A 288,358-nucleotide genomic window follows, 5' to 3' on the forward strand; every position below is an offset into this window, starting at 1 on the left:
AACTGGCACCAAAAAAAGATGTCCTTTTCATCATAGGGGATTGGAATGCTAAAGTAGGAAGTCAAGGAGTAATCAGAATAACAGGCAAATTTGGCCTTGGAGTACAAAATGAAGCAGGGCAAAGGCTAATAGAGTTCTGTCAAGAGAACAAGCTAGTCATAGCAAACACTCTTTTCCAACAACACAAGAGACGACTCTACACATGGACATCACCAGATGGTCAATACCGAAACCAGATTGATTATATACTTTGCAGCCAAAGATGGAGAAGCTCTATACAGACAGCAAAAACAAGACCAGGAGCTGACTGTGGCTCAGATCATGAGCTTCTTACTGCAAAATTTAGGCTTAAATTGAAGAATGTAGGGAAAACCACTAGACCACTCAGGTATGACTTAGATCATATTCCTTGTGAGTACACAGTGAAGGTGATGAATAGATTTAGAGGATTAGATTTGGTAGACAGAGTGCCTGAAGAACTATGGACGGAGGTCCGTAACATTGTACAGGAGGCAGCAACTAAAACCATCCCAAAGAAAAAGAAATGCAAGAAAGCAAAATGGCTGTCTGATGAGGCTTTACAAATAGCTGTGGAAAGAAGGAATGCGAAAAGCAAGGGTGAAAGGGAAAGATATAAGCAACTGAATGCAGATTTCCAGAGAATAGCCAGGAGAGATAAGAAGGCCTTCTTAAATGAACAATGCAAAGAAATTGAGGAAAACAATAGAATGGGGAAGACTAGAGATCTCTACAAGAAAATTGGAGATATGAAAGGAACCTTTAGTGCAAAGATGGGCATGATAAAGGACAAAAAAGGCAGGGACCTAACAGAAGCAGAAGAGATTAAGAAGAGGTGGCAAGAATACACAGAAGAACTATACAAGAAAGATCTTAATGTCCCTGATGTCCACGCTGGTGTGATCACTGACCTTGAGCCAGACATCCTAGAGAGTGAAGTCAAGTGGGCCTTAGGAAGCATTGCTAACAACAAAGCTAGTGGAGATGACAGTATTCCAGCTGAGTTATTTAAAATACTAAAAGATGATGGTGTTAAAGTGCTGCACTCAATATGCCAGCAAGTTTGGAAAACGCAACAGTGGCCACGGGATTGGAAAAGGTCAGTTTACGTTCCAATTCCAAAGAAGGGCAACGCCAAAGAATGCTCAAACTATCGCACAATTGCACTCATTTCACATGCTAGCAAGGTTATGCTCAAAATCCTACAAGCTAGGCTTCAGCAATACATGAACCGAGAACTACCGGATGTACAAGCTGGGTTTCGAAGAGGCAGAGGAACTAGAGATCAAATCGCCAACATTCGCTGGATCATGGAGAAAGCACGAGAGTTCCAGAAAAATATCTACTTCTGCTTCATTGACTATGCAAAAGCCTTTGTGTGGATCACAACAAACTGTGGCAAATTCTTAAAGAGATGGGAATACCAGACCACCTTACCTGTCTCCTGAGAAATCTGTATGCGGACCAAGAAGCAACAGTTAGAACCGGTCATGGAACAACCGATTGGTTCAAAATAGGGAAAGGTGTATGACAAGGCTGTATACTGTCACCCTGCTTATTTAACCTATATGCAGAGTACATCATGAGAAATGCCAGGCTGGAAGAATCACAAGCCGGAATTAAGATTGCAGGGAGAATCATCAACAACCTCAGATATGCGGATGATACCACCCTAATGGCAGAAAGTGAAGAAGAACTAAAGAGCCTCTTGATGAGGGTGAAAGAGGAGAGTGCAAAAGCTGGCTTGAAACTCAACATTAAAAAAACTAAGATCATGGCATCTGGACCCATCAATTCCTGGCAAATAGAAGGGGTAGAAATGGAAGCAGTAACAGACTTCATTTATTTGGGCTCCAAGATCACCGCAGACAGAGACTGCAGCCATGAAATTAAAAGACGCTTGCTCCTTGGGAGGAAAGCTATGGCAAGCCTAGATAGCATATTAAAAAGCAGAGACGTCACCTTGCCGACAAAGATCCGCATAGTCAAAGCTATGGTTTTTCCAGTAGTAATGTATGGCTGTGAGAGCTGGACCATAAAAAAGGCTGAGCGCCGAAGAATTGATGCCTTTGAACTGTGGTGCTGGAGAAGACTCTTGAGAGTCCCCTGGACTGCTAGGAGGTCAAACCAGTCAATCTTAAAGGAAATCAACCCTGATTGCTCATTGGAAGGATCGATAATGAAGCTCAAGCTCAGATATTTTGGCCACCTAATGCGAAGAGAGATCTCTTTGGAGAAGACCCTGATGCTGGGAAAGATTGAAGGCAAAAGGAGAAGAGGACGGCAGAGGATGAGATGGTTAGATAGCATCACTGAAGCAATGAGCATGAAACTGAGCAAACTCAGGGAGGCAGTGAAGGACCGGAAGGCCTGGCGCAATATGGTTCATGGGGTCACGAAGAGTCGGACACGACTTAACGACTAAACAACAACAGACAGTAATAACCAAAATCACCCACTACCATCACTTCAAACGAATTACTGCATGAGTTTGAATGCTAGTAATTTATTATTAATCCATTGGGGGGTTCAAAACCTTAATGTAAGAATGTAATGTGAAATGCTTTTTTTCTGCTTGAAAATTTGGCTAGAATTATATGATCTTAAAGGAGGCAACCAGGACATCCTCCCACTGCTGCTCTTTTTGTAGAACTAGAGACATTTAATTTCGGTACAGTCAAGTGTCAAATCTCCCAGGGATCAACTGGGGCTAAGTGGCTTTTTTTTCCCACCCTGGTGTAGAACAGTGTCTCCTACGGACATCCCCGTGACTGATCCATCACAGGAACCTTTTCGTTCTGTGTTCTAGTGAAGCACCTCCTGGTGCTGGCACTTATCTGGAAGAAACTGCCTCTCCCTCTGCCTGATACCAGCCCCCACTTTTACTGTCACTGTGAGAGACAGCAAAGAGAGTGATTGGATTAAGCCTTTCACCTGATGGAGACTAAGCCAGCCAGATGCAGTGGGAGCTGCCAGAAGAGGCTGAGGCAGGGGGATAGAATACAAACACATGTCCCAGGCCCATCTGTGCCATTCTCCTGTCCAAGTTGCTGCTTCCAGCTCCCAGGGCACCTGTGGTTGAGAACCCCACCTGGAGCTGGGAATCTCTCCAGCTGATGCATTTGTATGAGGATGTGTTTGGTCCTGCACCTTCAAGGTGATCTGACTTGATTAGAACAATGTTGGCAAGGAAGGCTGAGCACGCGTGCCTGGGAGTTTCTTGGGTCTCCTCTTCGCTCTTTCTTTTCTGCCTTAATTGGAACCCTCCGAGACCAGGCAAAATCGCATTAGCACCAAGCCCCAGCACACAGAGCCATCCATCTTTTTTTATTACAGCGTAATGGGGCTGCTCGCGAGGCGGCGTTCGATTTGTCACAGGCCTCGTTCGCTGATAACGGGCATTTGTCATCACTTTCTGCCTGTGTTAATGTCATCATCGGCGAGCTGACAGCCAGGCCCGTCCAGGGAGCACCAGCGACACAGCACATCCGTCAAGCTAATATTTCCATGGCTGTGGGGACTGGGCAAGTCACGGACACACATTAAAGCATTGTGAGAAGACAGGAGAGAAAAAGCACCATTGTCATTAATTAAAATGTTAGGGTGGATGTGCAGATGTGTGCGGATTGAGTGTGCCAGTGAGTGTGATGTGGTCTATGGGTGGGTGTATTAGCGTATGGTCACAGTCCCTATTAACAGGCACTAGCTTAGATCATGAAGTGCATTTAAAAGCTATTTGGGGCTAGGGAATCCAGAGAGTGGTGAGTAAGAAGGTCATTGTTAATAAGCAAGAAAGGGAGAGAGGGATGAGCGTAAGCAAGCCAGACCATGTGAGTCTCCCCATTCCTCCCCTGGAGTGCGTTTGCCACTCTGTCACATTATTGTCGGTCATTCATGGACATCCTGGTGTCAACTCTTAGGCTTTATGCAATCCTGCAAAGCCAAATGGGGACTTCAAAGGAAGCTTGGAGACGGTACAAGTCAAAAGACCCTTTGTACCAAAAGGTCAGGAGCAGGGCAGCCTCTCCGTAAAACCAGGAGCAAATTTGAATTGCAAACCACAAATTAAAACTAGCCCAACCGGCAATTTTAATGCAGCAGCTCTACAAGGGGTGGAATGGAAGAGGGCAGGGCTTTCCTGGCAGAGGTGAGTGGCAAAGAACCGTCCCACGATATTTCTCAACAATACCAATCTATTTTGGGGCTCCCAACCCTGGGGGTGGTTATTGCCTTGAGGACGCTGTCTCCATTTTTTAACTTTGTCTTGTAGTCTTTTTAACTTTGTTTTGTAGTTTTTAAACTGTTTTTATGCTTCTTACGTGTGAGCTGCCTAGAGTCACCTACATAGTGAGATGGGCGGCATAAAAATGTGATTTATAAATAAAAAAATAAAATAAATTTTCTGATGGTAAGTCACAGCAATTAATGTCAGTGGATTGTCTCTCTTGCAACTTCAGTCCCCTTCCCCAGCTCCGCTAAGGGCATCATCTCACCGACCAATCTGAATTGGTTAGTATTAAGACAATTCTGATAATAAATAAATAAATAATCTAAAGGTGGGTGTGTAGTATGGAAGAGGGATGGCTGCAAAGAAATTAGGCGTCTCCTATTGCCCAAGCCAATGGCTTTTTTTTTTTTTTAATGTTTTTACTGTTGGTGCCTTTTCTCCTTAACCTGTTAGATCCAATTGTATGAAGTAGCTAAAAATAGACCCATTCTCTGTTAGCAGTCATCATTTCATGCTTATTAGAGCTGGAGGCAATTTCAGATGAATTCAGAGTAAAACCAAGGACAGAGAGGACTTTACAAGCTCAAATCTGCAGTGCCCCTCAAAAGCCAGGGTACGTGAGAGGTGTGTAAAATTCTTGCTAGAAGAATGGAACCAGAGGTGCTCAGCGGCAGTGGCCAAACTGACTAGTTTTGAGAAAAGATCATTTGTCACAGAAGATACTTCCAGTAGCAAGGAGGCATCTTGTCATTTTCTACTCCATGCTGTTAGGTTTGTCATTCAGACAGTAATAAAGCGTGGACCGACCCCTGTCCAATACCTTTTCTTCATTGCGAATTTATTTTAATTTTTTCATTGAGTAGAACTAGTCTGGAAATTGTAATTCAAAACTTGAATTCAGTAAGCAAATTTATTCTATTTAGAATGGGTCAGATACAGTACATAGAGGTTTAAAAGATGGTCAGAAACCCATTTGACAAAATAAGCTAAATATCTCAGTTTCTTCCCTTAGTTTAGTTTAGTTTCCTTAGTTTCTTCAAACAGATCTGCTTCTATGAGTTACCAGAACCAAGCTGCAACAATCTGATGGATACTACAGAGTAACAAAGAGTTAGACTTTTTGTATCTCTTTGCTACCATCTTGTGATCATCCAGATTTTTGCATCCCAGACCTGTTAGCCTTCTGCTTCCAGTTTAATGTTGTTTAATGTTTTAAAAATTTCTTTGTTTTGTTTTCTCAAGTATGCAGAGAGCTACGTTTTCCTGTTGCTCTTCATAGCACACTATCTTGGCCACTGAACCTAACCCCACCTTATGTTCAGGATTCCCTCTTTTAATCTGCCTCTGGCTGGTCATTGCAGGGAGGCAGAAACCAGCAACAAATGCTTAGAAAACCAAACCCTGCCTGATGACTGAAAACTCTAGAGGTGCTAATAATCCCACCCCTGTCCAAACCTAGTCATATTTTAAACCATATAGCAAGTCTATGACTAGTTTAAAGACTTGAGATCAGTTTATATTAACATCCTACTACATCGCTGTGGGCACTTTCTTATGGCCACATTGGTGTGCATTCATCTTGTCCTTGACTCAGGAGGAAAGTCTGTCAACATAAACTGCAATGTCTTCATGAACATTTTTTACTGAGCCTCAGCAACAAAGCCAGCAAGTGATGCTGTCCTTACAGATTTAATGCAGGGCAGCAGTGACAATTTCAGAGCAGCCACTGGCAGCTGCCTTTCCCTTCCCATCTTATGTCACCTTCTGGTTGACAAAACAACCACCAATCGCTCTTTATAACATTCCAAAAGACCAATAAATCTACGTACACAAAGAACCTGCTTAATGCATTATTGGCGTGGTGGTTCCTGACCATCACCATATAGAAGCAAAGAGAGTTGCCTACATTTCTTTGCTAACATCTAGTGACCATCTGGATACTTGTGCTCAGATTATAGCCTGAACAGAGTCACTATCCACTTTCTCCAGGTAATGCTTGGTATTTCATAAACCCTTGCAGCAGGAGACCCTTGAATCCTTGGCAAGCCTTCATTTATCACTAGCCTCTTTCCCATTGGCTAGGCAAGCAGATGTAGGCATGGCTTGGTAACTGTAGCCAGTTGGTGTTTAGAAGATGTATTCTGTGCTGCCAGGCCTTGGCAGAGTGTTCTGTAATGTAGAAGTTTGCTTTTTCAGTTGCTCTTTTTCTTGGTATGCAAAACATGCTGGCTGACTTGATTTAGATGTTCCTACAAAATGTGGAGCTAGTTTAACCCTGTGAGTAACTGGGACTGTTTGGGCCTAAATTTAAACCACTTGGAATTAGTTGGCTGGGTTAATTTACCCGTGTTATGGTGGTTCTCACAGCACATGACTGTAATGGCATGTGGGAATGATCTTGAGAGACAGGGCGAAGAGACACAGACAAGGGAATGGTCAGATAAGAGGCAACTTAGCCTGCAGCAGGAATATGCGTGGGGCAAGAGGCTCAGAAGAGACCCTCTCTAGGTTTTTGGGCTGTAAAGGGATGGCTGGAGAGATGTAATTTTTGCAAGATTCTGTTAATGTAACCTTACAGTAAAGTAGAATTAGCTCATCTGGCCATGTTTCCTATCTGGTCTATCTCACAAGGCTGACAGTGACCCACCTCCATCCAGACCAAGGTAAATATGTTGTGGGAACAGGACCAAAGTGATGTGGAGATGTGAACAAATGCATCATTATTTTTAATTTTTGAACTTTTAAAAGTTGATTTCCACTTGTAGACATTTAATGGACTTTTAAGTTGTAAAAAAAAAAAAAGACCTCCAACAACTTCTTCCCTTTCAGTGCTATGTGTTATTAGGTGCCTTCTGCTATTATTTTAAGTACAGCGGATACCTCTCTATATTTGTTGCATGTGTCTACCAAACAGCATTTTGTTTTCAAAGAAACACTAGCTCAAGCACAAAAGGATGTCACCTATAGATCTTGCCCTGCAGAGGACCCTATAGGATGCATTAAGTGACACCAAATCAGAGTAGTTTAGAGCACTTCCACTTGGGACATTGCATCCTTGGGTTCCCACACTTACATGTCCAAGCAAATGTTCTTCCTGCTCAGTTGCACAAAAATTCAAATAGCAAAAATTCTGTGTTGCAGTTTAAATGGCCTGAGATCCCTGGGGCTGAGAAGAGGACCACTTTGCCATTGGCAGAAGTTCCAGTTTCAATTCCAATCCCCAACTCTCACTCCCTGGCTATCTCCCCGATTATCATTTGTGAAGTCACCAGAGTGCCCTCACACTGGATTATGGAGATTTTTCTCAATCAAACTGTATTTGATTTTTTTTTTTAGCATAGCAAATATGTCAAGACAAGGTAAGTGTGGGTGGAATGGGGATGAGCATGGGCTAACCGTTGATGTTGTCCTCCCTCATTTTTTAGGTGGAGAAGAATAGGTCACCTCTGACTGTTCTTGCAGCTGTGCATGTAGGATGATCATAAGCCATTGTGGGAATGTCTCTGAAGTCTAGGGGATCCTTCAGAGATGGTGTTTCAAATGGTAGACAAGGGCTATATTGGCACAAGGCAGCTGGACAGTATAGCTTAATACAGAGCTACTTCTGAAAATTATAGTTCCAGTTATCTAAAATGTTGGGCATATTTTCTTAGATCTTCCCTCCTCAACCTGGTGCTATCCAGCTGTTCAGAATTAATTACTTAAAATCTAATTTCTTCATTCAAATAATTCCAATCATAGCTTTATATATGTATAAATATACATTAAATATAGAGTTTATTTATTTATTAATCAAATTTATATGCCACCCATCTCACTATATCAGTTTATAATATTTTAAATAAATTTCTTGTATCTTTTGGAAAATGTACTTTAATGTACTAAATTGAATAAAGATTTCTATATTTTAATAACAGTAGGAACCTCTATCTATCCCCAGAATAAGTCCTAGAGAGTACAGTAATGTTTAATCTCAGATAAATTTAGGATTACACACTAAATTTACAGGTAGTCCTTGACTTACGACCATTCATTTAATGACCATTCAAAGTTATGATGGCACTGAAAAAAGTGACTTATAACTGGTCCTCACACTTATGACCATTGCTGTGTCCCCACGGTCACGTGATCAAAATTTGGGCTTTTGGCACCTAGCATGTATTTTCAATGGTTACAGCGTTCCAGGGTCATGTGATCGCCATTTGCAACCTTCTCAGGGGCTTCCAACAAGCAAAGTCAATGGGGGAAGCCAGATTCATTTAAAGACCGTGTGATTTGTTTAACAACTGCAGTGATTCACTTAACGACTGTGGCAAAAAAGGTCGTGAAATCAGACGTGACTCACTTAACGACTGCATCCCTTAGCAACAGAAGTTCCAGTCCCAATTGTAAGTCAAAGACTATCTGTATTATGGCTTCTCTGATCTTTGTGATAATTTTGTTATAATGATCTAATCAAACAACTTTCAACTTGCTTATAATGAATATTATTTCCTTATTTATTTGTTTATTGGGCTTACATGCTACTCCAGTCATTGATGACTCTGAGTGCCTTATCTACCCTACCTTTGTAAACAAGATTAAAACAATAAAGAAATAATCATGTTACCCAGCCAATATACATAGTAGCCAAGGGACAATAAACTTCCATTAATAACAAATACATTACCATTGCAAGAATGAACAACCTCATAATACACCCATCTCTAAGGCCTGTTTGAATGGTTTTAGAGGTTTCCTAAAACACGGCAGGGTTGGAACCATATGGTTTCAGCTGGGGGAATGCTGTTCTCCAGAGGAGGCACAATTGAAAAAGCACGCTTTCATGGACCCTATTGATGACATTTGAGGAAGAGAACCAAAAAGGAGCCCATTCTTCCTGATCTTATTCAATTGGCAGATACAGGTGGAAGGAGGCAGTCCCAAAGACACCCAGGTTGTTGCATCTGTTGAAGAGGTGTGAAGCTGAGAGATCTTATTCCTCATTTGGAAACTCCAGTGAATCCAGTGCCTTGCCAGTGGTTGATGAAGAAGGCAGAAGTGAAAGAAAAGTGTTACTGTAGTTTTCTTTTTAAAATCTGCCCATTGAAATCAATCAAAGAGAAATAATATAGAGTAGGAGAAATGTTGACTAATATTTCTTTCCATTCTGAGGTCATGGCAAAGAGCTGGGTAAACTTAAGACCTTTCTGATCTATAAGTTGACCTAGCCTGCACCACATCACTCTTCCTTTTCGGTGTTCCTGATATTATGAACAGCTGACCACAGAGGAAATGGAGAAATGGGAAGGAGGATCCAATATTGGATTTTCCCATTTGAATCTGGAAAGGAAGATCTTAGAATTCTGTGGCCCCTGGGATCCTCCCCTAGGGCCACATGACTGAAACATAACATTATTCTCTGTCAACTCAGTGAAAATATCAGCTCAGTCTGTAAAAGGAGTGGGTGGGGGCCTATGTAGATGTCATAATGATAGCATCTGTTTTTTAATCAGTCCTATTCCTAAAAAGAACAAGTATTCGTTTATCTTCATTTGGGATTTTAAAGAAAAATGTAAATAAGACAAAACCATTAGAATATGACAGAACCTGGAACAGTACGTGGAGCTTTGATCACCAGCGGGAGAAAATGTCAGGGAAACAACAGTCAAAATGATCAAAGAGCTGGAATAGTTAGGAAAATCCAGAGAGTTCAGGACTGTTCAGTTCTGAAAAATATAGGTCAGGAAGCACAGAGATTTATAAAATTATCCATGACATGGCTAATTATCTCCTCCTCCTCCTCCTCCTCTTTGTACTAGACTTGGGGTTATCCACTAAAATTAATGTGCAGGGGTTTCATAAAAGACCAAGAAAATGCTTGTCACATAATGCATCATTAACTATTCCAAAATGTGATAGCCATTGGCTTAGATGGCTTTCAAAGGTGATTAAATCTATGCTTCATAAATTTATCTGTCAACAACTATTATACTAGCGAGATGGCATGTTCATATTCAGAAACAGTATGCCTTAATACCAGTAGCTATATAGGAAGGGAGAAATAATGTTTTGCTTATGGACCACCCAGAAGCTTTGGAGAGTCGGATGTTGAAAACAGGATACTTATTGATGATTTCTACAGTGGTATCCTGAAAACATGGGTGGCTGTTTGAGATTAGAGGAGTTTGGGATGAAAACATAGAACTGAAATATACTGGCGAGCAAATGGCATATACCGCTATTAGATACAGTTCTGAGTTAACTGTACTTACTATATTTAACTATAGTTAATCTCAGTATTATATCACATATAATACATATGTGATTGGGAAGGCATTACTTACTGCATGTTCTATCTTTTCCTCTAATTAATACAATAAAACTTTTGATTCAGTATTAACTACAGGTTGCACAGTTCTTGCATGTCTGTATTTCACTTGCAGCTATGATAATGATGTCATGAAGGAATTAAAATATTGTAGGGAAACAGGTAGTTTAGTGCAAAAAGGTTCATAAGAAAATGAGTATCAGTTGAATGTGTGAATATACAGATGTTGGGTAAGATCAGACGTTTTGTTAAAAGGACAGCAGATTCAAAAATGGCTGTTAGTGTTTTGAGATTAGGATTTGGAAATAATGGGTTGGACCCACATTTTATCATAATTGTAAATCCCATTCAGCTATTCAAAAATCCAGAGCTCTCAATGTGCCAAGTGCTCCAGATAAGGCCATCTGCTACCAAATTGATTCAAACTGTATTCATATTCTGTGGAAAACTATTAGGACTGTCTGCAGGGGGAAAAATCCCAAACCTTTCACACATGTAACTATATGCACATGGGTTCCATGCAGACCTTGATAACACAGGGCCCTGGTTCATACAAAAGACAACCTATGTATAGATCTACCTGCAGAGGTTTTCTCTTGCAAATACTGTATATGGACATCATGCAAAAGATGCCTTTAGAAGACTGGCATTCACCATGAATTTGTCAACAAAGTCTCTGCAATTACAATTCTTTCAGGTGGCATATTGAGTTGTTGGTTCCTTTTTTGGGTTTTCTATCTCAAAACAAAAAGTTACAGCTCCCTACTTAAAAAAAGGAAGCATATTTTAAAGGAGTTTCAAACTCTGACATCTATCTTTCTGAACCATGACAGGTTTCTTACCTGTTAGAAGTTTTCATAAACACTGTACACCAAAAAATAGGGGAGATCGGTAGATTTATTTTATTTCCATCACTCTGCTTTTACAGTACTCACCTTCCCTAATTTGAAGTGAGCAGACTTGATCCCTACAAAAGGAGGAATCATACCTGCCAGTGTAATATATTCCTGTCCATAAACAGAAACGTTATTAGTCATATTCTTTTAAAACTAAAGATGAATAGTTACAAAACTCTAAGTCTGTTTTTCTGAGATTGAGAACACTTTTAATTGGCTTGCAAATGTAACCCTACAGTATTCTGCTTCAGAATAAAGAAGTTACAGCCAAGCGGCTATGCTAGTGGCAAAAAATTTCAGTTTCGCAAATCCTATTTCTGAATCAAGTCCAAATGTATTTATTTATTTAATCAGTTTACATCCTATCCATCTCACATTTGTGACTCTGGACAGTGAACATAGGATTAAAAACCAAGAAAGAGGAAAACAAAATACAAGAACAACAAGAACAATAATAAACAATGGTAACAATAATAGCATAATGGCACCCAAAGGTGACCTAACTCAAGCCACACATCACAGTCATGTCAAGAAAAAAAAACACTGATGGGCTCATCCAACCTGCAGACCCCCATGCCTGAGAGAACATTTGAATACTGTTTTGTAAATACTTCAAGGATTTACAAAACACCAGCAGGGTCAGGGCCAAACAAATCTTGAAGGATTGGTTATGGTCCTGTCTTCTGGCACTGCTTAATAGACGGGACCAAGAGCATGCCCACCCTGCTGGATCTAGTGGGCTGGGGGCAGAAACAATTGAAAAAAGGTGGTCCCACAAAAAACTTGGCTCCATGCTATTAAAGGCCTTATAGGTGGCAACCAGCACCTTAAATTGCAAATAAAAGCTGACTGACTCTAATCTGATCAAACTGAGCTAATTTCCAAATCATAAAACTGGACCTGACCTGAATATGGTGGCCAATGCATACCTTATCTGACCTAATGAAACTACAACACTTACTCCAAATACAGTTCTCAGTAAACTAGCCATTTCTAGTGTGATCCATCAAGTTATGACATATTCATTATGCATAGACATGACATGGGTATCACCACATCATATGCAAATACTTAGCAAGTATATTTTATTTGCTGGCCTGCCTAATGAAGGTAGCTTAGTAGAAAATAATAGATTTGTGTTTAAAAATAAATATTGTGTATTTACCCTTTTTGACTGACATGGCATAGCTAACCCAACTTTTCTGCTTGTCTCTGTTGAAATGATCATCTCAGCAATTCTGTCGTTCCCCCAGGATTCAAGTGAATGAACTTAGAGCCTAACCCGTCTCTCCCAAAATAACCGATCAATCTCTTCTCATTGGCTGTTTGTTCCTTCTTCATAAGTCAGTTAAGAGTTAACATGCCTGTTCATAAACTGAAAGATAATTGTGTTTCTTATCCAAAAGACCTGTTTGTAATATAAGCAGGGTGGAAGAGGTAACAGAAGAGGGGGATAAGGGTAGAAGGAGGCTTCACTGTCCCTGCACTTCCTTGTATGGTGTGCTAACAAGCTGTCCCACCTCCCTCCCCCGAATCAAATCCGTGGAGATGGTAAGTGCAGCGGATCCCCAGACGGGGAGTGTAAATGCCTGCTCTTTGTAAATGAAGAACATAATTAACATTAAATTAAGGTAATACAAATGAAGACAACCCAGAACCTGACAGGATGAGTGTTTGGGGAGGCAGTACAGCGAAGTGATTCATATTTTTAATTTACTGTGCAAATAGACTAGCAGGGCTTGGGATGTGTGTGTGTGTGTGGAAGGGCCATCTAAGTGGAGTGGGGATTTTCCCCCCACTGTTGCTTTGCTGTGCTTTAAACACACAATGACTATTAAAGTCAACTGTCCATATAATGGGACATCTCCTACGTGGCTGCATTCTGAGAGGCAGCTTGGTGTAGCAATAAATTCTTTTGCTGTTGTCTGCCTGGCACCTAACCTTGGGGCAAGAGAAAGAGGATGCTGGGTAACCTTCTTCTACCCGGAGAGATGCCTGCCGAACATGCCTTCAGCCTCTGTCCATTGTCTAGAATGGAGAGAAGACTCTCCACTACAGTAGGCCCAGGCCTGAGATAGCTCACTGGTTGTAATTCAGAAACAGAATTATTCTAGAGGTTCTTAGAACGGATAGACCCCTAGTCTTGACGGTCTTTTCTCTAGCTGCTGGTTTATATTGCCTGTCCAATAGCAGCCGAAGAAGAGTCAGACTTACATCCACAAAAAATAACAAGCAGCATCACCTAGAAATGCTTATTTAGAGGAAATGGTGACCTAGGCACATGTCACAAAGGGTCCACCTGTTTAATTTTCCTTATTAAGACTTGGCTCCATCCCTGATTTTGTCAGAAAAACAATCCATAACCCATTCTAAGATGCCTCAAAATGTGACAGCCTTGGTTTGTATTATTGCGTGGGAGAGAGAGAGAGCGCGAGAGAGCGCACACCGAGTCTCAGGATCCAGCCCTCAAAGGAAATCAGCCACTCATCATTTCATCATTGTGATGCTGAAAAGGAAACATTTTTCTGGATAAAAAGATAAGGTATTATTCATTTCATAGTGTAGTCTGATCAAATACCACCCCCACCGTTACTCCCCCCCCCCCACTACTACTGCTATGAGAAATAATAATGATCTTTGCTTAAATCCAATGGTGCTCAGATTGCTTTTTAAAATAGGTGCTGTTTTAAAGCTCTTGCTGGGTGGCATAGATACAAACAGGAGTCAAATCACACACTTGTCTTGTCCAGCATTTTGCTCCTATAGTGGCCAGGAAGATGTCCATGGGAAACTAATCAGGAGGACAGGAGTACAACAGTACCTTCCTGCTAGCGTTTCCTAGCAACTAGCACTGAGATGTATTTTGCTTTTGATATTAAAGGTAATGTATAGCCATCATGAACATAGCCAGTGATATCACTCTGATCATGTCATCCGTGATGTCTGCAGCAGTAATACTTTACCTATTATTGTGCTTTGGCTAACAAGAGAAAGAACTCTGCATGTGCACTAAGGTGCATGGAATTCAGCCATACTTGATTAGGTCAGTGCCTGTTTGTGTGGTGTAGTTAATACGGGTAGTCCTCGTTTAGCGACCACAATTGGGACCAGCAACTCAGTTGTTAAGCAAAATGGTCACTAAGTGAAACTGTGACTGTGCTTATGATCTTACTTCAGCTTTCTTTTGCTTTACAGATCTGCAACTGTAAGTTACTTTTTCATCAACGTCATAACTGTGAATGGTCGCTAAACAAGGCAGTTGCTAAATGAGGACTATCTGTATGTCTGCAGAATCTATTTTGAGTGAACACTGAGAAAACATTCCACTTGCTGAAATCAAAGGAGGTGGGGATGGCCAGCGCTGTCTGAACCTCCCTATGGCTTTTGATTATGAATATAGTTATGTCAGGAGCCTTAGATGAATAATTGGAAGATGTATAGAGGTGACCCTGACCCAATCAGTTTCCATCCAAACTCTGTGGATCTACTTCCTTATGGATATAGAGATCCTCATGCTCCACAAATTGACTAGTGTCCCATCAGAACTATGTTCCCCCTCTCCATAGGTGAAGTTTGTTTGTTTAAACATTTATTTTGTCACATATCTGTGAGGTCACAGAACACAGCCTAAAATCGTTGCATGTAACAAGTTTGCTGGAAGAGTTAAGCAGGCTTTGCCCTGATTGGTCACTGGGTGAGTGAGTGTTCAAAGGTTTTTTGGGTGTGGCTTTGAGTTCTGTCCCAGCAAAAAGCCACGATAGAAGCAAGCAAGCAAACAAGTAAATACCTATATAAATGCGGGGGCCTGTAAGAACGAGATGCGCACACACAGAAAGAAACCCATTATTCAAGTAGAGAAATCAGTGCTGCCCTTTTCTTGTCAGTACAAAAGAATCATTGCTTTGCCTTTCAGAGCCTTTAGTTTTTGAGCAGCACTGCTGCATATTGCAGAGAAAAAGAAAGTATTGTAGATTGTTGAGTTCTGTTGCTGCAAGTTTGAAATGCAAGGTTGGGGACATTATGTTCTTCAGTGTTCTTGCACAAAAAAGTTTGCTCTGTATAGCAAACCAAACCTTGTATAGAAAGAATTCTTACATAAAAAAAAAAAAATCAAGATTTTAGGCGGAAGCAAAATTTTTTAAAAATATGATCCTTTGTGTGAAACCTTGAAATCCAAAAGATGTCTCCAACTTGGTGACTTCCAAATTTATGGAGCAATCTGTAGCTATGGGAATCTGTGTACCTGCTTTGCTTATTGTGAGGCACAAACTGTGGACTGAAAAATTGTGTCTGTGTGTGTACTGTATGTGTGTTTGGGGTTATTCTTATCTGGAGAGCCCTTAAATGCAGGATAGTCCTCTGTAAAATATGACACACAGTCTTCCTATCTACCTGGGAGCATCATCTTTATGAGTCAGGACTGATATATAAATGAAAACTTACATTACATTAAATGCTCACTCACATAACAAATTCTGCCAGTCTCCTTTCTCTTCCACAGACCAATTATGTGGCCTTTAACATAAACAGCTGATGTGAAACACAAAATCAGCTTAAGCTTCTCGTATAAAAGTGCTTCCAACCCTGAAATTTACAGTTATTTGTTTACATCATATTGATTAAACAGTCAGATGTGGGTTGAGGAACTAAAATAATAACCTTAAGCAAAGTATTTTAATTCAAAGGCCTAAGTTATTTTTCCCTACAATACTTCTTTTTGAAATGATGTGTAAATATATTATGTATTATATATGATACTGATAATTAAAATTCTCACTTTACAGACCAATTTCTAGAAGTCTCCATAATGCAGATTTTAAAAGCAATATTGAATATTGAAATCATGAATGCGCCCTGCCAACCTTACACGCAGGGTAACGCTCACCCTAGAATTCCACCTTCTCCCATTTGATAGATCTAATATATGTCAGACTACTGTGTGATTCCCAGCTAACTCAAAGCTCCCAGACTCAAAAGTCTTATTGCCCAGAATTTGCCCAGAATTTCACGTCCCTCATATCCAACAGATCCAGGGGACATCAGGTTGCAAAAGATTGCCCCAATAAATCTGTCCCAAAGTTGTCTGGTCCACCACAACAAAACAGAGCAGCTGTGGTGTGGGCAGAACTATTGTTCTGATGCAAGTTAACACCCATCAGATTGGGTTTGATTTTTAAAGCCCTGGGTCTCTCTGCATGAACAGAAGGGCCAAGCACAGTCTCAGTTCTAATAAACATTCCTCAAGGTAGGAATTCGGCATCAAAAACTTCTGATGGAGCCTCTATTTTCCTCCTAGTATTTTCAATCACTTCCTCTGGGGACAGAATTCCCCCCAATTTCCACAGGGCTTTTGATGTTACTAAATGGCCAAACAGACAATACTGGGCTCACTCTGGTAAAAATCAATACATGAATAAATACAGTCAGCAAAGAGACCTAAAATGATTCTCGTTCGTTGGGAATGAGAGACACCAAGTGTAATTTAGGGTTTGATATTATGAAAGCTGTGCTGCTCTAAAGCAGCAGGATTCTCAGCGGCTCATTAATAAAGGATAAACTTGGAGTCTATTTACAAGGCACTTTTTGGGATTATTTATACTTCATTATACATACATAATGTTGCACATATTTACCGATTAGCTCAGTGGTGAAGAAAGGAATTGGGAAGGAGGGGTTGCTCCTCTGTTGCCCCACCTCTCTTTTTAGAGCAAAGGTACTCCAGGGAAGGACCCAACAAGAGAGGATTTTGGTGTATTTTTCCAAAGCAATAGAGATAGAAAGTAGGCACATTGGCTTGATCCCTGTAGAGCATGGGACATTTTTAGAGTATCTAGTTTTGAACAATGCAAAAGCATTTCTGTTACAGGAACACACTTTCTCCACCTTCCCTTTCCTTGGTGGGAAGTTCATCCACAGCCAAGACATGGCAACATTCTCAAATATGCAGCCTTTATCCAAATTGCAGGGAAGAGGCCTTTTGGGGAGTTGATGTGATGGAATGGACTTATGAAGGCCAGGCTCAGGGAGATAAGCATGTTCTTAGCCCCCAACAGGAGCGTGGGAAGTTCAAGAAGATGAGGCTGGCACCTCCCTAAGGAATTCATGGTGTTGTGGCTGGCTGGCTTGGGAACTAGGGTCCAGTCTGGGGAGATTTCTGTCTGGAGGTTGAAGCTAATAAATGCAACAGAACTGTATTTGCATTGTCTCTTGGCGTTCTTTGGGCTGAACCTGACAGTTGAGGATTGCATGTGAATCTTGTCAGAAAGTCTGGTGCCACATGTGTGTGGGGCAAATAGAAAACTTCCAAAACTGAAAGTATCTACTGATACTTCATATGTTATTCCCACCCACCAACTTAAGTTCATTAAATTTAATTTTATCTCAGCAGCAGAGGAAGCAGATGAAGACTACACAAAACACCTCAGGATGGGGGTTGCATGGGCCTTGAGCCACTAACAATTCATCCATGATGTAAGTGGAACCAATGAAAATTTGTCTGCAAATTATGGAATAATTCTTGCAAGAGGCACTTATGGTAGGCTAGAAAGACCTTTTAGATGTGTTAGGCTTCAACTGGCTGACAATTATAGGAACTGAAACCCATCTGGAGGGCACTAGGCTTGGGAAGAATTCAGTCATACTGTAAAGATCTGCCACTCCCAACTCCCAACTTTGGTAACTCTCCTTGCAACTAGTAATGGTACAAAAGAAAGTTCATTTATTGAGAACAAGTGTACAGTTCCAAAGCATTGCTAAGACTGAGCCCATGCGCGCCAAAAGTTGCTTTTACCTTTTTTCTCTTTCCCCCTTGCACCCCCCTAACCTCCCAGTCTTCTCACACTCGCTCGTTGGTACAACCTTGAGCATTCCTCAGTCTTTGATAACAGTCCCTCTGCCTCTAACGGTCATTTCGTTCACCCATCCTTCCAGATCCTTCCAGCACCCCCCCCCATGTCACGTAATGGCAGAACCGAAGCAAACAAGCAAGCTGGCAAGTAAGGTGGTTAATTGATTGCGAGGATTCTGACACATACTTGGTAAGGACACTGAGAGACTAGCAAAGATACACACGTGAATCTTATAGTTAGGTTGTATCTCAATTTATCTGGCTACGCTGCCAATATTGGGCAGTGTCTCTGATATTGCAGGTGTTGTCTCGTGCGCTCTAAAGAGAAGGTGAAACCCATCCACTTTACTTCCAGAAACAGGCAAGATTCCCATTTAGATGGACCTTTTTAACTCAAGCATATTTTTTGAAAGGAAGTATTTGAGGGAAGCAAAGGAGCATGTAATCCAATCCAGTTCCTTATGCCCCTTCTGAAAAGCCACAAGATCTGACAACCCTAGACAGATAGATATCCTGGCATCTATTAAACCAAATCTTGGATCCTAATCTGCCCTTTACTCTTCCTATATGAACAGAACAGCATTAAATTCTAACTCTGGGGACGCCAACAAAATGCCCCAATCCAAATCAGCAGCATACACTTTAATGGCTTAATCCTATTTTTTTCCAGAAATTTGAAAGTCCAGTGAGCTTACCTATATTTGTATTCTGCTGTAATGTCCCTCAGAAAATTTCTCTTTATAGGGAGATCTTGAATTCCCAAAAGTGTTCTTGATCCTTCAGCAGTGCATCAGACTTGCCAAATTAGGATGTATGAAAGAGGAAGCTAAGTTCGCTAATCATGAATCGCCACCCAACTCTGAGTGTCTTTCCCCACTGCCAAGTTAAAGTGCTACCCCTCTCCCCTAATCCTTGAGTCAGCAGAAAAAACAATGGGATGAAATTTTCTATCTTCATTGCCAATCCCTGTCCTGCTCTGCTTTATTTGTTCCCTGCAATCTGCCTTCCTTCCAAGGTAAAAGGGAACAAATCTTTTATATACTTTAAAGCTGACTATGAATTGTATCAGGAATAAAGATTGTATCGGGAAAAAGATTGTTTTAACCCTGATCATTGGTATAACTAAGAATGCTGGCTGGGGAATTCTGGGAGTTGAAGTCCACACACCTTAAAGTTCCCAAGGTTGTAAAACACTCCTCTAGAGTGTATATTCGGGGATGTAATTCTCCTTATTGTTTGCTCTGGCCATCGGCTTAGTTCAGATCTTGCTGGTGAAAAAAGGGATCTTGCTCTCAAAACTGTTCCACTGCTATGCTCTGGACAGCTCTCAGACTGACAACTTAAGTAAAGGGAGGTGCAACTTTGCCTGAAGCAAGAAGCTAGGTAAGTATAGTAAGAAACTCAGATATATGCAACCTAGCTTTAATGTAAGTGTCCAGTTGAGGTAACTGACCAATAGGGACATCTAGTGGTCACTCACTGCAAAACTTTCCAGTCAGCATGAACAAGACAAGTTAGAACCACCTTCCACATTACATTTTTCTGTGTGAAATGTGATATACAGTACTTTTACTTTATCACTTCAGTATTTATGAAGCTTAGATCTGGCTGAAACTAGTGCATAAGGTAAACATAAAGCCTCAATTCACCATTTCTTTATTTAAAAGATTTCTGTGCTACCTTTCAGAGTAAAGTCCTAAACCAGGTTATGTCAAAACCATAGTAATCATATACAGGTAGTCCTCGAGTTACGACCATTCATTCAGCGACCATTCAAAGTTATGATGGTGCTGAAAAAATGGATTTATGACTGGTCCCGAAAGTTATGGCTGTTGCAGTGCCCCCACAGTTACATGATTGCGATCTGGGTGCTTGGGAACCTGTTCGCACTTACGACTGGTTGTCAAGCAGCCCACAATCACACGTTCGCCATTTGCAACCTTCCCTGCTGGCTTCCCATAAGCAAAGTCAATGGGGAAGCCGGCAGAGGAGGTCACAAGTCACTCAGGCAAGTCTTCCCCACCCACCCCAGGCGGTCTTAGCTCACATGCACTGCGCCCTCCTTCGCTTGCTTGCATGCATCAGTGTCCTCCTTCCCCCTTCACTCACTTGCATGCACCGTGCCCCCTTTGCGCTGTGCTGCAGCTCTGGGGCTTTGCAGGAGGAAGATTTTGCTCTGGGGCTTTGAAGGAGAAAACCTCATGAATGGCCAGCAGCTTCCAACGTGAGCTGCGGAACATACACCAGAAGTGCCCCTGGAAAGTCCTTCAGTGCCTGGAAGCTCCCCTGGAGTATTCCTTCAATGCCAGAAGTGCCCCTGGAGAGTCCTCAAGTGAGCAAAGGAGAAGGAGGGTGTGGAGGAAGCGAGCCTGCAAAGGGGAAGGAGGGTCAAGAAGCCCCTGAGCTGGAGCATGACAAGCAACCCCAGAGCTGTGCAATTCTGGGGCTGCTTGCTGCCCCGCAAGGCAGGGTGTAGGGTGGCCAAAAGGGCAGAGATGGGGGGAGATACATAGGTGGGGGGAGTTGGAGGCAGTCCTTTACCTTACTGAGGCACAAGGCTGGGATGGACCAAGCCTGGAATGGCTTGGATTGGGGTGGGTCCTCAGCTAACGATCAGTGGAATCTGCTTAACGACAGCAATGAGAAGTGCTAGGATTTCTGTTGCTAAGTGATGCAGTCACATGACATCTCACTTTACAATTGCATCACTTAGCAACAGAATTCTGGCCCCAATCATGGTCGTAAGTTGAGGACTCCTAAAAGGTAACTCTAAAATAGCACTTGCTAAATTTGTGTCTTTCTTCAAGTCAGTCTTGATTCCTGGTCATTACATGGACAAATCCATGCAGTTTTCTGGTCAACATTTTTCAGAAGTGGCTCACCCCTGCCTTCTTTCTAGGGCTGAGAGAAAGTAACTGATGAAGGCACCCAGCTCACTGAGGCAGCACTAGAACTCAGTTTCCTGGTTTCTAGCCCAGTGCCTTTAACCACTACATCAAACTGGTTCTTTAAAGCAAAACAACATAGAATGCTAAATATTAAAAAGCTGTTTGAAATTTTAAAAATGATCAGGGTCTGATCAAAAGCCAGCAAAGTAGATTGGGCTAGTATATATTTCCAGAGAAGGTCCACAGAACTGGGCCACCGCTGAGAAGGTGAGCATCTAATAGATGGACTTAGAAGCAGGGCAACTGCAATAGATTTTAAGGCTTGGGCAGCTTCTTATAGTTGCAGATGGTCTTTCATATAACATTTGGGGTTTTGAAGATCAATATGTGGGATGTTCCAGGGCTAATAACAGAAAATGCTTTACAAATGTATAGTTAAAATGTGGACTTTGCTGTCATTGGTTGTGGTGATAGCAATTTACGTAGAGGTTTTAAAATAGGGTTGAACAACTTCATGGGCTAACAATGACTATTAGTCTTCATAACTGTTTGCTATCTTTGGCATGCTCTGAATATTAGCTGCTAGGAAATACCATATTTTTCCGACTATAAGACGATACTTTTTTTCTAAAATCCTTACCCTAAAAACTGAAGGGCATCTTATTCAAGGAAGTCAGCCGAGAATCGCGGTTGCAAAACTGCCAAACTTTGTTTCTGCAGAGAGGCTTCTTCCTATTGCTAGCCTCCAATCCCGAGTGAAATAGCTTGTCTCCCAAACAGACTTCCTCCAATCACGAGCCTGATGTAACCGATGTCAGCTGATGCTGAACAAACCAATGAGAGGAAGGCTGTTTGCAGAGACAAGCTATCGGCAGTTTCACTCGTGCTTGAATGTAATCAGTTATGCAAAAGAGCCTGGAAATAGAGCTGCAGAGAGACGGTTTGGACCTCCTCCCACCGAGTGTATCAGGTAAATGTTAACTAATTACTAAATAAAAATGTGTTCTGCACTATCTTTAAAATACTGATTTTTTAATTTTGGGCTGGAAAAGTGGGGGGCGTCTTGTACATGGGGGCGTCTTATTGTCGGAAAAATACGGTAATAGTGGGAGAGGCTATCATCTTTCTGTCTAAACCTGAAAGTTTCCCAAAAGCATCTGATTGGCCCCCAGACTGAGGGACCAGAACGTTGGGCTAGATGGATCTTTCTCTGGGTCCCTCAGAACTCTTATATTTTCATTATCATCATTATAAATTTGGCCTGAAACCAGATAAGCAACCAATGTAACTGAATAACCCTATCTGAAGTGGATTAATGATGGCTGCTCTTACTTTTTTCTCTGGGTGGTTTCCCCACTGCGATGAGAGGTTTTGTACTTCTGTTTAAATAGCAATAATTTCTAAATAAGTCTCAATACATAATAAATCAGTCTAGCATGTGCAAAAGAGTTTTCTTTTGCTCTCTCTTTTTTTGGTTAATATTTAAATGGACATCCTATACTTAATCACTTTGGATTTAAACAAACAAGGCGTTTGTCAGAAGTTAGCATGGATTTGTTAAAAACAGGACATGCCAAATAAGTATTGCTTTTTTTGACAATGTGATTAGATTAATGGATAAAGGAAATGCTGTGGGTGTAGTGTACTTAGACTTCAGTCAGGCATTTGATAAAGTAGACCATGTCCCCCTTCTTGATAAACTGGAAGGATATGGGAGGGAGGGTCCCACTACCAATGGATTTGCAGTTGGCTGAACAACTGTAGCCAACACATGGCCCTTAATGGGTCTATGTAGGGTGGTATGGAGTGGGGTATGTCAGGGTTCTGTCCAGGGCCCAGTACTTTCCAACATCTTCATAACATGAAGACTTAGATGAGGAAATAAAAATGATGCTAGAAGACAAGCTTAAGGTTCAAAAGGTTCTTGATAGACTTGAACACTGGGCCCTATCCAACAAAATGTTGTTCAATTGTGAGAAATGTAAAATTCTGCACTTAGGTAGCAAAAACAGATGTATGGATACAAGATAGGTAGTACCTGGCTCAGCAGTACTACTGGTGAGAAGGATCTGGTGTCCTGATAGACTACAGGTTAAGCATGAGGTACCAGTGTGCTGTAGCTGCCCAAAGAGCCAATTCAGAGGTATAGTGTCAAGATCACACTTTATGTTGCACTGGTCAGTCAGCACCTGGAATACATAGTCCTGTTCTGATTGTCACAGTACAGAAAGGATGCTGAAGAACTAGGAAGAGAGTAGAGTGACAAAAATGCTAAGGGGCTTAGAGGCTAAATCCTATGAAGAGTGGTTAAAGGAACTTTGTATGTTTAGCCTAAAGAAGAGAAGGCTAAGGGAAGATATGATAGCAATCTTCCAATACACGAAGGGAAATCACAGAGCAGAGGGTGTGGATTTATTTACCATGTCACCCAAGGGTAAGATAAGAACCAATGGGTGGAAACTTTACAGAAGGAGTTTCAATCTTGAGATAAGAAGGAATTTCCTGACTGTGAGAGTGATTAAGCAGGAGAACAGCCTGCCTTCTGAAGTTGTGGGTGCTCCATCACTGAAAGTTTTCAAGAAAAGATTGGACAACCTTTTGTCTGGGATGGTCTGAGGATTCCTTCCTTAGGCAGGAGATTAGACTAGAAGATCTCCAAGGTCTCTTCCAACCCTATGATTCTAAATGTTGCTCCACATTTAGACATAGAGGTAGTCCTCAGGTTATGATGACAATTTGGACTGGGATTGCCATTGCTAGGTGATGCAGTCATAAAGCATGACATCACATGACCACATCACTTAGCAATGACAATCCCAGCAGTACTGGTTGCTGTCATAACCCCAAGATGGGTGGGTCATTAAGCAGGAAGCAGTGGGAGTCCCAGGTAAGGAGTACAGGGGTGCCAAGGGGTGGGGGAGGCCCTGGAAGATCTGGTTCAGACCATGTGTGAGCCCAGGAGGGGAAGGGGGACTTGGCAGAGCAACTTGCGACCTTCCCTGGCGGTTTCCCCGTTGACTTTGATTGTGGGAAGCCAACAGGGAAGGTTGCAAATGGTAATCATATGACTGCGGAACAAGCCAACTGTCATAAGTGCGAGCAATTGCCAAATGCCTGAATTGCGACTGCGTGACCATGGGGGTGCTGCAATGGCCAGAACTTCAAGGACTGGTTGTAAGTACCACTTGTTCAACACCGTCGCAACTTTGAAAGGCCACTGAACAAGTGGTTGGTAAGCAAGGATTACCTGTACAAATATAACCAATAAGATACCTGGGCCCTGGAGAACTTTCCTCTGCCACAATAAGTGGGCTATTCAGTCTTTCTGGTTCTGCAGACATGGTGCTTCAATTCATTACTGAAGCACCAACAAACACCTCAAGCTGAAACTTTTCTCAGATGTCTTGGTGAGACTGTTTCAGTGACAAAGAGTCCTCAGCCCACAGTCATAAGCCTGTCTGGCTGGAATCATACATTAAGCTAATGTGATTTGTTTGGCTTTGGCTTAACATTGTGTGAATTCAGCCACAGTGGTTTTAAATTATTCTTTGTGGCTTAGCACGATGTGTAACCCAGCCACTATATTGCAATGTCTTGATTTCAGATGCAAAATTTTATTCATCAAATGAATGTCTTGCAAGGCAGATGACAAACTTTGTGGCATTTGTGAGTAGTCGCTCTTAAAAAGAAAAAAAAATCATCTTCAAATATGATGTGAACATATTAAGAGCTGTACCTTCAATCTCTTTTTCTAGACTGCCATAATAATATAGAAGTAATGAAGAAACAACAGAATGGAAAAGTTGGTTGGAAATGGACATATCTGCATGTATGCTTCAGTTGTTTAACTCAAACATACATAATCCATATAAAGATTGCATTATGGACACAATTCTGTTATTCAGTATATATTTCATTAATTATTTAAGGACAATTGCAATGCAAGGCATTTGTAGGGAGTCACGGCATCATAATGCAAACTGTCCCGAATATATTTGTGTGCAACATCATGATGGAAGTACAAATTGGTGGGGCTTGTGTCATGACATTATGACACATGTTTTGTAGTTTTGGTGTCCTCGTGGTTAGGAATCTTGCAGTGTTTGAAAGCTTTGTCCTCTGTAAATTTCATCTTTTCTTTCAACCATCCAAATGGTTGGTAGTCTTCACTGCTCCATGTGCAATCGAACTGCAAAATTTCAGTTTGTGCTGTAAGAAAAAGTACTTATTTTTGCCTGCCTGAATTTTCCTCCCAATATCAGAATCTCAAACTCTAATATTACCAGCAAATACTATATTTACCTGAGACTGTTTTTTCCCCAAATTATTTAAATTTAAAAGGGAAGGGTAGTCTTAGGTTTGTTGAGAATATGAGCATTCTTTCCTCATCCCCTTTGGAATCATCTTAAATTCAGTATCATCTTTCTTTTGAACAAACAACTATTTTCTCCATTCTATGGATTATTTTATGCCAAGCCTTTTTATGCTAAGGCAAATCATGTGGTCAAATATTGTCTCTGGCCATTGGCCAAAGGGCTGTACAATAGTCATCTTGTACAGATCTCGGCAGACTTTAAATGCCATGCAGCAAAATGGACGCTTACTTAATTATGGGACCTTCTACACAGCTGCTAACGTCTCCTCTGAAACCATCAACTTTTGAGTATCCTCACTTGCCCCATTGAACTGGTCAGGTCTAACCAATTGTGAAGCACTAAAAAAGTGACTGCTATCTGATGTCTCACTCCTTCTGTTTATGGAAGGGAGGGATGGAAGGAGGAAGGTCCACCCGTCAACTGGTCACTGCATGGGGAGAACAAAATTGCCCCTTAGAGCAGCCAGGGAGCAATGGCAGAATTGTGACAAATACTGCAGCACCTTCACTTCAGGAAGGGAGGGGAAAGCAAAGGAAATCAAGGAGCAAGAACCAGTAAGGAGTTTCCACTAAGGAACTGTCTGTCCCAAAGCTGCAGAAGTAGTACAGCAGATCTCTTTTCTGCATTTCCTCTGGAGCAGAGCTGAGCTGATTAACTTCTGAAGTTCAGTGGTTCAATGTACGCCAGAAGCCCTACACTGTCACCGGAATGCTCCAGGGCAGGGCACGTGAAACAGCCCTATTTTAGCCTTTGAATCCCATCCCATCCTTGCCCAGCCATATCCTAAACACACTCCATTCCTAATGCATAAATTATTCAACCCTTTTGTTTCTCCTCAAAATGTTAGCAAATGGTATTCCAAATAAAATGCATTGTTGTTGTTAACATTGCACAGGGAGATTCACAATGAGCATGGGCAACACTGCATAAGCAAACTCTCTTGAGTGCTCAGAGAGGACTCTTCCCCACTGCCCACCACCTTCAAGAGAATCAGAATAATAATTTTAAAAAAACCCTGTGCATCTCATGCAACAGAGGGAAGGGGGGTGGATTTCAACCTTTTGGTGGCCAGAAGCACCAGAATATGGAGCTGGGTGGGAGGGTTGCCCACAGTGGGTGCAATGCTCATACAAAGTGGTTGCATCTCTGTCTTACTTACCATTGTGGCTAGGATTTCCTATATATTTTCCGGATTTGAGGGAAGATGGGGGATCTGGGGAGGGGAGGTTTCTGGAAAGAAAAAGGTTATGGTTGCATGTTGCCCCTGGAGCTACAGGTGGCCCACCGCTGCTTTAATGACTAATTTTACCTACTATGACTGGTAGCAGTTATCCAGTTTTCAGGCAGAGATTCTCTTAGTCACCAAATATTTGATCATGTTAACTGGAAATACCAAGGTCTGAACCCGCAACTTTCTTCAAGCACGTCTGATTTCCTTCCACTTCTTGCTCTACTCATTCTAGCTCCACATAGAATATAATGCTAAAATGGCAAGAATCAGCTTATTGTAACCTTGGGGAATGTCAAAGCATAGGAGACATAGTTGGAAAAATAACCTTTAAGTTGAAAGAGTGAGTAACATATCAGATCTATTCTATGGTAGTACTATTACAAAAGCTGGTCCCGTGGAGACATCTAGGACTGCAGTCCCCTCATGCTGGCTGGAAATTATGGGATGTGCAAAGGTCACTGGGTTGGGGAAGGCCTTTTTTACAGCAGAAAAAAAAGATTTCTCTCTGTCTCTTTTCCTATCATGCCACTTTGGCTGGACTTCCTTTTCATTTCTGTTATAGCCTCTGCACTGTAACTGGAGGGACTTACAAATACATGGGGTCAGCACAGGGGAAGCTGAGACAAATGGATAAGCTGCAAAGTGTGTGTTTCTTCCTTTGTCCCCTCTACCTTGCCAGTTAACAAGAGCTTTAATTTATGCATGAGATGGCAAAAGGACATGTTCCCTCATACCAGGAGTGTGTGCAATACACGTTAGGATGGATGGCAAGCTAGCGTAGACTCTGATCTATTTATGGAAGACCAGAGAGACACTACCATGCCTCTGTTGTTAACACTGGGTCAGAAGCTGGCCTGCAAACTTTGATGCTCTCAATTTGTTGCATGTCTCCTTGCAATAGTTTTGTTCTTAAAATGAATTTACAGACAGATGGACCTACCTGATAATGTGTCAGATGTTTATCTATTTACTCAAGCTATACAAATTGGCCGAGCTTCATGTTTTCAGACAGAAGTCTTTTTTCCAGCCCTATTTGCAGGTACTAGGAACTAAATCTGGGAACCCTGCATGCAGTTACCACTGACCTACTATTACCCTACAACTCTCCATATCTGCTCGCTTAATGTGTACAATGTACATGTCACTCAGTAGTTTGGCTGTACAGACTTACCAAATTCTTGTTGTGCAAGTATGGGTAACTGATGTGCATATTTCTCCCCATAGCTATTGTGTACCATAGGGAGGGAAGAAAATGATTTACCCTGAAAATGATTTACCTTGTGAATAGGCACAACTGTTAATACAATCACTGTTTTAAAAATTTTATTTCTACTTTTGTCTTTAACAGCTTGTTATGCTTACTCGTGCATAGGCTACATATATATAACTGTTTAAAAAAGTACACTAATATAACTCTACCAGAGTAGTCATTATATTGATATTGATAATGGATGCCTTGCTGTAGTTGATCTCTGAGTGGAGTCTCAGCTCCACCTCATGTGGTGATATGGCTGCTGGTAAAGAAAAACTGGAAATAGTTTGGTATATCCCCCTAAATGCCTTACATGGCAAAATGGCGTGGATAATATGTTACTGGGATGCTGCGATTCAACATTCCAAACTTCTGGAAGGCCACTGAAGGCCATCCAGTGATGTTACAATGGAGTGGAGATACATTTTCCCCCTATTTCCCCCCCTATTTTTGGAGGGGAATTAAGGATGGGAATGGAAGCAAGGGACCTCTGAAATGCAGTGCTTCCACTGTTAGTTTAAGATAACCCAAATCATCATTTTGGGTCTTAGGGGAATTTACAGTAAGTGTGTTTAAGGGTGGAAATGAGAATGGTAACTTTCCTGGTCTCATTCTCATCCTTAGCTTTCCCCAAATGACAAGAACTGGCCAAAATTGCCCTCAAAATGGCAATTTGGGGCATTTTTGTACTTTAGTGGAGGTTAAGGTGGGAATAAGAGGTGCCTCCTTCTCCTGTTTTCAATTTTTGAAAAAAAGTCTGGAAAATGTTACTTCCAAAATTCAACTATGCATTCTTGGGGTGCTGGATTGGCTGCCTGCATGTTATGGGTTCCCCATCTCTGCTGTAAGATTTACAGAAAATAGGGATTCCATCCATGATATTTGAAACATTTTCACTGAGCAGTTCCCTGAGAATGTTATGAGTCTGTTTATAAAGAAGTGAAAGGAAAAAGAAATTAGAAAGCAGAAGGAGCTAAAAATGAGGGACAGGTGGCAAGAGGCAACTTTTCTAGGTTGGAATGAGATGTTTTTCCATTTTTTCTACAGGCTCCATTTGTACTGTTGATCAGAAAGGGGAAAACAAGGAGGTAAATCATCTTCCTTTGGCCAATGACAGAAGATAGCTCATTAAGATGGCTTCCCCTATGGAGGGAGACAGGGCTTCCCAAAATGATGAATTGAAGAGCCTCAGGGCAGATTCGATCCTGATCCAGACAGTTCCAAGGAGCTGTTCTCCAGGGCTCCATAGCCATTTAACCCGATCATCTCGATAGAATCAGGTAAGTTAGAGAAGAAGGTATGGCGAGAGGAGGCGAATATGTGGCTGATTTCCATAAATGTCTTATTTTTAGTTTCAGGGATGATGAAAAAGACATACAGTGCAACTAGAAGGCAGATGCCACAGAAGACCAGGTAGCAGAAAGCACCAGCTGACATCTGAGTATAGAAACAAAGTTGAGTCAGAACAGACTAAAAGAAACAGGCACTAGCATTCCCCAGTTCCCATAACTTCACTTAATCCAGCCTTCCCCAATTTGGTGCCCTCCAGATATGTTTAGATCACAGTTCTCACAATTCTCAACTAGTATGACAATAGCAACATAGGTTAGGAGAAGGTAAATTGGTCTAATACAGGAAGAAACCTCATTAGCAGGTTGAATATTTAAAGTTATTTCCCTCTAGCAGATCTCTTTACTGCTTTACCAATAAAGCTTAGGAATCTAGGAAATTCCCTTAAATCAACTCAAATCATTAGTCCATATAGCTTGGTGTCAACTTTTGAGATTAGTAACAACTCTCTGGGAATCCAATGGGGACAGGGGTCTTTTTCCAGTCCTGCTTATGGATGCCCAGGAATTACGTGCCATGACCAGCTCAGTTTTGTTGCAATTTCCTTTCTTTGTATCTGAGGATTAGTAACTGGTCTTGGGATTCCCAAGAGGCTCAGTAAAACTAGCAATATCAGGTTGGGAAAGATGGAGTCTTTGCTTCTGGACTAACTTGATTGCTGCTCCGCTAGCATTTTCAGCTTAGTAACAGTGCAGACAATCTGTTTCTGTCCAGATAATCCATCCTGTCTTCTATCAGCTCCAGCCAGAATAGTCTATGATCAAGTATGCTTGATGTTGTAATTTTCTAACTTGGGGTTCCATTTACTCATGGGCGGAGGGCACGATTCCACACCAAAATGCTATACTGCAGTCCCCAACTCCAGCTTTGCAGGCCAATATACTGAAGGGACATAGTGTGTGAAACTTTACCCTTGCTGGGGAGGCTATCACAACTCAGAGCCCTACGTTACCTGCAAGAAGGGAAACACAAAGCCGACAGTGAAGTTTGAGAGCCAGTTGAGGGACCCACCCACAATATAGGCAGATGGCCGATGGGACTGCTTGAAGAGTTCAGCTGTCATCAGAAATGGGACCCCGGCTGTCAGAGAAAGACTACACTCAGCACCAGGCAGATTAGGCAGGGTCCTACCTTAACTGGCTCTTGGGAGGACATGTGCTTGAATCATATTCAAAACCACCCTCCAACAGAACTGGGACTGAATGCAGAATTTTGGAAGGAGGGTAATATAATTGCATTGCTGCAGAGGAAAATAGGATTGTCAGCCTAGTTGCTAAGGCAACAGTGATATGGTCATTTCCTTCTTTGTCCCTCCCCCAAGCACTTTTACATCTCTTTGAGCCATCCCTTCAGTATCTGAAATTGCAGAGCACTTTTCAAGGGGCATGAAAGTGTCCAGAATTGTTCTACGATTCAGCTTAGCTCCTCGCTCAAACATACAACATGATGCTGATAGCACAGGCTTCTTCAAGGGAAGTGCTGCCCTGAATTCTAACATCCTTTGCCCTGGTACAGAAGAACTGCCCTCTTTTCTCCAGCAACAATTTAAACAGCATTCCCTGCCTTTTTAGAAGCATAGAGTACTGCTTCCTAAAATGGTTGTGTGTGTTTTTTTCCAAAGCCTTAATAAAAAATTCCACCTGTGAAGTATTCGGAAAAACCACTGAATGAACATTGCTCACAGATCACCCAGAGTGGGAAGAGAGATATTTTTATTTTAAAAGTCAGATTCATCATTGTTTGTGAACAATGAGCCATTAAAATCCTAATTAAAGATGTAATTACAGTGAATAAATTCTTGGCCGACAATGAGTTATGGATTTGTTGGAGCCTCCGCTAATACATCAATTGGGTAAACCAGCAGCTACCTCGTCCATCATATTTAGAGTGCTATGCATTTGCCTCTTGGTTAGCAGCATGCAGAAGAATTGCCTCTGCAGCCCAAAATAAAGCAGCAGCAGAACTCAGAGAGGCAATTTGCATCTTGACACTTCAAAGGCAAGATATTATTGCCTTGAGCTCCTGAACAAAGGTGTGATATAAATCCAATAAATAGAACGAATGAATGAATGGTAAGATATAGCTGCCTTGTGCTCCTGAATGAAAAGTGGGATATAAATCTAATAAATAAAATGAATGAATGATAAAGCTGGTCATAGCTAGAGCTTCCTGCCATTGTCCTGCTGCCCATGATCTTCTGGTAGTCCAAAACTACACAATTAAGTTTGTATTTCTCCCAACTTTAACCAATCCTAAACGAGTCTAACAAAATCGTATTTAGAACAATGTACATAAAGAAAACTTGCCACCATACATTCCATCTCTTCCAAAGACCAAATTATTGAACATTTTATTAATTCTCTTCTTATTTTTAACTTTGGTCCTTAGGATGCTAACTGCAGTTCAGCTGGTGAACTTCAGTCTTGATCCTACTCTATACTTCTGGTGCTCAGTAATCTAGAATAAAAGTTTTGATGTATTTTTATTCCTCAGATGCCTTTCCCTGCTCCACAAACCTACCTGGTCCCATGCAGAATCCTGCAATGATCCCAATGACAAAAACCACACTGATGTAACGCATCCAGGACACACTCGCCTGCAGGAAGGACATTCAATTGTTGTGATTTGTTAATATGAAGTGAAAATAGTTACTTTTCTCTTATTCACAAATCCCTAAATCCACCACTACTCCAGTTCTGCATTTTATAAGTCCTATCTGCAGACTCCTAGTTATGCTAATTTTATTGTTTTTGTTTGCTTGGAGTGATGGTCAATATTGTGGTATCCTAGATCTAAGATGACCTGTTCTGTACTCCTGTTCTAACTCAGCTTTTCATATTCTGATGAATATTTCAGAAACGGTAGGATTCTTTTGCATTTCCTGAATTGTGCCCACTTTGGTGTTCAGAATATTTTGCATTCATCCACCAGGCTGGGACCAAAGGACCTTTGCGTTTCTGTTTTAGTTTTAAGATAGGAAAAAGCAGCCCTGGGAGCCTTCACACACACAAAAGGTTGCTACTGTCACTTCTAAAACCACAGCCTGAAGTGACAATCAGATTCAAATTAGATTACTTGGTATAACTCTGTGCATGAAGATGTTTTTACCTGAAGCACCAGGGACAGGGTGATGCCAGCACAACAGATGCCCATGAAACAGAAGCCAACTACGATAAGAGGACGACGTCCCAGTTTCTCAATGGTGAAACACTGCAGGAGAAAAGTAGACAGGAGAAGGATGTTGGCTGCTATGTTTTATGTTTCTATGTACCTGTATATGCTAGAAAAGTCAGAAAAGCCTGGTGGTTTACATTTTTAAATTAATTGACTTAATTTGCACATCTTGAACTCCTGCACAGATTGAAAAAAATATTTTTCACATTCTGCTCTTCTCTGGATTTTGCAATGCAGCTCTCAAATTTAAAAATGTGTCTAGATATGCATACATTTGGGAAATATATGTCCTAAGGAAAGTTGCATGCAAAAATGTGTCTATCGCATACAAAAATAAATGGACATTTTCTTGCAAATTAAATTGCAGAAAATTTGACAGAATGGAATTTTGACATGCAGTACTGAAAGGATCTGTATACTGACTGCTTCAAACATATCTAACGTATATACAACACACACAGGCAAGCATACTGGGAAGACACAACAATGTTGCACAGAGCTATTGCTAAAAAGAGTACATTGAAGAACAACTACATCATCCCATGAAAAAGAGCTAGAATGTCAGCCTCTAAAATTCTATTTTTTTTTCTAAAGCTAGGTAGATACTGAGATCCTTTAAAAGAATAATGGGACCACTGACTTTCCTGAATGAAATATTCTAGGATCTAATAGATTTTTCTCCCTTAACCATAATGCACTAGAATCAGGTGGGAAGGGAAGATTTAATTGAGGAAGTAGAAGTGAAAGGAACATTAGGGGAAAGTGACTGTTTAATGCTGGAGTTCTTTATTTTAAGGGAAACTGTATCTTGGATTTCAAAAAAGTATATTTTAATAAACTCAAAGCAATTATAAGTAGGATCCCATGACAGACGAACTAATGGAAAAAGGATCTCAGGAGGGCAGGAGTTCTAAAGAAAGAGAGACTAAAACACAACTACAAACAATTCCAATAAGGGAATAATGGACAGTCGAAGCAGCGAAGGTGACTAGTGAAAATGGGAAAACATACAGGATATGGAAAGAGGGAGAGCTCACTAAGGAACATACAGACAGCTAATCTAGAACTGAGAGGCTATTGTTAGCTAAGCAAAATCTTGGATTGAAATAAAGCTAGGGAAGGTTTCTAAGACTAACAAAAAGGGCTTCTTTAGATACATTCAAAATAAATGGAAAAGAGAAGAATCATATCAGCTGCTTAATAAAAATGGCGAAATGCTAACAGGTAACAAAGAAAAGGCAGAATTACTCAACTCCTATTTTGGTTCAGTCTTCTCCAGGAAGAAGGTATGTTTTCCATCAGGAAATTGTGCAAAGCAGGATGAAGGGACAGGATTGAATGTTTGATTGATGCAAACATTCACAGTTTGAGCCTGTGAATCTCAAAAAAGTGGAGAGGGGGCTGTCAGCATAGCTCTTGGTAGGTTAAGGCCACCCAGGGGTGATATACTGTACATCGGAGTCCAAGCAATGGTGAGTTTCCTTGAGTAAATCAGCTGTCCCACCTCCCTTGAAGGAGGCAATGGTGTATCCCCTCCTTAAGAAGCCATCACTTAGAAAATTTCCCTAATATTCCCGTAGTCACTCATGCCTTAGTCATCTCTTGTTTGGATTATGCAATGTGCTCCACATGGGGCTGCCCTTGGAGTCTACTCAGAAGTTATAGCTGGTCCAGAATGCAGCAGCTCGAGTAGTTATGGGTGCATCTCAGTTTGTCCATGTGACATCACTGATTTGCGAGCTGCGATGGTTACCAGTTGGCTTCTAGGTGGAATTCAAAGTGCTAGTTGTCACCTATAAAGTTCTTCGTGTGTCACATCATGGATATCTATAGGATCACCTGTCTCCAATTGATTCTGACCATCTTATAAGAGCTGGCAAGGTTGGTATATTCCAGATCCCATGAATAAAATAGTGTCATTTCATGGGACCTCAGGGACAGGACTTCTGACACTGATGATTTTTAGGGATGTCTTAAAGACTTGGCTGTCAAGCAGGCCCTCGAATAGGATACTTTGTGATCCCATGGATATTTTAATTTGGGGGTGTTTTTTGATGTGTGTTATTTTTTGTTTTGTTTTAAAATGTGTTTATTAATTTATTGTTACCAAAGTTGCTTCGGTGATAAATTAATACATTAATGCCTTTTTACCTTTATCACTTAGAATCTCATCTGGCATTACCTAGAGTCCATTGGGATTTATGTGGGAAATAAATTGCATAAATAAATGGTAAACACTTTGAGTGAGTTTAACCCTCCAGGACCACATAAATTGCATCCTAGGATACTGAAGGGACTAGCTGATAGTCTGGCCAAGTTTTTATGTATTATCCAGGAGAAGTGGTAAAATGCCATATGGCAGCGGGAGATCAAATCCCTATCTTCAAAAAGGAGAAGAAAGATCCAGCAAACTACAGACCAGGCAGTCTGAGATCAATATCTGGGAAGATCCTAGAGCAGATCATAAACTGATCAATCTGTAAGCATCTTGAAAACAATGCATTGATTACCAGAAGTCAGCATGGATGACTGATCTTATCTCATTGTTTTGATCAGATAGTTTCCTTAATAGATTGTGGGAATCTATATTATTGCAATTTAGTGTTATTCTTCAGCAAAGCATATAATAAAGTACTCTCTGTTATGTTGATTAGCAAGCTAATTAAATGTGGGCTGAAGGCATGACAATTAAGTGGATACATAACTTAATTGTTTGAAAATCTGACTGAAAGAATGCTCATCAATAGCTTCTTATCAAATTGGAGAAATGTATTGCGTGGGAATGCCACAAGGATCAGTCATGGATAGTCTACTCTTAAAAAATGTTTTGTTTTTATTAAAAATGTGTTGAAGAGTTTCAGGGAATAAAATCTTTTATAAAATCTGCAGATAAAGAGATACAGTAGGAGGAAAATTCAAAATGTTTTAATAGGTTAGTAACATGAGTTGAAAACAACAAAATAAAATTGATCAGAGTCAATTTCAAAGTTCCTCACATAGGAAATATAAATCAAATGTACAAGAATAGAATGCCATATACTTGGCTTGACAACAGTACTCGTGAAAAAGATCTTGGTATAGTAATTGATTAAACCTGAATAAGAGTCCACAATGTGATGTGGCTGCAAAAAAGGCAAATGTAGTTTGAGGCTGCATCAAGAGAAGTATAATTTCCAAATTAGTTTCCAATTCATGGGAAGTCATAGTTCCACTTTATTCTGCATTGGCCAAATCCTATCTTGACTACTGTGTCCACTTCTAGGCACCACACATTAACAATATAGATTGTTAATATATCGACAAACTGGAACAGGATCAGAGAAAGACAGTGAAGATGACCATAGGACTAGACACCAAGTGCTGTGAAGAGTAGTTGGAGGAGCTGGGCATGATTGCCTTGAGAAGAGACTTGTCAGGCAATTATGGCAGGCAGTTCTTAGCCTGACCTGTGGAAATTATCTAAGCAGGAGAGCATGAGTCTAAATAATGTAAGTATGGGACTATCGCCAATAATTGGGACAATGAAGTGGGAGAAAAAGGAAGTCCAAGATCTCACCCTATAGGAGATACTACTGTAAAAACATGTGCAGGATTTGTACTGTGACCGGATATAAATTCTACATCAACTCATCTGTCAATTTACAGACTATCAATTCTCTATTAAAGGTGTTGTTCCAGTATGACAATAAAGATTTAATTCCTAGCTGTAGTTGTCCAAGCCTTCTGCGTAGTTTGTGCCTGCCTTAAGGGAGTCTGACAGCTAAAGAGAGATATGAAAACACTCTTCAAATACCTGAAAGATGTCATACAGAAGGTCAAGACTGTTCTCAACCATTCTAGGCTGCAAGACTTGGAATAATAGATTTAAGTTACAGGAAGATAGGTTCCAAATGAATGTTAGAAAAATGTTCTAACAGTAAGGATAGTGAATCCAAAGCAGTGGTGGCAAAAAATCAGGAGGAGTCTGGTAGCACTTTTTTCAACAGAAACATTTTATTAAAAGACATAAGCTTGATCTCCCTTTGCTGCCTTGACAGTCTTCTACCTGGGTTGCTAAATTTGGATTCCTGCAGTGAAACGGAGGTTGGGCTTGATGTCCTAAATAGTCCCTTCCATGTATGATCTATGAAATTGAAAAGCAGCTGGGCGGGGGGGGGGGGGAGCCCTATTCGATTAGAATTGATGGAAAGGGACTGAGACAAAGGAATCTATAGATATATCCCTGGAAGAAAAGGAAGTCTAGACAATTAGAAATAGCCTAAGGGTTAGATCTCTGGCATTATCCCACTATTGGGAAGGGATGGGGGGCTGGTAGAGGAAAGGAGATATCCTGGGATGCCAGAGTCTATATTGCCAAGATGGGAGAAAAGAAGCTGCCAGAAGGAAGCCAAAGCATAGAGGCTGCTGACAGCAGAAAAAATGCCTGTAATTTTATAACCAACCTCAGTGCCTCCATTGGGGGCCGTTTTCGTTGGCACTCAGGAGCAATCAGGCTGATGGAGTGATGAGCCTGCCAGAACCAGGCATTGCTGATGGGCAGCAAAGACGGTCAGTGGATGGAAGAGCCGCGGGTCGGTGTAACCGGGAGAGAGGCATGGGTCAAACACAGGCAGCCCTGCGTGACCCAGCTGAGGAGTTGTCTCAGCTGTGCTGAAATTTGGAATCAAAGGACTAGTAGCTGTTAAGTTAGACTCCCCTGTTATAATAAGATTAGGGCTTGGATTTTCAGTAATTTATACCTCTGATCCAGCAAAATAAACAAACCAAATTCCCACAACAGACATGCTTCTATATTGGGATTACAATTCCCAGAGTTCTCATCAATATTTCTCAAATATTCCAGCCCACATATTTCTAGAATCCCATAGCTTAATGTTATTTTGTTCATCCAAGTTTATTTCCCTAGTTGTCCAGCTTTCCCAAGCTGGCTGAGGGCTCCGGGAATTGTAATCCAAACAAATATGGAAGACATCAGGTGCAAAGGGTGGACTAATCCAAAGACCAGCTGAAGAGCATCGTTTTTAGGGAGACTATCCCTCACTCCCCACACTTACCCCTATTAAGCCAGCAACAACCTCCACAGCACCAGTGCCCACTGTGGTGTAAGGGATCTCAGGATCAGGAATGCCAGCATTCTCAAAGATGGCATTTGTGTAAAACCAGATCTGTCAATGAAAAAGCAAAGTCATGAGTGGTCTGATTTGTATTTAATTTTCACAACTTTTGGGAAGTTCATCTTGGGAACAGCTCATCAGAAATAGAAAACTGCTTTATAAGTCCAGCCAGTTTTAACAATTCTATTCAGTTTTGTTAATGCTGCCTTACAGCAGCTCTTCAGGTTTCAGGCAGGAATCTTACAGATTTGTAACAGCCTGGGAACCAAACCTGAGACTTTTGCATGCAAAAAGTATGTTATGCTACTGAGCAATGGTTTTCTTCCCTGATATAATACTGATATCCTGATTATATTTCCTGATATAATATCAATATAATACCAATATCAGGCAGTTAAGGAGCTAAAATGGTGTGGTAATTAAACGACTGGAATATTTCCCTTACAAAGAACAACTGCGATGTTCGGATCTGTTAACTTAGAGACAAGATGGGCTAGGGAGTGCAGGATAAGATGCATGCACATTGTGGAAAATGTGAAGAGAGAAAAGTGCACATAGCTCCTCTCACACATACAATGCTAGAATTCAGGGACATTTACTGAAACTAAATGGGGAAGCTTCACAACAGAAGTACCTCCTCACAGAATTCAATTCCAAACTACTGTATTGAACTATTGCTTAGGGCTATCCTGTCTGAAGTGCAAAATTCCAGATGACCAGTAGATGGCAGGAAAGAGTTATATTTGCAGCCTTGATAGTCCTACTATTGTGGGAAATAGAGCTGAACTACGTGATCTGTTAATCTGATTCCATTGGCCTCTTATGTTCTTATGCAGTATAAACTGCATCTCTAGTCTTTGAATACAAACCACTGGGGCTTAATTAATATAGTCTGGGGCTCTGGCCAACCTTGTCTGGACTTGGAAGCCAAGCAAGGTTAACTCTAGTTAGGATTGGGAAGTTGAAAAATATTCCCAAAATATCCCAATTCACTTCCACACTGTCGCCTAAAAAACTACAAGGGTATCAAGTCACCAAGAGTTGAGTTTCAGTAGAAGAGACCTATCTATGCTTACTAAAAGCTTGTTGTAGGAGCATCACTCTATTTTTGTTATGTATCCAAGTTTCAGAAATAGGAACATTATCCTAGCACCCAAAGTTATTGTGAGAATGATTACTCCAAATTTATTTTAAATGCACAATGTAAAATGCATTAATAACATTGAGCTGAACAAACGTTTCCTGGCTATCTCTCTGAACTTTTGGTGATCAGTGGAGAATGCTTGGGAAGTTGGCAAAAATAGGTGGGAAACTGAGAAAAAGGTTTAAAGAGGGACTGAGGATGGACAGGTCAGAATCTACTTGGCCCTGAAGTTACAGAAGGTAAAAGAGGATTAGCAGCACCACAGTATTGTGCCTGCGCTATAATCCCAAAGATTATGCCCCAGTACACTAGCTCTTACCACATCAATTCCAGAGAGCTGCATACCCATGTTGACCACTGCTACAGACAGTACTTGCCATCGCACAGAACGATCTGACAGTAGACGCCACACAGACACAGATTCCACTGAGGCAAGTGAACGCTTCTCTTCCTCCATCTCTTCAATCATATCCTGCACATTGTGCTTGCCAAGAAACCAGCGTAATGCTGTAGGAAGAGAACAACATGTTAGTCTACACACCAAAGTACTCTAGGATGGGACAAGGAACAATCCAGAGACAGAATGAAACCTCCAAAGTTTTCTGGGCCCAAGTGACAATGTCAAAATAATTTTCAAGGGGTAAGAGGCAAAGGTTGCAACCTTTCATGTTATATCTCTGGTTTGAATGTAATATATAAATGTGCAGATTCATAAATAAAAGATATTGCTCACAAACTGTGAAGCTTTTACAGCTCTTCAACTTGGTGATCTTCAGATGTGAACTTCAACTCTTACAATTCCCAACCAACATGGAAGCTGAAATTATAGGAGTTCAATACATCTGGAAGGCATCACTTGGGAGGTGGGGGCTTGATGGAATTTATTTTATTGTTGAGCCCATCATTTGAGTGTCCTTGAGCTATAAGAATTGGTCAGCTCTGTTATAGAAGATTAGGAAGGAGAATTAGGGGAGAATAACTATAACCACCACACATTTCCTGGTCAAAGGCTGTACTTAAACTTTGAGTGAAAAGCTTGGGGCCAGGAAAGCAACTCAATATGATTTAATTTAATTTACATCATTACTAATTATACACACACACACATGCACACACACATATATCACATTTATAGTAATTAAATATAAATATAAATTATAGTGTAGTAACCATAGAAATATTCTTATCGCTGGGGCCAAATCAAGCAGGCTTTTTGGACTTGCCAAAATGGCTAGTTAATGGCTGCACTAGAATGACCACACTTTTAATGAAACTGTATTTGGCTTTAGTAGAGGAAAAAGTTAATCTACTGTTTAAAAGAAAAAAATACATTACTGTTTGAAATATTGTTGGGCTGTTAAATTAATTCTGTTGCATTTTCAAGTGCTGGGTGTTGTATTAAAGAGATGCAAAGGGAACCTTAATTACTTGAGAGCCAAAATGAGAAAACGAAGCCAAATTATACTACATCTTACTGGCTGGAATCCCTAATATGTCAGTTAAATTAGGACTAGAGAGACAAATTCAGTACTAGTCTCAGACACAGAAGTCCATTAGATTACTCTGAGCCACTCACCTTCTCTCAGCCCAAAGGTGAGAGAACCTCACTGGATTGCTGTTGTGAGGAAAAATTAGAATATTGTTCATGCCAGCTTGAGGAAGAAATGTGGGATATTTATTTATCTATTTCAAAGGGTTCTATGCCACTTCAATCATCCCAACTCTGTGGCTCACAGAAATAATATCAATACTGGTCAGAGAGAAAAAAACAACAAAAACTTTTCTGAAAGACTGGAAACCTTATATGGGCTTTTTGCTGAAAGAAGAAAAAAAATGATATGATGACTTATGGGTTTGAGGATTAAAAAAATAAGTGGATTAAATGAGGGGCTGAAGGGACTTGTATAATATCTGTTGTAGATTGTAATTATCTGTTGAAAAGAAGGTCAGAAATCATATTTCATCATAACTTTAGTTTCTTTCTTTTCTTTAAATTTGTCTTTTACGCAATATAAAATTCTTAATAAATATAAATAAATAAAAAAGAAATAATATCAATACAATATCAGCAACATAATATAACCATAACAATTATATCCATGTAGAAAAATCAATCATAATCAACCTTAACCATTGTCAAAACCCCAGTACTACAAATCATCAGAATCTAACATTCCACCTCAGGTACCTTCTATAATTCCTACCTCAGTCATTAAATGCTCTTTGTAAGAACCTGATTTTCCCAACTTTCCTAAGTATTAGGAGTGAGGGGCAGATGTTTTATTTGGTAGGAAAGAATTCCCAAGGAGGGGAAGACCCACAGAGAAACCCCGCCTCTTGCCACTCTTCTGCAAGCAGGAAAGATCATTACAGCCTTGTAGTCTGTGCCTCCAAAATATTCATGTCCTTGGCTCTATTTGTGAGATGCTAAACACATCTTTGAAACTGGTGAGCCAGGAAGATGCTAGTTAATTGAATTTTACATCACTTTTCTGCAACTTGGCACTCCCCAGAAATGTTGTACTATGACTCCTATCATCCCCAGTCACCACAGCCAGTTAAGGAAGACTGACTTAGCACCTAAGACAATAAAAAACAGGAGATTTTTTTAAGAAAGCACAACCTGACAGTTTTGTTTTATTTTGTTCTGAATGGAAGAATAATGGAGAGGAGATCCAAAGCATCATTTAGTGTTCAAGTGATCAGATGGGTCAATACTTTTTATTCAAGGCAGTACAAACAACAAATTAAAGTACAATGCCAAAACTCATTTCAGTATTTTGAATTTCCTCCATATATTCTTGTTTCGGGGTTATTTATTTCAGTGGATAATATTGACCTAGGAGAGAGAGTTAATGGCAGGGAAGGCAACAAAAGTAATATTCTGTTCCTGGGCTTCTCTGGGTCTTCAGAGGTCTTTCTAAATGCTCTTTAGGTTCTCACCTGGATCTAGTCATGGTAAAGATGAGGCCCAGTATAATCTCTGTCCCGTCTTGACATTACTTGGGGAACAAGTAGCACCATGTGTTCAGCTTACCCTCAGCAGCTCCATGGACATTATTCTTCTCAATAAACAAGTAACGAGGGCTTTCAGGAAACCAATTCAGTAGCAAGAGCTGCAGAAAAGCAGGTACCACCACTACAGAGAGGAAAAGAGGCCAGTAGGCATCCTAGAAAGAGAGGTCCCAACAGATGTGAAGAGTTATCCACATCTTCACTTGTTTACTTATTAGCATTTGCCCCAAGCAAAGAGAACATGCACTGTAGACAGGTTTGGACATCTCAGAGACTTTGCATATGATCAGCTCTCTTTCTATGGCTGCTGTCCTTCATCTTCCTTCATGTTTCTCATGACTGGATGGTCTGACTGGATTACTGGTGGAGTGGATGCATGGCTAGAAATTAGAGTGGACAGAACAGTATACAGGGAATGGTTATTTCTGGTGTGTGAAAAATAATCATCTCAAGCCAAAGTGAGAGACTGTATTTAACATAGGCACATATGCATCACACAAGAAATAAACAGTTTGCTGAGCATAACCATTGGGAAGCAAAGGGCTTTGTGAACTATCTATGGAAGCTCTATATGCTTGGAGAAGCAGGCAGCATGGAAAAGCAGGTTGGGCTTCAAGGAAGCCAAATCCATTTACCTTAACTGAACCAGCAGGAGAACAACTGGGTGACAGAAAGTGATGCTCTTGCCATTTCTTCAGCTTACTTTCTGAACAGCAGGTAGATTGCATTTCTTTTGGTGCCCCGCCCTAACCCATTTCATTCAGGGAGTGAAAATATAGGCATTTACCTCCCCCAGGAGCTCTGGAAGGCCCAGGACTTGGGCAGAAAAGACCCCCAGACAAATGAAGATGCTTGGGACCAGGCCCAGGAATCCACGGAGATTCTTAGGGGCAATTTCTCCCAGGTACATGGGCACCACACTGATACAGATGCCTGACAGAAGGATAGAAAAAAGAAGGAAGATGGTGCATTTCCAACATTTTTATGTCTAGCTGTTATTTTACTTGATGTTTTAATCCCACTGTGTAAGCCACCTGGAGTTACTTGTGACTGAAGTGGCGTTCAAACTGACAAATGAATAAACAAAATAAATAAACAAAAAGTCATATTTGCAATAAAGAGATAAAATAATGTGACACCATAATAATTAGTTCATTATGGCATGACATTTCTTGGGAAAACAGCCTAATTCAGACTGCTTATGAAATGAATCTGCAATCAATTACTTAGGAACAGTTTTCTTTATTGGCAAGAATTCAATTTCTGAATTAAGAAGCTGACATTTTTCTTTTCTTTTCAAGACAAGCTCAACAGGGAACTTCATTTGCAAATGAAATAGCTAGCCCAACCTTCTCCAACCTGCTTTCCTTCAGTTATACTGGCCTACAATGCCCATAATTTCTAGCCAGTATCTCATATGACCTGGGAATTATGGAACCTGCAGTCCAATATATCTGGAGGAGACTAAGCTGCAAAAGGCTGGAGTAAATGCTATTTTGTAATGGTTGCCCGATTCCTGGCTGTCAGAAGGTACAGAGCTCCAAAACCAGTATGTGGGGTGAAGAGGGTAAAAGAGATTATTTTCCATCTAATACTGAGACCTGCACGTTCGTTGCATTTCTGCCTATTGATTTGTCAGTCGTTTATTATTATCCCTATAGAAATCTTCTTTGTGCTATTTAGGACTGCTTTCTCCTAAATGATGATTTTGTTTACTTTCTTAACTAACTTTGCATTTGCACAATGGCATTCCTATACACTATAACTGCTGAGAAATCTGGGGGGGGAGGGGACCAGAGATAGGCTGCATATGTCCCTCTGAATTCTGCAACAGTTTATATGCTTCTGTAAAAATGTTGCAAAAACACGATGGGATTAAAACATCCATAATGCTATAAAAACATTGTAAAAACCCATTCACATATTTGACTTAGCTTTATGGAAACATGAGAAAAAAAGTCTGACTAGCACAGCATATCCTACCAGAATGAATTCCTGTGATGAAGCGTCCCAGAATAACCATTTCAGGGGATCTCATGTAGCGGCTGAATCCCATTAACATGCCAGCCAGCAGAACAAGGAAGTCGCTACGGATCAAAGTGCCATTCCTGGTACGGAAAAGACATAAGTTTTAATTTTTCTCATATTGTTCCCTTCTCCTTCTGTCCCCTGAATGCTCTATTCATTCCCAAAATTGTTTTACCATAACCCCGTTTTCTTCTTTATCCTAAAAGAGATTGGCATTCTCCCTTCTTAATTCCCACGAGGACTGTTTGACTTATCAGACAGAATGAGAAATAAACTGGCCAGTCAAACAATTCACCATATCTCCTTGTAGCTAGTTTGATCGTTCTCATACCAAGAGCTTAAACCAAAAAAGAACAGTTTACTAGAGTATAAATACAGACATTGTTCTTATGACAGCATAGATGATTCAGAGAAAGCTTTAAATTAAATCCAGGGCATGAGCTGAAAGATAAGCAAGAAGGAACAGGTCAGGCTTTTTTCCGTATGTTAAACTGATTATAACTAACCCAATTACGTATTTAATTATTTTCATTATTTAAATTCCACCTTTAACAAAATGAAGTTCTAAGACAACCCAAGGACAGTGAATAAGTTGCTCATTTATCTTGAAAGATAATAAACAGAAAAAGACATTTAAATACTTTAATATACTATAAGCAACTTTTCTCATCCTAGTAACTTCCTTATGTGTTGTTCTATAGTGAACATCATTCACAGGCAGGATAATGGGTACACTATCCACGCAGAATGAAAATTGTAATCCAACATACCTGGGTGGAGTCACCAAGTTAGAAAAAATTGCCCTAGGTGTGGCAGTGAGCATACTATCATGGGTTGATTTCAGGGTCTATCATGTATTGTTGCCAGCTTGCATACTTTCTATGTATAATAGAGAATCCCTACCTTGTCGGCACAGCTCTTACCTCCCATATTGGGTGACCAGCATTCCCACAGGTAATGACCCCACCAAGCCTCCCAAGGCAAAAACTGAGACAGTCAGGGAGTACATAAGTGTGAGTGGTCCTTGAGCCAGGCCCTGCCCATAGCGTTGGTACCATGTTGCATTATAGAAGGCTTTGATGTGCTGTAAAGAGGAAAGGAGAGCTGATAAAGGGAAGATGGCCACAATCCTTGCTCCACATTTGCCATGGTCAGATTTTAACAGTGCCTGAGTCATCCGAAGACCAGTGATGCCTGGAGGAGAGACTATCAATCAAAACACTGAGGCTCTGGGAAAAAAGAAGAGAGCCAGCTCTCTTGCTAAGGTCAGGGAATGGAAAGGGCTCTTCTGCCAGGAGAACAACAATGGGAAATCTAGATTGTTTCTGAACTGCAGCTCCTCCATCAGCCCCAGCCAACATAGTCAGTGGTGAGAAATGTTGGGAATCGTAGCTCAGGGACAACTGGAGGGACAATCTGCTGCACCCCTGCACTGTTTCTGCTTGTTTAGGAGAGGAATAGTGTCAGTTTCCACTGTCTATCCCTGTCTTACCACTGCTGGAGAGTTTACCACAGCCAGATTGTAGCCATACAGCATGGAGGACCCAAATGATGACAGGAGTGTAACAGCAAGAAGTGGAAAGGTGAGATGCTAGGAAAGACAAATAAGAAAAGATCAGATGAGAAAAGGAAATAAATTATATGATTACTCAAAAGTCTAGTGTTATCTTTAAGAGTCATCGTAGATCAGCTTCCTCAAGTCTGATGCCTTTTACATATGATGGCAATACAGTCCCCAGAACTTCCAACCAGCTTGATCATATTGTGCTGATGCTGGAGATGGGAAAGATAGAGGATATTACTCAAGGAAGATCTGTTCAGGCCATTATGATGAACCTGAAATGGCACCAAGTATGTATTTCCTGGGCTGGTTACCTTTGCATCTTCAAGCCTCAAGAATTAAGAAATGAGAATCAGCAGGGAAGGAGGGAACCAGATTTCCCAATATACTTGAGCCTATAGTTGACTATGGAAAACATGGATGATAATTTACAAAATATGCCTTTTTCCCTTTAAGACTGGCATTGGCCAGACCAGGAATAGGGAACCTGTGGCCCTCTAGAAGTTGGCATATCTTTCTCCACTGAGTACACTAGCTGGAATCACTGGGAGTTATAATTCAGCAACATCTGGAAAGCCAGAGGGTCCCTCTTTGTAGTGGCAAAACCCATAGAAGCCAAATAGAAGAAACTATTGTTGATATGCAGGCCTTCTATCTTATGCAAGGCAAAGTAAAGGCTGCAGGAGGGATATCTCTGCAAGTTCCTCTCCCAAAAAATTAAAGGGAGGAACCTTAGACCAATTCAAAGTAATTAAAAATGATGGGATAGCAATTAGGTAGCACAAAATATGGCAGAGGGAGGAATCAATGTTTATTCAGTGATGGAAATTGATCCACAGTGGGGATTAGGCATGCCTCTAGCCAGTCTGTAAATATAACTTTTCCAATGTAGCTAACTCTGATACTGGAATTTGGGACCTAGAGAAAATGGACGCACATTGACTAAATTTTAAATATCATGGCAAAAGATTGTATTGCATATTTAGAACCTGATATTGATCAAATATCTTGGGTAGAGTAAGCAATTACTGTACAACTGATTTAAACATTAAATTTAGCTTTGTTATTTTTAACCAGATGGATTTTCCACTATCACCTGCCATCTTAATTCTGATTTTCAATCACAAAACATTTTGAAAAAAATTCAATCATAAACATACATTATAAAGATGAAACAATAAAAAACCACCAACACACACATCAGCATCCAAGAGAAAAAAGCATAGGCACATCAACAGCATAATTGTGCAATAGTTGTATGCTGCCCAGAGTCACCTTGTGTGAGATGGGTGGCTATATAAATAAATAAATAGGTGGGTTAACTTGTGCTCTTGCGTTATCCTCAGAGTTTTCTGGAAAATCATTTTTCATTTTATGCTGGAAAGGCAATAATGGCAAGCCTGGCAAATGATCTTGGAAAGAACCTTCTACAACAGGGCCTCCATGATTAGAGTTCTCTATCTTATATTCCCACCATTACACTTCAGTGGCCAGAGGACATGGACATGATCCTCAGAATGAAGCTTGAAAAAATAAAAGTCACTACTCTGAATTGGACCAAAAAATAAGGATTAAATAATAGGAATGATGTGTGCTTTCTAGTCAAACTTCTGGTAGTTGTAGGATCAACTGAAGCTAGTGAACTCTCATCAAAGTACATTGTAATAAACTAAACTAGGTGATACTACACCATGAACAATGGTGGCATTGTCTGCGTTGTTCAGGAATGTCCTCAGATGCCATAAAAACCTAAGCTGGTAGAAGGCACTCCTGACTACAGGGACACCCAAGAGTAGCTCCAAACTGTTAGCCAGACTCTTAAAAGCAAAACGCAACTCCATCTAAAATAGGCTGCATGTTGCATCCCAGGTCAGCTGTGATATTTCAATAATGTATATTATTTAACCTTTTGGAAAGAAGGAAAAGACTTATGATAAGAAAAATGGAAGAGGACATCACAAAAGGAAGAAATCCTTAAATACATTTAGCTAGCACAAATACTGGACGAAGAAGGACCAGTTATTAGATAGGGACTCAGTTAGTATTTGTCAGGAAATACAGAGAGAGGTTGGGCTTTGTAACATGTGTTTCATATTGCCCAACTTAACACCACTGAAGTTGCTAAGAATGGTATGAAGGAAACTTTATCTAAAGCAACCCACTAGCAGCTGGAGTGGACTTCTCCAGTGAAAGCTGTTTTGGAAAGAAAACTTAATGTTTTTCTGGATGGAAACCGCACATGTATACAAGAAGGGTGGGGATATTGTAAAGGGAGGCATTAACTAAGGACTGACTGATTGTAGGTACAGGAGCATGCAATACAGTCCAAGAGAGAGGATGAGTACAAGAAGAGAAAGGAGTAAGGTGAGGCTAGAAAGGAAAATGATTTCATCTTATCTTCCCTAGCCTCCTGAAGTTTTGACTTACAGTTTTTGGCTTGCCCAATATGTCAACCCACTAAATCATTACCATGTGCGTCCACATCTGCTCTACCACCCCAAGATTACATTAGGTTCCGTTATGAGCAGCATGTTTGTGTTCTGCACAACACAACAATGTGGAAACCATTGAACCTGGCCCAGGATGAGTACACAGTGACAGACAGGTAATTGGAGCTATGGCTAATCAACATTCCAGGCTAAATGGAACTTATATCTAAAATGAAATTAGTACAGCCTTTACTTTCTCCACGGTTTCCTGTTTTATCCCTCTAGATTGGCTTAAGAACTCTTGGAAGTAATAATGCATTTAACCTTGAGCTCTTAAAGTATGGTAGTTCTGCTAAATTTGGGAAAGAAAAGGTCTCACCGTCACTCATTGGCTTAAGGCAATTATTAATCAGCAAGATATACAAATTAAAAACAAACTTACCTCCCAATGAGTGAAAGGAAATAAATGGGTGATGAATTTAGAACAGGGATGAATGATTTTCACTGAAACTCATTTCAATCAACCATTCAGCCAACTGCATGCAATGTGATTGGAAAAATCCCAAGGTTAGGGCATTATTTCTCAAAAGACCTAGTTAGCACCAATACAAATACAAATTGTTATTTCAGAAAAAGGGGCAACTGCAATTGGAAAAATCTTAAATGTTCAAATCTAAAAATATTAATTCCTCTCTCCCTCCCCCCACGCATTTTGGTTTCAAGTTTCTCAAGCTATGCCTAGGAGAAGTGGAAACTCATTCCACACAATCCAGAACACAGAGTAGCTGGGAATATAGCCTTGGCCTGGATCCTTACAAGGGGTGTAATTAAAGTTCCAGGTGACCACTTGAAGAATGCTAGATCATCAGACCACTCCTCTTTGAAAGAAAAAACTTTGAGCCTGTGGCAAATGGAAGACTAAAAAAAAAAATCACTTACCCCTGTAATCTTTCTTTGGAAGGCAGAAGGGGAGTTGTTGTCCATTTGTGAAAGAAATTTCTGCATCTTATGACTTGATAATATGATACAAGCTTGGGAAAAAGAAGGGGAATAGCCTGGTTGTGGGCTGCTGGATCATTTCAATAAGTCATGAACAGAACTTTTCAGGAGAAAAGGAAAAATTACAACCCCCCCCTCCCCCAAAAAGTAATACGATGCTCTAAAAAAGCTTGTAGCCAAAGAGTGTGAACTCCCAGGCTCTGCCAAATGACAAATGGGAAGGAAAAGCTATTGACACTGGGGCCAAACTAGTAAAGGATGGGTATAGGAGAAAAGATGCAAGAAGCGAAAGAAAAGTTCTCCGTTAGATAAGTTAGTAGAAAGAAGACCCAATCACATGATAGACAAAGTGAATCTCATTAGATATTTGGCACTGCCCAGCCCAGAGCACAATTAACTATCTCTGTACTTGGATGATAGCTGGTGCAAGGAGAAGGGTGCGTTGCCAGCATTGAAGGCTTTTAAAAAAAAGACACTGTACTCACAAGTATCAGACTCATGTTCTAATCAGTCAAGCTTGATTAAAGGCCACAGGAAGCTCTGTCCAGTCTGATCTAAACAATGTTGCCGTGGTCTTTGTTACCATTCCTTGGAGTCTGAGCATGTTTCTTGACCTGTTTCATTTGTGTATGATATATACAAACACAGTGGTATGCATGCATACAATGGTATATACACACACAGCAGTATGTACAAACACAACAACATCACAGCCAAATTTGAATGAGGAAAATGGGGATGAAATAAGCCACTCAGTTTATTCCTTAATTTTGGATTATTCCGCTTTGGACTATACCACCCCATAGCTCTCCAGACCAAAGATGAGCAACCTGCAATCCCAAAGTCACAGGGAGTCTTCAAATTCCTTCTGGGAGTTTTTTTTTTATCAACTACAACTACTGAAGTTTTTCCTTAATTTGAAGCAGGAAATTTAAGAAAACTTCAGGATAAACACTAAAAGAAGGTTAAAAAAACAAAAACAAAAACTAGTAACAGTCCTCCCAAAACCAAGAACAAAGGCAAATCTCACTTCCAGATACATGTGATGCAGCCTCCCCACTTTGCACCCCTGACTCATTGCTTCTCTTGGATGGAGATATCATTTGTGAGCTTCAAAAATGTAGATGCCCAGTACAGGGCACCAAAAATTCTGCTTTCGCTTCTGCTTTAGGGCCTTAAACATGCCAGTTTTATCAAGAATGTATTTTGTCAAGAAACTGGAAGATTCTGAAGAAGCCTGAGGCAGCCTTATACCAGCCTGAGTAAAGGCTGGGAACAGTGTTTTGAAATTTGTTCCCTCTCATTCTGTTTATCTGAATGATCCCTTGCTACCTTAAATCCTCTGACAGAGATTATCTACTGTAATACTGAGTGTGGGGGAAGTCTATTAATCTCCAATGGCTTAAATTGAGGCAGTTTTCCCCAACTAGTGTCCTTCAGATATGTTAGGACTTTTAGCTTCCAGAAAATATAGACAGCAGATCTGATGCATCTGGGAGCACAGGACTAGAAAAGAGGTATTTTGGCTCCAAATGTTAAAGAACCTCTTCCCTCTGGCCCTTCCTCAAAGGCGATAGTGCCCTGTAGCTGCTGGCATCTCTTTGTATCGCTCCCTCTCTACTCCTACTCTCTACTCTACTCATGTCACATTCAGAATTCTTCCCCATATGGCTCTTAATATACTTTCCTCCCATCCTATATTGCTTGGGAAAGTGCTGCCCCCGTAGCATTCCTCTTGCTGGCTGAGGGGCAGTGGGTCACTGCTACTGCTGTTGGAGGGGTGAGGAGCAGGAAAGGAATTCTTTTACTTCTCTGCTGCCTGCTCCAACTGCAGGGGGCCATCATAGTAGCAGCAGGCCACTGCTGCACCTGGGCCAAACATGGATCCTTCTAAGGGTGGTTGGTAGCTGTGGCTGCAGCTGTCAGGAGCAGCAGTCCTGCTCTCTAGAAAGCATGGAGGTAGGGAAAGGAGCAGAGAAGGGGAAGCAGCTGTGCTTGGTGGGAATAGGAGAGAGAAGCAGGCAGCCAAAGCAGGTAGGAGAGGAATGAGATGAGGTGGGCAAGTGAGGCCGCTATAGTGGGCTGTGTGGGGAATACTAGAAGGTGGAGGGCGTTCAAAAAGGTTGATATTCTCCTATTCCTAGAAATAAAGTTTGGTTCCCAGGGAGATCTTGGTCTTTCCAGGAGCTAAAGGTGAAATGGACATGGAGTCCTGGAGCCCCATGGCTGAATGGAAGGGGACAGTCCTACAATGGGTGGCCTCCTCCATATGACCTAGAATGTTTGCATAGACTTGTTCCATTTTCCAGTGGAAACACAAATTTCTTGCAAGATCGTCTTGGCTGGGACTAAGATAGAGGCTCTGCTGTGAGATAGAGATGTTCGTATCTCAGTATTGGGATAAGGGAGGTCTGTAGATGACCCCTAAAAGTTTTAACAACTATTGAATGTCTTTGACAGTCATACTCAAAGCATTTGCTAACCACGTGGCCTGGGGGCCTCAGATTCTGCTCCTCTTCCATAAGAACCCTCAGCTTGTTGTTTGCATTTACACATTATACAACACAACTCTTGACTTCCAATTTTCTGGTATTTTAAACAGTATTTCCTGCAGGGTGTGTCATTCTGAGTTTAAGCAGCAGCGTGAGTTGCTAGTTTCAAAGAAAATTGCTTCCCACTTACTGCTTTATATAAAATAAAATTCTTTAGTTTCTTTAATACTACTTACTTGAAAACATCCGAACAGATTTTGAAACTGATTCAGGAATCATGTGACAGTGACCAATGATTCCAGAATTAGTGTTTCCATTTTGGAAGAACAGAAAAAATATAGAAGTAAACAACTTTGCCTAGTTAGGAAGGATTTGGGTTGGCAAAGAAAAGTTTTAAAAATGGTGTGATAGAAGCCCTGAGCACCATTCATTTTGAAGTTCAAGATAGAGGCTTCTTTTTGTAGGAAGCTTTGGTTGGGTCAATCCAGTGTTTCTCAACCTTAGCAACTTTAAGATATGTGAAGTCCACATATCTTAAAGTTGCTAAGGTTGAGAAACACTGGGCCAGTCACTTAACTTCATGAAGCAGGAAGACTGACAACTTTCAGCAGTGAAATATTGCTGTTTTCTCCTCTTTCCCAGTCCAGAGATTCTTCATTCTGCTCATGAGAGAATCGCTTCATACTGTATTCTTACAGGGAGTGGAGGGAGTTTTTGCAGAAAGTGGTAATTCTACTAAGGTAATATATTGCTTGCTGGCAACCGGCAGCTCCTCCAGCTGTTATAGCTGTCTGGTATATCAAATGGGAGGCAAGGGGTCAGAAGCTGTCCTGCTTCTCTTCAGTCCCAGAATAATTGCAACTGCATGCAGAAGTTTAGGTACTCCTGGCCATGTTTAACTTCGTACCGTATTGAGGTTCTGCCACCTTCTGTTCCTTAGGGATTCATTAGGATATACAATTTCACCAGTGGTGTCTAAACTTCTAACAGTACTTCAGTATTAATGCTGAGGAATAGACTCTATAAAACAGCCTTCCTAACTTGGGTGGTAACCTCCAGTTGTGCTGGACTTCAACTTCCCCCATCCTTAGCCCAGTATACAGTACATCTGAGTGAGTTGGAGAACTCCAGCTTGAACAAGGCTATTGTAAATTTAAGAATAATGGCTGGGAGAGGGAAGAGACACATTTACCTGGTTCAGGCATTGCACAAAGTGATTTGCTTCTTTATGGCTTAATGTGAATTCAGCTACTGTAGTTAATAAACTATGGTTTATGGTTTAATGTGTCCAATTGTGCCTCATTAACTGATGAATAATCAAGTTATGGCTTATCATGTGTGAATCTCTTCAGTGATTTCTCAAATTAACCACCAGGAATAATATTGCACTAATAAAGTGACCCTATCTGCCCCAGTCACCCACATACAGTATATTCTGTTCTAATCTCAACATGTGAAAAAGAGAACATAGTCTCCAATATATAGATACCAGTGTGAAGAGGTTCCCTGCCTGATAATCTGCCCAGCTATGACAGAATATTATGTATGAGAATGATGGGTGATTGATCATATGACAGATTCCTCTGCATTCTGGAAATTCCTAAGTCTAACTGAAATTATCCATTTCTAATCTTTATACTTTTTCTACTTTCCAGTCAACTACCTGACTCTGCCCCAACTTTTCCTACAGTGAATTAAGTTATAAATTTTCAGAGTTTTCAAGGATTTTGTTTCTGAACATAAATATGGTAGGAACAATTAATTTTACATACTGAAGACTCTGCTACTGTGGAGATTTGTCTTCAGGATCCTTAAAGTAGTCTCCATCATGCTCTTTACTACTTCAGGAAAATCCTGAAGAAAAACAAAATAGTATACTGGAACTTCAGCATGGAAGGCAGTTAAACTAACATGATGTAATGAGGTGTGATACAAAATGGAAGAAAAGGTTTATGGGGGTGGGTGATAATAACTGTGATTCAGAAGGATGACCCTCCCTCCCTCCCTCCCTCTGAATCAGTCTTGACTCCTGGTGACTGGCAACATTTTCAGAAGTGGGTTGCCATTGTCTTCCGATATTTGTGGAAATGGGGCACATTTAGGCTACCTGTTACACAGGTTTTGTTATAATCACATTGGGCATCAAATGAATTTCCTCTTTATTAAAAATCTTCAAAGTTCCCTTCCAGTAGACCAAATAGCTGCTAGAAGAGCATATTTTCAAGTTGCAAAGTAGATCAACTCAAGACAAAAATGAATTGGGAAAATAAAAGCAAAAACAAAAATCCATCTTCCTTCCTTCCTTCCTTCCTTCCTTCCTTCCTTCCTTCCTTCCTTCCCTTCCCCTCCCCTGATAAAAAGTAAAGAGAATTGTTCTCCATAACAAGGGTGTTAGCATCCATAGAATTAACTTTAATTGCTATGCCCTACTCACAGTCATGGAGCCCTACATACTCTATACTGTGAAAGTTACAACTAAAGTAGTCAAGGCATAAGCTGTTCTTATTGCTTGGATACCAAATATCTTTGTGTATTTGAGCTCAACTGTAAGATTAAACTGATTTCATTTGACCTTTAGAATTATTCTTGTCAGTTATTTCTTAGTAACCACTATGATTACTGTAATCTGGTGCTTACCCATGTTCAACCAGAGTTTCCCTGATAATTCTTAAATACCTTGCTGCCTCATTTGTTTACAGTGGTAGTGGTATTGCCCATGTGTTTTTCAAATGTGTTGGACTACCACTACCATAGTACCCAGCCTGAACAGTCACTAATTCACTAGTAGGCCAATGCTTTTGGAGTTGAGGGAAAGGCTAGCCTGGAGAAATTCATTGTCTTGTCCATCCAGAGAGAAATTGTTATTCCTTGATAAAGTGCCAGTTAATCAAATCCTGGTTCCATACATGGCAAAGCACAGGAGCTCTCTATTTCCATTTTAATATCCTGGAGGGAACCATGTGTTATACACAAGTTGGTAGCATTGAGGTCAATGGCTGTGGTTCTCAAAATAATTTGGAAAGCTGCTTCCAAAGGTCTTGAGCTAAGCACAACTATTTAAGCACAAATTAGGTATGCATGTGTACACATACACAGACTCACATTTCTCCTAACAAGTTGTTCTATTAATGGGCTCCTAATACCCATTTATTCTATCTCCACATCAATGCCCTGTAAATATCTTGCAATCTGCACAAGGATATGATTAACTCTAAACCTCTAACCACTGCCTTGTGCTGTATAACACCAATACCTTAAGAGAATACTAAACAAACCATTTCCCCCCTGCCCTTATTTACATGGCTGAATGTTAATTAAAAATAAAATCTGCAACTTTGCACTTGAATGGTTGAACTAACTGTTCTTTCCCCTTATTTTAGAGGTAGCTGTTCCCTACTATACTGAACCCGAGTGCTTAAAACTGTGATGGCTCTATAATTGGGAAAAATAATTCCTGAAAATTAATCTGGATGCATGTATACATGCAAAGTTGAATATGTATGCAGAGGATGTGTAAAAAGAGAAGTTAGACCAAAGTTGAAATTGTGAAGCAGATGTGACACAGTGGAGATGATAAGAAAGTATAAATAATTCTGAATCTTACATGTTTGGATCAATAGCATTATTTAACTAGCTGCTTTTTAGAGTATCTTCCAAAGTAGTAATATGATTTTTCAATGGAATATCTTGTAGGATCCATTTTGTTTTGAAGAATGCACCATCTCTGCTTATTCTGGACAATTTACAGTGTAATAAGTTACCACAATATTAATAAATGAGAGTTAACACATTCAACTAGGATGTTGTTGCAGGTCACTGCCACAGCATTTGGAAAGAGGGTTTTTCATTTAAAATTCCAGAAATAAAAAACGCTTAGCAGGTTCACAGCTTAATCTTGTATTTATATTTTTTTTCTGATGAGTTAAAATATATTTTTTAAAAAACACACTTGTTATCATGATCCTAGCTCAAGTGAACATTAGTATATCAGCTACACATCACCAAAACATAATCACAAAAATTCCAAAGCACTCACCAGTTCTAGAAACGAGAGAACAAAGACAGCAGAGTTACAAATAAGACCGTATCTTTGCTTTCTGATCATCTGTGTATGCAATTCTTTGCATTTCCTGCAGTCACAATAAACATATATTGGTCTACTAGATGTTTCCTTTCAAACAGGAACAAGCTATTACAGACATTGCCATGCTTCTGTTTTACCAGATTCTGAAGTAGCATCCTATCCCATTGTGCTATGAAAAATAAAATAAGATGGGCAATTACACTTTTAGAGTGAAGATATTAAAAGGCTCACTATTATATTCTGAGCAACATTCTGTTGTGTGGACTAACTGCAACTTCCTTTTTCCCTGGTTAGTCAAATTAGCCCAACCAACAGATGGGGTTGTTGGAGCTAGAGTTAAAAAAAATCTGAAGAGCGTAAGATTACATGTTTCTCATTTAAACAAAATATATGCAAGATGTATTCCTGAACTCTACATGCACATTAGATTTCTGTGATTTAGATTGCTGAGAATCTCAGCGTCCGTTAAACAATTAAAAATTAAGGTTGTAGCCCTCATTATAGTGAATGTATACTTAAAAGCATGCAAGAGTAAATTGAATGTTTTGGTAAAAGAGCTTGAGTTTCTATAGTCCACCAACATGGTCTTCAGTTTTATTTTGCTCATGCAGCTCCCCACAGCCATTATATTTTCACTACGTTCTGCCCAACATTTGAAGGTTGGCAAAGAACTCAAATCCTGAATACATGCAAATAAAGATTAAATAAATTTGGGTTCATTATTGATTTTTTTTATTGTGAGCATTAAATTTTGTGGGTTTTATCCACATATGTAGAGCTATGGAACACATTACATGTACCTTTTAAAGAAAAGCTCACTAATGTTCCGTGCAAATATTTCTGCATGTAGAAACATGACTGAACCAGACAATTTGCAGGCGTTCTAGAGAAAAGTGTCAGATAATACTTACTAAATAACGCTGGACTTATGAATATGATATAAGGTTTATCAAAGGTCCCCCTTCTGAGCTTATCTGGTATTACTGAAAGGCCACTAAATAATTGCGTTCCTTGAATGAGTACTGTCACTAAATACAGAGGAGCTACAGTCCAATTATATTTTGCAAAACCAGACAATCTTTGATACGTAACTTTACGGAAAAGGAAAACTGCTGCAAAGTCTTAAAAGGCTATGACTTTGAAAGCAGACAGAACTACCAACTGAAATTTCCCTATGGTGCTCTATAAAGGATGAGTTGCATCTACGCTTTATTCCAGTAGGCATGTTATAAATCAGAAGGAAGCCAAAATTATTTTATCAGAGATGCTGCTTCCTGAATGTGCATTCTAGGCATGTGAACCCCGTTGGAGTCAGCATGAGGGGGACAATTGTGCTTTCATTACCATTGTTGGTTCACTCACAGCTGGATACATGGGGTCAATGTCAGAAAAATGGAGATTGAGGATTACCTAGATATACAGTTTGAGGAATAACTCTTTGGAAGATTATCTATTTCAGGAAAATAATAATTTGACTATTTAGAAAGGGAAAGAAAAATAATTATGTATAGCTAGCAGTGTTAACATGCATCACATAGGCTGCTTAGGATGAAGAAAATTACGTTCTTAAAGATTTTCCCAACCCAAGAGGACAGTAGGACAGTAGTACATAGACAATAACTTCTCCTGATGATGCTGTTGATTCCTAGATGCATTTGAATTCCACTCAGAAAGAGTGAAATCCCCAAAGGTTTAATTTTGAGGCATGTGAAAACCACTACTCACATGAGCTCAAAAAGATTCTTATCTGTGAGACCAGAAAAGAGGATGCAGCTTTTTCCTTAGTCTCTTATTTAATCAAAATAGATTTTGTTAACTGCCTAGTGGGGTGCTTCTCCCATTCTAAGGTAATAAACAGACATAAATTCTTAAAATAATCTTTAAACGCTCAGGTTCCCTGATGCTGGCATAGTGAAAATGGCTCAGCATTATTACAAGGGGATTCCTTTATTCAGCTGTGTCCCTAACTGAACATTTTTTGTTTTAAATAATCAAGTACCAGTATTAGAAATGCAGATTTTTACAATAAGGATTTTTGTTATGACGACGATTTAGTTGTGCTCCAATTGGCTTCCATTGTGAATGTACATGCCTGCCAATTTTCTTAAGACAAGGCTGTGTACAAGTAGCAATTCCAAGTTAGTATTTCATTCCAAAGCAAATTTCACTTTAGATATGTGAGAATTACATATCCAGCCAATCCATTTAATGTTTTTACAGAGAAAAGACAAGGTGGAATATTTAGAGCCAATGAACAACAAAGCCCTAGTCAAGGGCCGGAGATTCAGCAGACTGAAGGCTGAAAACTTAAAATTTCTTTCAAGTTTATGCAGGGTGAAGTGAAAGGAAAAAGTCTTCCTTTTGCAGTCACTTTCATGGCAATGAATGATTTATCTTCATTCTATCAGAAAAGCTCCATTTCAGTTTTTGCCTTGAAATAGAGACAGGAGAACCTCATTATTTTCTCCATGAAAACATACTTTATACGTCAAGTTTAACTGGCTAGTACATGGTTTGTTCAAAAACAAACAGCATTAAAATGTTTGGGGAAAACAGCAGGAAGGAGAAGGACTGACTATAGAAGCAGAGTTGCACTAGCCATGTCTTACCCTATTTAAAACTCCTCCTGGGGTGGGGGGGAAGCAATCACAAGTGCACAAACACAGGGCATTCAGGAGAGAAAACACTGATTTAAAGCAGAGCTTCCCAACCTCAGCGACTTTATGATGTGTGGATTTCAACTCCCAGAATTCCCCAGCAAGTCCACACATCTTAAAATTGCCAAGGTTGGGAAATTTTGATCTGAAGAGGAAGATGAGAATAATCTCTTGATCTGCATGTTGCATACATGGCAAAGACTGTAGGCCTTGCTGACTTAGGACAGTGATTAATGGTGTTAAGGGGAATGGTGAGTCTCTAAACATAATGAAGACTAAATATAAAATAAACTCTTTCTTCCCCTCTTGCTATAGGAAGTAGTGTGCAATAGGAAAAAAAAATCTGAACTCAGAAGAAACTCTGTTCTAGACACACTCGCATATTGGATTAGCATTATTTCTCCCCAAAAAAACCAATGTCTCAGGCTATACTTTCTTGATGACACAGGTCAGGATCATAGATCATATGTAGGATGAAAAAACATGGACAGAACCAGCTGCCCAAATATTCTTTGTTCCCATCAATTTATGACCCACTGAGACTTCCATAGCAAATGACCAACAGTCACTATGGATTATACTGGGGCAACTGCTATTCTAAAGTGAACTTGCCTGCCTGGCAACATAAACATCTTATTTTCTGGCATTTCACATTTAAAAACAAACCTTTGCCAACTGAATTAAGCTCTTATCTTCTGATACTCCCAGTTGGTGATGGTGACTACCTAATCCCTGCTCCCATCATGGGATTACTCAGAAATATAGAACAATTTTTATCTCTTTTCCTTCATGAAGTCCACCATACCCCTTCAATTTTCTTTTCTACTATTTTCTCTTCCTATATAAACTGGTCTTGCAGCTTAAAGGTTCAGATGTGGAGTCATAACATCCATTCTTTTATTAGTTTCTTTCCAATTAGGTGGAAGAATACACAAAGGTTGGTCAACTCACAAACAATTCAACCACGTTAGTAGGAAGAATATGATTTTTTTTTTTTTGCAAGCATTCATTTAATGTAGATACAGGAAAAAAGTAGGAAGATGTAAGTATATAGGGAACCCTGTAGTTTCTGTAACTTTTTGTACTGTACCTTCCTTATTTAAATATGGAGTCCACTAAAACAATGAAATTGATGATCAATAAACCTCTCCACTTAAGCAATATTAGACTTACAAAATAAAACTTACACTTTCATTTACTGGCATCTCCCAGGCCAACATTTGATACAGATAAATAAATGCAAAGGTCTTAACTGAAATTGTTTTAAACTTCCATTATGACCACCTGGCTAGTTTCTGGCCACCTGGGCCTTCATTTGGCATTAACCTGGCAATTCTTTAAAGTCCAAGGCCATCTTACAGTGAAAGACAGGGGCCATTTATACAAGTCTCAAAAGTTAGAGGCATCAGCCTGCTGTTCCTCTCTTACTTACACATCAAAAGGGATCTCCCAATTGAATGAACTATGGTAATGATTTTTCTGCTTAAGAGCAAAGCAAGAAATTCTGACAACATGTTAAATATATTTATAGGAAGTCTGCACGCAGGACAAGAAGAGTTGAGGGGACAGAGTGTGAAGAGGGAAAATGTACACATCAGTCATTCAGAAAAGATAAAAGAAATCTTTGATATAGCAGCACTCAAGCAGTCAGCTGTGCTGAGAAGAACTTGTTTGAGATCAACTGCATGAGAACTTGGTTCCAGAAGCATCTGAGAGCCTCTGTCTCTTCAGTAATATCTGTTTTGAGGGTAAATCTTTTGCCCTGGCATTGGCAGATCATTTAAGTATCGCAGCTTCATCCTGAGGAAAAGAAAGACAAGGAAATAACTGTTTGTAATTCATAACTTTGCAACCGGAACTTAATTTAATGCTTTACAAATTACAGAGAACTAGATTATTTTTATTTGAATGTATACACTTGTCATATTAATCATGGTACATATAATAGATGAGCAGCTCTACAGAACTGGAAAAAAAACATTTTCTGGGGCACAGAGGAATTCTGTCTTTCTGCATTTATACATGATGCATAAAAATGTACTGAAACCTTAATATCACCTAAAATAAAAATCATGCATACAGCTGAACTTGCATGAAATGAATACACATAGAGTTTTGTGAATTTGATGTAACTGTGAAGTATGTAACTGGAACACAACTCTTTTGGTTTCTAATTGTCATAGGAGATAGTTCTCATTTATTCTTAATGAATAAAGTGATTCTGAACAGAATAGATTTCAGAGGGGAAAGAGACTGATAAACCCACAAGTAGGTGAGTGAGTGAGTGAGTGAGTGAGTGAGTGAGTGAATGAGAGAAGAAATAGAAAAGAGACCAACTTGTACTGCACTTATTCAACAACTGACAAGCTGAGGCCTACAGATCAACTTCAAATAAAAGCTGTGTTGTAATACATAAGGTTAAGAGAGACCCTAAGTGATTGCTTTGGATAACTGATTTATTAGACTCTGTCCTTCCATTTCTGAATATTTGAAAGTCACAACAGTGAATAAGCAGTTCTTCATCACAATCTCTGTGATTCACACGTATGGGTGAGTAACAAATTTCTTACCTAGTGGAGACACACTTGGTTGTGAGCACACTGGAGATAAGTTTGCTTTCCTGAACAAGCATTCCGTTGAGACCCCTCATAGGTTTGCCCAGTAGGGGAACCCTCTAAGGTGTATGGTTGAAGTTGCTGCTGTTTTTTATGCAAGTGACAAAAGATATCAATGAAGTAACAGAAAAGCTTAATGGTTGCGGTTCATCTAATTTAAGGAAGACTTGCTGATACCAAGAAGCCCTGACGTGGATCTTGGTGTCTAACAAAGAGATGCAGGTTCTTCTGAGGTGACACAGTGTGGGTTAGACAAAGCACATCCAGATAATTTGATTCCATTCCAACTAATTGCTCAGTTCAAGAAAAAAAAAAAGTGCCAGATGACATTCCAAAATAGCTTTGAGAAGGAAGGAAACACCCAGTGGTAAAACAACTTATTCCCTCTGATATATCAGAGGCAGCTCATCACAATGCACAGCACAAAGTTCACTGATTTTCCATGCCAAAGTGTTGGCAACTGGAAATGCTGTCTTGATAATAAATATAAAAGGCATGAAGCCATTGGCTTGAAGGCCTTTCCATTAAACCTGTCAAAATCAGAGACAAGTTCCATACTAGAGTAAAACTGGATGGGATGGAGAAGTCAAAGATTTGAACAACCTTTAAAGAAACATCTAACAGTAGAATATGTGGAAAGTGACACTCATTGAAAATGGCCTCTAGAAGCAGCAGTAGCTACAAGGCTAATCTTGGGAGAAGAGAGGGAGGGACCCACCAGTCACAGAGATAGGAAGAAGTCCAGAATATGTTTAAGAAAACAATTAAGCAGGTCTATGCCTTAGTGGCCACAAAATTTGAGAACCATTAACATTATAGTTCTTCGAATGTCAGGTTTCTATGCTGCATTGATGATCTAGTGATGCTGAGAACTCAGCCTCTGTGAAGTTCCCAAGTGGAGACTGAGGTTTCAAATGTTAGGTTAGGTTACTGTGTCACCCTTTCTGCATGTAAATCAGGGTAGGGTGTGCATGGTGGCAATGGAACTCTGCTTAAGTCCCAAGGAGGAGAAAAGCAAACGAGGGATAAAGGAGTGATATAAGGGTGCAGTCCTTATTACCACACAGCATCTTCACCGAGACTCTGGTAGGCAAAGAGAACAGTAGAAAGGGATAAAAGAAAGGCATCTGACAGATCTGAAAGTGATGAACTAGAACTGATGCTGGCCGTACTGTAATTCTGAGCATTCTGTCTGTTCTGGCTCCAAACAGTTCTATGTTTGGCTGTCCCTACAGTGAAACAAGATGACAATAACAGTTGGGTGCAGCTGCCAGTCATGAGGTAGCAGGTGATTGACTCAGTGAATCTGTTAAAATGTCCTGACCACAGGGTGAACTGTGATGAGATACATTTTGATTCTACTCTAGTTCTAAATTTGAACCTACAACTGGGTGAGGGATTTCCTAATGGTCTATTTATTCAGGTACCATGTAACTTGTCTAATGTAACTTGCACCGTCTGGTGTCTGTGGACAGGCTCCAAAGTCTTGCATGCTGCCAGGAGCTATAGAAGGCTGATATAGGAGTTTCTGCTCTTTGGGTATCTGCACCCCCTGGATCTGAAGAAAGCAGTAGTGAGCTACCAAACCACTGCAGACATTGGTAGTTGTATATGCACTGGTGGTAAAAAAGGACATGTCCATTAGTAAGTTGTGTTGCTCTATCCTCCTATGGAGCCATGAATGTTGGTTGGCATGGTAAGCATTTACAACAAAAAAGGATATTGTTAAACTCTTCCAAGAAAAAGCAACATGGGTTGCTCAGCAGGAGAAAAACCCTGCCAGTTTCACTGGTAATTGTGCATCTAAAACTATGGCTGACACTATCAACCTTCATCAGCATGCCTGGCTCTACTCCACAGGTCTCATGTAGGAAGCAAGGGCATGTATTAAAGACCTGCTGTTTGACAGAGAGGGACTCTTAGTAGTAAAACTGATGATATCCTCAATTAGGTTCAAAAATTGGTTTACTGTTAAGTGCATGGGCCTGGTACTCTCAACAAGGGAGGCCTCATTGAGCACAAGATATGCACACTACTTCCTAAAGGAGCCATTGGAAGGCTTCCACACTTTAACTGCAATATGAGTTTTGTGATATGTTACAATACTGAGAGAAAATGGTGTGCTTTTATCATTCTTGATCTTTGGAGTGTGAATTATTTCCTAACAATCCAAAAATTCTGTATGATTTCTCACATCCATCCTTCCCCTTCTTGGAAAAGGGCAGTGTCTTCACCAATGGATTTAAAGGATGCCTATTCCATATTACATCATTTTCTGGGTTTTAAAGTGAGGACACAAGCTTATACATTCCATATGCTTTCCTTGGGTTAGCTATTGCCCACATGGGTTCTCCAAAGCTACAGCTGTCATAATAGCTCATTTGAGGTTCTGTGGAATAAGAGGTTATCCTTATTTGGATTATTTTTTGTGGTTTTTGACACATAGTGGCATCATCTTTTAAGTGTGTAGATTATGTGCTTGACCTATCGTCCAATGTCAACTTCTTGTCAACTTAGAAAAGTTTTTATTTGTTGCTTTAAATCCTTCAGATCATCAGCCCCCGCCTGGAATATTGCATTTCTTCCAGATAACAGGTGCAGGTCAGTTGAGGGTCTGATTTTATTTCCATCTCTCAGGACCTGCAATTGCAGGTTCATCTCATTGCTCAGACATATGGCACTGATTATATCAGATGATATCTGTGGATAGTCTCAAAAGGTCTCAAAACCAGGAACTATAGAAGGTTGACATATGAATTTCTGTTCTTGGGTTACCCACACACCATGGATCAGAAAGTGAGTACAATTTTAGGTAACTATAGAATTGAAAGCCAGACATAATGGGGGTACTAATCAAAATATTCCTGACAGCATGAGGTATGAAGACTCTAAGTGTTTGGGATCTGTATTATAATAGCATGCAGTCAAGCCTGATCACTTTGAACCAAGAAAGCATGGTGAAACATGCCTCTGAATTGCAGAATGGCTACAGTGGCATGATTGAGAGCTAAGACAGGTGGAAGACTTACACCTTGTCCTTCTTTCTGGTAGACTCTATCACAGACCTTGTGTTCTAGACAAGCACAGAAAAGTGTTGGAGGGGCTCTTACTGTCAAAGATACCTTGGTTGTCAGATTAGATCCAAGGTCATAGGAAGGATCACTATGAATGATGCATCTTGTCTTCCTCTTTTTGACCCTCAGAGCTGCTTAAAAAGGTACGTTTTAGAAATTGGATTGAGAGACATCTCTTGATATTAGCTGACTGACTGATATCAACGAGGCTATATACACTGACATTAATCAATGCAATAATTGATGAGCCTAGATCTGTGGCCTGCTTGCAAGGTTTAGCAGTGACACAGTAACTGCAAAGTGAGCAGCCCAGAGAGGCTATGAACAGCATAGTCTCTGTTGAATCAAGTGTGGCAACAGCTTGGTCTCGCAGGGATGCCTTTAAGTGGGAAGAGAAGTTTCTGTGGGCATGCCCTGGAAGCGATGGCACAATTTCATGCACAAATGGTCATTCATATAAGATTAAAGTATATTTAAGATGAAGTAGGAACTGCCTATTTTGTTATTGCTATAGTGGTTGAAAGAGGATGGATGGAAATAAGAGGTAGATATGTTAAAGGTGATCAGAATTCCCTCTAAAATCCTGAGTTGGTACATTTGTGGAAATCAGAGATCACAGTGAAGAATCACATATACACTGTACACAGATTTCAGTGTACTGAACAACAGTGTCCAATCCCAATAATCTGTACAACAGCAGTGCCCAATCTCTATGTTATCTTCTTTTAATACTCTTAGGTTCTTGATTTGAGGCACATCCCCTCCCCCTCTCCCTTTATAAATTCCAGCTGAGAACTTCTGCTATGAAAAGGGTTATGATGACACACAAGGATAGTGCATTATCCGTTTATTAACCATCTGGTTAGATTTTCTCAGACAGAAAATTTCAGTGAGAAATAGGATGGCTGGTTGTAAAAAGTGGTAATAGGATGACCATAGTCTTCTTTGGGGTGCTGAGGAATATTCTCATTTCAGGAATTAAATCCTTAAGACGCTATACACCCATTTATACCACTTGCCTCCCCGTTACCCAGCCTATCTGATGCCTCTCAGAATTCTTTTGTTTTTACCTGTCCAAGTGTGATCTAGAGTATAGTGCCATTTATCTGGATATGTAAGTATATGTTCTGGATGGGGAGCGGTTAGATTCTGCTTGTGTAGCTGGATCATTCAGGAAGTCCCAGATAAGGATAGTATCATCATGTGAGCTGCTGACAATTTGAAATTCATCAAACTGGAGTCGAAAAACTCTGCCAGAATGTTCCTAGACAGAGGAAAGACAATCCAAAGTCACACTTTCCTGAAGGTACTCCTAAAGCAAAAACGTCTTTGAAAAATAGTTTGGCTATTGTTAATAGATGACCCAAAAGTTGGTTCATAAACTGATTACTTCCATCGGCAACACTTCAGTGCATCTGAAAATTCTGAAACCAGCAGCATGGTTGTCAGGACTTTTAGGACTGTGCAGGCCTTAAAAATAATTTGTAAGAAAATTTCAGATCTTGCATGACCCCAAACTCAAGATTAGCATGAAATTTAAATAATAGCTTCCTTAAAGCAACAGAACCTTTTTTCCAGGCTCTTGCTGAAGCCTGAATCAAACTGGTCCGTTTTAAATGAACAGCAGAGAGGTGTTGCATTCATGTGCGGTCCAAAGGAATTCTTCCAAATCATTTTCAAAATGTGCATAGCCCTAATAATGACTACATAACACAGTACTTATCTGCTTACTTTGACATTTACTAGTATCTTGAGATATCATTGAATCAGTTTTTATTATTTTACAGAACACATTTTCAAGGCATGGATAACTAAGGAGAAAGCTAAAAATATATTGGCAATCTGAACCCATTGCAATCCAGGAGGGTCCTGTATACCAGGCATGTGCAAAACAATTTCTATATGGACTATCTGAATCCCAAAATGGCTAGTTCAGATACAAAACAAACCACATATTTCATGTATTTTGGTTCAAGCACGAAACAGGCTATTCTGGTTCAAGTATGGAACAAAATATAGCTGAATCTGACTCCACAGCACATAGTTGTTTTGGTGATCCATAGATGCTGACAGACTGTCTATACCACCAAAACAGGAATGCTGCAGGTCATAAGGGAGTACTGCAAGCTATTTTGTCTGCAACCACTCCAAAGCATTAATCAGCAAAGGTGATGGACAAGAAGCATATTTCAGCCATGGGGACACATAGGCAGCTAGGTGGTATCCTTCCATCTCTGTGGTAGTTCCAGGCTACCATGTAACTGACCAGTGACAATGCACCTGCTCTCAATCACAAGATGATGCTGGCACAACTGTTGAAGCAACAATCTAGGGTCAAGTAGGAGGGTGGCCCAAAGGTATTAGATGTGGCACATGCTACCACACAGATGACAGTGGATTATCGGTGTGTTAGCATGGTAGACAATGGAGGATTTCGATGCCTCCTCCATCTAGTCATCCTGGACCAGATCCCTTCACATACACTATATTTAGTAGGGAGGTAGAGGCTGCCCTGTATCACTGATGTAGGAAACACTGGGACTACTGTAAGTCTAGCTGAGGTAGTTAAGTGTGCTTCTTGCCTCTTCCTCAACACAAAGAAGGGATGGGAATTGTGAATTGTCTATTCCTATATCAACCGCATCTCCCACAGAGTAGGATCTAAGCAAAGCACGGTGCTGCTTCATAATGGGTTAATTTAGAGTTCCATCCAGTGGAACTTTGCTTAGCTGCTGTCCAAGTGGCTGCTTGAGCAGCAGGTGGCTGTATATGACGTGACAAAGTATCTGATAGTGAGTCCTGGGTGTGGGGACTCATGGCTAAAGCAGTTTCTGCACTAGAAGCATTCACATCGTGTCAGATCTCTTGATTTTTTCTATAAAAATCCTCCAGGAAGAAGATGGACTCCAAGTACTGTAAGAGCTTTGGCAACCAAACTTCACCCCAGTGCTATGCAGTTGCTGAAGCCCTTCAGTTCTGAGTAAGCATTTGTGCTTTCTAGTCTCTGTGACCAAAGAGTGAAAAGGAAAATAGTGGAGAGCGGACTAGACTTCAGCTGGGAGGTAGTGGACCATCCAGTAGATATGATACCAGCAGCAGCAGCAGCAGCAGCAGCAGCAGCAGCAGCAGCAGCAGCCACTGCCCCTAAGGCCTCATTTCTGGTATGGGGTTTTCCTTGGCAGGTCCAAGCATATCAACCTCAACTTGGGGCAGTGCGCTTGGTACACTGCCAGAGAAAAGGAAGGTGATGTCTACTGGCTTGTCATTCCTCACATCTGGATGCTGACTTGGTGGAGCAACTTGCCACTGGAGGGGAATGAGCCCCAGACCCTTACCTCACTGTCCAGATGGGCAGTGCCCATCACCCATTGTCCAGATATTACCAATGGAGGTGGTGGATGTTCTTCCTAAGATGCCAATCATTCACTTATTGGAAGAAAAAATCTAGAATAACTCCCTGGATCATGTTACCCAGTTCCTTGCCCAATCAAAGAGGGTGCACTGACTCTAAGGCCACATGTACTCATAACATATGTATATAAAGCTCTGGTGATTGTACAGACCAGATGAAAGAAAAAGAGGGCTATCCCAACCCCTGAACCTATGACACTCTTCCCATCCCGCCACTGTCTGATGCCTGGAAGGTGAGCTAGAGCTGTTTTTTTTTATAAAGAATCTTATGGGGAAACTGGTCTTCATGTGAGTAGATTGACGTGTAGGCCTTCAAAAGGAAAGTGAAGAAGTAACACCAAATGTGTGTGTTTGTCCCTTTGTGTGGGTGTGCTTTTCACACACATCTTACTCAGCAGAGTGATATTATCAACTGTAAATGCAAAAAGTACAAAATTAGTATGATTGACCTGCTCGGCTTAAGCACATGCACATTCTGTGCATACTCTTGGTTCCTGAGATTCAGGATGCATTTATATAAGCAGTTAATCCTAATTTTTAAAAACATTTTGAACACTCTGCAGACAGCAAGAGAAAAGAGCTTGTACAGAACACACACCTTCTTTTAAATTCATCAAGCCATTAATGTGGTTGTCTTCCCCCTCCCAAAGTTTTATGCGGATGGTGTGCTCAGCTACTTGCACATTAGTTCTTTTGGAGTTTTTGAGTATGAGTGCATTTGAAAATTCATTCCATTGTGGCCTTTTGTTTGTAGAAACTTCAGAATGTAGTTAAAAATGTTACCACTCTATGCTGCATGGCCTGCTAAGCACACTGCGCCTGCTCTTCTGCAGTGCTAATGCAGTCGGTGGTGCACTGCGCTGCAAAGGATGTTTGCACTTGGTGGTTTGACCTGTTTGTTGCAATTCTGCTGTGTCTTTAGCACTTTGTAAAAAGAGTTGTTTTGCTGAGCAAGGTTGTATGCATGACTACTCTTTTTGTTCTGTTACAATGTAAATGACGGCAGTGTGTTAGGGAGAATTGGTTGGTTTTTTTTTTTAATTTCCCAGGGTGTGACCTCTCTCCTGGGCAGCAACACTTCTTTGCTTTACTTATGTTCTCATTCCACCAGGCAGAAACTGTAATTTCTTTTTGTTTGTTTTTGGCAGCCAGCCAGTAGCAGATGTAGGTTTAGATGACAATTTAGATTAAGACGAGGTTTATCTTAAAACATTTTTGAATGCAATCCCATTTGTGTCAATGGATTGACTGGAATTCCTTTTCTTCAGGATGTCCTCTTGCCCTGGAGGTTGTAACTGATTTGAAAAGGGTATATGAAAGGTTAAGGTCTCTATACTCCTTTTCTTCTTCTTTATTTTAAGTAAAAACACTGATCTACCCTTATAAACTTTCCTTACATTTCTTTCAATTATTATATACCAAGGGCAAAAAAAGTAGTACATGGGAAGGCATAAGGCAGCATATGGAAAAGGTAAATTGCTTTCATAATGAAAGTTTTCAGAAATGTTTAATTTTTTCCCTTTGCCAATCTTTCTGCAAACTAGTTTGCTGATAGCACCCAGCATGAATTACTATATCCTATCTGTTCTGGTGACCCTAGATGAAATTAAGAGAGCAAGAGGCTTGTTTCCTCTGACTGAAACACTCAAAATGTATCAATATTTGTTTTAACAAACCACAGAACTCTTGAGCTGGTTCAAGTTTTCTTTCTTTGAACCACAGCCAACTCAAAACAATTTCACAAAATGTAACAGAACATATTTCCATTTTGCATATATTCATAATGTTTAGGGTATTGAGAGTATATTGCTATTCTCTTTCTGCATTCTATTGTTCCTGCTTGATCCCACTAGCCACTCTGTTTTTCACATGCACTATCCAAACCAAGTTACCATCTTCTCTTGTTTAGCAATTCATTTTCTGCTAAAAATGTTGAAATATTCAAAACATTAAGAGCTGAATACATGAGAAAGAACTGGAAACACACTGAATAACTGTGTAAACTTTTGCTGTTGCTAAAATCCTGGCCCCTTTCGTTGGTCTCATCCAGGAAAGCATTTGTTATATTCTTATGCAATGCACATTTTTATATGGACTTTTCTCTTAATGCCTAAAAATTGAACAAGTAAACAGAAACAAATACTTTGTTCATTGGACAACAGAACATATTTCCATTTTGCATATACCCATAATGTTTAGTGTATTGAGAGTATATTGTTATTCTGTTTCTGCACTCTATTGTTCCTGCATGATCCCACCAGCCACTCTTTTTTTTCACATGCACTATCCAAACCAAGCTACCATCTTCTCTTGTTTAACAGGTTTAATTTCAGATACAGAATTTCAGATACAGAAGACAGCAGAATAACAACTAGGACATTTCCCCAAATTGTGTAAACATCTAAAACTTAAATGTTTCTGCCCATCCTTCCTTGGATAAAAGTAGCAGACAACTTTAATGAAGCAATGAAATCTTAGGGTTTGTTCACCTTAGCGGCTTAGCCATGAGCAGCAGGATTCACAATTCAGTCTCAGCTGAAGTGTGAACATAATCACTCAAGGGTAATGGATACTGACTCCCCTAGCACCTCATTAATGCTTAATGAATTCTACTCTGCTTCCAACATTTAATCCTCTGTATTAGAAGGCAAAACAAAATGGTTCTTTTTTTCACTCGCCTTCATAGATGATGAAAATCTATTTAGGGATATTGGGAAGAAGCCATTGATTTGGTGTATTCTATGAAATTTGACTTCTGATAAAGCTGTTTACAACAATGGATATATAATAGTCTCATCAGAGGAAGAAACTTTAGAAGAGGATGATGGGTCAGTTGATCTCACCATGTCCTCTAAAACAAATGAGCCAAACCTAAGCACAGGACCTAGACTAGAATAACTCCCAGCTAGCCTGCAACCATCTGTCCAGGACCTGATCTAGACTATACAGCCACTCAGCCTAGATGCATGGCATTGAATTGAATATCAAAAAGCAGAAAATAACTATGTTATAAAAGAGTCTTTTATACTAGCTTGGTGGAAGTGGACGGCGTTGCAGCCAAATCAGGTTTGATGAACACCAGCTGAGTAAGGAAGAATAGTTACAGTCTTCAGTATAAAGCTCTCTATGTGGGAGCACTGCATTACTGGAAGCAACTATTGCTTCTGTGATTGGCTACTCTTGCAACTTGACTGTGGGAATTCCCTCATTTACAGGCGCTTCATTCTGGACTCTAAATTTCACTCTCTTTCAAATTTCACTGTTTTGCTTCTAAAACTTTGAATAGGACTATTCTTTTTGCCTGCCTGGTTATGAATAACCCCTTTTGTAATTAGGCCTTAGATTGTACAATAGTGCTTTTCCTCTGCTAATCCCTAACTTCAGTCCAGAATTGGACATGTAAGAACTACAAATATATATTTATCTTTACTGTATATAAGTCTTAGACTATGGTCTGATACCACTATTTTATCTTCATATTCTGTATCTTTTCCACTTTGTGCAGTGATGAATTCTAACATTAGGGCTGCTGTTACTTTATATATGCCTCATCTATTAAAAACTTAATCAAAACAGATGCTGTCTTTTTTGTGGAGGAGCCAAATTTCACTCCAAATACTTTTAAAACTTGTCTTTAGATCCAAGCTCTAATTAATCTGGATTTAGTGAAGTGACTGAGAAATGGCATATCACATTGAAGGGATATAGCAACTAGAATGTCTAGTTACTTCAGCCAACCTCGCCAAGACACTATAGGAGTGTAGTTCAGTATGCTATGGAGCATTACATTACCTATTAACTTCTCTTTCCTGTTATTCACCAAACTAGAGGAGATTCCATTATGCCTTAATACTAGAATGCACTCAGTTGAAAGCTCTTACCACAAGAGTGCGCAGGCAGAGGGTTCCAGCAGGGGCACGGGGATCGAGTGCAGCCAGCAGATCCCAGACTTTAATTTTTCTGATGAAAGGAAAAACAATAGACAGAGTTTTCTCAAAAAGCAAGTATAACTTAAAATTAACTGCCCACCCCCCCAACCAACTGAAGTCAATTTAATGATTAATCATCTTCCTTGGGAAAAAAAAAATAGATAACTCAGTTAAAACAATATCCCAATCTACAAGAGAGAAGCACATGAAGTATCCATTTCTTTAGAACTCTGCATTTCTACTCTAAGTCTCCTTTCTGCCTACATGACTTACTATGCTGTTAGAAGAAAAAGATTAAAGGGCGCTAAACCTTAGCCTAATGACCAAAGAATAATTATGCTGTGTAGCTGCTCCATGAAATTCCTATAATGAACCATGCATACTGACATTAAAAAACCCAACTGGAAGCAACTTTAGTAACAACCAAGCCAATCATGAAAAGTTAGTGGAAGGAAACATAATCAAGCATATCTGTGGAGAGCCACGTGGCTGAAATGTCAGACTAGGACCCATGTTCAAGCCCACTCTGAGCCCTGGAAATTCACTGGACAGCTTTGGGCCAGTCCAACCTATCTCACAGGGTTTTCTTATGGGGAAAATTGGAGGAGGGAGTGCTATGCCTGCTACCTTGAACTCCTGGAGAAAAGGCAGGGGATGTAAATTTAACAAACAAAATGTGTCAAACCAAACCTATTTGTTTGATAGCTACTTAGCCATGATCCTCATTTGATCATTCTCACCAAGTCACTGACTCAGTTCATTAGAATAACAAAGACAACTTCTAAATATGAGAAAATAGTTAGCAGCTTCCTTACTAAGACCCAGTCTGTGTCCTTTTTCTTGCTCAAAAATAAAGAGGGCCAGAACAGAAGGAATGTGTTAATTCATCTGGCTAGGGAAATATAATAATATGGAATTTCTGATTTAAGCTAGCTGGTCTTACAGGTACAAGAAATAATTAAGAGATACTATAATATAGTGAAATATGAATATTGGGACACTGAGAAAACATTGACTTTTGATTATTCTGATTCATTCCTTACTCACATGAAAATGGAAATTATAGCAAATTTGCATCTTTAACCTTTCTCAGAACATCAAACAGTTCCTTTCACCTCCACCGTTACCATTTTCTGTATAATCTATGAAACAGAAGGGCTCCTATATTCAAATAGCCGTATTTGTGGCATAGAAACCTGCATAATCAGGATTTAAATGGGAAAAGCAAGCTCCAGACTCCAGAATGTCATTCTTCAAAAGGTGTGCCCAACTTGGTGACAGTAGTGGTGATGGAGAGTAGCTCAACCCTCAGGGCAGGATTATAGAACAATCTGCAGCACCTATTATCATGATTTTCCTATCCATATATATAATGTGTAACTAGGATATAAAGATCGTGATTTCAAAATTAACAGGCAATAACCACTTCTATTCAAGAAAGAAGGGACAAAAATAAAGTTGAAAATAATGCACCTCCAAGGTTTTTGCAAGCTCAAGAATTAACTATGCTATTGCATAGCACATCTGGAATGTCAGCATTTCTGGTTAGTACTGATGAGAATCTTGTAGATTTTAAAAGTGCATGTTTTCTGTGGCACTTTATAGCTATGTTCCAGCCTCTTTGTTGGCTTTCTGTAGTAGCTTTCTGATTTTGTTTAGATAATAATTCTTACATATAAATTTGCATGCAGCCTCTTTGACATATCCTGCCCAGGCTAATTTCTTCCAAATAACCTATATAATATTTTGCTGTATATTGTAGCAGACTCCTCAGCAGAACCTTCTCTTTCTCTGTTCCAATAGTAAATATGATGCTCTAGAAAGAGGAATCTTCTCATCTTTCAATACTGATCAAAAAGGGTATATGAAAGCTGCATGTGAATTACGACTGATCCCCACCAATGGATTTAAGTTTAACAGCTGGTCTCAGAAAAAGGAAATTGTGAAGCATAGTTGTAAAGCAGTAGAAGTTAAGAAACTATTATTTTGAAAGACAGCTTGTAGCAGAAAGGCAAGTTAATCAGCCTATCACAATGAAAAGCTGATTCTGGGCTGAGATTCTGCAATAAAGTTGAATCAGCATTTTACAAGCAGTTTTGAAAGCAACTGCTTAATGGGTACAAAAGGTAAGATAAGTAGGAAGATACAAAACAAGAGATACTGTGCAAATAAAAATAACAATAATGGAAATTAGGTATTTTGAATATTCCAACAATTATATATAAACACTACCCCCTTCTTTTGTTGGTTTCAATAAGATGCCAATGAGAATACTATAAAAAGTTGATAAATAGCAAAGTTATGTTATTATAGCAAACAGTTGTACAAAACCTGTAATATGATTTCTTCCCATTTTTTTAATCTACTAGCTGAATGGATCAAATTGTTTTCTTTTTTTGCAGTCCACAGTGCAGGCAGATTATTTTTTGATGAAGTGGTTTGATTTGTCAGAATAAGGTATATCTAAATTTCTAGTTTTCAGGATTTAAGTCAGTTTAGGATAAATGAATAAGATATTCATGAGATATATCTCATCATTAAGTTCTTACCCATCATAGGCTCCACTGACTATCCTCTTGCTATCAAAACGAATGCATCTCACCAGTTCTTCATGGCCTTCCAAGACCCGCAAACAGGCCCCACACTCAATGTCCCATAATCTGCCGGAACACAAGAGAAATAATCATCATATGTTTTAAAACTCTATAACTGAATTACAAATTGCAAACTGAACCTGCTTAATAAAAACTGAAGTGGGAGAACTTGAAATATATCTAAATTCTTATTTTGTATCCAGAAAATATCAATGTTCAATGCAAAAGCTGACTTCTTTCATTTCCAACAATTTCAGGAATAGCTGAGATGACCTTAAGTCACTATTTGACTTGCTATTATGATTAAATGAGGGACAATACATAATTGAATCCAGATAAATTGGCAATAGTGGCCCATGTGAACTTGAGATAAAATTTTCATATTAGATAATAGTATATTTTTGCTGGAAACTGAGTTTGTTATTGGAAAGAGACTGAGATGGGAGCATCCCTCTACAGTTACATCTAAAATGTCTGTTCTTGGATGAAACATGCTATTATCAACCTTGGTAAACTTTTAGGCTACTATCAAATTGCAATGCATGTGATGATCATTTTTTGAACTTCTTCACAAGTGTCTGCTAATGCAGCTATTAATTTATAAGTGAAATTGAAAGAAAGGAACATATTTGCAATGGCAGACTCATATTAAAGTGATCATTCTTCAGCTATAGTTATTATTAATCTGAGTATAGTGCACCTAATGCTTATAGTTCAGTATCCATTATAATACAACTAAAAGTTGACTTATTACTTATATGAATCTTGCATAACAAAATCTATAATTAGATAGTGCAAACCAGTTACTTAAAAGAGAATCCTGAATTTAAGGATTTGTAATTCAAGTCTGTAGGACTGTTGCCCTAGGGGAGCAGGTGTTATTATGCACTTTATGACCTATGGATAAAAAGACAGTTGTTACACATTTTATGATCCACAGAGCAAATGGCTATATAACTGAATGATCTAAAAGTGTCTCTTTCTGAAAGATAGTTCACTTTTACTTCATTTCTACTCTCTGAAAGTCCTCTGAAATGCAGCAATCAAAGTGCTTTTAGGTTTGTGCTGAGGACTTTTTTATTTCAATGTATTTGTGGGAATGTGAAGAAGGAAAAAGGATGAATAGAGGAAACCTAGATAAGTAGAGAGGTATTCAGGAGATTTTTCAAGCAGATGGAATTCACAGTTTTATCAGCTGACTCTATGGCAGAGTCTTCTTTTTACTTTAATATTCTCTCTCCCTATAAAATAGGTTTTAATGCTGTGGAAAAGTGATCAAAGTAATTTTTCTGAATGTAGGGTCATTCTTGCCAAAAATGCATATAAGAAGTTGAAATGGATATGATAAACAGTTATCATATCCACTTCAACTATTCCAAAGAAAACACTGTAAAGATAGTTTGTGACGCTAGCCAAATTTAGTGTAGTGACATAAATTTTAGCTGAGTGATTATGATTTTATTAGTAGCTCATGCTTGGCCCATTGCCCTGCTCATTCTAGCTAACTCTGAACAGGAACTGCAGCATTAAGTAACAGTGTCTAGCCATTCATTCCTCACATTTGGCCATGGTCACTGAATTCTAGAGAATTAAATTTCATTCTGCTTTTGAGAATTCAGTGTAGATTCTGTTAAAAGCCCTACAGTACACATAATCAAGAGTGAGGTGGTAATACAAAATACTGAAATTATACTCAAAAAGTTTACAATCCACATTCAAAAGACAAGAGAGGGATGGGAGAAACACTCTGCAAACAAATGTTTGAATATTAATTTTAAGAAGCATATAGGTCAACTATGCACTCAACCTGAATTCTGCTGAGATACAACTGCCAACTGCAGCAAAATTCCAGCACAAGATTTTTATTCCATGTAAGCAGAAAAATAATTGTATTCCTCTTTAAATTTATTACCATATTGACATTTATATTAGTTTATTTTACTGTATGTGGTACCCCTGGTTGCTTTTCAAAGCTCCACAATGTTTAACTGTTTCTTGGTGGGGTTACTACTGGTGTTTGTGTTTTCCAAATATTATACTTTTAGGTTTATCCTGTTTGATTCTTTTTCCTAAATAAAAATAAGGCAAAATCTACTCCTACACTTCCAAGATCATAGCATCAAACAAATCTATATCAAACCAGCTCTCTGACCTTAATTCCATAGAATTACACACAGTAGGAAAAGAATTGATACCCTAATTGGATTGAGCCCTGTTGACCTAATAAAAAGAGTTACCTTAACAATGTTTATAAACTTAATGAAGTTTACAGCTTTAGACTGCTAGTAGCAATTTTTTTAATTGACCTTAAGCATCAACTCAAAGCAAGCTTGAAATCATGTTATTCATGGCTGGTGTAGAAACTCTATGCCAACACACGAAGGCACTTTTGTCTAAGAAACGTAACAAGGATTGGGATACTGTCATTGGTGGAAAGAAGAACACCTAAAGGGAAGAACATTTTCCAATAAGACTACCACTATTTGCATCAAAAGAAAGATTGGGCTGGGGAAAAACCTGCGCCTGTAGAGAGACAGTTCACTTTTAAAAAACTAAGATAACTTTAGTTTTTACTAAATTAGTACTGTAAAGTGGATTATATAAGACGACGTTGCTTCCTACTTATTTACTTCCTTATTCACAATCACTTCCCAAGCAGTAGATTTTGCCTATCATTTGCCTTCCTGTCAAATCCCAACCAATCGTCATCATCTGAACAACATTTCAAAAATGCACTCTTTGTACTAATGCTTGGATTATTTCCAGTGAAGGCAGAGCAAGCGGACTCCCTGAGTCCAGGCCACCTGTTTTAAAAGGGGCCCAAAATGGGGAAAAAATAAGTTGATAAGTATCAGTTCGGTTTAAGAACAGTATTAAAAACCTCTTAGTGCAAATCCAACTTTTTAAGTAGTTAAACCAACTGTGAAGGAAAGCAATTTTCAAAACAGCCCACACAAACTCGTTCACACATGACATTTGGAGATAGTAGTCCATCTTTATGTTGGCTTTTAAGTCCCACAGAATACAAAGCAATCTAAATAGCAGTTGCACCTACAAAACTATTTTTTTAGAAACATAAATATAATTCAAAGCTATGTATCATAAATTATTTGATTAAGTTTGTTCATTGTTTATTTTGCAGTTTTGCATTATGAGGCAATCACAGAAGATTTTAACTTTTACTTCTTGTAATTCTAATGTTGTTATGGTCAAAATATTTCACATGCTTAATTTGGATTAGTGTGACCAAACCACTATGGCTTGTAAACAATGGGTTTTTCCCCTTTTGGGATGGGTTTGCACATCAACTAAGCCAAAAATAAAAAAATAAAAAATGAATGACATAAAAGTCTGATTCATACATAGCACTAAATAATTAAATGCAATCTCCAATGTAGCAAATGTACCAGACAAACAGAAAGAGAATACATATATTCCAAACAACTTATTATAAACAAATATGTGCAGCAGTCACCTAACGCTTCCATATTCCTCTAAAATAAGAAATGATGACTATAGAAAGGATCCAGCATGCACACACACAGAAGCTTTATTTCAAAGTAGCTTTCTGTTGGCAAAAGTTGTTATTTAGATATACCACTGCTATCTGCATGTCTGTCTGCCTTGACCCAAAGAGAGGCAGCACTAGTCAATGCTAATCTTATACTTCATACCTAATTGTATTATCAGATGAACCACTGACAACTAATCTATCTCTATACTGTAGGCATGCAATGCCTCGCTTGTGGCCATTTAAGGTACGCACGAACTCACAGGTACTCGTGTTCCATACCTGTAAAAGACACAAAAAGAAAAACGATTATTTTGGAAATATTATATATACAACAGGTATTTGTATGAGAAAGCCTTATATTGTTAATAGAATCAGAGTGATGAAATGGTTAGAGTGCTGGATTAGGATTAAGGACACCCTGTATCAAATTATGACTTAATTTATGGAGTGACTTTAGGACAGTTACACATTCTTCCAAGTCTTACCTATTCACTATATTCCTTAAAGGTAGAATATTAATGAAAAAAATATAATAAATAAATACATATTCAAAATCATACTGATTTCAAGGTTTGCACCTTTATAGTTCTATCCCCTGATGCTGACACAATGTATTTGTCATCAAAGTCTACCACGTTGACGGCTGCTCTGTGTCCAACCAGAACCCTTCGCAGAGTAATGTCTGTTGGGGAGGCCATGTCCCAAACAGCAATGGAACGATCTTTAGAACATGTTACCATCATGCCATTATTAAAGCGCAGGTGCAGTACCGCTTCACAATGATGGATCAGTGTGTTGAGCATCTCACCCGTATTTACATCCCACACTCTGGAATTCATGACAAAAGAGAAGATGGAAAAAAGAAGATAATGAGCTTCCTATAGTAATTATAAGCTTCCTATCATTACATGAAGCATCACAAATCTCTTGAAAAATGTGATAAATGTCAGGCTATAAGCTTACTTTGAGAGGAATGGTTTAAGTAGCACATGTGAGATGAAAAAAACCCTGTACCAATAAAAGGACAATCTTCCTCTGAGTAATTTTGTAAAACAGGACATTCTTATATCCATTTTAAAAATATATAATAAAAACATTTCTTAACTAAATGGTTTGATATATAGTGTTCCAAGAACTCCAATCTTTGGAATAGATGGTGAATTTCTGTGCTTGTGGGAATTATGCAGTGTCCGAATGCTTCTCTAAAAGTTTCTTCCAGAGCTTCTTCCAGAGCATATAGTCTAGGGGGTCCTCTTGGACTCACAACTCCTACTCAAAGAGCAGGTGGCAGCTGTGGCTAGGAGGGCCTTTGCTCAACTTTGTGTTGTGTGCCAGTTGCGCCCCTTCCTGGATTGGGAAGCCCTTCTCTCAGTCACTCATGCCCTGGTCATCTCCCGCATGGACTACTGCAATACGCTCTACATGGGAGTACCCTTGAAAAGTAACTGGAAGCTGCAGCTGGCACAGAATGTGGAGGCACAGGAAGTTTTGGGCGCCCCTAGGGTCGTGCATATAACACCTCAGCTGCATGAGCTGCACTGAGTGCCAGTTTGCTTCTGGGTCCAATTCAAGGTGTTGCTTATTATCTTTAAAGCCCTTCATGTCATGAGCCCAGGTTATCTGAGGAACTGCCTTGTCCCGGTTACTTCAGCCTATCCCACCTGGTCCAGCAGGAAGGGCACGCTGTGGACCCCATCGGCTAGAGAATTTTGGCTGGCAGGGTCTAGGAGGAGAGCCTTTTCTGCTGTTGACTCCACTCTGTGGAATATTGTGCCGCCCGAGGTGAGATTGGCCCCCACTCTTTTGGCCTTCTGGAAGAGTGTTAAGACCTTGCTCTGCTGACTAACGTGGGATCCAATGGAGTTCCCAACACTGGGGGTGTTTAGTGCCTTGAGGATGCTGTTTTTTTAACTTTGTTGTCCTTTTAACTTTGTTTTGTGTTTTTAACTGTTTTTATGCTTTTTATGAGTGAGCCACCTAGAGTCACTTGTATAGTGAAAGGGGTGGCAATATAAATTTGATTTATAAATAAATAAATAAATGAAAATATGCATGGCTAAATCTGAAACCTAGGATTTAAGCTTCTCATTTTCTAGTTTATTTTAATAAAAGCATGTGACAACTGTTTTCCACCTTTATTAATACCGCCTGTCTTTTCTGTTTCAGAGTGACGTTTGACTTGAAGAGCAAATTCAACCACCATTTGAGCATAGGAACTGTACAGTACTCACAATCATAAGCTGAGTAGTCTCACAATTCAAACTTCGCTTTAGACATGGACTCACTAGAAGGTTGCAAAAAACTCTTCTCTTAGCCATATTCCTCCCCCTCATGCCTCTCATCATCTACAACATGGGGCTAACACTATTGTGAGATGAAGCACACATGACTATTTTTACAAACACATGAAACATCTTAGATCAGTGATGGCAAACCTATGACACACCATGATGTTTTGGGTGACACGCCAGCATTCACCAGCACCTGACAACAACTATTCTCCCTGTTTGAGTTACCAAAGAAACTTTGTTTTATTTGTATTTCATTTTTGTAATTATTTGATGTTTCTTTATATAATACATAGCACCACACATGATTGGATTGTAATTTTTTTAAGTAAATGAATATGTAAAGAATTGTTTCTCTTTTGTTTGGGGGGGGGGTGTGACACACCAGTAGTGTCAAGTTAGGCATTTTCCTAATTTTTGACACACTGAGCCCAAAAGGTTCACCATCACTGTCTTAGATCCACCCATGCATGCCAATTCCACGCTCTGATTAAACCCAAGTGCAGGTAGTCCTTGACTTATGACAGCAATTGGGACTGGAATTTCTGTCGCTAAGCAATGTGGTCGTAAAGCACAACTGTATCGCTTAGTAATGATAATCCCTGCAGTCCCTGTAGCTATCATTAACCAAATCCCACTGTTGTTAGGTGAGGCAACTTCCTGCTGGCTTCCCACAACCAAGTCAGTGGGGAAGCCAGCAGGAAGTTGCATGTCCCAGGCAGGCAGGTAAGTGGCTGTTGCCGGGTGGGAGAGGGTGCGAGGGTGTGAGTAGCAAGGCTTGGGCAGGGTGTGCGGGAGGGGCAGCCACAGTTGGGGAGGGTGCGCAGGGGTACACGAATAGCCAGCTTGGCATGAGTACAGAGGGGCTAGGAGAGGGTGCGCAGGTGGGGGAGACTTACCACAGCTACTTGTCACCTTTCCTGCCAGCTTCCCCACTGACTTTCTGGGGAAGCTGGCGGGGAAGGTCGCAAATGGTGATCATGAGGTGCTGCAACTGGTCATAAGTGCAAGCCAGTTGCCAAGCACCCAGATCACAATCAAGTGACCATGGGGATGCTGGGATGGCTGGAACTCTGAGGACCGGTCATAACTACCATTTGTTCAGCGCTGTCATAACTTTGAATGGTCACTGAAAGAATGGTTGTAAGTTGAGGGCTACCTGTAAGATTACCACAATGTATTATAAATGAGAATGCCTATGTACAATGTTTGGAAACATTAACCTAACCCATTGAGTTATTAAGTAGAGCTCACAGGTAAGATCATATTACACAAGTACTTCAAGAGTTCCTCTGGGAACCAGCTTTCTAATGATAACCAATAATGCTTGTCTTAAAGCTCCAAGTGGCTTCAGATTTGGGTTTTTTACAGACTGCCTGTTCTTTTATGGAGGCCTACTGGGTGTGCTTCTATTTTTGGAGGTCAGGAACTACTGGGGACAACATTTTCTCTGTATTAGTGTCCAGAAGACAGAACACATCTCCAACCAAGTTTTATTCACAATGTACCTATTCTGATCATTTTTAAGCATCAATTACAATCTTTCTGCACACCAAAGTTTTTAGTGACACCGAGCTGGTGGAACCAATATAATAAGTAGTTAAATGTTGGGGTTGAACTAGGGAGACTCAGGTTCAAGGCCCTACTTGACCATGGAGTTCACTGGATGACTTGGACCACTCACCCTCTCAGCCCAATGTACCTCAAGAGGCTGCTGTCATGGGGATAAATTTGGAGGCAAATACTAGGTAAGCTGCCTTAAGTAAAGATGGGATAGAAATGCAAATACTAATACTAATAATTCCTTTAACCTCTTTTGTCTGTTTGTTGGCAGCTGGCTATATTAACAAGCTATTTTAAAAATATTCACTCTAACTAATCACAGTGTAGGCTGTCATGGTGGTCTATATTTGTCAGAAAAAGAGAACAAATACATTTTTTAATGAATAGTTAGCTACCTGACAGTGGAATCTGATGATCCAGTGATGATTACTCGCTCATCATACTGGAGACAAAGGACTGACCCAGTGTGTCCAGTCAGAATCCTCTTGCATTCTAAGGTATTTTTGTCCCAGATCTAGGAAGACAAGGGAACACTAAGATTTTATCACAAAGTAACAGACTGTACTGCTATATCGTCTCTTCTGTTTCCTACAACACAGCATTTTCTTTACTAAGGCAAACAGAACTTCTTTAAGTAGCACACAACGCACTTTGTATTCCACAGGCACTTTGGAGCAATATAAACTATCCTTAATATCTCTGTTTTTAATATGAACATCGTATTTACTCTTCTCATTAGGGAACAGAAAGACTTTAATTACTGAAGGTCCAATAATATGGTTAGCCATGAATATAGCACAAGAAAATGAAGCTGATATTACAGATGTATCCTCCTTATTTGAAACTGATAAAAGAAAATCAATACATTTTTAAGTCAAACTCAGCTGAGGTGGGGTGTGGAAAAGCAGCTAGTTTTTCCCACGCATTTCCTCTTCCAAATGAAGTTACATTTCACATTCTTTTGAAGAATGGCTTCATTCCGTTATTATGTTGGCATTCTCTTGCAGAATAGATTTTGTGTTCCATTGTTGCACACTGGGGAACTCTCACCTTGATAGTATTGTCTCGTAGACCACTCACTATCTTCTGATCATCATACTGTAAACAATAAACACCTTTGCTAGTTTCACTCCTGCAGTGGATTCTTTGTAAGCTGTGCCTTCCACACCGCCAGTTTGATTCTATCGTCTGGGGAAGAGGGAAAAACAATTTTAAAGTGTGGAACAAATATAGAAATTTTGCACTGCTACACTCATGGGACAACAGAAGCAGCTCTAATGCTGAACCCGTTTATCATTAGATACTCCCAAATGTGCTGGGAGAAAAAAAGGACAGTCTTGTTTCCTCTCCCAACCTTCAGCTTCCCACAATATTTTAAATCCTTCTAAGATTCCATTGTTGTTTCTAAAAATCAAAAGCATTAGCTATCCAGGATATAGTAATGTAGGGTATGCATGGAAAATTGACTTTTGTGTTCCTTTAAGATCCATGTCTTTTCTCAATAGCTGTAGACTAAAAAAGGCAGGATATAAATGTAATAAGTTTGACAGTTTCTATTATTTTTTCCACATTTTATTTACAGTAAGCATGGAAGAATGATTAAAATATATAGCATTTATGTAATTTTATTCAAAATTATAAGGCTGGTCTGGTTTATATTTTTCATTTTCACTCAAATTCTAAATTAACTTCTTAATACTTAAGTAGGAGTTTGGAACGAGGGCTCTTCTTGGCCTTTGAGTTGTATGTTGGGACCCCACTACAAAAAGTGGACCAAGCTGGGGCAAATTAATTAATAATACTATTACTATGATTATCTCTCATGTCTTTAATAATTTCCCATACTGACATAATAAAAATACAAATTTGAAACATTTAAAGAGGCTTTGGGAGTTGTACCCAAGGTTTTGAGGGGCCACAGACAGTGTATCTCTGCACCAAAGTATCTGAACACCCTGCAATGAACAGAGAAACCAATTACAAATTAATCTAGTCTGTAAGTGAATAAGTGATTCAAAGGCTAATCAGTGCATGTTTATCTGAAGTAGTTATATGATTTTAGCAAAAAGGTATAGACTATTTATTCCTTTTTAACTCTATGCAAAAGCTGTAGAATATCACATTTGGCTGGATGTAGGAAAGTCATATATGAAGCATTCCAAATGAGTTCAACTTCATCCCACCCCAACCCACTCCACTATTTTCCTTCATGTGTTTTCTCTGGCTCTTACCTCTATATCTTGTATAATTTTGGGATAAAGTGCTCTGTAGAATGAGTTGGGTGGTATTATCCCATCAAGTGGTTTGTTTTTAAAAATATATTGTCCCCTTAAAGAAACAAAGAAATGAAGTATTATTAATTTTAGTTGTCTAGTATAGGTTACTTTGTACAAGGATGCTTAAGAGACCTCAAACATTCCAACTGCTTGGTAAAGAGAAAATCCATTATAAAAAAATTAGGAGAGATGGTTTATTCTCCCCTTTAATAATGCCTTTTGAAATGGAGCAATTTCACTGAAAGTTACTTAAGCACATGTATAATTTAGCACTGTCAAAATGCATCTAAACAAAGTTGCACATTTTTCTCATGTTATGGGAATGAAATGATTATGAATGAAAAAAATAATAATAAAGAAACTGCTGGAAAAATGCCTACAGGTGTCACTTCATCTTTTTTGATAAGGAACACATCTTTGCTAACTGTCATTGAACAACAGGGGGCAATAATTTGTTTCAGTGTTAAAACTAGTGTTTTATGTCATAAATGCTTTAGGAGAAAGTTTCAAAACTTTCTTTCCACAGAGTTTCTGATTCTGTTTTCAAGAAAACTGGTGAAATGGTTTCTTCCAAAGGTTAAATTCAGTGAAATGCAATGTGTGGGTGAAGGACACATATAACATCTCAGCCCTTTCCTTTCAGACCAGCCTCAAGACTGTACCACTGAAACCGAGGAACCAAATCTCATGCTACGGCAACAAATGTTTCCTATTTTTTACAAATAAGCAGTAAAATGGATGTATTAAGCTTCTAATAGAATGTGCACATCTATTTTAGTAGACAACATTAAAGAAAATATTCAAACCCTCAAAAATGTGAAAAAGAGCCAAAAAAAAGAGCCCCCCCCCCCAAAAAAACCCCTATGTCTTGTAATCTGCTGCTAGAGAGGAATAATATGCTTTTTTTTTTTCATCTGCAACTCACTGAGAAACACTCTTTTGCAATTTTAGACTGGCTTTAAAAATTACTTAGGTTGCCTCTATTATATAGGGACATTTAGGTAAGAGATCCTAAAATGAGAATGACATCTCATTTGGTGAGCAGAATATTCTTTACAGTACAATTGCTTTGAGACTAAGCCTGATAGTAAAAATTATCAGTCAATTCACAGTATTAAAAATACATTTTACTGGTTCTTCTAACTACTGGTAAACAGCACGGCTTCTTCCTCAAACTAATCTGGTTTTGGAATGTAGGTGTTTTAAAGAACAATGGGATCAAATTTCTCCAGTGGTATCGTTTTTAAAATATTCTCATTTTAAAATTAAGGGACCACCCAGTACTGTGCAGAAACAAAGAACTCCACAACTGACATGTTTATGTCCTTGTAAAACAGAGATGGGCACAAATCCATGAGTACAATCCTAGCATCTGATGTATGACATCTAACCTAAATCTCTGCTCTCCTTTTCACTGCTGTCTTGTAATAATTCTCAGACCAGTTTATACCTATGTATCCCTCCCTTGCTATACACCTTGAAACTGTATTAAGAAGCCTCTTCATACATGAGATAGTCTGAAACATGCAAGGTACACTATCTAAAAAATTACAGGAGTCATAAGAATCTGGATAAAACAACCATTCAAAACTTTTAATCCTCAATTTCCCAAAATACATTTTGTAGAATCACAAGGCCTTTACTGCTGTGAAGAACATTAGGAAACAGAAATGCTGGAATTTCCTGAAAATATATTAGTAAATAAAACATTCAGCTAGGTTACAAAATGATTTATCACCAACATAGTTTCTACATATCACATTGGATATATGGTATTTTGCATCATGGGCTTTTGACAGCTTATTACTATTTTACATTTTCATGCGGGGAAGTGGAAACTACAGCAGATATGCTACTTGATTATTCCTTTGCAGCTATAATGAATCAGTTTTGTTAAATCTACTAACCACTGATAAAAAAATTAAAAAAAGAATAAGGGAAAAAACACATGTGGTTTAAAAAAATCATATAACAGCAACTGTGGACTTTGTAGGTAGCTTTGGGGGGGGGGCAATTTACTGAGAAATTAAACAGAATGAAATAATATGTGACACAGGGGCACTGACCCTGATCAGATTTCAAGCTGTCTGCATTTCTCTAGCAAAGCATCACATTTTTCAAACCTCCATTCGTTGTGTGTGTACAGCTCAGCAATCTCCTAAAAATATTTGCTTTGTTATATAGTAGCAAGTATACCTCTTGCCTTAATAGTTATTTCTTCTCCTAAGGAGAATCAAAGAGAGGACAGATAGTGATACAGTTTAGGTATATATTATTAAGTAATTCATAACCCAGTTTCTAAGGCTAGAGAAATAATGATTTTTTTCTCTCATGCTGGGAACTGAACTTTAAGAAATAAATTTCTAATATTATCCTAAAGATGATAGAACCAAAGGATACCTGTTATTGCTTATACATTTCACTGCTCGATGTGTTATCTACATGCTATCAAGATCTCCACAGATGGAATTTGATTTATTTCTTAAACTAAACCACATTTGCCTATATTAAGTTCTGAAGATGAAGATGCTGGTGATTGTCTGTCTGCCTTTAAAAGTACCATGTAAAAAAGCAACCTGGGTATAATTGCTAATAATATTAGATACAGAGCTGCATTTTAGAAAACCTAAGAACATTTTACAAGGATTATTTGTTTTCCTAATCTATTGAACTTCAACATATTAATGGTATCAAGGCTTTTAATAGAATTTGCACTTGCAAATTTGTGGCATTATTATTATTGTTTAAATAAATAGAAGCTAAAATGCCTTAGCTATCACTTTGTCTTGTTTATGAAATATTTATATCCAAATCTCTCACAGAAAACTATGGAGGCCCAATGAATAGAAAATTATGTGCTAAGGGCGTTATCCCAGGAGGGAAGCATCTAATAAAATGTTAATAGTAGAACATCAGACTTGGTCCAGCATATGAGACAAATGATGTAAACTATCTGAATTTCAGATGATAATGCTTAGTGGTCAGTATTCCAGGTTTTATGAGCAAAGATTACACATATCTCCAAATGCAAAGGTCTGCTGAGAAAAAGAACTGATATCCTATTCATAACATAAATAACATCTATTTCTGATTTCTAGAAAGTTGTTTACTCATTATATAATTATTGGATTTTGACTACTCTTTAGGCAAGTGTCACAGACTAGTCTTAGTTATGGGAAGGAAGAATACTATACCTGACTGATTTTAATATATACACATCCCACCACTCAAATCCCTAAAAGGTGCTACATCTATTTGTTACACTGGTTTGAAATGGTATAATTTGAGAATTGTAAAGTGTAATAGGCTCAGTTAAATCCTGTGGTGCATTCTTTGCCTTTCTGCCTCTAGGCTAGCAGATGAAATATTTCTGGACAAAAGTGCTAGTTGAGAAGAAAAAGGTGCAGTTAAAAAAAAAAGATGAGCTCTCAGGAGTTTTGACAGAATGGTACATCTCTGACATTAGACAAGTCTGATAAAAGGTTCTCCATGCTACCAATGTGGCCATCCACTCTCAGTGCTGGATCCAGAAAGACATCCAGAATACAAACTTGATCCTTAAAGGGGAGTGAAACCCTATCCAGAAGAAGCATGCCTTAAATTCCTGCAGCTTCTGGATTTTAAGTGGATATAAAGGGCCAATTAAATTTCTGTGTGAAGAGAAAAGGTTTTCCCACCAAATGTTTGAGATCTGGTTTGGAGAGAAAATGAAGCAGCAGCAGCAGCAGCAGCTGAGAGAATGACCACCAGGAAACTTAGGACCAATAACTAGAAAATAATGGGCACAGAGATGACAGAGCCATCTGAAAAGAAAAGCACTAAAATTACCGCTTATATCAGAAGGAAGCAGCACAGCTGGGGACAGCTGAAATCCCACCATTGCAATGCTAGATCAGTATTGTTAAGGGACACCAAGATGAACCTCTTATAAGGCAACAGGGTGGTAATCCCTGTTGCTTGTGAAGAAGTGCTTTTGTTTTACCAGAATCCTACATTAATCCTAACTGCCTGCCTTTACTCGGTGACCATAATAAGAGCATTTTTGGAGAGGGGTGGGGGAGTAAGAGAAGAAAGAGAGGCCTGACAAATATTCATGTTGGTAATCTTCTAAGAAAACCTACTGCCTAAAGTGAGCAGCTAAATTATTGGACCCTGCCTCCTGATCAAGGTGATGTGCCTGCTGCCAGAGGCTTCTGGAATGACTTCTGAAATCAAAAGGGAATATATATTCTCAGAGAATAGTCACAGAAAAAATAAGAAATATATGGCAGAAGTTAAAGGGCATTCTCCAATTTTCAGATAAAATGAATGATCAGACTATCACTGGCATCTACTTCTACTGAGCAGATGTATATTTGATGCTCTCACCATCCTCTCCGCTCCGCCAAACCCCTCCACAATGAGTCAGTACGGACCATCCTCTCAATCAGTTTCTTCCACAGCATACCATCAGATGTCACCCGGTACCACTCCTTGCACACCAGCTCAACGGAACACAAAGATTTGGCATCCAAATATGACAGAATATTCTCAGCAATGTGATCCAGGCCTCGAGCTGGAAGAAAAGTAAAGGCAGTTAGTGTTCACTGGGGAGCTCACTAGGAGACCACAAGAGTTACAAACACATTGTCATCCTCATCATTGCTCATTCCATTTCTTGTATTAAGAACTGGAATGTCTGGGTAGAGTACAGTTAAGTTCAGGAATGAGTAGCTTCCTTTGGGTAGGAAACAGCAAAGCATTTAAGATGATAAAGAATTCAAGAAGTCATTCCAATCTATTTCTATTGGTTTTAGCACTAGAGGGATGTTCTATGGAAGACTTTTCTCACTTGATGCATTCTGCAAAATCTTGCTATATTAGGACCATTTCTCATTTTGCTACTGCAGCTGTTCTTGTATTCCAACAGCTCAAATGCTGCTTTTTGCTAAATTCAAAGCCTTTCAATGCAATGAAGAATATATGTTCCTAATATGAACCCTAAAAGAAGCAGTACCTGGTAAGAAGAGTGGTGAGACTGCCTGTAAAAAGTTGATATCTGTCTATCTGTCTGTCATTTATTTTGTCGGGTTAAAACAGAAAACAACATAGACACTAGAACATTGCCAGTTGCAAATATTTTGCAGAAATTAGAACAATTTGAGAATGCATCACATATTGCTAATGTTATACCGAAGAAAACTTAAGTAGACTACAACCACAATCTAATCATGTAATGTGATATGGTATTCATTTAGAAACTCTTCAGTTAGATATGGTTTTTTATTAACTCACTGTCTTGCACATACTTTAACATATAGAGGACTCAGAAGAATGAAGAAAATTTGCAATTATTCACTTTAAAAACCTCACTTAACTCTTTGGCACTACAAGAACAGCCAAGTGGGTATTCAGGAGAATTTGGGGGGTGGGGGGCGTGAATCTCAGTCAGCTAAATTTGGATGCATTCGGTCATTAACAAACTGTTAATGACAAACTGTTAAAAACTGTTTTAGAATGAGCAAAAGGAAAGTTAATCTAGATTATAAAACATGTATATTAAATCCTCAGCATACTTTTTAAACAATTTCTAATAGAGGCCCATAGTGTTCAAAATATTATTGTGGAATTTCTCTCTCTCTCTCCCTCCCTCCCTCCCTCTCCCTCTGGCATCATATAGAGGCTTTATGAAAGCATTTTTATAGTTATTCTGCTTCATATTCAACTATAATGGAAGGAAGCAGGTTGAAGTGCAAAAGATAAGAGAACAATGTTGCATCAACTAACAGAGGAAAGTAACTTTCTGGAGTTCTTGGAAAATGTCATCATATGGAAGTCAAAGTAACAGAGGTAACAAAGAAAAGAAAATAGGTGAATCAATTTTAAGACCTACACAATAGATTCTCACATAAAAATGTGTAAAAAAGTGGTTGCAGGAACACAGAATTTCAGTTTCTGCCTTATAAAGTCAGATCACTGGTACTTCAAGATCAGAATTACCAGCACTAAACTATCTAATAATGACTAAGATTTCAGTTAATTGATTTATTTTGTTCATTCTGGAGATACTATAGCTAGAATGTACAACTTCTTTATATGCAAAGAATATTTATTTATTTAGGAGATTTATGTGGCAATCCACCTTACAAACATAACCCTGGGTGGCTAACAACAATCCACAAAAATGTAATAAAACCTCTATCCACAAAATATAGAAACGTAATTAAAATAATCATAACACCATAAGCAAGACACCATATAATAGATGCATACATAACACGTAGCTCAGTTAGCATCTTGGCCCAATCCCTGGGAGAACAGTCAGGTTTTCACAGCCTTCCAGAAGTCCCTCTGGATTTCAAGAGGGAGGCTGTTCCATAGGCAGGCATCATGACAGGCATGTTTTCTAGGTCCCACCAGATATATTGTTTGATGAAGGGAACCTGGAGCATACTTGCCCTATTGGATTTGGTGGGAAGGACAGAATCCCTCAGAGAGAGGTGGTCCTGCAAGTAACCTGGTGCTGTGTCATGTAGAGTTTTAAATGTGATAACCAGCATCTTGAATTGCACCTGGAAGCAAACTGGGAGTCAGTGCAGCTCACATAACAGCAATGTGCTCAAAACAGTGTGCGTTGCTGCATTCTGGACCAGTTGAAGCTTCTAAGTGTTATGCAAGGGTGGGCCTATGTATAGTGCACTGCAGTAATCCAAGTGGGAAATTACTAAGGAATGAGTGACCATGTTCTATCACAGTTCTATCACAAGCCATTGTCCCTTTCACATGCAATGAAAAATACTGAAACTTGGGGATATTATGGTTGCCTGATCTATGGCTGATCTATGGCCTGATCTATGGTGTTCCAAATGTAGTTGAACCACAGCTCCCAGGAGTCCCAGCAAACATTGCCAGTAGTGCTCCCATATTGGGAGAGATATTCAGTAAAACAAAAAGGAACATCCCTTGTGAAGCCACGATATATAAATTATATCAACTTCATCTATGGAAACATGGAACTGACAAAAACAAGGCCTAAATACAAGTTGAGTATAACCTAATAGAATTAAGAGAATAGGGTAGGATATCTCAAACTGGGGATATGCTATCATCAATACTTTGGAGGAAGTCATCTATGAGACTTGGGGCAATTCATAGTTTCTCAATGCATCTACTGAACATTCCAAATTAGATCAAATGTTTCATTTCCACTCTTCTTACAACTGACCTAGAGACCGAGACTCATTTATTAACAGCAATGGTTGAGCATGTAAGCAACAAGAATGTTGTGGGATCCCCAAGATCATATGCCTATACTTAAGCAGACAGATACATAAAAAGGCTTCTGTCAGATGATTCTTATCAGGATTAAGCAGGATACCATGTACCAAGTCTTTCCCGTTCAGGACAGACAAACACAAAATCTCAGTAATAACCTTCTCAAGCATCAGAGTAATTTTTATTCCTTTTTGCCATGGTCTCCAGCAAATTCATTAAGTGCAAATTGGGGAAGAGGGAAAGTAACATTTAAACGATAATTCCTTCAACCTTCACACTCCAAGATGTAAGGAAAACTATTCTTAATTGGAAGGATAATCCAAAGGCAATTAATCAAACAACACAGCACTCCTTGGTAAGCAACAGATTATTGTTCTTAAAAGAAAAACACTTGAAAGAAATACTTTAATTAAATTAAGTATAGGTTATATCTTTTTAACAGAAAGAGCTCTTGAACAGCATGTTTCCAACATAAATTGCAATGTTAATAATTTAGAATTTGATCACACTATGTTAAGGCTAAAGGGCATCAGGCAAGTAAAAGGAAAACTAAAACAGTTACACTGCAGTATGAAGAAGGCAACAAGGTTCATACCACGATAATTGCTATCTGCTAAACAGTATCATCCTTCTGCATTACAGTTGTGGATGGAAAGTGTCAATCTGTAGATGGTAAGGATTACTTCTGCTTCAGTTAACAGAGATTAAGATCAAGTTTATTATGTCTGTATGTATTTATGTATGTATACAAAGGAATGTGCCCATATGTTAACTGAAAGACAACAGAACAACTGCCACAGGCTCATCAAAGAAAAACTCTAGTGGAGCATAAATGTTATGACAAGTAAGATGATCCAAAATAACAATGCTTTTCTGGAATTTTATATATAGAATGTCCTGCTAGAAAGGAATGCTGTTTGAGTAATATGAGGAGTAAAGAAAGCAACAATGTGCTGTCCGTGAATACTTTTCTAAAGCCCGCCAAGCTTGTGCTTTCACCACAAGCTTTTGAAAAAATAATAAAGGAACAAAATAGGAATTCATTAGCTTTTGTGAAACTGGCACTAAAATTGGAAAGAAAAAGAAAATCAAATTAAGGTTAGAATTTACACTCAAGCAATACAACGTATCTTGCAAAGAAGTTATCAGATATTAACACCCATCTATTCCTTCATATTCTGAAGCTTTTAATTTAAGATCGATTAATTTTTAAATCCAGAAACCTTTTATAGACTTTTTGCTAATAGAAGAAAAAAGTGAAATGATGATTTATGGATTTAATGATTGAAACAGATGAGAATTAAATAAGGGATTGAAGGGATTTCTGGAAGAGTTAGGAGGGAGGGGAGATGATAGGTTTGTTAATATCTGTTGAAGAGAAGGTCGGAAGTCATATTTCATAACATTAGTTTTTTTCTTTTTCTTTCTTTATCTTTTTCTTTAGATTTGTTTTTTACTTTATGTAAAATCCTCAATAAATATAAATAAAATATTAATTTTTAAATCCATATACAAATGGATACCAAGAGAATAATTTTGCGGTACTGTTACTTTATACAGAATTACTATTTTCCTAAGGAATACTTCAGCCTTTTCCCCCTCAGTTTTACAGTTCACTATTTCCAATACTAATATTAGAACTGGATTAATCTGAATTCAGCCTCTTGATGAGGGTGAAAGAGGAGAGTGCAAAAGCTGGCTTGAAACTCAACATTAAAAAAACTAAGATCATGGCATCTGGACCCATCAATTCCTGGCAAATAGAAGGGGTAGAAATGGAAGCAGTAACAGACTTCATTTATTTGGGCTCCAAGATCATCGCAGACGGAGACTGCAGCCATGAAATTAAAAGACGCTTGCTCCTTAGGAGGAAAGCTATGGCAAACCTAGATAGCATATTAAAAAGCAGAGACATCACCTTGCCGACAAAGATCCGCATAGTCAAAGCTATGGTTTTTCCAGTAGTAACGTATGGCTGTGAGAGCTGGACCATAAAAAAGGCCGAGCGCCGAAGAATTGATGCCTTTGAACTGTGGTGCTGGAGAAGACTCTTGAGAGTCCCCTGGACTGCTAGGAGGTCAAACCAGTCAATCTTAAAGGAAATCAACCCTGATTGCTCATTGGAAGGATCGATAATGAAGCTCAAGCTCAGATATTTTGGTCACCTAATGCGAAGAGAGATCTCTTTGGAGAAGACCCTCATGCTGGGAAAGATTGAAGGCAAAAGGAGAAGAGGACGGCAGAGGATGAGATGGTTAGCATCACTGAAGCAATGAGCATGAAACTGAGCAAACTCAGGGAGGCAGTGAAGGACAGGAAGGCCTGGCGCAATATGGTTCATGGGGTCACGAAGAGTCGGACATGACTTAACGACTAAACAACAACAATCTGAATTCAATACCAGGTTTAGCTACCAGTAACTAGAACCCCAGTTTTAGATGGCCAAGCAAAATAAAGGTTAAAAATGTCCTCAAATTGTGCTTGACTCTTGGGAGCTCCATTCATGCAGGTTTTTTGTTTGGCAATCTTATAGAGATTATTTGCCACTACCTTTTTTTAGGACCTTTTTTTTTTTTTTTTTTACTTCCAATGCAGTCAATGGCTTTGGAATCCCCCACCTAAGCACTAACCAGGATCAGACATATTTAGCTTTTCAGGTCAGTTAAGGTTGTCTAAGTGTTGACATTGCTGAGATGCCAACCAAAACATCACTATACCTTTTAAGTATGAAAGGCTCCAACTGCTCTTTAGAATGTGACTTAATCAAAATAAACTTATATAATATAAACTTCTGACAGAAAATGCTAGAAATTCCAAAGAAAAATTAGTACATCTCTTTGTATGATCCAAGTAGAATACCTGGTAATGCTGTAATGAAATCCCTCTGCAACATAGGCTTCAGGTATGAATTTATGTGCCCATGTTGGTAATGACACATCTGGGAGATGAGATGTTCCACAAACTCTACCTGGTCAGACTCTGACCACTGCTCGAAATACTTGATACAGAGCTCCTTTTCTTTTTCATAGCTTGCAGACAACTTCCTTTGTTTTGGCACAATCATGCTTGAAGTACCATTGGCAAGTTTTGTCTATGGAAGAAATGAACACAAGGAAAATTAGTTTTAAAACAGCTATAATATGGAAATTCTTAGAAAACAATACTCTAGCATATGACTACTCAGGTGACAGGAAAGCAAATTCATCTGGGCCTTAATATAACTGACTCAGTTTAAATTGCTACTAGATTCTTATTCTGTAATCACCAGCTATTTCAATGTACAAATGTATCCTTGCCTTTTTAACTATTCAATTTTGCGATAGATGCTTTAAAGGGCCACAGTGGACTGTTGGTAAATTCATAGAAAGTACATAAAATATAAAATTGAATGGTTTAGCATTATATATAGGTAATTCAAGCATCATTAATGTAGAATCTGCATGTATACTAAAGTTTAAGAACAACGAAATATGTGTTTATGACTTTATATAATTATAAATAGATGCTGAAAGAGGAATTTCAGGAACAGGAAAAAAAATAATTTCTGCCCCACATTCAAGGAAAATCAGCTGTTCAAACATTTATAAGCCCCCCCCCCCCCAACCCCAATTCCAGGGTATGTCTCCTCTTACTATGTAGATTTCATGTGTTTCCAATCAAGGGAAATGCAAGCCATTTTGTACTCATGCAAACTATCATTTTTGGATAGTTGTTTCAGTCTTTTCTTGAAGTAAAAGAATGTACTAAAATATATGTACATAAGCCAAACTTGGATATCTACATGCCTTGGGGACTTCTAAAATATAAGAATAACTAGGAATTTAGAAAGGACCCATTTATCAACAGTGTAACAATAACAGTTTTTAAAAACTTCTATTATTTTTCCAACATGAATAAACTAAAAGATTATATTAGTTTTTTTAAAGGAAAGTGACACAAACCAAGAGCAATAAAAAATACTAATTGCAGTAGATGTAATACATCTTGATTTCTGTAAAGTATGTGACAAAATTTCCTTCTGACGTTCTGATTAACAAGTTAATCAATTGTGGATAGATGGCATGACAATTAAATGAATATATGGCTAGCTCAAAAACTGTACACAAAAGGTGCTTTTAAGGGCCTTCTCTTCCAAATGGAGTGAGATACCGCAAGGTTCAGCCAATAGTTTTATTAATTACTTGGATGAAGAGGAGGAGGAAATGTTTATCAGATTTGGAAAAGTCACAAAATTGACAAAGATAGTTAATATCTTAGACGACAAAAATAAGATGCAATCCAAACTCAACGGTTTAGGGAAAAGAACTGAAAATTACAGAATGAAGTTCAACAGACTTAGGAAGCAAAAATCAAAAGCAAGGTATGGGATAAGAATGCCTAGTTTTGTAATAGCATTTATGAAAAAGGTATTAAAACAGTAATTGATTGCAAACTGTATATGAATCAGTGGGGTGATGCAGCTGTAATAAAAGGCATATTCAGTTTTAGACTGTCAACAGCAATATAGCATCCAAATCACAGGAAGAAATAGTTCTATTTTATTCTGTGTTTGTCAAACCATGCATCAAGTATTATGTCCAGAAGGATTCAAATCAACTGAAAACAGGTTCAGAGAAGATCAATGAAGACAAAAAGCACCGTTTTTCCATCACAACACCATGCTCTGGAACTTCTCCCATGAAGTTAGACCGGGCCCCATTGTTAAAAAGCAAAAACTGAACTCTTATGTAGGGCCTTTAGAGAAAGACTGTTCACCATTGGTTGAGAGTTTTGCTATTCGTGTACTGTTATTATTATATGATACTGTTTTATACTGTTATTAAGAATATTATTGATATTTTGCTGTTGATTTTTCTACCATGGACATTTTATTTATTGCATTATATGTTGTCTTGTAAGCCACTGTGAGTCTAGGAGGAGTCAACACATACAAATGTAATAAATTCATAGGAGTATCTGTGTATACCCACACAAATATTCAATATTTCTATCCTGTCAATTCTAACAATTACATCAATTGTGGAAACGTATGATATTTTTATTAATATAGCAAAAAGATGATTACCAAATTTGACTGATATAAATTACAAACTATTATATAAATTAATTTCAGCATTTGCTAAAACAATTATGTACAATGAGGAAAAAGTCCATTTACTGATCTGTTAACACACTGCACTGAAGTTATTGGAACCTCACAAAAGATCATGCAGTCACCTAAATCTACTGAGATCAAACTAAATGTAACATCTGAACATATGTGCTAGAGAACAGATCTTACATGGCTAAATACAGAAAGAACAATAGACATTATACAGTATCCACATTATGCACATAATATATAAAAACCTCAGACATATCCTTATCTCTAAGTACAAGGATTTAAGGGATATATATTTTTAATGAGAACAGATTTTATATATTTTTTCTTATACTAACAGGATTTCTATAATACACTATATATACCAATTTGGTTGATTGGTATACTGTTTAAACAAAACACCATCAACAGCCAGTGCATTTTTAAAATATTGCCTTTGTCTTTTTCTCTTTTCTTGGGAAGACATGTCTTTAAAGGGAATATGGGTGAGTCAAATTAACAAAAGAAAAAAATGATATTTTCTGATACTGAAATATTCTTCAACTAGGATACAGACTATATTATCAACTAATCTGGGATAATAATCCTTGAATTAAACTTAATCTCCTATCATGCTACAGTACTAAATGAGACGGGGATGTGTTAAAGGTCTATCACATTGGATAACACTAACATAGATTTAGAGAAGGTCCTTAATATATGGAAGTAGAACTCCACATAATTCAGTGGGAGTTACTGTTAAATTGCTGGAACTCAGAGAAATGGCTCATCTCAGCTGATCTATATAAATTATTTAGATTCTGTCCTAGTTTTTGTGAAACTGCGAAATTCATTCTAGTTGACAATCTCTAAAGACAAACCAGGGGAGTGAGACGTAGTTTATTTGAGAACAGCTGGAAAGAACTGATAGCTATTTAAATACCTTGTCCTTCCATGTTACTTAACAACAACATGAAGCCAGTGAGTCAAAATTGAGAGTGAGGTGTTACCAAATGTAAGTACACCTATACTACTTTTTTTAAAATCTAAGCCAGATATGGAAATGGACATTTTTAACAACTCAGTAATAAAATGGATAACAGGTAATAAACATGCACTGAATCAACAGAATATGGAGGTATTGGTAAGGGAACTGATAGCAAATACACTATTCCATCCGTGCAGTCCACAATTAAGTATAATGGTTTAGCATGGACTTTTATCGGATCTAAACAGCTTAGTTCAGTTTCATGTGTCTCAAATTCTTATTCCAACTGCATTTTCTCCTGAGTTGGAATAATTTTATAACAGTTATCTATGCTTTTGATAACAGTGAAGTATGATTATTCCAATGCATTAAAAATGGGAACTACAGTACTGTCCAAAAATTTTAGGCAGGTGTGAAAAAACGCTGTAAAGAAAGAATGCTTTCAAAATATATATTGTAATTGTTTATGTTTATCAATTTACAAAATGCAAAGTGAGTGAACAGAAGAAAAATCTAAATCAAATCAATATTTGGTGTGACTACCCTTTGGCTTCAAAACAGCATCAATTCTTATACTTGCACTCTTTGTATACTTGAACAAAGTCAGGGATCTTGTAGGATTAGAGTCAGGTGTATGATTAACCAATTATACCAAGCAGGTGCTAATGGTCATCAATTTCATATGTACAGTAGGTTGAAACACAGTCATTAACTGAAACAGAAACAGCTGTGTAGGAGGCTTAAAACTGGGTGAGGAATAGCCAAACTCTGCTACTAAGGTGAGGCTGTGGAACAGTTTCATGTCCCAGGTCATACACTGTGGCAAGACTGAGCAGAGCAACAAGACACAAGATAGTTAGACTGCATCAGCATGGTCTCTCCCAGGCAAAAATTTCAAAGCAGACTGGGGTTTCAAGATGTGCTGTTCAAGCTCTTTTGAAGAAGCACAAAGAAATGGGCAACACTGAAGACTGTAGATGCAGTGGTCGGCCAAGGAAACTTAATGCAGCAGATGGCAGACACATCATGCTTACTTCCCTTTGACACTGGAAGATGTCCAGCAGTGCCATCAGCACAGAACTGGTGGAAACCAGTGGGACCCAGGTACACCCATCTAGTGTTCAGAGAGGTCTAGCCAGACGTGGTCTTCATGGAAGAATTGGGGCCAAAAAGCCATATCTCTGATGTGGAAACAAGGCTAAGTGACTCAACTGTGCACAAAAACATAGGAACTGGGGTGCCAAAAAATGGCAGCAGGTGCACTGGATTGATGAGTCAAAATTTGAAATATCTGGCTGTAGCAGGAGGCAGTTTGTTTGCCAAAGGGCTGGAGAGTGGTACAAGAATGAGTGTCTGCAGGCAACAGTAACGCATGGTGGAGGTTCCTTGCAAGTTTGGGGCTGCATTTCTGCAAATGGAGTTGGAGATTTGGTCAGGATCAATGGTGTTCTCAATGCTGAGAAATACAGGCAGATACTTATCCATCATGCCATACCATCAGGGAGGCGTGGAATTGGCCTCAAATTTATTCTGCAGCAGGACAACGACCCCAAACATACAGCCAATGTCATTAAGAACTATCTTCAGCGTCAAGAAGAACAGAGTCCTGGAAGTGATGGTTTGGCCCCCACAGAGCCCTGATCTCAACATCATCCAGTCTGTGTGGGATTACATGAAGAGACAGATGGATTTGAGGCAGCCTACATCCACAGGAGATCTGTGGTTAGTTCCCCAAGATATTTGGAACAACCTACCTGCCGAGTTCCTTCAAAAACTGTGTGCAAGTGTACCTAGAAGAATTGATGCTGTTTTGAAGGCAAAGGGCAGTCACACCAAATATTGATTTGATTTGGATTTCTCTTCTGTTTGCTCACTTTGCATTTTGTAAATTGATAAAAATAAACAATTACAATATATATTTTTGAAAGCATTCTTACTTTTCAGCATTTTTTCACACCTGCCTAAAACTTTTGCACAGTACTGTATATCTGAAAAGTCTTTAAAAACATTAACTAATTCAGAACAGATAAGCCAATGGGTATGAGTATGTTATACCTAAGTTTCAAAGGTTTACAGTATTTAATCCATTTATTAGCTGCTTAACTTGCTGAAGCAATAGTGGTCAATAACTGTAATGAACTTGAATATGATTTGCTGAAGTAACTGGTTTGCCATGAAGCCCAGAGTGCTGATTATGAAATTTAGTTCCCCCCCGCCAATCTTTATTACAATCATAGGCCAGCATAATAAAGGGTTACATGATGAAATATAGGGGTATTTCAAGAAGCAAGTATTCTCATATGAACCTACCTGGTAGCTGAGATCAAAATCAGAAGCTCTTTTCAAAGGGTTAAGACTTTTTCTAGCCTTTTGGTGTTCAGTTCTGTTTTCTTGCATTTTCTGAGATTTATGTTACTTTACTGATCTTTTAGTAATTGGCAACCCTTGTATTTGCCTTATAAATTGCTGTAATTGTTTAAAAATATATGTCATTTATTAGGATGGTTCAGAATTTCGCTGAATTGTTTAAGAACCTTGAATCTGAAGTTGCATACTAACTGGCAAATCTACTTGCGTCATTTGCTTGCCCATGTTTCTTTCAGAGACACAGTGGTTCTTCCAAGCAGCCTCTCTGAACAATAATCCCCCATTATATGGTGTCAGTCACAGGATCATTATGCAACAAGGGAAATGGTAGTCTATATTGTCAACTGTTATTTTTCTATCCCCATGTAGCATTATTTCCTTGAGCCTTGAGAAATGAGGTGTAGAAGAATGCCGGGGTTATGCAAGAGTCTTAAACATGTTCTCCACTTGGGATGTTCCAATGTTCATTATGAGAACTGCTTTGGTTCCAGTCAAATATATGACAAATAAGATGAAACTTAGCTAAACTGAAACTTTCATTTTGGGGACTTGGAACTCCACCCAAATGCAACAATTAAATACAAGTTTCCTAGAGCAAAGTACACTTTTGTATTGTTTGCTTCATTTATAGCCCACTGTGACACTGATCCTCTACCATTTCCAGAACCGTGACCACTGCCTATATAATAATCCTATCAGCATCTGTGGAAATTGGCTTACTTTCTTTTTCTCATCCTAAAATAAGCATTCAGAATAAGGTTCTAAAGGATAGCTGAATTACTCTGTAACAGCAAAAAGAACCAAGAATCTTGTGTCACCTCATAGACTAAAAAATGTATTATGGCATGTTTTCAATGGCTGCAATCTGCTAGGATAATTACCTCTAATGGATGACTTCTCTGAACTTGTGAACAAGCCAAAACGGTCAGCATGAGTTTGCCACTAAAAACTATGAAGTGAATGGTATGCACAGGGATTTTTTTCAAGCTAAAAATTTGGGCCTGTTTTCCATTCCAATACTTATCTTGCCTTTCCTCCTTGCTCTATGTCATTTTCATTCTTTGATCTGAAATCAAATTCACAATTTACCTGCAATATATTCTACTATTCTGTTCTGCATATACGTATATAAAAAAGACTGGAATTCTCCTATCTGAATTCTAGACAAATTATGCAGAGAAAGTTAGTGATTCAAAGAGAGGTCTGAACAGGAAATACCTCATTTGGCTACAGACTGTTCAATTTCTGGCTTTGGGCAAGTCATTTCAGCCCTCGCTGCTTCAGTTTATGGGAAGTGGAATTCCTAAAATATAACTCTTTGTGACTTTTAATTATTTATGAATTATTCCTACCCATATGTGTACTGACACCAGTGCCTATTCTTCAATCTCCAAAAAAGCTGTAAAATGCAATTTCCCCCACACACAAAACACTGTTGGTTTGTGCTTTCAAATCAGCATTGACTCCTGGCAACCGTCTGGACAAGTCTCTGCAGTTTTCTTGCAAGATTTTCAGAAGTGGTTTGCCATTGTCTCCTTCATAGGGCTGAAAGTGAGTGACTGGCCTAAGGTCACTCAGCTGGCTTTGTGCCTAAGGTGAGACCAGAACTCATGGTTTCTTAGTTTCTAGCCTGGTATCTTAACCACTACACCAAACTCACTCACAAAACATTGAGTTAGTAATATATGCATCTGTTGAAGAGCTATGGGGGAAAAAAAGAAACAACTCTTCTTCCAAAACTAGACTTCTACTTGAAGCAGGAAAGAAAACAAATCAGTAACTATCAGCAAAATAATTGTCTGGTTACCTGAGAAGTAATGTGAAGTTACCAGTGATAACTGCCTTGACAAACTCTATAATATATATTGCTAGGAGAAATTAACTACTGAAGTATTAGGTGTACACTAGCACCCTAAGCAGTATTTTGTGGGTGTATACTAATGCTCCAATTAACATGAAAAACAAACTGTGGGAGGAAACAAAAGCTTAATTTTCAGACAGACCTATCCTGCGATGAGGGCCTACTAAGAACAAATGCAGTTAAGTGATGGGGGAAGGGGCAGGTAGGATGTCACAGCAGAGGACAGAAATGGTTGGAGAGTTGCTGAACAGTGCTTTTTTTCTACATCCTGCCTCATATCATTAATATCTTTCTCCCATTTGGGCTGCAAGATCAAGGGTAGGGCTTCAAGAGTAAAATGCAGTAGGATGGGGGCTTTAGTATCTCCTATCTATGCAGCTATATAGCAAATCCTGTTTTAATGTGTTTAATATGTGGGCTTGCTGCCATTATGTGTCTAGTACCTCAGAATCATGGCACTTATATGTATTATAGTTGCCAGCTTAAAAGTTTGAAACCTAGCCCAATTACATGCTCCTTTTATGCTTCCATTTTTAATGTGAAACAGACTACTAGGACTATGAGCAGCATAGTGCCATGTCCTACTGGTTTTCATAAAAAAAGGCAGTGTATTACTGAAGTATCTCATTGGTGCCTTCTGGAGATAAACAGTCCTGGATACAAGGGCATTATATTGATCTCAAGGAGAATACAAGAAGTTTCTGCTGAGCTTTCTACTGCAAGATCTGGTAGTTAATATGTGAAGCTAAGATAAAAAGAATAAACCTAATCAACTAATAATTTAGAAAGGGACATATTTAAAAGAATAAACATTGGACATTCATATACTATGACCAAAGGATAATTAGCTTTCCTAGTGGTAAATTTCACAATGATTTCCTGTCCCTGCCTCTTAAACTAAAGAATCAAATATACATCCCCTCCCCCACCCTGGATACAAAGGTTTTCTTACCACAAAATCCGTATTCCACATTTTAATTTACTAATTCAAGAAATGTTCAAATGGCTAGTGCAAAATATGGATTAAAGCTTTGCTGGATGTGCACAAACATTGCATGAGCTTAATAGGATTGACCAATTGGGGACAATGTTTGTAACAGTGGCTATTAGCCAGTGCTCAGCAAGGAGGATTAAGGCCAAATGCTTCCCTCTTAAAGTTTACAGGATATGTGGGAGATGTAATGGAAATTGCTTTAATGCAAGTTATCCATAGGCAGCTTACTTAAATAAACCTATGCTACATACTGAGAGATAAATTGTTAAGATGAACCATCCTCACTGGAATAGATAGATAGATAGATAGATAGATAGATAGATAGATAGATAGATAGATAGATAAGGACAAAACTGTAGTAACAAGGGAACAGGCCACATATCAGATTGTGAATTTAACATTAGAGTAAATAGCAAATAAAATAAAATAAAATTCAAGCTATATTATAACAACAAAAGGCTCAGAGTTAAATTAATTGAGGGAAGGTGGGGGGAGTTTTTTCACAGCAGGGAACTTCTGCTAACCATTGCTTTGCTTGAGCTGTTAAGCTGACCCTAATAATTGAAATGAGAAGCATTTTTAACATATTTCATGGAAATGTGTAATGGCTCTATGCTCTGTTACTGAACCACAAGGACATGCCAACAGTTGGTCTTCTGAGCCTGAGAAGTCATCTGTTCTCTTGTGACAGGGTTATTTTTTTGGAAACTTCCATGAACATTTCTGACCATTGATAAAGTCTGTTCAAAGTAAAGACAATTTACTTCCTCATCTTTAAAAAGATTATTTAATGAATCACATTTTGATATCCTGAGGAGGTCCAACTGCAGCCAAGGCTTCTCCATATTTTGTCTGATCCATGGTAAGGTCCAATAGGATGAGATTCAGCAGAATAATATAGCACTGATAGTAACTCTCTGCAGGTAGGGATTCCTTGTTGGGAAAACTTGTATTAGTTATCTCTTAGCAAGAAAATAATGCAACTATATATAACCAAGTATTATTTAGGGGCCCACAGGCTTGTAACTCTTAAGTAAGGAAACCTGCTATGCAGCTGGTGAGTCTAAATATTCTGTAACTACAACCACTGCCTTCTTCCAATGAGAAGCAGGGAGAGGAGGGGTTCAGGATGAGAGGAAGTTAGAAATTCTTTTGTCCCAAAGCTGACTTTGCTGGAGGTCCTAACAGAATCAAGGACTTCTATGGCACATTTCCTAATCAGGCTTGGGATTCAGGACCAATACAGAAAATCGCTGGAAGTGGGAGAACTAGAATCGGCAAGGTAAACCTGGCAGGGAAAGTGCATGGAAATGCATCAAGGATACTTTATTTTTTTTCAGGGCTGTTTGGCTCAGTTTGGATAGTGTTACATCTGTTCTTATTTTCTGTCCCTTAATTGGTTTGTTTGCTTGGTCTGTTCACAAGTTGAGGATTGCCTGCTTTGGTATGCAAAACACAACCTCCTGTAACTTGGTGCAGCTAACCTAATTCCTTAAATCCCATACATCCTTTATTCTCTGTTACTCCGGTATTGGCTTTGCACTGATACCACGTACTCCAAAACTGCTTGGGCCTTGTAATGCTGGTTAAAAGGAAAACTTGGAGCCTTTATTTAAAAGTTTATTTCTGGGGAAGGGGGCTCCTTCCTTCTGCCCTATCCAGATACCAGGTGAGGAGGTGAACAGCTAGTGGCCCTGTAACTACCTGCCCAGTTGAAACTGTTTCCCCAGGAGGAACAGCCAGACCCAGAAACCCTCAAGCTCAGGCAGAGAGGATGAGATAATGGAAATTCTGGGGTGGAGGTGAAGATCTGGCAGGCTTGTGCTGGTGTCTGCAACAGACACAGAGCCCTCTCCTGCTACCCCAAGTCTTAGCAGCAATGCTTAAGGATATATTGAGATCCCACAGATTTGCTCTTCTATGATGCTGCTTTATATCATCAGATGTCTGGCCTCAGTAGCCAGTACTGTCTGTTCTAACAGCTAACCCTAACAGCTCTTCCAAGACTCAGGCAAGGAGGTCTTTCATAACACCTGCCACCTGAACTTTCAATTGGAGATATCGAGGTCTGAGCATAAGATCTGATGGGAGATATGTACTCTAGCACTGAAAGTTTGTATTTTTGGAAGCTGCCTAGAGCCACTGAAACAGGCACAATATAAATATAAAAATGAAGTAAAATAAAACAAAACATTATTTGATTGCATTATTGAACTCTGTTTTGCTGCCATAGCATTTAATTAGGTTTGCACACATTAATGAACCAAGTTTTTTACCTTTTACACAATGCAGCAACTACAAACTCCTACACATATCCAAGAGCAGCAGAAGACTGGGATCCAGGTGTTCAGGCAATGCCACCTTCCTGTCAGGCTCACGTAAGAACACCAGCGTGGAACAACAGTCTATATAAATGCCAAGTATTATTACCAACACCAGGAAGCAGGCAGTGCCTAATACTAGCTTTGAGACCTGACTACAGCTTTGGCAGTTTTTTTCCCTCAATGTCAGCAACAGGGCAGAAAAAGGTTTCCCACTGTCCTCTCGGTGATTCTTATAACAGCTTTCATTCCTCACTAATAAACATGCTGATCTTTCTACAGCTGCCTCAACACAATTTTTGTTTGGGCCCAAGTGAAGGGATGGGGGTGGGGTACAGGGGAGGGAGAACATAATGTTTAATTATAAGAAATGATTGAAATAGGCACAGACATACCCTGGGTGCCTCTGCACTGCAGCAAGCTCTAAACTTGTTATCGTTAATGGTTTAAATTTCACTGTGCTAATCATTTCAGGACACAAGCCTTTCTTGATAATCTAATGAATTATTCCAACATCCTTCAGCACAAAAAAAAAAAAAATCCTCTGTGACAGCACTAATTACAAGACATTTTCCCAGTGCTTATGTAAAATATGACAGAGCAGCAGCTTAGGGAATTGCAAAAAAAAAAAAAAAGGAGGGGGGAACCCACCCTAACACTGCTTCTAATTTCCACTGAGAAACTGACAAACACCTCTCTTGCATCTCTCCCAGCTCTCAAGTAAGATTTAACTTTCTCATTTAGTTAATTACCGAGTGAGGATCATCATTTTCCCGGATCGGAGCGGCACAGAGCCTTTATCGTGTTAACTTGTGAACTTGATCGATGGCTGCTGCTAAAACTTAATAACTTCACCCCCTGGCAAATTGTAAGATAAATATAATAGGAGAAACTGACAGTAAAAACCTGCCAGAAATGAGTGCTGTGTTTATGTTTCTTTGTAGGCACCAAAAGAGAGAGAGAGAGGGAGAACCAAATAAAACCCAACAAAACAGGAATAAAAAAGCCAACCAACAGCTTATTACTGGGTGTATGTTACTTATATTTAAGAGACCAAAGGCAGTTAATTTTCCCTGTACTATTCAAACTTTGCTGAGGACATAAAAGGCAAAAGCAAAGCAAAGGGGTGGAGGGTGGGGAGAGAAAGAGGGCCCATGAGAGAGACATACAGAGGTGGGATGGAAGGAGAGATAATACAGAAAGGGGTTCTGAAGCCAAATCTATTTCTTTCAGCTGCTTTGCTATTTCACAACAAATGGCCAACCACACTAATCAGTTTACCTGACGTCATATAAAAGGCTTTTTAATGTACAGATTCTTAATCGTTGGATTTATACCCCCCTTCCCTTCAGCTGAAAGCAGTGCAATACACATACACAGTACTCCCTCATCCAATTTCTTTTTATCTGACATAGGCTGGGCTGGAGGGGAGGGGGGACAGTGGGGAAGTGGGGACTGCCCCCAAATTACCCAGTAACTTTCTACTGCTGTGGATTTGAATCTGGGTCTCCTTAGTCCTAGTCCAATAACTGTTGTATAAGACAATTTAAATAACAAAGTGAGAGAAGGGAACTCAAACCTATATGCAGATTAAACTGAAACCTAGCAAGATGGAACTGTTTGTCCACAGTGGTTCTCTGTCATTCCCTCTACTGTCTCTCAGTAGGGAAGCACTGCTGCTAAAGGAGCAGGTTAGCAACTTGGGAGTCCTCCTGACCTTAGAGCTATTGCTTACCAGGCAGGAGGGCTTTGCCCAGTTGAAGCTTACCTGGAATGGGAGGACCTTGCCATCATAACCTAGGCCCTATTCATCTAGACTACTGTAGTGGACTCTACTCTACATGGGGCTATCTTTAAAGAGCACTTGAACATTGCAATGGGTCAGGATCAGCAGGCCATTTGTTAGCTTTGCATATAACACATGGACTAGGGGCCTTGTAGTGGCTCCCAGGAGGCTTTCAGGTGCAATTTAAAGCACTGCTGCAGATCAAGGGTAGATTTTGCCTTCCAATGTTTTATAACACTTTTGGCTAACTCCTAAATGCTTATTGAGGCACAACATTTATCACTGCTTAAAGAACAAGTGCATAATTTAGATTCCCCCCTTCTTTCTTTCTCCTGGCACATTTAAAAGGAGACTAAGCAAGACTACTCACTCAGAGAATAAATTCCCAAATATTTAACAATATAAGCCACAGATTGTTAAAACTAATAAAAATGCAAGATTCGTAAATTTTTAAAAATGAATAAACTAATTTTCTAGAGATGATTATTAACACAGATTTCCAAACATTTGTGTTACTATTTGAAACTAGGTTTTTAAAAAGGAATACTTTTTTATAATGTCTAAATATACATTTTTGTAAATTTAATACCTCATTGGCATTTTTTTTTTTGGCTATGCTGCTGCATACTGCTTTTAAGAGGAAGATAGAAACAAGAAGTCTGGATATCTAACGAGAATCTGCTGATGGTCATGTGATGTGACTAAGTGATGACAGGCCCTCTTGGTGCCACCCCTCCCCCCCCCCCACTCTTTGGGATACTCTCTTCCTGAAGGTACAGCTGGCTCCAAACCTCCTTGCATTTTGCATACAAGTGAAAACCGTCTTGTTCAACCATGCTTTCATGGAGCCTTGTTATTTAATTCACTGGGGTTCTGTATTTATGTTTTATTCAACTGTTACCTGTCCTCAGTCCATCAAGATTGGAATAGGATATAAGTACTAGGAAATAGACAAATTAAATGTTATGAACAATTTCATATTTAGAAAATATTTCATTCCCAACTACATTTTGACTTATCGGCGTGTCTCTCCCTTTTGGGCTAGGGATTAATACTATGTTCTTTTATTTATGAACCTTTTATAGAAAACAATACATCCTAAGAGTTCATGTGATTCCATTATCTTCTGTCTTTAATCTATTTAATCTGTCTTTAATCTATTAACTCCAAGGTAGTTGAAAATATATTTTCTTAGAGTGAAAATATAAAGAATGTGCCTACCCAATAAGACTTGGAAAATTTTTACTTCTGATTTGGGAAGGTTTGCTAGAACAGTTCAAATGTCATTAATTCAGTCTGCATACGTTAAAGATACTCTTATCTCTTTCACTGATGAAAGAGTGGCTGACATGTGGCTGACAAACTCAAACCAGCAACGCTAACTCTTCAAGCCACTCAGTCCATTTATTTTTATTTCAGAAATTGGAAGGGACCAATTTCTCTCTCTCTCTAGAAGCCCAACTTGTACAAATTCATTCCAGGAGGTTAACTGATGAAAGACCTGCTCAACCAGTGCTGAATCACCCTGTCCACATACTGAGCTCACTGAAACATCTAGAAATCCTGTGCATCTTAGCAGTAAATCACCTGAAGTGTCAAAACAACCACTATGAAAGGATGTCAAAGACTCATTATTAGTTATATCCAAATGTAAATACTTAATCTTGTTGTGCAAAACAGGGAGAAGTTAATCTTCTTCCTGTTCTCCACAACAAGACTTATTCTGCACCCACAGGTGGCTTCCAATTATGCAATATGATTTGATGAATGATGTATCTCAGTGAAAGGAAAGCTTGCAGTTACTTTAAACTACGGAGACTGTTCTAATTGGTATGAAGGAACTGAGCAATTTGAAAACTTCAGCCTTTATCTCCAGTCTTCCCACTGGTAGAAAACAAGCATCCTTTTTATTATGTCCACCTCTACTTGTGTTATTTATGTCAATGGTCCCAATTTTTGCAATGGTCCCAACTTTATAAAATATTTTAGCAATATACAATCAACTTTATAGCAATTTATTTTTTCACTAGATACATATCTGGAATTTCATTCAAGAAAGCACAGCATGAAAACCTATACCAAGTTCAACACACATGATATAGCTGCCCTAAGAAACAGATAAACATCTTACTTTAACGTTCTTTACAGCACAATCCTATCCATATCCCCTCAGAAGTGAAATGTATCAACTACAGTTTTATTCTGTAATATCCTGAAACTTCATATAAAAGTCTTTGAATTGGAACACAAAAACGTTTTGATATATTCATAGAGAAAAGTATAGTTAAAGAAATTAAGTTGAATTGTCTTTTAAAAAAAACATTGCTTTGGTATATTTAAAATTATATCTTGAACTATACGGGGGCTAATACAATCATTTTTTTAAATTAAACCAAGAATCAATGAGCTATTTAAAATATCTCTTGGGTTACACAGAGTCTATGTTATCTGTCATTGCCCAAAGAGGTGAAAACATTTTCTTCAGATTTTCAATCAAGGTATTAAAAAAATCTTAATTGCACCTTCCTTTAGCTATACGTAGCCAATGCAAAATAGGGAGTTTGTGTAGTGATAAAGAAAATGCCTTCCTGCAATAAAAAGGCGGGCCTCTCCCACATAGATAAACAGTAAACAGGAACAGAGAGAGGAGATGGAAAACTTAAAGCGGTTATACTTTATGTTTCAAACAGTCTAATAAAGTTTAATTGTCTGGAATGTAGTATTTCTTCTTGTGATATAGGTCTCCCATTTGGATTTTAAATGCTGGTGGAACCACCGAAATAAAATTTCTATGCTGTTGTGAAAGAAGAGCTGGAAAGATTTTGCCAACTTCAAATTCATTTTCAAAGACTGATTTGATACAGAATTATATTTTATTGATAATGCAATAAAGAAAGGAGCAGAGGAAATTAGGAGATAGGAAAAAAAAGCTGCATAATATGCTGATTTATCTGGATGAATTTAGTGAATTCCTTTAAACATGAGAGACAAATTATCTGCCATAAATAAAGCAACAAAGAACAGGAGGAGTGCAAGTCCACGATGTTTCCAATTTAGAAATTTATTTCACATAGTTATATCTGTCTCTGTGCAACTGCCATCCCAAATACATGAATGCTTCATGTAAGTTTGATTCTCTCAATGGATGTAGCCTGCCATATGAAACAATGTCCATTACCGTAGAAGGAATCCTTGCTAATAAGCCTTACTCATGGAGATCTTGATTCACATGGGAATCCATGTGTGTAAATGCCTTGTAGAAATATCCTTAAAAAAGAACTGCAGGGAAGCAGAATTGGTCATATGAACCAGCCCTCAAACTTGCTCAACTGTGACCAAAGTCCATTTTAAACAAGTACAGATACAGTGGGGCAAAAAAGTATTTAGTCAGCCACCAATTGTGCAAGTTCTCCCACTTAAAAAGATGAGAGAGGCCTGTAATTTTCATCATAGGTATACCTCAACTATGAGAGACAAAATGAGGGAAAAAATCCAGAAAATCACATTGTCTGATTTTTAAAGAATTTATTTGCAAATCATGGTGGAAAATAAGTATTTGGTCACCTACAAACAAGCAAGATGTCTGGCTCTCACAGACTGTAACTACTTATTTAAGAGGCTCCTCTGTCCTCCACTCGTTACCTGTAGTAATGGCACCTGTTTGACCTTGTTATCAGTATAAAAGACACCTGTCCACAACCTCAAACAGTCACACTCCAAACCCCACCATGGCCAAGATCAAAGAGCTGTTGAAGGACACCAGAAACAAAATTGTAGACCTGCACCAGGCTGGGAAGACTGAATCTGCAATAGGCAAGCAGCTTGGTGTGAAGAAATCAACTGTGGGAGCAATAATTAGAAAATGGAAGACATACAAGACCACTGATAATCTCCCTTGACCTGGGGCTCCATGCAAGGTCTCACCCCGTGGGGTCAAAATGATCACAAGAACGGTGAGCAAAAATCCCAGAACCACATGGGGGACCTAGTGAATGACCTGCAGAGAGCTGGGACCAAAGTAACAAAGGCTACCATCAGTAACACACTATGCCGCCAGGGACTCAAATCCTGCAGTGCCAGACGTATCCCCCTGCTTAAGCCAGTACATGTCTGGGCCCTTCTGAAGTTTGCTAGAGAGCATTTGGATGATCCAGAAGAGGATTGGGAGAATGTCATATGGTCAGATGAAACCAAAGTAGAATGTTTTGGTCTAAACTCAACTCGTTGTGTTTGGAGGAGAGAGAATGCTGAGTTGCATCCAAAGAACACCATACCTACTGTGAAGCATGGGGGTGGAAACATCATGCTTTGGGGCTGTTTTTCTGCAAAGGGACCAGGACCACTGATCCGTGTAAAGGAAAGAATGAATGGGGCCATGTATCGTGAGATTTTGAGTGAACACCTCCTTCCATCAGCAAGGGCATTGAAGATGAAATGTGGCTGGGTCTTTCAGCATGACAATGATCCCAAACACACTGCCCGGGCAACGAAGGAGTGGCTTCGTAAGAAGCATTTCAAGGTCCTGGAGTGGCCTAGCCAGTCTCCAGATCTCAACCCCATGGAAAACCTTTGGAGGGAGTTGAAAGTCCGTGTTGCCCAGCGACAGCCCCAAAACATCACTGCTCTAGAGGAGATCTGCATGGAGGAATGGGCCAAAATACCAACAACAGTGTGTGAAAACCTTGTGAAGACTTACAGAAAACGTTTGACCTCTGTCATTGCCAACAAAGGATATATAACAAAGTATTGAGATGAACTTTTGATACTGACCAAATACTTATTTTCCACCATGATTTGCAAATAAATTCTTTAAAAATCAGACAATGTGATTTCCTGGATTTTTCCCCCCCTTTTGTCTCTCATAGTTGAGGTATACCTACGATGAAAATTACAGGCCTCTCTCATCTTTTTAAGTGGGAGAACTTGCACAATTGGTGGCTGACTAAATACTTTTTTGCCCCACTGTAAGAACAAATCCTAACACAACCAAGATACGCTGGAGGTTATTACCTACTTCTGAGGATACAAGCAGAGTTTATGGGGAAAAGAAGGAACTGGTATTAGAGAAATTTTATCATTCAACCATGTCTCCTTCAAATATAAATATGGTTTCGCTTACTTTTAAGATGGCAATTTTAACTGAATCTAAAGTATCATTTAATTCAATCATTGCTTGGAATGCTATTCATTTGAAATTCAACTTGTACTTTGCTGATGGAATGGTAGGGCTCCTATCATATATAGTTTTATATCCCAGTGTTCCCCAATTAAATGCCCATAAATATTTACACCATAATAACTATGTTGATTTTTCAGATGCTCTATTATTTTAATTTTTGTTCTGGTGCAGTAAACCTTAATTAATGGAGACAATGGATGTTTGTTAGACCTGAGTGTCTTTTAAATGGCAACTGGGATTTTATACATATGTAAGATGAAGAATAGAAATTTTAGAATAATTCACAATTTAATTCTTTTAAAAATAAACAAAACCTACATTTGTAAAGTGATATACCAGATGAAGTTAATATGTCAGCATTTCCCTCTAGCACTAGATACATTCATAGAATCAAGTAGCTTCCAAGTATCTTATTGGGAAGATCTCCACAGAGAGTAGCCTTGTGCTTCCTACTTCGTATTGATAAAATGACTTGAAACTCTGAATTTCAGGAAGAGAGTGGAAATGTTTTATGATTCTAATTTCACAATAAGCAAATAAACACAGGATAGAAACACTGAACTCAACAGAAAAGGTAGAGGGGACTTTTATTATCAACTTCTATTAATTTTGGACTTAAGGATCTTCAGTGTTCTGAAATGAAAAATCTTACAGAATTGGAAGATGATGACGCTCTTAATAGAAGCTATCTTACATCAGAAATCCATTCAAAGGAAATGTTTTGACTTTAAGATGTCACCTCATATATTTTTTTTTTTTAATAAATTTTTTATTTTTTACAACAAACACAAACAAACAATAACATAAAAAGCATAAAAAAAACCATCTTCCATTTTAAACCATGTGTCAGCCAGTTACCAATCATTTGTGCCATCCTTTCATAATCTTCACTCATCATTTATATAAAATCTCATGTCATCTATCTAACACATATTTATATATTTATCAATTATCAATTATTATTCATTTGTTACTAGTCTATAACACCAGCTTTCATAATAGGATTTATATCATTTTTATACATTGATTATATATATATATATATATATATTTATTTATATATATATAATAATTTATATCAGTTTGTCAAGTTTCTATTATATAATTTGCTGATCTATTACATTACTATATCTTTTCAACCAACCATTGATAAAACAAATCCCATATCATATAGAATTGTTTATCTTCTTGCTCTCTAATTTCAAATGTTAATTTACTCATCTCTGCACATTCCATAATTTTCTTAATGACTTCCTCCTGCATAGGTACTTTTTCATTTTTCCAATTTTTAGCAAATACAATTCTAGCCGCTGTCAGAACATTTACAATCAAATATTTCAGTTCTTTACTATATGTTTCAGGTATAATTCCTAATAGGAATATCTCTGGTTTAAAGTCTATATGTTGTTTTATCATTTTTTCCAACCATGTGTGGATTTTAATCCAGTATCTTTTAGCTTCTGGGCATGTCCACCACATATGGTAATATGTACCGGGCTTCTGATGACACTTCCAACATTTATCAGACTTGTTCTTGTACATTCTCGCAATCCTTGCTGGAGGTAAATGCCACCTATAAAACATCTTATACAGATTTTCTTTATATGCAGTTGACATTGTCATTTTATAGTTTTGAGACCATAATTTTTGCCACTTCTCTAAATCAATTCCGTATCCAAAATTTTCCCCCATGCGATCATTGTATCTTTAACCTGTTCTTCCTCCATCTTAAATTCTAGTAAATGTCCATAAAGTTTTTTAATCACCTTTTCATCAGTACCCATCAAAATTTTGTCTAAAACAGTCAGCTCATCATAAATACCTTCTGCTTTAAAATCTTTATCGAATCTAGATTGTATTTGCAAATATGAGAACCAGTTCATTTTTATACCTTGTTCTTCCAACGCTTGCATAGTTTTAAGTTCACCCTTTTCATTCAATATCTCAGTATATCTAACTGTTTGTTCCTTTTTATATGTTATTGAATAAGAAAAGGCTTCAATAGTGGATATCCATCGTGGAACTTTTAAATAATATTGTCTTCTTGTCTTCTCCCAGTTTAAAAACAATGCCTCTCGAATATAATGCCTTCTAAAGTAGCCCTGTGTTTTCGTTCCCTTATACCATAAGAAAGCATGCCAGCCCAACAACAGGTCATGTCCCTCTAAGGTCAATAGTCTATTATTTCTTAAAGTTATCCAGTCCTTTACCCACATCAGATTTGTCGCCTGATAGTATAATTCCCACTTAGGCAAGGCAAACCCACCTCTTACTCTTGCATCTTGTAGTAATTTAAGCTTTATTCTTGCCTTTTTACCCTGCCAGATGTATTTCAATACAATTTTATTTAAATCATCAAAAAACTCTTTCCCTAAACGAATTGGAATTGTCTGGAATAGATATAACCTCATATATTTTTAAGGTCCTCACTCTTGTTACCAAGCAGGCTAACTGAAGTGTCTTTTTTGTGGGAGGGGTTGTCTGTCCCATAGTTCTCACTGCTTTTATTATCTAAGAATTCTATTCTAAAATATTTTAACTCTCTGATATGCACATTTCATACCATATTTTTAAACTCCTTCCTGCCCATATTCCATGTTATTCTTTAAGTTTAATTTTGCTCATGATTATCTAACAATACTGCTTCCTATACTGAAACATTTCAAAACTGAATGATCAAAGCAGCAATAATACATTAAAACAATATAGAATAATATTTAATAAAATGTATTTATTAAAAGATGGAGGTGAGAAAAAAAAAAAATTCAATGTTGATATCAGGAAGGCCTGGGTGAAATTGTAGGTTTTCAACAGGTGTCTAAAAATGTTATAATAGGTGCTCCTGAATTTTAGCAGAGGGAGAGCATTTTAGATCGTGGAAGCCATCATAGTATATACCTTTTTTTCCTGAGGAAATGCAACCCCATTTAGAATAGATAAATTCCTCGATTCCTAAACCTGTCATCCAGCCATCCACAAAGTCTGGCTCTTGTTATGGTTTCAATTTTGGTTTACTGGTTCTCATCCGCCTCATTCTAGCATTTAGACACTGGTTCACAGCCTTTTCTCATTCAGATGTTATGGAAGCTAGAGCAGAGTGTCTTCTCATATCAGTGACATCTAACTACAAAACCATGTCCGTGGTTTCATATACGGTAGATGTTATATAGCACTGGGAATAGAATAACGCTCTGTGGCACCACACAGCATAGCTGTTGGAGTATGGAGGCACAGTCACCCAATACTATTCTCTCAGACTGTCCCTGCAAGCAGGAATAGAACCAATGCAACATACTACCCCCAAAAGAGGTATCTATGACTACACTGTAGTTGGCAAAATCATCCGTATTCAGGAAGATTTCTTCAGGAGTGTGAGGACCACAGCTTCCTTTAAGGCTAATGACACCACTCCATTATGAAGAAAAAAGTTTGCCACTCTTGAGATCTACCCATTCAACTCTGCTCAGTTAATCTGAATGAGCCAGGACAGGCAGGGATTCAAGGGAAATGTGATAGGCCATAAATCTACAAAGATCTTGTCCACGTTCTCAAGCTTCATAAACTTAAAGTACTTGCATACAACTGGACCGGACTGGACCTCAGTATATATTTTGTCAAAAGCAGTATTCAAGTTGGCATTAATGTGAGTGATTTTACTCTCAAAGTGCCTAACACATCTATTACAGGTCTTTGAGGATTCCAGCATTGGGTTTTCTGGGGCAGGTCCTTCACCAATCTAAAGAGCTACTCTGGATAGTTACTTGAAGATGCAGTGGAGGCTCCAAAGTAACCCTTCTTTGTGGCCTATACACTATGGCATGTCTGATCAGTCCCTGTGTTTCAGCTCCTTCTTGTCTGTTTCATTGCATGGAGCTTCCCCCAAAACTTTGTAAGTGTCAGAGAGGGCAGTTAGGGATCATGAATAGTCTATTTTATTTCCCCACTCTGTAGGTCAACAAAGTCCCTCACAGGATCATTGGCTCTGGCTTCTTGAAATTCCGATAAACATTCAAGAATCCATCAGATTCCATAAGATCTTTGGGGCATAAGCTTCTTAATGGGACCCCACTTCTGCAACTTCACTAGATGACAATCTAACCATGACAGATGGATAACTATAACTCCCTACCACACACACATATATCCAGGTCACTTCCATCTCAAGCTGAGCTAAAACCTAAGCTGAGGGTATGCACTAATCCAGTAAGTTTGAGACAGACCCACAGCTGTCATGGAGATCATGAAATTCCAAGCTGGCCATAGCAACAAAGCCTTAGCATTAACATTGGGCAGCTGGGTGGATGGTACACCAACTGTATACCTTGACTGCCTTTTGAACCAGCACTAAGTACAGGTCTGTATAGCCTATACTAGCTTGGAGAGGTTTTCTGGTGAGCCAGATGGTACTCACATGGACCACAGTGACCCCGCCCCCCCGCACCAACCCCCAGCCAGAAAACCTCCCTAGCCTGACTTGATTCTATACTGTGAAATCAGGCAGGCATAGCTCAACTACCTAAATCACAGTAATAAACACCAGATACATTTCATGGAAGAAAGACATCTTATCATAAACTGTCTTGGCATTTAACACCAACATCAACAGGAAGGGAGGATCAAAAGCCATGCCACTGTGTATTAAAAGAAGAAAGGAGGTAAAGACATTTAACAACCAGAGGGAGTGACAGCTATCTAAATCCTCTGGTTGTTTTATATCTTTACCTCCTGTATTCTTGTTTCCCATGAACAGCAATCACTTGAATTGGGGCACTACACTTTCCTCCTTCTGCCTTCCTACTCTAGGAACATTGCACACTCTTCACATACATGCCAGCACATACTACAGAAAACATAACAGGATTAAAATTCCACAGAATACTTTGAACCACTACCCAACTATCAAACATAAAGGGGAATGAAATCAAGGACAGTGAGCAAGCTCTCACTTAGTCCTAATAGTCCTTAGTCTTACTAGTACAGGTCTATCTTAGCACCTCCACACTTTCACTGGGGAAACTCTCAGCTCTTATGTGAGAATACCCACACGCAGGCCATAGGAAAAGAGAAAACAATTCTCAGGGCGATCAATGTAGGGCAGAAGCTGGCCCAATAGTATTCAGTAGCTCTTCCTGCTCCCATAGGGCAAGAGGAAAAGGCAGTCATGTTCTTGACATGTGATCTTGTCCATTATTTTTATCATTACTATTATGCCTATTCTATTATTATAAAACTATCATTGCAGAAAATTCTCCAGTATTTTATCTCTTAGAGTATTTTAGACATAGATAACTCAGCATTATAAAATATTTTCTTACACCTTGTCAGTTGGAACATTGACATTTGTCATACAGAGAACCAATACTAATAGCTCCAAGCTCCTTAACTGAAAATGACATTTTCTAAAAGGGTCTTCCTAAATATGTTATTTAAACCAAGTCAGTAATCTTCTCGACTGTTGAGCCACCTGAATTCCAAAAGCTAATGGTATTGTGTATTTTTTATTGCTGAAGCTCCATAATTCTTCCTGATAGACATGCTACATTCTGACAGCTGCCTTAAAATCAATACCAATATGAAACCAACTAACAAATTTCTGGAGTTCAGAGAAGTGCCCTAGAGAGGTAGCACTTTAGCAAAGTTACCTTACTTATCACAGCAAGTTCAATATTTAACCAACAGGGGATTTCCAAACTTTGTTGAGTTTTTTGAAGTTAATGATTATTTTATCTGTCATCTAGAGAAAGAGATATATACAATGGGTTGTGTTAGGATAACCACAATTACATTTTTCTTTTTTCCCTCCCCTTCAGAACTTGCAGCAAGAAGATGAGTGACTGAAAACAGCTAAAGTCAAGCTTCCCAGGAGCATTATATTAGAAACAATGAAAACTTTCTTTCACAGCATTTAACCTTGAATTAGAAACACACCACTAGCTCTTCTTCCAAGATTCCTCACAATCATAGCTTGCTGGCTTGGTTTTTATTAACTAAGTTTAAAGGGGAGATTTGAGGGCAGTAGCATGGGAGTATAACTATGATGATTTTCAAAAATATACAAATCTATCCAATCAGATGTTAAGACACTAGAGAAGATCACAAAAATCATCTTCCTCAACCCCTTCTACTCCTAGAACAAAAAATTGAATCAAAATATAGTTTAAAAAAATGTAGCCCCAATTAATGTTTTAAATCTGCTGACAAACTATCAACCTTTTGTGAAGTTTCCCCCAACCTAGAGCCTTCCAATTGTACACCATAACTCTCACATTGACTGGAAATTCTGAGCTTTCTTACACTTGAGGAGGTCGATACTAGAAGAATTCTGAATCAAACCAACCATTGCTTTGCTTTAAAAAGATATTCCTGCCTTTCCAGTTTATAAATAATATTCCTTCTCCCTCCACCTCAGTGAATAAATACTATACAAGAAGGAAGTCTACTCATTTGTTTAAACTATATAGAATTGATCATTTTAGGATTTAGAACAAATATTCTCTTATAAACCAATTCCCATACACTGCCTGAATACAAAATTAAGAAATCCAGATCACAGGTTACAATGCATTTAACTTACTGTGAGGTTTAATTGCATTTTTTTCTGAACACAGCCATCAAATGCACCCCATCTAATCAATATTGAAGAATATAAATCATGACTTCAAATTGAAGTGACAGTCTTAAATTAACAGCACAGAGAAGCATTCTGGTTCAGTTATATGATTTACTTATTTTACTCAGTTTTACAAAATCTCAAGCTTCACACTGGCATTAATTAAACAACATTTTTATTACCTTCTATCAAAACATTACAAGGAGGGCTTATCAGTCAGCTCCACTAAGGAATTACAAGCTTCACTCAATTAACAATTTAATTTTTTTGGTGGTGTCATTGTTAATTGAGTTATTTTTCATTTTTATATGGTCTAAATTATTGTTATAGGGGAGAACTTAGTCCAAGCACACAGGCAATCAAAAGAATCTACATGAATCCTGAGGTCAGAAGAATTAAGAGCAAAATATTTAGTTATTAATAAAGTTTTGAAGATGCAAGCTGGTTTTTTTACCCCACATCGGGCACTTTTTTTTTTTTTTACCCCAGTTCAACAAGTATATTTAAAATCATAAATGTAGATACCATTGATCTTCTGCAACTGGTATTTGGAAGTACACTTGCCCAGTTTGGAGGTAATTCTTGGTCATCAAAACCAATAGTTCTTAACAGACCTTTCCCCAATGAATTTTTTCAATCACCCTTGATTTTTTATAGATTTTTAGAATTTATAGTATTTGTAGACAACCCCAATCAGACCAACTCTAGGCAGTGTACAAAGTGAGCAAACAAACATTATAGTCAAAATAATTAAAAATAACCTCCAGTAATCAATAATAATAGATGGATGCCCCTAATCATCCTTGGGTCTGAAGGTCCACTGAAACAAGATGAGCAAAGGGAAGGCAGCATGTTTCATCCAGGTTAGCAGCCATCGCTTCCTCTTGTGATAATGAATTCAACATGTGCTGTGTGAATTTCCTTTGTCCTAAATCCCCTTCCAACACTTCACTGAAGGACCCCTGGTCTTAGCATTTTTAGAGAAACCTGTCTAGTTTATCCATGCCGTGCATCATTTGCACATTGTAATCATGTCTCCTTTGCTCATCTTTTTTCTAAGCTAGCTCAAACATTCTAGACTTTTCCCATATGAAAAGTAATTATGGCCTTGATAATTTTGGTTATTCTCTTCTGTATTTTTTCCAACTTATTGTATCCTTTTTCAAATGTGATAACCAAAACTATAGGCAGCATTCCAAGTGTGGCTACCAGAACTGTAGTCAGTATACAAGATGCAGACATACTGTACATGCATTCCAATCTATTGGGAATTTTATTTGCAATTTCCTTTCTAATATCACTTGCATAAAATTTGCCTTTTGTTCTGCTGCCGCACAATGAGTTGCCATCTTTAACTGAGCTCTCCAGTATGACCTCAGGAATGTTTTCTTAGTTATTTATTGACAGTTCAAACCTCAATAGTGTACATGTGAAGTTAGTTTTCTTTGTCCCAATGTGCACTACTTAACAAAGATTTTATTATTATTTTTAATAGTGGGATACAAACAACTGAACCACTAAAAGTAGTAGTTTTACAATGAGAAAAGAATGTATATACAGTGGTGGTAGTTAAAATAAATTAAATATAATACACAGAGAAAAAAGCTAGTTGAAGAAAAATACAAAAAAGAAAACAAGATCCATATACTAGATAGTATATAGACCTTGTTTCTTTTCCTTTTCTTTAGTTCTTTACATAGTATTAATACAGAATTGAATCAATCCTTAAGCTTATAATTAAATCTACACCATATAGAAACATATTGCTTCATCTTCTCATTTTTAGAACATACAGACTTTTCAAAAATAGATCACAAACTCATATCTTGAATCCACTCCTTGGTATCTGGAGGATAAATTTATTTCCATTTATGTAAGTTTGTCCTATTTGCTGAGCCTCAGGCTCAGTAGAATCAAAGTCATATATAAAATGACAAATTCCATATTTTAGGAATATAGTTTAACACTGAATTTTTATCCAAAGTTGTATTAATATATACTATGATTTAAAACCAAAGCTATAGGCTGGACTAGACCAAACCATATGAGTTAAACAGCTCTCAAATTTCTTACAAAGCCAACACAAAAAGCCTTATGTCCGTCCAACACTAAACATTCTTTGAAGGATCCAAGTGACACAAAACAATATTTTCTGATAAATTAACTGCATTCCCAAGTTATAAGAAGTACTTTTTACATTTCTTCAAATCTGGACCTACTGATTTTCCAAGACTGGGTCTTTCCACAGTTCAGATATGTAACTGACACTAATCTTCATTCTATTTTTGTTGTTAAGTCGTGTCCGACTCTTTGTGACCCCATGAACCATATCATGCCAGGCCTTCCTGTCCTTCACTGCCTGAGTTTGCTCAGTTTCATGCTCATTGCTTCAGTGATGCTATCTAACCATCTCATCCTCTGCCATCCTCTTCTCCTTTTGCCTTCAATCTTTCCCAGCAATTCTATTTTTTATTCCTTATAAAATTGAATTTTTGGTTTTGCCTCAAACACTTAATCATTTAAGGTTCTTAAGATAAGAGGTATCTCTGAGACTGCTAAAGCACATGGACCATACTCTTTAGTCAGTATAAGTTTCAACTGTACATACATCTATGTGGATGTTATAGCTAAATCATATCCAGAACACAGTATCTCAAAGCCCTTAAAACAAGTGCTATAAATCAACTGATTTAAGATATTTTTCCCTTAGTTTTGGCCCAGAGATTCTAATAAAACATTTTCCCTGCCATCTTCAAGTTTGATTTATCCTAAAATGCCAATTACTCATATGCTCTGGATCAAAATGTAATTGTTTACCTTCTAAGAACCAAATCTGTCAAGCAGCTTTCAAGGCTGGAAACAAAGATCTCTGTTTAATATTCTTGGACCCTAAAACTTGACAAGATTTCAAAGGGGTTACACACTTGCTCTCTAAAGAAGCCCAAAGACGGCAACAATAAAAAAAAGTTCTTGTTCCAGAAAAATATATATGTTAAAATGAAAACCTAATGGTACAGTTAAAAATCTGGTAGGTTAAAGCTGTCTTTATCATAAGGCAACCTCAATTTGGCCTGCCATAAAAAAAATCTCATTAGTTTGTCTATCTGTGTAAAGTATCTGATATGAATTATTAACACTGGAATCTCTTGTAAAATATACATTAATCTCGATGTAATATTCATTTTAATTACATTAATCTTACCCCAGGGACTTAGTAGAAGTTTTTGCCATTGAGTAAATCTACTGAAATTGCATCTATACATTTAGACATATTTAGTTCAACATAGTATGATATATTTTGAGAAAAATATAAACCTAAGTAGTTTATGGAATCTGTACAAATTGTGAATCTTAATTTCTTACAACAGTCTATAGATATTGTAGATCCTAAAGGAAGCAGATCAGACTTTTTCCAATTGGCTGCGCAACCAGAATATAAACTATATCACTTTACACATATTTAAACTGAGCCACATTTGCCATTTGGTTGACTATTGGCAATTTAAGGAGATCTTTCTGGAGCTCTTCACAATCACTTTGTTTTCACCATCCTAAAGGAGGTACTGCACTAGTTGTTCATTTTGTCAAATGTAGACTACTATATACTATATAAGAATGAAAAAAAATCTGGAAATATATAGCAACTTTTTCCATACTAATATTAGGGTAAGGAAAAATGGAATCTGCTTCACTGAAGCAATTTAATGTGATTTTAGTATACTTTATGTAACATTTAACAAAAAGAAGCTAGATTTGTACAGATTTCTGGATCCATGCCCCATATGGCTCCTTGAAGCAGCTGATGATGGGATGCAATTTGGCACAATTTCAACTCCTACATTGGCTCGTAAAGTGGCTGCACTCCCTGTAAAGCCCCTAAACAACACCACACAACTAAGGAAGCAAGATTCACACAGAGTTTTATTATTTAAAACTAAATCTTGAAAACTCATCCCTCATTTATTAATGAATTCATTAAGGTTGGATCTCAATGAATTGTCTGGATTTTTTTCTCCCATATTGTTTAACTGAAGGATTAATGGCTTTTATCAGATAAGACTGAAACACTGATCTGTTCCCTGTCATTGAAATACTCCCTTTTCATCTCAGCCTCCAAGGGTTCTCTAACACTCATCCTGAAGCAATGGGCTTGTGACTGGGGTTCTTCCTGAATTCTTGGCTCCCATGTGATCAGCAGGTGGAAGCTGTGGTCATGAGGGATATTGTCCAGCTGCAGCCCTTTTTGGAGCAGAATGCTTGTGACAGTAGCTCAAGCCCTCTAGGATACTCTACTTGGGGCTCCCTTGAAGAACATCTGGTGGCCTGCTTGTTGGTGGGGAAAAGTTGCTATAGTAGAATAACACTGGTTCTGTGGATGCTACACTGTTTGCTAATAGGTTTCTAAGTGCAATCCAAAGTATTTGCATTGACCTATAAAGACCTATATGGCTTGGCTCCCAGTTACCTTTGGGAGTGTCTCCATCTAATAGAACCTGTATATCATCATGGTCTTTCCAGAATGGGATACTTTGTATTTCTGACCCTCATAAACTTAGGAACACAGCTCTAGAGGCAGCTCTTCTTGGCTGCAGCCCCAGTGTCATGAACAGCCTACAGCCCCAAAGATTATTTTTATTTTTAGGAAGGTGGTTAAAATGATTTTGTCCTGCCAAACATTTGAGAATTAGTGATACTTTTGTGATCTCATCCTGGCTGTAGATTTGTTTTTGTTTACACAAGATTTCTTAAAATGTTTTTTAATTAGTGTAACAGTTTTCATTTATGTTTGTCTTGCTACACGTTGTAAACCACTCAGAGCCTTGAGATGAGGCACCGTACAAATGTATGCAATACATATACACATACATACCCCTGTATTTTGGGCTGTATGTGTAATAAGCCTCAGCCTAAATGACTAATGATCTAGATGTTTTAATTCAAAAAAGATGAAGGATATTGGGTCACATGCTTAAATATCACAAATTCAATGTATTGGATTAAATTACATTTCTTACTGATGATTCAAATTCTCCATTTGAATGTACTTCTAGATTCAGCTTAGATTTTTGCACTATTAAAAACTGTCATGCTATCATGCAAAAACCCTCTAGAAGTCTTACCAAAATCTCGGCAATATGTGCCTTAGTTATAACCCCTGTAATCTGCTATATATAGATTTGGCCCCTCTCTTTTCAACTTGTATGTCAATTCAATGGTGGACCTTCTTCATAATCCAGATTTCCACACATCTAAACTAGCAGGGAGCAAAATCCCTATACTCCTCACACTGCTGCTGTGGCCATGATTTCACAAACCCCTATAGAGCTGAAAAGAGCAATAGCAGCAATATTTTGGTACTGCAGACAAAATCACCTGGTTCTTAATTTTGATAAATCTAAAATTCTGGCCTTTGCTAAAAGAGTCACCCAACAATCTTGAAGAGTAGAATGGCACAAATTAGAGCAGGTTACTGCATTTAAATACCTTGGGTTGGTTTTCCACTTTAAAGGCACCTGAGAAGTGCATCAGAATCACGTAGTGCCACTAGTTCTTAGGTCTAGAAGCACTTTTATATAAGCGGGGGGCAATTAATCTCTGCAGCATTAAAATTTTTTGAGGCCAAACCACTGGCCCAAATCCTTTATGGGGCACAAGTAGGAATTTATGCAAAGAAGGATACAATGGAAACAGTGCAAACAAAATTTTTGAGATCAATCCTTGCTGCACCCAATGGAACAGCAAACACTCAGTTAAGGCTTGAGACAGGAATGTCTGCAATCCAGATAAGGGCTTGGAGGATGATGATAAACTACTGGCTGAAAATCCAATTCTTTTCAGTCGGACTGATCCCTTTAGTTTTAATAGACAATTTTCCTTCTCCCTGGAAACAGGCTATAAAGCAGAAGTTGGCATTATATGGGCTTTCTGTACCATTCCTGATTTCTTTAGGATATGACCAAGCCAAACAACTGCTCAAAGAATAAGGGATATGGTAGAAGTTAATAGGCTGTCCCACATGGTAGAAATTGGATAAAAATGGGCACTTGGGAATCAGCAAGATATCTACAAAATCTAACTTTCCCCAAGCTGAGAACAGTATTTTTCAAAGCCAGGCATAACATCTTACCATCCACATTGCTGCAAGGCAGATACTCCAAAACCCCATCAACTGAGCGTACCTGCCCATGTGGCAACAAGGAGATCAAAACCATTTTGTATATATTACTACACTGTAAACTCTACAGGGATATTAGGTCTGCTTATGTTCTGCCCCTAATATGTAAATTTCCAGGAAGACCACACAATTTCTATGTGAACCATCTTCTAGAGGATTTGAAACAGTTTACCACCTGTGCAGTAGCCAAATTCTGTATTGCCGCAATGAAAATAAGGCATAACTGGTTATGGAAATAATCACTTCTGTTTTATCACTTTAGATTTAACACATACTAGCTATCTTGTTTTTAGATACATATGTACTTCATAGTCTAATATTTTAGATTTACACTTGCACAACTGATTAATGCACCATTATAGCAGTGCATACCACATTTTTATGTGTTATTTTATCTTTGTTATACTAATATTTTATCTAATCTAGTGGACTGATGTTTTTTATACACACACACAGAGTTAAATTTTTGCTAGTCATTGACCAAATAAACTGTTATTATTATGATTGCTATATATAGATTGGTAACTTCATCTTGTTGAAAAAGCTGCAACTTAAGTACTGAATGGGGCCAATAATAGGGATCACATAATATCCTTATTATAACAACTTTCCTAATTATTAGTCAATGTCTGCGTGCAAACTGAAGCAGTGGTAATAACTGACAAAGACCTTAGTGACTTGCGAACGTAAAAGGCCATATTTTATTATCTGAGTCTCACCAGGTTTTAAGGACAGTTCCTGCTGTCTGTTCCACCTCTATTAGAGCCATATTTGGCTGAAATACAAAATAAGGCTTTTTCAGTGACTGATCCAGGGTCTGGAGCTTCCTCTCAAAAAAGGCCAGGTGAACTCCATCCTTGCTGTCCCAGAATGGATTCAATGGATAGCATGTTGGAGAGTATTAGTAACTAGGCTTAAATTTTAATAGTCTAATCCTATAAAAAACATAACTGATAAAACAAAATGTCATATAAATGGTCAAGAACAAAGGCCACTTCATCTAAGGTGCAATCACTTCTCAGGTCTGACACAATTACTTTGCTAGAGAGAAATTTTAGAAGTCATTCTCTCCAGGAGAAACTGCAAAAGTCAGTCTCTCTAGTGGAAACTACAAAAGTAATTTAGGTCGCAGAATGTAATCATCACAGTTGAATTTGGCCAGAAGAACATCAGGGTTAATAACCTCACTCTTGCGATAAGCACCAAGGGATCCTTAATGACCAGTATAAATTGAACTCCTTTCTTACTCTTTATTAACATACTATGTGGCTGATTCAAACCTACAAAAGCAAGAAATTAAGAAATGAAACTGCTAAACTCACCCTATTGTGCTTATATTTTGAAGTACCAAGCCTGCCTACTGTTGTGAAGGAACCTTTTAAGACTCATAGCTTCCATAATTCCATGATGAAAATGAATGAAATGAAAAGTAACTTTAGAAGTTATCTTTGTAAGGTGCATTTTAAAGAAAGTAACTTTTTGTTCCTGGTTTTGCTTTACTCGTTTTTATAATCTTTTGAGTAAAGGACAATGCATAACCCCTATGTTCTAACTATACGTGACAGGTATGCTACGTATCTTAACTGATTTGTGGTCCCAAATTAGGTGGAAAGCGAGAAGAACACATAATACTACAGAAATTTTAGGTTGATGATTTGACATTATGGTTGCCCATGAAAATTCAGGAAATACTGCACTCATAGACGGATCAAAATAAAAATGCTGCTAAGCTTATTTCTTAAGTATGAAACAGTTTCAAAGCAGCTGTTCAGTGTCCACTTTAAAGTGGTGAGACATCTGTCTTAAGTGACACATTGCAGACTGCAGAGGAAAAACTTTGTTACACCACATAATACAAACACACCGTTTGAGCTGTTTTTAGTGGAATGCTATACTGCTATGTTACTATGTAGTGCAGTTTATACTAAAATTAGAGTTCAGCTATTCAAGGATACTAACTTTAAGTAATACAGGGCTGTTAAGCAATCCACTAAAACATTTGAATTTCCTGATTTGAAATTGCAGCACTAAAATGACCATTTTATTGTAATTAACAGCAGCTGGAAACTGAGGATAACATTAACTCACAATTTTCTACTGAAAAAGAAAAACATGGAGGGGAGAAAAAAAACAACTAGGACCCCTGAACGTGGTACCTCCAGATTCATTTTTGTTCCCAACAGGCTCCATTCCTTATTTCATTTAATATTTTAAATTAAAAATAAATAAGGGGAATGATAGCATTTGTCAAAATAAAGCACTGACCTCAAAGCATAATCTTTATTTACAAAAATATTCTGGGCCCACATGTACTCTCAAAGCATTATTTGAAAATAAACAGGGTAGGGGTTGTCATTTGAAAGTGTGCCCGCATGATAAATGGGTGTTTTGTGACTTGCTACATCCACCATGGTAGCCATTTTGTGAAACTGCTCATAGCACATTTTAAAATTCCAGATGTGTTCACTGGCCCAAAAAAGTTGGGAATTGCTCAATCAGGCTGTTGTTTAACACATGAAGCCAACATCTAGAATGCAGTATTTTATTATTATTTTTTTTGCTACATATTTCTGGTGAGGGAGAATAATTTTGTCTTCCTGCCCTAAATAGGGCATTAGTGTAGCAAATGTCATGAAGCAGAAAGTAATAAAAGGCAGAAAGCTTTCTAAAAATCTAAATCAAAATAGCAGAATCCAATGAATCAAACAAATCCTCTTTGGTAATCACAGAAAAAAAAGTCCTCTTTTTAAGAAAGAAATTCTTTTCTTCTCAAACTTAAACTGTAGTGAGCAAGATGTTTATTTGCATGGGCAACAGAATCTGCAAAGAAATTCTCAAGGACAGAGATGTATAAGCATACCATACTCCTTAGTTTCAATACACTTATTAACAAAAATAAATTACTTCCCTTAGAAAGAAAAGTAATTCTTCCAGAGACTCTTCACAGCCCTGCAAATGCGATATGCAAGTCCAGCCACTATTCTAAGTTTTTCAAAGAACAATCTTCCAACCACCACACTGGATCAAATGATTTTTTGTTTTGTTTTTTAAAAAAAGCCTTAAATACTTGAAAAAAGAACCTTGAAGATGTTAATAATTCTCTTTGTCATAAAGTACTGATATGATGAACAATAACACCCTATAAACATATTATCTTAGGAATCTCCAAATGCAACTTTACTATGTCATGAGTTAATGCATTTCAACATTTATTTATGATCCTTGCCTAAGGCTTCATCAAAGTAAAGTTATTTGTGAATAATAATAAAGTATAACATCATCCATTTAATTATAGCTAAGAATTTTTGCAAAAAAAGTAAAGGTAAATAGTTGGAATCTCTCTCTCACACACACCTAATGTATTAAAAAGTTAAAAGAAAATTCTCCATAGAGAAGCAACTGGAAAAGCAGCTGTGTTTATTTGATGTTGGTCTCTACTAGGCAACCTTAAGAATATTTTTGCATTTTTTAAAAGTCTTTTAAAGAAGAAGTTTCACAAACCAAATTTAGCAATTATTTCTTACAATGTTTTGTCCAAATCAGCAAAATGAAAATGTAATTAGTAGATTTCTGGAGGATGTTAAACAGTTACATGTTTAATTAGTATGTCCAGGCATCTCACAATATTTACTAAATCTAATGTGAATCTGTTTGCAAACCAAAGGAGACACAAAAACATAGAACGTTATCTAATGATTCAGTTCAAGGTCCACGATTAGCAAAGACACTAGTTAAAAAAAAAACAGGCACTGCTTTGTATGATTGAAATTCCAGTATAGAATAAGAATGTGGAATGTTAGCAGAAACAAAACAAACAAACAAAAACATGTGTGAAAAAATATGTTTCGGGAGGATATACAGATGACTCCTGTCATTCAAAGATTAATGACAGAGATAATTTCAATTATTATTATTATTTCAAATTCCTGGTATATTAAACGTGTCTGTGTTTTTCTCTTTTTCACTGCATTTTATTTTTTTGTTTTCAAAATGTAACTCCTAAAGGAGATTTTGGGACAGGAAGTTACTAACTCTAACGTGCAATGCACCGTCTATGCATTACCACTAGCTGAACTTTTAATCTACAGCCTACGTTTATGGGAGGACATTTAACATCAGAATGAATAAATCGTGGTAGCATGGAAAGATAAAACTTACAGGAGAGACAATGCAATGCCAAATTCCACTCCCTCTTCTCGCCCACCCTCAAGCTGACACACAGCATGTTACTCTTTTGATTAAAAAAACCTCTTACTATAAACAACTACTGTAAAGCAAAAGGGGCATAGCAGCCAGATTAAACAAAATAATGATACCTCCCACTCAGAAATACATCAAAACTTTTAACATCAAAGTATATTATCCTTAAACAAATATGAGGTACATGTTAGGAAAAGCTTTGTTTACACAAATCTAGTAGAAGCAAGCATTATTTGCAGAGCTCTAAAAAGAAGGTTCAAAACAAAGCTACACTGCTTCTGGGCGAGAAGCTGAGAGCAGAGTAATTTAGAATGCATGTTTTTCCCTCCCCCTTTGCAGGAAGCATGGCTGTCATTGCGCAGCTGTGCTTCAGGCGTCATCATTCCCTCTGTCTCCCATCTTGCTAATTAAAAGGTTGATCACAGAACAATGCTCTTCTCATTAATTTCAGTGTTCCGATTGGGCAAGATCCCCGTTTGCTCCGCCTGATCTTTTCCATGCGGTTGAAGTTAATGTGACAGGAGTCCGAAGATAGATTACCTGCTGCCATATTGCCTATCGCCTCCAATCAGGAGCTATCTGTGTAAACTGATTGTTCTAATTTGCTCTCATTATTTTTACAATATCAGGAGAAAATAACGCACACAGCTCACTGTCAAAGCCATGAAAATCAGTCATTAGTTAAACCTAGGCACTGAGTGGCTTTATTAGGACACTGCGGCTTATTGATGTGTAGCTTCAGCAAGCTAAAATAGCATTTTTCCCCAAACAGAAAGAAAGTGCCTTCAGTTGAAAGAGAATATTTATTACGCTAATTCAAGGAGCAGTAGAAAAATTGCTGCTCTGACACAGTTAATTGGCATCTTGATACGTACAGCTGACTAGGAACAATGAAAATGTTTCAGTTCAGCCTGAATCAAGATGTGAATCTACACCAAACCTGAGGGCTGTAAGACTTTTTGGTTGAGAATTCACTCAAATGTTCCTTTAAATTGAATAAGCAACAGCAAAGTAAAAAACCTGATATTCTTGATATCCAATGAAGCAGTATTCAAGCACCAGAAGAGACATAAGAAACATTAATGATGTTTGATGTTCTCTGAAGGTGCTCCCAATATTTTGTCTGAGCACCCAAAAGATTTCTTGTTCAAGAAGGGAGCAACCTGGACTTTCAGAGAAAACACCATGCTATCCAGTTCAAAAGGATCCTCAGAAGTTAGAGGAGACTAGAGTACAACAGAAAATGCTCTCTCTCATGATATGGCAGAAGCTAGAGTTTGGCTGATGTACTTCCATAGCCAAAAAATATGGGTGCTCAAGCAAAGCAAGATTCTTACATGCCAAGCATACCAATTTTAGTAACAGTCTTGTCCTTATGGTGACAGACCAGAAAGGGCATATAGCAGGCAAATGCTACACAAATAACTAAATTCAATTAGCTATTCAGAGGCCTGGGAAGAACAGTAGGGATGCACAGTACTGAGCTAAAAAGTGAAATCTAATGAGAAAATGGAAAGTTAGCAGTTCCAGATCTATGCGTAGCTAAAGCAACAAAAGAAAAGAACTAGCAAATTCTGGTCCTTGGTCCATCTTGGCTTGTTGGCTTACTTATGAAGGAGTCTGTTATATTTTAAATGCCTTCACAAGAATATAGCAAGCTGCTTTGTCAACCATTATTCCCTAATTTTAAAGAAACAAGAAATTGCTCCATTTTTTTGTTGTTGCTTTTTAAATAATTTTAACATAATTTGCCAGAGCAAGTTTTCCCATTGTTCTGGACAAATTGTAGGATTTTGCAGGATTGTAGGATTCTCTGAACTGTATTACCCTTCTCTTTACACTAGCCCCCTTTCAGAGAACCTTAACCAGGTTTTGCTCTTCAGAATTCTTGCATGGAAAATGGTGCGCCATGGCACAGTCAGAGAAACGTGCTGATGGCACAAATTACAAGCCCCCAGCTGAATGCTCCAGCCCCCACCATTCGGGCAGATTTATGTGGGCTCTTGCCGACGTTATTACAAGTCAGAGTTTATTGGGAAATTGTTACATTATGCGGAGTGTCTAACAAATTGCTTATGCTGCTATAATTGGATTACAACAGCCGCTTGCTCCCACCGGTAAGATTAGGCAAGTAGGACTCCTGCCGATCTCTGAGCGTTAGCAGTAATTTTATTTGCCTTGCCTCTCTCTTTCCTAACAACATGCCTCTCTCCCTGCCAGCTGTCTGCTGAAAAGGCACAGGCTTGTTCCTTGGCCCTAACAATGCAATTACAGCCCTGCAGATCGCACTGTTTGTGCATTAACTACAGAGCCAAAACGAGGCGAATTGATCGTTTGACTTTTGGAGTGGTCACGTGATCCCTGTGTATGTGTGTGTGTGATCTGGCATGCATCAGCAGGCAATGCTGCAGTACATGCCTGATGAGGAACTGGCTTCTCATTATTACCCCTCCTGGGGACAAAGACACAAGAGCTTTTCTGTGCTGACCCAAATGAATGCAAATTGTTTTTCAGTTTAGCCAAAATGGTTAAGCAAAACCAGAAAAGAGTTTCAGTTATAAAATTCTTTTGCTTTATCACTTAGGTCTGGTATTGTTCTGGTGTTGCTCCTTCCTGCAACATACCGGCTGTTATCCAAAAAGGTCACTCCTAGTTTCAATTTGATTCCATTACATCCAAGAAGATAATATTCATTACATTTCTATGAAGCGTGCCATGATTCTTCCTACTTCATAGATAGGAAAACTAAAAAAAACTTTTAACAACACATCTGCTACTATCCACTGCTCAAGTGAAATCTAAATCCAGATTGTACAGATCAATGGTCTTAAGATAACGACATACTACTATTGAAACATGCACAAGAATCATATTTTCCATTATGTTTGTTTCTCAAACATATGCAGGAAACACAAGACTCTTTACACTTCTATACTTACACAGAAGAAATGATATCAAAGTATTTCACCAGCAGAGGATACTGAATCGCTAAGATTTCTAATCTCTATATCTAGTCATATAAATTGGAAAATTTAGCAGGTTCATCCTTTTGATTCCTCATTTGTTAATTCAGTGCAAATGTTACTGACTGTACAATAACTGTCAGGCCCTGAATTTAAAATGGCCTTGTCTAAAAAGTGACTTGCAGAGGCACCATGATTTGTGGATATAAAAAGATGCATCATTATTTAATTCATGATGAATCCAACATACAAAATAGCTTCCAAAATAGAAATAAACGCATATGGTATCCTGTGTGGATATAACAGAGACTAAATATGCCTGTTAATATGTAGTTTAACACTCAAAAGAAACTCTGAACAGCTGAAATACCTTATAAATAGCTCAGACCCAGAGGAAGTGCAAACGTCTGCATTGTGAATTGTAGATCTTAATTACAGACAATGGCTGGTACAGCAAGTACTAAGGAAAAAAAAACACACCAGTGAAACAGTTGCACTGTTCATAGCTGGCAATAACTCTTCAGGAAAATATTTACTATCAATCAGTTATGAGAAAAGGGACTCCATGCTCATAAAACAGCACGTTGCTTCTCACACCAGCACCATTTTGATTCAGCATAATCTGAATTTAAACAGCTTGTTTCCTGTGGATATAATTTTGGAAATAAATAAAACACGTCTTCTATCAAAATCTGGAAGATGTGACTTGGGTAAAGGGAGGAGGAATGTGAATATTCAATCCATTTTCAAATAATTTTGACAAATGCTGGAGGGAAAAGTGACTAAGAAAGAGAAAAGTATTTCAGATTAGCACGGAATAATCTCATGATGTTGACATCAGAAAGTTAATGAAAAATTGAAAATGTTCAATATTTTAATTATGTCTTATGGATGTAGAATATTTAAGTAAATTTCATACTACTTCCTTAGATTTATTTCCAGTGAACAAATGTGTGCTTTCACTCTAAAATATTTATTGGCATTCTTTTCAAGAGCAGAGGTGCATAAGAAACATAGATTTTTAATTTCTTAGTTCAAAAAACAATTCTGGGGAGAATGTGGCATCTCCAGAACAGAAATGCAACGATTCCTAGAAGGCAGCATTAGCCATGTGTTCACCCATCATTACAAAGAAAACATTAATGTGGGTAAAGTGCAGAGTTTACTAAACTCTGATAGAAAAAACAATGAGAAACAGTATTGAATATAGAAAGGTCGCAATGCATAAATAGCCTTTCACTGTAACTGTATTGACAGGATGCCTTCGGGGAGATTCCCAATATGAATAGGGATGTGCAACAAATCTCATGCGCAAAATTAAGGGCCTTGATTCAAGATTCATTAATACATTTCACAAACTTTTACAATTTTTGATATACCCTATTCTAAATTATCCTATCACGACTTTTTATTTCCCAAACCAATTAACTGCTCACTATAGAGTTTGCAGAGATTCTTCTGTGCAGTTATGTGCATGCAGTCTACCACATATGTCAAAAATGTCTGGATAGGAATGCTAAGATATCTCTTGATCTCCTAGCCCTTTGAAATAACAACTATGAGAAATACCACTGAAACAAAGCATCATTTCCCTAATCAGAACAGGACAACTGAGTAAGTGGGGAGCAATAGCTTCTACAAATTCAGTCCTAAAGAAATTCAAGCTACTATGGAAGGAAAGCTCTTTCTGCCTCAGGATTCTTTCATTTTTTGGAACTTTCCATCCTTTTTTGGGGTATTCTGCACCTCCAAATGGGAGGGGGCAAGACATTAATAAATACTTTTAGCTATGCTCCATTATACTGCAGAATTAAGTCCCCTCTATTGCCCATACAGTATATAGCTTAGAAAGTACAGCTTACAAAATTAGAGAACAGCTGCTCGCTTGGCTGGCTTTCAATAAGCCTCATTAAAGCAATACCTTGATTGTCCTTGAGCTCAAGTAAAAGTTGTGACGAAGTCTCACCTAAACATATTGGGCCAATCTTAAAAGTAGCCACCTATCTGCAATGGAATCACTAGAAATGAGAGAACCGTTGAATGAGCCTTATTAGAATACTGGTCTATGTACCTGGCCTACGTAGATATACCACTCTGTTTCTGATGGTGATCTATGTTCCTAATATGCTGGAAAACTTTTAGCAATTTGTAAGTGCATGTCAATTATTAGAAACCAGCTTAAAACCCATCTGCAATTTACATAGCTTTCACAAGATATGGTAGTTTGTGTTTGTGAGCTCTTACCCAGTACATGGCCATTTAGTTCTTCCTTATACAGCATTACAATCTTCATTCAGGTAGTCCTCGGTTAATGACCAGTCATTCAGCAACCATCCAGAATTATGACGACGCTGAATGAGTGGTACTTACAACCGGTCCTTGAAGTTCTGGCCATCATAGCACCCCCATGGTCACGTGATTGCGATCTGGGTGCTTGGCAACTAGCTTGCACTTATGACAGTTGCAGTGTCCCGTGGCCATGTGATCATCATTTGTGACCTTCCCTGCCAGGTTCTCTGCTGGCTTCCCCCTTGTGTACCCCTCCTGCATGCTGCAGCAGCCACTCCAAGCTCCGCTGCACTTGTGGCGCACTGGCCCCTTGTAACTCTCCCACACTCTACAGCAGCCACCCTAAGCCCCACCACGCTTGTCCCTCCCACACCTTGCAGCAGCCACTCCAAGCCCTGCCGCACTCATGCCATGATGCACTAGCCCTTCACACACCTTCATGTACTCTCCCGCACTTAGCAGCAGCTACTTACCTGCCTGACTTTGCTTGTTGGAAGCTGGCAGGAAGTCGCAAGGTGGTCTTTGCTTAATGACCTGTGATCCTCACTTAACGACAGCAACAGGGAGTGCCGGGAGTGCCATTGCTAAGCAATGCAGTCATGTGACATCACGCTTTATGACTATATCGCTTAATGACAGAAATTCCAGTCCCAATTACTGTTGTTAACCGAGGAATACCTGTATTGCAACACATATTTAAAGTTAACTGAATGCATTTCTCTAGGCCAGTTTTGAACATCTATGCCAAAGGGCTCAGCCACACAGCCATTTTAATGTGCTTTCTAAGTTTGCAGACATAAAAATGATTGCCTCCATGACCTATCTTTCAACACATCTTAGCATTGAGACTGATAGTGGTGCTGCCCTCAGAAAATATAATGTAGGACAGTTTTAGGGCAGTGATTGGTGGGTTTCTGGAAGTCCTTTTCTCTCCTACCAGTGACATTTACTGGTGGTAAAACCAATAAGCAACCACTGCCCCAAATGTGTAGTGGGGAAGATTCAGAATTCCACCTGTCATACTCACTGCTTGATAACTGGGTGATTAACTGTTTTCTTCTTATGGGGGCTTGAAATCATAGAATATTGATGTTCCCTTGGTGAAAAGAAATATTCTGTGCTTTCAAGCTCTGCCACGTGAGGCTCCAATACTTTTCCATCCTATTTTATTTTATAAAAACCCACACAAACCCACACCATAACAAAAGGTGTTTATTATAAACTGTATACTGGGAAAGCTGGCAGTACTTCTGAAGCAGATCCAACTGGCCAGGAAGCTCCCTCCCTCCAAATGGTAAGCCCTCCATCCAATTCACTTGCTGAGGTTTAATTTTCTTCACAGCCCTTCTTAAAACTATGACACACAAACCTAGGGCTGGTAGGTTTCCCCATTTCCAGTTTTCAAAAAAATGGTTACAGGTACTAAAGCAAGAGCACAGCCACTTCTATGTCCATCAAAATGCACTTGGCCCTTTAGGTCTTCCATGAGATTAATATTCCCATGACAGGAGGAGGAGGAGGAGGAAAAGAAATAATAGACTGCCCCAGTGAAAAGTCCAGTCTCTTTGGCAGCCAGCAAAATTGGCTGTAAATGTCCAGCAACAAGACAAGAGGGGGTAGTCCTGCAGCAGGCCAATTGGACTATCACTGACCTCCAAAGGCTCCTCCTCCATGCAACCTACAATATCTGCATGGGAAGTCTTCTGTTAATACAGAATGGAGAATTCTAGGTTCCTGTAGGAACATCTCTGTCAACTTCAACTTATCTCCACAATTGGCTGGTCATGGGACTGTGGCTTCACTGTGAGGACATATCCTCAGTGAATGATAAAAGGGGTATTTTTACAGTGTGGAAAGCAAGCTATATGGATGAGCCCATAGAAAGGCAAGGTAACGTTCAGGGAAATAAATGAGAACATTTTCTCTGAACAAGTGAGGGCAGAAGAGCTTTAAGTTTCCATTTTAACTGGATACAAACACCCTGTCTACATGTATATTCATATTTGCTATGCTGTTATTTGTGCAAATTTATTTAGTATTCAAAATATACTGTATTTAGTATTCAAAACACAAGTAAACTGGTTTAAAACAGAAAAGTTTTGAGTCATATATATATATATATACTTTTGATTCCAAAACTCTGCAATTTCCAAAACTGTGCAATCCCCTTGAAAAAATCTAGCAAAACCCATGAATGTATAAATACACAAAACATGCAGCCAACTATAAAGATCTTGGTGACGCAGTGCTGGAAAAGTACATATCTTTAATTTGACACCAGGACTTGTTCATTATTTTTTGTTATTATTGGCTTTTTTCTCATAGATGTTCACTAAGATCCTAGGGAGAATGAACAGAGGTCTAATTTCTGTAAGCACATCTTCATAGGTGTTGCAAAGAATTTTTAGCAAGCGGATTTCCCTCATGTTTCTCTACCAGCCTTATTTATTTATTTATATTTCAAATTTGTCACCACCCATCTCACTACAGAGCGCCCTGGGCGGTTTACAATAAAATCAGAATATTAATTAAAATAAAATATTAATTAATTAATTAAAATACACTACAACAACAAGATATATATAAGTTCTGGTGAAACTAATGAGCTCTGAACAGAAAAACCTACTGCTGAACGAACTGCATATTGCCCACCTTTCTCAAACTTGCAGGGTAAAAACTGCAAACCAAATATTTAGAGGGAATTTTCAAGCAGAGGGTAACACAGTAGTAATTACAAGAAAGAATCCTCATTTGTAGAAGATGGAATCATTTCTCTAATGCTCAGATAGAGCCTGATCATGCAATTATCAACTGTAGATAAGTGAAACTATGGATAATGAGGCTACTGATAACAAGGATTACTTTTTCCAGTTAAGTTTAAGAGATCTTGGCTATGAAGTTTATACATTGCATTGTGTAATGTATATCTTGCACTCTGTGGAAGATGTACATTACAAAAATAAATTCTATTTAATAAGGAGTAGGAAGAAAGTGCTAATTTTCCTATCAGAAATTACCTTGTGGCTTGAAAGGGGTGGGGAGAGTCTATAAACTACTAACTGACAGCTATATGCACAGAGTCTTGCAGGGCTACCCTGAATTTCCTTCTAATGGAAGCATGAAGCTTAAGCAAGGAGAAACATGCACCCACATTCCAGTCATTCACAATTCCTCAGACATTGTTCTTGTTTTACAACAGTTATATTTGGTTGCAGGGAAAGCTAAGACAGGATACACATTTTGTCTAGAATGCTTCTTCTGAAGTGGGAATACAAAAAGGAACATTACCAATTTGCCATTGTATGGCAATTTTAAAATCAGAGAGTTCTTCTACCTTTCCCTCTATTCTGTTAACAGAAGTCTCCAAAGGGAAGGGAGTAAGTCTGAGTTTTTATTATATGATGGTGGCCAGCAGAGGGGGTATAAGAGTATCACATGCTCACCATTTAGAATTCTACACAAACTTTGCTTTAGGATGATAGAGGCATTTAGATTCTTAAGTTACTTGCTGAAATCAAACATGGACAGTTCCTTCAAAAAAAAGATAGGAGAAAAATAAATCAAACCGACACGTGAAAAAAAAAATGCCCCAAGCTAAAATTTATCAAGTTGAACATCTAGGATATACATTGCATTCGGAAAGTATTCAGACCCCCTTCACTTTTTTCAATTTTGTTATGTTGCAGCCTGATACAATTGTTCAAATTCATTTTTTTTCTCATTAATCTACACTCAGTACCCCATAACAAAGTGAAAACAGAATTTTAGAAATGCCTGTAAATTCATTAAAAAGGAAAAACTGAAATATCACTTTGGCATAAGTATTCAGACCTTTTACTCAGTACTTTGTTGAAGCACCTTTGGCAGCAATTACAGCCTCGAGTCTTTTTCAGTATGACATGACAAGCTTTACATACCTGGATTGGAGGAGTTTCTGCCATTCTTCTTTGCAAATCCTCTCAAGCTCAATCAGGTTGGGTGGGACCGTCGGTGGACAGCCGTTTTCAGGTCTCTCCAGAGATGTTCAATAGGGTTCAAGTCAGGGCTCTGGCTGGGCCACTCTAGGACATTCACAGAGTTGTCCTTAAGCCGTTCCTGTGTTATCTTGGTGGTGGGCTTAGGATAGTTGTCATGTTGGAAAGTGAACTTTCAGCCCAGTCTGAGGTCCTGAGCGCTGTGGAACAGGTTTTCATTGAGGATATCTCTGTACTTTGCTCCATTCAGCTTTCCCTCAACCCTGACCAGTCTCCCAGTCCCTGCTGCTGAAAAATACCCCCACAGCACGATGCTGCCACCACCATGCTTTACTGTTGGGATGGTATTGGGCAGGTGATGAGCGGTGCCTGGTTTCTGCCAGACAAAACATTTAGAATTGAGGCCAAACATTTCAATCTTGCTTTCATCAGACCAGAGAATCACAGTCTGAGAGTCCTTCAGGTGCTTTTGCAAACTCCAAGTGGGCTTTCATGTGTTTTGCACTGAGGAGAGGCTTCCGTCTAGCCACTCTGCCAGAAAACCCAGATCAGTGGAGGGCTGCAGTGATGGTTGTCCTTCTGGAACTTTGTCCCATCTCCACACAAGATCTCTGGAGCTCAGTCAGAGTGACCATCAGGTTCTTGGTCACCTCTCTTACTAAGGCTCTTCTCAGATTGCTCAGTTTGGCCAGGCACCAGCTCTTGGAAGAGTCCTGGTTGTGCCAAACTTCTTCCATTTGAGAATTACGGAGGCCACTGTGCTCTTGGGAACCTTCAGTGCAGCAGAAATTTCTTTGTAGCCTTCCCCAGATCTGGGCCTTGCAATAATCCTATCTCTCAGCTCTGCAGACAATTCCTTTGACCTCATGGCTTTTGTGCTGATACAGTATACACTGTCAGCTGTGAGGCCTTCTATAGATAGGTGTGCCTTTCCAAATCATGTCCAATCAATTTAATTTACCACAGGTGGACTCCAATCAGAGTGTAGAAACAGCTCAGCAACTATCAAGAGAAATGGGAGGCACCTGAGCTAAATTTCAAGTGTTGTTGCAAAGGGTCTGAATGCTTATGCCAATGTGATAGTTCCGTTTTTCCTTTTTAATAAATTACAGGCATTTCTAAAATTGTTTTCACTTTGTTATGGGGTACTGAGTGTAGATTAATGAGAAAAAAATGAATTTGAACAATTGTAGTATCAGGCTGCAACATAACAAAATTGAAAAAAGTGAAGGGGGTCTGAATACTTTCCAAATGCACTGTATTCTGTTAAATGGGCCTACAAAATAATTTAAATATATTTTGGCCTTTAATCTCTTTTCAAAAAGCTAAAAAAGGAGAGGAGAAGTATTCTTAGGACTAATGCTAAAAAAGTGCATCAAAGCCAAGAGATTATAGGTAGGGTGCCATATGTACCTAAGAGTTCAGTTAGGTTTATTCTTAAACACTCACATATTTTTACATTTTGTTCCACAAGCGCAATTAAAAGAGCCTGCCATTAATAGAACTTATCATGTACTGAGACAACACAAAGATAGTTCACAGTTTTACTTACTTTGGCCACACAGTTTTCAGTCTTCATTGTAGTACCTAAGCAGACTGTGTCTTGGTTTAAGCAAAGTCTGGTACAGCTGTTATAGGCCTGTGAAGATGGGGAAAAAGTGATAAAAACAGTGGTACAATATAGTAAGCATATTTTAAAGATTTCTCTTTAAAAATCTGTATTCCTCAAAGGGCCTTACAATAAAGTATCATGAAAATATTGTTTGCAAAATTTGTTTCTTAGTTAAAAACTCAGAAGAAAAGGACAAAGTACCTCTAAAAGAACACTTTTTGAAAGCTAATGTGGTGTAGTGATTAAGGAATTTAAGTGGAACAGTGGTTAAGGTGTTAAGCAAGGCCCAGATCAATCCTCAGATATGAAAGCTCACTGGATGATATTGGGCCGTGGTCTCTTAGCTATTGGAGAAAAATTGGAGGAGAGAATCCAGTGTATACCACCTTCACTTTCACGAAAGTCAGGATATAAGCTAACTATGTATATAAAGGTATGTAAAGGAACATTTGACACAATCAGAGAAATGACACATGTTGAGGTCTAGGCTAATTTGACTATGTCAGATTAATTGTATCCATGTAGTGTACTCCTCCCTTCCCCCCTCCCCCATATACCCTTGTTATCAAGAGTCCATTAACCTGCAGGTCTGGGGGTTCCAACAAGTGTGTATGTAAGAGAGGGAATCTATTGCAAAAGCACTGCTGTTTTATCTTAAAGATATCTGATGCCAAAATATGCTTCTATTACTAGAGGTAGTCCTCGCTTACCAATGGTAATTGGAACTGAGAACTCCATTGCTAAGCAGCATGGCCATAAAGTGCAATATCACATGACTGCGGCAACTTACAAAGGCAGTTCTGGCAGGCCCAGTTGCCACCATTACGTGAATCCCGTGCAGTCGCAGCGTTCTGCAGTCACGTGATCGCCATTTCCAACCGCCTGCCGGCTTCTTCATTGACTTTGCTTGTCGGAAGCCCGCAGTGAAGGTAGTAAATGGCGATCTGCAGGATGCTGCAATGTCGTAATTGTGAGCCAGTTGCCAAGTGCCCAAATCATGATCACGTGTCTGTAGGAAAGCTGAGATGGCTGCAACAACAAGGTTGTAAGTCCCCGTCTTTCAGCACTGTCATAACTTCGAACAGCCACTGAATGAGTGGTCATTAAACGAGGACTACCTGTATTCCCACTTTCCTATACTTAAAAGCATTACACTGCGCATGATACAGGACTGGTGTTTTAATGACTGAAGTATTCTAAGATTATGGAGACTGAGTCAGACTACAAAACACAAAATGTGTTCATACAGTCTATACAGTCAGGATATAAACAACTGAGTAGTTCATTGATGAAGTAGAAAGCATCTAGTGTTAAAACAAGGTTTCTTCGTCTGCTCTCATCTTGACTTTAAAAAAACAGGAATTATTTAGGTACTTAAAAGGATATACATCTTTTTGGAATGATGCTGTATTTCTTTGGACAAGTATTTCATCAGAATGGTGGTGATGATAAATTTTAGAGCCCCAGATTCTCCAGATCTTCCCCAGATTCTCTAAGTATGGGCTTAAAGAAAGACCCAGGCCTAGTGCTTGTTGTAATTTTGTTGTGTAGAGGCATAAACGCTTTCCATTAACCAATACACATGTCAATGCAAATAAAGATGGAAGAGGACATCCTCTATTTTTATTAAGATGTTTTTTTACAACCCCTCCCCTTATTATTTACTCAATTTGTACATAACTTTTCATTTTAAAATGTTAAGACAGTTACAGAAAAATAAAATCAATTATCACATATATAAAGAAAAACAAAATAGAGAAAAAACATCCCTCATTCAAAGCAGCAAAACCCAGCAGCTACACAGAGAATCTGTCTGCTGAACATCAGAAAGTAAGAAACTAAATGCAGAGCTCATAGAAAGGCAACCCACAATGGACTTAATTTCTTCCTGTTTCCTTTTGAACAATAAAAAGGATTGCCACACAAACCATTTCTGCTTCTCCTTATTGTTAATGATCCTTGAGAGGCTTGAACAATTGCTTTCTTGATTTAGGGTGTTACCACAATGGTGAAGCTTGAGAAACCTAAAACTCTTGTCATGTGGACAATGCTGCATTTTCTGACACTGCCTTGGATTTGTTCACAAAAGATAGAATGGAGTGTTAATGAAGAAGTCTCTATTTCAAAGAAGAAAATGAATAGACTACCCTTGCACTAGACCAACATTTTCTATGTGTCCATTAAGACTAAAATAGTTTCCTTGATGAAGGGCAAAGAACCAAGAATATTCAATTAGTGGGTTTGCTACTGGGAAGACTTAAATCACAATATGGGCCGTCATTTCTATTTTATTCTGTAGGGATATTTTTATCTGCTACATTTTAAAGAGCCAGTTTAGTGTAGTAGTTAAGGCATCAGGCTAGAAACCGGGAGACTGAGTTCTAGTTCTGCGTTAAGCATGAAGCCAACTGGGTGACCTTGGGCCAGTCACTCTCTCTCTCAGCCCTAGGAAGCAGGCAATGGCAAACCACTTTTGAAATCTTGCCAAGAAAACTGCAGGGACTTGTCCAGGCAATCACCAGGAGTCAGTGCTGACTCGCGGGCAGGCAGACACATTTTAAAATAACAATTTTGGGGTTTCATTTGATTCACCATTTTTTCCCTCAGCATGTATTTTCAGCAGCATAAACTCTGTTTCCTACGAGCTGGATCCCTGCCCCTTCTTTGGGCAGTTAACGGGTGATGGTGATCAGTATGGGAGATTGTAAATGCCAATTTAAGGGAGGTAATGGTACTCAGTGTCATGAAAAAGGCATTGATGGACCCTCTCTTAAAGAAGCCAACTTTTGATGTCACTGTGTTAGACAACTTCCAGTCTGGCTCCAATCTTCCTTTTTTAGGGAGTTTTTAGAGAAGGTAGTAGAACTCCAACTACAAGGGATCCTGGATTATCAAGATCCTTTCCAATATGGATTCAGATCTGGGTACAGGACAGAAACTACACTGGTGATTCTTGTGGATGACTGCTGGGATCTGGATGGTGGGAATGCAACTCTCATTTTCTTGGTAGCTCACTCAGTAGATTTTGATATCACTATCAATGGATTGCCTGCCTATGAGAATTAAGAGTAAGACATACTGTATTACAATGCTTCAGCTCCACTGCATTGGTTTCCTGTAAGTTTATTAGTACAATTCAAAGTGCATGAGCCCAGGATATCCTTCATGTTAACTCTAGACAGTCTGTTGCTCTCATCTGGAGGGGATTCCATGTCTACCCTTGGCTCAGAAGATGAGGGGGAAAGCCCCACCCTAACCCTCTGGAATCTTCTCCCTCCCAAGATGTGTTTGTCCTCAGTCATTTTCTAGAAAGCTGCTAAAACGTGGCTGGTCAAGCCTCTGGAAGCTGACATCTGCATTGCCCATGGTACTTGGTCAGCAGTGCACTATTTTCCTACCTTAAAGTGGAGTGTTTGTTTTATGACTACTGTGATATGGTTTTCACGGTTTTAAAGATTTCTGACTTGGTTTTTTTAATGATCTAGAGATCTTGTATTGTGGCAATATACAAATATTGGAAAACAAATATCGGTAAACTTGTACATTTTTGTCATATGGAATAAAGTAATAGCACAGAACTCTGCAGACCAAATGAAGCTGAATAAGCAGAGTTGTTTACAGTTTGATTTCTGATTATTCAAATAAACCACTGCCTATTTATAAAGCTTGTTCCATAATGAAAAGATTCTAAACTAATTTTTACAGTACATGAAAGCTAATTATGCACTGAATTCTCTATATAACATACATAGTCTTGATTGAACATTTAAGAACAGATGGGAGCTGTCTTCTATCAGACCATACAATTTGTCCATCTACTTCAATATGGTAGACTCTAGCGGATGTCACACATTATTAAGCAGAGGAATTTGTTGTCTTCTTTTAAATGACCATTTTAAATGGAAGTAAGGACTGGACTTAAGATATTCAGCATTCAAATCATGTACTTCCCGCTGCAATGTAGCTAGTTTCTTTCTCAAAGGTGAAATACAGTAAAAATAACCAGTTAAAGAAGTGATCAAATTAGAAGATTTAAACAGGTGAATTAATCCTGCACATGGACAATGGCTTTGAAAAGAAAAAAAAAAAAGAATACTGTTTGGAACAAGCATCAGCTAAGACAGAAAATTCTATTTACATAAAAGGTAAGAACCCCTCTTCTAAAACAGTATTTATCTGCTAGCCTCTTTTTTAAAAAATGGTAAGATGTTTACATGAACTGCTTCTCAATTAACAACTGAGAACAATTCTTAACTGAGTAGTAGGTATTAATGATAATCCATACAGTAACCACTAAAAGAAGCCAATATTCTAACTTGCCAGTCGTGGAATTCATGAAAGTCGGCCATAGCCCTGTCCATTGTACAGAAGTCTAAATTCCATATTTTTACTATACAATGCTTTCTGATTCTTTGGGCTTAGAAACTGAATTATCCAAGTACCTCCTCCCCAATCGCCAACAGAAGCCATTTCTGGGCCATGAGAAACAGTGTTTGAAATGGTTGCCTGACTCTGTGCCAGAGGCAGATAGCTTTGCATTGGAGTGCTTTAATACAGTTTTATACTGCATATAAAGAATGCAAGCATAAACCAGTTTGTTGAAAACTACCCTTTTGGTGAAAGCTTGCTATAATTCTGAACAAGTTTTCAATTTCACACTGCTGCTAGGGTAAAACATTTTAAAGAGTTTAATTTTTACAGTGGCTTCAATGACATAGGATTATCTAACAAAGTAATGGCTAATCAATAGGGGGTTTAGTTGTCAGGTGAAACATATAACACACTAAAAGGGATTGATTGTTAGACTCCTCCTTATTTACTAGGAGGTATATATTTAAAATGACACAAACTTGTTACCAAGCTGCATTCCTTTAACCTTGCAAAGGCTGTTTGAGATGACTGTTAAGCAGCCTATAGCAAAACACACACTAATGGAAAAGAATATCAACAAAACATACAGCTGCTTCAAATCATGTCAAGAGCAGGAATACAGTGAGAGTGACTAGGAGATACAAAGCTTAATCTGTTTCCAAACTGCCACCTCGACTAGTACACAGCTAAGAAAAAAGAATAAACTCTGCACTGGCTGTCAAAATTACAGATCTTGGAAGACTTATATGAATGTTCACAATTTATAGGTGGTGGGTTGTTAAAACAAATGCGTCAATTCAGAATATTTTGATATGGATTTAAACAGTAAATAAAACAGGAAAGGTGGACTAAGAAATACAGAAAATATTATGAAGTATATTTGTCTTACTACAATTTGAGTTTCTACAGGTATTGTTAAAATGGTCAACATTTTCAGTGCAGCCATATTTTTCTTTTTTACACTAAAAGAATCTCATTTTTCAAGAAGAAAACATTTTACATTACATTCAGTTTTCACTTTACCACTTTTTGATTGACAAGCATTCTTAAGTTCTCATAAGCTACTTAGATATACATTTCTAGATATTAATATCAATGTGACAAACAGGGATGTTCAGAGAATCAGAAGTGATTGCAAAGCTTTTCTTAATGTATATGTACTGACCAAGTTATGCAGAAATCACTATGTATCAGTCTGTCAATTTCATTATGTATAACCATAGGTTACTACAAACTATGTGGTGTGTAAAACAGCCCTTATGTTAGATTCTTCTAATACCAGTGTGAAGTAAGGCTAATTGTCAAAGAAAATAGCCTCTGAATCTCTCAGAGATTTCAAGCTTCCCATTTAAACCAATTGAAGTCTTTTGCAATTGTATGGTTTAAAGAAAATGCAATTTCCCAAGCAATTCATCCAAAAGATCACCATCTGTGAGTGAAACCCCATTTTTGTCAGGTGTGGCAACCTAAGGGTTCAATAAGAACGTTTTTCCTATCACTTAAGTACATGATTTATCAGAAAAATACTGTAATTAAAAAAACTCTAAAATCTAACAGCATACCCTCAACCTGCTATTTCTAGAAACATGATTGTTAAACTTTTTTTTTTCACTCTACAAGAAATATTTTGGAGCAAAACAACAACTGCCAGATGGTAAAAAAAAATAGTTATTAGACTCTGAAGAATTCAGTGGATTTGAGAAATTATAGGTAAATCCCTCCTACTGATTCAGAAATACTGCTTTTATCTCAATTATAGGGCCTTAGGAGGCTTCCATTAATTGTCTTTCATACTTTTGCACATTTTTTTTAAAAAAATGTATTTATTTCTAATGAGGTACTTCCAAAAGTATTAAATAATGCTTATAAATTTAAAAACATATTTATAACCATGTAATAAAAATTAAAATTGAGTTGTACACCATTACCCAGATTCCAACATGTGATTAATATTTCCAAATGTATGGCTAAATCTATTTCCATAGTCCAGAATATTTATTTATAATTCAAATTGCTAAGACCACATACGAGATGAACGGTGACAAATTTGATATATAAATAAATAAAAATAAATAAATACCTCAACAGGAATGCTGGGCAGCATTGAATAAATAAATAATCATAAGAGAGGGAACAGACATGCACAATGAAAAGCCCCCATATAGCTCAACCCAGGTGGACACACCTCAAACTATCTCAGGGCCTGGGGAAAAAACCAGGTATTCAATACTTATTTAAAGGATAGCAGTGTTGGGGCTGCTCAAACCTCCAGGAGAATGCTATTCCAAAGGACAGCACTGCAACAGGGAAGGCCTACTTCCTAGACCCCATCAGATGGCACTGCTTAAGAGATGGGGCATGAAATGAGCCCAATCTGTCAGATCTTAGAGGACAGGCCAAAAGAATGGGAGAAAAGCAGTCCCTCAGATAAGCAAGCTGTAGCCCATGCAGGACTTTGTAGATGAAAACCAACACCCTGAATGGGGCAGTTTGCAGAGGGGTTGCATGGGCATATCAAGTTATGCCCATAATTTAAGAATTTATATGGCTGCTTTCATCATATTTGGGGCATAATTGCTTGTACTGCTGCATTCTGGACCAGCTGTAGCTTCTAAGTAGTCTTCAAGGAAGCACCATGTACAGTGTATTTCAATAATCCACTCAAGAGTTGCTCAGTTGGAGCTTGGATGAGTCTAACACCTTTGCTGGAACCCACTCCTGCTACCCTGAGTGCTCATCACAGTGCCCAAAACTGTATCTTCCTGCTGGAGACCAGCATACTCCAACTGCCAGCCTTCCTGTTGCCACAACTCCTCCCAGCTTGCTGCATTGCTTAAAATGGTGGACCTCCTCAATGACACGATATAAGAGTGTCAATCGTGGACAGATGTCCTACTTGAGGGCCCATCTCCTCACTGCTGGAAGTCCATCAGTTTGTTCCCAATACTTCTCCACTGCATGCTGTCCCATTCCACTGCAATCCACCACTCCCAATTAAAGCACATTCCAGCACCATAGCCACTGCACACATTCCACCATCTACTTCACACAAACCTTTCCACCCATTGGAAAAACTATTAAAACACAATCTTCTCTGTGCCTACCATCAATATTCAACTTCCCTCGATCACCATCTTAAAAAAGATAAGCCATAAAGGAGGAAGACAAAAACATTTGGCAAGGCACAATATAAACTAGATAAATCAAAAGCCTTTTCAGAAATATTCCCATTGCTCTGTTTGCAATACTGCAATTAAATCTTTCTTGCTGTGGAGCCCATAGTCCCTAATTTTGCCACTAGAGGGAAGAATTGTCTCAGTACATAGCCACAGTAGATAGAAATGATTTTTTTTTCCTGAACAATTTCTGTAACACAGTTCTCTTGACTAGATGAGTCTTCTAATCACACACTACAATTAAAGTAACTAACGTGAAAGAAAAAAGAAAGACCCCCTCCTCCGCATTTTTTTTAAAAGGGCAATGATACTATCTGTTCCCATTTTAACCTATCCAACCCTGGAAGTTACTCAATAAAGCACTACTGACAAAGGCAAGAAGAAATGAATTGCTTGTAAAACAAAATCTGAAATAACAACAAGAACAGCCAAACAAAAGAGAAATGTCATGGTATTTAGCCATCTGGTAGCAACCTGAAAACAAATTGTCCTCCAAAGAGCAGAAATACAGTATGTTTTCTCAGTTCACTGGCTTATGAATCAAGCCCCTCCCATTTTTTAAAGCAGATTAGCTAATGTTTGCAGATTATCCAGTAACAAACTTTTACATATATACCTGATTCAAATAACAACTTAATGTGTAGGCTGTCTGTTCCTTCCCTGCTCTGTGTTTTGGATATATCTGTAAAACCCACTTAAAATTTTCTGGATTTCCTGTCTTCCTGACTTGCTTTAAGTTTCACTGATCTTCAAATATTTAAATTGTTCATTTTATAAGCCTAGTCATTAAAAGGGAAGATGGCAACTAAGGCAGTCATTTTTCTTCCCATTTACAATTGGTGACATTTCTCCAGCAGTGCACAAGGTGTTGAAAACCTGGCAGCTGTTACCTCCTGGGACGGAGCTCCTTTTTTATCCTCCTCTTGACAGTTTAACTCAATGGGTCAGCACCTTTAAAGACAGCAAAGTATCACTGAAGTGGATGGCTAGAGTTGAATTACTGCACCCTCCCTAATCAATGGAAACCCTCACTGCAGGTGAAACTCTTCATCTATAGAGGTGCATGGGGGAGGAAAATGTAATGCCTTAAGCCAGATGGGTTTCATCTTGTGGTGTGTGATTTTTGCTTTGTTTTTCTTTTCTTTTTTTTTGAAAGAATGGAACAAGCTAACAAGCGGACAGATACTTTGTTAGCTCCTTGGCCTCTCTCATGGCTCTGAGGCCCCAGGGTTCCAGCCACACAAGAGAAAAGAATTCAGCATACACGTAAACACTTAAAGAAATATAACTAGGGAGATGGCAGCATGCTGTTTTCAAAGAGTTGAGAGTCCTGTTCACAGCTTTATTTATCACTATGCACGTTCAGTAGGCTGTAAGTGGACACAGAAACAAAAGGTCAGAAGAATAGGCAATGCTAGACATTTACTCCCTTACAGAGGAATGCAGAAAAGCAGCACATCTGACAGACATGATTAGTATTAAAATAGAAAAGCAACGCAAGTGGACTTTATGTTGCAGGATAATACCTTTGGCAGCAGCCTTGGATTCCTGTTTAATTAATATATAGGTTAACACTTTAAGTGCAAAAGAAAAAAACTGAAGAGGAGACCGACTATTAATTGGGAGCAGGGCAGGATGCACAAATACATTATGAACACTTTAAAAAACCTTGCTGGTCACTTTTTCTTAAGGTTAAAGATCAGGTTGAATCAATCTTATGTTGATTTTTCCCTCACTCAATTTAGGTAACTATGAGATGATGTCTTTTTAGATTGTCTTTTCTTCATAGGGCCTGCCCAAGGTTGTAAACATCCTATGGTTGGACTCAGCAGTTTTTCTATTTTCCCTACAATAATATCAGAGGCCTTGTAAGTCCTCCAAAACCTCTGAATATTGCAGCCAGAGAACGCAATGCAAAACTGCTGAAATGGCTTACAAAAATGCTGTGACAGGAAGGTGTAGAACAGTGTTTCTCAATCTCAGCAACTTTAAGATGTGTGGACTTCAACTCCCAGAATTTCCCAGCCAGCCATTCTGGCTACAGAATTCTGGGAGTTGAGGTCCACACATCTTAAAGTTGCTGAGATTGAGAAACATTGGTGTAGAAGGAGGGAACACCATTTTAGTGACAGGGAGACAGGGATGGCTGCCTCACTTTTATTCTGTCTGGAAGCTCTGCACTTCAATGCAAAAACTGCCATGCATATCATTTCAGTGCTGCTGCTATCAGCACTTCCCCCACATGGCACCTTTTGACACAATTTCCTCTCTGCAAAGAATCTCCCAACTCCCCCCACAGAGCAAGTTTTGACAAGAAAAAGATACTTCATTAATACCCCATTTGAGCAAAGGAGAGTAGCTTTCCTTAAACAACCTGTGCTGGGCCAATCTTTTCAAAAAGGCAGGAGAGTAATCAAGTTCAGGGCAGCCCTGGACAGCTGCCCTGTGACCTAGGCCTGCTGACCTTTGCTATTCATCACTTTCCTTTAGAGTAGGAGGGCAGACTCTTGGGGAGTGACCGCACAATAGACAGATACAATCCAACAATAATATGGCGCTTGCAAAAAGAAGGAGAAAACCCAGATGGTATTGCAATAAATTTACAAATCTTCATTCATGGCTCTCTTTAACACACCCCAAAGCCAAAAGGCTCAAAGGTCCCTGGAGAGATTCCCCCTCATTGCTTTCTAAAGGCTAGCTCTTTTTCAAGGCTAGTAAGACTCAATTCTTCACAGAGGCAAAGCCCTTAAAATAATAAATGCTTGACCTAATCAATCTACCATTCAGATCCAACATTAAATGATGGGTACTGAAAACTAATTATGTTTTTGGCAAGAATGTTGAATTTAAAATAGAAACACACAGGTTAAAAAGGCACTGAAGCATTTGAGAGGCTCTTTCAAAACGGCTGCACACATGCATAAAACAGGATTCAAACCAGGAGCTTCATTCAATAATTCACACATTTATTTTTAAAATGAATCAGATTAGTCCCATGTGTGACCTGCTGGTCCATCTGTATTCACTGGACTTAATGGGCATTCTTTTCACACTAGCTTCAGTTTGAAGTATGAGAGAGATAAATTTAGTTTAATTTTCAACAGATCAAGCTATCCATTTTCCAAACAGACCATCTGGATCAGCCTATTAAAATTAATTTATAACTTAGCAGAGAAAGCATTGTTTGTTAGCTAAACATAGTTGCCAAAAACTTTGGTCCCTTGTCATTGTTTTCTAAAACTTCATACACACATGCAATACCAAATCATATGTTGCATGCATGTAGAAAGTTTTTATCCCAAATCTTCCCCCACAGAAAAGCTACATATATTTTCCTCTTTCTACTTTTAAACTGTTGTTTCTCTCTCCTGATGCCTTCTATTCAAGAGAAAGTGAAAACATCAAAATGAAGTCCCTCATATACTATCTTTCAACTTTTAATGATGTTAATGCATGATGAGCAATGATAACTCTTGCTAGAGCCCACTTAATGTTCACTAGGATCCTTGTGACTAATCTAATTCCTCTATTATTCATGCCTTTATCATCGTGGATCAGACATTGGTGATGACTTTCCACATTATTTAATTGCTCCTCAATGCAAGGAAAATATTTTATTTGACTTGATGAAGGGATTAGCTATTTGATCAGTCTCCCAGAAGAGTTTGTGTAGGTTTGTTTTGTTTTGCTTTTTAACAAGGATCTCAACATTTTGTGAAGTGTAGCATTTTTAAATGGTTCCAATAGAAGAGAATATATGTAGTTCAGAGTTGAACTGTGGACTCCTTGGTGCTCTCTGAGCACTGATGATGTTACCTAGTTGGATAATGAAATGTCTGCAAGCAAACAACCAAGCTCAGAAAGCACCAAGGATTCCACATTTTTAAATGGCTCTAACTAAGGGAAAAGCCATATTTTACAGAGCTGATGTAAAGAATATATTGAATAACTTTGGTAGTCAGGGTTATTGACTATATTTTTAAAACATGTTATTGCTAGATTAGCTTGGGGTGGGCAATCTGTGGACTTCCAGCTCCTAGCAGCACCAACTGCACAGCAAAATCTCTGGCAAGAATACTGTGATTATTTGTAAAAAATAAGGGACAAAATAAGTGTGTTAATTCTCCACATGGGTTAATACAGTTTGCCACTTGATATTTCCCACAAAACGCGCAACAGCAACAGCATCAATATACTGACAATAACAGTTGTCTGTCCCTAATTAACTAATAGTTGTAACGCAAACAGAACACTCTCCTTTCTATACTGCAACAGAGTCCTGAGCAAAGAACTTAATATACATCCCATCTATGACCTAGAAGAAAGTATAATTATTTTTCCTAAAAGAACAACATGCTTCTTTACTCCTCCTAGATCACTGCCTCTCAGAGAGATAGCCTGTAGGTCAAATTAAATTAACCTTACTATTCCAAACAGTCCAGTCAAATCGTAATTTTATTTTCATGCAGTCCAGAAATTTCTCAATAGCACTCTGCCAGTAGTAGGTATGCGGCCTCACTGAACAGTATGTTGCTATGTATGAAACTGTAACACAGTAATTGAAGATTAGTAATTGAAGATTAAGAATATGGCATAACTATAGATAACCTCCATGTCTACACTGAGTGCATTAGGCTCACTTAACTTCCCTTCTCATTGAATTCAAATTGGGACCAGAAATATAAGTGACATTTTACTCTGATTTACCTTTATTCAATATATTGAATAATTGAATGCTAATGATTTGTTTACTTGAACTTTTGTCTGAGGTAATCTCGCTGTTTCCTAAGAGGTCAAATAGATTACAGAAGTCTGAATGGCTATGTTAAACATAAGATGGGAGCCTATTGCCAGATGATACCAGCAAAGAAAATGACTACATTATCTGTCTGATACACAAGAGACTGCTTGATAGACATTACTGAACCAGGTTAAGATCCACAGGTAACAGCTTCCAGACTGAAAAAATATATAAAGATTGTAGGTTATTTAGATATAGATTAGTCCCTAAAGGTTAACTTCTGAAGAGTGCAGAATAGCTTCAAAATTAACATAATTTTTCAGTTTAAAAAGTTGGAGCAAAATCATGTCTATTTTTATTTTGTATCTTTTTACATTCTAAGGTAGGTCAGATAATCCTATCTGTTTCAAGTAAAGAGGTGGATGGTATTTGTGGGTTTGAATCAATTGCATACCTGCCTAAGTGCATTCTTCTCGGGAATGATCTTTCTGGGAGGTTCATCATTATTACAATCTTCTCTTTCAGAGGAAGTCTATCCAGAAAAGAAAAAGAAAAAAATAATATTAGTACAAGTATTCCATTAAGGCAGTTACCTATATAATTAAACAAGCATTTATAATACAGGTAGTCCTTGTTTAGCAACCACAATTGGTTTCAGTGACATGGTCGCTAAGCAAATCGTGTGACTGAAAGAGATGCTGCGAAGATCACTGGTTGCTGCCGCCTCATTTAGATAAAGTTCCCTCATGCAGTAATGCTAGTGTTACTCTCGCACTGGTGTGCATTGTTGTCAGGTGCAGAAATTTGGGCACAGGTGTGTGCATTGGTCAGAAAATGATTTTTTTACTACCATTTATTACTGTCATATTTACAAACGGTTGCTTAACAAGGGAATTGCTAAACGAGGACTACCTGTATTGCAAATCAGAAATGGTGTATTCCAGTTTTCTATTTCATACTTCTACAATGGAGAATACTGATTCTTCTACATAACTGGTATCCCTTACCCTGTGACAGTACAGGATTTAATACATTGAGACCTCTATTGTGAAATTTAAATTAATGTAACAAAATGGGCATCCTATAAAACAGAGGTTGGCATTTTTTGTAGCATTTGTGTGGCTCACAGTCCAGTTTTTCTGTTCAGCTGAATGGCAGAGCACCTACCTGCCTTTTATTTTATTTTGCATAAAATAAAATAAAACATACCTGTTTTCTGATAAAATTCCAGTTCCATCCCTACAGGTGATATTATAGTGTCATCACCCCAAACCATGAAGCCCTCAGTAGGCAAAATAATAACCATTTCAAAAAGTAAACCTCTTGTTTGTTATGCAACCCACTACAGATACCTACAATTCTCTATGCTTCCACTGCCTCTGTCAATGTAGTCATTAACATGCAACTGCTACCAGGACTGCTCTGACCTTGGCATTATTAGAGCAGCTAGTAGGAAAGATCATAGAAGTTTCTCAAAACAGATAGTAAAACTGTCACTTTAGACTTGCACATATTACCAGGTGTTCAGAGATGCCTCTATGATCAACCTTAGAGGCCTCTCAGCTGCTACCACTGATAATACTACTGTGATTGTAGCAATAACAATTATATTATTGATAATTATAATAATGAAGATGATGAAAACAATAGTAGCACTTATTATAACAATATAAATTATTATGCGTCTCAGTTTTGGTCCTTGCCCATTTTTCTGCTCTTATCCCACCCTCCTCTGAGGATAGAGCACCTGGCACTATGTTGAACACTGAATGTTATTTTAGTACTGTCTTACTCTGACTGACACCAGCTGTACCCAGTTCTTACCTAGCCCTGCCACCTGTGATTCTTTTAAGAGAATATGCCACGGACTGAATCAACAGATGTTTTACCATTTAGCTTCTGTCCTTCTCCACCATGATATTGAGATGATGACCATATGATTATTTCTAGTCACCTCTTTCCTAGCAGCAAATGTTTGTTGTCTACATGATACTGAAAAGCCATGGACAATTAATTATAATTAACTTTATTATGCTAATTGTGTTTAATAATTTGAGAAACTACATTTTTAAATGTTGATTGTAGTTCTGGTGGCTAAAGGTAAGATAAAAATGTTTGTAAATAACTAAAGTGCATACTAGTTTTTGATTGCATTAAAAAAATAAAATATTCCTACCCAAAACACTCGTTTGGACAAAACCAAATTGGGAAAAAGCAGAGAAGTCTTATAAAGAATGTCTGAAAAGGAAAGACTACAAAACATACTGCCTCAGTTGTGATTCTTATATTTCTAAGAAAGATCTTAAGTCAGAAGAAAAGTGACTGCTGACATCATTCCATAAACATAGAAAATATGGGAAAGAAGGAATCAGATAACAAGATATAAATGATGGAAGGAAATTTATACACTACATTTTTAGGCTGATATTATAATATTAAAGTAGCTCGGATTTTTTTAAAAAAAATTTTTTTGGATCCCATTTTGCTTTGATTTCCTTCTAGGTTATATTACCAAGGGCCCTGGAATTCTATTGCCTTTATGTTGCCCACCCCAACATGCTTGAAGTTTACCAATTTCTTCTTGAAACTAAACAGCTAATTTGAAGCCTTTGTTTTATTCATTATCTTTATAGGTGGCAAGACTAAGAGGTTGGCTGAACAAAGACCAGACAATGACTGCCAAGTGCATATGGTGGCTCACAGCTTGCCGTCACCCCATTCTACTGCACCAACACAGCAGACTATTAAAGAGGAGCGCTGCTCATGCACTTTTGTCAGCAAGTTAAGTTACGCTTGGCAAAGGCTGAAAAACTGGAAAACATTAAGCTCTGTAACAGCAGCAAAGATGGAACTCATTGCTTAGAAACTGGAAATCTTAGTGGACAACAAGCCTTAGAACATTTCTGAAATATAGTTTGTATCATAACCAATTCCAAAACAGAATGTTATTTTCAAATGCAAGTTGTCTTTTAGCTCTGTTACACATCTTAAAAGTAGAACAGATATGCACATCTGTGGTCAACACTTTCCATTGAATTGCTTATTGACTTTCTATAGCAATTTTAGAGGCCAGGTCTAGATTTCTGATTCAGCAAGATGATTATTCTCTAAAGACCAAAAATTAAAGAAATTGATGCTACCCTCTACGCTGCTAACCAATAAAGAGATGTTTGCAATGAAGCTCAATGAAGTTCAAAAACTGTGATTACATTATACATTAAATACTCCTGTTGCTAAAGCTTTCTTCATTTCAAACATGCAATTTAGATAGAAAAAAGTCACTTTATTTCTACTGTTAAACAATTGGAAATCAATCAAAATATATCAAAGGTATATTTTCTCTGATGTATGGATTATACGACACCAAAGATTATCAATTCTTTTGAGTTCAGTTTACCATATAATATCTGCCCTCTTGCTATTTTCACCCACACTTAACAATTCAGAAAGAAAAAAGAGAAAAATGGCAACAATCATGTAATGATTACAATCCCACATGACATCAATGTTCTGAATTATTCTATAATTGCTAAATGATACTCAAGAAGGTAGTGAGATGGTGTGGATGATCTCATATTATCTTTACCTGCTTTAAGGAAGGCTTGGATATGTAACATAACCATAAGAAAAACAGAGAGGAATGATTAACTTATCTAGCCTCTCTCCTTGGAAATTTTATATTCTGATTTCAACCCTGACATGCAAGATTAAAGATAAGAAACCATCAGAAAATTTAAAGGAAGCTAAATATGCGAGTGAAGTATGAGATCTTCATTCTTATTTCAATAAGCAGGCAATACTTAAATTACTACTTGCAGAGTTTCTTTTTAGTGATGCTGACATAACAGGAACAGGTTTTTGAGTAATCTGTGTGGAAATACTTCACCCTGAACACAACAAATTTGCCTGGCATGCAACCACCCCAATAACCACTGTATGCAGTTCCCTCATGAAATTCACTCAAACCTCTCCAAAACGTCCCTCCACAGTTATATTGAAGAATCTAAATGTGATAATGCAAATTGTTGCACTAAATCCATCTGCTGGAATCAGATGCAATGGATGGATAAAAGCATTTTAGATTATCAAGTGAAGAGAACCACCTTTAAGAATGCCTCGTCTCAAGCAATAATCTTGCCAATGGAGGTGTTGGATTTTTTTCCTGAGGGTGGAAAAAGTGGAGGCTTGCACATGTCAGCACTATTAATAAAACCATACAGATGCAGCACTTTTTAAAAAGTCTATCTGTGTATGAAAGCAAGAAACTATGTATATGCAGAGAGCACTTCTTTATGCTTTCAAATCCTTAATCCTGTTTGGAACTGTCAGTGGGGGTTAATGGAAGCTTTGGATAAGAGAATTCCAATCTGGTTGGCAGATGGATAGGTTGGTTATAGCTGCATAACTATGTCTTGCCTACAGGCACAATTCAGAACACTGTTAAAGCAATATAAAGTCGCTGTCAAGCTGAACCATTTGGATCGGTAGCAAGGAGAAATAATAATAAAAGGAGTTCATTTCTGGGCCTCGTGTATTCACGCTACTATGCAGAAACTGATTAATTGTCGTCATGTGCTGGTCGGCTGCACCTCAGATTCCTACTTCTGGAGTAGATTTTGCATGCTAATATAATCATTTCCCCTCTTGAGACATTAGCAAATAATCAAATGAAAAACTGGATCATAATTTACTGAGATTCAGGCAATTCTCTATGCAAATTTGACTTGTTATTGCTGCTGCCTCGTTAATCTGAATGCCTTTGACAAACTCCTTTGATTTATGAACTCATGACAACTCCAATGTGTATATATTTTGCTAGATTGACATTATCATTAAGAGTGGGTGGACTGAGCTCATATGAATGGCTGATTTTATTCGCTGGTGTCGGCTGCTCAACAGCTGAGCATCTCCTTTGCACAAAGCCCCCAAGCACAAGGCTCTTCCCATCTACCCATCCATTCATCATCTCGATGTTAATTGGCCCAGGCTTTAAGCAAATTTTCAACACGATTTAAAGGCATGATGACACTGATTACTGACCCTCTGCCATACGGTGTCTATTGATTAACCTGACAGAGAGGATGAGCTTGAGGGGAAGTAGGTGTGTGGGGATTTCAAAAGGATGGAGATATAGATATAGATATATAGATATATTCATTCACATACATACATATACATAATGCAGGCAAAATGTTTGTCGTTAGTCATTATCCCAGGAGCCAAAATTTGTGCAGAGTTGGTCTTTAAAGCCTTTAAGAACTGCATACACTAACTAAACTGCAGGCTGCTTTGAGAGAATAAAGCCAGTTACAAATATTATGTCATGTGTAGGCTGTATTTTAGCACAGCTCCTGATGACAAGCAAATCTCTTCTAACTAAGCAGTACTTATGAAATTAACATGTGCAAATATGTATTTGTATGAATACTTATCAGGTCAAAGACGTGACTGGAGAAGTAGGTAAAACTCACTAGTAGAATTAACTGTATCTAGTCCACCATGAACACTACTGGTACTATACGGAAGTGAAACTCAGCAACAGGACAGTCAGATCACAACTAATTTCTTAAGTAGCCCAAAGATGATCAAAGAGGTCAAACACAACATTCCAGACACTTTGATAGACTCACATTTGGTCTTTCAATACAGAAGAGGGTTTTGGGGAGGGGATCCAAGTTGAATTTCACCATCCTGTGGGACAGCATAAAGGGTGAGTAAGTAAGGATTGGAAAATTCATTTGAATTACCTTGTTGTTTAAAAAATAATTTTACTGAAGATTATATAAAACAGATAAAACTAATACAAAAAGCAAATACAAAAATAAATTTTAAAAATGTAAGACAGTGCAAAGAAACTGCCCACCACCAAAAAGAAAGAAAAAAAAAACAGTAAGAATTTGAATTACCTTGTGACTCTGCCCACAGTACAAATTTAAGAGGAAGGGGGAAATAAGTACCAGTCTAATAGCTGCAGAATAGTAAAACTCTTACAGCCTTTGAATGTGAAAAATTAAAAAAAGAGCCTTGTTACTTTAAAGGGACCATCAACATCTCAGTTTCATATCTGAACTTTGGCAGTTTATAAATTTCAGAAAATATTGATCTGAAAAACTGATGGATGAGAACATGAACATCTTTAAAAGTGTATTTCTTCAACATCTAAACTTCTCCTACCCCAAGAAGATAAATAAGTATGACATAATCTCTGTAAAGCTAGAAATTTCCTAAGAATAAGAATGCAGACAAAGCATCTACAAATCATAAAACTAGTACAAGGTATAGAGAATGGTTTAACCAATGGCCTTCTTCACTGAGAGAATACAGTCAAACTATGCAATTTATTACCATAAAGTATGATAATCCCCAACTTTGGCAACTACAAAAGGGGCTGAATAAATTCAGGGAGGAAAAGGTTATCAATGCTATTGAGCCATAAATAGAGTTGGAAATCATGGGGAGTTCTCTTGAAACATTTTTGTTTTGTGAACTGAATAAATTAAGAAAAGTTACTAATATTTTAAAATTATACATTACAATATTAAGAAAAGTGCTTTTACATTACTATCCAGCCTTTACTACCCAAAATAATTTCTGAAACTATACAACAGAAATGTTTTATGTAAATCTATTTATATATAGACTCTTTACAATTCATATATATCCTATATAATCATCTATCTATCCTATAGGATAGTGTTTCTCAACCATGGCAACTTGAAGATGTGTGGACTTCAACTCCCAGAATTCTTCACATTGCCAAGGTTGAGAAACACTGCTATAGGAACTTGAATGTCAATATACTGCCTATACTCCAAGTTGGCAGGAGATAAATATAGAATATTGGTTTGACAAGTAGTCACTAGATTTGAGATCCTAGCTTGCATAGAACAGCATGAAGATGTTTGGGGTAAGACTAAACTTTGGTTGCACTTGTGGCATACAAACCAAAATGTGCCAAATGTGACCAGTACTATCCTTACCATTAGCAGGGATAATTCATGTCACACACTGATAAATGGGAAAATTAAAAGTGAATTCTGGAGAAAACTGCAACTTTCTATATTAATGTGACCAAGGAAAAGAGATTATTCTGCCAGAAAACATGAATGGAAGGGTGGGAACAAGATAAGAGGGTACAGAAAAAATGACAGGGTAATTCAAAGAGATAAGAATGAATGTGAATGGTGAATATGTGCTTAAAAAGAGGTCTGTTTATTCTGAATATGTGACTTAAGCATGACTGTTTAAATGTATAAATGCAAAGAACTGAATATAAACCTAAAAGCATAACTGATCTGTTTATGGTGAAAATTTTAGAGAATTAGTGAAAGATGAAAAGTTGATAAAAGGTTATGAATCTGGAACAGACTGTTTTATTTATTAAGTTTGATAGTGTCAACAGTGATTTGGGAGGAAAATGTACAGAGAAGAAAAGAAGTGAAAGTAGAACCAAAAAAAGGTCTTGTAAGAAAAAATGTTAGAAGATAGATCAGATTTCCACCAAAATGAATGGAAAAGGGATGTAAGGAAAGAGGATGTGGAAGCTGCTAAGAACAGAATGAAAAGAATTATGGAGTTAATTTAATGGGAAGTATAATGGATGCCTAGTAAAATGATGAAGAGAAAGAGGCTGTGGATGAGAAAAAAGGCATATAGCAAAATGATTATTGCAAAAATCAGGAAGGGAGAAATATATAATTTGTATAAAGAGGAAAAAGAAAGTTGCAAAGAACGTGGTCAAAATGTGCAAAAAAAAAGAAGCAGAGAAAGTGCAGAGCTATTTTGATGGAAATAAACAATTGTACTAAAGTGGTGAAAAGTGTTAACCAGTAAGCCTCCAACAGAGTGAATACTATTAAAAATAAAAGTGATGAAATGATCTGAAATGAAACTAAAATAAAGAAATGCTGGAAAGCATATTTACATAATGGTATGAATGCAGTAAATATCAGTAACAAAAATGGTGAAAAATAAGTAATAAATGCTGTAAAAATGTTAAACTTTTTAACAGGCTGTAGATGGTGTTACTGGATAATTGTTAAATATAGAAGTGATTTGCTTATAAAGTGCTCTGTAATTTATTAGTGTGAATATTGCAACTATGCCTGAACAGGAATGCAAAGACAGTTAAGAGCAAATACAAGGAAAGGGAAAAGTAGCAAAAGCAAATGCAAAAAGTATAGTTTTGTAAGTGTGCCTGGGAAGATGTTTGGTAGAATTCTTACTGAAGGGGTCCAAGAGATGCCAATGAATAAAACCTGGGAAATACAGTCCAGGTCTTTGCTCAGGTTATTGAGAAATGTATCAGTGTGAGAAAGATCATTGTAAACTTGTTGATTTAAAGAAACTTTCATAAAATTAAGAGGCTTGAATTAATGTTTGCACAAATATATTGTTGAAATAGGTTGCTTAATATGGTAAGAGTGATATATGATACAAGTAAAGCATGAGTGAGAATAAATGGAATGCTTAAATAATGGTAAAACATTACAAAGAAGTAAGACAAGGATGTGTGATGTCCCTGTGACAACTTGCAGTCACTATGGCTTTGTTGCTGACTGGTCATGTATAGACACATTTGGAAGAGGTGTTGGGAGGAGGGAGAGTACCCCAAGCAAACTCTGTTCTAACTATGACTTTGCTGATAATGTGCTGGCAATAGGAGGTAGTTTAGCTTCTCATAGGACATAGTTCTCACAGGAGAAGGAAGGGCAGATATGAGTTGGCAAAAAGGGGTAAATCTTTTTTAAAAATGACACATTAAGATTGGAGATGATTCTGGAGTGAAAAAGCTGAGTAATGAAGGCTCTGGCTAATATGATTAAAGAGTTCCAGTTGCTATGGAAAATGAATTGTTGGTTTCTATCCAGAGAAAAGTTAATTGATAAACCTAAAATGGACTGAACAGTTTACACCAATGATTTAGGGGTCCTGGGTGAGACCAAGAGAAGACTCACCAAAGCATTCAAAGGTATGATCCAGGGGAAGAAGAATGCCGAACCATGTACCATGGAACATTCTTCTGTAATGCCATGGGCCAGAAGCCAGATAGAAGAACAGAAGATTTGTCTGAGGATCACCAACCAAACCCAAGTTCACATATCAGTTCTGTGGACTGTGAGGGATGATAAATGGCCAATTAATGTTATAAGCCCTTTCTTTAAACTTAGATGGATAAATAAGAGTAGTCCTAGTAATTAACATTTACTTTCATAAACAAAGGAAGGCCTTGAGCCACCTTTGCTCAGGAGTTTGCTTCCCATTATTAATTTTAGAGGCTGGAATGTTCCTGTCCCCTACTGCACCTCAAAGCACTGAGAATGGAATAAATACTGAAAGCAACATTTATTTATTTGCATGTGTAAATGGTGCAAAAAGGTAAGTGTGTATTTCCATTTTCTCTCAAAGTTCATTTTTTTAAAAAGCAGAAATGATGTGTTTATGTTATTCTAAAATTCCTAGAATGTTGTGATCCAGTCATGACTGTTGTATAATTACTTTTAGTATCAGAATCAGTATACCACTCAATACCAGTTGCTAAGAAATATGAACAGGAAAGCACCACTCCTATCCTTGGTAGGCTTTCAGGAACAAGACTAGAGCTCAGATGCAAAACAGCTATTCACAAAAATCTTATTCCCAATAAGGGCATGGATTCCAGTTACTGTGCCCAATTTTCTTCTCAGAGCATCTGCTTATGAACTATTAATCAACCTGAAACAAATTTGAGATGCTGGATGTATTTCCTAACACTTGAGCTTCACAGAAGTTGTGAAATGCTGCTCAGAGCTGGTTGAGATGGAGCAGCATAGAAATACTAGTAATAAATATTTTAAACAACACCATCTAGGTTAATTTGGCTCCAGTTTATATTAAAATTAATCACTGGAAGAATATGGAAATTTAAGGAACTTCACAACTCCCCTTACTTACCTGATTCACTGTGGTTCCTTATGAAACAATATATAATCATGGAATTTGAAAATGAAATTAGTATTTTGGGGATAAGAGACACATGTGATTATGCCATACTTATCTTACCATATTGAACTGTATTTATATTAAGAAGCCAATATAATAATGTTTATTTTCTGATGCACATGGAGATGCTACATAAACATACCTTGTAATAAAGCAGTTTAAAAAAATCTTTCAAAAACAAAATACTTTTTAAAATAAAACTTAGTTACCAGTTGGGCAGATACAAGGTATCTGGAATATTTCAGCATCCACATAATTCCATAAGCATTCATATGTGTGGAAAAATTATTTATTTTTTAAAAATGAACAAAAAATCTGGGTAGCTTCAAAAAGCAAAACTTGCCTAATAAAAATGGGAAGGCCCATTTATTTGTTTGTTTATACACACCCACACCCAACCACACAAACTAGTTGGCCAATGGCTTTTAATTTCATGAATCTTATTTACATAAGTATGCATTTAGAATATAATTTTCCACAATTAAGCAAAGAACATTTGCTTTTTCTAATCAGGACATCTGGTTATTTTTGTTAATCCAGACAGCTGTATTAGGCAGAGCTGTTTCATAATATTTCCTAACAAGAGGTTAGATTGCAGCTATAAAAATTTAAAGGACATTAAGGAATGTCAACTTTCAAAATGAAATCTTCTTTTAGAATCTTCTTCATATAGTTACCTCCATTTACTTTCTAGCTTTTTACGTTTTTAGCAGAAGGGCATAATATTCTATTTACCAGTACATGTTTAAAAGCACGTGATAGGTAAAGTAAAAGGCCAAAATCTAGTTTCAACTATTGTTGGTAAAAATGCAAATACTTAGTGTAAACTTGGAACAGTAGCAATACAACAACAACCATAACAATGAAGCAAAACATATACAATTCGAACTATTTTCATTCATTTGATCTTCTGTCATTCTTCTGCATAACAAAACAGTATTTTTAAAATACTAGATTCTAGCATATAGAAGAATAAAATTTAAAAATGAAATGCAATGACTTTTCTGACTACTGGTAAAGACTCACACAAGTTGCTTTTCTGGAGCTTCTTGGATAGTAGAAAGTGGGGTTAAGAATCCATAATGCAATGCCAAGAGACAGTCAAAAACATTTTTCTAGAAGAGGCAATAAGATTCAAGAGTCCTGAGGAAACTTAACAAAAACTTTGTATTAACGTTCTGTAGTCACAGGTTCATGGTTTGCTCGTTTCATTTGTGTCATATTTACAAATACTACTTAAGTTTGGTATCTATTATATGACCTTAGATCTGATTATCTCTTAAAAGAACTGAACCCTCATTTTTTTCAACTCTGCTCATATAATCATAGTTCACAGATAATGGTAGTTCATATGATAATTTATCTCTAGCTCAATATAGTATGTAAATCCACCCACTGTGGTTTACAAAACAAAGTGGACAGATTTGCACATCATGCTAAGCAAAAACAAACTATATTATGTCTTTCTATTACATGTGGACCAGATGTCCCTATCTTTAAATTCCCGTGATCATGGAACAAATGCCAAATGCTCAACACAGATCTGATGCCTTATGTCCCAATATTACTCCCCACACATGTAAGATCATCTTCAGAAGTAAGTACAAAATTAAATAGGCACCAGTAGATATGAAATGTACATAACTGTAGAACTAAGTAATAGAATCATCTAAACTTCATGATCCAAGATCAGGTACCTATTCCAATTTGTTCATAATTCAATATTACTCCTGCTCCGATTTTCTTATGGACTGTTATTGCAAATAAACTACTTTTGGGGGAGCTTTACTATTCAGATCACTATATTGCAAGTTCCTTTGGAATGGTTCCTGGCTATCCCACTATTTCAATCCTATTTGGTATAAAACAGTTGAATCACAGTGGAAGCTGAAGTCTGAAACGCTACCCCAATTAGCAAGACAATACAACATAGCTTTGAAGTATAGCTCTCATTTTTCTTCTCAATTTGAGATCCTCCAAATAGTGTGATAGACTTGTGGGCATCTGAGCCCTCTTCCCATTCATTTCTTTTCCTACTAAGCAATATTCTCTTTTTCCTGTGTGAAGTTTACAAATTTCAGGCCATTATCAACCATCACTGAATTATTAAATACATTTTTGTTGCTTACAGGTATGACTGTCAGTAAGCAGAAAGAGTACCAGAAAGTAATGTGCTAGAGACTACTATTATAAAGTAGTCCATATACTACTGTTCAACTACAAAATAGAATCCTTACTGAGTTCTTGAGAATATCTACTAAGACAAGGTTTCATGTATATCCATCAAAAAACACTAAGAAATTTAAAATATTGTGACAAATACAGTGGTACCTCGGTTCACGAACTTAATTCGTTCCTTGACTCTGGTCGCGACCCGAATTGGTCGTGACCCGAATCAAATTTTCCCATAAGGTTCAATGTAAATACGGTTAATCCGTTCTGACCCCTCTGAATTTGGTCGTCAACCGATTTTTGGTCGCGTCCCGAATCAAATTTCCCCATAAGGTTCAATGTAATTACGGTTAATCCGTTCTGAACCATATGTTGTTTTTTTTAAAACCGCAAAAATATGAAACAAAATACAGCACGAAGAGAGAGAACGCTAACCTTGCTCGACGCGACCTCTGGCGTGGAGGACAGGAAGGCGGGTGCGGAGGCGGTTATTGCTTGGAGGGAGAGTCCCCCTCCCTACAGGAAGCCACGACCACGTGTCACAGGAGGGAAAATGGCCACGGATCCTGTTCGTCACCCGATCCAGCATTCGCGAACGGAGGCAAAATTGTGTGAACGGAGCTGTTCGTGAACCGAATTGTTCGTGAACAGAAGCGTTCGTGAACCGAGGTACCACTGTACTTAGAACATAAGTAATGAGAAAGTACAATCAAAATAATATAACTAGAAAGTGAGAAAACTCATCAATATAACTATTGCTGCACTAAGTCTATTGTGTAGTGTTCAGAAGAGGTTGCTTCATGAAGTTAAGGGGCTGTTGGCCTTAGACCTAGCTATCAAAATAACTGACTGCTAATAAACCATGCTTAGGTATGAACAAAGATTATCACAGCAGCGCATATAAGATGATACATGGTAACACACACATAGTGTAGTAAGCTAAGTCAGTACTATGTGAATGCTTCTAAAAACATTCAGCTCAAGGAAAAATAATTATGGAAGAATCCAATATATTTTACTGAGTATGGAACAAGATTCCATGTTAATCAAATAATGGTGGCTACCTCAACTACTTACTATCAACATCTTATAAATATAGACTTTGAATAACAGAAGTTTGACTTTGGAATATAATCAAGCAAGAGCTTGAAGAGCAAGCACTGTTTGCTCACTAGCAGACATAGGAATATGTGTGTCTCTATGAATCCTTCAAAGAACTGCAGCAAAGGAGATAGAAATATATGCACATAGTAGTTCTTGTTCACATACCAGTTAGATTTTTAGTTTCTATGGGAAAGTAAACAGCTTTAAGCCAGGGTATATTGAAAGCCACTATTCACACTGCCTTGCTTGGACATGAATGGCCTATTAAACCTACAACATATCTCTTTTAGTTAACTTCTGAACAGGGAGGGGACCTGGAGAAAAGCAAAATGTACTTAAATGCTGGGCTTTTTCCCCCCTTGGGCTGAATGCCTTTCATCCAATAAGACATTCAAAGCAGTGACCCAGCAAATAGATTGAAAAAGCAATCTTCCGTCTGAGTGCCACATTATCCTTCCTATTCAGTATTCTCTATGAGTGATCTCAATCAACTGGGTGCGTGTGTAAGAGACAGCGCAGCCCATTGCTGGGTTAATTAAACATTTGACTTTAACACCATCCCATCATTAAGCAAATAAAAACAGATAATTCAAACCACACTTCATATACAAGATGCACAACACACATCAAAAATTTAGAGAGCCCCAAGCCCCCTTGAGAAGTTCCATCAGGGAGATAATCAGTTTAAATCTTTGCTGGTTTATCAATTATTCCATTGATTAAAATAGGGTGATTATGCAAGAGACTGGATTGCCACATGGGATCAACATCAAAGAAAAGCAAACTCAGAAGGCTCAAAAAGAGTTTGGGAACATGAAGAGATCAATATGAGCTACTGTAACTAATTTGAGATATACAAATGGGAAATTTTAAGTTTTGCTTGTTTTAAGGTATTAGAAACATTTCTGATCAGAACACAATGACATAGTTATTTTAATTAATTTTTTTTAATGCACATCACAGAAGCTAGGCACATGTCCCTACATTTTCATAAAGAAAAAGTATTGTATTTCCCTGACAATGATTAAACAATTGAACAAGGATACAGATTTTCACACAATCTCCTATTGAACTAATGTATGAACAACTTAGATGGATATTACGGCCACAGACTTCTCTTCATCATCATCTATATAATTTATAATTTGAAGATTCTAAGGCATCTACAGAAATTTGGGAATAATTTATTTTATTGTCTGAATTCTCTTAAATATCTTGGAATGATTATTCCTAGAAAAATATTGTTTGTTAACGTAAGTATTTCAAACTTTTTAACTCATAAATATTGAAACATATAGATGGATGAAAATCCCCATGAACTTATGGGGTAGAATAAATATTGCTAAAAAATAAATATTATATTGATGTACTGTATATCCCAAGATGGGTCTTTATGTTAATTTGTTTTAGATAATTATTGAGAAAGTTTTTGCAGGATACGTAGATCCCAAGACATTATCTAAACTGCAACTTCCCTATGAAAATTGGGGTGGGTTTTCTTTTTCTTTTGGATGTTCAACTTTACCACTTTGATTCACCTTTCTTTTGGGGGGGGGGAGGGTTTCAATCCAAGCAAATTTATTTCAAAAGCCGTTATGGGCGCAACTAGAACATTATTACCTGACCCCTCTGATACCAGAGACTTGGTTCTTCTTTTAGTCAGAATTCAGTTGTTTTGTCAGCATTTAAGGCTGCAAGGCATATTTGGAAGATTTGGAGGTGGACCTTTAGGTCTGATCCCTGTTCACCTGAACAACTGACACTTTGGAATAATCCTAATTTAACATTTACAGGTAAATGCTTTTCTGTTGTTGTTGTTTTGAGTAGTTGGGCAGAAAATGGTATTAAAACTCTTAACCAGCTTATTATTAACAATTCCTTCAAAAATTTGACTTTTTGCAAGAATCTGAACTGCCTAAAACTACCGAAAGACAATGTATTCAGTTAAAGCACCTTTTGATTTCTCAGTTTGGAACTGATAAGTTAGCAGCTTCTAAAACACCAACGTTAGTTTTGAAAGTGTTTTGGAAGACTCTAAACTATAGTTTATTTCTATGGGTGGCTGAAAAATATTATAAGAAATTGGTAATCTGCAATAATTTTGTAATACAGAGTTGGAATATTGCATTTTAAAACATTGATAATGTTGTATTTTAAAGAATGTTAAATATGTTTCTTATGACCTTAAGATAAGACCAAGTCATCAAAAAATGTTATTTTTATGCTTACTGGACACCTCAATGGATGTTTAAGCAGGCCTAGATGTTAACCTTTTTTGGTCGAGATGTAATACATTTGAGGGGCCAATGACAAATATGATTTGGGCTTGCTCTATAGTTATTCCATTTTGGTCTAATATTGTTAGTATAATTTTTCTGGTTTTTGGTTATTGGTTTTATTGGTTTTGGTTTTTATTATGCATGTGTGGTTTTATTCTTGATTGTAAGCAGCCCGGAACTTGGTTTAAGATGGGTGGCTATACCGATGTTTTAAATAAATAAATAAAAATTATTTAAGGAAAATAAGTAAAAATTATAAAAAGTTAATGTGATGTTCAATTATATAGTGAAAACCTGGAATTTATTGATTCATTAAGTACTTTGGACATTGCTGGAAAGAAACTACCACTTTAAACCCTAGATTTTGTTCATTTTTAATGATATAATAAAATTTGGGCAAGGTTTATCACAAAAGCAAAAATGAGTTGCTTTTACATATCTACAGTAATGTATAATTTTGTTTGGGGGTGTGCCCTTTTCTGGTAATTTTTGTTCTTTTTGTCTGGGGGGGGATTGGTGTGTATGTTTGCATATTGGTATCTTGACATTTTCTTGTTTTTCTTTTTCTATTTGTATAGTATAGCAATAAAAGCACTTTTTATTTTTTTTAAAAAGGAGATTTTGTGTACTCGCCCAACTTTTTTGAGGCCTACTGTGGGAATTAACATCTGAAAAAATTGGAAAACAAATCATGTTTGTTACTAATTTGAAGCTATGTGCCTTCCATGCATTGACTCCAGTTAAAAGCAAAAATGTGAGCTGTAATGACGCTATCTTGAAGAACATATTGGGTTGTATTAAACTGTTGCTTTGCTTTAAGAGAAAGTATTTAAATCTTTATGAATCAAAGCAAACAATTTTTTCTTGACTCCCTATATCCACAAATATGCTTGCTGACCCCTTGTTCTCATAAAATTTGGGGGAACCTACATAAGAGAATGGGACATCAGGCTGTAGGCTACAATGGGTGGGGGACTGAACATGTTCCGGCTGATAGTATTGAAGTGTTTTGTGTTAAGAGAAAAATACAACTCATTATTTCTTGCTTAAATGATACTAATTCAAAGTGGTTATTTTTTTTCCTGGAATTAACATGATTTTTACTAATTATACTAATTAAGACATTTGGAGCTTCTACTGTAATATTATTAAAAGGTCTGACTAAATATGTATTTAATCTATTTATTTATTTAAATATTTATCTAATGTGAAAATATGTGTAATTGTGAGTTTCTTTAACTTCTGCAACATGATGTTGAGGTTTATACTCTATTTCTAAAAACAAAAATATCTAACTTAACTTTTTATTATAAATCTGATATTTTATTTTAATATATTTTTCTATTTCCTAAATGGCAAAAAATGCACAGGAGAGGACACCTTTAACAAAGCATAATTATAATTACTGTTTGATTTTTTAACAAAATAAAGAATGTATATACAGTAATGTACTCTCATTACACATTCCATGTTCTTATTTGCACTACTTTATTACTGCATTATTGCTTCTCTCTTCCCCCCAAATGTTCATTATATTAACACTGAACCTTGAACAATGAACATTGGTTTATTGTATTTTAAACAGTATTTATTTTTGCTTTTACTGTAAACTGCCCAGTCATTCATTGAGTGAGATGGGTGGTGACTAAATTTGAAAAATAAATAAATAAATAAATAAATAAATTTCCAGAAATTTTACACCTTGATACTCATTTTAAATTCAACTAAGCAACCCCTCAATAATGTAGATCACTTACACACACATTTCAGGCATATCTGCTTTTACCACCCTTGTTTCCCATAGAAACCTCACTTGGGATTGAGTTTTCATTATGACAATTCTGGTTTAACAAGTTCATTTTACTACTAAGGCAAACTTAAAACTCTTAGAAATAATGTCGCCTTTTGATCGGTAGGTTCAACTAGTCTTTTTAGCTGTCACATGCACACAAAATTTGATAATTAGCTAAGTTAGCTGAAAAAGTGAAGATAGCTTATTGCAGTAAAGACAAAAAAGAACTGCGCAATACTTTAAAGGTATACACCAGGTGTGTTTCTGGGCTACTAGTACACATGGAATTTCCAGGCTATTCTGTGCATCTAATGAAATGTAACATAAACCACTGTAAGATCCAGCCTCCTTTGTCAGAAGCACGCAACAGCCAAGACATTTATATAGTGAAGTAGGTTGTAGGCTCATGTTACAATAAGACATAGTTTTTTCAAATAATTGAAATTAGTGGTAATTTGGGATGTTTTGAAAAGGTTCAGACTGAGAACAGAGTGGATGTAACGCTGTTTACTTGCTATTCATGTAACACACATATTTTGTCATATTGTCAATGCACAAAAATACCATAAAGAACCAAGTAATTGACTGAGTTGGAACTGCCCCAGATTAGTTGGAAATCTAAAGCGGAAAAAAATCATGAAGCAACACAAAGAAAAAGTGTATCCTTCCTCATTACTATGCATAAGTTACACATATGAGCTCCAATGGAACTACATGCAAATCGAATTGTACTTTAACGGGTTATTTTCCCCTTCAGATCTCCCATCTTTCACAAGCCATCTTAAAAACAAAACAAAAAGCCCCCTTACATTAACATGCTGTATTTTACCCTCACCAGTAGAAATACTAAGGGTGCGATTTGTAATTGTATTCTTTTAAGAGGTTTGTTCTCTGCAGCTGTTTTCTGCTTGCAGTGTATTTTGTGTAATCAGCACATCATCATAAATACATTGGCTGTTCCCCTGAGGGGACCTGTCAGTGTTTAATTTACAGAACAACCTGGCCAATGTGAATTCTAACGTTACAGCACTAAGGCAAAGAGTAACCATACACAAGGAAAAGAGGAGGGGAAAAAAAAACAGGTTTCTATGAATTTTTATGTCAAGAGCTAGTCCCAGGACAATTTAGGTTCAGAAATAGATTGTTTTAAAAAGCTTTTTGCACAGTATATAAAATGGATTCTTTACTGCCTATAACTTAACACTCCCCTACAGGCATTAAGGCAAGTTGGCCTTGCTATGAAAAAGACTCCTGTTTCCAACCAGCAGGAGGCAGTAAAGCTCCCTTAAGAAAATAACGCTTTCTGAAAATTAATGAAAGATGCTCCAACTAATTCTAATCCCTTTGGTTAAATGATGAAGCAATAAGGTACTCCAAGTTTTCAATTTATGTTTTGTCCATCAATTTAGAGTGCATTCTTGAAGGATAAATGCTGTAAATATCCCTTTATCTTTTTTTTTCCAATTGCTTTGAGGAGCAGCATAGTAAAATTTCCATTTCAGCCTAATGATCAACAAGGGTTTGAGAATCTCCTCTTCCATAAAGCACAGCGGAATCCCAATCCCAATCTGGAAAATATAGCTATTAGCACACATCTGAATACAACAACAACAACAACATACAACTGATCAGTATTTGGAAAAGGTAATTTATTGGAATTAAATTAGGAAAGAAAACTGTATTTCTCTTAATATTTCTGCTAATCTCCCAAAACTTAGATAAGAGAAACACTTAAAATGAGATTTTAGGAACCTCGCATAGTTAAATTTTCCTTAAAATACCATCCTGAGAAATCTCTGAGTATTTCTCTTATCAGAGTAATGTGGCAGCCTATTATCTAAACAATTTTGTATATGCATACTTAAAAGTATGTTTTGCCAACTTAAATGTTTTCAGCCAAGTTAGTAGAGAGGGGGTCAAGTCTCATTGGGGTGATAAAGATACATCAACCCTGCACCTACGGAAAAGGCTGCACCATTAGAATAAGGGCTTTAGAATAATTATATAACCATCCATCATTCTACTTCCTTTTGGGGTATGCAGTATTACACAGGGACACAAAAAGAGTAAGAAGGCGTAATTAATGGCAAAAGACAAAAGGAAACTAACTATATCTAATTTACACCAATAACATTCACTGCATCTCTTCATCCATATCTATCCTTGCCAATCATCCTTCTTTCCACCACATCCATGCACTGATTCACATATTGCTTTTTGTTCTTTAAACTCTCACCTCTCAGCAACATAATCCAGCCACAACATTCTCAGTCTTCACCTTCCTCTCAACCCATTCACTCTTGCTTCATACATTTGTTTCAAGGTTCTATTTTTATTCATTTTTTCTACACGACCAAAGTAACTCAATGTACTTCTTTCATACTGGTTACTTTTGTATTCAATTCATTCTGTACCCATTCATTCTTGACACTATCTTTTCTTGTTTTACCACATAGACTTCTTAAGAAACTCAGTTCCACTACAATAAATCTTCTTTTGCATCTTCCCCAACATATCCACCTTCTACTTCCATATATCAAAGTGGGCAGAAGCACGCTTCTTTGCAAAGACATTTTTATTTCTTTCAACATACAATACTAGCAACAGAGCACATATTACTCATCACTTTTCTAATAACATTTGCACATCTATAAATTCACCATCCTTTTCCCTATAATTAGCAAATAGTCTACCAAATTACACATATTCATTTACTTGTTCTAGTTTTTGCCGTTCATGTATAACTTGGAATCACTCAATTTTCCCTGTCAAAGACAACTATCTTGAGTTTTGATACACTGTTACATAATGCTTCTTACTGCAACTCCATATTTACATAAAAACATTCCATAATTCAAGCCTGTTTGCTTTACATATACTTTACATATATAGAAATGTACAATAAACTTTCTCACATTCAGCCATTTCTCTATAGCTTGCGGAAAAGCAAAACTATGGCATTCACCCATTCTGCCTACCATAAAATTCTTCCCCAGTGTTGCATCCTGTCACCTCTCAATCACCTTTTCAATCAGTGTTCTGCCAAATACCTTGCCAGGCATATTTAACACACTAATCCTTATGTATTATTTACATTCACTATTGCTCCCTATCGCTTTGTATAGGGAACAACAATATTCTTCTAATTGTCAGGCACAGATGCATGCTTCTCATACACATTAACTCCATAAGCAAACCACATTCATATTTTAACATTTTTTCAGTTTTACCATCTATGCCTGCAGCCTTAGCACTTTACAATAATCACATAGCATTCATGAATTCCTTTTCATATATTTTTAAACTGGATACTAACAGGTATATAATTTGCTTCAAATTCCACTCTTCAACATGTATCATTCCCATACAAATCTCTAAAATATTCCTTCCAGCATGACCTCATCTCAATTTCATTCCAAATCATTTTACTGCTTTTATTCTCAATTTCATTCATTTTGCTGGAAGCTCCTTGTTTACCCTCTTCATCACTTCCAAAACAATTGCTACTGTTATTAAAATTGCTCTGCGCTTTCCCTACTTCTTTTAATCTTAACAGTTCTATCTTCCCTTGGACTACAAGACAGCCCTTATAATTCCACCTTTTTCTCTATATATACATTACATATTTTGTCCTTACTTTTTGTAGCAGTCATTTTATTACAGGGGAATAGTAATAATCTTTTTTCAATCTTTAGGCAGTTACACTGTTCACATGGACATTAACAAATCACACAACTCTCCATCCAGTTACACCATCTACACTTTCAGGCTTATAATTTTTCAACATTCAAAGTTCAAACCATTATTAAAGCCATAAGACCAGCAGTCAGATACAGAAAAGATAAATTAAAAAATGTACATATACAGATATAAAGATAGGAAGATAAAAATAATAGAAATTAATACAATTTTCACATACAAGGAGAGACAGGTGGTACATCTAAAGCTGCAAAACTGGGCAACCTGGGAAGATATATCCCAACGATGATCACATAGGAGAATCAGTAAAAAGAAGTTATGTTCTCTCCCAAGAAACATCTTCAGGATAGAATGAATAAAAGTCATTTGGGATTCCCTGTAAACAGAACAATAAAGGAACACATTGCTCAAGGTCTCTACTGGACCATCCCTGCAAGGACATATATGTCAGTATATTGGAGTATTCTTGCAATGCCCCAAAGAATAACATAAGGCAATATATCCAGCCTGCCAATGCGAAGGTCTAGCCAAATTTTAGGACTGTAAAGGAGGAGAGATAGGAAGTTGGCATATACTGTAGGTAGTCCTTAGTTTATAACCACTCATTCAGTGACCATTCAAACCTGAGACAGCGGTGAATAAGTGGTACTTATGACCAGTCCTCGGAGTTCTGGCCATCACAGCATCCCCATGGTCATGTGATCACAATCTGGGTGCTTGGCACCCAGGTCGCGATTACATCACAGTATCCCGCACTCATGTGGTTGCCATTTGCGACCTTCTTTGCCAGCTTCCAAGAAACAATGTCAGTGGGGAAGCTGGCAGGAAGTCCACGTGATATCCTCACTTAACAGCCTGCAATGATTCACTTAAAGATGGCAACTGGAATTGCTGTCCCTAAGTGGCACAGTCACATGACATTGCACTTTACAACCATGTCACTTGGTAAAGGAAATTCCGGTCCCAATTGCTGTCACAAACTGAGGACTACTCGTATACATATTTGGAAATATCCCAGGTGCTACAAAGAATTGAACATGATTGAACGGATGAAAAAAGAACCAAAGCTGGGAACCAGATTAGATTGATTTCAAGATTAGTGTCCCCATTATGCTGCTTAAGAATTTTCAAAGTCTAACAGGCACAAGGTCTCCAACTTTTTTTTTCCCCACCAGTTGACATAAAACGTTCTCTAAGAACCCACAGGACCAGACCTACTGAGAAAAAAAATTACCTTTAGGCAAAGTTTTAAAAAATAGTACCAAACTAGCTTCCATGGAGATCAAGCCCATCTCTAAATATATCAAAAGCATTCTTAATATATCTGGGTTTTCCCCAAACATTCTCATAGCATTTATTATTTCATTTTCATCATTTTCTTTGGACTCTAACATTTACAATATGAATTTCAATTCCACTCTTCAGCACATCATTATGATTCCCATACAAATCTTTAAAGTATTCCTTCCAGCATTGCGTTTAGTGTCATTAAAAATCATTTCACTACTTTTCATTCCATATACTCTGCTGGAAGTTCCCTGTTTAATCCCCTTCACCATTTCTAAAACAATTGTTTGTTCCTTCAAAATTGCTCTGCGCTTTTTCTATTTGTCTTGATCTTAATCATTCTTTCCTTTCTTTGACTACAATTCTTTGCAACCATTTAAATCTCTCCCTCATCCTCATTTTTTGCAGCTATCATTCTCTTATTAGCACTTTTTCTTCATCCACAGCCTCTTTCTCTTCATTATTTCACCAAACATTAATTTTCACACTATTAAGTCCACACACTACTGTGGCATGGTTCTTTTTACTATTTACTAAATATACTATTTTACTATATTTTACTATTTCAAGCAGCCCCACATCTTTTCTTATATCCTATTCATTCCCATTCATTTTGTTAGGAAATGAATCTATCTTCTAACACTTTTTTAATACAGCTCTTATTCTTTCTCTTCCTGCAGTCATTCTACTTTCACTCTTTTTTTTACGCTTTTCATTTTTTTTCCATGCTGATTTTCTCCAAGATCCAGTTCTGACACTATCTCACATTCAGAACATCTCATTATTCCTGCATCTTTCAGTAATTCTCTTAATCTTTAATAATAATAAACAATCAAATCAATGGATCATACATCCTATTCCTTTCCTTTGCCATATCTATGTATGAATAGATTTATGCTTGACCATATTCAAAGCAAACAGTCCTCTTTGTAAGCAAACATTGACTGAACAGTCACTCTTCTTATTCATTCTTGTCTCACAGAATAATCTTATCAATTTTTCTGTAGTTTTTTTGTCTCTTTCCTAGCCATCCATTCACACCTCATTCACTGAGCAGACTTTTTTTTCCTGGATCACATTTATTCAGCATGTGGATCATATTCATTCATTTACAGTTGTCCTCAGATTCATCTCTAGATAGCCAGATATGAGGCCCTGTGGTTGAAGTTGAGCTCTAGGGACCAGAATGGGTTTGTCTGCTGTTATAACAAGCTCCCTGGTGTGCAACAATATCCTTAACTGAGCTGCTAAATCTGTCATGGATTGAGGTGGAGACAGTTAATTCTGGGAGATTTCAGCTGGCCCTTGTTTGGCAGTGAGTTTGATGCAGTTCAGTTCAGGAGTTCATGGCCATCTGGACCTGTCCCCAGTCACTAAAGGCCTGACTCACATAGGTGGTCATATGCTGGATCTGGTTTGTCTTAGGGCAGCTGCAATGTGATTTGAAGGTAGAAAATGTTATCATCTGTCAGTGTTGGATCACTCTGATTGTTCTTTTGGCTTGCTAGGGCTGCCTCCCTCTCTCAGGGAGGTAGTGAGATCAGAACTGGTTGAGTTTCAGAGGGAACTCAAGATTTTTCCTGAGGATCTGTGGGGCAGTTTGACTGAGGCATTAGTTTCTATCTGGAATAGATGGTTTATGCAAGCCTTAGATTGGATTGCTCCTGTGGGGTCTCTCACTGTGCATCAATCCTGCAGTCCTTGGTTTTCTGAAGAGCTGCAGGAGATGAAACAATAGGAGAGATGCATAGAGCAGCATCAGACAAAAATGAAAAGCCAAGCAAACACAAGTAAGAGTCCACATTATGGATGTGTATAAAGGTGGCAAAACATGCTTATTTTTCTGCCTTTATCTCATCTGCTGATAGCTGACTGGCAGCCCTTTTAAGATGACCCACACCCTGTTTGGGAGTCTAAAATGCAGCAGAGCAAGCAGTTATGGATGTGTCTTCTTATTCAGCCATCTTTTCTTTTTTATGATTTTGTTGTTTTACTGACTTATGTTTTTAATGTATATACTACCCAGTTGTTCTGAGTGGGCAGCCTACAAATGTGATCAGTAAAACAATAAATAATAAATACCATTAATCAGAGTTCTTAGATTCTTGTGCCAGGGATTAACATTCTCTTGTCCAGATCATCAGCAAGGAAGTCTGATTTTCATTCCAGTGAGTCTTTACTCCCTTTACAAGAAGGCAACTTTGCTTAGCATACTTAGACCTAATCATGAAGACTAATCCTTTTAGCATGTTTCTGAACATTGAACAGGTCACCAACACCTTGCTCCAGGTCAAGAACCAAATGGACCTGTATCAGAACCACATAGCTGCCCAGATTACCCAACTGGCAGCCTCACACGTGATTCAAGCAGTCACTAAGAAGACACAACAGATGGGACAAACCAACTACCATTGTGTGCTGCACAGCTTCCTGTGACTATGTTACTTCAATCTCTTGGATCCCTGCTTAATAAATATGAAGAAAGTCCAGAAACTGCAAAACTTTCATCAATGAATGAGATGACAGACAGACAGACAGACAGACAGACAGACAGACAGACAGACAGACAAACAGACAATCTCCTTGAGACTGACTGGGTTTCCCACAAATGATTTGTGGATGGGATTTATATTTTGACTCTTGAGAGATGGAACTGCCATATGAGCAATCCCAATTTTAGAGAACAGTAACTATTTTGGACAATTATGAAAAAAAAATACGCTTAAATTGGCGTGTTTGAGTTGTATGTATGAACTCCCCTTAATTTTCTGACTTCTTCCTATGGCTATAGCATTTGCTTTCAAAATGCCCTTTTATACCACATGTGGGGTCTCTGTTGGAACTATGGAGTTTCTGGATATTTTACTAGCCTGATAAACTTACTTATCCTGTGTTGGCTGTGTATTTGTGGTATAAAACATACATTGATGTTTCTGCTAGAGCAATAGCAGAAATTTGAGGGCTGCCCCAAGGTAAGCATAGGGTGCAGGTATATGCAGCTGACTTCCAACTTACAGGGGATGTGAACTGGAATGAATTAACTATAGTTGACCAATTTAAAGATGGCCTATCTAATAAATGCTGAGATGAAATGGCTTGGCATGGCACCACAGACACTCTGGAAGAATTAACCAATACTATGTGACTAGAAATGGAGGACTAGAAGAACAGAGACAGAAGGCTGATGGAAGGATGTGTGCCCTTCCTCCTTCTTCCATCTGCCCTTCACAATCTTCAGAAGTTGAGCTCCAGAAAAGCCACATAGGTGCATGTGGGGTCTCTGTTGGAACTATGGAGTTTCTGGATATTTTACTAGCCTGCTAAACTTACTTATCCTGTGTTGGCTGTGTATTTGTGGTATAAAAGGGCATTTTGTAAGGAAATGCTATAGCCATAGGAAGAAGTCAGAAAATTAAGGGGAGTTCATACATACAACTCAAAGCAATGACAGCTTATCTTACCTATTATTCTTCATTCTCAAAAGGCTCTGAAATAGGTTCAGCCTTAACTGATTCTGAAGCAACAGGCAACTTTATACAGTTGGCTACTGCTCACAAATGTGCCTTAGCCATTCAAACACATGACCCACTAATATGCATAGAGACCACTGAAGGAAGATTCTGGTGTTCTGGCCTGATTCCTGAACATGCTGTTCCCCTTTTCCTTATTGAGTATAGGAAACCTTACAATTCTACTAACTTCTTATTTACATGTCCCACAATACTTGGGGAGGAAGTCGCTTCAAGACCACATTCTATTGGGATCAAGAAACCATTATATTTAACCCCCAAATTGCCAAAGTTACCATTTTCAGGCTCCATGCTACCCATTCTCCTCTTTGTACTCAACAAGACACTTTTCCTGTACTACCTGCAAGATATTCTGAGGAGGCAGTATACACACGACCTCTCCACTAGTCTTCTCGTTGTGCCATAACCTTCATTTCCAGAAGTTAGATTTTTCCAAAATGTCTTACAAGAATTGGTTTATTTAAATGGATTTCTTGATGGCTGCTGGCAGAAGGGATTTCTTTTTTGTCAAAAAGAAAGATGGTTCTGAGGGTGGTCCATGATTTCAGGCTTCTGAATTCTGTAACCATTAGGGATCATTACTCTCTCCCACTTATTTTTTTAACTTTTGGAATGGTTACAGAAAGGAAGTGTTTTTATTAAAATGGATCTCTGAGTTCCTTACTATATGATTCACATGAAAGAGAAACACAAATATTTATGTACAGTTTGAATATTCAATAATGTCATTGATTCAGGGAATACTTGTTTGAGTTTTATGAGTTATGACTGAGGCTTTTTCATGGATTCTTACATATTATTCTGTTTAGATAATACACTGATTTATTCTGAAGATCTAGCCACCCATATTAACCACATCAGGACAGTCCTTGAAGGACTCTGCCAGCCCAAATTTTATACAAAACTGAAGAAATATGCTTTTCACTTTCTTGTTCCATACTGCTTAGGCTATCATATCTCTTCCGAAAGCATCCAGATGGACCCCTGTTAAAGTGGACTCTATCCTATCCTGCTACCTACAAATAATGTCCCCAACATTTGGGGGATTGTATCATTTTTATTTTGATTTATAACTGACGTTTCAGCTTGCACAAAAATTGTTACTTAGCTTCCTTGAAAAGGGATCCCATTCAAGTTGGATTCTAAGGCACAAAAAGCCTTTGTGGCTCTAGTTTCACATTCCAGCTACTCCTCCCCTATCCAGACTGCACTCATCCCGTGAATGTTCAAACAGATATTTCTGCTTCTGCCTTGGGAGCAATTCTCCTCTGGACAACTGACAACTTGGGGCAAGCCTTCTTGCTTACATCTTTTATTCTAGACAGCTGCCTATTGAAAGAAAATATAATACTTTTAACAAAGGTGCCTTTCAACATTGAAGACCCATCTTGGAAAGAACAGAACACCTCATCCAAGTCCAGATCAATCAGAACCTAGAACATCTATAGTCTTTACAAAAATTGCTGTATCAAATTAGTGGGTACTATTTTTCTTCTTGTTTTGACTTTTACATTAGCTAATATATCACAAAACAGGCAGATGAATACTCTTTCAAGCAAGGCAAAATATTTTGTTCTGTATGAACTACCTCCTGCCACAGTATTAAAACTGGAAAATTTGGCAACCCCTAAGATGCAACATCACAAGTGATCACTGAGATTTGGGGGCAGGAAGACATGTTCCTGACTTCATGAAGGAAGCTCACATGTAACAGCTCACATGCCACAAGACCCATATGTGTGGGCTTAGACAGATGAGCTTCAAGGACACCCTCATCTTTTTTTTCACCCTTTTCCTACCACAATGGCTAAGAGGATTTGAAACCTAGCCATGAAATCAAACTTGCAGGACATTTGAAGTTTCTGTAACCACCCTATTTCTGCTTTGGGATTTTGCGTGACTTTGGGTCTGACCTGATGTTAAAACCTATGTGTAGTCTTGTCACACCTGCCACTAAGCCAAGCCTTTGACAACTAAATCAGCCATATTTAACTATTTTAATATTAAAACCAGCAACATTGAAGACACAATCTACTCATAAAATAAGTATATTTAGAGACTATATATGCTATATAAAGAGATAGATTAACTCAAATATCTATAATTAGAAACTTTATCCAAAAACTATATAATTGGAATAAAGCAGTATGTCTCTTGTGTTACTCCCTAAATCTATGAGTAACATGGTATATTCTTAACTGGAATTTTGGTCAGTGACTGTAATAAAGGACTGACTAATACTGACTTAAAATGTGAGACAATTAAACTTGATCAAATTTATGGTAAAACTGAATTTCTGAATAAGTATAGTTTATTACTGTTCATAGAGCAGAACCTTAAAAAGAAAATAATTATTTTAACATGGATAAAATCAAGATCACCTCAACTGAAGCAGTCAGTTATGTTTTATCATGGCTTACTGCCCAGAGTCACTTCTTCGTGAGATGGGTGGTATCTAAATTCAAAATAAAATAAAATAAATACAGAATCTGGCTACATTACCTGAGATCTCTATCTCCCGATCAGCTAGTAAGGGGTTGAACTAATCATCCTTGGTCCTGATTGGGTATCATGTTATAAATGGAGCAATATATACAGCCTTAATATCTCTGTAATAGTGGCAGTGCAGAAGTACATGGGCCACTGATTCAATTTTCCCCTTATCGCAATGGCAGAGGCACTACTCTTTAGGAAGACTGCAAAATCTGCTCTCTAAAACAGCAGGTGGATAAGTGTTACAACAAATGAACATAAAAGCTCTTCTAGTATTTTTGAATGCTATACTGTATTAAACAAATAATCGGCAGAAGGAACGCTTCTATCTGCTATCACTGGGGTGAAGTAAGAGGGAGCCTGGCTCAAATCATGTTGCAAGTCAGTATCTGTGGCACACTGCTTGAAGAACAATTTAGCCCATTTAAAACCCAAAAGAGTCAATGCGTTAAGTGAGAATCCACAGTATCTTAGTGTGGAGCAAAGTGATTTCCACAAGAATACTGAAATTTATCTTGGAGGGTCAAACCAGCCAAACTGTTTGAACTGAAGACTAATTTAAGCCCATAGCTAACACATCCTATCTGCACTCAAGTGTTAACTGGTGCCATTCCAACCTCAGCCCAAAGGTCTGAGTTTGGGATGCATTGTGGCACCAGAGATATGTCCCTTAAGAAACCTGATTGAACAGCTTCTAGTGGTTCTATGTCCTTATAGGCATATATTTGAAGATAGTTGTACTATTACTTTAGCATAGAGTCCTTGGTGCTCTCTGAGCTTGGTTGTTTGCTTGCAGACACTTCATTACCCGACTAGGTAACATCATGATATGATGATATATGTAGTTCAGGGTTGAACTGTGGAGTCCTTGGTGCTCTCTGAGCTTGGCTGTTTGCTTGCAGATGCTTCATTACCCAGCTAGGTAACATGATGTTACCTAGTTGGGGAATGAAACATCTGCAAGCAAACAACCAAGCTCAGAGAGCACCAAGGACTCCACAGTTCAACCCTGAACTACATATATTCTCTTCTATTGCTATTACTTTAGTCTCAAACACTTTCAATGCACCTGGTAAATATTTATCTCCTTTTGCACAGAAGACCTTTAAGCTGGCAAGTAAATTCCTTTTAATCTTTTTTAAAGACTAGATTTGGGCCCTCCAGGAGCTTATAGCCTAGAGTAACAATTTCAAGATATTTGAAGTTGTGAGCCTGTTCAAGTTATTCCCGTTAATTTGCCATGCATTTTTAATATCTAAAAGATGTCTTTGAAAAACCATAATTTTTGTTTTTTCATAACTAGATTATTCTCCATGCAATGGGACACAATTGCCCTTAATGCTCTCCTCAGTCCAATGATTGAGGTTGAGATTATGGCTGCATCATCTGCATATAAAAGTAATACAATATGTCTACCAGCCAGACTTGAGGGTGATGCTCTGGTGTTGTGAATTTTTCCACTATATTGTTGATGTAGAAGTTAAACAGCAAATGAGCTAAAATACACCCTTGTTTAACACTACTGAAGTTAGCTGCTGTATTATAAGAAATAAACAGAGCAACTCTTGGTTTTCAGGCAATGGATTGGCCTTTATTTTTGATATGTTTGACAAGCATCTTCTATGTGGCACATATTAGAACAACTTCCTCCTTTGAAATGTAAATGATCTGTGAATACCTAAACTTTTCATACCTGATAAAATACAGCCTATGATTTCAAATATATATTTTTGTGAAGTTACCATATAAAGACAGGGGGCCTTAAAAACCAAGAACTTGTTTAGTTACTGGAGTCTGTACTCCAGTAGTCACTATCCTTCATTCTGCTTAAATGAAGAATATGTTATCCTGTTAGAAGTCATACAGTACCACGAATTGCCATTAGGTAGCAGCACAGGATACTCTATCTCCTTATTCCTCTCCATTCTCTTACTTTCTCACATAGCTCTGGATTTGCTAATTTCAAAACACGTATACACACACATACAAAAACTGGCCCTAATTCAATTAGTGCAGTCTGCAATTCCAGAAAAAAAAAAATAATTCAATTAGTGCATTATGGGGATCTCTAATACCTCTAAGCAGATGTTTACAAGCCTCAGGAATTTGGCGTTAACTTTAAGAGCACCTGTATTCCATCCGGTTGACACTACATATGTCATTTGTCATAATACCTATGCATAACTTTGTCTTATAACAAAGAAAGGAAGGAAAACTATACTTGGTGGACATGGAACCATAGACAGAAGAAAATAGGAAGTAATAGCTCTAATTTTTGTTACATAAATTTCAGACAATCATTTGCTTGGAACTATTTTCATCAATTGTAGTTTTCCTCCAATCTTTTATGTGTGTATGTGTGTGCATGTATGCATGCACCCCTTCAAGCCAGTCTAAAAGAGTGACTGGACCAAAGTCACCCAGCTGGCTTTGTGCATAAGGCAGGACTAGAACTCACAGTCTCCCAGTTTCTAGCCTGGTCCCTTAACCACTACACTAAACTGATTCCTGTCCCCCTCTCCCCAATTACTCTTCTCTGAATGTGTTGAATTTCAGCTCCTGTAATTTCCACCAGAGATTATGCCATTCAACAATTATGAGGTGTTCAAACACATTGGAAAATAACTGGCTTGGGGAGTCTAACCTATAAGACTATAGAAAAATAAAAATGCATGACATAAGCTTTTCCCTTTGTATTATCCTCTCTCTACAGCACATGCACTTCAACTACATATTCCCTCAGATAATATGCTCACTCATTCTGCTGCATAGCAAATGCATAGTCAGCTTCACTGGATAGCTAATACATTGGAAAGCTAATCTTTATCCACAACAGATGCATTTAAATGTGAATATCAAACTGCTGATTTAGTTTCAGTACTAACCTTCACTACATTTAGGTTCTTTGGGGGTTGATAAGGAGGGAGAAGAGAGAAGAAAAAAGAGGCCCTCAGAACATACATACATACATACATACATATGACCACTGCTTAAAACTGAATGTCAGACAATATGGTAGTTCAATATTTCATAGCCAATATAAGAAATGTGCAATGCCACTGCAACTTTAAATCTTGATAAATCCCCTATGTCAGCCTCTCCCTCTCATTGAAATGCCAGAGGGAGCAGCAATCAGAGAGGAGATGTTCAACGTGATAGAGGTCAGGACACTGGTGGATCAACGTACAAGGAACACGACCTTGTTTATTTTTTTCTCCAGTATTATTGTTTACAGGGTGCTTTGTTCATGTACCTTGTGGTTCTTAGCTAAAAGATGAAATTACAGCCTAGGATGGTGCACTCAGGCACACATCCAATTTGTGTTTCCATCTCAGAAAACAAAAAGCTTTGGAGGCCCTCAGGCTGCCATTCAAACTTGGAGAGGCTGACATTTTTAACAGCATGAACCAGAGACTGGCAGAGGGAATGATCGAATGCATTTCTAACTTGTCAATCAAAGATCTCACCTCTGCTGTCTTGTAAACAGTTGGGAGCCATCTAAGTACATTCATAAATGGGGACAAGCGAATCATCAGTTGGGGGGCTGAAGCCATTGCCATAGTCTGCTAGCACCCGAAATCAGAACCTAGTGTAATAATCTCAGCATAAATAACTGGCAGATACTTTAACAGTGCTGCTAGAACAAATCAGAGTGGACTAAATTATATAGATTTCAGCCAAATAAAGCTCATCTTTTTACTACACTGATGGATCTTCTGTTCGGGGAATATATTCAATACCTTATATTAATAGAAAACTTTACTTACAAATCTTTTTCAAAAGATCTTCACTTTTATTGCAGATACTAGAATATATACATGCCAGAACATGTCTGATTAACTTATTTTATTATTAATAGTAAGTTTTTCATGGTAAATATATACAAAAGAAAAGAAAAAAGAAAAAGACAATTATTGCTTGAATGCTTACTGCTTGAGCAAGTTCACTGGAGAAGAAAAGATTATATGTTCTCCAGTAGAATAAATACTAAACAATGTGCTAAAAATACAACCGTCCAATAAAGCATTATGGGCAATGATGTAAATAACTTTATAGTCAGCAGGGATTAAGTAGCCGTAGATGTTGCAACTCCTTCAATACCATCAAGAAAGTCTACTGATACTCTCCATTCATTTAGCATGTATTAAAAGAAAAGCTTAATCCATGAGAGGAACTATGCTGAGTTATTTAAAAATCCTTATTTTTAAGGACAAGACAAGACAAACATGGGTATGATTAGAGGGGTCAGAAAGGGTAAGAAGGGGTAAGCCAAGAGAATCAGAATTAATCTCAATTCTTGTTCTAAGTAAAATTGCACTCTTCCTAAAAACTGATAATTTGAGGCTATCAAATCAAAAAGGGATTTTGTAGATTTTACTTCTGTTTCTGAAATGATTAGGTATTGTTACTTGCTTGGGGGAATCACTTTTCCATCTTGTTCAAAATCCTGAGAAAACTTGTTTAAGCAACAGATTAATTGCAAAAAGATCCAAAAGACTGGGTATGAACCACTAGCATCTGTTATAATGTAAGTTCAGGACCTCTGTTGAATAAACTTAAATAGAAAGTGTTCTCATACAAGTATGCAAAAAATAAAACTTTGAACATATATAACTCCTTTTCAGATGTGAGGGCGATCCGGTTGCGACATCTGTCACCCCATTGATTACCAGGGTTGATTCAGCTGATCTGGCTAGCTAGGTGGGTATCCCCTTCCTCCCCCACTGCTCCACATGCGTCCCTCCCAAAGCTGTGCGCTCGGTGGAAGAGGATGACCATCCCAGATAGGAGTTTACCGATCTTCGGTCAAGGGTATAATTCCCTTTCTGTCAACCTACCATCACTTATGATTTAACTCAAGTATCTGCACTAATACCTAAATGGACAGCCCCAATTCAATTATGCAACCAAAAATCTAAGGAAGATGTCTTCTTTGCTTCTAGAATCAAACTACAAAACTTTCTGTTTAATCCCAGTCCTTGCACGCCCAGAATCTGTGACCTTCTTTAGATTCTTTATTAGTATTTTGTAACTATCCTTGAGTTCAGCCCTTAGTATAATCAGAGAACCAAGTGTGTACTTGGCTTCTATTACAGCAACTGGTGAACTTCATAATACGAGAAAGTTAGGATGTTCAAGTCACTTTTGTTGCATACACATAACACTATTCACTTTTGGGGCAAGCAACATTATGCAGAGCACTGAAAAGGAGTAGCAAATAATAAGACAAAGAAATTAAAGGCATAAGATAAGAAAAAGAAAAGAAACATAATTAAAACACCATTCACTGTCTCTCTCTCCATTTTCTTCAAGACCATTCATCCTTCCATCACATCTATTCACTAATTAATGTATTATTCTTTTTTCACACTTCTCTTATTTTGAAGATGTCAAAACTCCATCCAACCACAACTGCCTTGATTCTCCTTATCATCTTGACCCATTTACTCTTCCTTCATACATCAGGTTTGCAATTGAATGTTCATTATTTCTCTTTATATGACCAAAGCACCTCAACATTTGTCTTTTGTATTGGTCACTCTTTTATATTCAATTGACATGTATCAAAATCCATTCATTCTTGAATGCATCACTTCTTTTTCTATGCACACTTAACAGGGGTTGAATGAAACAAAAAAATATGTTTTGCTTTATGTACTGAGCAAACACTTGTGTCTTGGAAGTTCAGCCAGATTATTCCAGATGGTTCATGATATAACTGAACCAAAACCTCAAACATTTATGTTGTTCTTAGTTTGAAGCAAAGCAAATCTGGAAGTATCTTAAAGTACAAGTAAGCCCAAATGTAATTTTTCATACTTCCCATTAGCTTAACTCCACATACTTCTATGACACTCTGTAACATAATTTTTCTCATTCTGCTCCAAGCATCTTCCACATCCTCTTTTCTTATATCCACTTCCCATTCATTCTGTTGGGAGATTAATCTATCTTTTAATACCTTTTCATACAGGACATGCATTTGCTATTCCTGCAGTCATCCTATTTTCCTTTTTTATTTCTTTCACTTTTTACCCATTTTCATTTTATTTCTAACTTATGAATGAGTTTCTTACAGATGTAGACTGTGCATGGATGATTATAATGAAATATGGTAATCCTTAATTGAAACATTTGTGTAAACATTCTATATACAAATGCATGTATGAAATGCCCATGTATTTGTTTCGTTTCTTTTTTGCTCCCTCCCACTTTCTTTCTTTTAATTAACTTAAGGTCAGGCATACTTACATACATAGTTATTTTGGATGAGACACTAGGAGAAAAAAATAATATTAACATCATTTAACATCATTTTCCCCCAAACTCATCCATGGTTCTTTCATTATTACCACTAAATGCAGCACAACATGGAACTATTACAAACCTATAGATTCCTACTTTCATACATACCCGCAACATAAATGATAGCTATCTATACTAACTAGCATATATTTCATTCTTTTCATTGAGAATTAAACCTACACCTTTATTTCCCTGCAATAGGTCACAGATTCTATAAGATTAGACCAACTTTAGTTTTTTTATATACTTTCCCTTTTTCTTAGTTTCACAGACACATAATATGTCTGTTTTTCTTTTATTCATTTCATTCCTTAATTCGTGGTTGTTTATTCCTCTCACATTCCAAGTTACAATCTTTCATAAGCCATGGTTGTTATAAGTTAGACTTACAGACATTGCTCATCATGACCTTGGTCACTTGAGGCTTTCACACAACGCTTTTTAGTAAAACAGAGAAGGCACTGACTGGCCTTCGTCTTAGCTGTGCCACATTCAGCATTCCCTCCTAACAGTAAAGACAGCACTGGTTAGTTTTGACACATTTTGGCCAGTATTCCACAAATGAAATGAAATTTTATTTTGCTATATTATTATTAGAAACTATCAGGAAATGCACTGTCTATTGTTCAAAATAAATTGATCTAACTAATCCTTTATTTTTGTAATCTTTTAAAGTAAATTATGCTTTATCCTTAAGCTTCACAAGTGTTTTTGAGCTTATACTATTACCTCTTCTAGTACACTGAATACCTAGCTTATAAAGGTCATTTATGGAAACTTAAAAACATCCAAATCATTAGGAAAACACTTAGAATCCTTTATAAAAATGAGGTACCATCTTTCAAATAATTAATGCTGTCACAAATCACCAATCATCTTTCTAAAACTAGAATCCAGAAACAAATACCACCTTGGATTTATTCAATCTATGCAAATCAAGGCAGAAATTTATGAAGATAATTAAATCCTAGCCTGTATTTCTCCATATTGAAAAAAAAAATAAAATAAAATGTCCCTATTTCTTTTTTTATTCATTTTTATTGAAGAATTTTATGCAATAGTAAAAATGTTGCAAATTTAAGAAAACGAAAAAAGGATAAAGAAATGTGTGAATAAAGAAAAGCAAAAGTGAAAAAGGAAAAGGAAAAGGAAAAGGAAAAGGAAAAAAAGTATAAAGAAGTGGTTTCTAATCCTCTTTACAGCAATTACAAATAAATTTATCATGTGTCCTCCCTTTTTAAGGTTACATCATGATTCCCTTCTTCCCATATTTTACCCTTTCCATTCATCAAATCCATAAATCACCAGTTCATTTTTTTTGTGTTTTCAGCAAAAAGTCCATAAAGGATTTCCAGTCACTAATGAATGTATTTGTTGCCTTTTCCCTAATCAAACAAATCAATTTTGCAATTTCTGCAAATCTGTAATATTTACCATTCCTCCATTGTAGATATTTCCAAATCCTTCCATCTTTGTACATATAATAATCTCACTACAGTTACCAAATATAAAAACAATCTTCCATGAGTCTTATTAATGTCCCTATTTCTGAAAGCTGTGCTAGATGCCTGAATAACTGAGCAGGCATCTTAAAGTTTATCAGTACTGAATACTAGCTCAACTAGAAGAGCTCCTGTGGAATGATCTAAGATGTGTCAGCATTATTTTCACATCACTCAAGGCAAGAAGCCAGATTTAAAATTAAATCAAATCATATGTTCTTGGCCACAATCTATGGACTTACCGAACTAACTGTCACAATGATTCATGAATGTCAGGAACATGATGAAGCAGCTATTCCATGAGGCTTCCCCAGGTACTGATGCCACAGATTTCTGTTACTACAGATTTATTTAATGTTCTGACACAATGTGTCCCACCCATTTTTCTTATAGACCAACATATAATCATTCAGATTTTCTCACTTTCATTTGTATCTGCTTATAACTACCCTAAAATAGTAATTCAATTACACAACCATATCTTTAATTTAAACCAAAAACTAGGATTGTAAAAGGAAATCCAAGTGTCATTTTGCTTTATTAATTAAAAACTAAGGCTGGCATAACAGTTAAGGCATAACTGAAAATGCCCAAGATCAATTAAAGGCTAAGGGATTTGTCAAGATTCATCCAATCTTGTGAAAAATTGGCTATTTTTCAGACACAAATCACTTAATGTTGTTTTATATTAAATGTGAAAATAACTTCAGTTATTTCTGAGTTGTTCAATTATGGGTCTCTTGGATGGACAGTTTCTTGTAGCAAACACTATTCCCGCAGGAGGAATATCTTTCATATACATATATGAATACATATATCTTTCAATACATGTAGAAATTAGAGATAAGGTCATACTTCCTATTGCTATACACTGTATGGAGTATTGTACAACTCCAACAAAACACAAATAAGGTCAGTTTGGCAATTACAATCTTTGCTTATTCCTTGCAATATTGGTTAACAAAGCCCTGATCTTCTGAATTCTATATATGTCCTGAAAGATACTATGTCTGCCATATCTGTATAAATTTCAACTGAGTATCATATGACCCTTATTTGTAAGGTCTCTTGAATTGCACATAACAAAAAGATAAAATTCATGATTGTGAAAATGCCATGGGTAGTAGAAGTATGCTTAAGTCCCAACATTGCTTGCACTTTAGTAAGCACTGATAACATTGGCATTTATGTCCGCTGAACTTTTGATGAATAGCGAATATCCTATGACATTTATATCCACTGATTGGACATCATGTGTTCAGTGTATACTTCTGAAATCAAGAAAATATTAACCTCCTGCCATCTGTATAGTATTGTATTTTATGTTATTATTATGATTGTTAAGGTTGCATTAGTATTGTTTTTATGATTTTTTTACTGGTTAGGGGTTAAAGGGCAGGTTCAGACCAAGCATAACTCAATAGATTTTTCTGGACTAAGAAAGACTAGGGCTACCCTATCTGGCCTGCAAATTTCCACATGACCACAGGATGGCAGCAAAGATCAGATAACTCTCTTTGCTATCATCTAGAGGCCACATGGATGTTAGTAATATATAATAGCCTTAACTAGCCATTTTAATGACAATAAAAGAAACTGTAATTTAATAAGTTTAGACAGCACCAGGTTGGGGAAGACTGCTTTAACTTAGCTAATGATTATGTGAAAAAGTCATATAAACAGGATAAATTGACCTCCTTCTGAAATATTCACACATCTAGAAACTGCAAACCAAGATTTTAAAAGTTAAAGTGAAGTTCGCTTTTCTATTTCCTCAGTGTATTAGTGCCAAATATAAATACAGTTTTCAACATGTATGATGAGAATGACATGGAACTAAAATACAAGCCAGACTGGTACCTTAGGTGTTTTTAAGCCTCTCATTAGGAACTCTTTAATTTCAGTCTCAGGAATTTCAAAACCCAACCTCCAGAAATATTCCCTTGATTCTCTGTGGAATAGGAGTGAAAATGGAATAGTGGGATAGACAGAAGGGGGAGAAGTAAAATATCCCAGCATGTATGACTATTAACCTCTTCCTGTCCACCTTCTTCCATATCAGTATCCCTGGGAAAGCAAGAATACATTCATAACAGCACAATCCAGAAATCAGCTGGCTTGAATGTAGGGTACCAATTCTTAACACATCAATGATCTATTTTAAAAAATCAAATGGCTTCCTCTCCTCCCCCTCAGAAAAGGAAAGTCCGGCCAATTTTTATAAGCAAACCCAGACCTAATTTGCAAGGGTGATCATTATATCTTCTTATGAGGCTTTAGCAAAAATATTTCTATCTGAACCATCAACCTTTCTGTATTAGTGGCCAACTCTGGACCTATGCAACATGAATAGTTGGAATGACATGAGGGAAGCACAAAGTAGTAATCATAATAATAATGAAAGAAGTCATGAAAGCAAGCATGAGCACAAACCTCAGACACTCAGAGAGAGAGAGAGTGAGAGAGTACCTGGAAAGTTGTGAGTGCGCCAGTCCCTGGGTTATACAGGCATCGCAGTGAGGGCATGCTGTCCGCCAGGCTGGAGCAGCCCAGCCACAGAGACCGGGGCATAGAACACTGCAGAGAAAGGACAACTATGAGATGGGACTGTATGAAACAGGATGGTACAGAATATAGGAACTTCTAAGTCTGTAGTTAAGTTCTCAGCAAAATTATAGCTTAGTGTTAAGAGACTGGAGTAGCTTCCACGCACCCACAAGTTACTGACCTGTATGCTCCCCTTAGAGAAAAGCTGAAAGGAGAAGGGCAAGGTAGGAAATACCACACTACTTGCACACACAAATAAGGCTAATTAAATTTGTCATTAACATTTCATACCATTTTGTTTGCAAAAGTATTCTAATTCAAAAGAGTCAATTCAATGCTTTTAGTGGATTTAAATTACTTGCTTTTTTAACCCATTAGCCAACTAATTAAAACAAATATTATAAAACCTAGCATAAGTATCATCAAGCTAATTCCCTGAGTAATCTTTCCTTCATAGAAATTCACCTGGCTCTTTCCCCACACATCTTAATCATGGCTACTTGTCATTATGGCAGGTACTTTAACATTTATCATCTATTTCTACCTAGGGGTTAAAACTGGTTACAGTAAACACAGTTAACATCTATATTTACATGTTGGAAATTGAGACCAGAGATAGAAAGATAACATTTACATTTTACATTTATACCTTGCCTTTCCTCCAAAAAGCTGAAGGCAACACAAGTTTCCTCTTCCATTTCTTATCTTCATAACATGTGTAGGTTAGATTAGTTACTAGTATAAAAATACCCAATAAACTTTAGGGCTCGAACACAAACTTCTGCCATCTTAATCATGGACCTATCCATTACATTACACTAACTTACAGGCACTTCCATTTCTATGATACTACTGTACACTGATAATGTGTTTGATTTAGTGTTAAATTTAAATTGTTACATAAACTGACCCTGACTGCTTTGCCATGACTATTGGGTGGGCAACATTATAACCTGATTTGTATACCACAGTATGCCATAATGTGATTATCTTCTGCTTTGGACTTCACCTGTTCTATGCATCCAGCTACCATGATTGATAAACTAAAGTTTATGCTTAGCACAAGTGTGAACCCAGCCAAATGTAGTTTGTTCAGCAAACTACATTTACTGCAAAATTTGAACTCAGCCTCAGATCCACTTCTATTCATCTTGGTGTTGCACCAGTCTGTTTCTAAAGGATATTTACCAAAAACAAACTGCTGAAATGATTTACCCTTTGGAAAACTATCTCAAAAACTTTGCTTCAATAGATTCATATGTCATTTGCATTCAATACTGCATCCATTTCTAGGGATTACAAATGAATCAATGTGTAGCACAGTATTTTTAGCCCACTTCTAAGTATAACCTCTATAGTTCCTCTGTTGTCTTTCTCCCATTGAAAACCACTACTAGACATAATGTGAATAGTTCTACAATATAAGCAGTAGAAAGAGTAGAAGTACTGCATTATAAAATAATATATATTATATTATAATTATATCATATTACATTATAATAATACACAAAAATAAAAGGGAGGCGTATTAGGCATGTTCACCGCTTGGAGTTATATATGAAAAAAAAGGTGGGATAAATATAATAATATAATAATCATATGAAGGGAAGAAAAAATGAATCAGAGTTTGAAGAAACATATAACAGCTTTACTGTTTAATCAGCTGTTTTCTCCTTTTGCTATTCAAAGTAAGGTTATAGAAGTCAACTACAAGGAAAGTCATTACATTTTCAAGAAATTGGTCAGCTAAAATGTAACGAATTCACTCATACCTTTTTTACATAGAAATGAATTTAATATTAGAATTGTATAGTATTTATTGGCCAAGCTGGTCAAATCCTGACCTGCAGACAGACAAAACAAGATTAATGGAGATAGTATATAACTAATCTCCAACTAAAGAAAAAGTAGCAAGACAGGAAAGAGCAAACGGATGAGTGAAATTTTCAAGAGCTGTTTTAACGGTTTTATGCTTGTCTTTTTCATAAGGAATATAAGCTTATATCCAGTGATCGCATTCAGATAATTCAACGTTGGGCTTGCTAGTTGCAGAAAGTGCATGAAGTACTGCAGGTCTGAAAAAAAGCTTTTGCAAGGTTCACCTTGTCTGTCCAAGTGCAGTCCCTGGGAAATTCTAGCTGGAACAAACACAAAGCATTTCTAGTTTGTTTTAAATTTGTTTATGCTGACACTCTGTACTAGAAATCACTTTGGTCCTATGCTCAGAACATATATCATGCCAAAAACAAGCTGTAGACAACTTGGTAGAAGGGAGGCAAGCTAAGAGCCCAGGTTTGGTCATTTGCCCAAATACATTTCTTATTAATTTAGCTACTGCAGGTTGCAAAAGGAATCAAATGGAGGTCACTGTGCAGTATCATTAATAAGCCAGATTTTTTAGCAAGTCTGGCTTGGTGTTTTGTGCAAACAGGATTTACTTCCTATTGAGGAAAATTAACTAGGATTGCACTGTAAAGCTTAAAACTGTATTTTGAACTTGATTTAAAACCAGGCTGAATTTCAAGGCCAAGCCCTGCCTCTAGATTAAGGTAATTTCTAGCATGCAATTATCTTGCATGAGGAATGGAGGAAGACTGTCTGAAATATGATCAGTCTCTGACAAATAGGAGAGCTGTGTTAATCTATGATAGTAAAAAATCAGGAGGAGTCTGATAGCACCTCTTCCAACCAACAATTTTTATTAAAAGGCATAAGGTTTTACCATTCTATGCATCTGATGAAGTGAAGTGCATCTCATGAAAAACTCTACTAAATTTGTTAGTGAGAAAAGATCATACCAGCCTCCTTATTCTGGGGTCTCTGGCAAGTAGCATTAAAGGGTCATAATATCTATCAAGCCCCATTTCCAATATTATACCCACCTTCCTGCTTTCTCTAAATACTATCTTGTTCACTACCACTTGATCCTTTTCTGTTGTCTCTGAAATTGCCACTCCCACTGTAAAAGCAGTAAAGGCTCTATTTTTTTCTCTCGTTGCCTCTAGAATCAACAACTTGCTGTCAGTAAAACCTGCCTTTATTCCTTGAAATGGCTATTGCTCTTGCCTTTAGAGATCCCAATCTCAACTTGCTCCAAAGATCAGAGGGAATTTTTTTTCTTTTAAAAATGTGCTGGTCCCATAAGCTACCTATCTCCTTGTTTCTCCTTGTCTTCTTTGATATTGTCCTATACCCTACTCTTGATAATCCTTTGTCTCTGCTGCATCTTTTGTGGAGCAGCATCTTTTTAAAAAACTTTGCTCTTTGGTGATCTGATGTCTTCTGATAAGTCTTTTGATTCAGTTACTTCACATCTCATAATTTTATCTTTTAAGTCCAGCTCTGAAAAGTTTCAATCAGGCAGCAGCATATATCTGAGACCTCGAAGAGCCACGTCGAGTTAAAGTGGATATTATGAGATACATGGATCATTTATGTGAGCTAATATAATGCAGCTACCTCTGTTCCTACAGATGAATTCCATCCATGCCTCAGGCACTCTTGATCTTGTCTTCACCAAGAATGATGCAGTCTTTACTTCTCTACAATGGAATTATCTCTGCCTAGTCTGATCTCCCTCAACATTACTTCCAATCTACTTTTCTATCTTCTCCAGCCTTTGCATCTGCATTTTCTATTCATTGTTTCCTTACTTTGACATGCTTACGCTACTTTCCCAACTATTCTCTCTTCTCATCCCCAATTATGCTCTTGCAAAGTTCAGTATATCTAGGGAGGAAAAAGGAAATGGATTGTTTCACCTATTAAAAGCACATCATTTCCTTGACTAATATCTGCATGACCAATTAGTATTGTACTATTCTGATCTATTCCAGTCATAGGCACCCTTAGAGCCTCTTTTAAATTTTCAAAACAATTCGTAGGCCTTTCTCACCCCACTTATCACTACACTTTCAGCTAAAGATCTGTCTTCCTCTTTTAATGCAAAAAGAGAAAACATGTCTATTGAATTTGCACTCATAAAATTGTCATCTCCTCAGAAAGAGATTTTAATTATTACTCCAGTCTTATTTTTCTTGACTTCCCTGCCACTTTTAATACAATAGTTTAGTCTCCTGTACCACTGCTCTTATGCTCTAGACCAGGGGTCCTCACACTTTTTAAACAGGGGGCCAGTTCACAGTCCCTCAGAATGTTGGGGGGCCAGACTATAGTTTGAAAGCAACATGAACGAATTCCTATGCAAACAGAGGATCCCTCCCGCAGAGTAGGAGGAGAGGAGGAGAGCCGCCGGACACGGCATACCTGTCATGTAGAATAGTCCGGCTCTGTGATCTCCCTCCTCGTGCATCGCCTGCAGCTCCAACACAGCCCCAACACTTCCGCTTCTGACAGACAGCAGTGATGGCCAATCAGGCAGGCGGGCCGGATAAATGACCCTGGAGGGCCGTATCTGGCCCACGGGCCGTACTGTGAGAACCCCTGCTCTAGACCAATGATTGTATAGACTTTATGTCTGTGACAGCTATTTTTCTAAAAATTCTGTTTGCTGGATCCTCCCAGATAGACCAACTGGGCATAAAAACATTACACAGCATTAAGCAATCTTGAGCCCAGCAATTTATTTTGAATACTAGACCTGAACAGAACCTGTTTTTTCATTTAAAAAAAAAAAAATCCCTGTCTCTGGAACATTTCAATCCATAGTTTTATCTCATGATAGCCAGAATTTCCCCAGAGATTGATCTTTGTGAACCTTTGTGAATGGACTTAAATACCAATGGCTACTGCAACCTTTCTCCCTCCCTAATAAAGCTCTTCTTCTAGTTTCCCTCTCTGCTGAGATTCCTTTGGACTTAGTTCTTAGGACCTATATGCCACTTAGACCTAACTATTTATCCTAGAACTTTTTCTATCTATCTAACTTACTTCTCCAAATGCATTCTGATATTTGACTAAAGTGCTCCATGGTGCTCTGTCTAGCGAATTCTGAACATCTAATACCTTTGTACTTCATTCATTCTAACTACATATGTCCTTCATACAACTTAACAGGCACATATCTCTGGTTTTCTCCTTGATTCTTCTGTTCCCTCTGCCATTGCTGAATCTGTCACAAAAATGATTACAAGTAGTCTCCAGTTTAAGAACAAGTTCCATTCCCAAGGTCTGTCCTTAAGTTGAATTTATATGTAAACAAATTGTATAATACTGTATAAGTGGCATTGTGTAATGAACTCAAGCCATTGTGTATTTAACTTGAATCACTGTGTATTTAACTCAAATTTTGCTACAATAGGCTCCATTCTTAACTATGTGTCGTCTATAACCCAGGCATTCTTAACCCAGGGACTACCTGTAAGTTTCTCCCTTTGCAACATTCAAAAGCACAATTCCCCTTTTAGTTAGTTCTGCAAAAAACTTCGGTCCAAGCCATGCACATTTCTTCTCTCTAATCTTCCTTTGCATCCATTCACATTTTTCCAGTATTCTGCTATTAAAATCACATCTTTTGGCACTCTGACCACATGATGTCCTTTCCTAATTCAATATGCTAGCATTTTGTTCACTTCCAAATCCTACACAAATTTCTTTACTTTTCCTTGAGCTCTCTTCAGTATTTGTCATCTGTCTGGCCCCTTCACTCTTAAATCTCCTTCAGCTGCCTGAACATTTCTTATTCGTACACAGTGCCTTTTCTCCTGTTACTTATCTAAAGATTTACCTCTCAGACTAATCTCTACTTTATGTCCTCCAAATTTCTCCTAAAAACCTATGTTCCCTTACAGTTTCTTTCTATATCCTTATTTCTTCTTAAGTGGTATTGGCTGGGAAGACAATAATTAAACTAATGAAGTGGCCTCTAGATTACCAAAGTTCATGCTGTAATATTTTTTTTTCATCAATAGCCTACTATAACTCTAAATTACTATAAATGTAATGTAAACTCTGGGTAATCTAGGTTCCTTTGAACATGTCACTTATCTAGCTATGTATCATATTTGCCCCCTATATGTTCCCAGGAAACCAGCCTATAGAATCTAACATATAATTCTGACATCATGAATAAAATCTTAACAAACACTAAAATACATTAAAACATCCTAATACATTATTGTATATCATGTACAAATTACAACAAACTACAGAAAATTCAGATACAATTATAAAATAATAAATTCTTAGAATGGAAGGCTTGAATTAGAAACAAATTTTTAAATTCTTCTTAAAACAAGAAGAATTAAAACAAGCCAGGGAGAAAGTAGTCCACATTTCTAAGGGGAATTAGAAAGAAAACAAACAAACAAGAAAACCCTTGCTCTAGCTGATTCCAAACAGGTCTCCACCCAGGTCAGCACCTGCAAAAAACCCTTAGAAAACAATCAGAGCTTTTGGTTCACAATTTAGAGGGCAATAGGTTCCTTCAGGTAGGCAGGGTCTAAGCCATTTAGGGATTTCAAAGTTAATAAAAGCACTGTGAATTTAATATGGAATTCTACAAGAAGCCTGTGCAGCTTTGCTAAAATAGATTTGATATGCTCCTGACAGAAACTACCTGACAGAAGCCCAGCCACTGCATTTATTGGTTGAGCTTTTATGCTACTCCAATTGTAGTTGATTCTGAACAGTATACCCAATATAGTAATCAGGTTAAATCAAGATTCTTAAGAAATATGTAATCGAAATATCCCAGGCCCTGCTAATAACCAATCCCCCTCTCTGCAGAAAGGATTAAAGCAAAGTTTCAGACACAAAAGCACCTCAGAAAAGCCACATCTTAGTTGATTTTTCAAAAAAATCAGGAGCACAGGGACCAATCTGATCTACAGGGGAAAGCTATTCCAGAGAACAGGTAGGGAGGAGGGAATAATGACCAAGAAGGCCTACTTCATAGTGCCTGAACATTACAAATCCTCAGAGTAGGTATACTGGATCTGCTGTGGCTTCTGAGTTTTCTTCAATAGCATCCCCACTAAGACCGCATTAAAATTTTGGAGATAACCAGCAATGAATAATGGTTGCTAAATCAACCTTGTTCAAGAAGACCAATAGTATATACTTCACAGCTGGAAAAATATGTTCCTTGACATTCCATTGACCTGAGCACACAAGAACAACATGGGATGAAAGAGCACCCTCAAGCTGCATATTTGCATGCTCAGAGGGAGTGTGACTGTATAGTCCAGATATAGTCCCTTCCATACACAAAAAGTCCCATTCCAACCACAACCAACCCTCTGTCATGCTTGGATTCAGTTTAAGTATGTTATATCTCTTTTAGTTTGCAGTCTGGCTCAGTCAGAAACCTACCAAGGGATAGAACCATCCACTGCAATCTTAACTAGGTGACAATTTTTCCATGACAACAAAGACATGTCTGGCTCTTCTACTGACACGGTACCTTCCTTAGTACAAGACATGACCTGCCTGAAGAGTGACAGTTAATATTATCTGTAAGAATAAAAGTCATGGTAGCCATGAATAGCGCTGCTCCCAAGAAATCAGTCTTGGTGTAAGCATTTTTGTCCCCAAGTACTAAAAGCATTTTTCCCAAAGTACTAACAACTTGGGACACTCAACACCAGCAGTCCCACCACAGTACGTCCTACTACCCGAGGGACTGCTAATACATTCTCTCCTTGAATGCACATCCCACCCCACAAATGAACACCCTCCCCATCCAAATATAAGACCAAATCACTACCTACAAATACATCCATTCTAACAATTAAATATTCTAATGCCCACAATAATTTTACTCTCCCATATACTTACTAGTGTCATTACAAATGCATACTATGTATAATAGCATTATATATACATAATACATACATTTGTTGTAGTCAAGCTATTGTCTTCAAGCACACAGACACCTTACCAGTAGATGTAAAATGCACACAATATGTAGAACAATGCTTAAAGAAATCTGAATCGTTCCTACATTAGAAAATTCAAACTGTCAAAGTTCAAAGTCAGCATGCCATGTTGAAAGGAAATTAAAAGAGCTATAGTCCAACATATTTGGAAAATACCAGGCTTGGGAGGTGGATTTATATTACATGTTAGTAACTATATTTGAAAATAATTTAGCAATGCCTGAAAGTCAATGAAAAGTCAATATGCAAATAGGCATAAATTTGGTAACAGTGCTCAATGACATCATCTATTAGGAAGAAATAAAGTAATTCACCCTCTTAGATCCAATGCAGTAATGTAGAACTGGTAGACTTGAGGCTGATTTCTATTAGTAGCTGACTAAAGTCAGGTGTAAAACAGTGGCACATGGGAAGTATATATTTAGAATTAAGGAATATGTTATCTTTAACTATATAATTGTACCCAGGAATTTGTGCTCATAATATGAAAGTTCATAACCACTTTCATATTAACCCAGGATTTTCCCAACAATTCTTTTTCGGGAGGCCTTATTTCTGGAAGAGTAATGAGGATTTTTTAAAAAACATAATGTGGCCTGTTCCTAGAATGTTCCAGCGTTCCCAGAATTTTTCATGTTTTCCTTTGGAATGGCTGATCTCAAGGAGTTGTTCATGAAGAACATTGCAAAGTATTTCCTAATCTGGAAGATTCACTTCCACGAACTAATGACACATCCTCTAAGAACATTTGAATCAGCTGATTCCAGAGGAAAACAAAACATTTTGCATATGGACTTTCTACTTCTACATTTTAGTTGGTGCTATTGTTAGGCTACTTGGGCACTCACCTCGAAGTAGATCTATTCTACCTTCTGCCCACATATCATTTATGTAACAAGATTTAGATTGCCTCTGGAGTTTTGTTTTCTGTTTTTGTTTTTTTCAGACATAAATGGCTGAAAAAATGTCATTTCTGTTCTTCCATTCTGCCCAGAGAAAACCAAACCTTTAAATTGCTACATGTTTGAAAGAAGCTTATTCACAGACTCAAACAAAAGGCCTCCAGTGATTGAACAGAAACACAACCTGTGTAAATCAGAGGAATAATCCAACAGGACTTCTTCATTTATTGTCTGTACTAAGAAAGCTCAATAGGTCCTATTCAAAACAACTGATCCAACTGCATGCTTCAAATACTCACTACTGAAGTGTCAGCACCACAAATAAGGGCTGCATCATTTGCCTGTAGGGTAGAGAGAGAAAGAGGTGGGCATGCAGGTAAAATCCTAGGCTAACAGCTGCCGTTGCTGGAACACACACCCCAAAGTGTTGGTAGTCTCTTTCAGTAGATTTGGAAAACAGGCAGGGATTGAAAATTAGGGGAAGGAGAAGGAGAAACACACCTTCTGAATCCTGCTGATTAAAATGGCTCTATCATCAGAAGGAGTGTAATGGATTTTACCAAATGGTATCTAACCCCTCCTCTCCTCTTGCCCCTCCAAGCCAATATTTTGTTCTTGCCGTGTGAGTGAATTGTTTTTGTCTTCCCCAGCACCATCTGAAGCCAAAGAAACATTGAAAACAAATACACCGGATATGCATATGCATTTACGCACACACTATAGCTGGGTAGCACTTTAGATTCAAAGGGAAAAAGATGTAGGGAGCAAAAGAGATATGAAGAGGAACTTATGCTTCTTCTTGGTATGGATGTACTCTTTTGAAGAAAAAAAGGTGTTCATTTAGCACCTGTCAGCAGCTCTTTAAAGCAGCCTGCATCTTTACCCAGGATTCTATAGCTGCCCTTCACAACAGTACATGTTCTTTTCCTTGGAGTAAAGGAGGTAATGAAGAGAGGCATAAGCTTTTTCACGGCTTCTTATTTTGGGGGTCATTTGCATGTGTATGCTAAGGCTGTACAATGCTTAGGTTTCAAAGGTTTGTGCTGTCACACTCCAAAGCACCTTTTTCCTTTAGAATCTAAAGCAGTAGATATCCCTGATACATAAATGCAAAACAAAACAAAACAAACCCCAGGACACATCTATAAACAAGAAGAGTATGTCTCTCTTCATACAGTATCTCCTTTAAGCACAGCAAAAGAACATTTACCATCATTACAGCCAACTCCCCCTAACAGCAAGAGGCAGGAATTCCTCTCTCTTTTGCAACAAGTAGAACAATTTATAATTTCTCTTTTAAAAACAAGAAGTTTTGATTAAGGCAAGCTGCTTCTACAAGGCAAATAGACAATTCATGAGCAAAATGTGTCTGAAACCTTATTCACGGCAGATGAGAGAACACATACAATTCAGGTGGTGACTAACATAACCACACTGTCCACTATATATATATATATATATATATATATAGAGAGAGAGAGAGAGAGAGAGAGAGAGAGAGAGAGAGAGAGAGAGAGAGAGAGGTGTGATATGTGTCTGTATGTGCAGAAAGAGAGAAAGTATGTGTACAATGTACCTCTATGTCTCTCTTGGCACAGAGAACATTGGAAAAAGGAGATTAAGTTAACTGCTTATTCCAATATCTAGTTTTCTGTGTGGAGATTTATTTATTTATGGAGAATTCAATTGAAGAAAAATCTGAAGAGATGATAGTTACTTCCCATCTGACATGTAACTTAGAACTCACACTGAACATCTTCATGGCTTATCCACAATCTAGCAACGTTTCAACTTTTTAAACTCCAAGAATTCAGTCTATCAATTAACCAGAGTTAATTAAGAGTTTTAATTTAAAAACATCTCAAGCAACTTCTCATATAAGAGTTGGATGTTTTTAAAATAAAAATAAAGTAGAAGTGTTCAAATGTACAAATTTCACAAATACCCTATATTACAGAACACTTTAATTTAGAGTAGCCTTGTGGTTCACTCTGAAATACTGCATGTGTAGGTAATTTATTTTGCATTTTTCTTTTATGTAATGGTAGTCCTCAGCTTACAACCATTTGTTCAGCGACTGTTCAAAGTTACAATGGCACTGCACAAGTGGTACTTATGACCAGTCCTTGGAGTTTCAGCCATCGCAGTGTCCCTGCAGTCACATGATCCAGGTGCTCAGAGCCCAGCTTGCAATTATGACATTGCAGAGAGCTGTGGTCACATGATCACAATTTCCGACATTCCCTGATGGCTTCCCACAAGCAAAGTTAATAGGAAAGTTGGCAGGAAGTCAAAAGTCACAGTCACATGAGGTCCTCATTTAATGACCCACATGGTCCTCACTTAACGATGGCAACTGGGACTGCCAGAATTGCCATTGCTAAGTGGCACAGTCACGTGATGTCACACTTTACAACTACATTGCTCAGTGACAGCAATTCCAATCCCAATTGCTGTCATAAGCTCAGGACTACCTGTACACTGCACTATTGTTCAGATTCCTTCTCATCATTTTGTGTTTCCTGAAGAATGCAATCCAATATTTTAATCTTTTTTTCTATGAAAACTTTCTACCTTGTTTTCTTTCTAAATATCCTAAATGAGACAGGATCCAAATTTGCAGTACACTTCGTTATAATTCAATAGAATGCATATATGATTGTGGTATTCTCAAGATACTGTATTGCTTTTTCAAATTTCACCATGATCAAATTTCAGAGAAATCCTTTTCAGTCACATATTAGCATGCAAGACATTTCCTCCCAATTAAATGAACTTTGGAAGTGCATCTGAATGATACTGAGTAACATTACTATCTTAGATAGCACTAAAGAACTCCCACCACAAATCTTTCAAAGTGCCTGAGCTTAACAGCATTATATCATCTGACCTTATACCAATTTTTCTATTTTCCTAAGCAAGAAGTCCAGATTATCTACTCAAATACCAATTTTACTATATTCTAATCTTGTATCTTTCAACATTTCTGTATTATGGCATAAGCTGCCAGTTCATTTAACAAATCAGTAATAATCCTTTAGATTTTCATGTTTATTATGTGTCAGATGTCTCAAAATATCATTTAGACATCTCCAACACAGAGACCTTCACATAAGCTCCCAATTTCTCCAATTAAACATAGTTGTGGGGATGATGAAAGCTGTAGTTCAGCACATTTGAAAGACAATTAAACACATTTATGGTTCCAATCCTAAATACACTTTCTAGAGAACTCACCCTGCTGAAGAAAAGCAACTTACTTCAGAGTAAGTAAGGAATATGAAAAACTGCTGGCTAGATGCAGTCACAAGCAACAATGTCCGTAAGTATAAATGTTAACAAAGTTTGCTATTTAAAACAATTATAACAAAGAAACAAAAGCAATGATTAAATCACTTTACCTATGAAACCAGAGGAAAATGAACCTAAAATACAAATTAATGGACTGTTCTGCAAGAAGCTAAATTTATCTTCCTGAGTTCTGCTGCTCCCATTCCCACCTTTATTTTTGAAGGAAAAAAAGTGTTGCTCAAAAATTGTCATTTTGTTGCTAAATTTTGGAGGCATGATCTCAGATTCCTTGGGGGGACATGGGTTGTCTCCCCGCAACTATAATGTATAACAATGTCTGAGGGGGAAAAATCCATATATCAGATCATTACAGTTCCTAAAACAGGAAAATCTAATATAAATTTTTAAAAAGAAAGAAAAAATAATATACATCCTTACTTTCCATTCAACATGATGACTGAAATGGTTGGTATAAATAAAATGAAGCCAGCAATTAAAATATAAAGTATAATTTTATTGTATTTGTAAACCATTCTCCATTTAATAATCACAAATCAATTTACATCATACAACAAATTTGAACTATAATAAAATTAGAACATTACAATAATATAATAAAACCTCAACAGAAGAAACAAAAGCATCAGGAGGAACCAAATTTTTTAGTGAGAATATGGTCTGAAACAGATTATAAAACTGATTGTACACCATGTTTAATATACTTCCCAAAGCAGCTAATTTTAAGGTCCTCACTCAGGTAACTGCCTCGAGGCACTGCCCATGATCAGCACTATAATCAAAACCCTCTCTGCACTCCAACAAAAACATATGCTTCAAGCCATTTAGGGCCTTAAAAGTCAACACCAATACCTTGAAAACTGGCAGTCAGTGAAGATCACTAAGAGTAGATGTAATCATAAACAATTCAAAGGATTTGGATGAAAAGGTGAGTCTGCTTAACTTATTTTCCAAAGGCAGAAAGAAGGCGCAAATGTAACTTCTAACAAAAAGCATTCCATAGCCTGCACTGTTCTAATTTAAAATGTTTAGATTATGTCTTTCTTAAAGGAAACATCTAGCATTATACACAACATACTAGAGGATCTTGTAGAGAGACTAGCAATCAAATGCATAATCTATGAAGCACAATGGAAAGATCATTGCAAAATAAAAAGCTAGTACATCTTGAATTAAACTAATCAACTAGCAGTCATTAATTTGTCAGATAAGTATGAAGATCTCATACTTTTTTCTTTGTCCTTATATTATTACAGCAATTAGGCTATAACTGTCCCCAAACTCTTTCTGTTCTCCATAAAGTTTCTATAATGTAGTGGGGCTTCCTCTCTTTTTAAGCTTTTAACTCTTTCTATGTTTAAAAACATGGGGCATATTTTAACAGAAAATAATCTGAAATACTGTATTTTAATTTGAAAACCAAAAGGGGGGAAAATATTAAAGGGCTCAAATAAACATTGCTAAATTGACACAGGAAAAATAAACAGTCCTATCTAGTGTTCATACAAAGAATTCCTTTTTATTCTATACTGGTCTCTGTGGTAACAACAGGGTGCCTGTATTATTGTTATAACTGCTTTTGCCTTTATAGAAGGACAAAGGTTAATTGCTTTTCTGAAGGTCACCCAGGAAGCCAACACTGGAGTCAAAAAATTGGACCCAAACTTCCTTATTCCAAGGCATTATTTAACTATTTCTTTGCAGTCATTTATTGTACATACAGCATGCTTTAGCGTCCATCCAGATTCTCGGATCCAATAGGATTTACAAAGTCCCTTCATCCTGCATGGAAGAGAAAGTAGCATAAAGATGAATTCAGCAGTGGGGCTCTGAATCCATGCCTTGGTAAACTAACTGTTGTCGGACAGGTTCCATAACTCTGACACAGCAGACAACAGTTACAGGCAGTCCCCGGGTTAAGAACATCTGACTTACGGAGAACTCATACCTATGAACGGGCTGCCTATTACTAAAATGGCAGATGGCATTCTCCTTCCTCGAGCCAGTGAACCGCTGAAGCTGTGCAATGTTTTCATGAACTGCTGAAAACTGCTGAAAACTGCTGAAAACAGGCTGTATATTAAAAAGTGTGGCTTCAGTGGTTTGTTGGTTTGAGGAAGAACACCATTCACCATTTTTAGTAATAGTCAGCTCATTGATTCGAGTTAAAGATAGGAACGGGACTTGTCCTTAACCTGGGGACTGCCTGTATTCTTGCAAACACGTCATTCCTTACAGACTTGAGTGACAAGGAATTTCACAGAAAAGTCAAAACCTGGCCATAGCATTTGGAGAAAAACCTCCCCTTCCGTGAATGTTAGAACTGTTCAGGGCTTCCAACTGTCAAAAATGGTACTCTGAATTGTGCAGTTCATGAATCACACAGATTACATCTTTCCTCTACAGAATTTTCTTAACATATTCTGTAACTGGTGAAGTTTCTGAACAATCTTTAAATATAGTGCATTACCTAACTAATCCAATCTAGAAATCACTGGCATGCATTGTAGTGGATATATTTTTGATCACCAGATCAACTGTCAAGGCAAGTGCTGTTCTTAAAAGGCACTCCTCGCTATCAGTTCTTTATAGGGATATTATTGTTTCAAGATCATCTACTCTTAATTCCCCTACCTTATTTGAATTCAGCTTCAATTTATTACTTCCATCCAAAGCAAGTTTCAAGCACCTGTTAAGGACATCCTCTGCCTCACTGGAATTCCAGGGGAAGATGAAATAAAGCAGTGTATCATCAATTACATAAAACCACAGCTAAACACTTCCAATGTTTCACGTAGATGTTAAGCAGTACAAGTAATGACAGTCTACAGAATTTCTCTTATCATCACATTCTGGAATGAGTAAAACCATAGTAACAGTGCCACTGACATGCAATCCTGGTAGAAGATTTAGAAGGATATTATAGAGAATCTAGAGGGTCAGAGTCCTTTTATTTATTGGCTACAAAAGCTGCCATTATGTAACCTTAGTAAACTAAATCTCTACACTAAAGGCCAAATTAAAATTTATATATACAAATTTCCACCACACTGCTGGTCTTTTATGGAATTCTTGGAAAAGAATTCCATAAGAGAACTTTTTTGCAAACAGTGGGTACAACTCCTAATAAGTAGGTAACTGAATGTGAAAACAGCACATACACAACTTGTCAGAAAGAAGTCACTGAAGACTATACTAAATTCTGCAATTAATGTATTAGTCCTTAGCTTTTAAATCATTTTTGGGGGTTTTAAAAGACAACTACATCCACTAATAGTGCCACATGTGTGATTTCAAGAAATTCTGTAAATAATCTGTTTTTAAACTGGCATACATGAATACAGAATTATCAACTTACCAAATTGATCACAAAGATCTGGACTGCATTACTTTTAATAGGTTTTAAAGAATGTTAGGAGATCAAGAGAATGTGTGAAGAAATATTACATACCCAAGAAGAGTTAACATAAATAAATATATGTTATTTTATTTCTTAAACAGTATCAATTAAATAATTCATAAGCAAAAACAAAAAAAGGCTCCCACAACAGATGTGAGAGAAAGGGAATAGTTACTGCTGTTAAGGCCTCACAGAGAATTCTTATCGTTCTCAACATTCAGGGTTGGGGTTTTTTTGTTCATTTTTTTTAAAACAAGACTTTAGCCTGAGATGGTAGGAAGTACAAACACTCAGTTCAACTAGACTTTTTTTTCTAGTGCTGTGTTCTTCCCTGATTAAACTAATTATCCCTGTGGAAGTATCTTCCAGGCATGCGCGTATATACCCAAAAGATCTCTGAAGGGCTTTGAAGCAGCCGGGCTGAGCCTGTAAACAGCTGCTTTGAGAAACACTCCACTGAATGATTTGCACAGGCCCAAGAAGCATGTTTTTCCTACTTTCTAACAGGGATGGGCCTCTCTCAAGCATGCTTCATATGAAATTGCCCCCATTCCTTATGAACTATATTAAAAAGAAAGAAAAAAAAGAGGGAGGGAGAGACGGAGGATAAGTGGTATAAACTTTTATGGAACATTCACCACAAAATATATTGTGGATTTTTCATCCAGTTCTCCAGCTGACTCGCTACAACTACATTTACTAATCCCTCCGATAATACTTGTTTAGCTGATAGTATAAAGTTGTAGTTATTTTTACAGTCAGTAAGCACTCACAATATCTAATTAAAAAACACAACTAAGCTCTAGCCTTACCAGATTGTCTCAGACAAATTACAACCCCTTAGTTCCACATTTGCAAAACAAGATGACAATATATCATCTGCTGGATAAAATGTTGCAAAGAGGTATAAAATAAGCAATATCGTACATCACACTCTAAAAAAGCTATATAAATAACTTTTACTCCAAGATACCATTGGAGACTTGTATGGACATGTCTGTCTAAACAGGTATTTTAAAAATGTGACATACTGTCATGCTCAAAGTTGTGCGTGGAATATACAACACGCACACACACAAACACACATATTCATTCAATGGGATGCACTTAAAGCTGCCAGTTATAGTGTCTTTAGTAAGAGATTGGGAAAATTCTCCAAGTGCAATATGTGAATTCAGTGATCTGTGGAAAGTATGTACAGGTAGTCCTCGTTTAGTGACCACAACTGGGATTGGCAACTGGTAAAGCGAAGCACTCGCTAAGTGAAACTGCAACTGTGCTTATGATCTTACTTCAGCTTTCCTTTGCTTTACAGACCTGTGAAGGTTGTAAATGTGAGGATTGATCATACAGTTACTTTTTCATCACTGTCGTAATGGCAAATGGTCACTAAACAAAGCAGTCACTAAATGAGGACTACCTGTATTTTTTTCCTTAAAAAAACATAGTAATAATGTTTACACTGAAAAGCCTATCCCTAAGGAGCTTATAGACAACATTAAGCTGGCACTGCAGGAAAGGAAAGTGCTTTAGCCAGGTACTAAGAGTGAGCCAGCATTTGGGGACTGAAGGCTGTTACAGAATCCTTTCAAACACTATGTGTAAGAGAGAATGATGCAATTTTAGCTAAAGGGAAAAGGACAGAGAAATGGAGGAAACAGAGGAGACAAGTGAGAACAAACTGACCTGGTCAAAGTGTGTGCTAGCTGGAGGGATGACATGCAGAGGGACCACAGAATTGTGCCATGTTGGAAAATCCTGAGCAGCAAAGGTGGCAGAGGAATGGAAAAGGAGAGTACCTTTTCCCTTGATACCCATGGTACCAGAATCATGGTGACCTGAGAAGCCACAGCTGGGTTAGTCTGCTAGTCCTGTGGACCAGATTCCAGCAGACATCAGGAAAATAATGGAAGACTCATATGCAGACTAGAAGAGAAGCTAGAAGCCCAGACTTGCTGTCTGTGCATACCAGACTGATCCAAAGAGGAAAGTTGAGAAAAACCAAACACACTCATGCATACAAAGGCAGAAGGAGACAGATACAGGATGGGAGTAACTCAAAACCAAAATAGGGAGAGAAGGCTGCTAGTTGGAGTTGGAGGATTTGAAAGAGGAAGAATGGAAGTTTAGAATGAATGTGTGTTTGGGAAAGTGGGGAATGGGTATCCTGAAGGAGAGAAGGTGTGGAGCATTTGTTGAGATCAAGAAAATGGTAGAGAGAAGATGGGTTATTGTGGTTGGAGGATCAAAGGACAAGAGTACAAAGGAAGACTGGAATGGAAGGTAATCTGGGAAGAGTTGAAGTAAAAAGAACAGTGGACCTGGGAGTGTGAGAGAAAAGGAGGAAGATTAAGGGGAAGACCATAGGAAGGAATAGGATGGAAAGAGCTGAGGAATTGTGGACGATTTAGAAAGTGGAGTGAATAGAGACTGAGAACTACAGCAACCAAAATGGCAGAGGGAGGCAGAGGTAGAAGGACCCTCTGGAGGGCAGTGCGTGAAAGAGTCCCTCAACTATGATCCTGGGTGAGAATGGAGTGAGCAGGGAGGAATTGGAGGGCAGGGAGTGACACTTGTCCTTTGGGAGGCCTGATGGTCACTGAGAAGATTGACACCCTGAGTGGTAGACAGGGATGAAGGTAGATTCCCCCTCCTCCCCAGGATGAAAGCAAGGGCAGGCAATGGGTAGAAACAGCTGCTCAACCACTTCTCTGGGTGAAAGTGGGGATAAGTGAGGAGGCTCTGGAATGGGAGGAATGAATAAATGATGAAGAGGATGGGGGATTGTGGATGAGTGAACAGAGTGGATTAAGGGTTACTGGAAATTGTAGGAGAGAATGTTGATGCCAGTACGCAGTACCCCTAAAGTAGGGAAGAGGCGAAGAAATAGTAAAATGTGATGCAGACAAGGGGAAAATCACTGTAGTACAAAGGGAGATATTGTGGGAGACGGGGCAAGCTATTGCAGAAGAAGGGGAATTGGAAACTTGAAACTCTCTTCTTCCAGCTCCCAAATCTCAACTTGGGAACTAGGTTGATGCTACAGAATGCAGTTCTATTTGTAATAAGACCATCATCACCCACAATCTGAGGATTGTGACATTCATTACTGAAACCTGGAGGGGCAAGGATGAGGGAGTGCTTCTGACTGAGATGGTTTCAGGTATTCCATCAGTCTCAGCTCCAAGATTTTGGGGAAAGTGAAGGAATGGCACTTGCCCAGTGATAGACACTGATAGTCACTAGAAGCTCTGTTCCATAGATGCCTGCATATGATGTCGTACATGTTCAGTTCTGACAAACTGGGATGTTTCTCTTCTACTGTCCTCATAGCTACACAGCAGCATCCCTACCCAAACTACGCAATCTCACTTCAGCGCTAAAGGCTGAGACACTTCGGCTGATGGTATTGTCCAAAGACAGTTTGGATTTCATGGATACTATGACAATCATGGGTTTCTACCAAGTCATCACACAGTCATATTTATTTCAAGTCACATGAGGAAACGGAACACTCATTAGACCTGGTTTATATAGTACCTCATAGCAGTTGAGACATAATCTTGAAGGATGGGGGATATAAGAACTGCAACTTTGTCACAAACAAATCACAGGGAGGTAAGGCAAATTAGATTTGTCTAAGTGGGATATATCCAACTGGCTTTCAGAAGGCATTTGTGCAGTTTCCCAGAAATATGAAGTGTTATTCTTTTGGGATCCTGGCCAGACTTTGGAATACAGAGGGGACAGGGCTTCCTGATAGGATCATTCCATAAGTGTTATCTCCCTATATTCTGAATGTGAGAATCTCCAGGTGATGTAACATCACAGGAGCCATCTAGAGCATCACTGGAAAAAGTCAAAGAATAAATCCAACTGGATACAGATATATGACCTAATTTAGGCCTACACTGCAGCAAAAAAGACAGTGAAGTGGAACTACAACTCCACCTTCATTGTGTCTGCAGAGTGCTGTCCAATGGCCCTTTTTAAAGTGATTTGGACCATTTTAGTGAAGGATAGGCCAGAAGAGCCATCAATAAGCCACTATTTTAGAGAAAAAAGAGACACATATCCTCAGAGTTAGAAGCTAGCTGGACAAAGTCTGAGGAGGTGCCAAAAATAACATCTAACAATATTGATTCTGAGGAAGAGAACAGAGTCTTTGGTGAGATGAGCTCTGCCACTTTGTGGACTTGACATGTCCCAGCTAGTTGGTACATGTTGCCAGGGAGAGGATGGGAAGCTGGATCATGGCTTACAAGGAGGAGGAGATGTTGATGCTCTTGAAGAAGGCATTGGTGTATCTTCTCCTTAAGGGGCTGACCCTGAACTCAGCTCTACTGGACAACTGTTGCCTTGTTTCTAACCTTCATTTTTTAGGGAAAGTTATTGAGAAGGTGGCAATCAACTACCAAGGCTTTGAAAGAAACATATCAGCCCTTTTTTTCCCTGGGCATGGGACAGAAACCATATTCACTGATGACCTATAATGGGGTTTAGATGGAGGGAAAGTAACTCTAATAGTCTTTTTGGCAGCCTTTAATACCATATTATTATTCTGGACCACCTGCTAAAGTTGGGGATACTAATCTTTCAGGGTTCAGCTCCTTCCTAAATGGATGGTTTCAGTTGTGGGTGGAGGGCAAATAAAAGGGTGAGCCTTTAGCGCTCCAGTATAGGGTGCTACAGGGTTCAACTCTTTCCCCAATTCCATTTAACTGGCCACTGAAGGAAGACCGTTTGGGTTCAGTATTATAAATATGCTGATGATAACCAGCTATACATCTCTACCTTAGCCTGTCCAGGAGATGAGAAAGCCTTGCCCTGGTGTCTGGAGGCTATAAGGATCTGGATGGGGAGAAACAGATTGAGATTTAACTCAGCAAGATGGAGTGGCTGTGGATTCAGAAGCCAAGAGATTCTAGAGGTGCTTGTAGACTCTAAGCTTCTGCTGGAACAGCAGGTGGAAGCTACGGTCAGGAGGGTCCTTGCACAGATTTGACTGGTGCTCCAGCTGCAACCATTCTGGTGCACTAAACACTGGCCACAGTCATTTATCACCTCAGTGCCTCACAGATAGACTGTGCTCTCCAGGTTACTACCTTTGAAGACCATTTGGAAACTGTAACTAGTGCAAAAAACTGTAACTATTGCAAAACATACAGCAGCCTACACATTGACCAACTCTATCTAGAATTACCATGTAACACCAACTGTTGAGGAAACTACATTAGTTACCAGATTGTTTGGGCCCAGGTGCAATTCAAGGAGCTAATTATCACCTTTACAATCCCTACATGGCTTGAGGGCTAGTTACCTGTAAGACTGCGTACTCCTAATACAGTCTGCCCATCCAAGGCAAAAAGCGTTTGCTAAGAGACCTCACCTTTCAAAAACTGCAATAAGAGAGTACTTGGAGGCAAACACTTTTAGTGGGAGCTCCCTTCCTGTGGAATGCCCTCCCACCAGATAAAAGAACTACAACATATTTAATATTAAAGAAACATCTAAAATGTGGCTTTTCCAAAGTGCGCTCAGGGACTGAGGTGTTAATTCTTTAGAAGTATCTGAATGTGTGATGAGGCTTTTTTCCCTGATGATTTACAGTGCTATGCATTATGATTGTTGGATTGCATTAATATATTTTGATGATTTTTATTATTGTATTATTGTTGCGTTGTATTTTGCTGTATTGTGTAGAAACTTAATGACTGAAGCAGCATTAAAACATTTGTAATAAATAGGTAAGTAACCTAAATCATGGCTCAACAGAAAACCCTGGTTTAGGACTACTGATTACTCACATTCTCCATCCTCATAGCAATCAATTTAACATTTTCACTTCACTTTCCATAAAGTTACATACTCTGATGTTGCAGTAATGTGACTGAGATGCTTCCATTCAGGCATCATGTTGAACAATAATTAGTACTAATTATGATTTAACTCACTTCAACTATTGTCACTAATGCTGTTTGCTAGTCAAGACCAATCTACTGATTCAGACATTAAAAAAACTATAGCTGAGTTCAACTGCTTACTATCCTATCTGAATGAAACCTGTGATTTCATAACTCAGCTTCAACAATCAGGTTTTTAAATGATCAGGCAAGGAAAAAAAACAAGTATCTTTAGCACAGATTATTAAAATCCATAACAACATTTTTCCCAATGGACACTTACTGTTAAAAAAATGACATCAACATGCTGAGGATGGAATGTTACTAGTCAATGGACATTGCATCCATTTGAAGAAAAAGAAGTCAAGATCAAGACATAAAAAGAAGCATGGATGCCTATTTCTCTCCAAAGGGTATGCTCATAAAACGTGAGGAGAAAATTTGTTTTCTGGTCACAAAGATTCTTCACTTTAGTATACCACTCTCTGTAAAACCCTACTACTAAGGATAGTAGTATCCATATGACTGACCCCTCACAGCTTCTGCTCAACAGTTATTCTGAATTTAAGTGGCTGAAATTATTCAAATCTAGTCAGTTATTATTTTTAAATAAAATGGTCAGCTTTATTACAATTTACAGTGCATGACCAGCCTTGCAGAAATCCATTTTCTTCCATTGTTATTTACAACATGAATTAGTTTAAGATCACTTGAATACACTTTTACTAAGGGACTTATACTTAATGTATAAATCAGATACTAGATCAATAGAGAGTAATACAAAGGGAAAACACTACTACCAATGAAAGAGATAATTTGGAAAACAGTTTGCACATAAACCAAGATTTTCAACTGCTAAAGGCTTTGTCAAAAATGCTACATAAAATATCATGAAAAAATTGTTAATGGTAATAATATTCATTCACTTTCCATCTTACAATTTTCTTTCCTTCTTTCCTTTCTAATTAGTGCTTTCTTCTATAATGCATAAATGATCAAGCTAACCAGGATTTCTGAAAAGGTTAACATCACAATGCAATACTGCTAATCATATTCTGCTACATAACAATGTCACAAACGAAGCCAACTGAGAGAAGGGAACAAAGAACAGGTATACAGGAAAAAGCAATATAAATTTTTCTTTTAAAAATATTGGGGAAAGCATATTTGAAAATATTTGTAGGCACTACTGAAAAATACCTGAAAGAGGAGGAAAACTTTCCACACTGCAAATAAAATACTGCAAATAGTTTCAACGTTATTTACTCATTTATTTTGGATCAATATGAGGACTATGTAGAATCCTTGGGGTATTGCTTTCTCTCCAGCTATAAAAATAACTCTCCAGTAAGACTGCATTAATACATGGTAAAGGTGCATGAGTTACTGCCATTACTCACTCAATGTGTAAGCCCTTTGAAAAGAATAGAGAAAATACACATTGTTGTAAACCATGCATTAAACATTATATTAAGCACTATTAAAGTATCAACAAATTTATTATCACAAAAATAGCTATGTACAGTATATATTTAAAAGAGAACTGGGTAAATTTAAATTTTCATCAAGCAACTTATTTATATTCATATTAAATACAGGGATTGGAATGGAATATTTTTAATGTGAATGGGTAAACTCAGTGACACCCATTCTTATAAAAATGTAGCTTGGGCAAGTAATGTCATAAAGTCACGAAATGTAAAGACTTCAATTGTGATTTAATCTAATTCAAATTAATATGCAGATTCATATTCCACTGATTTAAGCAAAATTCTTCTGATCCTGATTTAAGCAAACATAGTCTTGAAAAGAAAAAAAAGATGACTAATTTATTACACAATTGACTCCTAGCTATTCTACTCGCCTAGTTATGGAATATAAGAAAAACATGCTCTATTGACGAATAAATTTGTTTCTTCTGCACTATCACTATATTCTAGCCCCATTATCTGAGCTCTCACTGGAAACAGCATTGTAGGTACCTTGATGATTAGATGTACTATGGCTCAGCAGGTGGCAGCACCTGGCTGAGAAAGTTAAACAGGATCAGGCCTGGTTAACTCTTGACTAGGAGACCACCAGAGAATTCCAGGGCTGTATGCTAGACCGAGATGCTGAAAAAACATCCCAGAAAAATGCAGTGGCAAACTACTTCCTATACTGTTGCCAAGAAAACAGCAGGGATGCATCCATGTACTCGCCAGGAGGTGAGCTTGATTTGAGAGTTTATCTATCTTTTAAGGTAAGGTATGTAAACTTCATTTAAATTTTATTACAACTAGGTTCCATTTTTGAAAGAGAAAAAGCTTATATTCCCTTGGGAATTCTTCACAACATTCCCGCAGTTTTTACACATTCAATAATTGGGTCTTCAGTCTACTCTGATTCTAGAGCCACATATAAGAAATCAAAAAATCACTGAAACATTCAGAAACTCTATCCTTTCATTTAAAAATATGTTTAATTTTATTTTATATCCTCCTGCTTAATTTAATGGGTTTTTCAAATCAATTTGCTTCATCAGAACTCCAAAGAGACATTCATTTTAGCACAACATTCATTACTCTAACCACAAACATAGTATGTAGTTTATCTTCATTGTTTCACTTTTTCAATACCATGACATAATTCCTACTTCCAACAATGGAGCAACTTTTTATCTCTACTGCATTTTCCCACAAAAATTACTATCTATCACAAGCATGCATGTGTCACACATGCAAAGTTTAAAACAGGATTCTTTGGGGAGAATTGTTATACTAGATTTGTTTTAAGATGCTGACAGCAATTGCTAGAGCCAGACTGCCGAAACATCTAAAGCTTGGCCTTTAATAATCACCAAAGTAATATAGCACCAGACTACGTCTGAGCAGGGACTCCCAATAGTGTCAGATTGTGTCAAACTGCAGGATTGTTATGGGATACGAGTAAATGTCCACACTTGTTTTACCCAATCAAATCTGAATTAGGCTCTAGATGTAAGTCTCCTGTGTATTAACCCATTGCCCTCCCTGTTATTACCACCACTACAGATCTTCACACTTGAAGGTTAATTTTAATTCAGCAATTTAAGTTGTTGTTTCCGATCTTTCTATGTATTGTTCCACTCTCCCTTCTGATGATCCTTGTTTGAACTTTTACTCATGAGAAGAGGAAATGTACACAACATGCAGACATAAAATGTACATGAATATAGAAATGGCACTGGTATTTGATTACAGCGTAATATGAGTGTTGAATTCTGTATATACTTTACTAATGAAACAAACACGTTTCTAGGGCAAGCCCTCACAATAAATAAGAAACAGTAATACAGTCCAACCTGCTTTAGCCATGCTTGGTATCCAGAAGATGTAAGTTGGAATCCATCTTTAGGCATGTGAATTCTTGGCTAGGAAAGAATAGACATAAGAGACCTCCTTTTATATTGGGACCTGGCTAAACTAACTTTTGTTCCAGATGATAATAAACAAACACATATATTCCAATTTAATTTTCAAGTAAGGTACAAGTAAGTGCAAAATACGCTACAGTAATAGAACTATAGTTGCAGGAAAAAAACCCTTAAAATTCTGCAGAGGCAGCCATCCCAAATGGATTTATCAGTACAGTAGAGCTCTGGTACTAAAACCTTAAAAAGATTATATTAAGGGACATATGAATATGTTCCACCTCAACATACTCTGCATCTAATCTGATCTGGAGCGAACATTCTGATCCAGGTTATGTCCCCAGTGAAAAAGCTTCATGCTTTTTGCAGCCCTTTAAGACATTTTCAGCACAAATGTAACTTGGCACAGGTTCTGAAAACTGATGATTACATTGCCCCAAAATACTAAAACACAGTACTTGCAAAGCTTCAGCAATGCATTAGTGATGTTTGGATGTCTGACATACTTTAAACAGGCCAGATAATAGAAGAAGGCAATCCATGACCATCAAGTACCTCTATAGCTAATACAGAGACATCTGGGATGGGGGGGGGAAGAGAGAGAGGAGGAATTAAATGCATTGTGGCATAATGACTCAATGTCTTCTGTATTTGCATCTGATGAAAGGGTGGGCTGTGATAAATTGTGACACCACAATGAATGTTTCATCATTTTTTTCTCATTGCAATTGGTAACTGATGTTTGAGTGAATCTGTAGTACAGTGGTACCTCGGGTTACGAACGCCTCTGTTAACAAACTTTTCGGGTTACGACCAGCTCTGGCTGCAAAAATTTATCTCGGTTTGCGAACTCCGCCTTGAGTTACGAACCGGATCCGCAGCTATTTTCCCTCCTGTGACACGGTCCGTGGCCATTTTTCTGCCCCTGACACGTGGTCCGCGGCCATTTTTCCGCCCGACACGTGGTCCGCGGCCATTTTTCCGCCCGACACGTGGTCCGCAGCCATTTTTCCGCCCGACACGTGGTCCGCGGCCATTTTCCGCCCCTGACACATGGTCGTAGGGAGGAGGACTCTCCCTCCAAGCAATAGCCGCCTCCCTGTCCTCCACGCCAGAACGGATTAACGGTAATTACATTGAACCTTATGGGGAAATTTCCTTCGGGTTGCGACCAATTTGGGGTGCGACCAGAGTCACGGAACGAATTAAATTTGTAAACCGAGGTACCACTGTATATAACAAGCAGGTATATGTTGTAGAAAAAAGGCTGTAACTTTAATAAGGTAACATATTCTTTGAAAAAATCAACAAGCTTCTATATATCATTGCTTCTCAGCCTTTTGGCTAAGATCAAGTGTGTATACTACTAGGAAAAGGAAAAGCTAATTCTTAGTGCAACTTTGAGTAGACTTTCTTTACCCTTTCCCTATTCCACTTCTGTGTTACCCTATCTTCTTGCAAGGAGCAGAGGCCTATTCTGAGTTTTCAGGAAGACTCCCATCCAGAGACTTGTTAGAGGACTTTTCATTGTCAGTACAGAATTACATTACATCCAACTAAGTTACCCAGGCACCTTCAGGTCACTCTTTTGAACCACTTCTACCACATCTTCCATCACCACAGCCCTAATGGGGAGAAAAAAATCCACTGGTACAAAACAACATTTTATATTATCAAACTGGTAAAAAAAGGCAATGCTTTTAATCATACAGTATTTAATTAAATCCTTCTAGAATTGAGATTATGTGCACAATAACATGGCATGGAAGGAAAGGTCTACTTGCTATGTAGCAGATTTGGCACCACTGAATACATTTTTCATGTATTGGATACAGTACACATCATGATACCAAAGTTAGCATGCTACTTTGTATTATTAGCACGCAATAGACTAGGAATGGCAATACCGTATGCACTGAATTTAAATATGACTCTTTGCTTATGAGTGCCATGTCCCCCAATACATTTTTTATTTATTTTTATTTATTCATTTGTCACATTTATATAGCTGACCATCTCACACAAAGCAACACGTTATCCACATATAGCTTCATTTGGCAATTTTTTAATGAGGCAGTTAAGTTTTTCCCTTCCCAGATGAGGTACTGAGACACAATTAGTTTTGTAGCAATGAGACAATCCTGTTTTTGTAGGGTTTTTTCCCTCCTTTTCCTTTATTTATTTAGTAGATTTATATGGCCACCCATCTCAAATACATGACTCTGGGCAACTAACAATAACTACCTGTAATACAGAATTACTACAAAGTTAAAGTGCGTTCTAGGACACACCTCAATTTATATGAGCAAAAATAAAGCCCAAAGATCTACCCAGAATACCATGTGAATCGACTGCAAATGCTAGGATATGGCTCAAAATCTTCTACAATGCAGACATTAAGCAGCAGTTCTGCCAAGTGAAACATATGCAAAATATATATTTGAAACCCATTGGTTTAGAGAATGAATTAAAACTCAGCTCAGCCATGAAATCACTCGGTAGATCTTTTATCTTCTATCCTATCTAAATAACATTGGAATTAGTATGAGAATGCGTGTGGATGTCTAATGAAAAGCATCATACAAAATAGGATTCTTTAACCTTTTGGGACACGACTTAACGACTGAACAACAAAAGGCACAGATATTGGGACTATCTCATATCATAAAATGACAGCTGTGGAGGTGGGGTTTGGCTATTCTCAAACTGGCTACCATAGTGGGTATAGTCACAAAACATCTATCAGAAGGCAAATTTGAATCTTTTTCTCAGGACCACTTCACCACCACTGCAGAATGTAGCATACCACCAACAGCTTGCATTAGTTAGCTTTCTGGACATATTAACACATTTCTTTAAAATGTGCTGAGTTACAACCATTTAATTTTTTATTTTCTAAGAAAGTCTATTGGATCCAGGGGTGTCCTTGTAAATATAGGTAGTCCCCAGTTTAAGAACAAGTTCTGTTCCCAAGATCTGTCCTTAAATCGAATGTGTATGTAAGCCAAAACAGTAGTATTGTGTAATTAATTCAAACCATTGTGCATTTAACTCGTATCATTGTGTATTTAACTCAAATTTTGCTACAACAGGCTCCATTCTTAACTCTGGGTCTGTAACAGGGCATTCTTAACCCAGGGACTACCTGTAAAGAAGTTATTTGAGATTGCTGCTTTGTAGCATGTCTAGTTCCTTTTGAAAAAAAATGTTTTCATTATGAAAGTCTATTCAAAACCTAAATCAGGTGGATCAGAGAAACTAATGGCTCCGTGGGAACACTGGGACCTTTTGGCACCCCCCCTAGGGACCTGAAGATTAAGAATGTTAATGTGTTTTTCTTATTATAAAGATGTTGAACTGCCTTGGTGTGTTGAATAGTCAAAATCCATTTTGAATCACAGATTTGATTCAATCTGATTTTATAATACAGTTGGAACTGCCAGTTTGATTTTAAAAACCTGATCTGATTCAGTTCTGAGGTCTGAATCAAATCAGGTTAATTCAATTCACATTTCCAAGATAATTTAGAAAAAATGCTTTTATACATGCACAGAAATTGTCTGAGTCTCGTAAGAAGTGTGCTTGCATATATTTGTCTGTATATTTTTTGCTTGAAACACTTAATCAACAGAAATAGGACATGTCAGGAGAGACTGTGTCATGATTCCAATCTTAAGAAAAGCAGCAGAAAATGGAGTAATAACACTAAATTCATTAAAAAAGGAGATGGCTGGACAGGGTTTTTCTGTTATGTCCCATTTTTCTGCTAAGTTTCTTGCCTATGTTAAGAACTCAACACTCCCATGTAATTATTGTAAAAGAATTGCTGCTAACTGATGGTGTTTTAGAATCCCAAGGCATCTCGACAACAATTCCTCAAAGTTTCTTAACCATGTCAACATAATTGTTTTGTGCAGAAATTGAAACGCAACCTTTCTACACAAATTTTACAAGCATGATTCCATTTATCACCAACACATTCAATGTATTATCCTGCTGAACTACCTTCAGCATTTCAGTTTTACACTAAAACTCAAACGTTTTGAATATTTTACCCTATTTCTAAGGTTGCCTTCTCAACGTTCTCCCTCCCAGTGTTCTAAAGCCATTATCTCACTCTGTTTTCATACTGGACATCATTTCCCTGCAATCTTTAACGGATTTTTTGTTTTATTGCCTTCCTTTGCTCCTTCTTCCACTGTTAACTTAATGGATCTGAGTAGTCTCTAGTGAGGTTCGAAAAGGCTGTTTTCTCAGAATGAGTCAATATTTTAAATTCTATGGAATGCATTTTTCTCTCCTAAAAAATGCAGTTTTTAAGAGACAGACATTAAATTACAGGCCTCAGTTCCTATTTTCTAAGCCTAATACAACCCCTGAAGGCTTACAATATTTGAATCACAGCTGGAGCCATGGTTACCATACAGTTTAAATATCAGCTTCTTTACTGTGCAATTTGTTTTAAAAATCAAATCAGAGGTTGTGTCATAAACAAGTGCTAATTATGTAGCAAGAAAGAATAAGGCTTTCTGTGCAAGAAAGATTCTTAAATATCTGCCTCTCCACACATAAGAAAGGATAAATAAAGCTAGCTAAAAAACTTATGGGGCCAACACTGGCAACAGATATAGAGCAAAAAAAAAAAAAAAATGTGGCTGACATTAACCTTTCAGTGTTATTCCTTTCATATGAGAGTCAGGGGGCTACCAATTATGAAAAATATCCTGCTTTAGGTGAACAATGTCAAATGAACATGGCAATATGATTTTGATCGCATAATTCTTTAAGGAAATCTATTCCCATCCAGCACCCTGCTTCGAGGCACTCCATTCCAAAGGTACTGAAATCAGAACTACAGCTTCCTTTTGGTACCACAGAACTACTGCTAGGATGGAAGAACATTTATTATTTTTATGTAGTCCTCTGCACAGACATATTTGTTAACAACAAGAACACAGTAATTTATTATTCTCCATTATTTGTTAAATTCATTTATACTTAGCTAAATGCTTAGCTAAGAATAAATGAATTTTTAATACAGTTTTTAGAAACACTTGTCACTGCTTCAGCACTGCCATTTAGTGAACAGGACTGATGTTTTTCTCAGCAGGGGGTGATATTTTAATGATGCAATGCTGCACTTCCTAGAAGACAGACAAGCCTCATGAGGCAGATTATAGGACTAAAGAAGCTCCAATTCCATTAAAAGCAGACAGCACCAGACCATTTTTAAAATTAATTTTGTTTAATGATAAAAAATGTTATAACAGGTGGGTAGCCAATTGTAAAATTAACCAAAACATAGTTAAAGGAACAGAAGAATGCTAGGAAAGCAAAGACAAGAATGTTTTCACTATCAGTGTATTTAAGGCTCTGTAGAAATATTGACACTCTTCTATGCTTCATCTTTCTTATCTACAAAGCAGGGGTGGCATCCATGTTTTTTTTTAAGCTGCCCAACAGCCAATTGATTTTGAGGACATCACTGAAAGTATCAATTTAGAGGCAATTTCTCACAGTGATTTGTTCAATTACTGATATACTGCTATAAAATGTTTGAAAACTTCTAAATGGAATGTAGTAATACAGTAATACCTCGGTTCACAAACGCTTCTGTTCACAACCAATTCGGTTCACGAACAGCAGCATTCGCAAAATTTTGCTTCCATTCGCAAACTCCACATCGGGTGACGAACACAGCCCGTGGCCATCTTCCCAGCTCTGACACGTGGTCATGGCTTCCTCTAGGCGAGATCACGGTCGCAGACAGACACTTGCTATGAAGCTTTTTGGTGTCGCCTCAAGCAAGGTTAGTGTTCTCTCTCTTCATACTGTACTGTACTGTACTTTGTTTAATATTTTTGTGGTTAAAAAAAAATACATATGGTTCAGAACGGATTAACCTTATTTACATTGAACCTTATGGGAAAATTTGATTCGGTTTGCGACCAATTCGGTTGGCGACCACATTCGTAGGGGTCAGAACGGATTAACCTTATTTACATTGAACGTTATGGGGAAATTTGATTTGGTTTGTGACCAATTCGGTTCGCGACCAGAATCGTGGAACGAATTAAGTTTGTGAACCGAGGTACCACTATTTCTGGGACGAAAATAAACAGTATCTTCTGCTAGACAACCCATGACCTGTTGGGTCATCATTTCAGAGATATTTCCTTACTAAACAGAAACAGAATGACCACGGGCAGGCAAAAAAGCAATGGGAGTCGGAGCAACTTCAGACTTCCTACCGGCTTCCCCACTGACTTGTGGGAAGCTGTCAGGGAGCACTGGAAATGACAATCATGTGACCGCAGCTGACCGCAGCAGCACAGCAGTGCTGAAGTGGCCACAACTTTGCCAAATTTCAATCCCATGGGAGTAATGGGTCCCGGATTTTGGATGCATTCTGTAAGTTAGTCCATTTGAGGTATCTTGGTTCAAAAACTGTTGTCCTAAGATGCACCATTTCGCTCAACTGAAGGTTACAAACAGGCAAACAGATACAAGAGTTTTAGTAGTATATAGATTAACACAACTTATAGATAATGTGTTGCATGTCCTACTTCTGTGGAGCATTTTAAGAATTCTGTATGTTCTTCCATCTCACATTCCATTTGTTGCCATCTTTAATTATATGATTGTGACTGACAATGATAAAAACTAGGTCTGCAAAAAGATGAGAATTAGGTTGTATTGCTTTTATTTATTAAAGTGAGAAATTTAAAAGGCTGCCTCAGGTTCTCCAAAACTATTTACTTAGAGATGCCTCATTTTTATTTGATAAAGCTGTGAAAAGCTATGGATCTTAACTACACCAATCAGACAGAAACATTTTAGGACATGCTACACAGATCAAAAGGTAAAGGTTAAGCTAAAAAGAGTATTCGGTTCTACAGCATATACATTATCATACCCAAGGTCTGGAATGTTTAAGAAAATCTATAAGAAAATCTCTGAATGAATTGTCTTTGACAAATCCTTGACTTAACCCCCACAGAGTGGACATAACCACATATGCCTGGATCAGCTTTTACAACAGCTTTTTTAAAAAGGTCCAACTCAGAGAAAATATGATTTGCAAAGACATCTAGAGAATAAATGATTGGTTGAACAAGAAACACAAAAAAGCACTTTCAATTAAGGTAAGAAACCAGCTGCATCAACAATGTAACATCACAATGCTTAAAAAACAAGTATAAATGTTCACTCTGGTTCATTAAAACAAAAATAATCCAACTGTATAGTTGGGCAATACTTGCTTGCAACTAACCAAAATATCATAATTTCTCTGAGTTCTCCAATACTCTTCAGCAGACTAGAAGATATAAAAAGCAAGGAAGAAAAAAGTATGTTACAACCATGAGGTCTGCTGTTTAGATTTAGCTTGGAGAGGTGACAAATTAGGCAATGTTTAGGAAGCATTCTTTTAGTGCCTAAGATTGGGGGGAGGGGGAAGAAGAGGGAAAAAGAGAGAACATAGATTTTATACCTCAGTATCAGTTTCAAATTACACATCATTCACCAGCAAAACAGCAAGTATAATCTCCTCCCTTCCCATTTCTGAAAACTGAACAGTTCGCTGTAATTCAGATATGCTTCTTACCTTACATGAAGTTTAGAGATTTCTGACTAGGAAGAGAGCTTTATTTTTCTTCTCCCAACCCTTTCTTTTTGTATCAGCTAGCCTGATGAAGAATTACAAAGTCAAACGTTTGCACACTAATTCGCATTTTGCTTGCCCCTAATAAAAGTACAAAACCCAACTCTGTTTATAATTCTAATGCAAGTTAACTTTGCAGTAATCTGTAACAAGAATCCTCCCTTCTCCTGCTATATGTACACAACAAAACATAATGATATAAACTAAACACCAAGATATCTTGGAATAAGGAAATAGAAGTGATCTCTCTCAGATTCAGTTGTAAAAAGTCACAGATAAATCTTCTATCTCTTGCAAACAAAACATAAAAAATTATTCTGGGATCACTGAGCAATCTTTCCAATCCCACATGACAGCAAACATAAGGTCTGCTTTTTTGACCCAACGCATCTATGCACTGATTTCCAAAAAGTCCAGACCTCTTCCAGGCTCTTCATTCACACACAAAGAAAACTCTATTATCTTCACATCCCCTCAATCTAATCTGTGCTGTCTCTCTATTACCTCTGCCTTCCCATCACTCCTACCTAGTCAAAAGGTTAGCATCCAGTATTGTTTTGATTTACTCACTAACAAGAACTATAATTTAGCACTAACTACTCATGAGGAATTATAATGCTGCTGGCTGGTGAATAATTTGCCAAGGAAGACCTGCTTAGCCATATAAAATAAATATCCACCTGCATATACTAGCACTAATCAGGGCGTGAAATTAAGCTTTTCATTCAGTACAAACTAAGTGCTGCAAGGCGGCGATTTAGTGGAAACAAATATTAAGGTCAACCTATTCTTCCTATTGCCTATAGTATAGATGCTAAGAGAGGGCATGGAGCACTAATTCCACTTTTCTCAATCCATGAAGCTAAATACTTCAATGATGTGTTAGCAAATTCACCATTTGCTTTTTACTAATTGCATATATTTAATGAAGCGAACAAAACAAAAACCTCCAAAACATTGTTAACTTGATCCCTGTGTTTCCTTTGTACTGTAGCTCAAGCAGAAGAATAGAAACTGTTTGTAAACCTTAGAATGAAGACACAAAGCATTTTATATAAATTCAAAGATTTAAAGGTGTGCATGTTAGTTATACCAATAATTTCTCTCTATATAAAAATGCTGTCATGCTATGGTAATATACAATGTATTAAATCATGGCACTTGAAAGCACAAGGAACCAATTAATAATTTGTAGAACTTCACTGCACTGGAAAACTTCTGTTCAATTATGATGAAGACAGCCAATTCTTGTACACAGCTAAAACAGTTCCCTCCAAAGCAGAATTCCCAAAATGTGCAAAAGAACAATGTATATATGCAGATATATAGGAACATGGATCTGTTTACACTGAGTTTCCAGGAATATTTTATATCTGTCTCTGATCACCGAGTAACATATGACAGTTACATACTCTCAAAGCACAATGATAAGATTATGGTGTTTATTTTAGCACTACTGTCAGCACATATATTTACAGCCTACTCTTTCCTAAAGCTTGGCGAAATAACCAAGTAGAAAACAAGTATGGTACTCCCATTAGAAGAGCAACTGTGGCTTTTTACTATTTTTACTTCTAATCAGAATAAAATCTTGTAAAGCATTTTTAATCAGGTGGACAAATGTTATTAAAACATATGGACTGTCAGTGTATGCATATGGACCATTAAGACAACTTTGATCTTTAGTCAAGGCATATCTATTTGATCAAATCAGGATTTTCATGCAGCTTAAACCAGTCTGGCACTTAAGCACTCACTTGGTCTATACGTTGCCAGAAACAGAGACAACAATACCGCTCATTCCTTTTCTCCAGCAGCCCAGTGTAACTTTCTAGTCTGGTCATGGAAAAGAAGAAATCCCATTCATATCCAGCACTGAAAACAAATCTGCTTATGTGTTTGGAGTCTGCTTCTAACTCAGACAGAAAGGATGAATGCAATCATTCTATTTTCTCAGTTTCTTCTAAGTAAAAAACAAGAGTGTTTTTAAATACAGTGAAGTAGTAACATTTGTAGATGTAATTTATACATGTAGTCTCAATGGCTACAGACTGAGTCAAGATGGCAAACAATCAACTTAGCTGTTATAAATAAACACCACCATCAGATGTGGTTTAACAGCAGAGCACTAAGCTGTTAGATGACAGAAATGGGTTAACTGCAACATGCCTTGACCAGGGAAAGACTCAAAACACTCATATGCCATCCTGTCATAAGCACCACAGTACCACCGAGACTGAGTAAACTAATCTGATATCAGTATCTGACAACACAAGGTAGACTTGTCTTACCAGCATGACAAAAGTCTTAATTTACCCTCCTCCAAAACTCAGAGATACCCACATCTAAATGATCAGTGTGATAGTTCTTACTATCTAATTTATAGTTCCTGCTATCTAATTTACAAAATAAAATCATACTAGGCTGCTAGATTCTTCTAGAAATATTTTCCACTTTTTGAAGGAAGTGAGACAAAAGAACATAGGACACTCCATAATTGCATTAGCAGAGTTGTCTCTGACAAAAAGTATTTGGGTCAAAGGGGGAAAGCATGCTCAGCAGTGGTGGATATAAAGATGCAGTCTGTAAAATGGTAAAGAAAGGAGAAAAACCCTCAGAAAGCTGCTACTAGGGTTTTTAAGCTCTTGAAATTCAAGAATGTTTGGTGTTGTTTTAAATTGGTTATTTACAAAACTTCAGTTCAGAATAGGAAATGTGAAGCCAAGAAGTATAATACATGCCTTCCAATTCACTTACCCACAACTTAATTTCTTTTTAAAAAAAGGTATTCAAAGATGATAAAACTAAACATTACAAGAAACTTAGCAATGTGTTGCAAAGGTATTTTTAATTAGACATCTAAACAAATGCAGTTTAGCTGTGTGCGTTGCTAATTATGTGAAACCTGAAGTAGCTGCTGGTCCATTCAGGAAAACAGATGTCGAGTTACAGAACTTTGATATCTTTCTTAAATACCTTTGAAAACGAGGATCAGAAAATATGAACTCTTATAAAAAGGGCTTTATTGTATTTTTATAGCATATTACATACCTTGTAAGAATCAGTTTGTTGTGCATGAATGTCAGTTTTATTTTCTGTCCTTCCCTTTTTCCTGGCTATTTACAAGCTTTGTAAGAAATTGTTCTTTAATTAAGTCTAAACATAGTTTTATATAAATGGATTCCTGGAATTAAAAACGTTCAGACTTAAGAAATGATTGTTATAGAGACTGTAAGAGGCCATAAAAAAAAAAAGAATGCCACTTTAAACAAAGATTTCTCATTTTAATTAAAAAGATAATCATCAGAACATTCCTACATTTAACCGAACCACTTGAAGCTACTTTGGAAAAAGAAATTCATTTTTGATGCAGACACACATAGTGCGCTTTAGATTATATTTAATCAAAATTCCAGCCAAGGCTATTCTACTGTGCTTTTAAGGATCATATCTGCAATTTGAAAGTTTACTCAAATATACACATTGGACATTAAATCATCCACAGTATCCTTGCAAATTATGGTTGCAACATAATCCAAAACCAGTTTAAGGAACTGTTCTAAATTTTGTGGATTACCTCAAATACTTCAAAATAAAATAATTCATTCAATAGGATTAACTATGCAACTTTGATTGGATTTATAATGTACATATTGAGCACTGCTATTCTAAAATGATAAATATCCATCTTTCTTCTTTACAAAATACATTTAAGTAATTGACATACACATCATCCTTACATACTGAAAGATGCATCCACAGTAATTATTACAGCTGTGTAATCTTTCAGAAGATGTGCTTCACATAAGAAGCAATTCTATTCTAATAATTAAAATAATTGCATCTTTTTCCAGGCTTGCACAACTCTTTCAGAAGATGTTCCTGGCTTTCTCTGTATGTGTGTATATGAAAAATGCATGATAAAACAAATATAAAATAAATGTTTGATTGATATGATTTGAGCAAAGCATATAAAATACCCCATTCCTATCACTTTTTCAACATTGTTCAAAAGGAGGAATTTGATTACAGACCAAGTGTCAGGTCAATATGGAGGGTTATATACATCATAATGGAACATAACTTTACATACCTAACAACAAACAGACATACCTTCCAAATAAAAAATATGCATACTTATCAAACAACTACAAAATGTATTATTGATTGTCAGATATTTTTCATATTCCTAATATCTCCAGCCCTCTGAGTTGGTGGACAGATTGAGAACATCTTTTGGATACTCACACAGAATGGTTGCCATAGTGGGCATGGACAATCATAAAACACTGATTTGCCAAAATGCAATTTGATTGATGAGGTTGCTCCTTACCACCCCATTTAGTTCTTCAGGATGCTATCTACCACAGATAGGATACTATCTTTATCAGGGAAAGTGGACACAGTTCAACACAGATTATTTGGCTATAGTTCTTACCACTTTTATTTTCTGAGATTGCCTCCATAAAATGTGAAGCCTAGAAATAGATTGTGCTTGAAACTCCATATTAGCTTCCTATGGTTGGTAAAGATGATGGAACTTGCTGAGATAGCTAAACTGACTTCTTCAATCAGAGAAAAGACAATATCTACATTTATTGCTGACTGGAAACCCCTTATAGACTTTTTGCATAAAATAGAAAAAAATGAACTTATGATTTATGGTTTTGATGATTAGACAGAATTATAGAAAGAAGAAAGTTACGTTGTAATCATAGAGTAAGAAGTAAATTTATAATTGTACTTATACCTGCTATAAAGAAGATTGGAAGCTACTTCTTTGTATCCTTTTTCTTTCCTTTCTATTTTTCTTCTACTTTTTTTCCCTCTCTTGCACTTTTAGCTTTCTCTTTCATTTCTTTCTTTTTCTTACTTTATATTAGTTTGTATTATTTTCCTTTTTTAAAAATAGGAAAATCCAATATATAAAAGAAGCTCCATATTAGCTTCCCATTATTTAATTATTAAAAGATTTCTTAACCATTCTGGGTGTGTCAGTTCACTCTATATACCTACAGTTGGTGGGATGCAGATATGCTGGCTTGCAAGGTCTAATCTAAAGAGGCACTAACTTGCACAGAATACCATGAGCATGCTTGGGGTAAAAATGGACTTTGGTTACACTTATGGCACACTGACCAAAATGTACCAAACCTAATTGATATTACCTTCCAGTCAGTAGGAATGCTGCGTGTGGCCATTAGTAACCATGTCTGCACCTCCTCTTACTAAAAGCACAACACGAAAGCCTCAAATGACCGAAGTTGTAAGGTGTAGAGCAAAGGGCAATATTAATGGGCACATCATATGATTACCATGGCATACTGCAATTTGGATTGTAAGAAAAGTAAAAGCATGAATTGAGGAATGAAACAAAATAAAAATAGATATGCAATGTGTCTGCGAAACTAACAGCAAGGGAAAGGATGCAAGAGATGTGAATGAAGGTGGTCTGATCTTGTGAAGTAGATTTTGTGAATGCATGCAGAGAAGGAAAGGTGTATGCATGCATGAAAAGGCTAAAATGTCAGAGAGTATACAGTGGGGCAAAAAAGTATTTAGTCAGCCACCAATTGTGCAAGTTCTCCCACTTAAAAAGATGAGAGAGGCCTGTAATTTTCATCATAGGTATACCTCAACTATGACAGACAAAATGGGGGGAAAAATCCAGATAATCACATTGTCTGATTTTTAAAGAATTTATTTGCAAATCATGGTGGAAAATAAGTATTTGGTCACCTACAAACAAGCAAGATGTCTGGCTCTCACAGACCTGTAACTACTTCTTTAAGAGGCTCCTCTGTCCTCCACTCGTTACCTGTAGTAATGGCACCTGTTTGACCTTGTTATCAGTATAAAAGACACCTGTCCACAACCTCAAACAGTCACACTCCAAACTCCACTATGGCCAAGACCAAAGAGCTGTTGAAGGACACCCGAAACAAAACTGTAGACCTGCACCAGGCTGGGAAGACTGAATCTGCAATAGGCAAGCAGCTTGGTGTGAAGAAATCAACTGTGGGAGCAATAATTAGAAAATGGAGGACATACAAGACCACTGATAATCTCCCTTGATCTGCGGCTCCATGCAAGATCTCACCCCATGGGGTCAAAATGATCACAAGAATGGTGAGCAAAAATCCCAGAACCACATGGGGGGACCTAGTGAATGACCTGCAGAGAGCTGGGACCAAAGAAACAAAGGCTACCATCAGTAACACACTACACTGCCAGGGACTCAAATCCTGCAGTGCCAGACGTGTCCCCCTGCTTAAGCCAGTACATGTCCAGGCCCATCTGAAGTTTGCTAGAGAGCATTTGGATGATCCAGAAGAGGATTGGGAGAATGTCATATGGTCAGATGAAACCAAAGTAGAACATTTTGGTCTAAACTCAACTCGTCGTGTTTGGAGGAGAGAGAATGCTGAGTTGCATCCAAAGAACACCATACCTACTGTGAAGCATGGGGGTGGAAACATCATGCTTTGGGGCTGCTTTTCTGCAAAGGGACCAGGACGACTGATCCCTGTAAAGGAAATAATGAATGAGGCCATGTATCGTGAGATTTTGAGTGAACACTTCCTTCCATCAGCAAGGGCATTGAAGAGGAAACATGGCTGGGTCTTTCAGCATGACAATGATCCCTAACACACCGCCTGGGCAACGAAGGAGTGGCTTCGTAAGAAGCATTTCAAGGTCCTGGAGTGGCCTAGCCAGTCTCCAGATCTCAACCCCATGGAAAACCTTTGGAGGGGGTTGAAAGCCCGTGTTGCCCAGCAACAGCCCCAAAACATCACTGCTCTAGAGGAGATCTGCATGGAGGAATGGGCCAAAATACCAGCAACAGTGTGTGAAAACCTTGTGAAGACTTACAGAAAACGTTTGACCTCTGTCATTGCCAACAAAGGATATATAACAAAGTATTGAGATGAACTTTTGATATTGACCAAATACTTATTTTCCACCATGATTTGCAAATAAATTCTTTAAAAATCAGACAATGTGATTTTCTGGATTTTTTTCCCATTTTGTGTCTCATAGTTGAGGTATACCTATGATGAAAATTACAGGCCTCTCTCATCTTTTTAAGGGGGAGAACTTGCACAATTGGTGGCTGACTAAATACTTTTTTGCCCCACTGTACATTGTTGTCATCTAAGTTGTAGTGTTACTGAAAGTAGGAATCCATAAGTTGGTGATAGTTGCATATTGAGTTGAATGGTAATAATGGAAGAAGCAGAAATGAGTTTGAAGAAAAATCCTGCAGAATCCCAAATGAATGCAATCCAAGGGAAAACATTATTCTACTAGAGGGTACGAACACATGGGTGAAAGCAACATGCAAGTAGACAGAAAAAGTGATTAGACTATTTGGACAACCAAGAAAGTGACTGTTTGGTAAGTATCTGCTAAGAAAAAAATTTGTTTTGAATATGTTGTTTACATCTACTGTAAATCTATTGACATACCCACATGGCAAAAATAATGAATATAAGCTTGGTGAGAGTTTCTGAATACGGGACAGACCATTTTTGCTAGTGTTAAGAGCAAATCTTGGGCGGGGGGGGGAGGAAGGAAGTGAAAGAAGCTAGAGTTAAAGCAGAACAACTGAGAACCCAAATGATGTGCAGTGAAAGTTAGCTAACCTGTATAATGAAGCCTTTCTTAACTGAGGTTCTACAAGATGTTGCTAAGGGTTCCACAAGAAATCATGATTGAAAAAAAAATATGTATTTGTCTTTTGAACTTCACACACTATGCAAGGCTAGTGCAGTGGTGGGAATTTATATGTGCTGTGATTCAGCTGCCACCCTATCACTTTGCTACTGTTATTGTAAAATGTGGATTGTGTAGGTTAGAAGTGAATTGTATTATGAAGTTTTTTTGTATTTTTTGTGAGTTTTATGCAGGGATTCCCTGAGATGTGAAAATTATTTCACCGGTTCCTCCAGGGTAAAAAGGTTGAGAAATGTTGATATAATGTACAAATTTGACCATGAACAAAACAAAGATAAATATAGTTTGATACAGATGATTCCATGTTTTACACATAGACAGTGAAAAACTGGAGCAAGTAGAAGAATTTGTATACCCTGGCAAAGATGGGACAATGGATGGAGCAATTTTAATACCTGTAAATGCTGACTGAAAAGTAATGAGTAATACGTGTTCTGTTGAAAAGAATACATGTTTGTTGAAAGAAGTGAAAATGGCTACATGTAAAAGCGTGCTACTGTCTACTCCTTTTCAGTACAGAGTAATGTTGCTTATCATGAAAGGCAATAATGTGATCAGTATATATAACATATATTTGTATATATGTTTCATGTATTACAAACATCATATATTAAGAATCTTGAAAAGGGGGAATAAGATTAGGTGGGGCATGGAGTCTGACAGGCATCAAATAATGTGTCTACGGGCACATTATACCCTGGGGTACCATGACAAAGCAAATCTGAATGGTGTTCCTTATTTCAGAGTGTGCGTGCGTGCTTGCTCTCTCTCTCTCTCTCTCTCTCTATATATATATATATATAGGCCAGCCCAGATGAAAGACACCTACTTTCATAGATTTGGACTACAACTCTCACATTCCTTGGAGCTGCTGGCTGAGAGTTTCATTACTTAAAACATCTGAAGGGTACTAACTCTGCTGCTCTTGATATACAGCAATATATAATCTCTTGCATTTTTACTATTGTATGAATTACTGTTTGCAAATAGTTGGCTACAGCAGCACTTGAAATGTCTAGAATCTTTTTTATTCTTTCTAACCAACTATAATATAAGAAAGAAATTGTGTAAAAGGGCTCAGGACTCTGTCAGCAGGATAACTCTCCAAAAACTGAAAGCAGGACCAAATCTGGTATGGTAGGAGAAGCCTGCAAAAGAAAGTTTGAGTTTAAAAATGGACTGAATTGGTTAGAAGCTGCTGAAAAAATATTTCAGAAAAAATGCCCCCAATGCATCCCTATGGGAGAGGAGGTTAGGAAGCATCTCAGAATGCCGGCAATTGCTCCATTCCAAGCCCACCTCTGTCCTGGTTATGTGACCCAGAACAGAGCATATGCCGCCTGCCTCCATCTTATAAGTGCATGTAGTGTATATAAACACACAGAGATACAACCTGAGGGGGAAGCAAAAGCACACATACTGTATACAGACACCACACATTATTTCATTATGTAGAAGAAAATACAAACAACTTCTATGGCCACAGGTAGTAAACGGATTGGAAAGAATTCAAAAAGCCATGTTCTGCATGCTTTTCCTGTTTAGTTTTTTAGAATACAGAAAAACAAAATACAAAAAACAAAAATTGGCAACAGAGTTGGATGTTCTATAAGCCTTGCCCCCCTCTGTTAATCAGGCAGAAAAGTAAGTACCAAAGAGTCAGTGAAAAGCAACTTTAATAAAGTTTTATATCAATTCAGAAGAGGACCTTCTAAATTTCTAACCTTGGGCTGCAGTCTAGAAGTTTCCAAACATACGTATTTTTTTAAGTTCTATGGTAAGGAGAAATTTCAACTAGAAATTATAGAAAGAATTTGAGAAATATTTATGCAAATTTAATTGAATGTCCTTTCTGAAACCAATCCCATGTAACATTCTGAGTGAGCATTCTCTTGCTTGTTGAACAGTTTAACCATCAAGAATGGGCATGAAAGGTCCATGGAAAGATAAAAACCCTGCTGGAGGAGCTCCTTATCTACTATCAGCACTAAAGACATTTGCAGAGATGAGCCACATAACTGCAGCTGTCTAAAAATCTAACAAATAAATTATATTAATAACGTACAGAGATATGGGAAGCAGTACAGTGTACTTCATCAAAGATGTCCTTGAGGGCATTAGTATTCAAGGCAGTTGCATCATAAACTTATCCATGAAGGTCACCTAAAACACTTGTTTCCAAGTAAGCTGTATAATTGGGAAGGTCCTCAAAATCTTTGAAGGGCAATGATAGTGAGAACTATTAATACTAAGGATTGGTCCCAAATGACTAATTAGAGATTGAGAAGGTTAATGAAGAGACTCCTTAAGAATAATTCAATATGAAGGAGATGGGATAGGGACTCTGTCCAGGGCAACATCTCTTCTCAAAGGTTACCAAAATATCCAAGACCCAATTCAGATTCAGTTACAGGAAAATAAGACCATCTACAAAGTTCTCCTTACATTTGTATAAACTCTGAAAATCTTTTCAAGTCATTTCATAGATTTTATTATAGAAAAGCTGGAACTGCCCAGGCTGCATCCTCAGAATATCCTTTATTTACTATATGTTGCTCAATGTTTATATGTTCAATTACACCCTGACTAAAAAATTCTGTCTGGTGTAAGACAGAATATGTATACTCAATAGTAGCTACTATTCAAGAAACCATTTGCTTAAAAATAGCCCAACCTGAAAGGATTTAATACTGTATTATTGTTTGTTAATACAGTAGTTATTATTATTACTTGTGGCACCCATAATTTGCATCTAATTTACAAGATCAGGGAGCCAGAAAGCACAGAAAAGCTCATGTGGTTTCTTGACCAACAATCCCTATGTTTACATACTGTACCTGGAACCAAGAGAAAAGTACTTAATTTGACACTGCATTATAATCAGCATTCTCTACTGGAAAACATTTTGGTGCAACTCAGTCAATCCACTATACAAATACCACAGCAGAGACAGCAGTTATGTTTCTTTTGAAGACACAACTAGACAGCAAGGATGGTTGGTCATCTTTAACTCCTACTGATCAACTGATTCATAATGGAGCAAAGAACACTGGGCCATAGTGTCCAGCCCCATCCTCAGAAACTTCTTCACTAGTGTAGTTTACAGATTTCCCAGGGTTCCATATATAGCTGACCAAATATTATTTAGGTCTTCCATGAGGAAGGAACAAACTTTACAAGAATGTAAACACTACGAAAAGAAATGAAATAAGAATTATCTTTTTATTTTGCTGCTTACCTTGAGCAGCAACAAGAAATAGATTCTATTAATCTTTGGTTCTAATTAACTACAATTAATATGTGGTCACTAACTTAGTGCTTTAATCTAAGCCTGTACAAAATAGTTTTGTTCCTTTCTTTAAAATTCAGCTTCCTTGCCTCTCTCCTACCCACCAACTCTGAATGAAAGTTTTCTCCATGCATGGAACATTCATCACATTTGTTCTCTTCCTCTGAGAGGAAGATATTACCACCTCTACAGTTCAGAGGAAAAAAGTTGAAAAGATCTACACACAAGCATATGCACTCACACACATGCAAAAAAGATCACCTACCAGTTTCTAGAATGCAAGGGAACCTCTGTGAAAATGCCCAGAAGCAACACAGAGAATAAGGGATAGGAGGAAAAATTACTTGAGTCCCTACTGGCTGACTGAAGATGCTTGTGGGTTTACTGCTGTCTCCATCTGCTCTTTTCCACATTCCTGATTATAGTATCCCAAGCAATATGGACAAAAAAACAAGCAGAGTTAAAGCAATCTGCCCCCACCTCCACTGTATAATTAGGCAAAGTAGTCAAAGTGATTTGCTGTCCCTCCAGAGGAAAACATTTCTTCCCCAATAATCACAAATAACCTGGGGAAGGGGGGAATATATTGTAGGTCAGAGGATCTCCATTCACCAGCCTGTGTTCATAGCCATCCAACAGAGGTAAACCTATTCTATCAAAGTAAGGAACAATTCATATCCCATTAAAATAAGAGCATCAGAATATGAGAGGTGGAAAGATTGCTGGAAGGGGTGGGGGGCTGTGGACTCACAGATCATGCTTCCAGCTACAACTTGGAAACAGCCAATTCTCTTTTTGTTTTTCAAAGGAAAAACCAGGGGACTAAATCTGAGAAAGTTTTTTCTGGAAGTGAGGTCACATTTTACTAATCCTGCCTTTCAGTTAACCATCTGTTGATTGCTCTTCTGCAGGCTTAATGACTAGTACTTCTACTAATAATTATTAACAAGTTGATTGTACGCAGAATCAGAAAACAAGAAATGGTCATACCCTAAATCTTTAAATCTGGTGTCATAAACTGGTGAAGACTTGTCAGGAAAAGTTCACAAGTAAAATTATAATGGTAACTGGGGGTCCTCTAACCTGGTGCAACTGAATATCTCCCTCCCAAGGACCAAAAGAGGAAAGTGTAGAGTATCTGCTTGTTAAATAATTTTAACTGGTAGGTAGGTTAACTTTTGATTAGTACTGTACTAATCAACCAATACAAATAATGATGAAATATATAACACCTTGATTTTAAGAACACTTCAAAAAACAAAAGTATGCTAATTACAGAATCTGCAATCTTCCAAAGGATTCTAGTTTTACTATAAATTATAAACAATTACTCGGAGGTCCTTCTTCCTAAAGCAAAGGCCATTTTTTTAATGGGCTTTTTGAAGCATACAAGTTTTTATAAATAAAGCCAAGTATTTTTAAGAATATGCCAAATTTATAAGGAAAACTCTATTCCAAAAAAGGAAAGTATGTGTAGGGAATGTTTCTTATCAAGGGTAGAAGTAATATCTTCCCTCCCATCAGTCTACTTGTCTAAAGGATAGGTACAATAGCCTACAGGTGTGAGAAAACAAATAAACCATATGTTCATATTCATAACACAAAGATTTCATTAAAAAGGCAGTATATTCTAAACTACCATACTCATGTGATGTTCTTTCAGTAAATATACACTCTGTACCCAAACATGCATAACAAAGGACAATTTGGCTGGAATCTATAATTTGCCTCCTCAAAGGTGTTAACCGGACAAGGCAGCAGAACAGAATTTAGCTTCCAGACCTCAATCTCTGTCAATTTGGTGACAGTGAGGGCTACTTCTATTTATATACCCTGACAGTCTTTCACCAATCACACGTCTCCAGCTGTAAAACAATTTAGCATATTGTAAATTGACTTAGCTACTTCACACTTTCTGAAATTGAGATGTTTCTCCTCCTCCTGTTTTTAGTATAAAGAACATACATTCTTCCAATGCCTGCAAGTATCTACTTTCTTATTATACACACTGCCCACCGTGATTCCACTTGTCTTACAGCTTGTATTTCTCCCAGTCAAATCTAGAGAGAGATTAGCTTTAAATGGTATAACATGAAAACTAGGAAACATGCAACCCCTGCAAGCTTTATAGGAAAAATACATGTCACTAGCAATGTTGATATGCTTCCATGAAGTGAAAAAACAGCTTACTGCTCTGCCATACAAATACACATAATTTAAGGGTGGGGGAAGACAGGTGCTTGAAACTTACAACTGGTCTTTAGACTTTTATCTTTTTTCAACTCATGAACACTACTGGGGAGAAGCAATAAATTCAGGGAGTGTTATGTTTGAAGCAGAAAGCCACTGATTAGCTAGCATTTTTGTGTAGGCTGGGTTATCTTTCTCTGAGCTCAGCAATTGGCTATATCTGTGCAGTTATTGGATACAGCAGTTATTAGATGATGAGGATGTCTGGGAAATGCAGACTTTCTGGCATATCAATGAAAGCTGGATGAAAGCCTCTGCTGTAGTTTAGGGCAACAGGGAAGAAAGGTGGATTGCATATATATTGCTTTAGGAATTAATTGAAGATCAAATATGTTTTGGTGCAACATAGTACTTCCTTTGTGATCCCTGTGGGACAATTTCTATTCAGAGATGACTCTACTTACAACACATGACCAGAAGACTGAAGCTGGACCATATGGTTTCAGGGGGATGGGATGGAAGTGTAGTAGATTTCTGCACAAACACACCAATTTGTGTGTACCTAGAGAGAAGAATGTCCTCATAGCTTTTGCTGTCACATGACACCAAGATGCAATAAAGGAGGACTGCAAAGAATGCTTATCACAGAATAACAGTCTTAAACATATAGTGGAGATTATAATGCCTGGTTACATATAGTAGCCACAGATCTAGACTAAAAAAACCTCTCACAAATAGAATCTTCTATTGCAATATAACTAATCCAATATTCTAGCATTCAATATTTGTAACAGATCTCAGCATTCTTACTGATTAAAAAAAAAAACTCCAAATCATGATCAACTTTGTAAATTGTAAACCCCTTTGACCCCAAAGAGTATCTAAATACTTCAAGTACAGTTATGCTTGCTAACTACCTTTTTAAATATATATATATATGTATGTATGTATGTATGTATGTATAAACTACTTCTTACCTTGTGAGTGTTGTTCAGGTGCTAATCTACATCAACTCCCTCAAAAAACAACAACAACAACAGTATTTTCAGTTTTCCTAAATCCCATCACATTTTCCATCTCTCCCTCCATCCGGACTTTCTTCGGTGTATTCCCAGTCTTACAATGTTCTGATCCAAAACTGGATGTGAACTTCTGGTCTCCATCATTATAAAACCCCGGCCTGCAATCCAGATTTCTATAAAATCCGTTCTTTAAAAACTAAACAGAAACAAAGGCCAAATCACGGAACCTCTTTCCATATCAAACCCGCTATAACCGAAGCTCACCTACGGGGGGAAAAAAACCGACGGAGGAACCTATGACTTGCTTGCCTTCCCTTCTTTCCTCACTACATCTTAAGAATCTCAATTTCCCAATAGGTTTTTCCCTCTGGGGTTCCTAAACACATTTAATAGGTAACTGTTCCCCTTAAGAGTTGCAAGTTATCCCGTATAAATCTCTCCCTCCCGTAACAGCTCCCCATCCTTCTCCTCTGCTTCCTACTACAATCGCCAGCAACAGCCATTGCCAACCCCCATCCAATCCCCTCCCCACTGTTTTCCTTCTTACCATGAATTTCAGGGCTTTCTCCTGTACAACCGCCTCGGCGGGGTCCATAGCCCCGCCAATTCCTGTCTGCGGTAGCTGCTGTTCGTCCGCCAGCTCCGGGCCTCAGCCGGGCTTGGGCCTACGCCACCCCTCCCCCAAGTCTCTTTCTCACTTAGTGCAAGGCCGCAGCCAGCGCAGTTAGAGAGAAAGCTCCGTTTTCCTCCGGCTCATGTGAACGGGAAATGTAGTCCACGAGAGCTCCTGAGAAGCATCCAAGAGTGCCCCAAACACTACAATTCCCAACAATCCCTGCGTGAGAGGAAATGCTGCACTAATCGCCTCTTATGAAGCACAAAAGTGGGGGCTTATAGAGCGGCCGTGGAATCGGTTGAGTACGGTAGTAGAATTAGGTGAAGGGGAGGGGGGAGATTTCATGTTTAATCTTCCTATCCCGAGAGAGAAAAGGTTGATGAAAGTTGAAGTTTCTAACGAGCCTGTGCAAATTCGTTTCTTAAGACAAAACTGTAGGGGGTTTACTAGATTACATCAATATGTATGTAATCGTAGTATACTGTAGAACAAAATGGGCATGCAGCGCCTAAGCCCTGACCAGAAAATGCATTTGGCTTAGCACTTCCTGTGGATTGTGATCTATAAGAATGCTATGTTAATATATTGTGCGAATCCAGCTGTGTTTATTCAGTAAGCCATAGTTTAAATATACCATGGCTTAGCATGATATATGAATGTAATGAGGAAGTTAACATTTTTAATTGCCTGTTAAATAAAAAAGGACTCCAATACAGTACAGTATGGTGCTGTGGGATTAGGGTGTTAGGACTGGTCTTAACACACACACGTGCCATCAAATAGTTGCTGAGACTCCAGTATCTCAGGATTACAAGCCTAACTTATTGAACAGATGCCCCTCAAGAGTAGCACACTCAGAATTGTCTCAGAAGGGCTCCCTGTGATCTTTGATCCTCTCTTACAGGCAAGAATATTGCAATTGGAGACGAGTCATGATAAAAGGGATCCTTTGTTATGACTCTTGTACCCAATTGCAATCACTTTTGTCTCCTACCCAAAATGAGATAACTGGTAGTTTATCACTTTATTCTTTCACCTGTTCTCTTTGGAGAGTCATGGGGAACAAGTATCTTAAGTTACAGGAAAGCAGATTCCAGCTGAATGTTGGAAAAAATTCTTAACAGTAAAACCCAATTCACCAGTTCAACAGCAAAACCTGTTACCAAGGATGTGATGGACTGCACTGGATTTGGAATGCTTTAATTTGGATTTTTAAGCAGAACAGTGGGTCAGGTTTGCTGGCCAAAGTGCCCCTCACAGCTCAATGATTTTTAATCCTATTAATTGGTGCAGTGCTGTCAGTCAAAAAAAGTGAGGTCATAGCTGTTCCTTGGATAAGTATGGACAAAACAAGCAAGGTATGGTATCAAAAAATCTGGTTTCTAATCCATTCCCTGGCTAAGGTCGAAGTGCTGATGGTGTCTTTTAAGGTATTGGATGGTTAAAGATTCTAATAGAATGTCTCTAGCACCAATTAATTGTATAAATCTAACCTAGATGTTAGCTTATGATTCAGCATGTTGCAAAAACTAGAAAGTTGCATGAATAAATCATGATTCTATTTGTTTGTGATTCAAATGATCAATTGTTTGGTCATCTACTCAGATAAGCAGCTGCAAAAGCCACAAGCAAAACTTGCCTCTGGATAGTATACCTGAAAGGTGGTAAGTTGATCTGGCCAATAAAGAAGGAAGAAAATGAAAACAGAACCACATCAAGGGTCTACCACTATGCACTTCCTTTTCTCTGTCTCCATATCTTAGCTTGGAACTTCCCCAAGAGACTGGCTATTCAATGTATAGCAGCTTTACAAATAAGTGTATGAAGTCTACAAAAATGTTTATCCTGCTTGTGTCCCTTTGTTTACATTAGCCATTTGTGAAGCTTAGAAACTAGTAATAACTCACTGAAAAACTTGGGACATATATATTCAACCAAGCATCTATACCAGAACTGCAATCTAAGGTCTTTTCAGAACATTGTTGATCACTAAATTATATTAACTAGATCCACTAGAAAAAAAAATCCAGTTTGCTCATTTGTTTGTTTTCAAGCAAAGCAAGGAGCAAGCTGTCTCCTCCTTTTACTAGTGCTGCTGCTTCTCTTTCTAATCTATGCAGGATGTTTATGTCAGCTTTTCACCTTGTTGTCCTCCAGGCACATTGTGCTGTAATTCCCATCATTTATAGTCATTGGTTGGGAAAAAGGCTTACTTTCATGTAAAGAGATTGTTTTTGTTCATAGTTCTATTCCTTTGCCTGCCAGAATTGACTTTGCTCTACCCTAGTTCCTAGAATGTTTCAGAATTTCAGAAGTTGGCAAATATGGAAATACTCGAATAGTTATTGGGTTATTTCATTAGCATCATCCAAAATATTGGACTTCATATTAAAAAAAATCAGTATAATGATAACACCATTATGATGGTGTTGGACTAGGACTAAGAAGATCCAAGTCCCAGTCTCTCCTCGGCTATGGAAACTCACTGGGTGATTTTGAGTCAATTATGTTCTCTTAGGCCAACTTACACAGTGTTGAAGTGGAGTCTAAGGGTGATGTCTACTTAAATTTACCTGAACTCTTGAGGAAGAGGCAAGATATATATTATTAATATGGACATGAATATTATGTTTATTATGAACAGTTATTGTAGGTGGCCCTTGTCAGAACATAAACATTAAAAAGAAAAGCAGATCCCAGTTCCTTGAAGGAATTATAATGTAAAAAAAAAGTGGGAAGGAAGGAAAATCACATTTAATCAACTATTAGAAAGACAACAGCAGAAGCAAGAAAACAAAAGATGCTTGTAAGTAAATATAGGCACGCATAGAGTACTTTATGCTTGATTTCATCTGGCAGGTGCATCTAAAGGACCTGGATTCAAATCTGAGCATAATCATGTACTAATTGATTGGCCTTAGGCAAGGTGCTATCTTTCAGCCTCATCCATTTGTCAAATTAGAGTTTAAATGACATACCGCAAAAGGTTGCTCTGGCAATGAACAAGACAGACTGTGATACATTTTATTGGATAAAAAAATATTTAAAAATAGTGGCAAAACAATCTGGTTCATCAGTTTATCCTGTAATCTTCATTCTTGTATATATAATATTTATTCTTTCTAATTTTGTTTTGTAGCAACAAAGCATTTTTGAAGATTGATTCTTCTGAAAAGGAACCAGAGTACAGTATTCAATTCTTAATTTAAATCAATTTTCCATAATTCCTAACCAGCAGGCAGATCGCTACTGAAATCTAACACATCTGAAGTGTATTGTAAGGAAATTAGTATTTACCCAAAGTTGAACCTGCCGATGTTTTGATATGTTCCTTGTTATTCCTGGTTAGAGGTGAGTCCAAGCTGATCTTAATAAACACAGTTCACCTCTTACTGCGTTGCCTTCTTTATAAATGATGTTAAATTCCTACATAGTGTGCTAGAGACCCAGGTATGGCAACAACAACAAAATCATTCTGCTAGCTTGTAAAAAGAAAAAAAAATGACTATTACTGCACAGTCAAGCAATGGAGAGTCAATGCAAGGCTAGAAAGCCAATTGGAACATCACTCTGTAGCATTAGGGAACATATTCTCTTTGAGTTGACTGAGTAGTGACAGCTTTTTCAAAATAGATGCTTTGACTGCACCATCGGAACCAAAGCTTACTGACAGTGTAGAAGGGCAATGGTGCTTCCTATTGTATTTGAGAGCAGTGGGCTATCATGAAGAAGAGGATGGCAGAAAATAGCACTCTTCCTGACAGTAGCCGGAGCAAATACTCCTGATATGTATAATGCATTTACATTCATGGATGCATTTGTGTTCATTGTATATAAAATTAATGCTAGTATGCAGTAATGAGATTAATAATTAATAATAAGCTTAATGCTAGTATTGTCTAATAGCTGAACATTACTGCAATAGATTTAAGACTATGCTAAACTGTACCCAGTACCTATGCATCTAAAATCATATACTGAGAACCCAGCAGCCACACTGAATGGCTGTGAACTCAGTTCAAAATGGAAAGGCACTCTGCATGATATAAGAGCATTAGTAGTACCAAATCTGAGAAGAAATAACCTGGTCATAAAAACATCTGAAAAATTACAGTCAATGTTGTCAGCTCAGTCAATGTGGGATGATCATTTAAAAAATTTCTATAGTTAAACAGAGATGAACATGAGTTCTATATTAAGTTGCTTCTTTCTGATGTGAAATATCCTGTTACCCTTATGATAGCCAAATTTTCTATGGCTGAAGTAAAAAGAAGGCATTAGATTATGCAAACATGATCAACTGCTGTTTTATTGAGATATGTTTTGGTTTCATTTTGTTTTTAATTTTGCTGATCATTGATTGTATATAAAGACTTTGCTTTTGACCTGGACCCCAAAGAATTAAACTAGGGTATTTAAAGAGAGCATTATTAGATCTTAAACAAATGGAATTCTTAGGAGAACTGGCAGGCACAAATTTATTTCCAAGCTGGTTGCATAAGCCAGGTTTTGGCACATTCCGCTGGATAAAGAAACCACATACCTGTGTATATTTAATATACAGTATCTCATGGTGAATACCCATGACTTTAAACACAAGCCCTTTGTGTTGTGTTCTATTCCTGAAGTATTTCATCATACCATGCAATAACTGATGGATGGCATTCAATAGACAACTTATTTCTATGGGGCATCACAGGAAAAAAATGATCACCAGTTAAAATTGCTAGAAAAAGCCAAATACTAAATTGAGCAAAAGCAAATAAAGTCCAAAAAATACAATTGCTGGGAAAATACTAACAAAAGATGGCATTAAACCAGACCAGATTAAAGGATAAAACTGACATGTCAGGAACAGGTTCAGAGAGTCATGAAAATGGTAAACTGTGTCCAAAATTCATTCCCAGCCTGGGTGCCCACACCATAAATCTAAGAGCATTACTTTGCATTGTAATACTTAGAAATGGGGCAGTGTCCACATATACTTCCTAGAATGGCTTGAGTGCTATTTTATTCAAGGACCATGATAGATGATGGCTGCTTTGTATATACATCTCATGCATTGTGCCCCACTGAACAAAATGGTTGCTCAGATAGAAAAAGAAACGCTTGGATTGTTGCTTGAATGCAAACAGTTTCATCTCTACATGGAAGAAGATTTATAGGAGAAACTGACCATAAAACCCTGGAAGAGAGGACTAATTAACATTGCACCCAAAATACAACAACTGTTGCTGGAACTTCAAGAGTACAGTATAACTTTGATCTCAGTTTTAACCCAGAAAATGTTTAGTAACGGCAGATACAAATGTTTATATGTATATGTATAATTAAAGATTATAATTACAACAGTAAAAACTAATACAAACTTTAAAAAGATAGAAAAGTAAGAATATAGCAAAGAAAATATATAGAAGTGATTTCCCACCTTCATCACAACAAATATAAACAATTTTAGTAACTTAGCACCTCCTCTTGAAATACAACAAATGATTTCTTCTTCCCATATCCCATCTCATATCTATACACAAATCTATAAAGCATCGTCATTTCAGTCCTGGTGTCAGGAAAAGTCCATTAAGGGTTACCAGAAATAACAACTTACTATTTTAACCTTGATCAAATAAATCAACTTTATATTGAACATATTGAAATATCCTTCAATATGTCCAATGTTAGAATATTTTGCTTCTTTCTGTAATTGTAAGTCAAGTTATGTGTTTGTCTCCTTTAATTGTAATCTTTAGTTCTCTCTAGTGTCCAATTTTTAAAATCTTATTATGTTTTAAAAACAAAAGCATTTTCCCACAGGAAGGATTCTTTATAATTAATTCAAAAATCTTATTTCAAATCTATCTGGATCCTTAGTCTATTTGTAACTCACTGGAGACTGCTAGTTTGCAGTCTCCTTGCAAGAAGCAGCTGATTGGAGCACTTATGGGTGATCTCAAGTCTTCTCCTTGCCCAGAGAGGTTTCAAAGAGCCAGTCTACTCGCTGGCTCTTCGTTCTGTCGGGGTCGTCAGCTCCACTTTTCATGGAGCCATCTTCAGTCCACCATTTCTTCCTCCGGAAGTCACAGATGTTCTTTCTTAGCCATATTTCAGAAATCAAATAGTATGAAAGAGGACTGCAATCCTGAATTTCATGCAAATGAAATAGAACAGAATCATCTTGTGAGCCATCACATATGGCAACAAATTAAAGTAGATGAGGGCCATTAAAGTAGATGAAGTTCTAAAGGGGGGTTATGAGGCATTCCAGTGACATGCAGTGGAGATACAATACCTAGATGTTTTCAATTTCTCCGGTGTGAGCTTTTGGAATATAAGAGTGTGCTTCTCCAAAGTTATTGCATCATCATACCTTGCTTGTTACAGCCCAGAATTTTACTCCACCTACATGAAGATCTCCCAGAGATTAAAAAGTCCATGAGACATACCAAAGATACTCTGAACTTCCACATTGCATGAATTGCTTAATGTAACTGCTTTTACAGATTATCAGCAAAACCTTTCAGAGATGAGGATTTTTGTTTGGCGTCATGGGAAAAGGCAGGCATTGACTTGTTCATACTACATGATAAAGCTATGTTGTGATAAGGGACTGTTTTTCAATTTATCCAGAAATAGTTCAACTAAAGAACTTGTTAGTACAAACTACTGTTAAACACACTAATACTGTGTTCTCTAAATATGGCATACCTTGCGTTATGATAACAGATAGCGGATCACAGTGTGCAGGGGTGATGTCAGGCTCAGCCCAAGAACAACGATGAGACAGTTCAGTCCAATACAATTCCTTTATTTGCTTACACCCTTTAGACAGAATCTCACCAGACTAACTCTACACCACAGCAACTAGTGGATATACTCCGTGATACTCTAGGGAGGGACTAGTCTAAACTTCTTCTTCTCATGGTCTTGCTGCCGACTGAGAAAGTGCTTGCCTTGTCCCCCTCTCTGGAATGCACTATCTCCCTCCTGATAGCCTTGATCTCCCATACCAGTCTCTTCCTCGCAGATACCTTCCATTACAGGTGAAGTTTACAAATTTGCCACCATATATGGATTTGGCTATGTGACATTAAATCCCAAACACCTGCAATCAACTGGATGTGCAGAAGCTGGTGTAAGGATTATCAAGACCCTCCCAAGAAAGGTTAGAGATGCTGGAGAAAATTTTTGTCTTCTTATGAATTATAGTGCACCTCTTTTGCAATGTGGGAAGTCCCTAGCTGAGCTTTTATTTGGGAGAAATATAGTGGCATGTCTTCCCATTATATATTCATGGAAACTCTATAATGACTTTGCAGTATTGAACAAAAGATTCAAGGAAAGACTCAAAATGCAAGTCTCACCACAATGACAGACCTGTATCTCTTCGCCCATTCTTATTAGATGAAAGTGTTAGAATAAAATGTCCACAGTACTGGGGACCTTAAGCTGAAGTAATATTGCAAAGCACACCATAATCCTCTTGGGTCGAAACAGAATCACAACAAATTATTTAGTGTAATTGAAGAAATCTTCTTCCAGTTCCATCCAAAAATAAAGATATCAGAACAGTCTAAAATCTTATCAGCAGAAAGCTTAGCACAATCAATACCAAATATAAGTTACACAGAACAAACATGTGATCAAGAACCCAAGCAAACTAATTGAACAGTGTGTAAATAAGTTATTTTGTTTAGAAGGAGAGGCAGTTGGTATAGTGTAGTAGTTAAGGTATTGGGCTGGCAGCAGAACATGGAGGATCAAGTCCAGCATCAGCCGCAGAAGCTCACTGAATTACTTTCGGCCACTCTTTCTCAGCACAACCTACCTCCCAGAGTTGTTATAAGGAAAATGGTAGAAGGGAGCACTATGTACATAGCCTTGAACTTCTAAAGGAAAGGTGGAATATAAATCTAACAAAATTATTAAAATAACAATGAAGAAAGGTTTTATGGCAGAAATGTAGCAGCAGGAAGAAAAACACACACTTTACTGTGTACACTTCTTATCCTAGAGTCCTCTTAAGAATTTCAGGCCCAAGGTAGGAACACCTGCTATTTCCCTGAGGAGTTGAATATCTGCTATACAATCTAAAAGCAGCTGTAACTGTCGGTCCAGGATAAATTAAGGTGTTCTAGTACTGAAATGATCATATAAACATCTGTAACAGCACAAAGGATCCTAGGATTAATCAGGAGAGACATCTGCATGACTGACAAATAGAAAAATCCATGTCATAGAAACAATTATGAAAGATCTGTGATTATTTTTTTCTCTGTATATAGTTTAACTTAGAAAGCTGTCCACACTTGAGGATCTGGTAACTATAGACATCAGCTCTGCCTATATTTATTTTGGAAGAATTAAAAACAATAACATTTTCTGCATGTTAGTAGCCCTTTGTTTTTCTTTTCAGAAAGTTCAGATTCATTGATTAAAAGAAAGTTGCAAGACATTTTTTAAGCTAATTTATGATAGTGCAAGTAATCTTAAAACTGACTAATGTTGTGGAACTCTTCCCTCCTCAGTTCATTTCCCAAAGAATCCCACTGTATTACACAATGTTCTTGGCTCAGATGGAACTACAGATATATGGTTTGGTTTCACTATCACATAAACAGTAATATAGGGACATAACCACATGACCCCTACAGCAGCTCAAAAAACCCTTGCAAAATATTATTGAAGGATTCTTCCTCATAATGCAGGAATCTGTCATCCCTCCTCTATATCTAAGGTCAGCTAACTTAGGTTATGTTTGATGATATTTTTCATCTTCTCTTGGCACAGATGTGTGACTTCTGGTGGTTTGGCAGAAACCACAGTGATCACACAAAGGGATCTAGGAATTGCCCAGCTTCTATTGGCTACTTTTGACTGCTATGTGTATACCTCCTCTTTTCTGACCACTGGTAACATCCCTCCATGTCCATTTTGGCTTTGGCATCAAGAGTGATCAGGTACCAGCCATCAGTTTATTCCTTTCACATGAACTACCCAGTGAGCAAAGAACTAAACAGTTAGATTCCTTTTTCTTGTTTTAAATAAAGGGGAATAACTGTGAAAGAGCAGGGTGAGGAGAGAGGTGATGGTTTAGAGAAATTTAATTCATTATGTCCTCAGTACTGTTTTTTAAATAAAATTTTATTGAATGTTTTAAAAACAAGACTAAAAATTAATACAAACTAAAATAGAATGAGAAAGAAAAAAGAAAAAGGAAGAAATAAAAGAGAAAGTTAAAGTGCAAAAAGAAAAAAAAAGTAGTAGAAAAATAGAAAAGAAAAAAAAAAGGATATAAAGAAGTGACTGGAAACCCCTTATGGACTTTTTGCATAAAACAGAAAGAAATGAATTTATGATTTTATGATTAGATAGGATAGATTATAGAAAGAAGAGAGTCATGATGAGGTAAATTTATAGAAAGAAGAGATAGATAGATTATAGAAAGAAGAGAGTCAGAAAGAGGTAAATTTACAGTTGTACTTATAACTGCTGTAAAGAAGATCAGAAGCCACTTTATTATCTCCTCAATCCTGACTTTACTACTTACTGCGGTTGTCCTCACTGACTCTTTTTTTCCCCACCACTGACTAGTCTTATAAAGAGATCTAAAAAAACCCCCAAACCTAACAGTGGTCAGTTTTGTTTTGTTTTGTTTTGTTTTGTTTTGTTTTGTTTTGTTTTGTTTTGTTTTGTTTTGCCAAAGCCAACTACAGTAATCCTAGATATGTTACCATAAGGGAGAAAAAATCCAGATGATGCCTCTTAACAGAAAAAGGGCTGCATAACCTACAGTATGTAACCCCCTGAAACATCTGGATGTATCCTCAGAGTTTCCAAAACTCTGGAAATTATTGAATACATGGGGAGTGGTCATATAAACTATATAATTAAATTAAAATTTTATTTACTCATTAATTTGTAAATTAATTTAAAACTGCCCCAGTCTTTAAAAAACTGGAACAACAACAGAATGATGCAGATAACAAATATAATTATAAATATAATTTAAATTAAATCAAGTTGTTTTTCTAGTCTCACCTAGTACTTTGTCCTGGCAGTGCCTACTTTTTCAAATACCAGACCCAACATGCCACTCTAAGGCTAAATATGGCCCTCAGGCTGCTCCCCACAGTTACCTTTGTATTAGATAATGAAATAAATTAACTCTTTGTGGGATGGTAATGATGCCCAAAATGTACTGCTTTGAGTGGCCACTTTCATTATCCCAAAGACTATGTGCTGGAAAATCTATGGATCTCTAAATACTTTGCCAGCAACTCTTGTGCTGCATCTTGCCATAAAGACCGGCATTTATGATAACCAGAATCAGCTTCTTTGGAAACTTCCAAAAACTCCATGGTTTATGGCCAACACAGTACTTGGTGAGACTACCAGCCATGTGTAACCAATAAATAAATAAATTAAAATGGCCCCAACTGACAGGTAGATCAAGAGGTTGGTGGAACAGCACCTGCTGAAATGGGGAGCCCACCTGCCAGTGTCTGTCAACAACTGCATCATTTTTTTAGAAAGGATAAGAAAGACAGTGAGCAGCAAGCAAGAGACAATGATCTAGAGAGTGAGAGAGCAAACGGTAGTACATGAAAGAGCACCATAGGCAGACAAGAGAGTGAGAAGAAGGGGGAAAGAGAGTAAAAGATGGATGAGCAAGGGAGAAAGATAAGAGAGAAATCAAGGGAGAGAGAAAAAGAAAGCAAGAAAGACTGAGCAAGTGCCAAGTAGCAAGAAAAGAGAGAAAGAGCCCAAGAGAGATACAATAGATGGACAAGTGAAAGAGAAAGATCAGCAAGTGGGGAGAGGGCTACAATGAGCAGAGACTGGGCATGAGGGAGGCAGCAGACTGACCGGGCGGGGGAGCAGGGAGATGAGTGACAGATGAGCAAGAGAAGAGGAAGACAAGCAAGAGAAAGCAAGAGAGAGACAGGCAAATGTGATAGACATACTATTGACTGGCAGTGGGGATGGAGAGAATGTGAGAAGGAAAGAATGACAAAGCAAGGGACCAACAGAGAGAGAAAGATGAGTGAGAGACAGAAAGAGCAAGAGAGATTGAGGAAGACTGAATGGGTCTTTCTTTTGAGAAATGAGATGAGACAGCCTCATAGTAAGAAACGGTGGGGGAGAAAGAGCTAATCTGTGGATTCTCCACAGGGTGGAAGAGGGCTGCAGAACCTGAGCCACAAGCTGAGTGAGGGCTTCCTGGTAAAACAGGAGGGGCAAAAGGGCCCCCACCCATCTCACAAATCAGGTTCTGACAGAGGGCTAAACCTATACATCTCCTGTCTGTCAAAACTCTACCAGCCCTACTCATATTAGGAAGAGTAATGGCTGCTTGTTTTTCCTGTGTGGCAGGTGGGAATGGGAATGCTGGTGGAAGGGAAAACACTGGTAGGAGGAGAAATACAAACAGCAGTTGTTACATGGAGGCATTTAGCTGCAAGGAGGATGCTCTTGCTTTCTACCATTCTGGGGTGCTGGGGGTACAGATGACTGCTTGCCTGCCTCTGGAGAGAGGTAACCATTTAAGGAATAACATAAATGACTACTAAAAGAATAAAGAAGAACGTGGGAAAAGACATAGTGGGTGGAAAATAAAATATCAGTAAATAAAGAAATTACAATTGTCATATACAGTGATACCTCGGGATACGAACGCCTCTGCTTGCGAATTTTTCGGGTTACGACCAGCTCTGGCCCCAAAATTTTACCTCGGTTTGCGAACTCCGCCTCGGGGTACGAGCCATTTTCCGCCCGTGCCACGTGGTCCGCGGCCATTTTCTGCCCGTGCCACGTGGTCCGCGGCCATTTTTCCGCCCGTGCCACGTGGTCCGCGGCTGTTTTTCTGGCCCTGCCGCGTGTTCCGCGGCCATTTTCGCGCCGTGCCGGGCTGTTTTCGCGCCGCGCTGCGCCGTTTTCGCGCCGGGCCGTGCCGCGCCGGGCCGTTTTCGCGCCGGGCCGTTTTCACGCCGCGCCGCGCTGCACCCGGCCATTTTCGTGCCGCACCATGCCGCGCCCGGCCGCTTTCCGTGTGGTCCGTGGACGCCAGAACGGATTAACGGTAATTACATTGAACCTTATGGGAAATTGCCTCGGGTTGCGACCAAATTCGGGCGGAGGGCGGAACGGATTAACCAGATTTACATTGAACCCTATGGGGAAATTTGCCTCGGGGTGCGACCAAATTCAGAGGGCGGAACGGATTAACCGGATTTACATTGAACCCTATGGGGAAATTTCCTTCGGGTTACGACCAACTCGGGATACGCCCAGAGTCACGGAACGGATTAAGTTCGTATCCCGAGGTACCACTGTAATTTAAAATTGATTATTTCATGATGTCATTGATTAAATAAATAATCAAATATATAAAACAAAACTCATGATACCATCCTGAGAAATAAATGTAAATCACTACAAAATTCTAAACATTAATATTTATATTGATGTCACCACTATTTATCATTACCTAAATAAATGCACATCTTAGAAAAAATAAATACTAAAAGTAAATAAATAAATAAATAAATAAATAAATAAATATAGATTTCCGTAAAAAGTGAGAGAGAGGAAGGTAACCAGATCTCATGCAGTAAAAACCTGAGGTCACAGAGATTCAGTGACAAAAAACTGACATTTTGTAAAAAAGAAAAGAAAAAAAGAATCAAGCAAGTAAGCATTCACTCTCACTCACTCAGCTTACATACACCCCAAAGCTAGGGGATAGACACCTATGTAGCATGGATTAAGGATCCAGTTAATGGGGTGTCAAGAGAGCTGTTCTTTTTTGTCTGCTTTTATATATTTCAGGTTGCAGCTTCCTGGTTCTCTGGATCTGTGCACGAGCTTAGTGTGTACCCAGCTGCTGACTGCATTCTTCCATACCCAGATAGTGATAAACTGTTTTCTTTTCACATTCCACTCACCTATTTCCCCATACACATTCACATATTAGCTTTGAGTTTTATTATCACTAGTGCCAGGCTGCACTTGTGATTTTCCTGAGTTCAAAAAAAGGTTAGCTTAGAGTTACTTTGGTCAAGCTTGTTGTACCAATTATTGCACCTTAACCTGGCCTGCATTCACCTATAAAGAAAGCATTACTTGCCTACCTTATTTACAAGGAGAGTAGATACTGAATATAGGGACTGAGTAAGTTTATCCTGGCATACTTTGCTCCTCCAAGTAGACAGGAGGAAAGCATGAAAACTGGCTGTCTAGATGTGGTCAAAAAATGCATTTTAAGAACATTAGGATCCTGTTAAATGTAATACTATGGTTAGTACTCTGTGTACTTGTGTGATGCTTTTAAATCAGCAGAAAGACCTCTTGATGGGAGTAGTTTTATTTTGAATTGTACTACAGCCTAACTAACAGTGAACTCTGCTGGCAGACATGTTTTTAACTCCATCTTTTGGTTCTAAGATGATTGTCTGTATATCTTAAAGCTTGTATATTTTACAATTTTTAGCACAAATGGGAGTATTGCCTTCTACAAAAATGGCTGCCCAAGCCACAGGTTACTACATACATCATACGACTCTTCAATTATTTTACATTATAGTAGATTAGTAGTGATCAGCAATGGTCACTGACTTCAAAATGGTGAGCAAGACTGGGTGATTGAAGCCCTATCCCTTTTTATGTGTGTGCAGTGTTATGTGTGTTCACATTAGAAAAGAGCAGTGCTTTGATTGCCCAGTTGTGTCCACCATTTTAAATAATTGTTGTATATAACTGTAATTGTTGATGTTGATATAGACACCTAGTGGTGGCTGACAACCTGCCTTTTGCAGATAAATTTGTTCAACAAGACTGATTTCCTTGAAAGAACCTCTGATAAGCTTCACCAATACTTCTGGTGAGGACATGGCAAGCTAGATGACCCTGAAGGAGCAGGGACAGCACTATGGCGGAGATCGGTGGAGATCAGCAGCCAGAGGGTGGATCCTGGCTAACAAAATCTCTCCAGAGAAAGAAGACATTGTGAGATCACCCACATGTACTCTGGACAGCTGCTCCTCATGAGTAGACTGCAGGAACCAATGCTTTTGAATTACTTTTTTACTGCTTTTCAAATATTAAGAACCTTTGGAACAGCACATTTTATGGCATTCACCAGTGAGTTTCCTTCAATTCTTAGTGAAAGAAGTTTTAAGTACAGTATAAGGACCTAAAAAAATTCTTTGGGGGGGGGGGGGAATAAATGGCAAAACAGTGATTAGAGTGTTGTTTTGGAAAGTTATAAATGGACTAAGGGTCCAGATGTATTTGAAATAAGATTTTGAAATTAATTATAAGAATCCTTCCTGTGGGAAACAGCTGTTGTTTTGAATCCTGAAACAAAAAAAGCATGATAGGGTGGGACTGAAGGTTAGACACTAAAGGGAACCAGAAGGACCTAAAGATTACAATTAAAGGAGAAGAACACTTAAATTTGACTTCCTAACACAGAATGGAGTAAAATACTTTAACATTGGATGTATTGAAGGATATTTGTGAACAATGGACACAGAAATTAATTTTAAGAATATCTGCCATTATAGATAGACTGTGTGTAAATGATGTTATGGAAGAGGGACAAGTTTTACTGGACAAGACTGAAATTGATTTGAATGTAGATTTAAAAATGACAGGCTACAAGAATGATCTGGAAAAAGATGATATACTGGATATATAAATTAAACTGGCTGATGTTTTAATAATTAAAAGAAACATACAAATAACAAACCAGAAGAGTGACTTGGATAACTTTCCTATATTGGATTTACAAAAGAGCCTCGTTAACGTTTTGAAGGGTTTTGTGAGAAGGGACAAAGAAAAAAGGAAACGAAATCAAGTTCTAGGACATTATTTGAAGGGTTTAAAGACCATTATTTGAATGATGAGGCTTTAAAGTTTTGTTTATAGATAAGAGATGAGATATGGGGAGAAGGGGTAATTTGTTGTATTTTAAGAGGAGATGATTAGTTGCTAAAATTGTTTATCATTTTTATGACAAAGGAGGAAGTTATTTCTTTACATATATCTTTTTTTCTTTACTATCTTTTTTTCTTTCTTTTCTATTTTTCTTTTTATTCTATTTTTTTTTTCTGTACTTTCAAGTTTTTCCTTTTACTCTTCTATTTTTTTTAGTTTGTATTAGATTTTATCTTTTTAACTATAACATTTAATAAAATTATTATTTAAAAAAGATAAGCTTCCAAGAAATCCCAGAGTTCCATACATACAATTTAAAAACTTTGATATTTGTTCTTAGTTAGGTATTTCCATATACACTTAATTTATTTTATAGGTGCTTGCTTAAAGAGCTCTGAACATTTGGGAACAGTTTTAGATATGCTTATTATAAATGTGTTAATTTTGTCAACTCCATTTTCCAGTTACCTTTGCAGCTTATATTGTTTTAGTGCTTGAAGCAAAAGATGACCATTGCAGTTCTAGTATCATCCCAAGGGAAATCCATGTAATGTCATTGTCTCGATTATTTTTGCATTAAGGTATTACTCAGACCTTAGATATTTAATCAGACATGGTAATCCCTGGGGCACATTCAATACTAATTGACAGTGGCTGTAATTAATGCAACAAAGAACAATTGGCAGTTGAATTTAAGTTAAGTCTTTAGGGTCAGTATGTAGCTCTTTGGCTAAACTGTTTACTGTATACATTTCTCCATCTCATTTTGCCTTCTGATTTTATATTTCCAATCAGAATGACACATTTAGGAAGCTGCAATATTAGTCTTGGACTCACTTGGGAATTTCCATCCTTTTAATTCCTTTGGGCATTACTGCCTGAGAAATAATATTTTAAATAATAAGGATGATTTTAAATGAAATTTTCAGGCCTACCATCTGCATGCATTCAGATCTGATGCAATCCTTTCAGGCAGCTTCTTGGATTACTTTTTTGCAGACTGAAATGAGGAAAAGGAAGGAGAGGGAGGAATAGCAAGTAGTTAGTAAGAGAATTTCTTGCAATAGTTACTACAAGAAGGCAATACTAATTGTTGTGCACATGTAATCAGTATTAAATATCAAATAAATGATTTCAGAATTATGAAGAAGGCAAATTAGTTTATTATATAGGTGAGTGAGGCTATATATCACTTTCAATTTTCAAGAAACAGAAGAAAAAAGAAAAAGAAAAGGGAAAGGGAAAACAGAAACAAAGGAAGGAAGGAAGGAAGGAAGGAAGGAAGGAAGGAAGGAAGGAAGGAAGGAAGGAAGGAAGGAAGGAAGGAAGGAAGGAAGGAAGGAGAAAGTAAAGAGAAGACTGAATGGCTTGGGAGTTTTGAAACTATTATGGTCTCAAAGTTGAGAGAGGTACTGATGTCATGAATAGATAATGGAGACTGAGAGAATAAAAGGATTGAAATTCTCCTGGAAATCTCAGACCTGCCTGGGTGACTCACCTACTGTGCTGCCTTCTGCTAGTATATATAATACAGTCCCCATTCACCAAAAATTTGGTGCCTCTACTTCAGGAATACCACTCACTGTCAAACTCACCACGTCCACTTACATACACACATATGTATCATGCCACATGATAGCACCTACATTACGGTGTTGCTGAAAAAATTACCAAAGTGTCATAAATGAAGCACTCTGAACACCGAAATATTTGATAAAATGTGAATATTCTATGATTCTAATCAGTCCAGTCATCTCTCTAATATGAAACTCAGTGAAACAACTCTTCTACTCTTCAAGCTAACTCCAAAATCAGACAGAAAATACTATGGCTGAAAGTCCAGCACCATGTTTATAGCCCAATTTTTAAAATAAGTTAAAGAAATGCTTAGGGTATTAATGGTATATCCAACTTAGCAATTTGAGTCATTTGCAATGGCTATTCTTCTTTGCGCACTTCTTTAAAACTATTTTTACCACTCCAGAAAAGTGGTAGGAACAAACTCCTTCAACTCATAGAGATTTTCACCCCTAATTTAAGAAAAATCCATCATAATTTAGCCTGGTGCATTGCGTGTATGTGTGTGTGTGCATGGCAGGGGTGGGGGGCAGGGAACATGTCTGTCCCCACAGCCATACAGTTCTTTCCCACCTCCATGGTAAAGAACTGGTAAATATTCAGTTGCCCTCTTCTATTGTATATTAATAATAATGGGCAGCATCATGTAGAAATATTTATTTGGAATTGGAGTACTTGGAACAACATGTGTACATAATAGATGGTAGCCTTACTTGTCAAGTGAAGAACTGAAACTGGCCCAGATTAATATATGATATAGAAACAGTAAATAAATAAATCTAATAAATTTTATATTTAGAAGAACAGGGACAGGTGAAACTAGACCAGTGTTCCTCAACCTTGGGAACTTGAAAATGTGTGGACTACAATGTTGGCTGGGGAATTCTGGGAGTTGTAGTCCACACATTTTCAAGTTCCCAAGGTTGAGAAACACTGAACTAGACTGTCATGACAGAAAAGGTAAAATTCTTCATTTTCGTTTAAGAGGGATCAAAGAGGAGAAGAAAGCTGGCTCAGTTCAACAGCACAAAAACCACCCCAACAAGTCTCTTAGAGCCGGAAAAGGCATTTTAAAACCTCATGAATATTTAGCTTGTCCTCACGTAAAATATATGACTTTGTGTAAGGATCAAGCAAAGGAGGAGCATGATTTTTTTCTGATTTATGGACTCAGTGACGGATTATCCATAGCAGAGCAGCTGTGTGGAAAGATTCATCTACTGCAAAATGTGATTGTACATCAGGCAGTCTGAGAGAACGGAGCTATGACTAATGGCTACTTTACATATAAATGAGAAGGTTTGTCCTAGGAACATACATGCATACATGCATACATGCGCACGCGCACGCGCACACCCCCCCCCCTCACTGATGAGGCCTAGTGGCCTTTTTGATCTATATGAAGTACTGGAACTAGAGGGAAAAAAAGATTAAAAGTTGCCTAGCTAGCCGTATCCCTTATCTATTCTTCATTGTAGCAGCCTTGGAGAGGAGCCAAGCCACATGAAATCTCACCTTCAAATTTAGTGACCTATTCATATACTAACTAACTACAATTTTTTTTTTTTTTTTGGTCTCTGATGGAAATAGAAATGTAATAGAATATAACATTTTTCAGGTCCAGTGTATAAGGACTGGTACATTTTGCTTTGCCGGCTGAAGCCCTATACTTGCTAAGTTGGGAATAAGTACTACTACATGCAATAGACTTCATATCTGAGCAAAGATCATTACTATCAATTTTTTTAAAGTATAAATTGTGGTGAGTCTAATTCTGACATTTGTATTAGTTACCTTTTTTTTAAAAAAAAAAGTCTTAGTTAAGTGTCAAGACTATACCAGACTTGATAGCTATACAATATCTCCTGACTTAAAAGCAGAGATTTTAAATACTGCTGGAAACTGATAGCGAAGGAAGGCTATTACCCACTTGTTTGTTGTTTGTGAGCTTCCTGAGTGCATCTGGTTACCATTATGCAGTTCAAATTCTGGGCTAGAAAAGCCTTTAGCATGATCCAGCAGAATTCTTCTTATGTCTTGGTTGGCCTTCTCTGTATTCCACTCCAAACAGTATGTTGGACAAGATTCTTTCCATTCAGCTAGAAGCAGACCCAATGGAACTGCCTTCAAAATAGCTTCAGGAAGCACTAGAAGTAAGAAAAAAGCAGCAGCTGGTTAAGAGTCAGTAACATTGTGAGAAACATTTCCTTAGATCAGAAATCCTCATTAGTAAGAAGGTAAGTAGTAATCAGTAAGATCATGTTAATATCGATGACTGCTGATTTATAGTGGAAAGGAAAGTTCCCAGTTCATGTGCAGCCACAGAAGGCTCTTTATCTTGTCTCTATCAACCAGGCCTCCAGACATAGAGACGGGCTTCTCCATTAGATTACTGAGCATTGGTAGGCTGTATGGAAGGAAACAGTCCCTACCTAAGATACCCTGAGTGTTAAAGGTTAGTGGATCTAAGTTAAAATGTTGTTCAGTTGTACTGTAAATGTAAATAATAGTACCCCAAGAAGGATAACTGTCAGAGATGCAAAATTCACCCAATGGCTAATTTGTTCTTCTAGTTATTTTGTGGGCAAGATGCTATAGAATAAAGTTTAAAGACTGATAATTAGTAGGATTCAAAAGGTTTAAAGAATTGATAGGTTATTTATGAACATTCCATTTTCTATCATTGGCTTATAGAAGATAATGACATGGTTAATATGAAATACTTGCACATCATTCATTAGAATGTCCTGGCTAAAACAATGTAAAGAAGGGTCACTGCAAAAGTCCAGTGTCAGTAGAATCCATTTAGTCTGCTCATCAATGCCAAAAACAATCCAAGTACCTTGGAAAAGGCAAAAGACAAGATGGGATCGTTGAAACCAGAAATTATGAAAGCAAGCTGGGAAATCACTGAGCTATTTATCCCAGATAATTCCTGGTAAGTATGACAATAGTAAATAGCTGGCTTCAGAAAGTAGAAAATGTTTAGAGGAGGTTCTGAGAAATTATACTGTTTCTGATAAGATAACCCAGTTATGCTACAGTACTGTGAATTTGCTTGCTTATATTCAGGTCTCCAAGCCTCTGAGCAGAAGAATTTCAGGAGAAACCCGAGCAGAATTGACAACAAAGATAAAGTATCAATATGTTAAGTCTTCATTATCAGAAATGGCTGAGATTCTATTCAACATTAATCTTCCAATAAGTCACGACCAGAGAGTAATTTTCAAGTTTTATCCTTTGTATAATTCTAGGATATCTAGGGATGGAGTTTGGGAAAGGATAATTGGTATATATAAGTTTTATTTAGGGATTTCTTACTTAGGAATATAACAATTTAATTGATGAAATGCATTGAAAAATCTAATCTTATAAAATATTAATGTATACATTATAAATAAATAAGGATTTAATTAAAATATATTTGTTTTATGTTTTAAATAATTATTTGTGTCAATTCCACACTGAAAGCCTAGTATCATAATATTGGTGATATACTAAGGGGAATATTTTATTAGGGTTTTATGATGACAGTAGATTTTAAGAGAAAAGTAATTGAAATGAATTAATAAAACAGTCAGAGGAAAGATTTGTAGCCAGGTTTTTCATTGTTTGATGACAGTTTCATTGGGAATTTAAGAAACAGTCACAGTCTCCATATTTTGTTGTAAAGATTAGGTATAAGTATACACAGTTTTCACATTTCATGATATAACAGTGGCCTAATAAGTCCAGCAGTAGTCACCAACATCTTGAATTGTTTGCACTGACCCCTTTTAGGACAGAAGTAAGTGACTGTCCATCAGAGTTACTACTGCTGTATTCTGATCTAATTATTGCGTCTAAAGATTCTTCAAAGAGAACCCATGTAAATACATTTTAATAATCCAGTTTAGATGTAATTGCCATATAAGTCACAGTCTCTGATCTTATCTAAAATAGACATTTGGAGCACCAGCTTAAGTTGGATAAAAGGTCACCAAGCCACAACACCATCTTGAGAATTCTCATGCTGGAGACCTAAGTCTTCAAGGAAGCCATCCAAACCAGGTTGAATTTCTGTTTCTTTCCTGACCAGAATCATGTCTGTCTTATCTGGCTTCAGTATCAGTTTATTAAACAGCCTGGGAAAGAAAGTAGAGTTCTTGGATTACCATAACCAACAGCCTTAAAAACTGAAATTGTATGAAAGTAACTCTCAAATCCATCCCCATCAGGGAGTTCAGAATGATATCATGATCAATGGTACTGCTATAAGTTCCAGATGAACCAACAAGGATGTACCCGCACCCCATCTAACTTCCAACCAAGTCCTGTTCTTCAACATACCAACACAGAATAAAATTGTTGGATGATTCAGTGAATATACAATGATAGATAAATATTTGTTACTATCAACACCATATGGTATAATATAGCCATAACCTATTGGTTTAGATTTTTTTTTTTTTTAGTTTTCTTTGTCTATTATAATGTTAGCATTTTTGAAGCTATTTCCTTGCCCTGAACTTCCTAGAAAATCAGATAACTTTCCTAGAAAAAGTAGAAGTGAAAGATGGTCAGGAGCAATTGCGTCGATTGCTAGCTCATTTTCCTTTTCAGAGATTGTTCAAGATTTTAACAATTATCCAGCTGGAGTGATAGGAAATTTCTTTAAGTCAGATAGGAAACCATTTGGATCGTCTTTCTCAGAGGGTAGACCTTTCTAATAGACCCATACTCTAGTGCTTAGGAATTCCTATAAGCCAAATAACCAGATAGCTATTTGTTCATGATGAAGGATCTGAATAGAATAGGTCCTGCAGTCTTATGGAGACTGATACTGTTTGGGCGCTGCCTTTCCTGACCAAGTCCCAATATAATAATCTCCTTGTTACTATTAAAGTACAGGACACTCTAATACTCAATAGAGAGCCAATTTGGTGTAGTGGTTAAGGCATCAGGTTAGAAACTAGGAGACTGTGAGTTCTAGTCCCATCTAGGCACAAAGCCAGCTGAGTGACCTTGGGCCAGTCACTTTCTCTCAGCCTAGGAAGGAGGCAATGGCAAACCACTTCTGAAGAACCCTGCCAAGGAAACTTCAGGGACTTGTCCAGGCAGTCTCTGAAAATCGGACATGGTCGAATGGATTAAAAAAAAATACTTAACTAGCTCAGGTAAGGAAACTGTGTGGTAGCAATAGAATCCCCATTCTGTCCTGCCTATTCAAACATTCAAGACAGGGAAGATTGTTGAATGGGATTTCTGGACAGAGTGAAGGAATTGCATTAGACTATAATAATTCCACCTCAGTACCCACTTTCCCATTTATCCAACCAAGTCTATATGTTTAGGTGAGGTTCTTCATCCAGGATCAAATCCTAGGCAATCATATTCTTTCCGTTTTCTGATCTGGAATGCAAGAGTACCACCTTTAGACCAGAGCTGCTGCCAACATAAGACTCATAATCCTACAAGGAGGAAAATTGGAAGAATAGCACCTATTCAGCCTTCCTTCTCTTGTAACAACCTGTTGTTCCTCTGTACCTACAATCCTTATTGTGATTGCATCTTGCCCTTTCCCCAAAGATTTTTCTCTTTTCTCAAAATTCTTTGTAGCAAGGCTTTATTTTGTTCATAAGGCCCAATAATTCAGAGGAGGAGGGAGGGGGATACTTTCAAAAGGACATGGTGGAGATCTAACTGCAGTTTAACTTCATAATTTCTTTACAAGTGGCATATAATTCCTTTATTTCTCTGCTCCCTCTCCCCCCACCCATACATGACTGACTTTTCTCTTATTATACTAATACTAAACAAAACAAACAAACAAAATCCACTAACATGCATCCTCATTCTGCATCCACAGCCCTGCTTTCATAGGAACCTATAAGAATATGGAAGAAGACAATAATCCCCTTGGAATACAACTTCTGGCAATTTTATTCCATCACAGGTTTCTCTTCCTTTAAAGCCAAAGCCTGGTACCATAGAATAAAAGAAGGGATCATACTCATTTTTCATTAAGCTTAAAGAAACAACCCCCAGAGATGACTTATTCCCACTTTTTTGAATGGTGATCCTCCAAGTGGCCTCTACCCATTGCAGCTCTCTTGAGATATTTCTTCCATTCAGGAAATCTGCAGCAAATTATGTTTGGTCTTACAAAGCAGGTTTTTCTTACTGGCATTTCAAACTTCAATAATCGCTTTCTGAGAAATTTTCTTTTATCAGAATTATTTTTGTGGATCATCATATATTGGTATGATTCAAATGAGTGTATCAGGATGCACTGCTTATACCATAATCACAAAGGCATAATTTCTATCCATATATGGGAAATATTCCTCACTGACTATGGTGGAATCAGATTCAAACAGAGCTACACCCTTAATTCTATTTAATAGAAAAAGTCCTGTTAACAAAGCAACTTAGTTCTCAGTTAACATGTACTGGAACAGACTGCTAGTGAGACTTTCCAGATGTGCCCATCTGCTTCTGAAACTTTTACATTCTGAATTTACAAAACATCTCTTTCATAAAAGCAAACAAATAAATAAATTAGTCATGTGTTTCAATCTGGCTGTTGAGGAAAAAGTGCACACACTATTCTGAAAATTGCATGAAGTGAGCAGAAAATTAATTGTTAAAATGTAAACAAGTCCATGGCCATGATGATATAGCAGCAACTATACATGCAGAAACTTTTTTGACTTTCTTTGATATGGTGGTACAACAACTTAGAAGCCCTTCCAACTGGCTGCAGTCAGTGGAATCATGCTAAACCTGCAAACGTGAATTACAGAAGTCTTCTGAACAGCGAGGCACAGAGAGAGATTAGATGTACATAATGCATGCACTAATACCAGCTCCATTAACACATTGCCAAACCTCTGTGGGGAATGGAGAGAAGATTGATTGCAAATACTGTATTTGCCAAGATATCATATAGAAATGAAATGCTGAAGCTGAGCATAGGAGCTAAAAACCTGAGTTGTGCGGATAAATTCTTCCAGTAAAGGCTAAAACTGGTGAGGCAGGAGCCAGCAATTCCCAGGTTAAAGAGAACAGTTATGTAAGCCTTTGTCAGCTATCTGCAAGAGATTAACCAAGTATTTTTAATCTGGAAAGGTGGAAAGGAGGAAAAAGCCTAGAATTTAAACTTGGAGCACAGATGCTTTGTATTGCAGTGGACAAATCAACTGTTGCGTTATGAGGTTTCATTTTTGCCAGCAATAAAGCTTCTAATCTAACCAAGTCGCATATGAGAATCTTCACCAAATCAAGCCAAGTGCTGAATATGGAGTTAAGTGGCAGGAGAACTGAGATTTACTTCCAAGCCCTGGTGTGAAGTCTCCCATGAAAGACAGCAGCAGCGGTTCTGATATACAGCAAGAACAATGCCAATAACATGGTGAATTTGAAAAAAAAATCTGAAGGAGACAGAAAGATTGCATTCAGTTACATAAAGGAAGGCTGCTGCATTGTGAAAACTGCCATTGGGTGGGATTTTCATGGTGGACTAAGAAGATCATTGTAATGCCTCTGACTGTTTATGATTATAGGCCTGATAAATAAACTGGTCTTTGCAGTTGTCAGTTAAGAGGAAAGTATGGTACTAAAATATTAACATTATCACCACTACCACCCCCCAACACACGTCATAATGTAAGTTAATGGAGCAGGATGCTCACTGTGTCAGTTTATATTTGAAACAAGTTTGAGTTGCTAAAAATGAAAAATTCCAACAGATTGTTTCCTGTATGTCACTTAGTCTTCCTGCACTACTTGGAATGTAGATTGTGTTCTTCTGTGGCAATTAATGAAAGTTAAAAAGCAAATAAATAAGTGTACCAAAAATCTACTTTTAAAACTTAAAATGGTCAATTCGCCTATCACATAAAGCAATAGAAGAAAGTTGACTTTAAAATGCCTTTCACTGTTAGAGGAAAGCATCACTAGTTAATTCAAAATATTACATCTAAGCTTAAAGCACTTAAGTAATTTCTCAGTCACAAAACTGTCCTCATGCAGGAATGGGCTCAGGCAAAAATGGTGTCTCAATTCATTAGAGGCTGTACAAGATGTGTCATCCAAAAGCAATGAGGAGAAGATATGCTAGATTGCCAAAACAGAAGAGAGATGATAATTCACCAGGTTAGAAATGTAGTGTGAAGACCACTGGATGGAAGCTTAATAAATAACAGAGCTAAGGTCATCCAATGAAAATCAGAGTGTGCCCTTGAGTCAGGGAGACACTGCTTCCAAAGCTTAGTTGATAACAAACTTAATGGGTGGTCTATATTTATTTCACTAATTCTTTCCCAGTCCGGAATAAAGGAGCACATCATATTTCAAGGTCCAAGAGCTAGTAACACAACATTACGTCAAAACCACATTTTTTTCCTATAAAGGATTCATAACCCTTGTCTGACACTTATGGGAGAACAAAGCAAATTCTGTTCAAAACAACAAAACAAAATGTGGCAGGCTTTTGTTATTGTTGTTATTTTATAGAGCTTACCTTCCACTGCATTCAAGGGTTTTGACAATTTAAAAAAATAGTTTACATTGCCTAATATATATGATATATAAGGGAAAGGGAACAGCACGGAAAGAAGAAAATGAATTCAGGTATGTAGTCTTGCACAAACAGCTTTAAAGATTATTTTCTTTTCTGTTGAGGGAATTATTAGATCAGAAGCATCTGATCTATTTTATTTTTTATATTATAATGGGCATGTATTTTGTACTATCTAAAGGCCTTGGGCAAATTGCAATGTTCATTTTAAAAGTCAGCAGAAAAGAAATGCACACATAAATGGCTGCTTCGATATGACTTCTGCAGTTTAGCATCTATCTTTGAAACTCAATTCCCAATCTGAAATATGGGAAAATTGGTGATTTAGGGCCTCCCTGCACCACTTTGTGCATAAGAAATGCTCATTTCTTTCTCATCTGAGGTACAATATTCAGATAGTGTCCTAGGGAATGGTTCTTCATTTCCCTAAAATTCACATGCTTGATTCCATTTTCTGAATTTAATTTTTGACATATGGAAACATTAAGTAAGACACTAATCTTTTACACATTTACTAGGGAGTTGAATTCAGTAGTAACTTGTAATAAGTAATCCCATATATAATTGCAATTAGCCTTTTCTCCTGCCCTTTTTAAGGCATATTGCTGGGTTACATTTCCTACAGCAACTGTGCAAACTTTGAAATTTTATTCTAATTGCTTAGAAATTGCCATTTGTTCCCTTTATTTTATTTTTTTGTGGAAAGCACAAAAATAGTCAGAGCTCTAATCTGGTTGTGTAGGTACAGTGAAAATGGTATTGCCCATCAGTGTGAAACAGTGGGCATCTAAATACCAGTAATTTGATAAATCCAGAACTCTCTTTTTGCTTTATTAGTAATAAGTTGTGGCACCAATTATGGCAAAGAGAGTTCTCTAGTTTTTGCCATTTTTTTCCTCATAGCAAGAAAGCTAGAAACCTTTTTGCAAAAAAATGGCTATTGAAAATTTGGAGAAGGGAAATGAAAAGAATATTTAGGAGGTTGCTAGACTAGCAGCTAGTTAGCTTTTCCTTTTAAGGGATAAAAACCATTAACTGCAGGAAGGAGAGCATACGATCATCAGCAAAACAGTCTTTTCCAACCTTGGCTATTAGAGGATAAGATGAAATAGTTGTGCAAAAGAATGGATTTTTGCGAGTGCAGTTTCTTGGGCAGGGTAGAGAAGCTGCACCTGGAGAAATGTGAAGGGTCCTCCCTCTTCCGTTGCTTCTAAGCCCTTGACTTGAAGTGGCTGGAATCTGCTCATGCCGTAACTCAGAAAGGCCTCTTGTATTGATATTAGTATTGTCAGGGAGAATGAAATAAATCACTGAAAAGCATTTTGCTACTATTAAAATGTTTATAACACCTTAAATATGCAGTCTAGATTCTGAAGCAACCAGGGCTGATACACAATTGTCCCTAGGAAAAGCCTGGGAGGTGTTCCCCCCCCCCCTTCTTATTCATATTTCTTTGTCAATAGGCTGTACTAGATTTAATAATTCAGGCAATGAGCTATGGTAACAGCTAAAATATACTAGAAATATAAAGTGTCGCAATCTCTTCTTAGGGTTTGTTTGTTTGTTTGTTTTTGTTTTTTGTTTTTGTTTTTTTGGCCTCCCATGGAGGAGATGGGGTGGTGGGTTTTTAGTGGAACTTAGCAGGACCCTCTTCCACCCCCTTTCAGCTCACTCATGCTATTTCAATTAAGCACTGCAGAATTTAATCTCTTGCTCTTAATAAAGTTTATTGTTGTCTTGCCAACTCGCCTCCGGACACCAAAATGCTATTACTCCTAACGCAACGGGAAGGGCTATTTTACTGCTGCAAAGTTTCTGACTGAAGAGTCAGGGAAGAGAAACTCCCATCCCACAGCAGGCTGCAAGCCATTTGGATCCGGGGAAATTAAAGGCAAGGAAATGTGCAGGAGGCTGCAGAAGTGAGCCAGAGGGCAGAAGGGTACTGCAAAGGCTGACACATCCACATGCACAGATCATGATGCAAATGCACAACCCAAGCATGGCCAATACACAGACATTTTCTTCTGCAATCACACTATGTCCCAATATGCAACTGCGGAAGTGAACTTGTTAAATTCATCTGAATGAAAAGTTGTATGCCTCTTTCTCCTCAGGGTGTTTCTGCCTCTGTGGCACTCTTGCATTTTCTGTTCTCCAGTATGACTTTTTTCCCTATTGAAAGAGATATATTTAATATTCAATACTACATTTATTTCAAAGCTGTAGGAATTGTATCTTCATTCCAAGGGGGATTTATGTGGGATGCCATCACAGCAGTCTCTTCCTTTCTTGTGGGACAAGGCACAATTTCTCCTCACTGATTTAGGATGACGAGTTCACCTCTCATGGAATGCAGAGAAGTCCTTTTTTACTCAATGGTGATCCTTCATTTGAGGAGAGTCTTTCACAGCCCATGTGCCAACAGGGCAAGGCTTTAGGAGCCTCAGTATCTACATGAATAGGAGAGCCCCAGAAAACAACAAGGCTGCTTTTAGAAGTGAAGTGAGTCCTGGATAGAAGGACAGAAATCATCATCATCATCATCATCATCATCATCATCATCATCATCTACATTGGCTGTATTTACCAAGAGCCGAAGGAGGCAGAGGACTACAGGTGAAACAAATTGTGGAGGAAGAAAAACATGGCTTGAATGGCTATATTAAGAAAAGTGAGGAACCCTTATTGAAGGAAGTCAATCAAGGAAAGCTTTTGAAAACAACAAAGATGAAGGCTGAGTATAGAAAAGAAACAATCGAAAACCAATTTGTTAATTGGAAGAACAAGCCAATGCATGGTCAGTACTTGAAGGATATAGAAGGAAAAGCCGATAAAAACCCCACATGGAGCTGGTTAAGATCAGGAGTGTTAAAGAAAGAAACTATAGGCTTTATTTTAGTGGATCAAGAACAAGCTTTGCCGACTAATTACATGAAAGTGAAAATTCATCGTGTAACAAACAACAGTAAATGTCACCTTTGTACTGAAAAGGATGAAACAAGTGACCATCTGATCAGTGGCTGTAGCAAAATTTCACAAACTTGACTATAAGCAGTGTCATGGCCAAGTTGCCAAAATTATTCATTGGACACGTTGCCAGAGGTTTGGATTTGAATGTAGCAAGAACCACTGGGGCCATCAAGTTGAGAAGGTTTTGGAAAATGAGAGGGTTAAGATCTTATGGCAGGGTTCCTCAACCTCAGCAACTTTAAGATGGGTGGACTTCAATTCTCAGAATTCCTTAGCCAGCCATGCTGGCTGGGAATTCTGAGAATTGAAGTCCACCCATCTTAAAGTTGCTGAGGTTGAGGAACCCCATCTTATGGGACTTTAAAATTGAAACAGACAGGCATCTTGTTCATAACATGCCTGATATAACAGTCATTGAAAAGAAGAAAGTCTGGTTCATTGATGTTGCTATACCAGATAATGCTAGGATTGAAGAAAAGCAATCTGAAAAAATTGCAAAATACCAGGACTTGCAGATCGAAGTTGAACGCTTGTGGAAAAAGACATCCGCTGTTATACCAATTGTAACTGGAGCCTTTGGAGCAATACCGAAAGGACTTCCTCAATATTTGGAAATGTAGAATTTATCAGACCTGAACACCCTAATTTTACAAAAAAATACCCTGCTTGGAACTGCCAATATCCTCAGATGCTACCTTAATAATTCTTAGGTCCTTGGTTAGGACTTGAATTATTAAGTTTTCACCTGTCTTTGACTGTGAATCTAATTATAGATGTGATGATGATGATGATGATGATGATGATGATGATGCACTACCTTGACATGGTTGTGGGGCTTGAGTGCTCCAAGGAGGATGAAAGTTATCCCAGAGGTTCAACTATACTGGACAGGTCTCATCAGAGGAGCCAGATTAAGAGTGCCCCTCCCATAAACAATATGGTGAAATGTAATTTACAGAAACCTATATTAGAATGGTCATCGCCCAGGTCAACAAGGACCACGCTTGGTGCTCTAGTTCCTGGACATCTGATGACAAGTGGGCTACAGGACTCAGGCAGCTGATGGAACAACCAGGGCCAGCAGCTGCAGGACTACTGGAAGAAAAGTTGTTTACCCATCGCAAAAGTACAAAGACTGAAAACAAAGAAATAATGATCTGCTATTACAAATCAAATCCAACAAGAAGAGGATATCTGAAAAGAATGCACCAGTTCTGGAAAGAACAACATCCAGAATCAGAAATAATAAAACAGAGGCTAGCAGATCAACGTTGATTTATTATATGAAATAAAGTATACACAGAAGTAAAATTGGAAGAACTACCAAGGTCTACCCAGGGCAAAGAAACCAAACCCTTGCCAGAAGTAGCTCAGACTGTAGAGGCAAACCAGGGGGAATCGGCAGTAGAGGAAGCCTGCATAACTACTGAATCATTTTCATTCTCAAATCAGGCACCCTCTCCTCTGCCTTCTCCTCAGAAAGAACAAAGCCGTCTAACTAAAAAACAAGAGGAACTGAAACCAAGAATAACTGAGCATCTAGAATAGCACAAAACAACAGAATAAGGTTGGTTGCATTGAAGCTTGTCACAAGGAAACAGCTAGCACAAGTATTAAAAGATGCCAGTACTGTAATATCAAATATAAGCATGAGCTCACTCACTGCAAGAAACAAACCAACTAATGTACAGCACAGCTCAGTTATAACTGAATACCTTGGATGCAAAATCAACAAACAAGAAAAAAAGCCAAACAGCGCACCACCAAAATGGAAGATCAGGTCGGAAAATAAGATCAGCATGCTATGATCAGATGCAAGCAAGCTAGAACAGATGAAAGAAAAGAAGCCGAAGAACAAAAAGACCAAAAAATACCTGATCAAGAAATATCAGCTAGAAACAAGGAAGATCAAAGAAGCACTGGAAATAATAAAGCACCAAATAACAGCCATAGCCAAGAAGATCAGCAGATACAAAGCTTGAATTGCACAATATAGGCAAAATCTCCAATTTTAGTCGAATCAGAAACGTTTCTACCAATCCATCAGTGGAAAGACTGCAATAACCAGTCAATACCTGACAAAGAAGAAACAGTGCAGTTTTAGTTGCAGCCATGGGACAACCGAAAGAAATACAACAAGAATGCAGCTTGGATAAAAGAGGTGGATAAGAATAAAAAAGAAGCTGAAATGAAAGAAATTGTAAATACAGCAGAAATGGTGGAGAAAAGGGCAAGGAAGATCAAGAATTGGTCAGCACCAGGTGAAGATGAACTGTATGGTTTTTGGTTGAAACATCTGGCTGCTCTGCACCCACTCATTGCCAAGCAATTTAACAACATACTGCAAGGAGATGAAATTGAAGATTGGTTAACATCTGTCAAAACCTACCTGTTAATGAAAGATTCAACAAAAGGGGCAGCACCAGGCAACTACAGGCCAATTACCTGCTTACCAACAACTTTCAAATTGCTAACTGGTGTTGTAGCTGATGCAATCCAACAGCATCTAGATGAAAACAAGCTCTTTCCACCTGAGTAGAAAGGAAACTGCCCAAAACAGCACAGGAACAAAAGATCAGCTCTTAATTCACATGATTTTGGAAAACTGCAAGAGAAGGATGACCAGAAAAATAATGACAATGAATCATGCCCTTCATCCATGCAACAATGTTGACAGATTCTACTTACCAAGGAGCATTGGCAGGTGTGGAATGTTGCAAGTGTATCAGATAGTTGAGGAAGAAAAAAAGGGCATTGGAAGAATATCTGAAGGACAGTGAAGAAGAGGCACTGAAACTAGTGCACCATGAAGGCTTACTGAATACAGAAGAGACCAAGCTGGCCTACAAGAAAGACCAAATGAAGAATAGGAAAGAGACATGGCAAGGCAAAGTATTACATGGCCAGTACACAAAAAAACTAGCAGGCAAAGCAGATAACAACAAGACCTGGCAATGGCTAAGAGCAGGAAAGTTGAAGAAAGAGACAGAGGGGCTAATTCTGGCTGCACAAGACCAAGCCTTAAGAACAAATGCATACAAAGCCAGAATCGAGAAAACAGCAACAGACAGCAAATGCTGCCGCTGCAAAGAAGCTGAAGAAACAGTGGACCACCTAGTCAGCTGCTACAAGAAAATTGCACAAACTGACTACAAACAACCGCATAACAAAGTAGCAACAATGATGTATTGAAATATCTTCAAGAAATACCATTTGCCTGCAAGCAAGAACTGGTGGGACCACAAAACAAAGTAATAGAAAATGAAGAAGCTCTGGGACTTTAGAATTCAAACAGACAAGCACCTGCCACACAACACCCCAGACTTAACAACTGTTGATAAGAAAGACAAAAAAGTCTGGATAGTGGACATTGCAAAACCTGGAGACAGCAGAATAGAAGAGAAAGAACTGGAGAAAATCACAAAATACAAAGACCTCCAAATGGAAGTAGAACAACTGTGGCAAAAGAAAGCAAAGATAGTACCAATAGTAATAGGCACCTTGGGTGCAATCCCAAAACATCTGGAGCACCACCTGAAGACAATCGGCATTGACAAAATCACCATCAGTCAGTTGCAAAAGGCAGCTTTACTTGGAACAGCTCACATCCTGCAACGATACCTTTAACACCATCAAACAACAACATCTGCCTATCCCAGGTCCTTGAGAAGGACTAGATAGGTGGAAAAAAATACCAGATCCAGTCTAAACAACTGGCTGACTGTGTGACCAACAATAATAAGTTACTATATCATTATTTTAGAAATTAAAATTATCTAATTGCCCTACAACCTGATATTTCCCCTCAGAATAAAGATGTATTCTTTTGGTCATTTTCTTACTACAACTTGTGGTATTTTTCTAGCCGAGTAACAAGCATGTCATCACAAAGCTGTAATATAGCAGCAAAATTATATACAATGAGCTAAGTTATACTCCCACAAATAAAGCAAAGTAAGAGGCTAATAGTCAATCTTGCTCACAATTTGAGCTTCCTATATATATTTAACAGAATGTTTTAAATGGTGCCAAGTGATAAGTAGTTACCTACTTCAACTCTCATATTTGCAACGTTTGGGGGAAATTACTGTTCTTTTCCTTTTTAGTTTGTTTTGCATTGAAACTTGCATGCATACATGCGTGCAAAGCATCAATTTATTCACATTCTGACATCATAAATTTCAGTGATTTGTCTCAGAGAAACAAGCATGCATCCAGTTCAGAAAAATCCTGCCCAGTTTGCTGTACACCAATATAGTTTCCTGTATTCTTTAACGGAAGCGCACATCTTGCAATTATTTAGATCTTTCCAACGTCATACAAAGGAATCCAAAATCCTGAGTAACAGTGTATGTGAATTGTTTGCTGTATGTAAGATGCACCTCCCATACTCCTAGTGGTTGTGGGAACTATGCTACCCTCATATTGTGTTGAGCAAAGCAACCTACCCATGTTCACCAGTCTACGTAGACATGGACAGCTTCTACTTGGTGGCCTGTTTGCACACCTCTCTTCGTCCCTGGCAGTCAACTTCCACATCAGTTCAACCCCCATTCTTTGTCATCTATAAATTCCAGAATTCCTCCCTCCCCTCCCCTCCCCTCCCCTCCCCTCTCCAGGCCCCTGCTCAGCAAAGCAGGCCCCGCTTCCTCCACTCTCCTCTGCCTGACAGATGCCTCAGAGCCTGGGGCCGCAGTTAAGGTGACAAGATGCAGCCATTCTTTATGAACATTTCATTCCCGCTCGCTACACGACGTAAATTAGATTGGTGTGTTACATTCGGGCGAGAAGCAAGCGATGTCACTGCTGCGCCGGCCCATTGGATGGAGAGGCTAATCCTGCCGTGAATTTCATTATAGCTTTTATACCCTCAGAATTAGCCGGGCGGCAGTGAGCCTGATTGCCTTTCACTAGGGGTTGCTGGGGAGCTGAGCGGATTCCACTTCTGATGGGGAACGCTGCCGAGTGACCCCCAGCTCTCAACCACTTTGATGACTGTGCCTTTCCTTGGAAGGGAGGGAGGGAGGAAAGTTTATATCTACCCCTCCCTGACTGCTCCATAATGGAAGTGGAAATGGAGCCCCTCTGTGAGAAATGGTCAGAGCCCAGTCAGGGGTAATTGCTCCCTGTGGGGGTGCAATATGTCAGTGGCTCCTCCACCACCTCACACTTGCAGTCTTTAAGTGTAGAAACTCTTTCTCTTCTTTGATTGTTGTTTCTCATTTACACCTTAAGCCCAGCATGGTAATTTTGTTCAGAATGCCGTGGTTGGAAGGAGAGGCTTTGAGACATCATATTAACCACGCCAACTAGTAACCACCATCCTTCTCCCTGACCTGAGAAGGACGCCACCAGGCATATTATAGTGTGGGTACGTACACAAACAGTAAAATTACCAGTTGTGAAGAAAGAGAGTATGAGTCAAGCAATCTCATTTACTGCTCAGTCCTTTTTGGTTTACGGAGAAAACTCTTTTCCTCCTCCTCCTTTCCCCTTCCTCTATTTTATATGTATAGTTCTTCAGCTTTGTCCATCTGCTAGCTTCCTTGCCTAACATATATATAGTGTGTCCCTTTCCAAGCTGTAGATTGTTATGGAGCCAATATAAGGACCCATAAAGTGAGGTAGAGGTGGGTGGAGTTGGGAGGGGGCTTCAAGAGAAACGGTCAATTATTAGTTTTGGGAAAAGTCACAGGATCCCCTCTGGAGCCTAAATGAATACAGTGGAATGCAATGGAAGGCTTAAATGAAGATTCTGCAGCAAGGTTCCTCCATCCCTTTTCATTAATGAGAAAGAACACCCAATAGCCCCAGAACATTGCAAGAAGACAGAGAACAAGACATAACTGATAGGTGACAATGTGTGAAGGGAGCAAGATACAAATGGCTCAAAAGAATCCATCCTCACACCATCGGTGTCTATAGTCCTCATTCCAATAATGTAATGCAACCAGCAATCTTTACAAATCAAAGGGATAGAACAAAACTTATAGTATAGAAAAAAATAAAGAAGTTGGTGAACAAAGTATACCAAAGTATTTCTCAGTATGTTAGAAAGCACATCAACTCAATTTTTAAAAATACAATTGAAGTTAAAGAAATATAAATTCCAACAAAAACCTGGTTGCCCCAAAACTGTAGGGATCCCAAACTAATTACAGCATTTGAAGCTATAGTACTACTTCTAAGACTGAATTTAGTTTCTTCATGTGCATCCTTTTCCTTCAAAACACAAAGACAGCAGTTTCCTATAATGCTTGCATTCCAAATTTGGACAGCTTTATATTTCTTTATATGAACAAGAACTAGTGTTTATACATAGATAATTACATATAAAAAAGTTCAGAATCAACTTATTTGACAACTGGAAAATACAGATTTGCCAAATAGCCATACCACGATCATTCTTCTTATCGGAGAAGGAGGAACATATATTTCAAAGGATACTGATAATGTGACACATTCTGTTGGAAAATAAGGAGTGACTAAAAGAAAAATAGAAAAATTTCTCAGAAGTCAGTTTATGAATTAAAACAATGCTATCATGTTCTGAACTTTTTTTGTTACTTTTTAAAAAGCATTCCTCTGCAACAAACCATTACAGCCTATATGCACACATATAAATACACATCATCCTATGGGAAAGGAATAAGAAATAGGCAAGGAAAGGAGATGGCAAAACCTAGTTGCTCCAACATAATACACTACACCTCTCTCTTTCTATCTATCCTTGAAAACCATTGTTCTATCGCTTCCTTCCACTGCTTCTTTTATTTTAAAACTTAGTACTTGTCTATTTGGAGGATGTCATCAACCACAACTTCTCAGTCTTCTCCTTTCTTTTATCTATGCACTCTTCCTTCATATATTTCTTTTGCAATTTTGATTCTCATTTCATACTGGTCATACATTTTTGTATTCAATCTACACCAATTTAGCATCCATTCATTCTTGACCGTATATCTTCTTATTTATTTTGCCACACACATGAATTAATTAGTTCCCCATTCCCACTGCATTCAACTTACTTCTGTTTCTTCTGACATATCCAGCTCTCACTTCCATATAACAAAGCAAGCAGCAGTACGCTCATATACACAGCCATTTTTTTGCTTCTTGAAACAAATATTCATTTCTTGCAACAGACCACATATTAATCACTAGCTTTCTACCAGCATTTGCATGTCTTAAAATTTCTCCATCTATTTCCCCATCTTTAGTAGGGTACACAAATTCACCTACTTGCTTCAGTTTTTCATCATGTATGTACAGTATATCTTGCTATTGTTTGCTCCATTTTCCCTATTAAATGAAACTGTGTTAATCATTGATAGATTAATTTTCAGATGTCTACTCCTCATGCACCATACAATATAATATTTGTTGAAGATTATTTGAATTCTCAGTCAGCAACATAGCATCATCTGCATAGAAAAGTACATGCACATTCGCATCCCCAGTCAGCATACCTCTAAATGTCACCACAAGCATATATTTATCAATAAACACATTCAACAACCAAGGAGACATCTCACATCTTTCTCTTATTCCCTGCTTAGTGTTGGACCGTTTGCTAATATTCTATGGATGTTTTATACTGTACTTATTGCATTTAGAAACTTGCTCAATATTTGTGTAAAATATTCCATAATTCAAGCTTATTCACTGTATAATAATTTTTTTCTAAATCAAGCAATGTAAAGGAAACTTTCTTTCACACATTCATACTTTCCTCAATGACCTACCATAGGTCTGGACACCCCTTGCCCAGCATAAAGCCTCACTGCATTTCCCAAATTTTATTCATTGTTACCTCTCATATATTTGATAGCAGATAACTTTATACACAGAAAGAATGAGTAGAGAGAAAAACATTAAAGTTAGGGGAATAAATTTTATAAGACAGCATTTTTGAGGCTGCTACTTGCATGAAAGAAAAATAAAGATAAGGTTTATTTAGGATATAACATGTTGATAAGAAAGACTGAGTCTCTCTGGAGAGAAAGCAAGTTAGATAAGTAACTGAATCAAACAGGTCAGAGGTAGAAGAAAGGGAGGGAAAACAAAACCCCGAACACAAAGAGTAAATACACGATTAATACAGTGAGAATATCAGTCTTACCAATAAGAAACAAGAAATATGTTAAAGAGAAAGGCAAATTAAGTCTTTTAGACCAGGAAAAGGAATAAAATTGCAGAGTCCCTCTGCCAGCTATATCTCTTAAGATCAACAGGCGAATAGGTGCTTATAGGTGCAGAAACTGGTGCAAATTCAGCTCCAACATTAAACCCTTTCAGTCAGAATTCTGCCAAATTCCTTGCCAAGAACACTTACCAAACTAATACCCTTATAGTTTTAACATTCACTTTAGTTATGTTTCCATTTGTATAATAGTTCAGTGATAGCATAATTTCCATTGTCAGTCATAGATGCAGTCTTTGCACACACATTAATCAAATTGCACAAGCATTCCATCAAGCAAACCACATCCATATTAAACATTTCTCTTGTTATACCATCTACACCTGCAGCTGTACAGTTTTTCAACATTCTCACCAAATTTATAACATGTTTTTCAGCATGCGGGGGAGGGGAGAGTCTGGACACTAATATTTATAGCATGTTTTCACTTTCACTCTGACATATCACTGTCTCTAAAATACTATTTCCAGCCTGCCCTCACTCCTGTTTCATCTCAAATCATATATCACCTTTTAAAAATGTTTGGCTTTTGCTAAAGACTCCTTGTTTAGACCACTTTATCACTTCCAAAAGAAAAAAATATTTTAATTAAAATTCCTCTGCATTTTCTGTGCCTCTTTTAATCTAATCCATTCCTTTGTCTCTGATTAGACTATTTGCAATCATTGTTTTTCTCTGTATGCTTTATACCATATTTTTCTGTCATAATTTTTTCTAACTATTATTCTCTAAAAGCAATTTTTTCTCAACCATGGTGTCATTCTCAGCATTCCACCTAGCAACCTTTTTCATGCTAACCATTAGTATTCCACACATTTCTGTCGCATTATTTTCATTCTGTTCCAAGCAGCTTTCACATTCTCTTTCCTTACACCTACTTTCCATTTATTCGGTTGGGAGAATCATCTGTCTTCCAATACTTTTTCATGCAAGAGTCACCTATAAAGGTATTTTGTATTATTGTTGGTTATACCACCCCAAACTGGAGATTTCACTTTCCTGCTGCTAGCAATGCCTTGTTCTCTTTCTAGTATTATTACCATAAACATAAAAAAACCCTTTTTATTTTTGTACATTATAAGTCAGTGATTTGCAAAATTTAACCAAACACATCCTCACAGTTCACAAGGTATGGAACTGATATCTTTACTTTGTGCATTTTAATCTTCTACTATCTTAGCAATCTTTTCAATTAGTCATATATTGCCTTGGAGTGAGTGTATAGCCACTGAGGATTTTAACTGCCCATTTATTTATAAAATACATATCCCACATTTTCATAGTTTTTAAACCAATGCAACTGAAAGCTGGAAAGCACTTAAGAATTTTCAGGGAACAGATATGAGCCTTTTTGTAGAATCAAAAATCTTGCCAGAATAAGAGCAGACCCTTAACAGCTATAAAACACTCAACAAATACCACTGGAACTTTAGCAGGGAATGTGATAGGAGTCAGAAAAGGGCGAGGATAGGTGGGAGTACTAGGATTCAGACGCAATGTAATATAATTGTAATGAGTTCATCTTGCCACTGAAGCAGTTGCGGGGGGGGAGGAGTCAGACTAACAAAAGCAATATTGTGATCATTACACAAGCCCCACCCCTTTTTTCTGTACTTTGTGATGTCACCCAAAAGAAACAGAGCTTGCAACACTGCAATATTGACAAAAGCAGCAAGATCCTGTGGATGCTGCTGTACTGAAGTAAAGGTTGGAGTATTTGATCTGTAAGGTCTTAGCCAAATAGTGAGTCAGATTATACAGAAAAACCTTGAGAAAAATCAAGTCTAAAATATTTATATTGAATGATGGTATTTTGTGGGTTTTTTTTGTTTCTTAAAATATGTTATTAACAGTTCTTTCTTTAGAACAGGAATAACTAATGGACAGCTGTAAGCTGTAAGTAGCACCCAAAGTAATCTTGGATTAACAAAAAAGGGTGTTATCTTTAGTTCTTCTCTATTTGAAAATTGATATACAATATGTAATGAATATATTTTTATGTTAACCCTATATCTATGTAGCATGCTCTATAATGCTAAGCCTCCTTCCTTCACTAGCTTTATTATGAAGCTGATTGTTCACAGCCCCCAAAACTACTTCCTGGAGAATACTGGAAAACAGTAATTGGAGGTGGCAGAAATTGTTAGTCTCTAATCCAGATTACCTTGCCTCTTTCTCTTGAAATAGATAATTGTTTTTCCTATCTAGCTATTTTATCAAATATTAGTTAGACTTTGTGGGCAACGCTTCAGTATGATGATCATCTTAGTTTATGCTCCAACCACTGATACAGAAGAAGAGGAGATTGATAAGTTTCTATGATCAAGTTTGAAATCAACAGAACATGCAAACAAGATGTGCTGCTTGTGACTGGAGTTCAGAATGCCAGAGTTAGAAATATTAAGGAGGAAAATGTAGTTGGGTTGTATGGCTTAAGAAATCAAAATGAAGCAGGAGAATCTTATCAATTTCTGCTACTCCAATGACTTCTTCATAGCTATCACTGTCTTCAAACAACCAAAACGATGCCTGTATACATGGATGGCACCAGATGGAGTACATAGCAGTCAGTTTGATTAAATTATTGCTAAAAGGAGGTGGAGTTATAGTATCAAAGATATGGCCAGGTGCTGACAGTGGAACAGATCACAAACTGCTAATGTGTAAGTTCCAAGTTAAGCTAAAGATGAAGAAGAAAGCCAACCAGTTTCCACAATATGATCTTGAGCATATACCTACTATTTTCAAGGACAACATCAAGATTTGCTTTGAAGTCCCAAACCTCATTGATAGAGAACCAGAGGAACTGTGGAATGAACTTAAATAAGTTGTTAAGAATGAATGTGAGAAGGGACTGCCCATGATTGAGAAACAGAAGAAAACAAACTGGATGTCAGAACAAACCATGGAAATTGCTAAGAAGTGAAAAGAAGCCAAGGCCAAGGAAGACAAAAATTTCAAGAAGGAACTTAATAAGGAGTTCCAGAGAGCTGTTAGCAGAGACAAGAAGCAGTATTACAACAACATCTATAAAGACATTGAAGATGGAAGTAGTCATGTAAAAACAAGGAAAGTCTTCCAAAAGATCTCTGAACTCAGAAAGAGGTTCCAACCTCAAACTGGTATGCTAAAGGACACCAATGGGCAGATAGTAACCAATTTAAATAAGATCAAAGAAAGATGGAAGTGTATTGAAATACTATACAATAGAGGTCAACATCCAAGATATCTTGAGAAATATTCCCTAATTACAAGAACCTCTAGTATTAGAAGATGAAGTTAAATCAACACTCCAGTCCTTACCAAGTGCATTCAAACTTACAAGATTCTGTTACTATATCTTTATAATAAGAGTAGTATCAGCCTGCATGACTTTGGTTTCCTAGTCTGTTCTACCCTGAAGGGCTGACGGTATGAGCTTCATTGATTATAGAAAGGCCTTTGTTTGTATAAATAATGTCAAGCGATGGAATGTGCTTTAACAATGGGAATCCTAGAGCATCTTATTCTCCTTGTGTGAAACTAATATACAGGTGAGGAAGCCACACTTCAAACAGAACATGGCAAAACAGATTGGTTCCAGGTTGACAAAAGAGTACGACAGGGCTGTGTATACTCCCTTTATTTATTCAACTTAGCTTCACTCTATTCAGCATATAAATTAGATTGGAAGAAGATAAGCATGGAGGAATTGGAGGAAGAAACATCACTAACCTGAACTATGCTGATGACACTAGCTTCCATCTTTTAGGATCAACCATCAACAGTAAAGGAACAAGCAGTCAAAAAATTTGCCATCAATTAGCACTTGGTAGAGGAGCCATGAAGGCCTTAAAAAAGATATTCAGATGCCGTGATGTGTGCATATCTACAAAGATCAGAGCAGTGCAAGCCATGGCATTCCCTGTCTCTATGGAAGTGAAAGTTGAAGAAGCAGGGTTCAAGACTATTGACACTTTTGAACTTTGGTGTCAGAGAAGACTCCTGAGAATACCATGGATAGCCAGGTTAGCAGACAAATGGATCGTCGAACAAAGCAACCCAGAGTTTTCATTTGAGACACAAATGACCAGGCTCAAATTATCATACTTTGGACACATTATGCAAAGACATTTCTTCTCTTTGGAGAAGATCCTAATCCTTGGAAAGGTAGAATGAAAGAAAAGAAGAGGATGACAAGCAGCTAGGTAGGTGGACTCAGTTACAGTGGAAATGGGCACATCATTGGAAGATCTGAAGAACCAGGTTAGAGGCAGATCAGCATAGAGAAAATCTATCTGTGTGGTCATAAACAGTCTAACTTCATGGCACATAATCAATTTCATCAAAACTATAAAATATATTCTGATTAAGGAACAATTGCACACTCATTCATATTAGATTAAAGATTCCATTATTAAAACAATTATATAACTGTTTGGATTCTTCTGCCAGCCAGGGACATCTGCAAAGGGTGGTCAACAGTATCAAAATGGCAGTGCAATCATGTGATTGAAGTCCCTCCCCTTTTTAACATGTACCACATATATCACACATATATAAAAAGGGGCAGGGCTTCTAACACCCTGATCATGCCTGCCATTTTGATGCTGTTCCCTCTCCTCCCCCCTCCATGGACACCTCTGCTGCCAGAATATTATATATATCATATATATTAAACTTTAACTATTTGTTGTTTAATTTCCTCTAGATCTGACAGGACTGTGCATTGGCATTTAAAACATTCTAAATGACAGCTATATGCACCAAGGAAAGAACCAAGGCTTGGAAAAGTTGTGTCGAAATGTGTGTGTGTGTGTGCATATCTCTATGTATTTATGTGTGAAGTGTAGCTGCTGACATCATGAATTCGCAACATGGAGCTACAGCACTGCAGATCACTGAATGGAAGTTATGTGATTTGAGCTCTGTCTGTGTCTGGTCTAATCTTTGGCATCTTCATTTAAAAGGAAAGCAAATTTGGAATTAATATAAAAGCTTTTTGCCCAAGACCCTGGAGAAAAATAGCTGCTGCCAGTAAAAATAGACAGCAGTGGTTTAGATAGACAAATATTCTGAACTGGTATACAGCAAGACAACTGTCTCTAAAAATAAGATACAATAAGACATACTAAAAGCAACAGCAATTATATGAAGTATGCAGTACAATGTGTATAGGTATGAAAAGATAATGAAACATGTTTGTGCATCCAACATAAAGTCACTTGGCTCCATAGAATTGGTAAGCCTTACATTTCCTTATCTTTGTCCTACTTTTCTGGGTGGGTATACTACTTACACCTGCAACAGCAGGCAGTACCTATAAAATCTAGAGACCAGAGAAAAGGTGGCTGATTCAACTCTCCTTGTTCTCCTTTTCAGATTCAGGATACTTAATAATTTCATTTTAATTCAATTTCCATTCTTTTTGTACGATCTACTCCTGAAAAAAAAAAATCACCGAACCCTTTCCCGAGCCAGAGTCTTGAGAGTATAGTGACTGATCAGATCCAGATAGTCTCAGATGAAATAGATTTCCCAGTTCTATTTCAGTCAGGGTTTAGTCCTAGTTTTGGCACTTAAGCTAACTTGGGTTCTTGCTGGGAGAGAAATGAGAGGAGTGCAGCCTTGTTGATTCTTTTGGAGCTCTTAGTGGCATTTGATTCTACTGACTATGGTATTCTTCCGGACAAGTTGCCCAACTTAGCGTGGGTGAAAAAGCTTTAAAGTGGTTCTGCTAATACCTAGATGACCATCACTAAAGGGTCATGCTGGGAGATTTCTGCTTGACCTCATAGCTGTGAGGTTCCACAAGGTTCTGTTTCATTCCTCATGCTCTTTGACAAAATCATCATCAGTCAATTGCAAAAGGCAGCTTTACTTGGAACAGCTTACATCCTGCGATGATACCTTTAACACCATCAAACAGCAACATCTGCCTATCCCAGGTCCTTGGGAAGGACTCGATAGGTGGATGAAAATGCCAAATCCAGACTAAACATCTGGCCGACTGTGCGACCAACAAATTTTCAAACAGCTTGAAAATTACAGTGATCAGCAAATGCTCAGCAAGAGTACTGATTGGAACTGGGCAATATAACACACCAGGTTTTTATAATCTTCATTGGTTCCCAGTTCATTTCCAGTCCTAGTTCAAGATGTCCTTTGTAGCTTGGGACCACAATATCTGAAAGGATGCTTCTTTGCTTATGTTCCTACCTATATCCAAAAATAATCTTCAGGGGCCTGATCTTTTTTTGTGCCAGGCCAATACATTTTTATTCTCCCAGACCTTTTAATACTGTAATAAATTTGCTGTGATTTCTAACCCTCTACTGCTGCTTTTTCATTGTTAGTGCTTTGATATTTTATTCCTTATTTTATTGTATATATTTTATGTAATGTTTTAATGAAAATTTACTTCTTGTATATTATTGTTATAATTACTGACTTTTATTAATGGTTTTCAGTTTTTTAAATAAAAGGTGGTATATTTTAAATAACTAAATAAACATTTCCAATCCCCTCATTCATCTGTGTGATTCTTTTTACAAGGGTTCTGGTTTCTCTGAATCCTTCCTAAAGGGTTGTGCCCAGATTTGATGCAGTTCTTAGAGTGCAGTCCACAATTGTCAGGTATAATGTACAAAACACAGTTGAGTAAATCTGGTATAATTCATTGTAACAATTTCCACAGGAATAGCACTGTTCATTCTTAGAACAATGGATGTTGGAGCTACCAGTAGGATTTATGGGCCAAAAGTGCATACTAGCAAACTCACATCATATGTCATGCTTGGGGCATAATAGAACACATACAATAGAAGAGAATATATGTAGCTCAGGGCTGAACTGTGGAGTCCTTGGTGCTCTCTGAGCTTGGCTGTTTGCTTGCAAAAATCCAAACTCAGAGAGCACCAAGGATTCCACAGAACACATACATACACACACATGTTCACCTTTGTGTATTTCATAAATATAGAATTTCAGTATCAATTATTATATAGAATTTTTTTCATGACTTATGAGTTAGTATACTTGGGATGAGATCATTTATTTTTATTTATTTTATTTATTTATCAAATTTGTATAGCTGCCCATCTCACAAGAAGTGACTCTGGGTGGCGTACAACAATCAAATAAAAACAACAATTATATAAATACAATCATTATAAAAAATAAATACAATCATTATTAAAATTGAAATACATTAAAAAGTAAAACATACATACCACAGGTATGGAGAGAGTGACTATATCAGTAATGGAACCAGGTTAAGATGTTATTGGTTCCTTGGGTCCCCTAAGCCTGGTGACATAACCAGGTCTTTAGGGACTTCCAGAACACTAACAGGGATGAGGCTAACCTGATTTCGGCAGGGGGGGGGCGGGGGGGGAGAATGTCCCATAAGGCAGGTGCCATGGCAGAGAAGACCCACCAAATGTAAGTCCCTGGCAGATGGTACTCGAAGCATGCCTTCTCTGCCGGATCTAATGGGATGGGCTGATGTAATTGGGGAGAAGCGGTCCCTCATATAACCTGGCCTCATGCCATGAAGGGCTTTAAAGGTTAAAACCAGCACCTTGAATTGGACCCAGAATCAAAATGGCAACCAATGCAGCTCGTGGAGCAGAGGTGTGACATGTGCTGTTCTGGAAGCACATAACTGCCTGTGCCACTGCATTCTGTACCAGCTGAAGCTTCTGGATACTCTTCAAGGGCAGCCCCATGTAGAGCACATTTCAATAGTCCAATCTGGAGGTGACTAGGGCATGAGTGATGATGAGCAAGGCCTCCCGCTCCAGGAATGGGCGCAACTTATGTACAACATGGAGCTGTGCAAAGGCCCTCCTAGCCACGGCTGCCACCTGCTCCTTAAGCAGGAGTCGTGAGTCTAGGAGGACCCCCAGATTGCCCACTGGGTCTATCTGGGGCAGTGCAACCCCATCCAGCACCAAAGATTGCATAATCCTAGAACCAGTAGGCCCCAAAGCTCAGTGCCACTCAGTCTTGCCAGGGTTCAGCTGAAGCCTGTTGTTCCCCATCCAGATTTTCACAGCCTCCAGACACTGGAGATATATAACTGGGTATCATCAGATTACTAATGATACCTCACACCATGGTGATGGATGTGCTCACCCAGCAGCCTCATGTAGATGTTAAATAGGAGTGGAGAGAGCACCAAATCCTGTGGCACTCCAGATAGTAGGGGCTGAGGGCAGGACTTCTCCCCAATCACCACCGATTGGAATCAATCTGGAGAAAGGAGGTGAATCAGCATAAAACCTTGCTGCCCACCCCTAATCCTCTAAGCCAATCCAGAAGGATAGTAGTCGATGGTATCCAGGATACTGGTTGATGATATTGATGGTATCGAAAACTGCTGAGATGTCAAGTAGGGCATGGATGGATGCATCCCACCCATGCCAGAGATCATCCAAAAGTGTGACCAATGCAGTTTCTGTCCCATACCCAGGTCTGAATCCTAATTGAAAAGGATCCGGATAATCCACTTCATCCAAGGTCCTCTGAAGCTGTTATGCAACCACCTTCTCAACCACCTTCCCCAAAAAGGGAAGGTTAGGTACTGGACAAAAATTGTCCAGTATGGTGGGGTCTAGCGATGGCTTCTTGAGGAGAGGGCAAACTAAGGCCTCTTTAAGAGTTAAAGGAACAACCTCCTCACTCAAAGAAGAATTAACCACCACTAGAACCCACTCATGTGACACCCCCAGGCCGCTTTAACAAGCTAGGTGGGGGCATGGATCTAAAGAGCAAGTGGCTGAGCCCACAGTCCTAAGGACCCTGTTCACTTCCTCAGGTCCAACAGGTTCAAACTGTTCCCAGATAACCAGGCAAGACTCGTCCCCAGGCATCTCCTCTGGGCCTGCAACAAGGCTGGCATCCAACCGCGAGTGAATCTGAGCAATTTTGTCCAACAGATGCTGGGCAAAATCCTCCACACACCCCTGTAAGAAGTTCTTCGAATCCCCTTTACCCAAGAGGGCTTGTTTCACTCGAAACAGGGCTGCGGGGTGGCTGTCCATGGATTCAATAAGGGCAGAGAAATACGGATGTTTTGCCACCCTTACCACCACAAGGTAGGCTTTAATAGCGGTTCTAACCCATGTTTGGTCGACTTTGTCCTTTGTTGAGCACCAGCAATATCCTAGACATCTCTTCTCTTGTTTCATCTCCCTCAGCTCCATGAATCATGGGGAGTGATGGGAGCCCCAAGAGGGGACAGGTTGCATGGGCGTGATCCGATCCAAGGCCTCAGCCATCCCCTTATTTCAAGTGGTGACTAGTGCTTCTGATGGATGGTACAGCAGACCAACAGGAACAGCCCCAAGCTCCCTCTGAAACCCATCTGGGTCCATCAGTCACCAGGGGCGGCCCATGAGATCATGATACATGAGTGGAAGGAGAGCATATGACAAGTTTATATTGGGTTCCAAAGAATGATGCTTAGGCCCTGCAGGTAATATAGACCACATCGTTGTGTACAGTATCCCCAAACTAGAGCCTCCATCACCTGCTTGAGAGCCAGCATAGTGTTAAGAATAGAGTGTTGGCTGAGATCAGCCTTCCTCAATCAATGGAGTATGTTGGTTTGAGATAATGGGAGCAGTAGTTTAATACCTCTGGGGAGCATCAGGTTGAAGAAGGCAGAGCCAGACAGAACTAGGAATCTACCCCCCCCCCCTTCAGCTGCGAAGCACACATGATAGGCTTTGGGTATACTTATGACCTTGGGTGATACAATTGTTGCCATTTAATAGACCCCCAAATTATACTCCTTGAAGTAGTCTGCTTCACTTGCCTAACAGTAGGGACATAATGGAACAATTCCGTTTCCCCTAAACTACTTCACAGAGAAGGGGTGAGGTATCCATTAGGCCAGTGCACAGTGAGTCAGCTTTATCTCAGTGAGGTGCTTCACAAACCTGGAGGTGACACAGTTCTCCTTAATGAAACACCTGAACATTACCTGAAAGCCTCCTCCAGCTGTTCTGTACAAAAGTCTTTTGTGGCTACTGGGATTGCCAGTGAGGCCTCAAAGCAAAACAACACAGCCACCTTGTTGTCTGAAATGGGAGACTGAAGGTGCTGTTTTGCAATGCAGGTTTGAAGGTGTGCTTCCTTCTGAGAGTTACCCAATGCTTTTCAGCTATGTGGAAGATTTTACCAGAGAGAGAGTGGTAGAAAGAAAGAAAACAAACCGAAGCCAGCTCCACTTTTCTAAGAAAGCAAAAAGCATAGAAGTAATCACTTAAGAAGAAGGGGAAGAGAAGCTTCACAGTTGGGTTTCTCCACTTTGTCCTGCTAGTCTTCTGTCATCTCTAAACTGGCTCCAGGTGAGATGTGCAGTGCTGACAGATGACGCCCCTCTCTCCATCTGGGGCAGGTAATGCCAGAAGAACTGCTAAGCTTCCATTAGTATGCAAAGAATGTGAGGGAAGTGAAAGACAGAGAAAGTGAAAGAGACAATGAGAGAGAGTGAGAGAGAGAGAGAGATGGAGGGAGCCAGTTGTTTTATTCATGGCTGGTGATATTACAGACTGAGTGAAAACCACATTATCGTAATGGGAAAGTTAGAGTTGCTGAGACGATGCCCTGAAGCCTGCACACTGATTGGGGTGTGATTGCTATCTGTATTTATATGTAGAAAGCAAAGTTCACTCTCAGTTCAAGATGGTGGTGCCTGCTTCCTTCATGCCATATTATTCTTCAGCAGGAGAAAGCTGGAAGAGAGAGGAAGCAAGTGAGTACCTAATCAGCCTTGGGGGGCAGGTGGTGGGGGGGGGAGAATTTCCAGAATGCACGGGCAGTCTGTCCCTCTATGCTTTCCTCAACTGTCTCAGTTCATACCTAGCCAAATCTTGGGTTTTGTTTTAAAACTGCTACCAACAAGCTGCAGGAGAATGGCAGTGCAGTTTAATTTTAAAGGAGCTAATAGAAAGCATATGCTGGAGAAGAGAACAGCAAGACTACACTGTGTAGTGCAGGAGACCTTGAGAAGTATTTGCAATGAATGCACCACAAATGCAATTCAGAGGGATCACAATCCGAGTTGGCCACCCTTGACTTAGTCTCTATTAGCAGGGCCATTACTAACCTCTCCTGAGGGGTATTATTACAAATGAACATACACTAAAGATTTTAAAGGTTTTTCTTTGCTCTCCTCTGAAGATCATCAACTGATCTAAAACTGAAGGTACACAAGGCCACAGGGAGGCAATATATTCTGCCTTCCAAGAACAATATCATGGCAAAGGAAGGACCTGTCTTTCCATCCTTTGGCTAGAAATGAAGCAGCTGTGGGAAGTTGCATCTCCTTCACCTCTCTCTGACAGAAATTGCCAGCTTATCACAGACTAGAGACCTAAAGGGGAGCACATAATGACTTGGGTCATTGGCCTGGGAGGCTAAAGTCATTGGGAAGATGGAGGCATGGAGAACATCTGCCTGGTCCATAGAATTACTACAGACAAGGAAGATATAGAAGGAGATTCTCTTTCTTCCTTGAAGAACATTCTACTCAAATGGCTTAACATTCTTGGGCTGCTAAACTGAAAGAAAGTAGTTCCTGAGTCCATCCATGGGCCAAGAAGATCAGAGACCGCTTGGTTGAATGCAGAAAGAGTTCTATTATAATAACATGGTTCTTGGAACTACCTTGCAAATCATTTCATTAAAAGGGAGCACATAAATCTTCTAAACAGACCAAACAACAACAACACCACCAAAATCCAAATTTTCCAAAATACAGTGATGGTATTCTTTGAGCAACTCGGAGAGACAGGTCTATGTTCTCTGCAGAGGAGGGCAGTGTTCTTCCAGGTAGTCAGGGTGTGGCCCAGGAATAGTCAGAATGTGGACTAGGGGACAAAGAAGGGCAGGCCTGGCAGTACAGGTTTCACATCTGACAAAATCAGGAATGTAGGGCTTTTCTCCACTTGTACCTAACCATGGAACAAACATGCCCTGCAGCAACTTATTTTTGGCATGTTCCCATGATTTTGCCTTCAGACTATTCCAGTCAGCTGCATTAAAGTGCTATTTGCTAATGTGTCAGCTGGCAGAAATGTGTCCTGGCGTAAACTACACTCCCCCAACACTGATCACTCTTCTGCAATAGAAACAGGGCTGATGAAGGGTTATGCACCTATTGCAGGCCAAGTTAATAAAGGGAATAAGCTGATTCCTCTGGCAACCTGTTGCAGGGAAGTGACCACCAATAATTCCCTCTAAAGTGGGGTACAGCAGGGTTCAAGCATTTTCAAGTATTTAGAAAGTGGATTTAGCCATCTGTTATGTTGCCCAACTATAAGTTGCCATTTGTTAAGTTGCAGCTGCAGAGGGACGTGCAGGGTGAAATAGGCTGAAATGCCCCCATGCTCCGGCTCAGCACAATCCCTTCTCAATGCTCTGAACTTGTAGTTCAGCTATTTCTGAACAAGAGTTTAGGGCTCTCCTGAAAGTATGCCACACTTGTGTCAAAAACACATCCTGACAGATAACTGATTATTTGTCCTGATTATTTGTGGGATTAGATTTCTCCAAGCTTTTTCTTTCTGTCCCATGGGTTTAGACACCGCGAGCATGCTGTCTTGTGGGAGCAAGAGTGCTGTCTTGTGGGAGCCTGGAATCATGTCTGTCAGCACTCCTGCCCTCCGGGATGCCATCCCATCTGGTTCCAACCATGCTATCCTTTAGTAAAGTTCCCAAAACTTGGCTTTTCAACAGGCCAGAGGCCAGGGCAATTTGTGATCCTGTCTGGTGTATGAAGAGTGGTTGGAATTTATCTATATTCCTCCTTACCCTCATCCTTGACTAGTACTGCAAAAGAATGGCAGTGCTGGTGGTAAATGACCAAGGAGTCCAGTTATAAACTTGTATCTGGCAGCACAGAGACCTCCAAAGCCAGAATGGAGCAGGCAAAATGAGGCTGCTCCACCAAGTAATAAAAACAGTAAAAATTACAGCTGCACTAAATCAGAAACATCAAAAAAACTTGTGCATTGGTGACAGAATTAGCATTCGCTGGCAGAACCTCATTCTTGTTCCAGGTTAAATAAAACTTTGGTGCAGCACCAAGGCATGCTTGTTCTTTTTTTAAAAAAAAACCTGCACAGATCTATCACTCTTTCAAAAGAGTGCTAAACCTGCATTAATAAGACTTAAAGATTGTGATGGAAAGTGCTGATTATGTATTATGGGAGCAGGTGTCCCGGTGGAAGCTAGGTGTACAGTTGTACAGTTTCTCTGGCAGCACAAGCCCAAATGACCATGGAGGAGGAGAGTGCCAACTGCAGCCTAAAGTAACCAAAAGGAGCTAGACAAATTATAGCTGACTTCATTAGCAACAACTTAATATGTCAAGTGTGTTAGAAGAGAGAAAACACTGTTTTAAAACTGGAATAGCTTAGGATGTCTGAAATCTTTATCTATTTGATTTAAATCTAATAAATCTGTTCTTCAGGAACTGAGAGAGGTGTACATCAAGCTCCTTCTCATTTTTCACAACAACAACCCTGTGGGGAAGGTTGTGCTAAGAGAGAGTGACTGAGCTGAAGTCATCTAGTGAACTTCCATGAAGGTGACAGTGGACTTGAACCATTATGTCTGCCTTAAGTTGCATCAGCTATGGGCTGGGAATGAGATGAACCAATATTATAAGGGGAAAGAAGGGAGGGAGGGAGGGAGGGAGGGAGGAAGGAAGGAAGGAAGGAAGGAAGGAAGGAAGGAAGGAAGGAAGGAAGGAAGGAAGGAAGGAAGGAAGAGTTATCAGAGCATATTTATGCTGTGATAAGGAAGACTTGAGGAAGGGCGCTTTGTCACCTATGATCTTGGAGGGAAGTCAAGTAACTACAGCAACAATAGAGGCAGAATAGAGATAGCAAATGTCATGCTGGTATAATTTTCTGTTGACTCAGATGGTTGGATAGCATTTCAACTCAGCAATAGCTGGACCCCCATTCTCTTGCTTAGGCCAGCTCCAGGACTTCATAATTTGACCATTCACCACTACATAGCTTTTGCAGTCTTTAAGCAGGCAGGATCAAGTATATACTGAAATCTTTGAGCGATGGAATATAGAGAAGTATATATCTAGCTCATTTCAGAAAATAGAAAAGACTATACTGTAGGAAGTCCAAAACAATTTAAATAATCCTCCCTTCACCAGTGTCTTTCAGGTGTATCATAGCTGCCTGAAACATTATTTGAAATCCTGTTTTCTACTTTGTTAGTAAAGAAGGAGATGGGGACAATTGCCTGAGTCTGTTAGAATGGGAACATTTTAAGTTATACTACCTTTTCTACTGTAGGCCTCTGGTCTTTCTGTGCATTTACTCAGTTCTATTTCTGTCCCTTGACCTGGTAGTAGCACTCTGGCACTACCTTAGTACAATGCAAGTGTTAATCCATGACATTAGTATATCTTTGTGCCCTCCAGGCATAAGGGGATTTAGAAGCAATCTTGTCTTTGTCCAATGGGCATCACTTCTGGAACTAACCTAAGCTCTAGATGTTTCCCTGAGGACCACCCTTCCTGCCCATGGCTAATCACTGGGTAGTTAGCATTTCCCTCCAGAGAAAGAATCTTCACTGTTTATTGTTGTGAACCACAAGGTATTAAATAAAATCAACTTCTTTTGACATACAACTCCAGCTCCTGCTCTCACTTGAGCACAGACTGACCCCTCTGCAAAAGAGTGATTTAGCTTGGCTTAAGTCTCTAGATAGGAAGAAAAAACACATAATGATTTGCCAACTACCCAGGAACCTCATAACTCACAAAGGATAGAATCAGTAATAGTTGGGGTTATATTCTCTGAAGTGGGGGACCAACTATTTGCTAGTTTCTTCTTCCTCCTAC

General features: G+C 38.0%; 2 protein-coding genes across 17 annotated transcripts; both read right to left on the reverse strand.

The window, feature by feature from the left end:
- Positions 1-28,108: 28,108 nt before the first annotated feature.
- Positions 28,109-51,052, reverse strand: LOC103053193 (solute carrier family 2, facilitated glucose transporter member 5-like). The gene is made up of 12 exons (XM_007422079.3): positions 48,801-51,052; positions 45,364-45,462; positions 44,795-44,955; positions 43,827-43,951; positions 42,631-42,776; positions 41,866-41,998; positions 39,148-39,335; positions 37,625-37,735; positions 32,505-32,606; positions 31,917-31,992; positions 30,349-30,476; positions 28,109-29,483 (listed from the first exon to the last, which is right to left on the reverse strand). The coding sequence occupies exons 1-12, from the start codon at positions 48,864-48,866 to the stop codon at positions 29,235-29,237; spliced, it is 1,584 nt and encodes a 527-aa protein (XP_007422141.1). The 5' UTR covers positions 48,867-51,052; the 3' UTR covers positions 28,109-29,234.
- Positions 51,053-59,071: 8,019 nt separating this feature from the next.
- On the reverse strand, positions 59,072-237,401 carry BTRC (beta-transducin repeat containing E3 ubiquitin protein ligase). 16 transcript variants are annotated; one of them, XM_088132481.1, is made up of 17 exons: positions 237,182-237,401; positions 222,340-222,421; positions 214,665-214,733; positions 189,913-190,020; positions 151,753-151,830; positions 138,951-139,037; positions 93,471-93,702; positions 87,726-87,912; positions 83,313-83,409; positions 82,132-82,269; positions 81,477-81,595; positions 77,809-78,058; positions 77,391-77,509; positions 73,672-73,782; positions 71,075-71,153; positions 64,853-65,046; positions 59,072-59,893 (listed from the first exon to the last, which is right to left on the reverse strand). In XM_088132481.1, exons 3-16 carry the CDS (start codon positions 214,719-214,721, stop codon positions 64,885-64,887), a joined length of 1,824 nt encoding a protein of 607 aa, XP_087988607.1. In that variant the 5' UTR covers positions 214,722-214,733; positions 222,340-222,421; positions 237,182-237,401; the 3' UTR covers positions 59,072-59,893; positions 64,853-64,884. The 16 variants fall into 16 exon arrangements, with proteins under 16 accessions (XP_087988607.1, XP_087988603.1, XP_087988604.1 ...); XM_088132477.1 differs by lacking the exons at positions 214,665-214,733; positions 222,340-222,421 and adding exons at positions 156,929-156,989; positions 203,761-203,821 and having other exon boundaries at positions 237,182-237,400; XM_088132478.1 differs by lacking the exon at positions 222,340-222,421 and adding an exon at positions 203,761-203,821 and having other exon boundaries at positions 237,182-237,251.
- Positions 237,402-288,358: the final 50,957 nt, after the last annotated feature.

Source organism: Python bivittatus, unplaced genomic scaffold (assembly GCF_059951505.1).
Source record: "Python bivittatus isolate LINGU-HERP-01145 unplaced genomic scaffold, Pbiv_v1 ctg000980_np1212, whole genome shotgun sequence".
In the NCBI taxonomy this organism is placed as follows: domain Eukaryota; kingdom Metazoa; phylum Chordata; class Lepidosauria; order Squamata; family Pythonidae; genus Python; species Python bivittatus.

Excerpts from the sequence above, each read along its gene's own strand:
- LOC103053193 (XM_007422079.3), bottom strand. The coding sequence starts at position 48,866 with ATGCAGAAATTTCTTTCACAAATGGACAACAACTCCCCTTCTGCCTTC. Across the intron at positions 42,777-43,826 it reads CATCACAGGAATTCATTCTG|GCATCTGTATCAGTGTGGTG; the intron begins GTAGGATATGCT and ends TCCTTCTGTCAG. Across the intron at positions 29,484-30,348 it reads TTGTGTTTCCCTTCTTGCAG|ATGTCAGCTGGTGCTTTCTG; the intron begins GTAACGTAGGGC and ends TTCTATACTCAG.
- BTRC (XM_007422073.4), bottom strand. The coding sequence starts at position 237,229 with ATGGACCCCGCCGAGGCGGTTGTACAGGAGAAAGCCCTGAAATTCATG. Across the intron at positions 77,510-77,808 it reads CAGGGGATAGAACTATAAAG|GTATGGAACACGAGTACCTG; the intron begins GTGCAAACCTTG and ends TGTCTTTTACAG. Across the intron at positions 73,783-77,390 it reads TCATCTGATAATACAATTAG|ATTATGGGACATTGAGTGTG; the intron begins GTATGAAGTATA and ends GTGTTCCGGCAG.